The sequence below is a fragment of the Carassius gibelio genome, chromosome B6, assembly GCF_023724105.1.
Source record: "Carassius gibelio isolate Cgi1373 ecotype wild population from Czech Republic chromosome B6, carGib1.2-hapl.c, whole genome shotgun sequence".
NCBI classification, from domain to species: domain Eukaryota; kingdom Metazoa; phylum Chordata; class Actinopteri; order Cypriniformes; family Cyprinidae; genus Carassius; species Carassius gibelio.
In genome coordinates, this window is record NC_068401.1 from 16,626,929 (window position 1) to 16,871,964 (window position 245,036).

Consider the following 245,036-nt stretch of genomic DNA (forward strand, 5'->3'; position numbering starts at 1 on the left):
TGCTGCAAATTAATTTCTGGAAGGATTTCTGCTCCTTTCTCCACCAAACCAGTGAAACCTGAGGGCTTCCAACAGCCGTGCCATCCCATAATAACAGGCTGTTACTAGGAATCTACAGCAGCTTGGCAAAATGAGACGCCAAAAAAAGGCAACTCAGACGTACAAAAAGTGCTTAGAAGGGAATGTCTGACAAATGAAGGGATGAAAAGAGAGAATGAGAAAGAGAAAATGAAGAACAGCTTATTTAAAAACACTTTTTAAAAAAGAAAGCTAATCCAAAAAAAGAAAATTCAAGCATCATATATTCAACATTTTACATATGTATACTTTTTCTTCGATGGGAGACTAACAGAGATATTTAAGTAAATGTTCAAGCTGCTCTATTCCATACAATTAAAGTGGATGGGGACCAGGCTGTAAAGCTCCCAAAAAAATTATAATAAAATAACAACATACACAATAACAAAAAGTTATATAAGTCACATAACTTGTGGTCATCCTCTGATTTTAATAAAAATTTTGTGTTCGATAGGGTTAGGAATTGTTAGAAATTTTCCGGTTCCGATTCCTGTTCCATTAAAACCATTAAACAACTATTAAAAAATAGTGGTAAGGAAAAATGCACAAAACTCAACTACTCAATGCTCAATAATGTTTATTACTTACTGTCAACTTAATTCAAAGGTTGAAAATATCAAAATGCAACATTTATTACAGTATACGGATCTGTCTAAGTATGGTTGGGTATTGTTAAGAATTTTTCGGTTCCATTAAAATGAACTATTATAAAGTTTTTTTTACTATTTTACCTTCTTTGAATGTAGTGTTGCTGGAAGGTAGTGAGTAATGTTGAGTAATGCTAGTCCATCAATCAGCATGTGCTTCAAAGTTGATGTTTTTTACACTATCAATAACATTTTGCTTTTCAGGCAGGAATAAACTGGTTGGCAAAATTTATATCAGTCTATTTATTTGTGGTCCAAGTTGTCAAGTATGTATATTAATGACAATGTGGAACTATTTCTGGTCTTAGCTTGCTGCATGAGTCTTGTCACATGAGTTAGAACCATCCTGGGACGCACTGAGACATATCTTCTTCCTGTTTCGTCATATAGATTACACATTTCTCCACTGTCACAGGACACACAGCATTGAAGAAGAGACATTTTGGTGACAAGGTCTCAAAAGACATGTTCATATATCACACCTCTGTCATCTTTATAATCAGATGACTAGAGCTGAACACAGGTTGTGACTGGCAGTGATCTGAAGTCCATGTGGAAAGGGCTCAGGGCTGCAGACACTTTGATGCGGCAGATTAGATAATGTCCTAGTTTTAAGAAAACAAGAGACTTCAGGAAGTCTCTGAGGCAGGCCGTTATGCTCTAAAACAAAAGGAAAAAGATTGAGTTCAAGACAAATATTGAGCATGCCAAGATCTGGCACTCATGAAGTTTGTTTAGACTCCGATTTATCAAAATCAACATCACCGTAGACAAGGGTTTGGGACAGCTTCGTCAACAATACTACAAAATAAACTTTAAAGGAAGAGCCTCAATAAATGCCCTCGAGGTAAATGTGCCAAAATGTCTGAGAAAGTACAAATATAAAGTGCAAAGCAACAATGCTTGCTCAAGAGCGCTAAAGGAAGCGGTAGGTGGGAATGTTTTCAGGCAAAACTACACTAAACTCAAGGGACGTACTGATACAGTGGCCATTGTCCTCCTGCTTCACCATCACTAACAGATACCGTTCCACTGTGAGCAGCCCAATCTCACTTTCTGTTAGTGTTACGTGTTACTACTTTTTAATAAACATTATTCAAAAAGCAGCTCTTAAAACCATATATAACCATATCAAACCCTAATGAAGGCTCATGTGCGGTCACTTGTTATAGCCATGTTAAAGGGTTAGTTCACCCAAAAATGTAAATTGTCATTAATTACACACCCTCATGTTCACCCATAATTCCTTTGTTTATCTTCGGAACACAAATTAAGATTTTTTTTTATTAAATCGAAGAGCTCTCAGATTCTCCATCGAAGATGAACAAAGGTCTTACGGGTTTGGAACAACACGAGGTTGAGTAATTTATGACGATTTTAATTTTTGGATGAAAAATGTGCCCCTATTATGGGTTATCAATAACATTTTGCTTTTCAGCAAGGAATAAGAATGTGGGTTATGAAAGGTTTATATATTGGTTTTGGGAGTCCACAAACAAAAGGCTGACATGCAAGCGAGGTCAAAAATCACTTTCATTGTCTTATAATATGCATTTGTTTTACCTTATTTGCTCAACGACTCCCAAACGATTCACTCAATGATTCATTTTTCCAAACCCCTCCGTTGTTTGTCACTAATCTCCGATGATTGGTCCAAATGGTTGATTTCATTTCTATTTCATCTTGCCTGTAATGCCTCATAAAGCAGCATTTGTGAGTGCAGTTCAGCTTTGTGTACATCGTAAATCAGATAATTACTTCTTTTCAGCTAACTCAGAAGTCCTCAGAGAAGTCTAATACCATTCAGATTAGGGCTACCACCAGTCCCTTAAAATATGGAATCGTCCCATATTTAAAGGTAAAATAATGCGTCCCATATTAAATCAATACGGGACGCAATTTGTCCTGTATTTTACAAATGCCAACACATAGTTGAATCAACAAATAGGCATTGTGCACTGTTTATAATACTAATCGCAATTATAATGAAATAAATTTTTTGTTTCCATAGTGAAGGAATCTCCAGAACGTGCACTGTTAAAGCCCTTTCACACAACCACAGCATGCAGTAAACCTGCACGGTTTAAAACCTCTAGAGCTCACATCTGCCCGTTGAACACAAGGCTCTCCAGATGCAGTGTTGAATGGGAAAGTTAACAATGGATCTGTCCAGTAACTAATGATGAACGCGAAGTTTGCAGAAAAGCTTGCCCAAAAAAAGGAAAATGTAGTCATTGTTTACACACCCACAAGTTGTTACAAACCTGTAAAAATGTATTTCTTCTGTTAAGCATAAAAGAAGATACTCTGAAGAATGTGGGTAAGACTCTGATACCATTTTTCGCTACTATGGTAGTTACTGAGGACCAGCAGCTGCTTAGTTACACACATTCTTTAAAGCATCTTGTTTTGCGTTCAATAGAAGAAAGAACTTTATGCATGTTTAGAAAAACCTGGGTAAATTATGACAGAATTTTCATAATTTACATAAACATCCATGCTTCTAAAGGTATAGGCCTATTGTTTTATTAAAATTTGGGTAGTCTGTTTATATATTCCATACATTATCAGAGTTTAGTAGACATAATTATTAAATTTTTAGGCATTATTAGACTGATTATTTAATAGATTATAGGACTATTTTATGTTGTACCCTATTTATTAATTTATCATTTATATTAATAATAAATTATACATAATAAATAATAATCACATAAAACTTGGTAAAGTACAAAAAAAGCTAAATTATTTAGACAGAAATGGGACAAATAATTACATAATAATATAGTCATAATTTAAGCAACTTCACGGAAACTAATAGCAAAGTTAGGTAAGAATCAAGTCGTATTGCAGTTTGCTCGACTGTTAATATATAACTGATTTTAGTTGTCATATATAACACTTTTTCCCACAAACCATTGATTCAGTTTTCAAAACAAAGACACATTCCTCAAAAAGTTTAACAGCAAGTTACATATTAGGTGGCAAAACTGATGACACCCTAATTAGAATCTCTGCATCCTAACAACAGAGAGAGGAGAGAGAGCTGAAACAATCATGATCTAATTACAATACAGTATCAGTACATTAAATGAAAATTTCACCATTCTATATGTACATTTAACTGTACTTATTCTCAGCATTTGACTCAGTTTTCAATTTCATAAAACACTTTTTGCGAATCACAACACACAATTCTATATGTAACACAATAAATGCACAATTAATATTATAGTATTAAGGTGTTTGCAAATGTTTGCTTTTGAGATGCGTTTGTGCTGTTTTGAATGCAGTGCTTGATTTTGCAAGAGATGCGAGGCATTTTGCATTTTGTGTGTGCAATTCTTGGGTTGTGTGTAAAGTTTTGAAAAAAATAGGCAAAATTTTGAAAATGTAAGAAGGTGAAAAAAAACTAAAACAAACTGTAATAACTAGATTAAAAAGTTTGAAAGACAAATGTATGCTGGCTTGACTTAAAAGTCTTGTTTAAAAACGTAAATTTGGTCCGTTAGATGTTCTAGATGTTTGCTAAAGTGTTGCTAGTTGGTTTCTAGGATATTCTGGGTGGTTGCTAGGCTCTCGCTGTGTAAGATACTTTTTTTTTAATGGAAGGGCGCTTTTTATTTAACTTCTTTTGGACTGAAGCAATGCAACGCCCGCTGACTGCAATGATAGAACTTGAGAGATAAAAGACATTTTTTTATATAAATCTGACTGGATTTAACTAAAAGATGAAATAGAAATATTGTAGAAACTTAATTTTCAGTAAAGTTGTAAAAAAGTGCTATATAAATAAACTTGAATTGAAATGAAAGATGAAAGTCATATACACCAAGGATGCCTCGGGCGTGTATAACGCAGCCTAATTTTCATATTTGGGTGAACTAACCCTTTAATTGTGATTTATTTAAATGAATAAATAATTTATAAGAAATAATCCATCCCAAGAACCCAGACTTGATGACTGTCATCATTTTGCCTGTTCCTTATGTTTTTTTTTATGCTGCCATTTGTTTACTTTCCCTTTTTTCTTGTCATGCAACTATCTGTCAGGCTGTTGTGCCAGAGGGGAACAAATCATCGCTCTTCTGAAGAGACTGAGCCAACAAGACCTGATCAATCACACAGATAGAGCTGCCTGAGTCGGGTTAGAGGAGGCATAGCTGACGTGCGGCACTGGTGTTTCAGGCTGAGAGATTGAGGCTGTCAGCACTTTCTTAATGCAAATCCCCCCGGCCTTTGCTCTCTGACAGCCAGATCTAGAAGACTCATGCTGGGAGGAACCGGGGAAATTCCGAACACAAGGGGCAAATTGTGATTGCCTGACAAAACAGGCAACACTGCCTCACTCTGTCAAGACAATGAGCATTGAGCAAAGCTTATCGAGAACACACCCTTGGAAGAGTCTCTGCAAAGAACATGCCTCGTTTTCTAAATCAAGTCAAATATTGTTTAGTGTGAATTTCGTCATCAAAGTTACTGATGAAAACATTTAGATGAAAGATGAAATGAAAAAAGCACATTATGATGGTAACTGACTCAAATACCACATCCTATAGCACAAGAGTTTTCTTCCAAAAACATTTAAAAAAAATACTGACCCCCATAATTTATGAACTGTAGTATATATACACAACATAATCTTTGAATGAGAACTTGCAATAATACAAAATCATACAAATGCACAAGTGACTTCACAACTTTGTAAAACATACCTAACCATAATAAAAATGAAAAGCTAAAGCATAAAGGACTTACAGAATCGTATTACGTGTGCTTATTATGATGTCATTTCGAGAGCTAAGGTCTTCACAAGCAATCCAGGATAGTTTTCCATGGAGTTTTTGTTACATTTTGATTTATGGTGTTATTTTTTAGCTTTTTAACAAACGAAATTTGTTTCTATTACAAAATTTAGATGCCATATTTGAGTAAAGCTAACAGAAACTATTACTAAAACAAAAAAACGACGTAAAACAGACACAGTCTATTATATCAAAATGTAGTTTATAGTTAGCTATGTGAATAACTACAATCACATCCCTATGCACTGTTCCAAACACTGTTGTTACACTGAGTGGTTTAATATGTCAGCTTTTCGCTTTACCTATGACATGAGTTTGGAGACTACCTATTTGTTTAAACAAAGGCAGATGGGGTGCGTTTAGCACTGCTTGGTGATCAGAAATTTACACTTTACATAAAACACACACTTTAAACCATCAAAATCTCCCAAGTGTGCTTGAGCACTGGTATTCACTTCATCATGAGGCACTTTTGAAAGGCTGGTTAAAACACCCCTCATAAATTCCCAGTCTTTCCTTCATCTTCATAAGGTAACGTCATGCTACATTCACTCACTCTTGACCTCTCATTCCAAAATCCCAGGAGAGAGATGATGGGTTACAAGGACAACAGCGCTTACCTGCAGAGGCCAAGCTGCTGAGGGTCAAAAACAGGATGGTGGAGGGGCGGATGTGTGCCGTGAGCCACATGGCTGGAACAGAACGCTTTCCTGAAGTCAGACGTGGCAGAAAAAGTAGCAGCAGGGTGTCTTCTTGAACGGTCACGTCTAGCTCTGTAGAACTAGAGAGAGAAAGATGTCAGTCAGTGACAAAGCAGCGGGGGATTAGGGTCTTAATGTCACATCCTGTGGGCTCAGATGGGAAGAGACAGCAGGGCTCTGGTTGAGGAGGCAGCACTTGTTAATCTCAACCCACTAATTAAGCATTGAGTGAATGGTGGGAATAAAGAGAAAAAGAGACAGGTCATCCAACAACCACTGCAGTATCAGAAGAGACAGCTTTGCCATTTGAAAATATTTCAAAGAAAAAAGTTATTTTAAATAACTGAAGAAAAACTTTTGATTTAATAAATACAGATTTGGTGAGCATAAGAGACTTCCTTTAAAAATGACAGCTCACATGTAATAAATAATAGAAATAAACAAGTGAACTTGAACTAACTTACAACCTGATCACACTCTGAATACTGTACGCTTGTTTCATAATAACTCAATTCATGCATAAAGAATTCACAGTATCAAGAAAATACTGTGAACTGCCACTTTTCAATATGCATAGTGCATAGTGAAGATAACAGTCAGGTTAGACAACTGCAGTTTGCTGTTAATACTTTAACAGACGACAGCTAATAAACACAACCACAACTGAATTTGAGAGCGGAAGCGGCCAATCAAAGTTCACCAGAGGATGTGCTAAAGCCAACATATGCCACACCAGTAGAGTTTAAATACAGCATGCATTATCCACATTAAGTTTCACTTAGTCCACTACCTGAGAAAATGATGCAATAATAAACATACCATCTGCATCATGACAGATATTGAGTCATTACATAAAAACCTTTCAAACTTTTCTACACTGACATTCAAACATTTACGTCTGCTCAGAGCCTCTGAAATGTCACGTCAGACTCGATTCAGTTCGTTTAATTCCATTTTGACAAAGTGAACTTTTTGAAAAGTGAAAATGAAGTTTTCCATGGCCACCGTCCCAACCCTATAATACACTTTCAATGTTTTTTAAGTAAATAAGGGTGATTGTAGGTCCAAACGTCAGCAATACTGATCTTAAAAGCAATTTTCTATTATTTTCAGACAGTTTATTATTATAAGTCCAAAAAATGTTTTCATATTTCTAAGAATTTAGTGTTCAGAGTGTGCAAGACTCCAGTTTGTGACTGTTGCAAAACTCAACTCGTCATTGCTGCCTCTCTGATGTTTTTTTTTTTTCATTAGCTTGTAAAGATTACATATTACGAAAGTAGCACCTTCCCACACCGTGTGCGTAGATACATGTACACATGCAGGCTAATAGCACTCTCAAACAGCATCACAGGTTTGTCACACTAATTTACTGAGGCAAAACCAGGCAATGGGTTTAGCAGTTACCCCAGAGTATTGTGGAGAATCAATATGTGTAAAACTTACACAAAATTGCACAGTGGCACAGGTGGATTAAAACCTCAAATGTCAATCAGAACATTTATCAGTGGTTAAAAACAACCACATGCTCCACTGGGGGTGTCCCCAAGAGAGCAGTAACGAAAGCCACAACTTCATCAGCATCTGAAACTATCTCTAGCTTTCTCTCTGCTTCTTGCTTTCTACTATCTTTCTGTCTTTTTCTAATTTTCTCTCAGTGAGATGAGGAGAGAATGCACTCTCTCTCTTTCTCTCTCTCTCTCTCTCTCTCTCTCTCTCTCTCTCTCTCTCTCTCTCTCTCTCTCTCTTTCTCTCTCTCTCTCTCTCTCTCTCTCTGCAAACAGCTGCCGGAACAAAGAGCCATTCACGTACGGGCAGCTGCTGAGGCTGGGAAATCATTTTGGAGAATCTCAACAAATACTGCACTTCCAGCACAGGGGTCCCAAGCCAGTGCCCTCCGCTTTTGATTTGGTGTCCCCCTCTTTTGCTATTCTCACACCAAGAGCAGAAGCATTTTGGAATCCTCAGATTTAAGAGGATGTTATCAAAGGGTGAACCAAAGGAAAACAACAATCAAAACAAAACAAATATACGTACTTGATTTTTTTTTCTGATACCTGGGGCCTGTTTCGTAAATCAAGTTTACCAAAAAAAGAACAGGTTTATTTCAGTTAGTCTGACTTACTGTCTGTTGATTTGGTCCAAAATACGTCAGACTTGAAATATGCCTGGCTTATCTGGTAAACTTGTTTTATGAAACAGGCCCCTGGTTGGGATAAAAGTAAATAGAGCTTTAAAAAATAATAAATAAAATTTTTTCTGATGGCCTGGATTGAGCAAAAAAACTAAAATAATTTAACAAAACAAAATAAGAGCAAATAGTTGAGGCAAAAAAAAAAACGTATAAATAAATAAATATAATAAACCAAACAAAAAGAAAATAAATCATAGCTTTTAATGAAAAAAATCTGCAGGCCTAGTTAAGGCAAAACAAAATGCTAAATTAAAACAGGCCAACTGGTGTTATCTTACAGTACACTGCATTTAATTTTTCAATTAATTATTTGACTGTAGTGAATATCACCCTCTCGAATAGCTGAGAATAATATCTGAAATTTCTAAGCATGTCGACCAAACATGGACCAATAGTGGACCCTAAACTAAAACCATGGGCAACTCTGTTTAGCTCAGTCAGTTATAAAATATACACTGATCACCTCATATGACTTCTGCTGAAAGATTGTGTCTCTCCCTCTATTCCTCTGCAGAAAGATATAGTACAATAACATTCAGAAACAGTCTGGAAATGTCATTAGCAAATTCAAGGCAGCAGGCCTCAGACTGAACATAATAAGTAGCTACTCCACACTATGACTGTGTAGGTGGAATGGCGAACACCATATGGTTTAATGCGCAGCCTCGCTCTGAACTCAAAGAGGCACTTCACTCTGGAGGAAGAAGTGTGCCTTAAAACTATAAAACCATCCACATTCAGTTCAAAATGAGAAACGGACTTAATGAAAGATACAGATCATTCACAAGCAGGTCAGAATCTGTGTTTATCACATTAGGTTTCTTGTGTAAAATTATATACTGTAAGGATTTACAGAATACGCATTCCAGTGTTGAGATCAACTTGGCAAACTGTTCCTAAACCAATCCCTCCAATGTCAAAAGTTGTCCTTTAAAGAGCCCATAGATGAACGCAATGTTCTTTCCTGCATTTACATATTTCCTACTGAAACACTAAGTTTGTACGAGACAGGGCTTCTCCTTTTTTCTTTAAGCTGCCAATAGATCTGCCAGTTTAATCCAAAAATAAAAAATTATGTTATGCTTATATAATTACAAACTCATATGATTTCTTGTTTTACCATAGTTTGTTATTAGCAAAAAATGCTCATTGTACAATTTTAAAAGTAAAGTTTTCAGAGTTTTTGCAGCGAGAAAAAATAATTCCACTTTTCACACTGATCTTAACCCTAGGTTGTCATCACTCTGAACCCCCTTTTTTATCCCTAGATAAAGGTATATGCTTCACACTTTATTAATTTAGAAACAGGGTTAGAACTGCTTTTTACCTGATCTTCTGATACCCAGCTCGGGATCAGGGTTAGAACCCTTTTATGGTGTTATTCCTCCATTGCGTTAAAGTTATGGCTAGAAGATTACAAACAGAACCCTAAAAGTGTACGTCATATTTAGGTGCTTTTAAAGGGGCACCAAAAAAATAAAAATTCTGTCATTAATTACCATCACTTAATTCCAAACCATAAGACCTTCAAATTCATCCAATCAATGACACTAACACCATAAATATAAAAAAAAGAATGTTAATCCAGGGTTTAGAAACGAACAACGTGAAATGCTAATGATTCATTTAAAAGGGCTGATTAATTTAGAAACAAAGCTAGTTGCTGTCTTTACAAACGGTTTATTAAATCATGAATTCAACCGATTTGTTCAAAAACAGATTCATTCAGGAATAAAACACCGCAGTGTTGCTCTGAGATGCAGAAATGTTGCATTAAGTTAATATCATGTTTTAACTTTCATAACTCGAATTAACGGAGCATTTTAAATGCATTCTTATAGGCTTCATCAAGCATACAGTCTCTTGGGCTATCAAAATGTGTTTCATTTATATTTTTTGCAAAATGAGTGGCATACTCAATAATGCAAGCTTGCGTATCATTAAAACAACAATTACAATATTATCGCACACCACTCTTTTGTGCAATGGAAAAGTTCCATGGATGTTAAAGGTCCCTGCCAACTTTTATTTTTAAGAGAGACGACATCAAAGCTAACAGACATGGACAAAAAGTCATAAAACTCCGATTTTTTTTATTCCATGGAGTCTTTAGGGTATGTTTGACCGTGTCCTTCTGAAACCATCGCAGCATGAGAGGACAGACCAAATACAGCATGACCTCTAGGGAATAACACACCACAACTATTTCTAGCCATGTATAAATAAAACACAACTCACTCCAGCCTACATTGTTCCAGCCAAGAAACATGGCATGAGTACTTATGAAAATGTGGGTACCTGTAGAGCACATTATCTAGGGCCACTCTGGTAGTAAAGGCCTACTGAAAACTATTGCTGTGCAAACAATCAAATTAGATTTTCATGCATCTCATCAGTAAAGCCGCTACTGTGATTAGTAGTAAATCACCAGCACGTGCTTTCAGATCAGTGTTGCCAAGTCTGTGGTATTCTCGTGGAATTGGGCTACTTTAACACTGTAGCCGCGGGTTGTTTTTCATGTCCGCTGGTTGAAGTGTCCCCATTACGTCATATTCAGCCCCTGGAATGAGAAATTTACTGGAGGAACCCCACCGAAAAATTTGAATTTAACCCCCCGGAATGCAATTTTTAACCAAAGAACCCCTCTTGAGACACGATTGGGCAGGTTTTGAGTAGCAATTGGGTGGGATTTGTTGTGGAAACCTGGCAACCCTGTTTCAGATGGCGCGGCATTTACTACACAGTGCCATAATTCTCTGACAAGCTACACAAAATCATGTTCATAATCGGCAATGAATCGCATGCGGTTTTGAACACGATTTTGTGTAGCTTGGCAGTGAACTACGGCTCTGTGTAGTAAATGCTGCTCCATCTGAAAGCATGTGATTTACTACTTATCACAGGAGCGGCTTTACTGGCAAGATGCGAATTTCATTCGATTTTTAGCACAGCCCTACTGAAAACCACAGTGGAGTCCAACATGGGCCCTTTTGACTGCTAATGAATCTTATTTGGATTGAGTCATTCAGTCTAAACAGAGTGTGGTTTCCCGTTTGCGTAACTGAATGGTGACGGGGGCCTCTCTGACATGTTTATAATGGAAGATCTGCTCGTTGGCCCAAATGGATCCTCTCTGTATTGGCTGCGAGCGTCGCCACGTGTCAAACAGTGACACACTGGGGACATGAAGTGGCCAGCTGCACTCAAACAAAACCACAACCTCCAACAGTGACACAGACTGATCAATCTACTCTACGCACTGGGCCAATTTCGCATCTTTAGCACCAGACATGTTCATTCACACAACATGCACACAGACACACACTAAATCTCACCTCAGGGCCGCCGCTAAGACCACATCGCACACACACACACAAACACACACTTGAGTGGAACATCTGCACATCTGTGTGTGTGACCCTTTATTTGTGAGTCACATCAGAGCATGCAAAGTAACGCACATACACTTGCATCAACATCCAATTTTTACTCATGCACCTCTAGTTATGAATCATCAGTGACTGACTACTACGCACAGAACTCCAATATGATAAAGACTGAAAAGAAGATGAAAAGGGTAGTGAAATTCATTAAAATACATTATCTTGTGTTAATCTTACCTGCTTTGAACAGTGAATTTAGTTCCCTCCAAAAAGCACTGAACTTCCTCTGTCTCCCTCTATCTTTTTACGAAAGTAATAAGCTGAGAATGAGTGATCTCTAACCCTGAGGACCTGAATCAACATGTCACAGGGGTCTTGAATCAGATAACAGTCACAAGTCTGTTGTTCTCGTGAAACCACCTTCACTCATCACCTTATCTCCACAACAATAATCACTCTATGAGAAGTCACTTTAGGTAAAAGTACTTTTAAGAGCTCAAACTAGCTTTTCCCATGGAATTCATTGCCCAGTAACCCTCGTTTTCTCACATAAGACACTTGCAGGGATCATCTAATGTCTGACAGACATGAAAAGCCTGACCGGGACCCAGAACAAATCCCCCTGAGGAGATCAACCAAAGAGACTTACAGTCTCTCAACTAAACACATTACTTTTATAAATGTGTAACTTGTAAACATCACATGAATAAGTTAAGGATTAGGTTATATTAATTATTATATTAAGCCACTCTAACAAACTGAGAAGATAGAATGTTTTTTCGTTTTTTTTGCAGTCTAAACCTGTGATTTTGCTTTAGGACTGATTTTATTTTGCACATGAAAAACAGTTTTGGCACTGTGTTGGGTTATCATACACAAGGAAACAGAAATGTCCTTAAAATCCAACACTGAAACGTTTAATTTACTGATTGATTTATAGTTTTAGGTCCTGGTAATGCTGGCACCTGTCTAATTTAACTTCTTCAATCAAATAACAAATGGATTTGTACCGAAACATTCTAGAATTTCATTTGTTGCACAGCATTAGCCGCCAACAACAATAGATATGGGAATATTTGGGGGATATTTGATTATTTGCATTGCTTTCCCTCCTTGATGTCTGTGACCTTATCAGAACAGACTTACAACACATTTTAGGGTCCAGTCCACCAGATAACAACCACAGGTCTAGAACTGTACATCCACTGAAGACAATTAACAGAATTAACATGAAATTCTCTGCTGTTAATCCCACTGAACAAACTTATCTAAAGAATGCACAAAGCCAAATGATCACTCAATGACACAAGACTTCCTAGTTAAGAGTATTTTCTGTTTCAAAGCAGTCTCTTGAACTTTAGATTTTATTAGACAAGACTATTCCCAAAGGTGCAATATCTAATACTTACTGGCCTGTTTGAGAATTTCACAATACCTGGAACTAGTAAATGGAAGAGGCTTTGTCTTTACAAGCACTGAAAGGTTCATGTCATGACTGTACCTCCACTGTTATGTGAACTATGTACATTAATTTGATTAAATTGAATTCCTGTGCAGAGCAGTCCACTCATCCTAAAAGAAAAGAGTCGGGCTTCATGTTAATGTTTTTCTGCAGGATAACACATTGTAGTTCAGCTGTCAGCCTACCTCAAGTTTCACAGCTCATGACCAAATCACAACATCTGCACACATCTTGCATACTCTTAACTCTTTAATTCAAAAATTAAATTAATTAAAAAACGAACATGAACATCGTACAGTCACTTATGTATTTTAATAGGCTTTATATCTGTACACGCACTTGACGAACGTCACTTTGCATTGCAGACATCAGCTTCATTGATCATAATGGATGCGTTCTAGTTTTGTCACGTCGCAAGACTCAACGTGCTGTGAAACGTGCATGCGCGTCTCTGAAGTGTGCATGCGACTGTAAACACGCTATAAAACTACATTTCTTACAAGAACCCTAAACTGGCCTTACAATTCTAAGACCATTTACACGCGAAGTATTAAAGACAAAAACAAAGACAGAAACAAAGTGACATACCAGCGAATCCTCAGTAACGCTGAAGGGAACTTTCTTAGGAAGTTCACGGTGTAACGTTTCCTTCGGCTGATAAAATAAAGGACCGGAGCAAAGTCTTCCGTCAGTGTGGTAATTAATCGTGCGACAAACGCCAAGGTTTTCGGGATGACAAAGCCTGTGACAGATCTCAAAAAGTTTTAAATGCCTCTCCCGCTTTCTGTGTTGTCTGTGTGTATGTCCGTGGGAGGGGCCAGTAGTAGGAGGCTGCGATTTACATTTATCAAGACATAAGAGAGGATGAAGCCCACTTCCGCAGCCGTTACACTTGAGTTTACTTTCAAAAATATTATTATTATTATTATTATTATTATTATTATTATTATTATTATTATTATTATTATTATTATTATTATTATTATTATTATTATTATTGGTGTTGTTGTTGTTGTTATAACAATAATAACATTTCAACAATAATATTTATTAATATACAATGTATTTTATAAACATTAGGTCAATTATTATAAAATTATTGCTAGCTAGCCTATATAAAATAAAAAGTGAATAATTATCAGAATAAATAATCATGATAATGCTTATACATTAACATTATATATTACTAAATTAGTAAGAGGCAAACTCACACTCTTCTTAACTTATAAGCTTTGGAAAATATCTTTTGTGGCTCTTAATCCATAGCAGCATTTTCAAGAATCCCTAAGAGCCCATTTAAAAGTTTGAGTTACTCCACACAAACTGTACTGATTTAAAAAATGGCATAAATGTTATTAACTATTTATTAGATTACAATACAAGTATTAATCAAATGAAATAAAAAGTGTTGAGTATTGTGTCAAAGCTAAAATATTCAAATGCATTAATAACATGAACAAGGAACATTTTTAAAGACATATTTAATACATTCAAACAGTTTATGAATTTCTGATTATTATTTATTTATATTTCAATGTATTCCCATTCTGTTAGGCAATGACATTTTAATGAACTTAGGTTGATTACTGTAAATTTTTTACAAAATATTATTTTGTAAGCCCCTGCAAATGCTCCGTGTGGGATGCTTCACCTCACCCCGCTGTACAACTAAAAACACCTACCATAAAGAATATGACCTCAATCATAATCTAATCTAAGTGGTCTCAATGTCATCTACACCAAGTAGCCTACCATCCAAAAGACCTACATTCATCTCAATATGTGGATCCAGAACCCTCAGAACTATCTAGAGTCAGGGGACAAAAAAAAATAGAAAATGAAATTTAGATTCTATATCTGAAACACCTCATCTGCATTAATTCCTTCTCTTACATTTAAAGTAAATCAGCATTTTCCCAATGTGAAGTAATTTAAGATATTGAAATCTGTCATGACTCAACATGAAATAACGGTTGAAATCTTAATAGTGTAGCTGAAATTTTAATAATTTCTAAAGATATAGTAGTAAATCAGATATTCTGTAGTGTGTGTCTTATCTGTTAAATGTTTTAGCGATAGCAATATCAGTCTTTTATTGCCAACTGATCTGATTCAAGGCAAAGAGCATGCTGACCTGATTTTAGACTGGCCTTTTCTTAGACACTAACCTCTTTTTTGGACCAAAAACTGGCTTTTGGGTCCAAACTGACATTTACTAACTTGATTGTGGGATTAACTAATTAATAATCCACTTTCAATCAATAATTAATTTATTGCAATTTCAAAGTTTCATCTCAAGCAAGGTCGTGTTGTTGTTTGCACTTCTTGACAAAGGCATTGTTTGGGTCGTATTATATTAAAAATACATGAGAGCAGATAAAACTGTTTTTATTTCTTTCATTTGGATTCTTTTTGGCTGAGCACCTGTTCTAGTTACATTGGGATATGTGCGCACTGCTTTGAATACTTTCAATAATTAACTGCTATAAAAGAAGTAGCCATCAAGGTGGTCCAAAATACACATGCAAGCATTGGTTCTGATGTTCTCCATTTGCAATTGCATTTTTGTCAGATATGCTTAGTTTAGTTTAAAACATAAGCAAAGGAAAACGCAACATCCTTTATATGGTTGTTTGTGAGTTAAACTCAGGCACAGATGCATGTTTGTGTCTGTTTGTTTTTGCAGGATATATTTGTTTACTTTTGATTTGCATTTTCATTTTTTTTTTTTATTCTGCTTCCTCTCCTGGCTTGTTTTCCCGAACAAACAGACTTATGTTGTCTGACTGAAATGTTCCACTCCGTTCTAAAGGAAATGGAAATGCTTTACCACTGCTTACAGTGTAAATGTCAGAGTCGTGATTTGCCACTAATGAGACAGCACCCTTGCAAGATAGAAAACTTTGTTTTGGAGCTTCTTGCTGTCTTGAAAACATTGATATGCTGCTTTTGAGTGTCAATGAAGATGTACTCAGAGGCTTCATGTCATTTTTCACTTCTCATGCATATGTATGCCTCAGAACCAGGCCTACTCAAAGCATCTGCACAGACGGGGAGGAAGATGCGACGAAATCTAGTCCTGAACGTGAAGCTCTGCTCTAATTCTTTGATTTCCTTTGTTTTGCATGCATTCGTGATCTTTGGCAAACCCGTTGAATTAAATTGTTTTTCTTAAAAAAAATGAAGGACATTTGTAAAATTGTAAAATGATAGAGAATTTGTTAACACTTGACAAAAAGGTCCTATTTGTTAAAATTAGTTAACCACATTACTTAACATAAACAAACAGTGAAAAATATTTCCAAAGCATTTGGTAATCTTAATGTTCATTTCAACATTTAGTAATACATTATTTAAATAAAAATATTGTATCTATTAAAATTATTAAATGGCCCTAATGCAAAAAAAACCCAGATGTTTTATTATTATTATTATTACATTCATTAATATTTTTTATTAATTAAATAGTGCAAAAAATGTTGCTCATTGTTATTGGTAGTTACTGCATTCATTAACATTAACGAATGTAACCTTATTGTAAAATGTTAACAAGATGTGGTTTTGTTTTTGTTTTGTTTTATTGCAATACATGTAGTGCTTAGTAGTGCTTGGTGATATGCTCTGATGATACTGCATTTAATAATGAAATGACTTACCATATCATCTACATAGATAACAGCTGCATGAATACATCTATCTCTTCTCCCATCATGGCCATATCTCTCTCTATCCATAATTGTGGAAATATTTTCCTGATTAGCACTTTCTCATAATGAGAAGGGACCCTGTGGAATGTCGGGTTCTGAACTCTTCACCTTGGAGCCACATGGCATGATGAAGCCTTTCATCTGATGTCTGAGCAAATACAGGGGATGTTTATCTTAGTTGCCTTGAAGACAAAAATGAGAATAAAAAAACAAACATGACATCATGAATCAACATGTATGACATAAGTTATGTCATATAGCTCTCTCTAAATATTTATAAAAGCAAAGTTAAGCAGAGGACACTGCTAATCCATTCCTTTTAGTAAATGTGCATTTGGGCAGTGTAAGCCTTTTAAAAATACATGTGGTTATTTTGTAAGTTTTGTATAGCAGCACTATAAGGTAGAAAACATAATAGTAAAGACATTTTCCAGTCAAAATAGAGCTTATGGTGCCCTCTTGTGGAAAGTTGGTTTCAAATGTTATTGCTGAATAAGTGAAACGGAATAAAGAGACAGATGGACCAAAATGAAAATTGTCATCACCTTTATGTTGTTCGAAATCTGCGTTAATTGTATTTCTTTCCTAGACTATAAGAGGAATTGTTAGTTAGAGTGACCTTTCCTTTCGTTGTACGGATAAAACATTAATGAAAGTGAATTGTGACTGAGGCTGTCATACTTCCTTAAATCCCCTTTTGTGTTTCACAGAAGACAAAAGGGAAACATACATGATTGCAGCAACGTGGGTAAATGATAACAACATATTCATTTTGGAGAAAACTTATATTTTATATAGTTTTATTATATATATATATATATATATATATATATATATATATATATATATATATATATATATATATATATATATATATATATATATATATATGTGTGTGTGTGTGTGTGTGTGTGTGTGTGTGTGTGTGTATATATATATATATATATATATAATAACCAAACGCGGATTTTCAGTCATAGAAAGTACAATGCGATATTCTTTTATTTATTTATATATATATATATATATATATATATATATATATATATATATATATATATATATATATATATATATATATATATATATATATATAAAAACATGTTTATTTATATTGTTATTTTTTTCTCCCACTTTCTCTGTATTCATCTCGGGTTGTGTTTAACACTGATGATGAAGCTTGCTTGAAGAGATTTAATGAAAGTTTGCACAGAAGATTGAACGGCGTCAAATATGAAGCCAATCAGTGTCAAGAAAGCGCGCGTGCGCATTAGTTTGCGTTCGCCTCCCTTCAGCACTGCTTGGTGCTCTTATCATATCATAGTGCTCTTTCTTTGTGAGATTTTTCAAGCTGCAGGGATGACCGATGTCCAACACTCGCCAGAAGCTGACAACTAAAGCCACGGAAAAGAGCCACAATGTAATCATTTAACAGACACTGCAGAGAGGAATCGAGCTATAGCGATCGACAGAATGTTCTAGAACGGTCATGTGATGTAGACCAGCTGTGTCGCACTTTTAAAAAAATACTCTGACGTACGTGTCTGTTTCTTATAGGAGTTCGTTAGCGGTCGTAAACATAAACATGTTACTTGTAAAACCGCGTTTTGGGGTTGTTTATTGTATAAAATAAAGGAGGTTTCGATGCGATGTTTCAGAGAAATATTTTCTCGTTATTTAAACAGCGAGGGGGAAGAAGGGAGCACGTGAGGGGTCTTGTCCAATGGGATCGGGCGCTTTCAGCAGGAGGGTATAAATACAAGGCGGTTGCCGTGAGAGACGTCCGCCATTGATGACTAACCTTTCAAAGAAACAGTGTTATTTCAAGCGTATTCATGTATATGATGTTAATTTGTTCTGTTGGCGTTGAAAACTAAACTCAAAAATATTTAAGTCGTTTTCAAAGAGGGTTTTTCGGGCGCAAAGCATCAACGAGATCCTTCGGTTGGTGAAGTTTCCCAGCAGAGCTCATCCTGCACTGCATCGTCTGTCTCAGTTCGGCAGTTTAAACTTTCTTTGTTGTTCCCGAGACGGAAAGGTAAAATTTTGGATCCAGGTTAAGCTAGCTTCATTTAGCTGGCGGAATGGTTAGGGGAGGGACTGTTAGCTGAGCTCAATGTCAGCATCTGACGGGGCGGGGTAATGTGTGACAAAATGTGCTAAAGCTAGCCAGGCGCCATTTTGTGGCTCGAGGCTTGCTAACACGATTATTCATGGGATTCATGTAAACCAGCCTCTACTTATCTGTAGTATGTTTCATGTTTGTGTAAGTTAACGTTTGTCACAAAAACTGATTATTTAAGCAGCGGTGTCACTTCTGTGGCAGTAAAATTGAGCCGGAAGTTAGGAGTGTTGCGTCATCCATAAGAGGTCGTTGGGTTTATATAACGCATGGTCCTGGATTGTGTAAAGGATCAAGTATATCTTGCACATAAACGCAACGTATGGTATATGTTGGACTTTAATTATATGGACCTTTTTCTTTTTCAATAACTATATTAGTTGCTCATCTGTTATGTTGACCTACAAAATCTTCTTTTTGTTCTGAGTAAAGTTATATTAATGTCATTCTCCCACGTGCAGTCTGTAACGTTAATTTGACAAATTGGCACGTGTTTGTCCACAACAAACGAGAATAGATGGTCACAACGTCGCTAAGTGTGTGTATTCAAATTGTGAACTTGTTAAACCTGTAGGTATAAAAATAAACACGAATCTTCATCTTTGAAGTGGACTTTATCGATGATGGACCGCATTCCCTTCTCCCCTCCAAAAACAAAACCCCCTTCCCAATCATAAGCAAACCAGTGTGAAACTAAGTGTTTTTATATAGCTTACAAAAAATAAAAACTTTTTTTTTTTCGAATTGTTTTTCTTGTGTAAATAAATTTTGTAAGTTCATAGGCTTGTATACTGATTTCTTTTACATTTATTTAAATAAAGTACACATAATGATCAATATTATTTGTAAATGTTTTTGTGTATGAGAAACATACTATTTTACTGAGCAGGACGATGACCTCTTAGTTTGGGGTAAGTGTGATGAAGGATAACCTCTGTAGCTGAGTTAAATAAAGCTTGAGAGCTTCGAGGCAATGTAAAGTTTTCACGGTCCAAATATTGAAAAAAGTAGGGTTTGATCCAATGAGTAACTTGCATCTAGAAACAGCAGTTTAAATTGGTAAGTGCTATACATAAATTAGGGATACATTTAAAAAAAAAAATGGTTGGTAGAAACCAATTAATAACGCTTTCTTTGTTTATTTTAAGTTCATTTTAGATTAGTTAAAAAATGTCATATTAGTTTTCATCTAAACAGCAATGGTCTATTTTTAATGTGCCGGACAAGTTTTCAGTATACTTGGTATCAATTTGTTTTTGGAAGAAAATAAAGGACCGCCTATTCAGACTTTTTAACTGACGAGTTACCTTTCAAACAGGATTTTTTTTTTTTTTTTTTAATGAAGGTATTTAGGTATTTCATATACTGTATTTTAAATGTATAAAGACGCCTTCTGTCGGGAGTACAGCTGAAGAGCGTTGTAGTGTTCATTTATTAGGCAATAGAGGGCACTGCATACTGCATGAAACCTGCAGTAGTCCTGAGTGCAGTGTCGTTAACAAGGGATTTATACAGCGTGTGTATTATTCAGAAGCTATTACACTTGTCGTAAAATGACTGTGTGCTGTAATCTGCTTCTTTTTCTAAGTTGCCTAAAAAGAATAAATGGCAGTGCAGAATGGCATGAGGATGTTGACACTGCTCTCCCTGTTTACAGTGGAAGTGTAATGCTCAGTGAGCTGCCTAGGTTTAGTTGCAAAAGTCCTTTCCATACTGGTCCCCACTTCCTGGAACGGCTCAGACAATGTCTGATGTGAAACCCCCACAGATCTTCACCATGAATGGGAATCCCCCTCCCCCTGAGTTCAGGAACCCCAAAAAACCTGGGCGCCTCACCAATCAGTTGCAGTATCTAGAAAAAGTGGTGATTAAGTCCTTGTGGAGACATCAATTCTCCTGGCCATTCAGACAGCCTGTGGATGCAGTCCGACTCAATCTGCCAGTAAGTCAGATATTTTACTGATTACACAGTTTTTAAGTGTTAATCTTTGTGTTTGGTGGTTATTGGTGATTTCAATATTTCCACTTGATTTAGGATTATTATACAATCATCAAGAACCCTATGGACATGACCACCATTAAAAAGCGTCTTGAAAACAATTACTACTGGAAGGCAATGGAGTGTATAGAAGACTTCAACAACATGTTCACAAACTGTTACGTGTACAATCGGGTGAGGACTGTGCTGTTGTTTTATGTAACGTTGCTAAGAATTGCTAAGCAAGTTGTTTTCCAACTTCTTATGTGTTTGTGGTTTCAGCCAGGAGATGACATCGTTCAGATGGCTCAAGCCCTTGAGAAGCTTTTTTTGGAGAAGGTGGCAAATATGCCTCAAGATGAGATTGAGATCTCTGCTCTGACAACTAAAGCTCCTATGAAAGGAGGAAGGAAATCAACAGCAGGTATTCAGGCCACTTAAATTAAATAAATTGATGACAAATTACATGTATCAGGTTTCTGTGCTGTGTATGGTAGTGTATAGTGAAAATGAAGTTAATATTTGCATTTTTTTGCAGTGATAAAGAGGCCACAGTCTCCTGTGTCTGAAGTTGTTTTCCAACAAACAGTGACCGTCATCCCTCCGGACGCTCTTCACACAATTCCCTCTGCTCCCCTGTCTGCACAACTCACAGCCAAAGTCAGTTCCTCTCAAACCACCTCCACTTGCACTTTTAACGTGTATCAGCTGTATCATAAGCCTCTTGTACAAACTGAACTCGGGCGTTAATACTCATTGTATGCCTGGGAATTACAGTGATTTGATAGGAACGTCTTATTTCACAATCAGTACGTTTATATGAACAACAATACTCCGATATTAACATGATTAAGACAATACTCTGATTAAGAATCTACCGTGTAAACCGATTTTGAATTGCTTTAATCTGGCTAAAGTCATGCTCGAAGTAAACACAAATCGAATTAGCATGTGGAGTATCCTTTTTATTTTTATTTTTTATACACCTTAACGTTGTGTAGTAATTTTTGCTGAATTTTGCGACAGAATAAACACACGTTTGGTGACCAAACAAAAGAATCCAATAAAACAACTCTCTCCCACCAGTCCTCACTTCACACTCTCATCCAGTACCTCCGAGTTTGTCATGGAGTTATGAAGGAAATTTTGCAGAATGAAAGGGTAGAGGAGGACTGTTGCTGGTGTAATTGTATCTGGAGTCTTCTGTTTGCACGTAGCATGACAATAACTGCACTTGAAGGTTTTGCTCAATTAAAAATGAACCCCCATAAATGGTATATGCGACCATAACAAAGACAAACTTTAACATGGGGAACAACGGGACCATAATGAGTATTTTAAAAGCAACTCATGTAAGCACCTTAATCATAATATTTTCAGAATAGTTTCTGTCCATGTCCAGAAAGGTAAGAAAAATATCTTCAAAGTAGTCCATGTTACATCAGAGTGTCAGTTAGAATTTTTTGAAGCGTCGAGAATACATTTTGGTCCAAAAATAGCAAAAACTACTACTTTATTCAGCATTGTCTTCTCTTCCGGGTCTGTTGTGAGCCCGTTCACTGCAGTGTAGTGATATCCGGTTCGCGTACAAATCACTCGATTTAACCGGATCTTCTTGAAGCAGTTCACCAAATCGAACTGTTTTATAACGTGGCTGAACTTTTTTAATGTGGCTGAGTTAAAACAAAGCAATATCTAAAATACTCCGGGAATTCTTTTACTCAAACAGTACAATGAGTGAACTGCTGTGAAGAGAAAAGATCACGATCAAGATGCCGAGCCAGATAACGAATGAACGACTGACTTGTTCACGAGTCAAGAACCGTTTCTGTCGAACGCGTCTGATTCGTGAACCGAGGAGCTGATACTGCGCATGTGTGATTCAGCGTGAAGCAGACTGACACACAGCGCGTCTGAACCGAACTGGTTCTTTTGGTGATTGATTCTGAACCGATTCTGTGCTAATGTTATGAGTGCGGGTAAACCGAAGGCTTGAATCAAGGGCAATCATCGCCAATGACGTCATTTACGTCGAGCACAAAAGAACCGGTAAACTATTTTTTTCAACCAGTTTATTGAATCGAACTGTCTGAAAGAACTGGTTCACGGAAAAAAACAAATTTCCCATCACTACTGGTGATCTTAAAACCGATGCAACCAGATCTTGACTTGAGAACAAGTCAATCTTTCGTTTGTTATCTGGCTCGGCTCGGTGTTCATCTTCAGTTCTCTCATCACAGCAGTCCAATCAGTGTACTGTTTGAGTGAATTAATTACTCTGGGATATTGCTTTGTTTGAACTCCGAGGGAGTGTCAGCCACATTAAAAATGTTAACGGCTTAAGTCATTTGTGGATTAATACTTATTGGAGACGTGAACCTTTTCAAACGATTCAGTTCGATTTGGTGAACTGGTTCAAAAAGATCCGGTTACATCGAATTGATTCTTTCGGGAACCGGATATCACTAAGCTGCAGTGAACGTGCTCACAACAGACCCAGAAGAGAAGACAATGCTGAATAAAGTTGTAGTTTATGCTATTTTTGGACCAAAATGTATATTTGATGCTTCATCAAAGCATCGAAATGCTGTCACATAGTCCATGTGACATCAGAGGGTCAGTTAGAATGTTTTGATGTTTTTCTTACCTTTCTGGACATGGACAATATACCGTACATACATTTTCAATGGAGGGAAAGAAAGCTCTTGGACTAAATCTAAAATATCTTAAACTGTGTTCCGAAGATGAACGGAGGTCTTACGGGTTTGGAAGACATTAATGACATAATTTTCATTTTTGGGTGAACTATCCCTTTAAGTTTGAGTCCCATCTCATGGACCGTTCCAATCCTATCACCCACTTTCTCTCCCATTTCCTGTCAAATCTCTGTAATGTTCTTTAGGAAAAAAGGCAAAGAAATTGGTTCATACTACCAAATTTGTGTGTGAAATCTGTCCACAGGTGTTGTCACAACAGATTATTTATCAATAACTTTCATAATTAAAAGTATTATAAATGAACCAAAAATAAAGGAAAGGTTTTGCAGAAAGCCCTTACAGAGATATTTAGACATGTTCTATGCAGATTACTAACTTTGGGTATGCAGTTGCTCATTTAGAATACTCCAAATTCATTAACATTATAACATGGTTAGGAATAAATGCATGTGCATATGCATGTGTTAGGGTTTAGGCTAAAGACTGCAGTTATTAGTTAATGAGACCTAGTGTTTGCCAAGGATGAATTAGTGTAGTTTTGCCTCTTTGACAAAGATAAGGGTTGTTAGGTTGTCTCGTACTGAATTATGGAAATAGTATTTTCTAAAGGTAGAGTATGGGGGGAAACACAGATTGCATATCATTTTTTTTAGTTAACTGTAATCTGCATGTACCTTTTTTTCAGTTGAAAAATGGTGTGAAAAGAAAAGCAGACACTACGACCCCTTCTGCCTCTTCCATCACCAGCTGTGAGGTGTCCCCTTGTGTAACAGAACCAAAAGTCCTTAAGTTATTCTCCAGGCGAGGCAGCGGACGACCCATCAAACCTCCCTGTAAAGACCTTCCTGAATCACCACCACAGCATCAGGTGGGCAGAAGGACCAAACTCTCAGAGAGACTCAAATACTGCAGTGCCATCCTGAAAGAGATGTTTGCCAAAAAGCATTCTGCTTACGCCTGGCCCTTTTATAAGCCTGTGGATGCAAAGGCACTGGGCCTTCTTGATTATCATGAAATCATTCACCAACCTATGGATATGAGTACCATCAGAGTGAGTACCATGGTTGTATTAATATTACTTCTTTGCTCATTGTTATTGTTTTATATGTAATGGGCTTATTATTATTTTTTTTGAGTAGAAAAAAATAGAAGCTCGCGAGTACACCGATGCATTTCAGTTCGCTGCAGATGTGCGGCTCATGTTCTCAAACTGCTACAAATACAATCCACCCACCCATGAGGTAGTGGCCATGGCAAGAAAGCTTCAGGTGTGTCTTTAGGTAGTTTGATCATCTTTTAAAATCCAATGTTTGTCTTATTTTCCTATGGGTAAATGCAAAATATTTGTATTTTTTACCCAGGATGTTTTTGAGTTTCGCTTCTCCAAGATTCCTGACGAGCCGAGAAATTCAGCACCATCCTCTAATCAGAACAGAGGAAGGAAGGAGAGAGCACACAGTCCGTCCAGTTCTGAGAGCAGTGACAGTGAATCATCATCTCTATCAGAAAACTCCTCGGACACAGAAGATGAAGTGGAGAGAGCGCAGAGGCTTGCAAACCTGGAGGAACAGGTAAGACTTGTGTAAGACGTTTGAGTCCCCTCAAACATACATCCTTTGTTCCAAAACTGTCATGAAATCATAATCAGGCCCAGTGTGGTGACTCTGCCTCCTTCACAAAAATATATATGGCAGTATTGCATGTATTCTTTGCAGTGAAAACAATGCCAGAATGTTTTTTGCCAAAAAGCGAGAGGTGACTCTTTTAGTTACATACTTAGGAGTACTTTAAGTCTTTGCAGTTACAGTGTGATTTTTTTTTTTTTTTGTTATAATAGTGTTGTGCTGTAAACTTAATAGGTGTGGTGCTTAATAAGCATGTTGCTAAGTCAAATCTTCTATGCCAGTATGAGCATTCAAAATCAGCCTGCTGTGAGGGTTTGGATGCTGCCCATTTGTACAGTAGGCAGTGGAAAAAAATAGCTTGCTAAGTCTCGAATTATAGATTGACAGCATTTTTATGTGTATCCTTATATAATGTCATTTCTGTCTTTACTCACCAGCTGAAAGCAGTACGAGAGCAGTTGCAGTTACTGACCCAAACACCTCTCTTGAAACCAAAGAAAAGGGAAAAGTCCAAGAAGAAGAGGAAGAAAGAGCGAGAGTTCAGTAAGCGAAAAGGTGAAGAAATGAAGAAACCGGCAAAAATAGAGAAGAGGTCTAACAGCAAGTCATCAGGGTAAGAAGATCTGTGGTGCTTGTGTGTGGACACCATGCCCATTTCTATCATAAGTATCCACCTTATTTTTCCTGTAAGAGTGGGCGCAGCCATTTTTTTTATTGAATGTGTCTGGCTTCCATTCTCATCCACTTCCAGCTATTTTAACTGTACAACACATCTCATTTTGCCACCTGATATTGCTAGCTGGTGTTTCTGGTTATTTTAAAACACACACTGGTTTGTAGTACAAACATGTTAACCATTTACTGGACTTTGTTATTCTTTTCATTATTTCCCTACAGCAGCTAATGAATTTTATGTTTTATGTCAAGACAAATTCTCAAAGAAATCAAAATTATGTCAACTTTGTTCTCAGGCGGAAGGAGAGCAGAGCATATGACTCCGAGGAAGAGATGAATACATTACCCATGTCTTACGAGGAGAAACGGCAACTGAGTTTGGACATTAACAAGCTTCCTGGAGACAAGCTTGGCAAAATAGTGAACATCATCAAGGCACGAGAACCCTTGCTTAGGGACACAGACCCTGAGGAGATCGAGATCGACTTTGAGACTCTTAAACCTTCAACTCTTCGAGCTCTCGAGTGCTATGTTGTCACTTGCCTCCAAAAGAAACCAAAGGAAACTGACAGTAAGTACTGTTTGGTTAATATTAAGAGCTTTTATGCTGAGATTCATTATATGAAAGCTGGTACTAAAAGCTGTTCACAACACGTGTAATACAACTGAATGGCATGCAAATAAGAAATATTTGCATATGTTTTTCATACTACAGCCATATATGCCAAGTCGGGACACGTCATCATTATCTGGAAAAAATGTTACACCCACAGTATAGCAGAACATTATTTTTGCTTCACTGTGAAAGTGTTCATTAAGGTTTTTTTCTGTGTATGCTTTACCTTAAAAAAAGGGTACATACTCTACAATGCTTACAAAATTGGTGCCTAAAAGGAGAATTATTATATTATTATTATAAAAGGAGAAATCTTATATTTATTGATTAATCTTTTTACATTATTAGAAAAGAAGCTGCTGAAGTCTAAAATCAAGGAAAAGGAGAAAGAGCTGCAACACACACATGGAGAATCAAATAATAAAAAGGCCAAAAGTAAGTACAGGTATTTATTTGTTCATTCTTTTTTGGTGTAGTCATATAAATGCAGTATAAACCATAGGTTTCCCCTTCTGTGTGCAGTTGAAGCTGAGGGGGAGTTTAAAGAGATGAGCCGTCCGTCTCGTCTGAGTGACAGCAGCAGCTCGTCCAGCTCTGACAGCAGTAGTAGTGACTCTAGCTCCTCTGATAGCTGTGACTCTGATTCAGGTTAGCTGCTTCACACCTACCCACCAACCCTTTATTCACTCACTGTCTCTCAGGCCAGTCCGTTCCCCATGCTATCAATCTGGCCACTGATGCAGAAAACAAGCCAAAAATTGTAAAGCTTACCCGGACACGTCCCCAGCATTATAAAGTTTCACTTTTCTCATCTTTTCTCATCTTTTACCCAATTAAAAAAAAAATTGTGTTGGTTTTATTTTTTTCTGTTCACTTCTTGTGTTTTATCACTTTTGTAAAATAAAGAAAATTGTGCACTTTTGGCTCTAAATTAGTAAAAGAATAAGTTGTCTCTCTTTCTTTCTCTCTCGCACTCTTTCTGTAGTTTTTGTTGGGTGCTATTATTTATTTGTTGTTTTCCAATGTTTGATATTTTGTTCTTGTTTCATCACAATCACTTATGTTGTTGCTGTAGTTTAAGACCAGCTGGCTCTCGGTATGGGGTTTTCTTTGTTTTAAACACTCACAGTGCTTTCAAGTTAAAAATAGTGGTAAGGGCTTCGAAGAAACCCCAGGTTCCAATTTGGCCCTTCACCAAACCTGAGTTTACATGTCACATGCTATTGTCCCAGTTAAGAGTTACAGCTGGTCTGTTTTAAACTGCTGCTTTGAATCATTATTATGTGGTTCCCCTGTTGCATTACATTGTAATTTCACCTTTTGTACTTGTTTGAGGTTATGCATAGATGTATATGTAATGATATTTTTCAATAGATTGTAAAAGCATACATCGATATGTTGTATGTGAGGTTCTTGGATTGTAAACTATAGTTGGAACATGGAAGGTAGGACCAAAACAACGTAGTTGTAAGTCTGTTGCATATTTTGTAGATGTGTGAATTTTAGTTACCTAAACAGGTTTAAAGCTTACCCATTGAGCTTGGTGTTAAACACCCAGAGATTTAAATAAAACACATTTTCCTAGACAACTGTTGTATGTTAAGATAAGTGTTGTGTTTTCTTTCGCCTTTCTTTGTCATCTCACTTTTTTTGTTCACAATGTTTAATCTCATCACAAAACACTTTCACAAGTTGTGCACACTACTTTGGAAAAAAAAAAATTACCACTTGCAATGAAACTATTTTATGATTTATTTGTAATTATTTACAGTGATTGTGACCCTTTATAGTACTTTATTTCATAACTGTGCATGCAATTATAAACTGAGTAAATCAGCAGGAATGCCCCTGGGATGGGGTTGGCCTTTACCGCAGTTATGACTGAAGTGAAATGACCTCAGTGTGCATTGTGCGTGTCTTACAGAACAGAAAGCTAAGAGGAAGCAAAGCAAAACCCCTGGCCATGCCCACAAAATTAAAAACAAGGTAAAAAGCCAATAAGAGACAACCAATATTATTACCTGGCCTACTCCCACTATTTTAATATTTGGCACATGGAGCATTTCACTTAATAAAGTGCCCAATTTGTCCTGAGTGAAATATTGCCCCCTTTCCCCCTCCCCAAACAGGCATCACGGCAGGCCGTTGCTGAGGTAAAGGACTCTTCTTCTGCCTCAGTCATGACGTGCCAGTCTCGTCCAGCATATCTAGCCTCAGAGGCAGACTCCAAAGACCTGTTTGTGTCACAACAAGTAAAGCATCCTGCCGAGGACACCATCATGGCATTCCCAGGTTAGGCTCGGTGCCATTGATCATACTTCTGTTCACGTTGATTTGTTTTCTGTGGCCACATCATGATGTACAAAACATATATGAATTGACCTCCAAAACTGAAAATGATTTCTTTATTACTCATATGGAGAACAGATTTATCACCTGAACACTTTTCTGTCCATCCCTCTACCCTCCTCCTGCAACAGCATTACACAGCCGGCTGCCTCCTCAGCCATCCAGACCTAGTGGCAAAGCTGCCCCACTACCTCATAAAACCTGGACTGCCCCTTTACCCATCAGCCTACCTCCAGACCAGGCCATCAACCCTTTATGTAACATTTCTGCCACCTCCCCCTATAAAGACAACCCAACCACCCCACTCAAATCTTCCCAGTTGTCGATTTCCCAACACGCACCAACCACACTCCTTTCAGACTCGTCGTTCCCCCATAGTCCTTCACTCGACCCCCAGGTCTCTCAGGTTGACCCCCCGTCACCTGCTGCTGCAGAGAAGCCTCCACTTAAATCTGAGCAAGAAGGTAAGAGGTTGCTTGATGTTTTACCGCCGCCGCCACTCGCCGATCTCCGTCCCTCGCTCGCTCCCCTTGCTCTGTTAACATTGCTCATCTGCAACTTTTCCCTTCCATTGTGGGTTGACATTGTATGTTCATCATAACTGGTGGTTTGTTTTGAGTTAGTTGCATGCCATTCTGTCTCTCACTTATAGTGGGGCACGTGTAAAACAGGATACCAATTTAAAGTAAACTCCATCTCTTGCTTTCTCTTCCTCCCCTCAATCTTGCAGGTGTACTTCCTCTTCTGTCACCACTGACCTCACCTGCAGCCATTTCTGTCATAGGATGCCAGTCTACCTCCAGCTCTCAGTTTGAGGTAAATGATATTTATGCTTAACTTGTCTTAGTTCAATATATTAGATTAAGTTGTCAGTTAAAATAGATTTTTCAGAATAGTTTGTTGCAAACACCTTTACACAACATAATTTAAGGCTGGAATACACAACACAATTAAAATTTGAGCAAACAACAATGGTAGTCGGGACAAAAGATACAGTCTTTTCATCTTGTGTAGTGTGTAGTGGACGACAACCGATACATGTCTGTGACACTTTACAAGGTCAACACAGAATGCCAGCAGTGTTAATCATTTTAATTATATGCCTTTAATAAATACATTTTATACAATACCTCTTTTATTAAGCTTAACCTAATCTTTTATTATCCTCTGGCAATAGCTGACACATGATACGCCGCTACACAGCATGGGGAGGTTATCGCACCACATCCACTATACCAGTGAATGGATGGAACGAACTGTCTGACAAGCCGATGTCAAAACAGACCTGTGCGTTAAGTGATGCAGAGTTATTACAGGCTCAGTAACAAAACTATATCTGCAACAAGTCTGTGTTGACTAAATATGTTTAGCAGCTTCTACAGTTAAAGATAAACTTAGAGCACACTTTTGGATGAGTCCTTCCAATGTTTGAAAAAAATTGTTTTTTAATTAAATCTTAAAAATGTCTAGATATTTAATTCATTATTTAATTATAATACAATAAACATTTACTTAATTTAAGTATTTAAATGGTTAAGTACTGTTATTTAAATAATTAACCATGCTGTTGGTGTCTGGGCTTATTTGTTAACCGTATTTTCCAGACTATAAGTCACACTTTTTTTTATATAGTTTGGCTGGTCCTGCGACTTGTAGTCAGGTGCGACCTATTTATCAAAATTAATTTGACATGAACCAAGAGAAAACATTACCGTCTCCAGCCGCGAGTGGGCGCTCTATGCTGCTCTATGCTCCTGTAGTCAACCACTGAGCAGCATAGAGCGCCCACTCGCGGCTGGAGACTGTAATGTTTTCTCTTGGTTCTTGGTTCTAAATAAATGCGAATTTATACTCCAGTGCGACTTATGTGTTTTTTTTCCTCATCATGACTTATTTTTGGACTGCTGCGACTTATACTCAGGTGCGACTTATAGTCCGAAAAATATGGTGCTTATTTTTTTAAAATAACATGATATGTTAAACTTTGTGACTTCCTGCGCGTCTTTGTCACCTTTTTCACCTATGAGGAGTTTGCATTCCTGAACGTAATATTTAGCCCCTAATTGTGAATTTTACCAGGTGAACCCCCTTGAAACGTGGTTTTGTTGTTTAAAAAAAAAAAAAAAACCCTGATGAAATTTGTCAGCTTAGACAAAATAAAAAAGCTGATTCATTTAGAAACAAATCAAGTGCCTGTCTTTATGGATGCATTATTTAATCAAATGATTCCTTCAAACGTTCTATACACTGCAGTGTTGCTCTGAGATGCACAAATGTTCTTTTGTGAAACTGTTTTCACTGAAGAAACAGAAAAAAGACAATATTGTGTCTAAACTCAATGTTAAGTTCTTGTTTGTTAAACTTCTTTAAAAAATAATATTAAATTTGTTTAAGAAGAAAGAAGTTCAGGGTTTGGATCCAGATGGATGGTGTTTGGCCTGGTTGTTGTTGGTGACACACTTTTTGTACTTGCTTTCTCTCTGCAGCAATGTAAATTGTTGTCACCTCTGCATGAGAGTCCATTAACCAACATGAGGGATGAGCAGAGCTGCCCAGAGACACTGGAAGAGTCCTCCATTCAGCTGCACAAAATGCATGGTCAGCATTTCTCCTGCTGTTTTCCTCCAGAGTCCTCTCCTTTTTTCTCAATGGTTTCTTGAAATGGGTTCTTTACTTTTTCTAGGAGCTAAGTATGATGGCAGTGAACTATGCAAGCCCATTCAAGATGCTAAATCAAACCTGCCTAAAAAGGTACAAATGCTTTATATGAATAGCAAATGAAAAATGAACTCAATGGTGTTGTCACTGATAACCTGGAGCTGCTCTCGTGTGTTTAAGGATATTGTCCTAAAGCATGCTGACTCCTGGACAAGCTTGGGGAAGATGGCTACTCAAAATCCTTGCCCAATCAAATCATCTAAGGAAAGTTTCCAGCAGTTTCGTAAAGTTGCCATGGAGAAAGAGGAACGAGAGCGAGCTCGTAAACTGCAGATGGAAGCAGGTCGAGAAAACAGCAGCACAGACAAAAGCGGGTATAAACAGAATCTTATTTTTCAGGCAACAGTGTATAAAGCGGTGTTATGTAAGTTTCATTTTGGAGAAGTTTCAATCTCTGCATGGCTGGAGACATGATTCCAGCTGACCACAGCTTCCCATGGCTCTGTTTCAAAACCTAGCGAATTTGACAAATGTATTCTATGTTTCTATTATTAATTTGCTGTCATTTCCCCATGGCCAGCATTTGATTATTATACGACTGTTCTCGCTGATCTAGCTAACAGTGTGGCCTTTTAATGATTTCTAGTCTGATGCAGCAGCTTCAAAAAACCAAGCTGGACTGCCCGCCTTCAAAGCCAGAAGTGGAGTCAGCAGAGCTGCCTCTGATGGCAGCCATCTTGGATACCCCCAAAGCCCCTGAGCCCTCCTCTCTTCCACAGAGCGCTGTAGACCGAGAACGAGAGATGGCCCGCAAGAGAGAGCAGGAGCGCCGCAGGAGAGAGGCTGTAAGTACTTTGCACACAAAGTACTTTAGAAAGTAACTTTAAAATGTTGAGATTTAAAGGGATAGTTCACCCAAAAATGAAAATTCTGTCATTATTCACCCTCATGTCATTCCAAACCTGTAAGATATACATTCATCTTCCAAATACAAATAAGATTTGATAAAATCCGAAACATTCTGACCCTGCATAGACCGCATCGTAAACTACCATATTCAAGACCCAGAAAAGTTGTAAGGACAATGTTAAAATAATCCATGCGACATCAGTGGTTCAACCATTATTTAATGAAGCTACGAGAATACTTTTTGTGTGCAAAGAAAACAAAAATAATGACTTTTGCCATGGGACTCTTGTGAACGAAGAAATTGTTGAATAAAGTCATAATTTTTTTTCTTTATGCACAAAAAGTATTCTCATAGCTTCGTAACATTTAAAGTTGAACCACTGATGTCACATGGACTATTTTATCAATGTCCTTTCTGGGCCTTGAACTTTGTAGTTACATTGCTGTCTTAGCAGGATCAATATCTAATCTCATATCTGTGTTCCAGAGATGAATGAAGATGTTACGGGTTTGGAATGATGAGGAGTAATTTACAGAATTTTTATTTAAATGCATTGTATAAACTCTCCCAATGCCATTGGATAAACTCATTGTTACTTATTTTTACTATGTAATTATTAGGGCTACTCCCTAATAGTCGACTAATTGTTACATAAAACATAATGATAAGGCATATATTATAGAAATAGACATATGTATTTATTGACATATACATACATGTATATAATATAATAATGTGTCAGGAGAGGGTACAGATGACGTGCTTAATGAGATAAATAACCCAGGTTCAAAAAGGTGTTAAGAGTCTTAGGGCACAAGGCTACAAAGAGTCCACACCCAAAACGGAGTAAACTACTGGGATGTGGGTAACATCAAGCCAGAAGTATTTGACAAATGTGTGTGGAGAAGCCCAGCTTGGAGCGGCACAAATGTCCTGCAAGGAACCCTTTAAACAGAGCCCACAAGGCCACTATGGCCCTAGTTAATTGCGCTCTGAGGCCAACATGCCCACATTTCATTTGATTCATATGCCAAAGGGATGGCTTCCACGAGTCAATGCATTCTGGCGTTAAGGCAGGGTTAGGCCTGGGAAAAACCCATCTCCACTGCAAGAAAATTAGTTAACAAGGGATGAACGGAGAGCACATGCAAATCACTGACATATTTTGCGGAAGCCAAGGCCAGAACCAGAGCCACCCAGTCCTGGTGACCGGGGGGGGGGATTTCCCTGTTTGCTTTCGGACAGGAGGTCAATGAGTGATGGGAGGGGCCATGACTAGGCATACAGAAAAGGGATTAGCCATAGGGCAGCACAGCGGGCCATTGGTGGGCCAGTTCATCCACGGCAAGTGGGGGCGTCCTCGTCCCGTAGCGAGAAGAACGTTGAACAGTGGCCGTTTTGGCATGAGGCTAAGAAATCAACGGCTGCCTGACCAATTTTCTTTCATGGCAGTTCCTCTATCTGAGCGGGTTCCCCCACCACAACAGAAGTGCGCCACTGTTTAGAGTGCCCGAGACATGGTTTGCCCGTAATGACAGAAAGTGCCGCCTGCTTGATACTAACAACCTGTGAGCTAGAGTACAGGGCATGAAGGGGTGCATCCCACCTGGCAGTAGGGACCCATCTTTGGTTTCCCCTTTCCGCAACATGATAGCCCCAGGAGGTCCCATGAGTGTAAAGCTCTGAATTCCTCCAGTGATGCAGCGCTGCTGTGCATGAGTGCTGTGCACTGTGACTGAGTGGCAGAGATCACATAATGGTCTGAAATGAAGAGCTAAAACCACTTCATGAACATCCTCCTTCTCCAGAGGAAGGACATGGACAGCCGAAGCCATAAGACCCTGTAGTCTGAGAGAAATCTTAATGCTTGCTCCTTCTGAAGCTGAATGCTGTGATGTGAGCGAGCACACAGAACGTGTTTTGAATCACTTTCTCTTTTGAATTGGCTTTAATCAGCCAATCGTCTACATATGTCAGGATCTTGAGACCTACTATTCTCAGTGTTGCCAAGTCTGCTCACGCACACAGACAGATCATCCTAGGCTAAAATATTTTTAGATTGATTGATGTGAACCAATGGTTTACTGAACGTAAGAAAGAGCCATGTGTTAATATTCTGAAATTGTGTTTCCTAAAATGTTTGTTCAACACTGCGATCCAGAATAGGATGGAAAGAACCGTCATTCTTTGGGACTAGAAAATAATGAGAGCCTGCTAAAGTGCCGGGAAAACCCTTGAACCAACCCCTTTTTGTAGGAGGAAGGGGATTTTGTCTTTCAGAATGGGAGCAGAGCTCTCTTCCATATGAGAAGAAAGAGTTCTGTTGAAACGTAGTTGCAACCTGAGGTCTGAACCCCTTTATGTACGTGATTCACCAGCAGACAAACAGGAGAACTGGCTAGTTCGCCCGGTTTGCGCATTTGTGGTACAACGGTGCTATCTCGTAGATTACAAAGGAGTGACATATGGGGCTGTAAAGATGTGTTCTTTCTTATCATTGAATTTATATGATTTGTTTGATTTTTATCTTTTTTGTATGTTGGGTAACACTGAGGCCGAAGCTTTTATTGAATTTGTGAGAGTAGTGTGAAGGAAGCTGTGTGGTGACACTGGTTCTGCACTTTTTCCTCACTGTATTCTCCTTTGAAACTGGGGAAATTCACTTAGGAACTGTGTAGAACTTAGGAATTACACCAGGAACTGTGAAGCCCATACCAACACCCCTTACTGCGCCGACAGGTGAAGCCCATACCAACACCCCTTACTGCGCCGACAGATAACCTAAATATGAGCGGCAGAACTGGTGTCTGGAGGGCTGCCGCCTGTGCACCTGTGGCCGTGCAAGCCGGCCGCTGTTATGGAGAAATAGGTGATTCACTATCAGTAACTCCTCCCAGAGAACGTGGCTGATGGCCACCCTTTCTTTTCTCTCATTTCAACCAGCAGTTCGCTGGTAAGAGGATGGAAGGGAGGAGTCGCTGAGGCCTCTTACTGCCAAAGCCGGGGCTTAATAAGAGGCCTGATGAATGAACATGGGAAAACAATCAATTTTACCTGAAAGAACAGGCTGTGATGCTACATGTGTTTATCACATGCAGAAAAGACCGGAAGAAACAGCTGTTTAGGGCCGGGAAAAGTTCAGAGAAGTGTCCCGTAGTAAAAGTCATTGTCCTGGTCTGATGCATTTGAAGTACTGGCCATTTGATATTGAGGTGAGCAGCTACTCGCACAAAACTTGGACTGATTGGGGGAGAGCCGCAGGATCGTAAGCCTGAAGGACTATGGATGATGGGATGGCCTCCTCGTCCTTCCAGCTGTTGAGACTGCCTTCATCATCCACAAAATATCCTCAAAATGAAATTGCATTGATCGGCACGGCTAAGTGAGGCTGCTCCGCGGTAGGCCCCGGAAGCAAATTGGTGTCATCTTAATCACATCTGCATCAGACAACCCTGAGTTAAACAAATCTAACTTGTCAATCCCTGTGTGTCGGCCACCTTGAGCCTCCGACGCAGGAGCGTTTTTTTTTTTTATTTTTTTATTTTTTTTGGGACGACATTCTGAGGTTGTTGAAGCCCCATGCAAACAACACAAAGGGAAGTGGATCCCCAGCGGTGATGAGGGTGACGCACATTGCCGGGCAGGCTCACGGCAGGTTGTCCACGATAGTAGCCAATATATGTGCTATATGTGCTCGGTTAAGGGACGGCCATTACCTGCCATTGGGCATACGCTCCTGTCTGTCAAGCCAGACTTGGTGAAATTGGATGCTTCTGTAGAGGTCAGGTACAGATGCCCTCCCCATAGGTGAATCTCAAACATGAGTTAATGAAAAATAACTGTTTATTTGTGTGCACTCACAATAACAACAAAATATTGTGCTTTTGTAAAATAATGAAAGCAAGCAGGATGTGCTTTCTGCCGTCTCAGTCTCTATGGACTTAAGCATGAAAACTCCCATGTATATCTTTGCTTTACAGACATTAAACCTTTAACTATAGAGAGTGAAATGTCTACTTTTAAATGAAACAATTTAATATTTTTTTCAGATTGTCATCCGTTTGAAACATGCCTACAGGCACGTCACTGCGGCAATGATGATTGAGTGTTGCAGACTTCATCTTTTAAACTAAATACAAAGAAAGCACTAGTTTATCAACTTATTAAAATGTTAATGCAGTCTCCTTACTGTTTCTCCCTGACACATTCATAATCATAGCTTCTGCGATGCGCTGGGGCAAGCTTTCATGTGTGCTTGAGCGCTTATTGGGGAAGTCGTGGCCTAGTGGTTAGAGAGTTTGACTCTTAACCCTAGGGTTGTGGTTTTGAATCTCGGGCCGGTAATACCACGACTTAGGTGCCCTTGAGCAAGACATCGAACCCCCAACTGCTCCCCGGGGGCCGCAGCATAAATGGCTGCCCACTGCTCCAGGTGTGTGTACACTGCTGTGTGTGTGTGCACTTTGGATGGGTTAAATGCAGAGCACGAATTATGAGTATGGGTCACCCTACTTGGCTGAATGCCACGTCACTTTTCTTTTTCTTTGTTTTTTCTTATTAGGCTATGTAGGCAGTTAAAAGCTCATAATGATTTAAATTGTTTATTAATAAACGTGATTAGTCGACTAATGCTTCAAATAATGTGACAGTATGTTGTTTATTAATCTTCATAACAAATATTATATTTAATGGTTTTATAAATAACCAAAATAAACATTACTGTTATTATTGCCATATAAAGATTATATACTAATTAGGTTTATTATTAAATTATAATTAATATTAAGATAATTAAAATTAGAATAACAAATGTTATATTGTTTCTTAACATTCATAAATATTATACTTTATGGTTTTATTAATAATAACCACAATAAATATTACTTTTGTTGTTGTTAAATATTTAAAAATATGTAGTACTATAAAAAACTAATAAAAAATAATATTGTTTTATCATGTATTTTTATGTTATTTCTTTTAGATGTCCGGAGTCATTGATATGACCATGCAGAGTGACATAATGGCAACCTTTGAGAAGAACTTGGACTGAGATCGACAAACAAATAAAAAAAATGTGCTTGTGTGTGTTGCGCTACTGTTCGGTGAACAGTTGTAGGCCATCTTTTCCCTTCCCCTACTTGCTCCAGGAGTCCTGGCGACTGAAACGGGTCTTTAGTCTTTTGATGGGCAAAAATACTGCAATACAGCTGCATTACTTTACATTTGTACTAAGTTAGCTTGTGTAAAAATAAGAAAACAGCATATGAAGTTGTAAGACCAATATTTGCACCAGAAATAGTGTCGTGTATATTCTTGATTTGTTTTTTGATACATTTGATGCTTGGATTCAGAAATGCCTGCACTGAAACTCTCTGTGACAGTTAGGAAAGTGAAACCTGTCTGTCGTTCACAACAGTTTTTGTGTTCCTTAACATGTTTTGTTTTTTAAATACTGAAGAATGTTTACTTCTCTTGATTATTATTGCAATTGGATTCTTTGACACATTCCATCAACTCTTCTGCTGTATGAATATTGCATAGCCGGTCGTCTTGCGCTAGCTCTTGTCAGAACTGTACGGGATATTCCTGTGCAGGGCCCTGTCCGTTTATCCTACTAGCTGGTATTTCATGTTTTCGATGTAAAGCAGCAATTTAAACAGAAAATATGCTGGCTGCATAAAACTTGTCCGGTTTCATTTATATATATAAAAAAATATATATTTCTGTAGTGTCAGAAATGTAACATAAGCATGCATGTATAAATATTTATCATTTTGTTACAGGACAGCCTTTTTTTTTTTTCCTAAGTGTTCGCCTATGAAGAATCAGACTTATTTAGAGGAGTTATTGCACTTCCTGTATTTCTATTTGTATCCATTTGGAAGTGCAGTGCCATAAAGTTTCTCTCTGAGATGATAGGCAGTTCTCTGTGCCTAAAGTCAGTGGTTTCTCCAAAGCCGTGTTGATTCCAAGGTGTGATCTGGTGATTGTACTGCACTGAATTCTGACTATAATGGTTGTGGGGCAGTTTTCATCACAAGCACTTTATTCATTACACCACCATACTGAGGTGTCACAGGCTACTGAGGGGAAAAATAATATATTATTTCAAAGAAATTGCATTCTAAAAGTTAAATCAATAAAGTATTTTCAGTAAAGATTGTTTATATGGGTCAATTTTGTTACACATCACATATGAACGTCACCATCATATACACTAAACTTTAAGGTGTTTTTAATTAAATTGATCAAAATTTGCACTGAAGGCATCACTGTAACTTGTGATACAAAAATGTATATTTCAAATCAATGTTTTTCAGATATTTTATTGAATCATGGTTTCCACACACAAAAAAGATAACTATGAAATATTGAATACTGATAAAATATTTTTTGAGCAAATCAGCATATTATAATTTCTGAAGGATCATTTTGTGCCGTTAGGTGGTTTATATATATATACATATATAAAATTGAGAAATTTCCAAGTTAATTTTAAGTGGCACCTTTCATATGCAGCCTCATCATTCTGTTTATTAAAATAATCATCGTGCTGCAATGTATAAAATTGACTTGCCTCCGTCCAAAAGTTATTTGAATCCCTTTGCATTTAATGATCATGTATGTTTTCCAGCTATGAGTTAATAAATCGGTACATTATGAATATCGAATATGCTTTAGGCGGAGCTTAGGGTCTCGCTGGTCTCGGGATATCATTATTTCAATGCACCATGAGGCACACTATATTTTATTGTTGTATAAGGATAAAATATCCAATAACCGCTACACCTCATCTACACTGCGATCCGTGCTCTCCCGTGATTGACGCAGCTGCATCTGCTCGCTATTAACGTACCGCCAGCGGTCGCGAGCGTCCAGAACTCTGCGCGTGGACGGTCTGCGAGGTGGGCCCAGACAGCTGCCTGGACTAATGGGAGCATTCTAGTTTTGTCAGTGTAGGTGGGGTGTAATGGTTCAGTCCGAGGTGCGAACACTTTTGGGAATGAGCATCTTTTCTGTCATACGTAAGCGTGACTGAGGCTGTAGCGTCTACACGGGGATCCTCCCCGGACAGGATGCGCTCGTTGACGGTGCGACGGGGCTATTAAGATGCACGTCGTTTTTGAAACGCAGGCAGTTGAGTAAACAAATCAATAGAAGCCGTGATCAACAAGCGTATTCCTGCAGTAATGTAAAGATGGCGAGACTGCTTCATAACTTGCTGTTGTTGACAGTCGGGCTGACGCTGAAGATCAGAGTTATGGGATACTGGTCTCTCATCTATGGATACTGCGCGCTGTGCACCTGCGTAGCGCTGCTCAAACTTGGCTGGAATATCATCCTACGACCGTCAACAACCTTTCAGTGGACGGTTCGTGAGACACCCCCCGCGTGCCTGAATGACACGTCCTTGGGAACCCACTGTTATGTTAGAATTAAGGTAAGATGGATCAATGGTTGACAGTAAATGAAAGCATGTATAGCTTACATAAATATAACTTTGCTTTTTTAATGCTCAGATGTTGCTCTTTCATTTTAGGCTCGAAATATGAACTTTGACTTTGAAATGTTTCCTTAAGATAAATAAATGAGACGATTGCTGAGTAACTATAAACGTATTGCGGGTAGACCACATAATTTCATCTTGGAATAATTTGATGACAAATATCAGTGCGGTGAGATCGTGTTTTCAGGTTTGGGATCTTGCCGAACCTGAGCACAGTTTGAGATATTGTTGAGAACAATGTTGAGATTGTTGATGAGATGCATTAAATCACCTTGTGTTTCACTAGAAGCAGAGGATCAAGCAAAAGAAGGCTGTCAATGTATAATCCCTTTAGCCTCATTGGTGTTTAAGAGAAAAAATAAATGGATAGATCAGCCAAAATGAAAATTCTGCCATCATTTTACTTATTCTCATGTCATTCCAAACTTACTTTCTTGCTTGCTTGCTTTCTGTAAAATTAGATTTACATTTATGCTTTTGGCAGATGTGATTATTCAAAGCAACTTACATTGCTTTCCCAGTGAATTTAACCCATGACCTTGGTAGCATAGCACAATGCTTTATAGGAAAGGTAAATCCCTAAAAATATATAAGAAAATGTCTGGGTTTTTTTTTTTTTTTGAGGAATGTTATCCAGGTTTAACTCAGACCTTTTGCTTGCCAACATTCTTTAAAATTTCTTTATTCAACAGAAGTAGACATAAATATTTGAAACAACATGAGTGTAATGCAGTTTTCATTTCTGGGTGAGCTATGTTTTTTCTTAAGGGAACTATCCCTTAAGATCTCATTTGTGATTTTTCTTTCCCATGTGCTTGTTCCCAGAAGCAAGCAGTTTCCATTATTGAGCATATACTGAGCAAAGTCTTGCAGCAGACAGCAGAATGATCAGTTTCCCACAAAATCACAGTCAATGCCTGGCCATTCGCTGTCCACTGGAGTGGTGCTGAAAACAGCTGAGGCAGTCTCAGGATAGATGTGATGTGTATATACCTGCAGAACTATGAACATAACGTTCACACTCTTCTCTACTATTTGGAACGTCATGAGTATTAACTAAATCCACTTTTAATATACTATCTCTGTATTTAAAAAATGTATTTAGTCACCACTTGTAGTACCTTTGAGCATACTAGTTTACAAAAGATGATTCCATTGTACTACAAGTGGTAACTAAATATATTTTTTAAATACAGCAATAGTATTTTAAAAGCGGATTTTTCATATTCATGGTGTTCCAAAATAGTACAATTTAGTACACTTAGAAGTTTATCTTAAGAAGTACTAAATGATTATTTTTAGTATATTAAGTACAAAATTAGTGCGCAAAATAAAGTACTTTAAGCACTTTAAGTAAAACAGCCACTTTAAGTTTTGTGTATATAACTTTTGTAATGTGGGATATACAAACATTTCTAAAGAAAAATATTGCAACTGCTTGAATTGAGGGATTTGTTATATAAACTCTGGCATCAACAGTGATCTCTACCTGACAGTAAAATAGCAAGTGACCTTGAAGAAATAAACTAATTCAAGCAGAGTGAAAACAATACATTATATCAGATATTTTTTGAGGTGAGGTGTTTCTTGCACCCACAACTTTTTTGTATTCAAAAGGAAAATTTTGCATTGTGAACAATGTTCTTGAAATAAAAAGTTTCCTGTGGCTCAGTGGTAAAGAATTGTGTTTGCGGTGCAAAAGGTTGTGGGTTCAATTTCCAGGGAACACACATACTGGTAAAAAAAAAAAACATTATAGCATGAATGCACTATAAGTTGCTCTGGATAAAAGCATTTGCTAAATGCATTAAAAATACAAATGGCAAGACAATCAGAAGATACTATCACATGCAATTTGATGCAGGCTGTCATTTAACAGGGTATGAATTTTCCCATAAATGTCAATGGAAGATATTGCTTTAATATTAGCCTGCGGCCATGACTCCCTCTCTCTGGTTCATTTTATAGCTCTATCAAGCAGAGAGTGAGGTGAGAATGGATTTTACATCAGGATGGACAGGCTTGTGTGATTAAAGAGAACGGACTGCTTTTATCATATCCTCCATTTATGGTGAAGAATAACTGCCTCTGGTCTCTGTATGGTTTTAGGAGTCTGGACTCAGATTTCACTATGTTGCTGCTGGAGAACGAGGAAAGCCACTTATGCTGTTTCTGCATGGATTCCCAGAGTTTTGGTGAGACTCAAACACACTCGCACACACAAGGGAAACCCTTCTCTTCTCTACTGGGATGCTGCCAGGCACAGATCGGAAATATGTTGTTGTGGAATCAGTCCACATTATACACATGGAGTCATAGATAATATTTGAGACTCAAACCTTCCCTACCAACACAATTCTTCAGTCAGAGTCAGAGATGTGTGTATTATTGTTATGAAATGTAAAACGGGCGGTATAATGAATTCTGCATTCCGCAAATGTGATATGGAGTGTCGTGACATTCGGACTGTCTTGGGACCAGTGAAGCTGTCGTTTTAGTGAGCTGCCAGACTGCAGAACTGCGATCAGGACAGGACTGTGCCTAATTAATGTGGCATGGCTCCTTTCTGCTTCACTGGCCAATCTACTGCTCCAGAATCAGTGATGAACTCTTGGTCGAGTAGAGGAGACCTGGAGGACACCCTTTTCTTCTGACTTCTGCTCCACTTTAGTTTGGTGCATTCAAAAAGTGCAAGTCAAAGATTTCCCTCTCTGCTGAGCAATAGAGAAATGTGGAGGTTAGATAGGGTGTGTGTGTGTGTGTGTGCTAATTTAACGCTCATTTATATTCTCACATATTGGGTTTGGGTCCTTAGAGCCTTTGCTGCACTGACTCATCAGAATCATAGTAAGGCTTACTTCAGGCTCTGACCAGGGGTTTAGTTACCCTTTAACTTTCTATCTCTCTCTTACTTCTCATTCTTTAAAGACAATTACTAGTTAGGGAATGCCACCACTGTGGCAGAGTTTACTAATACAATTCAACTAAATGTCAAGCTATGGGGTACTCCATAAAACTGGTTTTGCCTTTCCAGTTAAAGCACTAAAAAGTGGCACAATCTGAATTTATTTTTATTTATTTTTTGCCAAAATATATAGCAGTGCAAATCATTCTAATTTGTATGATTATTGTATTGTAGAAAAGTGTGGCAGAAATCATCCATTCAGGTGTCTAAATGTTGTCAGTCCAATTAATTCTTACTTTCCACAAGGTCTTTGGCCATAACTTGCAGGACCCCATAAAATATAAAGGTAGCTATATTAACATTTATACTATGGAAATAAAAAAAAAATACTGGTCATATTATTTTATATGTGAAGAATATTAACTCTTTGATAATTTGATGATTAGAAAGTTCAAAAGAACAGCATTTATTTGAATTAGAAATGTTTGTTAACATTATAAATCTTTACTGTCACTTTTGCCCAATTTAGTGCATTCTTGCTGACCCCAGACTTTTGAATGGTAATGTATAAAACGGCATAGAAATATGAAACTGCGATTGTCAGTTCAATAAAATAATTGTGAGTCCTTCATTCATTCTATTTACTTTTCCATGGACTCAGTTCTATACCAGCTTAGTAAACGCAAAAAGGTCACACTTTATTTTAAGGTGTCCTTGTTACATGTTACATGTACTTACTATTATAATAATAATAAATTATGCATAATTACACGTAATTAACCCTAACCATATAGTAAGTAAATAAAGTTAATTAATATTACTCAGTATTTAAATGTATAATTACACTGTAACAAGAACACCTTAAAATGAAATGTAACCAGAAAAACAACAACAATGTAGAACAGAGAGAGATTATCTAAATGTAATAAAAATGTTTTCATGTGTAACCTGTAGAATTCATACTAAATATTTATCAAAGCTCTACCCCTTGTTTTGCCAGGTTCTCCTGGCGTCACCAGCTGAGGGAATTTAAGAGCGAGTTCCGTGTTGTTGCGGTGGATATGCGAGGCTACGGGGAGTCTGACCTGCCCTCCTCCACCGAGAGCTACAGACTGGACTACCTTGTCACCGATATCAAGGACATTGTGGAGTATCTGGGTAAGAACAGACTGCCTCCATTACCTCAGCCCTATTTCCATTTCACATCCCAGCCCGTCTAGAGGTTTTGATGAGGCTGTTGTAGTGGTGAATGCTAATGTAGCACTCTTCCCAATAGCCTGTAATGTGAAGGTGACCCATTCACAGATGCCTTTGGCTTTTTAGATTTGTATTGTCAGTTTAGTCTGCTTAAAATGAAGTCTGATTGTCTGCCTCTAGATTTCAAATGTGACACAATCACTAGTTGAGCGGTGCTACAGTGTGACTCAAGGACAAGGGCAGATGAACAGTGTATATCATGTCGTAGTTAAACTCATCTGTCTGCTTGCACAGAGTGGCATGTGTGTAAGCAGCTGGTGGTGTATTGTGACAGGCCATCAATGACACGTTAGTAGGATTCATGATGATGTCTTGCTCCAGGGTCTCAGTTCCTTGACATTGGAATCACTCAGTTGCAGACGGTGGAAACTTCCACCCTGGCTCACAGCAATGCTGTCTTTCATCCTGAGCCAGTCCTTGATATGATACTAAATGAACTGCAGCATGATAGTATTATTGCAAAAGAAGACTTCCACTAAAACCACTGTGTAAACACTAGTTTAGAACATGAAATGTTGAAAATGACATGCAGGGACAAAGGTAAACAAGATAAAGTGACCAAGAGTTAATAATATGTTTATTAATATGATTGGAAAATGATGCAAACTCGTGTTGTCCAAATGTGTCTAAATCCTATGCCACAGTTCCAACTTAAAACTGAATGTTAAAAATGTTGACATTTAAATAGAAAATTATGGAGCTCTGCACATGACGTGGGGAAAAAAAAGTTTTTGTGTTTTACATTTTTTAAGGTAAATAGTGGCTACATTGTACTTATTAATTCCCTCATTTTAATGTAGTTAAAACATGGCCATTTTTGGACTAATAGAAGGAAACAAATTCATAAAAAGAGGCCATGGATTAAATTTTTTTCCGTATGTCATATGCGAATTAAAGGTTTCAAAACAAGTGATTGCATATGTATGCAGATCTATGTGTAGAATAATTAGTGCTGTTAAACAGTTAATTGCAAAATAGGTTTGTTTTAGGGCCGTGCAATTAATTGCATTCGATTGTCATATGCGTCTCGTCAGTAAAGCCGGTTCCGTGATTAGTAGTAAATCATCATTACCTGTTTTCAGATTGAGCGGCATTCACTACACAGAGCTGTAGTTCACTGACAAGCTAGGCGTAATTACGTTCAAAATCGAATGCGATTAATCTGCGATTATGAATGCAATAATGCCTTATTGTCAGTGAACTATGGCTCTGTGTAGTGAATGTCGCTCTATCTGAAAACAGGTAATGATGATTTAGAACTGGCTTTACTGATGAGATGTACTTGGCAATTGAATGCGGTTAATTGCACAGCCCTAGTTTGTTTACATAATATGTGTGTAAATTGTGTATGTTTCATAAGTATATATTAATACGAACACATGTATATATATATATATTTAAGAAAAATGTTATGTTAATATATTAAATATATTTATATACAATAGAAAATATAAGAATATTAATTTAATATATATATATATATATATATATATATATATATATATGTGTGTGTGTATTTATATATACATGCTAAATATACACAATACACATACATATATTATGTAAACAAAACTTTTATTTTGGATTTGATTAATCGCGATTAAAATATTTATCATCAACTGGCAGCTTCTTGTTTTTATGCTGGTGAGGAAAGAGAAAGTTGGAACTGTGGCCTAGTGGTTAGACACATTATGCTGTTGTGCTAATTTGGAAAATATGAGTTTGAATTTGGCTTGGATCATATCTCAATCCTTTTTATTTATGTTTTCATTTCACATGATTTTTTTCCCCCTCTGATTTTGCTACAATTTCCTGTCTCGTCTCTCACTTTCCATATAATTTATGTGGCATACACACACAACACCACAACAAACACAAACATGCCAGCTTCCTCCTTCTGATCCTCTCCTTTAGGATACAACAGATGTTTTCTCGTGGGGCATGACTGGGGTGGCATCATCGCATGGCTCTGTGCAATTCACTACCCCGAAATGGTGACAAAACTCATAGTGCTGAACAGCCCTCACCCCTGTGTGTTCACTGGTAAGTGCCCTAAACATCTGACAACCAGACTTCCTGTTCTATCATGCCTGCCCCAGAGACTCTGTTTTGGTTTTAGGGATCATTAGTATGATCTCCATCATTCACAATGAAATATTGTGGTTAGGCCCGGGGAGTTGTGGGGCTTTGCCCTCCATCTGTCTGGTGCGCTCCAGCCTGGAGGAGGAGGTAATTACTGTACAGGCAGGCTTCTGGCAGAGACACGGGACCCTCTCATAATAACACTGAGGACCTGACGAGAGTGACACGTACACGACTACACCTTTTACTTTTCTTGTTCTTTTGAAACGTATCTCCGCTTAATGGGCTCTCTTCAGTTTTAACCCTCTATTGCACGTGTTATGAAACATGATTTCATTTCATTTTCTTACATAACATGGATCTCGTTACTGAAATCAAAAAAGGTACGTTGCCTAGAAACAACGTTGTGAGAAAAAAAAATTAATCAAACGCTGATAATAAACTAAGATTGGGAAGGGAAAAAATGTTTCCTGTGTATAGTAACACAAGGAAAGTAGACATTCTCTATATTCATTGCAGCCATGTCCTAATCCAGTGTTTCTTAAAGGCATCAATCACATTTATTAACATGCAGATAATAAATACAACTATAAATGTTTTACAGTTAGGTTTATTGACTTAACAAAAGTGAATCATGTTTTTGATGCCTGAGGGCAGGTCTCCAACGCACAAATGTGTGTCGTCCACACAGAAGTGTCATGCCAGATTTGAAATGATCCCTTCATTATTAACCATTTCATTGCCAATTTATATGTGAGTTACTGTATGTGCTTAAAAATGAGGCAAATGGGTTTGTTACCCTGGAGCCACACTGTACAATGTTTGGTTAGGTTTCCTTTTGCTTTCTCTCTTCTCTGTCCAGATTATGCCCTTCATCACCCCAGTCAGATGCTCAAGTCAAGCTACTACTTTTTTTTCCAGTTGCCATATTTCCCAGAGCTAATGCTCTCCATCAATGATTTCAAGGTGAGCTTGACTCAATATACTACCATGTTTAAAGAAATTAGACCTTTTTTTTCAGTAAAGATGCAAGAAATTGATCAAAAGTGACAGTAAATGCTTATTGTTAACAACAAATAAATAAATTATTCTTTAGAGTTTTCTATTCATTAAAAATCATTAAAATCATGATTTCCATAAAAACATTAAGCAACACACCTATGATAATAAGAAAAAATGTTTCTTGAGCATATTAGCATATTAGAATGATGTCTGAAAACTTGAGTAATGGCTGCTAAAAAAAAATCAGCGTTGCCATAACAGGAATTAAGGACATTTTAAAATCTATTAAAATAGAAAAGAGTTATTTTAAATAGTAATAATATTACACATTTTTACTGTATTTTTATCAAGTAATTGCAGCTTTTGTTGGGCATATGAGACTACTTTTAAACTCCTTTAAACATCTTACCAACAATGTTTATACTTTTGATACCTAAGTAAAGAATTAAAGACATGAATGTGCATATGTATAAACTGAGAATTACTAGAACAGGGAATTATATCATTCTATTTTTTTTTAATTACCCATCATTTTACATAACTGACCAGCTTTTGGGTCCAGCATGTGAATTTGTTTGTGTAAGAATTATGAATACAGAGTGAATCAGCAGGCCAAGACTGTATTCAGGCCATCTGTATTCAGCACACACAGCTTAGTCATTATGAATCAGCTCTGGATACACACTAGTTTTAGTGTGATGATGATTTGATGCATATCATGCATTCTAATTGCCCAGCTATAGTACAGTATGTACCATTGTTGAAATGCATGTTTAAATAATCCAGTATGAAGATGTCTAGTATAATATGAAGAGGATATTTATGACAAGTAAAACCTTTTTGCTCAGCTGCCTTTGTGAAATAAAACTTTTTTCTTTTTTCTTTTTTTTTTTTTTTGCACAGCATGTATACATTTGTTTTTCTTTTACGTACTATTTTAATGTGACCAGATTGAATTATGGAACCCTCTTTATATAAAGTGTCTTGAACAACTATGTACTTATATTTAAACTAATCATTTGATACTGTGTTCTTATTGTGTACATGTTTTATGTTTTAAAAATGCCTCCATGTAACTACATCTTCAGCATTTTTTTCTACTTATTAATCTATTTATTTAGACATAGTAAATAGTTAAAGCCATCTAATATATAATAGGACCGAATTCTTCAAGCTCATTCTGCTTTTTCATGTGGATTTACAGGCGCTGAAGAGTCTGTTTACCAGCCGCAGCACAGGTATCAGTTGTAAGGGCCGCTGGCTCACCACAGAAGACCTCGAAGCATACCTCCATGCCCTCTCACAGCCAGGGGCCCTCACTGGGGCCCTCAACTACTTCAGAAATGTCTTCAGGTACCTGCGTATTTTTTATTTTTTATTGTGATGTGTATTTCAAAATGTTATGGACATGACATCACCGGAATCTATAACATCGTGACTTAGACAAAATGAGAACTAAATTCATAAGTGAATATGTCCTTGTCAAGATAGAGAGAGATTGATTTCATGCTTTCTGAGCTGTGCATGAACAGCCATTAATTCACTGCCAATGCTGTTAAAAGTTATTCTTTTTAAAATGAGTTCATATCAGCATCATTTAATTTGCTTGCGGAGTGCATGTGTTAGGAGCATGTGAGACGTGCATGCATGACTGAGCCCTCCATCTGCTCCTGAAGCACACTTTGATTATGTCTCAGGGCAGAGCTGCGCTGACTTTGTGTGTGTGTGTGTGTGTGTGTGTGCGTGCGAGTGGGTGTGTGTGTAGGTGGGCAGATGGGTGTGTGTAGGACGGCGCTGACATAACAGTTTCTACACAATAAATAAATCCTAACTGTAAACTATAGGTCACTAAAAGTGTAATGTTCACTAATTAGAAAATAAACACAAATTGGTCTTTTTTTGCTATTTTTATTCAATGTTTTACTCATATACAACAATATAAATATTAAGCTTTTTTTCAGCAAACAATATGTGCAGTTATTTGAGAAATTTTGAATCAGCTGACAGCCCTAATTTGAGTATTATTCGTAATCCGCAGTGTCCTCCCACTGAGTCAGAGTGAGGTGAAGTCTCCCGTATTGCTGCTGTGGGGAGAGCGAGACGCCTTTCTGGAGCAGGACATGGCCGAGGCCTGCCGCCTGTACATCAGAAACCATTTCCGCCTCAACATCATCTCTGGAGCCAGTCACTGGCTTCAACAAGATCAGCCCGACATCGTCAACACACTCATATGGACTTTCATCAAGGAGGGAGAAGGTCGGAAGAACTACAGGAACTTATAATGGGGTCCTTCTCCCTCTGAGCTCACCTGAAGAGGGGACCAGGGAAAAAGAACACAAGCACATTTGAATCGGAGGGGTTGCTTAGAGAGTAGAGCGTTTAATCTATTTTTCTCAAGTTTGCACATGACATTCGCCTTAAGGTTTCTTGGTGACAGTGTTTAAAAGTGTGTTGCAAAATATCTGTGAGTAAGCTGTATTGTGTGGTGCCTTTCGACATACCATTTTGCAGCATTAAAGATGTGCCATGTCTCTTTGAGGCCGAGCTGTCGGTCGTTTGTATCACGGGATTTGCTACTCTCTGCACTCTCTGTAACACAATCTTATGGGAGTCCTAAACCCCTCCACCTCCACCTCTCTTATCAGGTTGTGTGGTCTTAGTGGAAGCTATTCTGTTTTGTATCTTTGACGATATTTGGCTTAAACTTCTGAGAATGTCATTATTTTGATCGTTCTGTATGATAAAACAAAGTGATGTTTCAATATTGTAAACTTTTTTGTATCTAGTCCTAAACACTGCATCCAAGACAGTAGAACCAGCTCTGCACCATTTTGATTTTGTAAGCAAATAAATAATAGCGGAAAGTCACTGAGTTGAATTCATCATTTGCTCTCTCTGTTACTGTTGCACTCTCTGTTCATACACAATAATGTTCTGCAAAATTGGTGTTAAGTTAAAACATTTTTTAAACAACAGTTATTGTTAACATATTTAATAAGATGCTTGCAAATTTTAAGATACGCGGAGCATTTGAAATCTGAATAAAGGTGAAATGGCATATTTTCATTTCAAATAAAGTGATGGAAAATGGGAGGAAATAAATTGTATTAATTTAATTATTATTTTAACATTGGGATTAGGCCAGTAAATATCTTCACACAGAATTTAATTTATGTTAATTAAATGTTATGTTTCAAAATACCTTTCACACTTACCTTTCAGTAATGTGATTACTGGTAACACTTTAAAATAAGGTTATATTTGTTCAAATAAGTTAATTAGTTAATTAACTAAACAACAATGGAAAATACTTTAATACTTTGGAATTTATTAATCTTAAGTCATTATGATTTTAGCGTTTATGAATACATTATTAAAACTATATTATAACTAACTGTTAATATTTATATTTATTGGACCTGTGCCAACATGAGCTAACAATAAACAGTTGTATTTTTATAATAAATAACAAAGATTAATTTTTTTTAATTAAAAATGCATTGCTCATTATTATTTAATGCTAGTAAATGCATTAACTAAGTAAAGTGTTATTATTTAATTCAACACAGCCCTCCTCTTTAAATCCAAGTCATTAGGGTAATGAAATAAACACTACTTAATGTGAAACACCACATTAGCAGCCAATCATTCTGTGTTCAACCACAGTCTCTACTAAATGTATAAATTACATAACATAACTCTTCTATATTATTATTTTTGATTGCTATTATAAAACAAACTGTCATAGGTGTGAACTATTTATTGTGATATTGTGTTGTTGTTCTTCCACATTCATGAATCCGTACTAAATCAATTTATTTTTCAATGACCCATCTTACATATATAATATACAGTATTTTTTTAAACCTTTCTGACAATGTACAATTTTTTTTTTAATAAATGTGACATATCATGGAAATCTGACTTTTCCAGGTTTTAAGCACTAGAATCAGGTCCCCGGTGCATCTACCAACCAAGGAAATGTGAAAAAGATTAACCCAGTAACTTTGTAAGTTTCCACCCATGGCACCGTACTGATTTCACAAGCACAAGGCTAGGTAGTCACATGACAGCCGCTTTTTGTCTGTGTGCTTCGGATGTGTGCACTCAGAAAACCCTATCAGAAGTTGTTTAAACTAATATTGTTAAAACGCATGATTTCATAAACATGATATTCTGAAATAAAACAAATGTGTTTAGGTGCGATCTGTAATGCAGCTCTATTCTGGAAAAGGTGGGGGGAGCAGCAGCAACTTGTTTGCATTTAAAGAGACATGCTCTAATACAGCCTGTTTGCCACTCAAAACAGGCATTTTCCAAAAAACTAATAAACTATATATATATATATATATATATATATATATATATATATATATATATATATATATAATAAAAGATATGTGGGGTATTTGCTGAAACTTTAATGATACATTCTGGGGACACCTGAGACTCATATTACATATTGTAAAAAGGGCCATAATATGTCTCCTTTAAATTGTAAAAAAACAAAAAAACATTTCTGTCTTGTGGAGAAAATAAAATATGGTGCGGATTAGGGACTCTTTCTGTCCTGCCCACATTACACCTTTTTGTTAGGTTTCAGGAAACCGCCTCACTCTCCCACTAAATGTTGAAATCTGCTTAAAGGCACAAAGCAGCAGCAAAGATTGACGAGTGTGACAAATGTTGTTTCAATTAGTTCTACAGGTGCTCCTCAATAAATTAGAATGTCGAGGAAAAGTTAATTTATTTCAGTAATTCAGCTCAAATTGTGCAACTCATGTATTAAATAAATTCAGTGCACACAGACTGAAGTAGTTTAAGTCTTTGGTACTTTTAATTGTGATGATTTTGGCTCACATTAAACAAAACCCACCAATCTCAACAAATTAGAATACTTTATAAAACCAAAAAAAAAAACAAAAAAACAAAAAAAAACCTGGAAAAACTTCTGGAAAGTATGTTCATTTACTCTACATGTACTCAATACTTGGTAGGGGCTCATTTTGCTTTAATTACTGCCTCAATTCAGTGTGGCATGGAGGTGATCAGTTTTTGACACTGCTGAGGTGGTATGGAAGCCCAGGTTTCTTTGACAGTGGCCTTCAGCTCATCTGCATTGTTTGGTCTCTTGTTTCTCATTTTCCTCATAAGGCTGCGGTTCTCTCGGTTGGTTGTGCATCTTTTTCTTCCACGTTTTCATTCCACTCAACTTTCTGTTAACATGCTTGGATACAGCACTCTGTGAACAGCCAACTTATTGGCAATGAATTTTTGTGACTTACACTCCTTGTGAAGGGTGTCAATGATTGTCAGAGACCATTTTGAAGGCTCAGGAAACCTTCGCAGGTGTTTTGAGTTGATTAGCTGATTGGCATGTCATCATATTCTAATTTGTTAAGATTGTGAATTGGTGGGTCTTGAAAATCATCACAATTAAAAGAACCAAATACTTAGATTTCTTCAGTCTGTGTGCACTGAATTTATTTAATACATGAGTTTCACAATTTGAGTTGAATTACTGAAATAAATAAATTTTTCCTCAACATTCTAATTTATTGAGAAGCACCTGTAATTAGTAAAAAATTTAAAGACATATGACTTCAACCATTCTGAAATATTATAAAAGGATATTTAGTTTTTTGAATAAAGCTAAATAAGTTTGTAAAAAAGAGAGAAAGATAGATAGGAAGGACTAACTGAAGCTCCTTTGCTCCTGCAGGACACGGGTGCTGTCTGTGGAAAAAGAGGTGGCACAGGTGCTGCCTAAATGTGGAAAGGAGGTGGGCACGGGTGCTCCCTGGTGCCTGGGGGAAAGGACAGGAATGAGTTTGCCATGTGGAAACAAGGCAGGCTTGAACACTCACTGTGGGGAACAAATGGGTGCTCCCTGTGGGGTCCTGATGTGATAAGGTGCTCCCTGTGGCAAGAGATGAATTCTTTCCTCTGCATCTTCTGCTTAAGGATACTGTGTCCATTGTCCCAGAGAGGGTTTTTCACAGTGCTTAGCAGTGGTGGATCATAGTACTTTATAGTATGGCATACAATTTATATCATATCAATTTATTGGAATATATTCCAATAATCAGATTTCTGATCTGACAGAATCAAAATTTAGCAATGTTCTTAAATTGACTTGAAGGTTTGTTTGTTAAAGCTGGATGTTTTCAACGAAAGCTAATAAAAAATGTATGAAATTTGTATGAAATCACTGACATCAAAAGCAGAAAACAACATCCTCATTTAACAATAGTGCTCCTCAGTTCATTGTTCATTTGGGAGTCACACTTGTGTTGTTTGCAGTCAAAACGGACCAGAGGCCATATTCGTGTAATTATTTTATTTTTGTAAAATAAATATACTACATTTTTAATAATGTTTATATATATATATATATATATATATATATATATATATATATATATATATATATATATATATATATATATTATTATTATATATATATATAAAATTCATATTCATGGCCTATAAAAATGATGGTGTAAGAAATAAAAAAATATGTATAATTCTTCATTTAATGAAGTATTTATGTAAAAAAAAAAAAATAGAGCAAAGTAGCTATTTGAAAATCCATTTAATTGAGGAAGATTTGTTTGAATATAGCCGATTACCGACTTTCAAGCTCTATAGGCATTATAGGCACGTACGGAAAAAGACATTGGATTAACATGGCTCTTAACACCTAAATTAATGATGTAAAAAAAAAAAAAAAAAAAAAAAAAAACATTTTTGGCAAATGATGTTTTTTTTACATTTATCACGGTTATAGCGCCGCCTATGGTCGAATTTCTAGAAAATGTTGCATTCTTGTTTAGATTCATCTGACGCTTATGCTCACCTAGTTTCATGAAGTTGTGAGTTTTCGTTTAGGGGTATAATTGTTTTGGTTGTATAATTGGCCACATACCTTTAAAAGTGACCCTGTTGCACGTTAACAACGCTAAAATGAAAACAAAGTACAGTTTGAAATAAAGAAAATACCTGTAAAACTATGTCTAGATTTGAAATTAATTCATTCAGTTATTTATGTATTTATTTATTTGTTTTTTTTCTCAGTTTATAATTTGGTTTGTCGCTTGAAAACCTTCGTTGAAGTTCGTTCAACTACAAATCTAACTCCCTAACCTCCTCCCTAATCTAACAACCTTCACCTACTTTGCATGTCATGCAATTCGCACTTGCACCGCACGAGGGCAGCAAAACAAAGGTAGAAATACTCCCAACTCCTCGTGTAAACTGTGAAGGTTGTGCTAGCTGTCAGTTTCGCTTGGACTGCTTAAAATTCACTTTCTCTATCAGAATCATTTGTGGACACTAAAGTACAGATGTGGATGTTTAACTGTGAGAATGTCTCGGTTCTCGGTGTGATAGCGCGTGAGGTAAGTGTCCTCATCCAGTTGTCATTGACAACACAACAGCCTCACTGATGATCATGCTTTTGAAATGTCATTGTGCCTCAGTTATCTGGTTTTTCCATCAGCAGGGCGATATGAATATGACTCTTTTTTGTAGATAATTGTAGATAAACGTATAACGTTAAGTAAGAATAACAGAAACATTATCTATTTTTGGTTAATGACAGTTTAAAGGCTAATGGCTAGCATTCTGAATTAATGAATACAGATTCGCACCCTTTATTTAAACATTTAGCACAACAGCGAGGGAAATTTGGAGTGATTTTGTGTAATAATTATTTTACGATTGGTTTATTCAAGCAGGCGTGTTTTGATAGCTCTCTGAAATGAGAACTCGAAGGTGTGAATGCTAATCATGCTAACAGTGACAAACCAATGGAGATCCGATTTGTCCATCTAAGCTTTATAATATTAGTGAGACTTTTATTTGCCTCTTAAGAGCAAATAAACCAGACGTGTCTACCCCATATATAATAATATATAACTTTATTATTAAAATGCATAGTCTACTCTTTGCTGAACCATCTTGAATGTAGTTCAAGTCTAGTGGTCAAAGATCTAAGCGGCGTTCAAACCCCATTTAACAGAAGCGTGTCAGTCCTGAAAGATCTGGCAGTGCATTTTTGAAGGAATTTTAAATATTGTTTCATATAAATATTCATTAAATTGTCTCTGTTGTATAGGCCTACTTTAAAGAGAATAAACAAGTGAGAGTGAAAATAATATATTTGAGTTTTTTCACGTCCGGAATTAGGATATAATCATAGTCTTTATCATCATCCAAGTGGATTTTGGTACAATATAGTGCTGATTTTTGATATTATGTATGATCGTTATAATAATAATGATCTAACTAAGATATGCTACTCCCCTAATTTTCCATTTCTATAATAACATCAACATTATTTGGAAAAAAAAAATATTTTACATGTGATGAGAAATACTGAGGATAGCATTCCTTTAGATAATAAAACTTAACTGTACAAACAAATAATAAATCATAAAAATATCATTTATATTACATGTAATATTTATTTTATAGATTTAATCCAAGTGGATATATATATATGTACATTTCACATGGGATATATCTTTTGTCCCCTATTATTATTTAAATAACCCTTCTAAACTAAAACTAAACAATGACAACATAAATAAACAAATAAAACCAAGCTCAGATTGATTGACCACATAGACTATATATATATATATATACACTTTAGAACACTTTTGACAAAAGCATCATTAGATATAATAAAGTTGTTTTTCCTGTTTCTCTCTTCAGATGTTTATCATCACAGAAATGTGCTGACGTATGGGCTCAGCAGTTTGGCAATAACATGTCGTCCACTGAGACTGCCCGGGAGTTCCAAGCTAAAGAGCGCAAATGCAGAAACCAGCTGAAGAAGCGATTGGCAAATGCTCTGTCAAGAGATCTGAACCGGTAATGATCATCTTTAAGATGAAAGACCTTGGTTATCATTTTTCAAAACTTGTCTGAAGTGGTCAGAGCCTGGAATATCAGTGTTGTTATATGATGCACTCTTAGCAACCAGCGTAGTCAAATCGCACTAACCTGCTCTAGTGTTTGCACTGCTCATGCCTCATGCCACTCCCTTCAGTGATTTCAGATGCAAACTCTAATTATTTGCTTTATGTGTACATGTAGTCTACCAATTAAAAGTGGAAGTAAAAAAAAAAAAGAAATCTCTATTAGAATATATATATAGAGAGAGATTTTTTTTATCAGGACATTATTTAAATATATAATTCCGTTCACTAGTGTAGCATTAAAAAATAGAGTCATTGTTTATGGATGCACAATATGCCAGTACCACACATCTGATATTTGATTGATTGATTGATATTGGATATTTAATTTTGTATGCTTGTTTCCTCTCTTATTTTAGATTTAGTATTTGAATTGTAATATTCTCCATTTATTAGCTGCTGCCCATAATAATAAAATAAATGTCAACTAAATTATCAGTATTGGCCAGAATTGTAATGTTGGTACACCCCTACTATTGTTCCGTTGAGAGATGAAGACCGTTCCATGCACCACTAGTCTTAGTCTTGTTTTCATAGTGATATCCAACTGTTGAAAGGTCGTATCCTCTTTTTTTTTATTTCAAACTGAAGTGCACTGTTGTCTTCAGCCATCTGTAAGCTTGTGGCATCACACTCTGTGCTGTAAATACTATTGATGAAACAGCATTTTTAGTTTGGATGGAAATGCAATTCCCTTCTCCACTTCTTCATCTCTGTATGCAAACATCGGAGGAGAGAGGACTGCAGTCAGACCAACACCCAGCACAAAAGCCTAGGGCTACTTAGGATTCTGGGTCACCTAAATCCGTCACACTGCAGCGGAAGATGCCAAAATGATGCTAAGTGATGTTGATGTGGATGTGAAGACTAGGGAAGAGATTTAATACTTTAGTATCTGTGATACTTAGTAATAGTTATGGAGTTCTAAGTGTTTTAATGTAGTAAATACACAATGAAAGCCTGTGTCACTAAAATATAAAATGGGCAACTGAGATATAAAGTTTCAAATAAAATGCAATATCAGTGACAGTATTGTAGTTAAAAAATAAATATTATTTAACTTTTTCAAGCTCCATAAAAAACTACCAATACCACTAGTTAGTCTTTATTTGCTTCTTCCTTTTTCTTTTTGCCTGTCTATGTCTAAGAGTAAAAATAAAGTAATTGTGGCTTTATATCTCACAATTGTGGTTTCTCACAGAGTTAATTTTTATTTTTATTTCTTATAAATTAGACTGTATTTCATTACTTTAGATGTTTTCATATTTTAGACTCAGTCTTCCTTTTACACTGTAGAACCTTATAGAATAGAAATGTATGTGTGTTAACTTAACAGTTCTAGTGAAACTGTAGCTAGGTGTTTTTAGATGAAGGATTTTTGTTTTCGAGCATTTGGCTGCATTTTTTATTTTTTTTGCCTAGTTTACTTGTGTATTATTCACACCTGTTTTAATATTAGAAAAATCTGTAATATAGCATTAGAAAATTTCTCAGCAGTGCTGATTGCAGCAAAATAGCAATTAGTTTGTTTCTCAAAAGTAACAGAGCTGCTGCATTTGTACATGTTATTTTGAGGAAGATCTCTTTCTCCACCAGGCTGCTGCAGGAGGAGCAGGAGACTGACGTCACTCTGTGTGTGGGTTCTGCTGTTCGGCTGAAGGCCCACAGGGCGGTGCTGCTGGCCCGAGCTCCTCACCTCCTGCAGGGAACCGAAGCAGCGACACCTGTCATCCACCTGCAGGGGACTGAACCTGCAGCCCTCAAAGACTTTATACAGTACATAATGACATTTGCTGTGCTATTACTATAATTAATAGAATTCAAATTGTTCTTGATCCTTTAAAAATGTCAAGCAAAACCATAGATCATTCCTGTACCAATCTTGTGCTATACATGTTCGGTAACAAATCATATGTTGCGCTTTCTGTAACAGAAAGGTGTACACAGAAGACAAGTGCCTGGTCAAGGAGAATAGCACCTTAAATTTACACAACGGCCACTCGCTGGTAGTGAACGGCTCTGCTGTAGACGGCCCTGATGTTGACTCTCAGGTCAGCTCTGACCCTGGTAAGCACAACTATTCCAGATAGAATTTACATACTTTTTTCTTCACCGATTTGATCCAGAAATCATTTCGTTCTTAATCGATCAGTTCTGCCCACTTGAGCTGCATCACTGCTAATGTCTGCTTTTGAATAGTAAGAGCCAGCATTACATGTTGTGGCCTTGTTACTCATTCTGATCATTTCTGTTTGTTTTTGTCAGGTTTAGAGCATTTCGAGCCAGCATCAGGGCTTGGGGCAGATCTCTTGGCTCTGTATCAGAGAGCTGATATGTCTGACATCAGCATCCAGGTGGCCGATAGAGTCTTTTCAGCACACAGGTAAAATCATCTTGACCACCTTTCTGCAGCTTTTGCAGGAATTAATAATTTGCTTGTAAATCTAGTATATTATTTTCAAAAGAAGTTTTAGAATTTTGGAAAATTGAAAACAAATATATTGTATAAAATAACAAGGTCAACAAATCTGTGACATTGTAACAAAGGACAGATTTCTTTCTTCCATTGAAGCACAGAATGCTCTTTGAAACATTCTCAAAATGAATCGGATAACATGATCCTCAGGCTTTACTCAAGTTCATGCAGCTCAAGCAGGGGTGCCTTTAGATATCCAGAGGTCCATGGGTTACAGCGTTGCAGTAGACCTCTCAACCCCAAGTAACAATGCCACTAGCCCATTAGTCAATTCATAGACATTTTAATTAGTGCTAAAGTATTACTAAACTCAAATTACATGACTTTTCGTCCTTGTTTTTCCATCTGATAAGTCCTTGATAACATCGGCAAAGGTCACTTTCGTTAGAGATTAGTGTCTTAAATTCTGTCTTAGTAAATGTGCAATAGGATCTATAAACTGTAATCGTAGTGATGGTGATTCAAGTAAAATGATACTTTAATATCGTATCACATTTGGATTGATGTAAGATTCGAGGTTTAAGTTTGTGCGTCACATTAAATGACAGCAGAGTATTTTGAGTTGCACAGAGACTACAAAACTCACTGAAACAGCGCCGGTGAAAGACAGTGACTTGATCTCAAATCTTCAGATGACACTCTGATTATATCCACACCTTTGTATGTTACTCTACCCACATTCAGCAAAGAGTGGCTCTCTTGCACTGTATGATGTTACAGAAAACTTGTTGTCCGGTTCTGTTCACACAGCAGAGCTTAGCAGAAATAAGCGTGTTATTCTTGAATATGTACAGATGTGAGATTGGTTAAAGAAAGCATTTGTCACTGCTGATGATTCCTATTTGTAATGCATGGTGTGTCATGCAGCAAATAGGACCCTCTCCAGCACACTTGATAGCATGGTTATTATCAAACAAACAAGTCTGCCTATCACCCAAAACACAGTCTACCATTTTTTTGGTAGACTAACTAACTAAACCAAGTGTATTAATTTTTTTAAAGTAATTTATAGAATGGTTATTATTATTGCACTTTTAGTGTTGCTCTAAACATAACAGGTAAACTGTAGGTAAACTTAGCCTGCACAATTATGCGCAAATGTATATATATAATATAGCTTTGATAAAAAATCTCTAATATCAGTCAATACCTAGTCCTGTGCCTCCTTAATTTTCAGTGCTAGAGTGTCTGACTTCAGTAAATCAAGTTAATATTGCTAAATCCTACATTTCCAGAAGGTGGCAGAATTACAGTTTACTCCTTCATGATGCAGTAAAGGCGAAGCTAATCAGAAACGGTATTTACTTTATTATCTTATTCTAATCTAGCAATGAAAAACCAAAATACAAAACATCACATTTTGCATACACACTAATCCCCAGTAATTAATCTCTAATGATATGCACATGCAACACAGGTCTTATCGGTGTAGTTTCCTGTCATTGAGTGTCTTGTGGCACCTTTGTTTGGTGCTGCAGAGGTTAGAGCAGTTGCCATGACCTGTTACTATAGCAACAGGCTCTCCCTCATCAGCAGCAGCTGGGAGCAGCATCTCTGCGGGACGGGTTTGGGTTGTATGGATGGAGAAAGACGTCTGCAGTCCTGATCAGTATGACAGGCTTGAGGTGGCTGCTGCAGATCTGTCAGTCTCACTGCAGGATACACAAACGGAAACAGCACTGCTAATCCCCGTCTCATCAACACTCGCTCATCTGTCCATGCATCTCCCAGGAGATGAGGATCATCTTCTATCCTCCTACAGACACACACACATTCAGAATGAAATGCCATAGAATCAGCTGCAGTTCATTATAAAGCAGGTACATAAGCATCATTTTGTGTTAAATAATTAGTCGGGACAGTTTGGGCTTGGTTTGTGCTGATGTGCTCGTTGGAACATCACGAATAGCTAGCTTATGAGTATTAAATGGACCATGTACAAATAATTTCAAATGACTCTTTTAAGTAATAATTAAATGATAGCCTTAAAATAAAATTTTTTGTTTAAATGACTTTCAAAAACAGCCATTTACAGCTGCTGAATTTCGTAGGTCAATGCATAAATCATAAATTATAAATTTTGATTACTATTGGTCAGGTCCGTTTTTTGAGTGAGACACTTTCAGGCTTCTAAACTACCCTAATGTAACCAGTAAATAGAACCCACAATAGCAGTTCTGCCAATTTGTGTGAAAAGTGGCCTTTTGTTTTATCATTACACTGGAATGGATATCAAGCTGGGAAAGAGTGCACATCTGTGGGCTGTCTGACAAATGAACGAAATGGATGACAATTGGAGATGCTTCCTCTTGAAATAGATCCATCGCTGCCACGGTCCATTTCATCAAGTGAGGACAAAATTGGCCAAGGCTAAAAAATGTAGACAGTTCTTTGGAAGTGCTATTTTGAGCCTCTCTCAGTCATCACTGTAAGAGCTGCAGTTTGTTCTGAGAGGAGACCAGGAGCAAGTGACACATTAGAGGAAAAAAAGTCTATTTATAGTGAATGTTTATGACAGCTAGAATAATAGGGCTGTTGGCTTAGAAATAGATAAAGGAGGACTGGAAGGGAGAAGATGTGGGACATAAGAGAAAAGGAAGTGTCGCCAGCTGTATCTAATGCTGCCTTCAGTCAAGTGCCTACATAGGGCTTCAGAAATCATAAATAGGATTTGGTTCAACAAATAAAGAGTGAAGGATGTGCATTAAGTGTGTAAATGAATTACAGTATACATGCATTTGATCATTCTTGTGCTGCTGTAGAGGATGGTGGGAAATGTAGTTTGATAATACAAGCCTGTTGCCTCAAACTGGTGAGATCTGAACAGTTTTTATGAAAAGTTGAAGACTACTTCATGAAGAGTACCAAAAATGCACATTTGATCTTTAAAAAGTGAATAAAAAATGTAATTTCTACTTGCATACACATTGAAATTACTTTAAAACACCCCTTAAATTTAAAACGTTTAAATATAAAGGGTGTATATATCCTCATGTGTAAGTCTGCTAAATGACTAATTAGGGTTAATTAGGGTGATAGAACTCTCCTGATGTCATAATGAAGAAAAAGTCTTCATTAAAGGCATGAAATGCTTGATCGAAAACCCATATTAATTTCACCAAGACCAGATACATTATTGTTGTCATTTCCATACCATGCTAAACTATTCTTGTCATGATAAAAATATATTTGAACAAAATGACAACTTAATCATATTTGAAAATGGTATACAGTAAAAGTTTTTCAATCCCATATGAAGTCCTAAGGAAATATAAAATAGAACGTTTCTTTATCTTCAGAACAATTTTAAAACCTACTTAATCATCTCTCTAAGTTTTGAGATAGAGCCACAGTCATCAACCTTTTCTAAAATTATACTGAAAAAAACCTTTACATCTCCCTTCCCCAATTTTATGCGGTGGTCTTTATTTTCTTGACCTTTTTTCTGCATGCTCAAGCATAGCAGAAAAATACACACAAATACACACATGCACGTACATCTTCCAGGGCCGCTTTACAAATATGGAGCCAGGATAATGTGGTGTGATTTGTGAGTGATGGGAAGCTGATGTTGTCTGTGTGTATGTGTGTTTCTCCTCTCCCACAGGGCCATTCTGTGTGCACGCTCCGAGTATTTCCGAGCGATGTTGTGTGGCAGCTGGATGGAGAGTTTGTGTCAGTGTATCACTCTGCAGGGGTAGGTCATGCAGGACACCCATCAAAATGGGATAAATGACTACATTATGGTATAAATAGAAAGATCAAATACTCTGTCTTGCTTAGAAGGTAAAGTATGTGTACAAGAACTGGTATTTAACAAAAACTATATATTGCTCTAGTCAATTCTTCTTTTACCAGTTACTTTTACTAGAAACGCTCGAGGTTCAGGGCACCTATACAATTTTTTTTTTGATACTTTATACTGCAGGTCACTTTTACAACAGTTGATAACCATTTCTATTCACAAAAGCTGTTAAGTTGAGAGGTGATGTGTGTGATTTCACTTGTTCCAACGTTCAGCACGAGTTCTACCTGATGAGGATCTTCCAGCCTACCAGCTATCAATTATTCATAGCTCAGTCTGTGTCTGGGAAAACCAGGATACTTCGTGTAGTGTTTCATGCCAAGCAGTTCAATCCATGATGTGTATAAAAATGAGACGTTTGTGGATTTTAGTCCATGTATGAGATCAGAGCTGATTTTCTTCTAAAAGCACATTTAGCATTTACTGTAACAGAACAGGAGAACATAATACTAGTAGTTGATTTCCTGAGCTCTGACACAATGTCTGGAAAAAGTCATTGTCTTTTTATTTTGTTCATGTTGATAGTACATCATAGTCCTCCTCATCAAATCTTCAGAAGAGCTTGTTCTGATCTCTGATTCTGGCTGGTCTACAAGTGTATGTGGTGGCCAGAAATCCTCAAAGATTGAATCTTAGTTTTGCCAGGCTTTGCCAAATTATATATGTCACACTTCAATACCCATGACTGAAGTGCCCTTGAGCAAGGCACTGAACCCCCAGTTGCTCCCCGGGCGCTGGATCTATAGCTGCCCACTGCTCCGGGTGTGTGTTCATTGGTGTGCTCACTTCTCACTGCTGTGTGTGTGCACTTGGATGGGTTAAATGCAGAGCACCAATTCCGAGTATGGGTAACCATACTTGGCAAATATCACAACTTTCACATATTAGTATCCAATTGCAGAGTTGCATGAATGAAGACGCGCGACAAAAAGCTGCGAGGCGCAATGGTCGAAGATGTCCATCTAGCACATATTTACATTGAAAAGCCAATTATAAAGCAGCAGAGCTTTGTAAAGAGCTCAGAGTAATCATGTCATTTCCATAAAAATGATATTATTGCCAGAACATATTTACTGGGATTTTTGAAAAGGTCCTGTTCACACATGATCTATTAATGGTAACTTACCAGTAATTTACCAGTGAAGACTGTATGTATGAAAGGGGCTAAACTCTTCCACTGCATGTGCTATAATTCTGAATTGTATTAAAAAAAACCTTCATCTTCAAAAACAGTGTATGTCACTAGATTTGTAACATAAATCATTAAAAACCTTTGGCAAGACAGGAGAATATGTCAACCTATGTCTAAATATGCCATGTATTGTACATCACAATTTCAAAGTAAAGGTTTCTGCATGTGCCCAAAGATTAAAATTTTAAGGGTACATAACATACACAGTTTCACCTAATCTCATGTTAATCTTGAGTACCCATAGAGTAGTACTGCATCCTTCATATATCCAAAAAGTCTTTAGTTTTATTATATTTCTAAAAGAAAATTACAGCTTTGCGATTCTTTCTGGAAAAAGCCGAGCTCCTGGATTTTGAAGCGCGTTGATGTGCACGGTCTCATTCTCCTCTCGTCAAAGTGTGTGCACAGGTGCACTGTTCCTGGAGAAATGCTCATATAAGGACTTCCGTTCTCGTCTACGTCATTAGATCCACGATCGAAAAAAAACAGCCGAAACTTGTACCAACCCGGAAGTAAGATTTTCGGCACAGTCGTTCTTCTAAATTATAATTTTTTTAACTTTGGCCATGTTTAGCATGAGAATCCATCTCTTTAACACTGTAGCGTATCAGACCCAAACCAGACATATTAAAGAGTCGATCAGGACTGTGGTTGAAACACGAGCCAAATTCCTCAGAAAGGCAAAAAGGAGGTTGTAAATCATTCCTAGTGCCACAAGTCAGAAGCAAGATAACCAAGAAACCAACTCTTTCACAGAACAGCTTCTAATTAGCACCATTAGAACAATTAATGACAATTTCAATTCAGAGAAGAGATTGTCAAATTTGGGGCAAGTGATCGAGATGCAACACCGGCCATCACATGTAAACCCATGAGCGTAATAAACAAAATCCTTGGATTGACATCCCCCCCACCTAGCAGAACCAGACTGAAGTTCCTAAGGGGACCTTTCAACCTCTGGTCCCTACAGAATATCTTTATGTCTGAGAATGGCACAAGAAATGTCTTTTAATTAACTCAAAAGGACTTATAAATGAATATCAGTCCATTGCTTAACTCCAAATTAATTTATATGTAACCCACACATTTGACTATCAAGTTTATAATCACTTATTGTGTATGTTTTTTTAATAACTATGAGATAGCTTAAGGATTCATGTTTTGTATGTTTGTGTTTCAATCTGCTTGCTTGAGACTTTCCTGACCATCAGTTATTTATCAAATGTATCATATTCTTGTTATAGGATCATGTCCAAAATTTTATAATAATATTTAATATTGATCAATATTTAATTGATCAAGACTACATTTGAGGTGTGGCCAAAAGGCCAATTTAAATACTCAAGACGCCATCAAATTCTACTTTTAGTTTTTTTGCTTTGCGCTTTACTTTTAGTCATGCTTTTAGTCATCACTGTTAGCGTTCTTTGAGTGCGGTTCCAGCATGCTTCTGCCTGCACGCCTGCTGCTACTTAGCCACGATGAGAAGAAACACCACCTAGTCTCGTCAAACTTTACTTCTGTTCTTTTAGTTTCTTTTCTTTTCTTTTCCCTTTGAGAGTTTCGTGCTCGAGAGTTTTTGAGTTAAATTTTTTAACGCCGTGTCTCCGAGTCTGACCTCGAGTGCCCGTTCAACTTCAACCAGCCCACATAACTCCGCATCCTCAGACGACACCCAAACACGGGCTTCCCAAGACGTCTCTTCAATGACTACTGAACTTCCAGCCAATCAGCAACCTCGGGAAACCCCCTTTTCAACAACAACAAAGGGAACCCCTTTACACAGGCAACGCAAGTACCCTCCAGACTCAAATCTATACTGGTGTATCTAATATAATTTTAACCTCATTGACGAACTCAATGCGATGGTTAATTAAGCAATTGATGGCTGTTCATGTCTATGTAATTTCACGTATTGCTGTAAATTTGGGACTTCACATTTTCATTCTCTTAAACTCATTCTTCCCCCTAACTTTCGATCTTCTTGCAACTTGTGTGAATGTGTGAGTGCGTGTGCTTATGTGTTAGATTAGTTTATATATCTTAGATTTATCTAATAAAGCCTTATTCATATTGAAAAGAGAAGTATCTTGTGTTTTGTGCTTACAAGTTAATGTCTTAAACTGCCGATCTTGTAACTGTGCTAATTAATAGTGTTTTCACTATAGTTTGGGTATTAATATCCAGCGCAAATGATTCCCTTTGAGCTAAATTGACGGGTTTTCCTTATAACACTGTGAACAACTCTGAATACACGAAACACCATTGTACCCCCCCTTTAATGGATTTAAACATAGTTTTATCACGCTCAAGCAAAATAGTTTATTTGAGCAAATTATTATTGCCTCATCGTTAGTTTATATATAAATAGACATAGGCCTACTTGTAATATATCAGATTATTCAGTTGTCAAAATAATCAGTAGATTACTTGATTAACAAAATAATCATTAGTTACAGCCCTAGATTAGTTAAAATATAGAAAAAAATAAAACCGCATTGTTTTACTTTTTGTAATTAAAAGACAAATATTTTGTCATTTGAAAATTTCTTAAAAATAGTAAAAATATTGTCACATTCTAGTGCACCAAGTATCTGTATTTTGTCTCATCTAGTAAAATAAGTGTATTGTCACAGCCCTTGCATTGATAAGTGGTGATTAAGATCATAATTTTCCAAATGTATGATGTAGCTTTCATTCTGCAGGTCAACCATATATTCCTGAAAAAGAAAATCAGTTTGAATAAAGAAAGCAATAACTTTGCCATAGTATCCTTTCAAATATTAAAGTTTTCACAGACTACGTTTACAAGCTGTTAAAATTCGGGTTATGGTCGGGTTAAGGTCACTATTCGGGTTTCTGAAACATTCGGGATAACCCGTTTACATGCGTGAGCAGAGAGAGTTACTCCTGTATACATGGAATGTGTAATCAGTCGCCAATATCCCGATGTAAACGGCGACGCAAGGTTAGCGTCTGGACGTAAGACACAATATGCGTCATTTCCGATTCTTCTTCCTGTATCCAAAGACTCAAAAGACCAAGATTCCTTGCGAATAGAACATGCGCAGAACACACATTTTGATGGGGATATGCCGAAACGTGTTTACAAGACCAAATATTCGGGTTAGAAAAGGGGTACCCCTGGTATAATATCCCGGTTTTAAAAAAACGGGATATGAGCATATCCAGGTTTTTGCCGGTGTTTACATGGCCGTGCGCGACCGGGTTATTGCTAATATCCCGGTTATGAACGGGTTATTGGCTGCATGTAAACGTAGTCACAGTCATTGCGTTGCATGTGCTGCCCCGCCATGCCCCGCCCCTGGAAAAACAGTTCAGGCTCAGGATTTTTTTTTTTTTTTTTTTTGCTTTAAACCATGAGCACATTTTGAAAAAACAACAACAACAAAAAAACATAATTATTAATAAAAAAAATTTTAAATTAATTAATTTATTTATTTATTTAGTGCTTGTAAAATGTCATGATCTGTTTTTTTTTTTTTTTTTTTTTTTTTATCAGTCTGGGTCCAGATGAAATGGAAATTCTGCTTCATTTCATGTACGGTGCCATCGTAGACTTCCCACCAGGAACAAATGTTAGGTACGCACCCTCTGTAGTGACATTTGCTTTCTTCCAGTGTGTTAAATGCAAAAAAAAATGCAATGGTTTTAGTCAGATTTGGCAGGAATGTCAAGACGTATGTGTGTTTGTCTTTAAATTCAGTCAGGTTGTGTTAGCAGCAGACATGCTCGGCCTGGAGGGGCTGAAAGACGTGGCCGAAATGGTTCTGACTCGGGACTATTGCCGCTTTTTCCCCAAGGTAAGAGAGAAAATTGGGCTCACGGCACACACATTCAGTCTATTAAAGGTGAGGAGTGTAAATAGTCTTTGTTGTCAGGTAGCGCCAATAGTACTATCATCTTGTCGTTTATTAGCCTTTAGGGACACATTATGTGATTTGTATTTGTGAGCGAGTAAAGTCTGGGCATTGGTTCAGCTTTTGTAGAGCATTTAATTTGTCAGCCAAAATGGCCTTATCACTGTGTTGTGGCTTCAGACGAGGATTCCTCTCTTTTAAGTTGTCTGATATGGGTGTAACATCTCTTTCCTCAGCCGTATTTTTTCATATTATAATAGAAGTGCTGCAGCAGACTCACATCATGTTTACACAGCAAGCTCTCTGGTACAAAAGTAGAAGTGGGAGGCAGCACAAGTCAAGAAGCACAGTGTTTGACAGCCTTCTCACAATTCGTGAAGAGCAGTTTTGTTTGTGCTTCTGAGTCTCCATTCTCACTCCCACATTTCAAGAATGCTTTAAGACCAGGCTCGTTTGTGTCCTTTCAGCCAGTAATTTCATCCTACACAGAGATGAAAGAGGAATGCATTTACTCCCTTTACTCTTTGACTGAATGCTTCTTTGTGGAACCAAAAATGGTTCTTCTATGGCATCGCTGTGAAGAACCTTTTAAGCACCTTTATTTTTAAGAGTGTAGATGTCAAGATACTGTTTTCCTGTAGTGTTCACATTGGCATTTCTGTGATTGACCATACAATTTCACCATACAAAGAGCACAGTGGCTTTAATTTTCCCCTTATATCATGCATATTTTATAATTACCCATAAAAAGGCATTTCTCCATAATTTACTGGTAGGTAGCAACTTCTAAAGAAATTTAGTTAATTGTCAAGTTCTTCAGTTTAAGTATGATTTAAGTATGATTTCACTGAACTCTATACTGTATATTAGCTTATGGCAGGCTTCAGGCTATCGATCCACTAAAATGTTTGAGATGAGGTGTGAATATCAAGAGTCAGTCCCTTCTCCTTTTCTGCAGCCCGTTGATGGAGTTCAGAGATCTATACTGGAGTGCCTGGCCATTACCCACTCTATAGGCCTGCAGGATCTCTACTGCTCCTGTGTGAGGTGAGGCATTTTCTGCACTTCTGTGGATGCTACTGCTTTTAATAATGGCTTTTAAAATCACCCTCCATTCTTTTCTGATTGTACTGCTCCATTAAGAGTCATATTATGCAGTGCTTTTGTATAGTGCAAGTGAATCACTAAATAATAAATTACTAAATAAATCAATAAATAATACAGGTTCCAAAATGCTTTTTATTTCTGAGGTTATCCTTCTGTCCAACTGTGGATGCAGTCAGCTTTGCAGATATTTATGAAACATTTAAAACAATCCCATTTTCCAATATCAAATGTTAATGTTTGGCACAATTGTTAAGCTAAGAAAAATTGAAAAGTGGAGACTAGAATCAATGTATTTTCATTGCATTTGCACCTTTGCATTAAATACCTTTTAATAGTTAATAATCAGTTAATTAATAATCAATCAAAATTTACGGAGCTTGTTGTTAACCAATATTTGTAAGGATAGAAAAAACTGTGCACATGCTTGGTCCAGTAATTCATTTGAATTACATTTGTAGTAAAGTATATGTGCAAGACACTAGACAAAAGTAGATTTATGTAGTTCTCTTTATTTGTTCTTACAATACCAATTCTGTTCTTCTCAATGCCTCAAAACATTTGCAAACCAGCAAAATTATATTAGGGCTGCAACAACTAATTGATAAAAATTGATCATTATCGATAATGAAAATCATCGACAACAATTCTCATTATCAATTAGTCGTAATAATAAAGAATACGATGTACAAAAAAAAAAAAAACAGATGATCCCTGAATATGAGTGCAAGTCATTTAATAACACGTCTTATGATGGTTTTCTATGGGAAGAAAAGGCTTAACGTGTTATTAAACGCGTTGAATTCATATTCAGTGATCATCTGATTTTTTTGTAGGTAGTATACTTTATTTATATGATGTTTAGTGAGTTTGGTCTGTTAATATCACTGTATTAGTACATTTAACCACGTTAAGCGTTTTTCACGTTAAGCGTTTTAGAATGTCCTGATGACATCAAATTAGATGTATTGCCACGTCACAGAAACCTTTTTGCAGCAAATTTTGCATATCGGCTCATCTATATTCGCTGGTTCGCCCTTTTGATTGGGTTGAAAGCCAAAATGTTCTCAAACTGGCGACGTGACATTAGGTTTTGGGACGAGATCGAGTGTCTCCCATCATTTCAGCCGGCCTATTCAAAACAAACAAGCACTGTAAAGCTACAATGACTCGCGAGAAAATTACAGTCGTAACCATATTGTATCATTAATTTATTTAACATTGAAAGCATGCACAGTGACATATTGAAAAAAAAAGAAGAAGAAAAAAAACTGAACACTGTGGTTGCTGTGTTTGCTGCGGTTTCTGCGGTTGCTGTCTTTTCTCTGCAGTTTGCTTGTCAATATTACAATATTGCGGTTATCGCGACAGCCCTAGTCGGACCTACGTCGTAGGCTAAGCGTTAGTTTTCATTTATACTTCTGTGTCATTGTCTGGGTCGACATGCAGTACACATGCAAACGGTAGTCTGCACTACTCACTGGTGTTGCTGGTGTGACCACGGTATCACGACAAAAGCCGAAGAAGCGGTTCGTCAGAGAGGAATTATAAATAAATACCAAATCATTATTTAAAACTACAAAAAGGAGACCGCAACGGAACAGGAGAAGATGGCATTCTTTCAGTCTGCACAAGGACTTGTACCACAGCAGATCAACTTTGTTGGATGTGGACAACTAATGATATATAATGCTATGTTATATAATGAATGATAAGACACTTGTTCTTTGCTTTGTTTTATGTTATATGAGAAGGTAACATTAAAATAAATGAAAGTGCACATAAACACACACAAAACTCAATTACATTCGGAGTAAAAGTTGCCTGGAATATAAAAACTCAAGTAAAGTTCAGATACTCCTAAAAAATAGTTAAGTACTTTAACAAAGTATTTTCATAATCGGGAGCTTCATCCCGACAGTTAATAATGTATTTAGTTTTACCGTCAGTCCAAGCTCTCTCTCTCTCTCTCTCTCTCTCTCTCTCTCTCTCTCTCACACACACACACACACACACACACACACACTCACTCGCGACGTGCAAAACTCTGCATTGGAACATTCAATAGCAAATACTTAAACTAATAACAAAACATACTTACAGTAGCTGATTCAGAAGCACCAGATTGTCGTAGCAAAGTCAAAATTACCTCTTCTCCTAGGTTCACAAAACGGTCGTCCATAAAATGTGATGCTGTTCTGTTGTAAGTCCTCTTGATTTAGATTCCTAAATGCATCTACTTTCGTAAGGCCAAATAAAGTGCTTTTGCTTTCACCTAGATACACACAGCATCTCCCTGACATGGCTGCTTCAACACTAACTGCGGTTACTGAAACCATGCCTTCTTTCTTTGCGTGAACATTTGGGCGACATTCTGCAAATATATCCACATAGTGACGTAGACATGTGGGGGCGTGTTTGAATGAGCCATTTTAGGGGGGCGTGGCAGAGTCTTAACTTTGATAAAGAGTATCTCTTTGGATTTGAGACTTTAGTCTTTGCAACGTTACAGATCTTCTTCATGCATCAAGAGCCTGTAACACTCCAAAGAGATAGGAAAAAATTAAAATCGCATCATATGACCCCTTTAATTAGTCGGCCCTGTCATTGAATTGTCTTTGCTGTAAACTCAGCGCACTGCGGTAAAGCAGCTCAGAGAGGCATGTTAAATGTAGGTCGGGATTTTTCCAGTGCCTCAGAGATAGAAAGAGAAAGACTGTGTGCGTGTGTTGGTTCTGTGATGTTTTTGGTGCTGCTTCTGCCGTGGGTAGGAGAGTGAAGTCACGCATCAGGATGAGAGGCTCTCAGTACAGCATCAATGATCTGATGGTGTTAGATCAGCGCAGCACTGCTGCTTTCAGTTCAGTGCCAGTCCAGTGCCTGCTGAACCTACTCCCCTAGTGTTACTAACCTAGATCACTGGGATAACTCTTCCGGAAATAACTTTATTTGTATAGAGCTTTCCACAATACACATACAATAGTTTCAAAGCAGCTTCATTCATAATGTTAATGTTTTTAATACCTAAATGCATCATATAGTCCACATTTAGAAGATTAGAGCATTTTACATTTGACAATGACGTAAATCGACAAAAGTTGTGTATGTGTAATGTTGGATATATACAAATAATAGTTTTAGTAATTAATACAATTTTGCATATCAGGATTTAAAGGAATAGTTCACGCAAATTGTGTCAACATTTACTCTCATTTACCCTCATGTCGTTTTAAACCTTTACTGTGCGTTTCTTTCTTGTGCTGAACACAAAATAAGAAATTATGAAGAATTATGAAGAATTAAACAGTTGTTGGTCCCCATTGACTTCTACAGCAAGGAAATATATACCATGGAAGTCAATGGGGGCCATCAACTATTTACATTTACTCATTTAGCAGACGCTTTTATCCAAATCGACTTACAGATGAGGACAGTGGAAGCAATCAAAAACAGCAAAAAGAGCAATGATATATAAGTCCTAAAACAAGTCTCAGTTAGGTTAACACAGTACACCTAGCATGCGATTCTAAATAATATAATAAATAAAAAGAAAACAGATAGATAGAATAAAAAAAAGAATAGAGCAAGCTAGTTACACTCTTTACACATACACACAGACATACAATTGCATAATTAATTAAAAGAAAATAGAATACAAAAAGATTAGAAAGGTAGTTAGATTTTTTTTAAAGAATAGAAATAGAATAGTGAGTGCTGAAGTTAGAGGGTCAAATAAAGATGGAAGAGATGTGTTTTAAGCCGATTCTTGAAGATGGCTAAGGACTCAGCTGCTCCGATTGAGTTGGGAAGTTCATTCCACCAGAAGGGAACATTTAATTTAAAAGTCCATAGAAGTGACTTTGTGCTTCTTTGGGATGGCACAATCAAGCGATGTTCACTTGCAGAATGCAAGCTTCTAGAGGCACATAAGTCTGAAGTAACAAATTTAGGTAAAATTTGATTATTACTATTATTTGATTATTAATATTTGATTACCAGCATTCTTCAAAATAACTTCTATGATGTTCAAAATAAGAAAGAAACCTTTACAGGTTTGGAACAACACAAGGGCGAGGAAATGATGACAATATTTTCATTTTTGAGTGAACTATCCCTTTAAGATTTTGATTATTTCACCTACCCTAAGCTGTTCTATTATCATTTTTACATGCTGTTTGAAATGTTTTTTCTTCTCTTGTTTGAACACAGATGTTTGGCATGAATATTTAACAGAATTTTTTTATATTGACAGATTAATGCTGACAAGTTCCAAAAAGAGAAAAAGACTATAAAACAATAAACGTGCTACAAAAATATTTCATATGACTAGTGCACTATATTCCAAGTCTTCTAAGGATGTACAATAGCTTAGAGGTACATGAAGTTTTATGTATAATCTTTACAATTTTAGGGTACAGTTTTTTGCTTTTTGAAGCAAACCATACTGGATTTATGGAGTAAACTGGACATTCTTCAAAAGCTCTTTCTGTGAGAAAAAAAAAAAAAAAACTACAGGTTTGGAATGACACAAAAGTGGGTAAATTATGAAGGATTAAATTTTTTTGCTGAACTAGATTTCATTTCACTGTAACTTAAAATACATTTTTGTGACAGTGGAAAAAGCTAATTTTGTTGCTTAGCAGGAATTGTGCAGGAAGTTTCACATTTGACTTATTTGTAATTAAAAATGAAAATAAAAGCTGACGCTCTTGATGTTTGTTTCCATCCACAGATGGGTAGCTGAGCACTTTGTGAAGTGCTGGTCAGATAGAAATTTTGCACTCCTGCCTCCAGAACTACAGAGAGATTGCCTTAATACTGTCACCAAAAACATGGTGTGTAATCTTCACAGACACATATTTGTTTTCTCTTGCGGTGGGGACTTCCCTTTGACTTTTGTTTTTATTCTGATCTTTATATCCCATTTTTTTACCCATGTTTCTTTTCATTCCTTACTGTCTTGATGAGCTGTGGCCTCTGTTTTGAGGATGCCTATTGACTAAAGAGTAATTAGAGGTCTTGATTGAGCGGCTTTGTGTGTGTGCGTTAAAGCCACAAACAGCTCATTCACTTAACTCATAGTCTGGCAGTCCCCTAAAATTCTCTCACGCAGACACACAGACCCAGAACTTCAGCAGCTGCAGTCAGCCAAGTGTAGTTGTATAACACCGGGTTTCCCCCCTCCTGATTTCTAGCCTAGATTTGAACCACTGCTGAAGCATATTGGATTACACTAGGAAATTAGCAGTCGCTAACAGTGCAACCAGCATGAGAAGCAGGGAAGATGAATTCTATGAATGAGACAATGTCTGTGTCTATGAAGATGTTTTTCAGAGTATGTGTGTAACATTGTGATGTGTTTCAGACGCTGCAGAGTGTCGTATCTGTGCTGTGTGGCAGCGAGCAGCTGATTGGCAGCCTGCCGGAGGTGAAATGGGCCAAGCAGGTGCTGAGTCTGACTAGTGAACTGCAAGAACAGTGTCTGCAGATGATTGTCACACACCTGCCCCGGGTCACACACACCACTGCCTTCCACGATCTCCGAAGGGTACGACCAATTAATGATGTTTAGGGATATGATAGACAATGATTTGTCAGCTATGACAGTGAGACGTGTACTGTTTCAGAGAGAGGAGTTCACGCGTGACCCCACTCTCCTGAGGAAGGTGTGCGTAGCCGTGCGGGAGGGCGTTACTGTGGAGAACTGCTGTGACCTGTTCACTGCTGTGAACCGGCTGAGCGGTGACCCGAATGAGCTCGATGTTATCACAGAAGACCAAGCCAATCAGGAGGATGTGGAGGTAAGGCAGCATTTAATTACAACTCTGATCGTTTAGGAAATGAATCATTTATTTTTATTGAGCCAAACAAGATGGCTATTATATATCCACACAAAACAATGCACAGCGAATACGTTTGAAAGAAAAGCACAGTAGGTTTTCATAAATAATTATGTATTTGTTATAAAATAATTATTTTAAAATCAGAAATAATTAATTTGACATAATTCTGTAGAAATAGTGTTTAAGAAATACAGTTTTAGTCCAAAAGTATTGGTTATTTTCTCTTTGCAATCATATTTTCATTGGAAAGCATCACTTGCAGGATCTTTATTTTCTGTATGCTCATATGGTGAGAAGCTCACACAGCTCCCATAATGCTCTTCACTGGAAGTAAATGACTTCTTCCAGTCTGTCGTTTGTCAGAGATTAGACACAACCTGCATTGAATACCTGCAGCCCCTTCAACCATAACTCTATTAAAAATACAGCACAGCCCCGGATGCCTTCTTTTATAACATGTTTATACAGGTTTTCATTAACAATTTTTTTTTTATTAAGCACTCAAGATCAGAACTGTCTGTTCTGTTTTGGTAAATATAAAGTAAGTCTGAGGAATACATAATTCAATTTCATCTTGTATCAATTTTCATATTGAAAGGTGGTGCATTCTGTATTTACAGTACTTGTACATACATGTTTTTACTTTTCCAATTGAAACAGGATATTTAAAGCATGGCGGCACTATTGTGCACTGGGCATACCAGAATAGTGGAAAACTGTTGTAAAAGTAGGATTTGTGAAAAAGAAAAACCATTTCAGACTTTGTCAATACATTTTCATAAAGAATCGAAAACACGCACAAGTAAATACATGCATTTAAAAGGTACATCATGATTTCTTGTTGATTTTAAAATGTTAACTGCATCAGTGGTGTGCAGTAGTTATTATAACACTTGATGGAGAGATTTTCTGTGCTTCATCAAGTAGTACATACCTGCAGCAACGGTCTGCTGAGCACATTCTCTGTATTTAATGGCACGTGTACAAAGCACTTCATTTGATCCTGGGATTTAAACTGGAGGATCATGTACGTGGCCAGGCCGGATTACAGTAAAGTGACACTACAAATAGAAAAGGTCATGGTAAACAACTCCACCTCTCGTTCCTCTCGTCATTTTCTGATTTTCTGTATTTCTCTCTGGCCATCTCCTGTCTCTCTGTGAGTTCATTCACATCCCGGGGGAAATGGCAGAATGGATTAGTCTGAGAAAGACCAAGAGTCGTGGGTGTGGCCATGTCTAATCTGGTTCCATGTCCATTATAGAGGAAGGCAGGGAGGGGCGTGGGAGAAATAAACTGCGGATGGAAAGGCTGAGGCAGAATCTGAAAAGAAAACAAAACAGAGGTTCTTTTTTTTTTCTGAACATTCGGTGCAGAAGGCGGGAACACAAGCCTCTGCTGCTGACATCATCCGTTTAGCTGGAGAGGATCCTGTTAAGGGTAGAGGGAGGCAACGGCGATCGGTTGCCAAGACAACCAGCCTTTGAAGCAGCTGCTGATTCGCTCCTGTTCTCCTGCTGTTGTATCCACCCTCTCTCCTTCTCTCACTCTCTTTTTCTCTGTCTTGCTCACCCTCTCTCGCTCTTCCTGTCCCTCTGTTAGCCATTCAGGCGTGAGCTGTGTTCACTGCGCACGAAGCTCTGGACCTTCCTGCTTCAGTCCTTCTTTGCAGTGCGGCACACAGAAGGATGGGACGCACTACAACCCAGATATCGGGAACAGATACTCGCAGGTAAGGAGAGCAAGGAGAAAAGGTAAGAATGCAGCAATAGCAAAAGAAAGGGGAATTGAAATGAAATGTAAATAATGTGGGAAGAAGGTAAAGTAGAAAATAGAGGAGGAGAAGAGAGAAGATCATAAGAAACGAACAGCTTTCAATAGGAGCTTGGTGTTCAAACTATGCAGCAGTTTGAATGCGCTTGTATACATTTGTGGAGGAGTATTTTTTAGATTTTTTCTTTTTTTTATGGGTCCAGTGCAGTGATGAAGAGCCCTCCTTTGCATGGATATTGGGAAGCCAGTCCTGGTGAGAGATAACCTCCAGCTCCTGTCAGTCCTTCAACAGCAGTCCTTTAATAAGAGCCAGAGAGCTAGAATACAGTCACATCAAAACATTAAGCATTTCCATGGTTAGGGTTGGAGAATGGGGTCCACAGTGGATTTTCTGTTGTTCTATCCTGCAGGTGGAAAAATATGCTAGTGCATAAATTATGCATTGCTTTGGGTGTCAAGATTGCGCTTTATAAAGAGTCCCTCACATATTTCAAGGCATGCAAATGCGGTGACTCATATGCAAAGCATTCATCGTGCAACAGCAATCACAGACACTCTAGCTGCATTCCTTCACAGGAGATGTTTGATCCATGATTTGGATTGATTTCATGGATGACAGCAGTGAAATTAGAGCTCAGTTGTATTGCTGGGAACGAAGCCTAGGTCTTTGTTTTTCTTTTCTGATGATTTCAAGAATGCTCTGGATAAGCTGTGAGATGATCAAAGGCTAGATCTGCGCCGTCTCTATCTGAGATGAAGGAGTAAGGAATCAGTGGTTCTCTGCAGAGCAGTGCTGCCACTTTTACTGATCGGGGTTGTGACTGATTGCAAGTATTTGCATGTCTGATTGAGGAAATGTTTGGCGAATGTTGATTATGCAGGAGTGGATGTTCTAATTAAACTGAAGCTGTCTGTAATCTAACATTAGTCTTTATTTCCTTCCTCCCTCCACCAACCCTCTCAGCTGCTCTTGATAAAGGAGACTGTAGACGGCTTGGAAGAAAACCTGTGCTCACCAGCTCTCAGGTAATTTTTATTCTGTTGCTTATTTTGGTAAAACTGAAAAATGATGAGATACATAAAGAGTATTTTGGCCCAGGTTGATTAATTAGCCAAAATGTGGTCATTTTGTAATTTTCTGCAGAAATAAACTGAATTATTTGTTTTTATTATTATTATTATTATTATTATTATTATTATTATTATTATGTTGAGTAAATATTATGTACAATTAAATTATTCTATCTGGTGTATCTATCTGCATTTTTTCAGCCAATCAGCTTTGTAGATATCTATATCAGCATCAGCTATTGATAAACTGCCAATAGGCTCTGATAGAATTGTAAGTTCTGATTTTAAAAGGTTTTCTTTTACTGAAAGACGAGCTGATTGAACTGAAATTAAATGGCTGTTTTATTGAGAGCTGTCTCATCACAACAACGTTAAGGTTGATTCAGGGAAGTTGCCGCAGAATTACTGATCCTGAAAACAAATCTGGATTCTCTGGGAGAAATATTCAATTAAAGAAAGTGTATTTGTTTGTTTGCTTGTTTTTAGTCTTATAAAAAGAGTTCTGTTTTTTTAAAGATGACAGATTCAATGTCACTATGAGTTTCAAGGCTGCTGTTGTCAGGGCTCAACAATAAGGATGGCCAGAAAAGAAACCCATAGAAAGTATAAATATGCATGTGTTTTGCTGCCAAAATATAGACAATGACTACTGGTTTTACAAGGGCAGATGAAAAAACACTTCATTATTGAGCTTTAAATAAACAATATGTATATATGACCAAAGTGATATGGATACAGAGACCGTGGGCTAAGGAAACAGCTGTCCATTTTTTTTTTTTTTTTTTTTTTTGAAGAATATGCTTTTTAGCCTTTAATCCAAAGATCAAGGTTTTGTGCTCTATGGTCTTATACATCTGAGATTACTATGTCAAATGGGTTGCTGATCTGATTAACATTGAGCAAAGCCATCATAGCCTTTCTATGTTCTCTCTCCGTCTCTCTCCCTTCTGCAGCAGAAACCTACAAAATGCCTCTCGGGCACTTCATCTCCATGTGATAGCCCTACTCATCCTCCTGTTAAGGTATCACAGGGTCCACGTGCTTCCCTTGCGAGATCTGTAGCTGCAGCATCAGGCACCATGAAGTCTGATGCTCTGGGGCCAACAGCTCACACGGCTCCGTCTGGCAAAACAAAAGCTAGTAACAACACCTCACTTAGAAGTAAAAATGAGAAGTCTAAGCCAACTCAAACGCCAGCTAAAACCAAGACTACGTCTACTGTTAAACCAGCGTTGAATGGCACTGGTGGTGGTGCTCAACAGGAGAATTCCACCGCTTCAGGTGCCCGTGGTTCACCCACAGGGAAGTCAGTGATGGACAGGAAGCCAAACCCAGGAGCAAGGCCAAAGTCTTCCCCCGCTGGGTCTGATCTCTCGGCTAGCCAGACTAAAGGAGGAAAAGTGCAGAAGAACACAATGTCAGGGAAAGATCTGCCTCAGGAATCAGCGAGCAATGCTCAGAATACTCCATCTAACTCTGGCAGCACCTCACCTGACTACAGCGCTGGGAGTCCTCGCAAGAATGGCCACAGTACACCAACAGGTGAATTTACCTGGATTCATAATTACCATTAGAGCAGGCCCGCACTGGCCATAGGGAGCACCGAATTTGGTCGATCTGCTGATTTTGGCAGATTTTTTGTTTTTTTTAGTTTATTATTATTATTATACATATTTTTTGCCTTCCCAGTGTACCAAAGTGATGATTTCCAATTTTGTCATACGATAATAAATTGATTAGTCTTGTCTGGCAGCGCTATACGAATCGGATTTCCGTTAAATGGTTTCGAACTGAGTAATCAGTGCGTGGGACTCGAGGAAGGAGAGGAAGCGGCCAGAAAAAGCAGTGAAATGTAGTAAAATTACTGACCTGTTCAGGGCTTCAAGTGCAGGTCAGTTTCATCAGTAAATACGCTTCTGTAGTTTTGTCTTTATTAACCTAGTTGAGTAGGCTATTAAACTGCTGTTAGGCTATCAGGAGCACCCCATTATTATCATCAGTCAGAATACTGTGGGCACAATTCTTGATTTAAGTTTCATTAATAAATTTAGCAGACAGATATTCATATGGATTTATTGTAGGGAGGGAGCTGGAGCATACAGAAACAAAAAAATATGAGTCGCAGTCTAATAATGCAATAGTGTCTTCTATATTAGGATTTTTCAATAAAGATTTTGTACAAATTGTGACATTTAGGCACTTTAGAAAATGTGTTTTAAAATATTGGCATGAAATGTTCTGTAGGTTTGTTAAATCTTGGGCATTTAAGTTATTTTAAGATTAATAACAGCATTCTGTGCTAACAAATGGCAATGAGATGGTTGTTTTGCAACAAGGTGGACAAAGTTCTGTTCCAAACAGCAGACATGCTGGTGAAGAAGTGACAGGTACAAGAAATAAAAGGAGAGGCAAAGATATTGGGGAAAATGAGGAAAAGGAAAAGGGAAGTGAAGGTACAGTTCAAGAGAGAACCTTTAATTATTTTCAACGGCCCCAGACTAAGGATTTAGACCTTTTTTATGTGATGGCCAAACAAATAATAGTGTTGTCTGTGGTTTCAGAATTTGTTGTGGGTATACTGTATAGGATGGCCTGGATGAGTGTGATATTTCCCGGCCTGAAATTGCATCCCAGTCCAGCCATGCTTTAGACAAATTTACACTGTACTACTTTTCAAGCTAATCCTTGTTTTACTGTGAAGAGTGGAGGTATCCAGCAAAACCAGAAACAGTGAAACAGTTCGAGCAGAAATTCAGATCTAAAAACAGCTGCAAGTCCTTGGAAGTCAAGAAGATATCCTCAGTTTCCCATGTTAGATCCTGATATTAGAGATTACCCCCTCATGTTCACTCTTCTGTCCCTGTAAGTAAAAGTTAATTAATAGTATGATCTGTGCTTCTGAGTTACAATAAAACTAGAAACTTAGAACAGAAAAGGAAGGCAAGGGAGAGAAGGAATGTACTGCAGATGAGAAGTTCTGAATCTTGAAATCCAGAGGTAAAAATATATATATAGATACAGTATCTCTTCCCTTTTCCCTGCTCATTAGTTGGTGTTTGCCTGGTACTGACTTCTGTGACTCAGAGAGACTTTGGTCAGCAGAGTAGGTTTTAGCTCATCATTAAGCTGCTTAACACTACTAAAATTGTACAAGCCTGTTACCTTGCTCCCAGTTCTTAAGGAATGTAGGTTTAGATAACACATACGTTCCTCAGGACAAATACCAGTTTACAAAAAGGTACAAAAAAATATCACAATTTATTAATTTTTTGTGCAGACAATGTTGAAACCAGGATTGTGATGGATAATGCTCTGTTTAATTCAATTTATGGGCTAAATGTAAAAAAAAATTAAATGATTGTCTTAAAATTGAAATAACTACATTCTGTATAGTCAACATGCAAAGAAATGTATAAAATGTTGAGTGGACGTAACAACTTAATAATCCTTTTATAATCTAGGCATCAGGTCAAAACTTCAAGCCAAGGCAACAACAAAATCTCCTCTGACCAAACCTGCTCAAAAACCAGACACTGACAAGACTAGCAGGTGAGCTATGTTAACAACGAGGCTGTGATCCTCACATTTGCACTACTATTTTTACCATCTCCACTTTCTTCCAGTTGATAGCCCTTTGACCCTTCATTGTGTTTACAGTCCCACTAATAAATCAACCAAGACCAAACCTACCCCAACCAGTCGTGTGGTACCTGGAGTTCCTGCATCCCGCTCAGATCCAAAGAGCAAAAACACTGTGTCAGAGAACCTTGGTAAGAAATATTCGAGCTTCAGAATGGATCTAAAAGTAATTTCTTATTAACCATAATGAGTTCAAGTCTGTTTCTTCTTTTTAACAGCTTCATCCAGACCTGTTTCAGCACTTAGCTCTAGAAAGCCTGCTTCCCCAAGAAAAGAGGTAGAGAAAGATATATCTAAACCTGCAGCTACAAAGAAGACCACAAAGGCCATCCCTGAGTCAAGGTCAGGTGTCAAAGCTTCCACGTCTTCCTCCAGGCAGTCACCTTCTGCCTCAAACAAAACAGGACCTAAACAGAAGGCTCCAGAAACTCTTCCAACAAAATCATCTCTAAAATCCTCAGGGGCCGGCAAAACTCCTGCCGGCTCTAAAAAGCCAGGCACTGTTGTGAAAGATTCGGTATCCAGCCCTAAACGTTCAGACTCCAAAAAGGACACTCAGCAGTTGACTTCAGATTCTACCGAAAGTAAGACAAGAAGCAAGGAACTGGTCACATCTTCTCTGGAGAGTTCCAAAGTTCCTTCTTCCCTGGAGCAGCATTCACTAGTCAGCCCATCTGAATTAGACAAGCAAGAAACAGTTCCAGAGACTATATCAGCAGCTTCTGATACGGGTCAAGATATGGAAAAAAGCAGAGATCTAGTGAGTAAATTAAGTAGCACAGAAGTGAAGACTCAGTCAGTTTCTTTAGACATGCATACATGTACCTCTGGTCAGAGTGATATAAGCGGAAGTAGACTGGCCAGAGGCCATGCCATTCCAACCCATGTCACGCGACCAGAACAAGGCCTAAATTCCATGAACTCCTCAAAGGACTCAGACCTCCCACCTGATACACCTTGCAGTCTAGGGAGCACTGAGACACCCCTAGAGGACTCATGGAATGGGCTTCATCCCCAAGTTAGCCCAGAGTCAGAGACTGGCAGTGCCACTACTTCTTCTGATGACATAAAGCCACGGTCAGAGGATTATGATGCTGGGGGCTCGCAAGATGACGACTGTTGTTCCCATGAGCGTGGCGTTTCAAAGTGTGGGACCATGCGTTGCCCTGACTTCCTGGGTCGCAGCAGCAGTGACACCAGCACACCCGAGGAGCTCAAGATGTACGAGAGTGGGGCTGGACTACGTGTGGAGGTACGGCTCAGAGGACGGGAGGCAGAAACTACAAGTGAAGAAGAGGTAGGGCGTCAAAGGCCACGTTCTTGGATTAGAAAGGATGAGGTGCCAGTGGAGGAGGAACCGTGTGAAATGGATACTACATTAAAAAACTTGAAGGGCGTGCAGGACCACCAGCTTTTCTCCTCTGAAGAAGAGGAGGAAGAGGAAGACGAGGAGGAGACTGAAGATGAAAGATCAGAAGTTGAGGTGTTACCGAGGGGAATGGCTCCTCCAATTCCCGAGCCACCTCCACAGTTTCAAGGCATTGTCAACCTTGCGTTTGAAGATCCTGCGGAACAAGAGAACGAGCAACCAGAGTACCAGTCAGCTTCTAACTTCCGTCGCTCTGTTTTACTCTCGGTGGATGAGTGTGAGGAACTCGGATGTGAAGAAGGAGGTGCCCAGACTCCGACACACCAGTCAAGTGATTCCTTTGCACATGGTGATGTCTTCGACGGTGAACCTCACAACTCTCAGACAGACTGCTGCTCCCAACAGTCCACAAGCACAGTGAGGGCCAACCACATCTCCATCCACCAGGAAAATAAACAGGAGCCCAAACCTGCAGTATTTCTGACAGAGTTCCAGGGATCACCACAGGAGGATTGTGCATATGATCAGTCGGATGCCCCTGTGCAAGACAAAGACACCAGTGATGTTCCTGCTCAGGAGCGCCCTAGTCACCTGGACCTTCGGCTGGTGGAACAGTATGGCAATCTCCAGTCCAAACATATAGACAGCAGAAAAGCTGACTTGCGGCTAGACTTACCTGAGCCGCAGCTGACTGCGAGCTCCCCCTCACACTCTCCAGCAGGTAATGTATAACATTAGAGCCCATCTCCCCTGAACGCAGCCTCAGAAACATCTACTCACAGTCTCCCATCCTGACTCATTCAACATAAATATTCAGATAATTCTTTTGACCTCCAGTCATCCTCAATGGGCTAAATCTTGATAGCTCATTGATGTAGATAGTAGCACGCTACTGCCTCCTTTCCCCACTTCCTTTAATTCTCTTATTTAGATGTCTATCCTTTGCAATCTAATATTTCTATAAGCTATACACACAAATAAATTGCCTTTTCTGAGGCGCTATGCCCTAAATAATTCAACTAACAAGTTTACAAGCTTAATATTGACAGTACAATATCTATCTGTGTGTGGTGAAGTATGCTGAGTCAGACCATCTGTTATGTGGCATGGCTGGGCAGTCACAGTTGTACCATGTCATTATCCATACTAAATAGTGTGCTTCTTCCTCATAGGCTAAGTCATTTAAATGTTGACTTTTCCATGAGAGATCTTTATGCAAAAGACAAGCTCTATGTGACTTGGCCAGCGAATATATACATAGAAAAAAATATATATGCACAAATATGCAGTGAGCTAAGCTTCCTTTTAATACTGCACATAACGGACCACACCTTCTGCAGAGACCATGATGCTTTGAATGTGTTAGAACAACTTGGATGTTTTTTTATACTCCGTATCAATGTTGAGTCTGTTGCTGTCTTATTTTTCAAGACTCTTGTCTGTTAAGTCAATAGTCAAAAGTCAAAAGTGCATGCCAATATTAGGTTTCCATTATTGATTTTGTTCATTTATGACATTCCGTGTTTGTGTCCATTTCTGTGTGTTTTTTTGATTTGTTTGATTTCTCATTCACAACATATCCAACCATCTGTAGTTCTGTAGTAGGTAACATTTCCTCAACTCTAGATTTTTATGTTGTAGATTTCATTTAATTCAGTGTATTTCTGTAGAATTAGTTGTTGTTTTTTTTCCTGTATGTTGTGTTTCTAGAAATACAGTCTCAAGGTCCTCCTCATGTCTCTCTTTTTTCACACTTGTATCATGATTCTAATTACTGTAAATGTTTTTGGGGGAGTTTTATCTTTATAAGAAGCATATCTTACCAAGTAAAGCAATAAGCACTCTTTTGCCAGCATGTCCTTCATTTTTTCAGTGTATCTAATAAACTAAATAGCGTTAAGTGCTTGCTTGCATTTAAATGTGTATATTTAAGGACAATAAATGCGCCGTTTGATCAGAACTAGAGAATTCATATCTTTTGTATGTGAACAAAACTTCAGTTATGCTGTAGCCACTACAGGGGCTGGCAAAAACATGCCTTTCTTTTACTGTTACAGCACTTGTGAACAAAAGAGACACATTCAGTGTAGGCTTTCTTCTGTGCATCACCTTTATGGCAGCTGTCCATCCTTATCCTAAAGAAAGCTCAATGGAAAACATTGGATTTGCACATCTGCTTAATTGTAAAGCATGTGTCATTGTATCAGATCTTGATTAATGACAATGAAACATGAAAACTGCCTAAGACAAAGTATTTTTTCCATCTAATCTTTAAAAGGATTGATATTTCGAGCTTAACTGCATCACGGAGGACACAGTTGCACTAGGGGTGATTTTGTACATCATGTGGAGCTAGAAACAACCCTAAAAAATCAAATAAAAAAGCCCACGTAAGGATAAAACTCTTGGTCATTGTGCAGTATTGTCAATTATTTTTAGGGGACTTTGATGGTTGTGACACATTGGATCAAACCTGCACACATGACCGGCGGCCGTCTAAAGCCCTGTCCCCCATTTACGAGATGGACCTGGGAGAAGCCCTCGAACAAGGCATGGATGCTGACAGAAGTAATGGTCCCCAACAGGAGGAGTCACGTCAGGAGGGTAAAGGAGTAGAGACAGAGGACGTTAAAGAGGAAGTGGATAGCGAAGACAGTAGGTTTGCAGAGAAAGACTGGAGTCTGCTTCGACAGCTACTGTCTGACCAAGAATCCAATCTGGGCGTCATAAACTCAGTCCCAGAGGATTTGAACCTTGCGCAGTATCTGATCAAGCAGACGCTGTCCTTGTCTCGAGACTGTTTAAATGAGCAGGACTACTTGTATCATGAAAAGGACACATTTAAGCGCTGGGCCGAGCTTATTTCTCCACTGGAGGACTCCACCACCAGCATCACTGTGACCAGCTTCTCTCCTGAGGACGCTGCATCTCCACAGGGCGAGTGGACCATCGTTGAGTTGGAGACACATCACTGATGGCCTCCGGGACTGGAATACAGCCAATGTTTTGATAGGACTCTTAGAAGAGAAAGACCGATCGGCTGAAGCTTGACCGAAGTCACATGCCATTTTGTTCTCATTGTACAGGTACTATACTATATCAAGGACTGGAACAATGACCTCTGTGCGGTTGTTTTGCATGTGGGCAGTTTTCTAAGCTCTATTGTTTACTTGATGGGTGTTGCTTGAATCTTTGTAGAATACCAAAAATGCATTTTCTTGTTGCTCTTTTTGTCTCTGAATGATGACGCTTCTAACATGTTTTGAACTGAGTGTAGAGAGTAAGTTGTTCTGGTTTACATTCATTGTTGTATTTAAGACAATAAAAGCTGTGTTTAAATTTTGCTGTCTTTTATTTATACTTATATATATATAACTACAAAAGGTTATTGCAGGCACTAAGAATGGGAAAAAAGTAAATTAACAAAAAGTTCACTTACTAATGTAAAGTTCACTTATCTATTCCACAGCACTTTGTATGTATTCAGTAAAGACATTAAATATTATAACTGTTGTTTGTGTAAGCATAAGCACAGTGTGTTTGTCTATACTTGTGATCAGTCATGATACTAATGCAGATAACCAACCAATTTCACATTCTTTCACATACTTTTTCTTGCGACTGTATTTTGCACATGTATAATTTACGTTGAAAAACGGTTCTTGTGAATTATGCGGTCATGTTAGGCAGCAAATTTGTAAAACTGGATACGACTTTACACAGAGATGGTATTAATTTATATATATATATATATTTTTTTTTTCACCTAAACTTAAATTATGGTAATAATTATGGTTGAAACTTAGTATTTTAACATTTATGGACTGACCCCATTCATTTTCATTCTAGATGCCTCTCTGTAACTGATTTTTATTTTAGGATAGATAGATAGATAGATAGATAGATAGATAGATAGATAGATAGATAGATAGATAGATAGATAGATTTTATTTTATTTATTTGTTTGATGGTTGAAGGCGTATGTATTTCTGTATCTTCTGAACAGTTAAATAAGGACACAGACTTTTAAGGACAGAAGAAAGGTTGCCCATGCTATAAATTAGTCTGTTCTTCAGTGCTGAGGCTGACAGGAAGCACTGAAGGGAAAATCAGTCATCTGTGCCCTTGCAAAGTAAATGTAAAAGTGTCTTGAGAAGAATAATTAATCACACACACACACACACACACTATGCAGAGCTGAGCAGGCCAGCAGTTCGTCCTCAAAACCCTATTCCTCCAGGAAGTCCATACCAACAGTTCTGATTCTGTATCCTCTTTCTACATAATCCTTGAAATGAGTGTAGGAAACTGTGCGGCTCTGATTCACTTCATTTGTTACAGGAGATGTGCCAAACCACGTCAGCTAAAAATCTGGGCCGGGAGACAATAAACAAAACATCAAACAGGATCTGCCACTATACAGCTAATTACTCACAGCATAATCAGGTCAGCGTGACAGGGAGAGCAAGACTTGCTGTTAATGTGCTTTTGTCTGGGTGAGCATGAACTTGCTTCTGAGCCAAACTGTGTGAGAAACTTGACATAGACAGGCGATACCTCTTCAGAAGAAGGTCTGTAATACAAATAGAAAGCTAGCATTCTCATTAATTTAAATGGCACTATTTCGCCTGACTAAGGACTAAGGACTAAGGTGTTTATTTTATAATCACGGTTAAAATGAACCTGAGATTAGCTTCTGGTGGTGGTCTTATCTATCTTTGTCTCCATCTAGTGGAGATGTTTGCTCCTCACAGTTAAAGAGGAAAACCACAAGAATGGTAGACTGTGACAAACAAGTTTGGAAAATGCTCTCTGACTAAACTCTGGTTATGGAAAAAATGAATGTGCTTAACCAAAATCTAGTGTAATGACTCGAAATGTTATGTTTGGAGATCCATTGAGACTTTCCAATGTCCTTTTTCAATATACTTTTTCAGTGAAAGAGCAGCCTACCTTTATCCAAAATTCTAAAAATGCTCTTCTTGATGAGAAAAGCAGAGATTATCAGTGGAATCGTTTACACAGTGGGCTTCAGTGTAAAATGCTGGAATATTGTACCTCTGATTATATGCAATTATAACAGAAATGTCATCTATTAGCTTCTTCTGAAGAAAAAAAAAACAGCATATGTTTTGAATGTAATATGATGACACCACTCTAACATGACAAGGAGACAGATCCAATTAACACACATAACCAGGAGTAACTGAGGAGTGTGTTAGTACAAGTTACATAATCTTCGGCTCATCTGTTCTTGTGTAAAACTTGGTAATCCTCTTCAGGGCTGCGACACCCGCTGCAGTTCGGCTAAACTCATTTGTCTTTTTAATTGCAAGTGAAGTTTCTAGAGCCCACATTGTTTTGCTGTCAGGAGGAATTTCAAGCAGGTGGACTGAAGGTCAGACTTGCAGCAGCTGCAGAAAAGTGGACATACTTTTTTTCATTTCCGGTGAGAGAAATAGCCACACAAGGTCCTTCATAAAAGCATTGTCAAATGCCAAAATAATAAACCAGCCCATAAATCCTACAAGTTCTCCCAGAGAACGATATTTCAGCTCTGATGACATGACATGTCAATTTAAAACTCCAAGATGATGTATTTGTTTTGATTTTTTTTTTCTATGGCTTTACATCATCTCAAAATATTTTGCCTTGTATGTCTATTTTAACTAACCTGATATATAACAAGATGATCAAAGTAAATAAAATCAGCCTTTTACAAGGAAGCACAAGCCCGAGGCCTTGAGTCATAATGAGTCTTTTTTCTTTTAATCAGTAGATCTCATTTGTGATATTATAATGCTCCCAGTGTTCAGCTGAAGAGTCCAGTGTGGGTTCAGCGGGTGTAACGAAATAAATAGACATGTTTTCTTGGTTCACTCTCTCAACATTTTGTTAGCTTATTATATGTCATCATTATAACAATATTAATGCAATCATAAAGTATGTGATTTTATGGAAAATATGATGATATTTGATCATGTTATGTGGTAAATCTAGGTCCATATGTGTTTCAGTCACATAACTGTAGCCTAAGCCACAAGCACACATACATAAGTGTTATTCATATCAGAAAAAAAGAAGAAGAAAAAAAGAATAACCCACAGTGCAGACAGGACTAAAATATTTAACGTGCATATTTAAAAATAATTATTTTTAATTATTACATTTGTTTGATTATTTTTGATATGTTAAATATCAAATATTTAATCGGCGATAAAAAATAGGCTACTTAAAATTATTAATTAATTTATTTGTAGGCCATAAAATAAACCTATGTAAAACTCTGTGTAAATGTTGGCGCTCTAGCGGTTAATAACGAAGTCTCTTTATATTAAGATTCTAAATTCTATAGTCTTTGTTAATAAACAGAATTGCACGCGTCCCGCGGAAGAATATTCTAACCGGAGCTACTTCTCCAAGTTTATGTCTAAGGCGATTCACGCAGGTATGTGTTACTCCGCAGCGATGACGACCCGATCAGGCTACAATAGTCCAAAAATAACCACTTATTATAAATGTACCGTATTGATTTCGGATAAAACAAAAAGGCGGTTTGGTAGATGAATTTATGATGTACTCGCTCATAATATACAATTTGCAAACTTTGAACAGAAAAAGTTACATAGTGAAAATTTTGTTTTTTAATAAAAGAGATCACACTCGTGAAACCCAACATTATTCACACTGCTGACATTAAAAACAGAAATGTCAAATATCTACTTGCAATCTTATTTTAGTATTATATATTATTATAGTATTTATTCATATTTAAACCGCTTTTATTTACATATTTTCAGTTTTAATTTTAGCTTAGGTAATGTTGATATTAGCTTTTGTCAGTTTTATTTGTTAATGATTCTGTATAGCATTAATTAAGTTTATTTTTTCTCCAGTTTTAGTTTCGACTTACAATTGAGTTGCGAAGGCAAAATGTTTAATTTTCATTTCATTATTTATTTATTTAAGTTTAAGCTATTTAAGTTTTTCATTAAAAAAAATATTTTATTACCAAAAATTATATTTAGTTGGTTAACAATAACAATGCTGTCTAAATGTCACCACAGTAAGTAAATATAACCTTCATGTTCACATTACCAAAAGTATAGCAGAGCTCCATAATCTGATCCCTGAATCATGCTTATTAAACTGCATTATTCATCACCTGCATACTTAAGCCTATAAGTGGTGATGCTGTCCCAGATATCGAAACTCTTGTGCCAGCATGTGAGAAGGACACCCATCCTCTGTCTCCTGCTGACTATGCATGCTGCCAACAAAGTGTTTGTGACTCATCACAAGACTGACTAAACTGTCCTCAATAAGAGATCGAACAGGGAAGGAAGTGCTCCTGGCAGAGCTAGGGCTTCTTTAATAAATAACCTATGATTAAGCCATGTATTTTTATTCTTATTGACATGAAGAGGTGCTGTGCTCTGCGTCGTGATGCCCTCAGACAGACGAGAGAGAGTCTAAAGTCCTTATTTGTGTTCAGAGCTCCATAAGCTATGTGAGAGACACACCTGGATTAGTTGTGTAAAAATCACACTTAACAGGAACATCATGGTATTGATTAAACCGTTTTTAATGTTGAGTTACACAGAATGCCTGGCTGCATTGTCCGTTAGTGTGTGGCGAAGTGTAAAAAGCCACGATGCTGATGGCTGTGAATCAGGCTGGTCTCATGACTGCCATGGCTCTCTATTCACTCTTTGTTTGTTTGCCTGCAGGCTAAGTTTGCTCTCGATAACAAGTATAAAAGACGACCATCTTCTCCTTTCTAGCAGAGAGAATATTTACAGTTATAGAACTGCTTCGGTTGATACAGAATACTTTCAAATTAACCGGGGAAATAGGCAAGCATTAGAAAAAACACAATGGGAGACTATTACAGGAAACTGAATGAAACTGTTGTGTTTGGTTGAACGTCAAAGATTTGTCTTTTTTGTAATATTTTGTTTTCAAAGTAGCAGGAAAATCAAAGTTGGATTCTGTTTTAAGGCTTCTGGAGTCGTCGTCTTTCTGCTAGCATCGTCGAGTGTTTGACCGTATGCTTTTGAGGAGATGAGTAAGTGTAAGGAAGAGTTGAGTGAGAGAGAGAGAGAGAGAGCCAGCGGAGCCAACGCCTCTCAGCTGGCTCGTATGGACAAGATGCTACAAGAAACCAAAGGCCTGCTGGAGAAGAAGACTGAGACGGAAGCAGAAAGCAAAGCTTGTGGTGACACTTTGGGTCTGTTTCTGAATCTTCAGATTTAATGTCAAATACTGATCTCTACTTTACTTCTTGCTGTACAGTTAAATAAATGTAAAAAAAAAAATCTAGACTTTAAAACAAGAAACATTTGGTAACCAAAATGACTAGACTTAATAGTCTTTCTCTTTCAGATAAAATCTATAATAGAAAAGAAAAACTTACAATGAAACATAATTATGAAAATGTAAATAAATGATTTTTGTAGGATTTTTTTTTCAGTGAACTTCAACAAATATATGACTTGTTTACATAGAATATTCTAGAAATAAGCTTATTGTTCTTGCAAAAAAATCTTCTTCATTTTAAACATAAAATTTCAGCGTTTTAAACACTTTATTCTTTTATTGTTAATATTATTATTATTTATTATTATATTAAAATAATTGTGTTAAAAAAGACGAAAACACAAATGGGTCAAGAATTCAAAACTTTCTCCACAAGACTCGGCAGTTCTAAATTGTCTAATTTCTAATAATATTTTACTTCTAATGTACATTCCACAAATGGATCTTTATAGTGGGAAAACAGAGGTTGTATTTGTTTATTTATTAATTTTCTTTTCTTTTTCAGTTTAATTTAAACTGTTCACTGATGTTCATTGTGCGGACCCAAAAAAAAAAAAAAATAGAGAGAGAGAGACTACACACACACACACACACACACACACACACACACAAACACACACACACGTTTACTTAGCTATCTAAATGGGGACTCTCCATAGGTGTATTGGTTTTTCTACTGTATAAACTGTATATTCTGTGGCTCTTCACCAACCCTACCCCTAACCCTAACCCTCACAGGAAACTTTGTGCATTTTTACAATTTAAGAAAAAGCTTTGTTTATTTTATTTTTATACCAGTTTTACAAATGAAGACATCCCCAAAGAGAGGTTTTTGGAGATTTTGTGAGGTTTAGCTCACTTTTGGGTACAAATTTGGCCCCAAAACATGGTTAAGTACACACACACACACACACACACACACACATGAAAAGTGAAAAGTGGGGACATCCCATAGGTGTAATGGTTTTTATGCTGTACAAACTGTATATTCTATTGCCCTTCACCAACCCAACACCTAACCCTAACCCTCACAGGAAACTTTGTAAATTTTTACTTTCTCAAATAAAAAACTCATTCTGCATGATTTATAAGCGTTTTGAAAAATGGGGACATGGGTTATGTCCTCATAAGTCACCCTCTCCATGTAATACCTGTGTCATACCCATGTCATTATACAGAGTTGTGTCCTGATATGTCACGAAAACAAGAGCACACACACACACACACACACACACACATTATAAAGGCTATATTTCATGGTTTTGTGCCAATTGTTGACAAATGATCATTATGAATGAAGAATGACTGTTCAGAGTCATTGATCTGTATGCTCTGGTCTTAGTGTCTGATCTGGAGCAGAAGGTCCAGCGCAGCAAGCGAGACCGTCGTAACTCCCTCCACCGCACACAGCTGCTGGAGAGTCAGATGAAGACGGTCCGCGGTGAGCTCGTGGGCACGCTTGACCACCTGCAGGAGCTGCGCAACATTTTGCGACGCTCGCAGCAGAACGCAGAAGAGCGGGAAGCAGCCATGCAGAAACTGGCCGCAGGGCTGAGGTGAGAGCCACCTGTCTGCCCGCAGTTCATGGCTTCCCACATCCATTCATCTCATCATAAAGACTTTAAAGCATTGTTCACCTGAAATATATTTGATTGCACAATGATGTCATTTTTCAAACTGGCTCATATGCAAGCAAATGCTTTTGTAATATCTATGTTAAATGATTCTAGGCATGTCTTTAACCTCCAAAGATAGAAGCAGTTCTCCCATTTTGGTTGATGAGAGTCTCTGGTAGCATCCTGTTTTTATTTCCTGTTGTTAGCGGAGTGCAGCCTTAAACCATCATTTTCAATTATAAATAGACTGTAGACTTCCATTGAATGCCTTGTTAACTTGTAAAATAAATTCACACCCTGTCACATCTGACATTTTATTGTGCCAATTTATGTATGATGGCGTCAGGCAAGTGTTTATTTTGTTTTCTGTCTTCATATGATTTGTTTTGTTTTGTAAGACCACATACTATGCAATAACTTGTTATCTGTGAGTTGTTTGGTATCTCCAAGGTCCAGCATCTCATGATATGTATGCTTTATTCCGTTATATTCATAGTTCCATCTGCTTTTATTATTTAATTTAATCTAACGTTTATTACTTTGAACTTTTACATGATGATTACAACATGAATATTAATCACCCATCCACTACTGCAGGTGAACTTTGAAGAATGTGTGTGTCTGGGCACTCTGTGGCTTTGTTCATTAAAATATCGATATGTCCTCCAGGTTGTACTTTATGAAAAGAAAACAGAAACATTATATCCATTTCAGTTGTGGATTTTCTCCCCATATCCTAAAGATCACTTTTTCAGGTTGCTTTCGGGAGCTTTAGTATAAGATTCAATTCTAAATCTGCTCTTCAGATCCTCCGCTTTGAGTGAAGTTCTCTCATACTTTGTGTCCTCATGCCACCCTTGCTAGGTATAACACCACTGATCTGTCCTTACTTCGCCTTATGCTGATACACCTTACATGCACTATTTTACCCCTATTAAATATGTTTAAAGTCTATTATACCTATGAAGTTGCAAGTCATTGCATCAGACATGTGTGGCAAAGGTACAAAATCTGTCACTGGGGCAGTACTCTTTTAAAAAGGTACTAGTATGTATTAATTATGTATTAATATATTCCTATAATGTACTATTATGTTTCTTTTAGGGGTAAAAGGGTAAAAAAAAGTGTCCCTTTTAAAAAATACCATACTAGTGAAAGCTTTTCTATCTTTTTTTCTGAATGTGTAAAGAGGGTGACCTCGTGTGGGCCAACATATTGAGACAGAACACCTTTGTTTGTGGACTAAATTAATCTTGACTGTGAAAAGAAGCAGGCTGACTTTGAAAAGCGCATTTCTACAATGGTGTTGATAACTGAGAACTGTTGCTTTTGCATACATCCACACCACAAGGTGTCAGTATACATCAAAGCAGATTCCCACAGTGCTCAGAGTAATATAAACAAAAATTTATTTTAAGCCATGATTGCTTTACTACACAGTTCAATATGACCCAAAAAATACTTCCTATAATGTACATACTGAAAAATACATTTACAGAGGTCCGCACATGACATGCAGAAGACTGAAATAAATATTGGGGACACATTTTGAATTTGTTGCCAAAACTTATTCATTTGTGGCCACATTTGCTTAATTAATTCCCTTGTTTCAGTTAAATATTGGCCATGTCGTAGATGTTATTTAAAATCGGGGAATTAATTCTTAATATGTTACATGTCATGTATTTATGGTAGAATATTACACTGTATTTAAAAATCAGTTTCCAATGAAAATATCTGAACATTCTCAAAATATATCATCTTAAACTTGGACTTGTTTTCAGAGAATACATCTTTGTGTTTTAAATACATTGAAAACATTTTCATGTTTAAGACAAGAATTAAATTAAATGATTTTAAGTTCTCAACAAGACTCAACAGTTATGATTTATTTATTTAGTCTTTTAATTGTTGATAATTGGCATATGATTTGTGCTCAGATGGGCTCAATCTGTCAAGGTCATTTACAGGGCAGTGAGAAAACTGGGCTGGTGAATCCAAACTACTACAATTTTCTGGGCTACATAAATCTTGAATGAATCTTTAGTACAGAACAAATTGCATTATGCCTATTTCAGGTTTCTTCCCTCTGGCAGGTTATTATGAATCTTAGAATATCAACTTATCTGTTGGCTGATAAGCATCAGTAGTACAGAACTCTATCCGCATGGCCTGTGAGTGAATTTCATCAAATATATTCTTAATGTGTGCTAAAATCCTAGGTGCTTTAGTCAAACCAAACTCTCTAAATACATAATAAAACCTCTCAGGTCTCTTCTCAGAGAATGGAAAGTTACAGTACTGTGATACCTGAATGGGCATAGTAACTTGGATGATTCTCAGATAACAGTTTTACAAAGGTAAACATAAACATTTGTTTATTTATTCATTGATTCATATTTTCCATGTGAGAATGGCTCTTTACTTCAGTCCAATCCTTGAGAAGCAGGGCCTTGCTATTGTTCTCATTGCATGTATTGATGTTGGCCAGCAGGGCGGCAGTGTTCACTTTGGCTTTTCCATTGAAGTCGAGACAGTTTTTCATCAGTTATCATACCCATCTTATAGTTTCTAAGAATGGTTTGGATTCTTGCACTTAAAACTTAACTGACTCAATATTCTCACTCTTGTCTATAAATGTGTTAATATTTTAGAATTTGCTTATCAATAAAAGCTTTTGATCTAATGTTTAATTTTTTTTTAGATTTTGTTCTGTTCCATTTTCAAGTCTAACTTTATGCATTTTACCCAACTTCAAAAAAACAAAAACAAAAAAAAAACATGGGTTTAACCTATATATATATATATATATATATATATATATATATATATATATATATATATATTTTTTTTTTTTTTTTTTTTTTTAAATGCTACACTATTAACGTTCTACTTAAAATGTTGCATGGTCATCATAGTAATAATAATGTTAAGCCTACTTGTTTTTCATGTGGCCTTGCCATGTGGATTAAGATCAGGATTTGAATGTATTGCAGAAGAGGAAAAAAATGCGTAAATGACCTTGTCTTTTGGCTTTAAGAGAATGAGATTAAACATTGAGAGGAGGACCTGCAAACAAAGGAATGAGAAATGCAAAAAAATATATATATATATATATTGTAGAATGCTTAGAGTCACCTCACTCATTCCAAACCTCCATGTACTGTCAGCAGCACCAGACACCACATTCATGCTGATACATGTTGATAATCACACTGGAAACATGCAAGATATTTACTCATTGTAAAAGACTGCGTTTTCAGTGGAGGAGAGCACTAAACTATATCTGATATATAACATCACAGCACAGATTTATGAGATGTTTTCCTGTATCTAATGTGAATCTAAAGGTCTCATACATCCACTTTAAAGACCTTAGGCCTGTTAAATGTCATTGCAAAAAAATGTCTAAGAATAGTTTGATCAGAGTAACATAATCATTTGTTAGCAAATGCCACTTAGTTTATTTTTTGGATGTGATGTGATGATGTTATACATAAGTGTTGAAATGCTCTTTGGGGCCAGTATATGATATGTTTGTTGTATGACTTTGTAATTTCTTCTACTTATAATCAGGACACAGAATGACTGCCATGTGGTCATTTCTAAATGCCCAAGACAACTCTAAATTTTAGACCCAAAGCATTTTGGTTGTGAGCCTTCATTTGATCACAATCAGGGTATTGGGGCATGGTTTCTTCAAATTAGACACTCAACTGTTCCATAGCAGTCCAAGAAAAGAGATTTCGTGCTCTCCTAGGAGCACAGGACTTGTGTCTTTCAGTTCGAAACAAAACACACAATCTGTCATATGAGCATCCTTTTACCACTAGCCCGTTTGATAACTGTTTACATTAAGTTAGTATGATTTACTTTGTTGTAAACAGACTGCAATGCATTGTAATATTATTCACAGATGTTTTAAAGAGCAAGTACAGTACAATCCTGTTTTATTTGACAGGATACCTAAAAAAACTAAATCGGACATTATGCGTTCGCACATGTCTAAATGGCGCACATGTCGTGTGAGTGAGACGTGGCATAGTAATATCTCCTGCCATGATGTCTGGTGGCATTAGTATGGCTGTACCGTAAGATCCCAGAAATCAGCAACAGGAAATGAAAGTTCTGGAGCATCTGCTGGCCATTCCACACACGTGTTGCTCCCAAATCTCTTTGAGATCAACGTCCACAGGGAACTTTTTTACAGGTTAGCCATTAGAGGTTCTGTTGGACTGATATAAGGAAGGGCTTTTTTGAGGTCAAACCTTCTTTCACATGAAATGGATAACATAACTATTAAATCCATCAGTACAGTGGCAGTATGGGATGTTTAATTTATTTAATTTACATTTTTTTCTGTAATATTGTGAGGGTTGGGAAGGGGGGCCAGAGTAAATTTCCACTGGCACGGGAAACAAATCTAGAGCTGCAGAGAGAGTGAAGGTTCTCTTCGGGGATTCACATCCAATCCTTCCAAAAGCTTTAATGAAATGGGACAATAAGTCAGTTCACAGGCCAGTTTGTGATTTAATAATCTGAGATTGGTACATCGACCAAGATTTTAACTGATTTTGAAACAGCGTCCATCAGACTTTGTTTGGAATTTTTGGATAAGCCTATAGTGCTGGATTTATCCACATTCCTGGTGGCACACTCTGCTCACACTCCTCCGGTCTGAAGACAATAGCGTTCTATCCCTGTCTTTCATTGCATGTGAGCACTAAAGCACAGTTTTATATTTGTGAATATGCGCGTGAAAGAGGTTTGTTTAAGTTTCGACAACTGAAGTGTGTTACTGACCACTTCAGAAGGTGTGTGTGTGTCGATGTCTGCGAGAGCATGTATACACATGTGTGCAGGTATGGGGACTGTGTATTAAGGACGTGTGTTTAAAAGACAGACAATAGCAGAAAATGCTGAGGTTGCGATGAGGGGTTCAGGGATTCTGCAGCCCTCCACCAGACATGAGAGGCTCCACACAGGTGCACTCAATCCTCTGCCGTGTGAAAAAGTTTGTTTTCTGCATAGCATTACACTTTTCAATTATAAAATGAAAATTATAATGTATTACATATTACTAAATACACATTTTCAACATTCACATTTAACATTCAGACATTATTGCTGTCAAGTCTGCTATTCACTGCAACATAATGTACAAAAGAGTGCAATAGGCCTTCCTTCCTTTTATATATGCAGCAACAGCTCTGTGTTTACACCCTCTGCTGTAGTCATTGGAAACATTTGTTTGTGCCTGTGGTTAGAGATTTATCATGGCAGTACCAGTCTCAAGATACCCTTGTTATAGCTTCCTTAAACAGGAAGTTACAACGATATGTAAAAAAAAAAACGGTCTCGATACACATTCATTACTTTAGAGAAGTGGTTTCGTTTAGTAGTTCTGTATACTCAAGCTAGGCAGCAGTGTGTTTCAACCAGCAGTTTTTACACAAATAAGGACAGTCGCTCAGTTGTGGTGCCATTTCCACCACAACCAACAGCTCACGTGTCATCAATGCCTTTTTTAGAGTTTGTGTGTTCGGTGAGAACATGCTTGAGATGTAATATATTAGAAATGTTATGCATGAAGAAAATATATGCAAAACTTGAAAAAAAAAGGGTATATTTAGGGAACACAAAATGCATAAGTACTGTAAGCCATAAAAAAACTCTAAAATAAGTCTAAAACAATTACATGAATATTTAACCCAATAATGAAAATGTAACATTTGAATCACCCTCAGGCTGTAGATTAGTTTGTTTCATCATTGAAACAGATCTGCAGAAATTTTACATCATTTGCACTGGATCCTGTGCAGTGAATGGGTGCCGTCGGAATGAGTCTAACCAGCTTTCTTTTCTTTTTTTTTTTTACCAGTAAATGGTGCTTGATCTGTGCATATTTCTCTTCTGATTCAAGCGAGACTGCTTTTTCACTGGAAAAAGTTATGTTTCGGATAGATGACTCATGTTAGCCAGAAGCAACAGTTTGAAGTCAACAGTTACAACTCTTAATGATGGATTTGTTTAATACAAGCATGCAGCTTTCTGCTTTACAAGATCTTAATTGATGTATTCGTGCCGATTACTTTGGATTATTGTGATGCTTCTGTAATATGTGTTGTTTGCTCAGAATGGCAATAATTGCAGAAGTGTCCTTTGACAAATTGCATAAACCAGTGCTCCAAATGTGCCCATAGATTTAGTCAAAAATCTGTTTCATGCATAACAAGTGAGCACAAGTTAATGCAATGGAAAACAGCCATAGACAGTTGAGGAAACACCACCACAAGGCTAAGTTTAGCACGTATAACCTATGACTCTGACTCACACACTCCACTCTATCTCACACCACTCCTCCCCGCTGTTATTCTCTCATTTCACAGTCCTCATGTTTTAAATCTGAGCAAATCTTTAGGCAGGTTGATTTCTTTACCCTTCACTTTATGGAAATCCTGCTTATAGCTTTATAACCCTATTCAAATAAAGCAGTGTGCTCAGGGCATTACATGATGGATCTGATGAGAATATTAAATAGAAAGCTTGGACCTTCCTAAGGCTGGTGTCTTGATGGAATATTTCAGATCCTCCAGAATATTACAGCAAATCTTAGAGTCTTGTGTTGTCAAAGGTTTCTGCCAGCTGCTGTGAGGCAGATTCTCAGGTCTGCAGGTGTAGCAGAGCTCAGCGAAAGCCTTGAAATTGTAATGACATTGGAGAACATGAGGGCTGGATGGAGCAGTATAGGAAAACGCAAGACCAGGGAAGGACAGCACAAGTAGTCGGAGAATGTTATGGAGGGAATGACTGACATGGGGAAAAGTGAATTGTTAGCTGTACTGTGAATCTGATGTGCATGAAGCACAAACAAACAGAAATGAGTTTAATAACACGATAGTAATAACACCGGCATTATATTAACAGCATTTGATATGCAATGCACAATGAACAAAAAGTTCAAAGTATTTAATGTGTGGAACATTTGATCACATTTACTTTGTCATGTATATGAATACACATGCACTTTATGAGGATGCTGAAATACACTGAATATTAAAAACTTTTTGAAAGCTGGCATGTTCTGCGGTGTGCATCGAACAGTAGCCTATTTAAAAAAATAATTTAGTATATTCTTTTATATTTAGTTTTACAGAATTATAATTGCTTATGTTATAAAAAATTATTAATTAAATTATAAAAACAAGCTAATAAATTAAACTAAGTGAAAGACAAGCCATAGCTTTAAAAAAAATAAATAAATATGCTGCAACCATAATATAGTTTTTGTAACGCATTTCCTTATTGTGGTGTATGTTGCATACTGTTCTGTGTCTATACAAGAATAAAGAATAAAGAGGTGTATGCTGGTTTATGGTGTGATTTTGGTTTGTGGGAGTGGACTACGTTGCATAATGTGGTTTAGAGGCCTCAGGGAGAAGAGAAACAGAGAAATTAATTGGCTGAAGACAAGCATCTGCCTCTCCCCTGAAAACACGGCAAAGCATTTAAAGTCTGCTCGCATCTGTTAAAACCTGTGAAACTGAGTCTGGACTAAACCAGCAGCAGCTTCTCAAACCAGATCTGTCTTCATCGCCTTCTGTGCATTTCTTTGACCAGGTAAGAAAACTGAATCCATTTACTTTTTGTCTCATACTTCATTGTACAGAATAAACTGTTATTATATCTCTGGGTTATCACTTTATATATGTTACTTTCTGGCGACTTTCTCTCTGGGATGCTTGAGGTAAGTTAGCGGATTTTTATTTCTTTGTTTGCATTTAATAGACTATGACGTAAAGTGAAGAACAGGAAATAACAGTTTTCATTATAACAAATGTCATTTTACATATATAGGCGTGGAGTGTAGCTGCACGCAGACCGCTTTTTTTCTATTACAAACTCTTTATATATAGTTTACAAACATTTATATTATTTTTTGTGCTTTGCAGGCATTTGTGATCATGCGCACTTTTAAAGCCTAACAGGAAAAAAGCGTTAAAATGATCGGAGAAATCTGAAAATGATCTGAGAAAAAGAAAAAAAGGACGCCGAATGTGCATATTGGGTTTTATTGGTTCTTTTTCAATAGAAGATATAAAAAGTTCGTATTTAATAGATTTGTTTCTTTAAAATCCCGGTTAGAAGTTAGAAGTTCGTATGTGGGTGTGTCCATTCAGACACTGACGTGAAGCTCTTACAGGAATTACCACAGCTATCCAAAATTTGCATCAAAACATTTAGGCATATCAGGTTTATCTAATTTAATTCTAAATGGCTAAAAATGTGCTATTAGTTTATATTAACACTTTGAACTTTGAACTTTGAATTTGCCTAAAAGGCAAGTTAATTTTGACTTATTTGTTTAGAAAGAAAAGACAGGGAGATACATAGATAAATCTAGCTATGTATTGTGTGGAAAGTAGTTGTCTGGCTGATCAAAATTGGTTAATGTTCCTGTTATCATTTATAGTTTTAGGCTAAAGTAAATCGCACTCTCAGGTATTTCTTTCTAATACTATGAATCTGTAAATGGCAGATCTCATGTACATGCAAAGAGTGTTCTTTGCGTAAAACTTTTTCATGGTAAACTCAGAAGAATGGGCACGCATGTCTGCCCACAGCTGTAGTCATACAGCATGACTCAATTGTTGACACCTTCTTCAACAGCCAAGCAGCCCTTTTTCTCCATATGACTTGAAAATGCAATTAAAACGCTCACTGATGCAGCTACAGTAAAAGAAACAGTCAGAATGAATGCATCTGATGCTTCCTGCATTAGGCAGCTATCAATGCTCATTTTTTACCATCCACACCTGCATCCACACATTTTCAATATAGGTCTTTGGTCTTTGTTGTTTTTAATGTTTCTGCTATTGTAGTGTCTTTATAAGATCCGTTCTGAACCTGTTTTATCGCCCTCCCACCTTCAGACCACTAGGTCTTCGAATTGTATGGATTTTCATGTGACCCCAGTATTTTTGTATTTTCCAGGAATCATGGTTTTCCATAAGGAGTTCCAGAATGCAGGCAAGGAGCCTGGTCTGCAGATTTGGAGGATAGAGAAGATGGATCTGAAACCTGTTCCCAAACAACTGCTTGGAAACTTCTTCACTGGTGATGCCTATGTTGTCCTTTACACCACTCCTGCTCCATCCTACAATGTCCACATGTGGTTGGGTGAGTGGAAATAACCAAATTTACAATAAAGTGCCCTTTTTTACTTGTTGGATATGTAGGCTAATACAAAACACACCTTGACACTGTTTATATTGAGTATATGCATTATTCTGGGTCTGTTTATCTGCAGGCAATGAGTGCTCCCAGGATGAAGGTGGAGCTGCTGCCATCTTTACAATGCAGCTGGATGATCATCTGGGTGGAGCACCAGTCCAGTACCGTGAGGTTCAGAACAATGAGTCCGTTACCTTCCTTGGCTACTTTAAAACTGGGATTAAGTACAAGGTAATTACGCCTACAGAGAGCTGAATAAATGTATTATTTATTTCTAAATCTGACAAACCCATTGTCACATTTGGTAACATGCTTTATTTTACATTTAGTGATCCATATAACTCCACCCTTTTAAATATTGGAGATGTATTATTGTGTTTTGTGTCAAAAATATGCTGTCAGAAGAATAAGATTTAATCTGCGCTAGCATCACTACACATTACATTTCAGTCATTTCTATAATTAAAGCCTCTTTGACTGGAGTAATTAAAGATTTTGGGTAAAACATCAAAATTGGAATCTAAGAACCTGTAAAAGTTTAAGAATCTGTCATTGACATCCCATATTGATAGACCACAAATCTAAAAAATAAAATGTTGATTTGTCAACATCTATGTAGATGGTATACAGCCCTGGTTGTAGGGAATGAGAGTTATTATTTCTCAAAGAATAAATGTGAAAAATGTGAGTCATGGAAAAAAACACATTCCAATCACTAGTGGAAAGTTCAGGAAAAATATTTCCTTTGCAAATCTATGGTATATTGTGGCAGGTTTAGTCTGTGATGATTTGAATAATTTAAAAACAAGAATAAATCCAGCAGAACATATCACAGTGTATTGCCGTTATGGATATTTATTTCTCAGTTCCCTTTCATGTATGTGCATTATCCTTCGCAGTTTAAGTGCATTTTACTTTTTGGTATAATCCCATGTGCAATGATTTTTGTGTATCATGAGAAAATCATATTTGTTTTTATTGTAACTCGAGAGCCATGAGACATTTTGGTGTATTTTGTTCTTTTCCCTATAAACAGCAAGGTGGTGTGGCCTCTGGATTCCAGCACGTGGTGACTAATGACATGAATGTGAAGCGTCTGCTTCACATTAAGGGACGACGTGCCATCCGTGCCACAGAGGTGAATATGTCTTGGGCCAGCTTCAATCGCGGAGACTGCTTCATCATTGATCTCGGCAAGGTCAGAAACACATGGGGTGAAGGAATGAATGAAACTGCAGTCCCTTTGAGAAGTCCAAAATTCACAACCTCACAAATCATATTGTGATTTTTCTTAGGACATCTACCAATGGTGTGGGAGTGACTGCAACCGATTTGAGCGGTTGAAAGCCTCTGAGGTGGCTATTGGCATTCGTGATAATGAGAGAAATGGGCGTGCTAGTCTGCACATGGTTGAGGATGGTGCTGAGCCAGAGGCTGTCATTGCTGTAAGTCTCCTGCTGTCAATTTCCTTATACGAAACAAATAAAACTACATTATGGTGCAAGTTTAAACATGGTAAAATATGGACACATTTTTCTAAATTTACATTTTTGCATTTGGCAAACCCTTTTATACAAAGCTTGCATAGCATTCAAGTTACACTTTTTATCAGTTCATGAATTCCCTGGGAATTGATCTCATGACCTTGGTGTGATAAGTGGAATGTTATACTGTTCGATCTACAGAAATGTAGCTCAAAGCAGGTTCCTGATCTTATTGTAAACAATTTATCCATGCATGCTTTTTTTTCTACCTTTTATTTTTTATTATAAATGTCATAAATCAACAACCAATTTTTTTTTTCTTTTTATGGATGATCTAAGTTCAGTCCTTTGCTTCATTACTTCAACAACATCTGTAGCTACCAATGGGTTTAGTATTAGCTTCTGCTGTTAGATGCTGTAACCATCATCTTATTCCAAAAAGCAGAAGTGAGCTGAAATGAATGGGAACGCTAACGGATTGCTTTCTCCAGATATTGTAGATCATCTTTGTAGCTACAGAAATATAATCCAGTAATTCGAGCAAGAAATCAACACACATAGAATCAGACATACTATAAATTCTGACAAAATGAATCAGTAAACATTTACATGGTAGATACATTAATCCCAAGCAATTTAGAGTGTATTCAGAACCATGTATTATCTGGGAACTGAACACCTGGCCTTAGCGTTGCTAGCACAATGCTAGTGTTTAAGATTCAGAAACACTTAAATTAAGATGGAATCTGTTTGTCACAGTAAATAGTAAATATTTAATACATCTATAGTTGCAATTAGCAAAGAAAGAATCCCAGTCCACCTGGTTTTGGTTTGAATTCTTGGTTGAGGTTCTGCATAATATAATTTTTTTGTGTCCTGGGTTGACCGCTGCCATGGAGAAAACTGACGGAAACTCTTATTGTGTTTGTTTATTTTTAGGCTCTTGGGTGCAAGCCCAACATCCCAGCAGGAAGTCCTGACAATGAGACGACTGACAGAGCCAATCAGAAAAAGGGCACACTCTACGTGGTACATTTATGTGTTACGCACACACTACGAGCACTATATTACCCTAATTCTTATGTTAATGTATGCATTCATTTGTTTTGTATGGGTTAGGTGTCTGATGCTACAGGCTCTATGAAGACATCTCTGGTGGCCCAGAGCAGCCCTTTTAAACAGGAAATGCTCACTCCCACCGAATGCTACATCCTGGACAATGGAGTGGACAGCAAGATCTTTCTTTGGAAAGGTATGGTCAAATTTTATTTTGGTGTACTTACATTACACATATTGATAATTGTCTCCGTTTTAACAACTCAGGACCAAATGCAAACACTGAAGAACGTAAGGCAGCCATGAAGGTAGCTGAGCAGTTTATCAAAGACAAGAACTACCCCAGAAACACACAGGTATCGGACTTAGATCCAGCATGTTAATGAAAGTAAGTCAAGTGAAAGCCAAATTCTAACCAGTCTATCTAACTTTTTGTGAGCAGATCCAGGTTATGCCAGCCGGAGGCGAGACCACACTGTTCAAGCAGTTCTTCAGTAACTGGAAGGATAAGGATCAAAGCACAGGTCCAGGCCAGGCCTACAGCATTGGCCGCATTGCCAAAGTTTCACAGGTTCCCTTTGATGCATCCAGTCTGCACTCCAACAAAACTATGGCTGCCCAGCATGGCATGGTGGATGACGGCTCTGGCAAGGTCCAGGTAAATATTTAGCTAATAGCACCAATCATCATAGAGACATTCAGTCTGGAGTCCTAAAACCAACAAGAGAATTAGTGTATTTAAGGCATGGGCTGCCTCAGGAACTGGTGATGGGTTTTTAGAATAGCTTTTTTGTGACACTATACACAAATTTTGCAAAATCTTGCATGCAAAAAGTTCCACTGTCCTTTGTCAGTGGTGAAGCAATGCATAAAGCAAAACTCACATAGAAGTCACTTTCAAACTGATCAGCTTTCTGTTGGTCAACAGCAAATTCTAACGACCAACTTGAAGCTGTAATGGAATCTGTGTATGGAAATCATTAACAGAACCATGGGAAATGCAAACTGTAACTTTGGTTAACATTACTTAAAGCTTTCAAGTTATTTGTTCTGTTCTGATAATCAGATTCTTGCTATTTGCTAACTGCTAGGTCAAGTTGCTACATAAAGATGCATCGGACAGCTGTTCTAGTCCTTGTGTAGCAAGTTTTTAGCCTAAGTTGCTAATGCTAACACATCATTTATTATGGTAAAAAGTAACTCATAAATGAAGCTTTATTCTAAAGACTCATTCAAACTCATGACTCTGACCTCGACAGATATGGCGTGTAGAGGGTGGCGATAAAGTTCCTGTGGACGCTTCCAGCTATGGGCAGTTCTATGGAGGAGACTGTTACCTGATCCTCTACACCTATCGCCAGGGAAGCAGAGAGCAACATATTATCTACACCTGGTATGTGCTCATTAACCACCCGATTAGCCAATATTTAACCAATCAAGTCAATATTTAATGACCTTCTTATATTTATTGATTTTTATTTCAGGCAAGGACTTAAGTGTACACAAGATGAGCTGGCTGCCTCAGCTTTTCTAACAGTCAAGCTGGATGATTCCATGGGAGGTTCGCCTGTCCAGGTATTACCAAACACAAGCCTATTTCTGGTCTGGTCAAATTCCATGCTTAAATGAAATTAAACTAATTGTGTAATTGTTGATTCATTGTAATTTTTTTATTTACACTGTCTCTAAGCCATGTTGATTATAATGAGGTTTTCTAGTTTGGTAATAAAGGGACCGGAGCTAGCAAATTAAAAAATAATTCCACAATAGTCTGATGCTTTTCACTTTGGTTTTAAAACATATTTGTTTCTAGTACAGTACACATTATATAGAACACAAAATATCAGTACCATAATGTACCATATTGGTTATCAATTGATATTAGACAGTCTTTATTGATACCTATTAGATATGTACACTTCCCTTTAATAGTTTGTGGAATTAAAGATATTTTAATGATTTTGAAAGAAGTCTATTATGCTCACCAAGGCTACATTTATTTGATCAAAATATAATAAAAACAGTAATATTGAGATATACATTATCACAATTTAAAATAGTTGTTTTTCTTTTAATGTCATAGAAATTTCGGTAGCACTTTATTTTACAGTCCTGTTCCTCATGTACATACTATGTACTTATTATAGTAATTACAATAACTATGTAATAACTAGGTACTAACCCTGAACCTACCCCTAAACCTAACCCTACCCCCATGTAGTTACCTTGTATTACCAGAACTTTCTTAGATAAATACACTGTAAGTACACTATAAGTACATGTTAGTACACGTACTGTAAAATAAAGTGCAACCGAAATTTCAGCTTTCTAACATGCTGATGCGCATACTTTTTTTCTTTTTTTTTTCTTTGATGAACAGAAAGTTGAAAAGAATGGCATTCATTTGAATTTAAAATCTTTTGTAAAAATAAAATATCTTTTATAAAATTCTTTACAGCCACTTTTGGCTCAATTTAATGCATCCTTGCTAAATATTTTTCTTAAAAAACCTCACAGACCTCAAACTATAAACAGTAGTCTATATTGCCAAAACTATTTATATTTAGTATTGTATGATGATTTTGCCATCATCTTACACTTAAAGTAATATAATTTTTTACATAAAACTAATAATATAATCTACAATCAATTCGTGCTTTTCTTTTTATTTACTCCTGTTGTCATGTCTTGTTGTCATGAGAAGAGATGCAGAGAAGAGCTCAGGTTGTAGAAAATAAAAAGCTCAACAGGATTTAGAATTCACTATTATGTCGCTCTGCAGGTACGTGTCACTCAAGGCCAGGAACCGGCCCATTTGATGAGCCTGTTCAAGGGGAAACCCATGATCATCCACATGGGTGGGACTTCACGTAAAGGTGGTCAAAGTCAGACTGGCAATACACGCCTTTTCCATATCCGCCAGAGCTCCACCCGTGCAACACGCGCTGTGGAGGTCAGTGAGGACGGCACGCACATACATGGACACAAAGAGCAATGGCCATCTGGCAATAACCTTCCTCTCTGACTCTCTCTCTCTTTCCTCACCCAGGTGGAACCCACTGCATCCAAACTGAATACTAACGATGTGTTTGTGCTGAAGTGTCCTGGTGGCCTGTTTCTGTGGAAAGGAGTGGCCGCTTCAGAGGAAGAAATGGCTGCTGCTAAATACGTCTGCAGCTTCCTTGGAGGCAGTGCCACAGAAATTTCAGAGGGCAGAGAGCCGGGTGGGTGTCTGCCTTTTTGTAAATGTATAGATTAAAAATGCATTCCTAAGCTAATCACGTTTCCTGTTCTTTTGAACTGATTGGTGCTTATCTGTATCCTTCCTTTGCTCAGCTGGGTTTTGGTCAGCTTTGGGTGGAAAGAAGGACTATCAAACCTCTAAAAGTCTGCAGAAGACTGTTAAACCTCCACGTCTCTTTGGCTGCTCCAACAAGACTGGACGTCTAATTGTGAGTTCATGTAAATGGAATTTGCAACTTTCTTTGTTAAATGAATGCATACAATTTACTGTACCTCTCCTATTTGGTTTCAGGCTGACGAAGTGCCTGGAGATTTCACTCAGTCTGATTTGGCCACTGATGATGTCATGCTGCTGGACACCTGGGACCAGGTTAGCATTTGAAGTATTGATAATGACTTAAAGTCAGCATGAAATCATGTTTGCAACACATTTATCTTCTGTAATCGGATGAACTTCTGAGAGAAACAGAATTTTCAAGCAGAAAATGCAGAATGAGAATAGATTTGATCCATAATTATTTGAATGGTCCTTGAAAACTGGGTGATATATATCAGAATGGAGCACAGAATAAAGTTCAGTTATAAACCTTAGACAAGGTAGAATCTGTATTAATTATTTTTTATATGAGACTGTGAGGGATAGAAGTACTGTATATTCAATGGATTGTATTTATGTTTAACAAAATACCAATTGTTGATGTGCTGTAAAAAAGCTGTCAATAGAAAACTGATAAATCAGTTTTGAAAGTCGTGAAAATTATGTTATCTGTGTCCATTCATTACAGCCTTATTATCATTCCTGTCCAAAATTAAATACATAAATATAACCTGACTTGGGTCTAAAGTTAATCTTTAAATGTTTCATTCAATTTCTTCTTCCTTTAGGTCTTTGTTTGGATTGGTAATGATGCCAACGAGGTGGAGAGGAATGGAGCTGATAAAATAGGTAAGTTAAGATGCTGAAGCACTAATGTTAACACTTACATTAATAAAGTTAAGGGAGAATTATGATGGAGAATTAAATGTTATTTAACATTGTCATTGAATGTAATTCCTGATTATTAATGTTAGTGTTTCTTTACCGTTAGCCAAAGATTATGTGGATTCTGACCCCTCTGGTCGCCGTGGCACCCCGCTCATCACTGTAAAGCAAGGCTTTGAGCCCCCAACTTTCACTGGCTGGTTCCAGGCTTGGGACGCAAAGATGTGGGACACAGACCCACTGGATCGCATCCGTGGTCGTTTCTAAAAGCACGCGCATTCAGACACGCAAACCTTTATATACTTCGCATAGCTTCCAGAATACTCACCTATTGTGTTTCATGCATTGATGGTCTGTAAAGGATGCAGATGGGAACACAGTAAGCAATAATGCTGCATGTTAAGCCACTATGTACTGTATTTTGCGACTATTAATGACTTTTTTGCCTTGTTGATTCCTATGCATTGACTTGCCATTTTATACAATTAAACTCTTTTATATGCTTCTGTATTCCAGTGATGTTTTCGACTGCATGGTCATTATGAATTTTTAAAATGAAAATTACAAGAAATGGAAATGGAAAATGTTTTTTTTTTTTTTTTGAGCAAGTCAATAACATTTGTCTGTATTTGACAACTTGGTGCCATTTGGATTGTTAAAAATTGTACACGTGCATGGTTAATCCCTCGCAAATTTGCAGATTAAAACATCTGAGAGAATATATTGTAGTTGCTGAAAAAGATTTTAATGTATCTCTACCATTATTCTGAATCCCAGTATATAATAAATCACCTTTTCAAAATAGTGCTGAGTTGTGTGTTTGCTGATGTGGGACTGACTGACTCCAAACTTCTGAAAAACAATATGCATATTATGTTGTGTTCTATCAGATATTTCTTTTAGACCACACTGGTGTAAAGAGCAATAGTAATGTTGCGTGTTTTCCACCATATGTTTAGACCATAGTGACACATGGGTCATTCTGCTGAGTGTTTATGCTATGGATTAGCAGGTGTTTTAGCTCACCTCTCAAGCTCTTACTCATTCTGTCTCTTTATCTTCTTTCCAGTTCTCCCTAGCCTTCATTTACGTCTTGTCCTCTCATCCCAGCGTGTCATCAGAGAAAGCAGCCATGAATCAGAAGGCTGTACTGATCACTGGTTGTTCTTCTGGTATTGGATTGGCACTTGCTGTTCGTCTTGCCAAAGATGAGAAAAAGAGGTTTATGGGTAAGGATATCTATAGTCGTATAATAGTTAAAATAGAACAGTTAAATAATAGTTTATTAATTTTTGGTAATGTTAATGAAAATACAGTTATTCATTGTTAGTTCATGCTGATTCACAGTGCATTAACTAATGTTAACCAGCTTTTGATTTGAATAATTCATTAGTAAATGTTGAAATTAACATTAACTAAGAGTAATAAATGCTGTAGAAGGATTCTTCTTGCTAGTTCATGTTAACTGAAGTAGTTAACTAACATCAACTAATGGAACCTTGTTCTATCTAAAGTGTTATCGATAGATTGTCCCACCATTAGTGCTGTCAACAAAGGCATGTCCCAAAACAATTCTTTCTAAAAGGACAAATGTGAATGTGCACATTATTGACAGAAAGGAATGTGTAATATTCAAAGAGTTACTGTAACCTGTATGTAGTAAAAAATAGATTATCATAATCTTGTTTTTCCGTAAACAACTTTTTAAACTTTCTGCTATATAAATTGACATTGCATGTAGATTTACTACAAAGTAAGCTTCTGAGAAGCACTAATCCATTAGTCATTAAATAACACCTTCGATCACAATCTGTTACTTGGAAATGTAATCAGATTAGTAAAAAGAGATAAATATATATAGTCTAGTTAAAAAAAAAAAAAAAAAAGTTAGTCTATATATTAGCTTTATCAGTAATTATACGAGTAGCTTTAATAGTAATTAAATTATTATTCTCCATCTGTTAGCTGAAACCTTAGCAGACTAGTTCAAATGAAAGTTAAGCTAAATATTTTGGCTTTGGCAGTGTATGCGACTATGATGAATCTGGCTAAACGTGGAGCTCTGGAGAAGGCAGCCGGTCATACTTTAGGCAGCACACTGGAGATCAAGCAGCTCGACGTCTGTGATGAGAAATCTATCAAAGCCTGTCTGGACAGCCTGCCCATGCGCAGAGTTGACATTCTCAGTAAGGGTTTCCTGTCTACTACTTACATCAAAACACAAATGCTATGCTTTAACTTTGTGGCCATAATATCTCATTTTACTCGCACACCGTGTGCACCGCTCCTTAACATAAGGCGGTGACAGACATAATTGTAACACGCAGGGATTTCTTTTTTACACTGCCCTTAACCCCGGATTATCTTAAATCTAAACCTCGCTTTTAACCCTGGAACCCTTTTAAATCTGTAAAATTCAAGAAGACTTCATGATTTGTTTCACTTGTCTTCTGTGAATCAGCATCGTTGATATTACCCTTGCATTATCTGTGTTACAGTTATGCATTTATGCAGAAATGCCGAAATGGGAATGATTGGCCCCATTGAGTGTCAGACCATTGATGAGATGAAATCTGTCCTGGACACCAACTTCTTTGGGCTTGTGCGACTGTTGAAGGAGATTCTGCCTGATATGAAGCAGAGAAAAAGTGGCCACATAGTGGTTATCAGCAATGTAATGGGGATTCAGGGTGAGTTGTTAAAAATAACCCAACCAGCTTTTATTAATGACTGGTTTTTCTTAAGCCGATATTTGCATTTAAGCTCTTTATACCAGGGGGTGAGAGGTCCAACTTAGATACTTAAAGGATTAACAACAATGACTAAAGGAGCTCTGAGAGGATTCAGCCTGGGTAATCACTGTTGTGTTCACGTACACAGGTATTTTGTTTAATGACATTTATGCTGCTTCCAAGTTTGCTGTTGAAGGGTTCTGTGAGAGTCTGGCAGTTCAAGCTCTGAGATTCAATCTGAAGTAAGTGGTCACACTCATATATATGGTCCCAAAAACCCCACTACCCCATTAAAATGTATTCACTTAAACATGAATCTATGAACCACATTGCTTCATCACATCCTATGGTAGCTTTGCATGACTAAAATTACTCAAATGTACAAGTTTATAAGAGCTCAGTTTTCTTCTTCATTATAATAGATCGCAGCAATAATTTCAAGATTTTCGATGTGTTTTGAAAGCTTTGACCCCCACGTTTAAGTTGTAATTGTATGTATATTGTACTTGCATCTGTGCAGTATCAGCCTCATTGAACCAGGACCCGTCATCACAGAGTTTGAGCGTAAGGTGTACGAGGAAGGCGTGAAGATAGACCTCTCCAAAGCTGATAAAGTGACAGCAGATATGTTTACCAACATCTACTTGAAAAACTACAACCAGATATTCCAGAGTCTTGGACAAACTCCAGAGGATGTCGCAGAGGTGCTTTTTCACATAGCATTTCATTTCATTCAATCATCTATCTTTCCAATGCTCTGATGTTTGGTCTCGTCTCCGATTTACTAACAGTCCATATGTTGTTTCTTTTATAACCAGCACACATTCAAAATGATTACAATGACCAACCCGCCATTTCGCCATCAGATTAACCATCTGTGCACACACATGACCAACCTAAAATATGCAGATCCCAGTGGTGACCTTCCCATTGAAACCTTCTACAAAATGGTGTTTGAACATGACAAGGTGTTCAAAACAAGTCTCAATTTCCTCAAGCTCCTGCGCTGGAGAAGCCGTAACACCTTGTCTTTGGATAAAGACAAGAATGCTTCCTAAAGAATATACTGCTGGAGACCTGGGGGTATTCCAGAAAACGATTTAACAATTTTGTTAAGCAGTTTGACGGTTCCAAAAAACTGAGGAAATTGCATGGTATTATGCAGTATACAGCAAATTACTCTCTAAACATAAATCGTTCTGGAACAGGATATGTTCCAGGGTTGGTTTACTTCAGAAAAATGCCTCTCAGCCTCATAGATATTCAGTGAATTCTTGCCTTTTTGTTGAGGCGCCATTGGGCGTGACAGCAAAGATAAGGCCTGATATTATCATTTTAAGGCATTATAATACTAAATATTTCTATATTATATAATTTATTAATTAAAAAAATACAACTAACGTACACATGAGATAACATCACACCACTATGGAAGTAAAATGGCTATCCCTAAAAAATCTATATACATACTGTATATGGCAGGAAATGTCTAGATTTGCTCCTTGATGCAAGATAAATGGGTACGGTTCATTTTATTACTTTATAAGTGTTTGTATGTATACCAAACTAGATCAAGCACTTGGCAGCATCTAATAGCACTTTAAGAAATTGATAATGCACTTAATGCACTTTGAGTAGCACTTTACTGTGTATGTGTATATGTGTGTGTCCGTCATGTATGAGTATGCCATATTAGATGCCCTGTTTGCTAACTGCGGCATTTCTTATATGTTGTTGTTTCATGTAGTGTCTTTTAAATTAAGTCGAATCATGTTTAAATTAAATGATTAGCTGTGTTACTAGGTATTGTTGAAGACTTCACAGGGGACTAAAAATGTAAAATAGCCTGGGGGCTAACTATGGCATATGTACAGTACATTACTGAAAGCTATGTTCATTCATATGCACTGTCCCTTTTAAATAAATGAATAAATAAATAGCCATAATATCTTTGCATAATATCTTTATTTAGCATCAGTTCTGCATCCCTCAAGTAGAGTAGCCTACCAAGAAAGGAAGAAAGAAAAATAATGTTATAGCAATATGTGCTTCTTCTTAGCATTTGTTTTCATGGAGTTTGTTTCAAGGATTCAACACTCTGCTGAAAATATATTGTTGATAAAGGTTGAATTTTCACAAAAACACCAGGCATCATACACTTATTAACTTGTAAATGGTTACTGAGATACCTGAGCATCATACACTAAGTAACTGAGCATTTTCAAAGTGTGTCATATTACAAGAATATACTACATACAAAAAATAATAAATAATAAATAATAATAATAATAAATAAAACAACTGAGACTGTGCTCAATCTGGCCATCATATGGTATTTTTTTTTGTTTGTTTGTTTGTTTTTTTGGTTCTTGTTTTTTTTAAATCTGTCAACATTGACTGCCGATAATCTGCAGGCTGGCTCTGACTTTCAGCATCTAGCATCAGTGTGTCCAGACTGAAAAAGTCTGGTTCTGGGCGAAAGCCATGTTGTGTATTCCAGCCTTAACTCTAGACCCAATTAATCGCACACATTCTACAAGTTATAAAAAAAGTAAAAGTCATGACATTTTCAAAGTATGGTTACCCATAATCAGAATTGGTGATCTGCATTTAACACATCCAAGTGCACACACACAGGAGTGAGAAGTGAAAACACCATGAACAGTGGGCAGCTATATATCCAGTGCCCAGGGAGCAACTGGGGGTTCAGTGCCTTGCTCAAGGGCACTTCAGTCATGGGTATTGAGAGCACTGTTCATTCACTCCCCCCACCTACAACTCTTGCCAGCACCGAGACTCGAACCAGCAATCTTCTGGTAACTAGTCCAGCTCTCTAACCATTAGGCCACAGCTGCCCCGACTGCCAAATTCAGGATTTATATGGCAATAAGGCCCAGTCCACATGAAGACGCATTTAGCTGTAGCATATACAAAAAATCTTTGTATCAGATTGGGTTTTTTTTCCAGACGGATCCTGCATTTTGAAAGCATGAAACAGGGTCCCAGAGTACAGCCAATCTGTATATTTTGTGAAACGATGATGATACCCTTATTCTCTGGAATACCTCCAAGGACAGCTGACCTGTTGTCATTATTTCAGAATTTCATTATTTGTGAATAAATGCAATAATGCATAATACCAAATATTGTACAGTCTTTTATTATAAATCACAGCTAGCTAAAAGTTAACTATGCAAAATGCATAGTTTTGTTGTTGCCTGTGCTAATTATTCCTTCTGAATAAATTAATTGTTCATCTGATCTTTTCTCTCTTTCTTTTGGTCATCTTGAAGTCTTATAATCTACTTTAAGTTATCCTTAAATATAGGCCTAGTACCAAGCAAAATTTAATCTGTCAGACTTAATATGGATAAATTTCTTGATACAAAAAAAAAAAAAAAAAAAAAAAAAAAAAAAGAGTCAGGACATGAGGGAAGAGATTGTATTCTTATCTTTTGGATATTATCCAATTACTCTATGTAATGAATGAAACTGATATATTTATTCTTTTACCAACATTTGAAAGAAGAAAATGAGTTGAAGAGCTATATAGCAAATGCATGTGGGGAAAGGATAAAGAAAAGGTGAGGGAAAAAAAAGCAAACATCATGTTGCCATTAGATCACAACCACTTGAGGATTAATTCAGAGGAAACAATAAAATGTTTAAATGAAGCTTCTGCATTCTGCACATTGGTTTTTTTTTTTTATATATATCTTGTTATAGCACCACCTTGTGGCCAGTTCTCTCAAAAGGGCATTGCCTTTTTACATCTCACTTGTCATAATCTTCAAATAACATAAATTGTCTTATTGGCCCAGTTGTTTAAAGGTAAACTGATCGGATTTTGTCAGTTTAGAACATTTCTTGAACATGGGTTGTTAAATAATAATAATAATAATAATCTGATTTTGGATTAGATCCAGTCATTCAATCATGGTTTAATTGTCTGTAGCTATGTGTTGTTCAAAAATGTTATCTTTACCTTTGATAAATAAACAAACAAACAAACAAATAAATAAATAAATAAATAAATAAATAAATAAATAAATAACTACAGGATTATCCTGATCAGACTGGAACTCTATAGAGCACTCTTCCTCAGGATAAGTGCATCATGGGCAGTTTAATAGTTTTGGGCAATGTTAAAAAATAATAAAACTCATGCTTGGTGTGGGCAATCTGGACATCATTTGGAAATGAGACAAATTGACCAGGCTAGTCAATGTAATATAATTATAATAAACTTTATTTTATATTTAAAAGTAGCATCTCAAAGCACTTATATGAAATTATACACATAACAAAACTAAAACTAAAAAGCCAATACAATAACAAACAAAGTAATCACATGAATCACATAAAAGCTACCCTAAAAAAGTATGTTTTAAGAGATGATTTAAAAACACTAAGGGACTCTGCATTCCTAATCTCAGAGGGCATGGAATTCAACAATTTAGGAGCCAAAGAAGAAAAAGCCACATCACCCATAGTTTTTAGCTGTGTTGTTTGGACAGTTAAAAGACCAGCTTCAGAAGAGTGTATAAAGCAGGTGTAGGCAGGGACGCCACTAGGTTTGGAAGACAGGGGGGCTTAGCCCCCAGGGTATTTGTAACTTGCGTTTGCAAAATCTTTGCACTCACATACAAGCATGTTTGTGTATATATATATATATGTATATAAAAAAAATTATCAGTGAGCGGGAGCATTTTGACAGGAGGACCGAACAACAACTAAAAGAGATTCTTCAACAGGAGTCATCCAAGTTCATGTTTTTAATAAATGGTGTAAATAAATAAAATTGTTATACACAAAAAAGTTGTTTCTTTCTTGTCAGAGGGCCAAATAGCCCTTGGAAATTTTGTCTTTATAAAATGCATTGTAGGACACTGTTCTGTTGTATGAAAACCAAGAGTGAATAGTAAATGATTAAATCAATATTAAATAAATATTTAATTGATGGTCCATATCTGGTTAATATCTGAATGTAGCTTTATGTAAATTAACAACACACACACACACACACACACACACACACACACACACACACACACACACACACACACACACACACACACACACACACACACACACACACACACATATATATATATATATATATATATATATATATATATATATATATATAAAAACAACTTTCAATCAGTCATGTTTATGGACAGGATGGTTATCAATAAAGTTTCGAGCGTTTCGCCGTGTATCCTCCTCCACCTACTGGACGCATAAGGAACTACAGGGGCGTGAAACTGTGGGCCGTGGATCTGCTAGCTCCAGGTCTGCAGCCTCCTCTTATAAGCTCTTTTTGGATGCATGGGTGCCAAGTCCGAAAGTTTTTTTTCCACAGCATTTGACTACTTTTAAACTGTTGCCATGGGTTGATTTTTCCAAGTGGGTTAAAGGTTTTAATATGGCATAAAATACATTTGACTGAAATTCTTGTATTCAAACAATTTGCATTCTACCTATGATAAAACTATCATAGACTTTTTCATTAACTGTTCCCTTCTGGTGGAACGACCTGCCCAACTCAATCCAAGCAGCTGAGTGCTTGATCATTTTCAAGAAACGACTGAAAATACATCTCTTTCATCTTCATTTGACCCTCTAACTCTAGCACTCTCTAATTCTATTTCTTTTCTAACATTTATTAAAAAATAATAGAGCCTTTAATACAAGTATTCTCTACTCTTTTTCTGTTCTATTGAATTGTTTTATGTTTATTTGAAAATGAGCCTCTAACACTAGCATTCCCTATTATTTTCCTATTTTATCTACTTATTTTCTTTTTATTTATTCTAAAAATAAAACAAGCAAACAAACAAGCAAAAAAAAAAAAAAAAAAAAAAAAAAAAAAAAAAAAATCAATTAAATCAATTCTTAAATTAGAAACTCAAAGAGCAGAAGTACAAATTTGTCTGGCAGAGTAACAAATCACTCTGACCAAACTACCAAAGCCACCATTGAAACCTGTCTCGCAAAACAAGGGAATATTTTAATCTTGATTTAACTTTTTTATCAACTGGGTCATTAAATGATATTTGATAAGTTTTCACAAATTCTGATTAATTTGTATTTTTCTATTTTAAGTCCCGCAGCACTTTACTAAATAAAAACGTCATGTAACGATGAACTATGTAAATAGCAACCTAAACAATGACCTAAACGTGATAAAATTTGCAGTGCATCGCCTCAATATTTTACTATTATCTCACATAATTATTCATAACATATGAAGAAGGAAGAAAAGAAAACAATAACAAACACGAGGTTCAAGGAACTGCATGACTGCTTGGACCAAAAACTATAGTATATAACCACGTGACTTTCTCTAATCATGCGTTCTCAGTTTTGTACTTTTTCCCAACAAAATTTTAGGGCTTTATACAATATACAGTGTTTAATGGTTTGACGGATTTCGAGTTGCTGTGGGTAATAAGAGTACCTCGAGATCAAATTTCATACGTTCCGTTCCGTACAGTAGGAGGCAGTGTCAGGCAACCCTACGAAACAATAACAAGCAGAAGATTCACCGGATATCCGGAAGTGTTGCATGGTGGGGTTCATTTCGTTGATCGCTAACCGAGTGGGTGAAGTAATGAATTAAGAGCTTCGAATGCTTTAAAAAATCCGCCCCGGGCTTTAGCCGAACGCGCGAGGTGTCTGTTAGTTTATCCAAGCAGCTTGAGGATGAATGATCGGAGCTGAATCATGATTATGAACGCGCACAGGAACAGCAGCAGAAGCAGCTCTGATGTGTGGATGTGGAGAGTCAGCGTAAACTGAACGACCGAAAGGTACCGACTCCTCTCATCCTCCCTTCCGTGTGTCACACACTCACACTCTTTCCCTGAATTTGAATTCAAACGTATATGCAAAAGTATACATTCTCTCTGACAGTGTTTTAGTGATCTGCTAGAAGAAACCGACCGCATCATTTGAATCTCCACACAAAGCCGCCGCTGTGGGTGTTGTTTCATTAACAGTCCACTGAACTTCCTCGCCTGCTTTCGATTCCCTTCAAACTCTGAAGCGTCTGGGCAGCTCATCCCTCATGGCCTCTTCATCGGGCACCGACGATGACCTGACGATCCCGAGGGCGGCGATCAATAAAATGATTAAAGAAACGCTTCCCAATGTGCGAGTGGCGAACGATGCCAGAGAGCTGGTGGTGAACTGCTGCACAGAGTTTATTCACCTCGTCTCATCCGAGGCCAACGAGATCTGCAATAAATCCGAGAAGAAGACTATATCCCCAGAACATGTCATAAACGGTGAGGATGGCTGTGAGGTCACTAGACGCTAATGAATCCATTTGGATACGTGTTGGAGAGTTATATTCATAGTCTGCTTAGTGAGTTTGAGTTGGAGGGTAGTTCATTCTGTTATTTATTCATTTTCATGTTATTCCAAAACCTGTATTTCTTTCTTGCTTCAGATGTACACAAAATAGGACGTTTGCTTCCGTCACCATTCACTGTCATTGGTTTATTTTCAATACAGTTCATGATGAAAAACCAGGCTAAACTCTGGGGTGCGTTTCCAAAAGCAACTATGGTCGCAAGTTCTGTCATTACAAATAGAGTTCAACAGAACTAACGACCCTAGTTAGCTAAAGATGTTTTTGGGAAACACCCCTGCTTCTGCTTCTCTTAGATGCTCTCACTCTGTGGCCAGATGCATAAATATAGCTGATACATTAAGACTGTCTGAAGAACTAGTTTGGTTACGTTTGTCTCCTGGTCAGGTTTATCATTTGACTGATTTATAGGGGTTTTGGGCAATTTTCGTCTCTTCAGTCTTGAAGACTAGCTGAATATGCTCTGGGGGAACACCTTAAACTGGTTGGATTGGTTGGAGTTCATCCGATAATGAAACTCCTTGTATGCTCTTCATTCTTCTTTGGAACACAAAATAAGATAATTTGGAAAGTTTTTTTTTTTTCTTGCAGTGTTGAAGATTATTGATTTTTTTTTTAAGTTGTATGAACAAAACTCATAACACAAAAACACTTTCATGCAGTCCTTCAAAAATCATCCCAGTATCCTTGTGTTCCATAGAAGGAAATAAGTCATACAGGTTTGGAGCAACATGAGGGGTTAAAAAAAAGAGCTTTCCTTTTAAATATGTTAATCAAATCCACAATGGTAATTGGATTGTCGTCCCTTTGTGGGTTTGAACCTGCAACCTTTTAGGTCTTCTGAGCTCTTAAGGCTTATTCACACCAAGCACGATAACTATAAAGATAACGATAAAGATATAGTTCTAAAAAAAATTCTCAATATTAAAGAATAGCAGAGTCCAGACTACAACTATAACGATAAAGGCATGGAGAAACGGTATCGTTGGAATCATTTTCAGAACGATTTTTTTCCAGCTGATGAACGATATAAACATTGACATCCAATCAGAATCCATTCTGCTATAAGAGCTTGAGGATTTAAAGCGGCAGACGCATGTGTGTTTAGAAAAAACAGACGATATCGTTCACTGGTTTGGACGCTAATATCGTTATCTTTAAAGTTATCGTTCTTGGTGTGAATGACGCTTTAGATTGTATTAACAGACTAATGCAAGTTAATCTAAAGATTAATTTACTATGTTTGGATTTGCAGAGACAGTGAATAGATAATATTGTGTTGAAACCATGATATAGATTTACAGCATGAATGTGTTGATTCTTGTTTGTTTACTGGTTGGACATTTGATTTCCAACCGCTATATGTAACAGGGAATTGATTTATCTTTCCTCAGCACTTGAAAGTCTAGGTTTTGGGTCATACATCACAGAAGTAAAAGATGTTCTGCAAGAGTGTAAAACTGTAGCACTTAAACGGAGGAAGGCCAGCTCTCGACTAGAGAACCTTGGGATACCTGAGGAAGAACTTCTTCGTCAACAACAGGAATTATTTGCCAAGGTAAAAATCCTATAATAGCTTTAAAAGCATTTTGAAATGTGCACGAAGATGCTTAAATGAACTTCCCGCTCGGTGGCTTTCCAGTTTATGCCTTGTATTTGTGTAACAGCATGAACGCTGTGATTTCAAGTGGCTCTTCTGATAAGTTGGGCTGTCTTACAGGCACGGCAGCAGCAGGCTGAGCTGGCACAGCAGGAGTGGTTACAGATGCAGCAGGCCGCCCAGCAGGCACAGCTAGCGGCCGCTTCAGCCAGTTCTGCTCAGCAGGCCGGATCTTCCCAGGATGAAGATGAAGAGGACGACATGTGAATCCCGGCAGGCTTTCACTGAAGCACACAGATAGATTGACAAATATATATATTTACCGACATATTCGGTCTCCCACACACACTCTGTTCTCTGTAACCTTAGCAGAGAGGGACCTCTGCAGTGTTCTCTTCTATATAAACTTATAAATCCCAGATCGCCAGTATAAATTCATACTGATGGTTTAGGAGCAATCATGGGCATTCTCCTGTGATTTGTTGCTATGTTTGACTCGATTCACTTGTTAACTAGAATTATTAGCTTTTGAGAATCCTTCTTTTCTTTCTCATTTGTTCCTGATTTAATTGAAGGCAGTTGGCATAATTTTCACCGTATCTGTGTGGGAAGGATGTTAACTCATGTGATGTGGCATGAGGCGCAACATGTTAATTGTCATTGGTTAAATTCAGGAGCCGGCGTTTCGAATTGCATTCTGTTTTAGGTGACTTGCGTATTTCTCTTATATTTGTCTTTGTAAAATAGCTTAAAGAGACACATCTGGGGAAAATGTTTTGGAAAATGATTTTTACAGCCGTTCATCCCCGCTTCTGTATTTCTCTTTGTTCTGCGAGTGAGATCTGAGAATGTGGTTTGTAATGTAGGATGTTGCTTTTTGGTTCTTTTTTTTTTTTTTTTAGTTCAAGTGAGGATAAAGATTACGTGTAGATAGGCTTTTACCTGCCCTGTGTTCAAAACAGTATTCCAAGGAAAAGATTTACATGTGCAGTATAAAATCTGTCCCTTAGAACCAAAGATAGAAAAACTTTGAAAATTCAGTCACCAGATAGGCTTCAGAAATCTGCTCATGGTATTTCCTCTCTATATGACGTGGGCGCTTTGGTGCATATCGCACCGAGTGCTCTGTAACTCTCACTTTGTACAATGTTTTGATAGCAGATTTTTTCCAGGTGCAATGTGTAAAAGTGGAGTTGTGAATGTGTGGTTAATTCATATCTTGTGATGACTGGTAAGATGTAGTTCAGAAGCGTATTCACATGCCTTTTGCAAAAGCTGTAAGCTGTATTCTCTAAGCAATAAAGTCGACCCGTTTTATAGACAGCCTGTGTTCTGTTTTGTTTTTGTTAATGACAGTATTTTAAATAAAACTTTTAAAGTGTTGATGAAGAAGTGTTCTTGATGGAGATTTTAAATGACAACAGTAAGAAAAGATGCAGAAAATGTAAAACTTGATATAATTTAAAATGGAAATACATGGTTGAGGTTATATTACGTTGCTTCGACAGATGGCGCTCCTAAAGAGATGATAATCCTGCTATGGCAAAGGCTTAAAACATTAATATTAATGACGCAATCTGGCGTTCTCCTAGTGGCCAAGAGTGATTTGCTGAATCATTTGCTCATGAATATGAACAGTTTTTACGTGACTGGACGCTGTCCGAATGTTACCAGGCAACGTCAGCGTGGCCTAATTTATATTCATAAGCTCTGCCTCTGCCATAGTATAATTCGTAAACTCACGCCGAAGACGTGTAGAGAAACTGTTGCGCTCCAGTCCTCCACCGTTCCCACCATTCCGCCTTATTTACGCGTACAGAAGTGAAAGGTCGATCGTTTTGTGAGTTCGACTGTATCAGATAAACAGAGACAGTTTTTCAGAGCATTCAAGTCAAGAATAACAATAAGTTAATGAGGTGACAGTTGTAACAGGCGAACTTTATGAACTGCCATCGACAGAACGGTCTGTTTTTCAAGTATTACACCAAGGCTGGTCTTCTATTTCCGTTTTTTTCCTCCCAACTAAACCCAGCCGAGATACGGTAAGTGTCAAACTGACAACATGTATACAATATGTATAAAGGCGTTTAAATATGTACTGCACTGTTCAGGGGTAAATAATCGTGTAAATGTTTATAAACATGTGTTTGATAGTTGCTGTAAGCAGAAGCCAATGTTCAACAATAAGAAAATTATTACCATGGCTGTTTTGATTTGTGGCACATTTATCTATTTGCCATGGATGTGTTTCCAGCTACATTGTTTACGATATACAGAATCATTTATATCTGGATATGAAGAAATTATTCCTTTATGGGAGCTGCTACTTTTCTTCTGTTCTTTATGTTTGGGAAACAATGATCATCATCAGTGTTCTGCAGTAACAAATCAAGATGTGACATATCGCAGGAAATTCAAGAACATAGTTCATGTCATCCAGAAGAAAGCCAGAACAAACTCATTCTTTCTGACTGACATGAACCAGATGTGTAAACTTACTGTAGATGAATTTGCACATTGATCTTTTAAACAAGTCTGTTCTGTCAGTGGCATTATATTTCATTTATTTTAGAAATGTTTGCTACAAGATATTAATATCATACTCTGTATTTACACAGTACAGCATTTGAAACAATGGCTGTATGGATGTTTCTAGGCTGTTAATTCTGTGAAATGTTTTGTCAGGAGTAGGTCTTAAATCTTTACCAGCTTTCTATGCTTAATGGGGTGGGGAGAACTATAGCTATTTTCATAAGCTATAACTCCGACAAGAAAGGCCAATAAACAAGCCTTTTTTGGTTGGAGTTATAGCTCATGAAAATAGGTATAGTACACCCCACCTCATTTTTTTGGGACATTATTTACTCACCCTTTTGTCTTTCCAAACCTTAGTACTTCCTGACTTCTTTGGAATACAAAAGAAGATATTTTGAAGAACTGTTTTCATCCATATAATAGAAGTCACTGGGTCCAAGACAACACTGATTTGTCTATACAATACAGGATCAGAATAATGTGAGGTTGAGAAAAAAAAAACTTTATTTTTGAGGTGAACTAAGTCTAAAAAGACTTTTACAGGGTTCATATGATGTTGCTAAAAACATTTTGTGTATTTGGTGTAATGAAATGTCTTTATATGGTTTAAGGTTCAAAAAACACATTATTTTCCACATACTGTACATTATTGTTTCTCCTCTGTGCCTCTTTTTGAAACGCATTGATTTTTACAAAGCTCATTGATCTGAAAAGCGAGTTGTGTTCTGATTGGCCAGCTATCCAGTGTGTTGTGATTGGCCGAATGCCTCAAACGTGTGATGGAAATGCTACACCCCTAAACATCTTTTGATGCCGTGTGTCCCATCTCGACAAGACAAAACCAACAAATTCCCTTTATAAACAAGGCATTTGTTGCATCCCGTGGGGTCATAATTACTAATTATAATGACTTATATTGTGTTTTTACTAGGGGCGGGACTCGATTAAAAAAAATAATCTAATTAATTATAGGCTTTGTAATTAATTAATCGAAATTAATCACATTTTAATCGCATATAAATATTTGACCTGAGAACAGTGAGAAGTAATTTTTTTCACATGGATTTATAGTATACCATTGAATAATGACTGAATACATAAGCTTTAAGCAGCAAAATATTGTTTATTTTTGTTCAACCAAGTCTAGCAGACCAGTGCAATTTTTGCCATGAAGTGTAGCAATAGCATATTTAGAAACAATTTAGAAATAGTACATTTCAGAAATTCAGGAAGCTTATAGGTGCTGGAACCTTCTGTAAAGTGTTTTTTTAAGTAAAACACAATACTGTCAATTACATTCAGAACATTGGAAACACTGACTATTAGAAAACATCTCTCTGTTGCTTCAGAGGCCATAACATACAGTACTAGGTCCAACTCTCAATAACCTTGGCCAAAACAATAAAGAGTTCAACATAAAGTGCCAGTTGCACCAACAAAATAATACATAGTTCAACATAAAGTGTAAAGTCCACGCTAGCTGCTATATGTTTTGCGTTGAGGTGATACTTGAGGCTCGATGTGCTGCAGTGAAATGCGAAGCGAATGTTAGTTGGTGCTCCAGTATAATCGGTCCGCCGAAACTCATCCAGTGAGAAACGTTCCGCGGTGCAAAAATAAGTTATTAAAAATGTGGGAATTAAAAAAAAAAAATTAATTAATCTTAGTTAACGCGTAATTTTTTGTGTAATTAATTAATCTCAATTAACGCGTTGAAGTCCCGGCCCTAGTTTTTACACATTGATTTGTGTATCACGCTACATAAACATAAAACCATGTCTTCATTTGTGATTGGAGAAACAACAAACGCTACTCTACACAGCTCAAAACTCCAGTTTGAATCATCAGTGGCAAATTCTTTAAATATGAAAACGTACTTACAGGCTGTGAGTCTACTTGCACTTATCACATCACCATGGCTTTAATGGCCCTACTTTTCAGCATGCTATTAATATTGTATTGTTCTGTATCTGTGATTCAGAATTTCATGTCATAACATTTTCAATTAATTTCTTATAGGAAGTCTGCAGTGTGCAATACATACAGAGATACTTAAAGTTAATATAAGTTAGATACTTTCTGCCTGATTACTACATGCTATCAGGTCAGAGTCATGTTAAACAATGTATGTGGATTTACCAGTTTTGTCCAGGTTCAGGTACACGCAAGTTGCAAGGTTAGCCATTGGCTTTCCCTCTTAATTTAATCTGATCGCTCTGCAATGGATATTCATTTTGGGATTTGCTAAAAGTTTAATTTTTATTAAATTATTTATGTTTTTAAAGATTAATTAACTTCTAAGTGTTTTCATTTGGCCAATATATAATCAATATCATCCTAAATCAATAAATTAAAAGTCTTCTTCTTGTGAACTGATAGATACTAAATGTAAGTTTCTAAAAATACCTTTCTGTCCCTCTGTCAGTAGAGGAGGGGTTCTTAAACTTTTTTTGTCTGTCGAACCCCATTGATGTAAAATATTTGCTTAATATTAAACAATTTTTTCAAAACACATACGTTTTTCTAATGTGGGTTATTAGTCACATGAGATGCAAGTAATATTTTTTTTAGTAAGATATTTATTTATATTGTTTGCATTTATATGTAAAATTGTAGAGAGAGAAAGGTATAGAGATAGATATAAAAAGTAGGCCTATGTATGAAAAAAAGACAGAAAACACTGCTGCTTGTCACTCTGAAACACATAGCACAACTTCTTTAATATATGCAGTCCTTGATTTGATAAACTTCACCATTTGAAGCATCTTGTCACTCATCTTGTCACAGTTAACAGAATCCACATTTAGTTTAATTTCATACTGCATTGGACAGAAATATATTCATTTAAGTAGAACACATTTTTTCAACAGTTAAATTAACAAATTTGGTTGAACAGTTAAGTAGAGAAAGGGATTTGAGTAATTAATCAAAATCTAATAATGATTTCTGTAGGATCATGTGACTGGAATAATGATGCTAAAAATTCAGCTTTGAAATCACAGGAATAAATGACATTTTCAAATATAGTAAAATAGAAAACAAAAAATCATTTTAAATAGAAAAAAAGTTTTTGCTACTTTGGATCAAATAAATGCAGACTTGAGCAGACAAGACTTCTTTAAAAACATAAATCTTACTGTTCAAAAACGTTTGGATGGTACTAGTGTATCTAGTTATTATGTGATTCCTAATATCATTGTCTGTGTCCTGTGTCTGCTTTTTCACTGAAATTCCACTCAGAACTGCTTGCATGGTGCAACCTTTCTACAAACCCGATTCCAAAAAAGTTGGGAAACTGTACAAATTGTGAATAAAAACAGAATGCAATAATGGGGAAGTTTCAAATTTCAATATTTTATTCAGAATACAACATAGATGACATATCAAATGTTTAAACTGAGAAAATGTATCATTTTATGGGGAAAATAAGTTGATTTTAAATTTCATGGCATCAACACATCTCAAAAAAGTTGGGACAAGGCCACGTTTACCACCGTGTGGCATCCCCTCTTCTTTTTATAACAGTCTGCAAACATCTGGGGACTGAGGAGACAAGTTGCTCAAGTTTAGGAATAGGAATGGTGTCCCATTCTTGTCTAATACAGACTTCTAGTTGCTCAACTGTCTTAGGTCTTCTTTGTCACATCTTCCTCTTTATGATGCACCAAATGTTTTCTATGTGTGAAAGATCTGGACTGCAGGCTGGCCATTTCAGTACCCAGATCCTTCTTCTACACAGCCATGATGATGTAATTGATGCAGTATGTGGTCTGGCATTATCATGTTGGAAAATGCAAGGTCTTCCCTGAAAGAGACGATGTCTGGATGGGAGCATATGTTGTTCTAGAACTTAGGTATAACTTTCAGTATTGATGGTGGCTTTCCAGATGTGTAAGCTGCCCATGCCACACATACTCATGTAACCCATACCATCAGAGATGCAGGCTTCTGAACTGAGCACTGATAACAACTTGGGTTGTCCTTGTCCTCTTTAGTCTGGATGACATGGCATCCCAGTTTTCCAAAAAGAACTTAAAATTTTGATTCGTCTGACCACAGAACAGTTTTCCACTTTGCCACAGTCTATTTTAAATGAGTCTTGGCCCAGAGAAAACACCTGTGCTTCTGGATCATGTTTAGATATGGCTTCTTTTTTGACCTATAGAGTTTTAGCCAGCAACGGCGAATGGCACGGTGGATTGTGTTCACCGACAATGTTTTCTGGAAGTATTCCTTAACCCATGTTGTGATTTCCATTACAGTAGCATTCCTGTATGTGATGCAGTGCCGTCTAAGGGCCCAAAGATCACAGGCATCCAGTATGGTTTTTTGGCCTTGACCCTTAAGCACAGAGATTGTTCCAGATTCTCTGAATCTTTGGATGATATTATGCACGGTAGATGATGATAACTTCAAACTCTAACTTCAAGTTTATGAGATTTGTAAATTATTACATTCCTTGTGTGTCCCAACTTTTTTGGAAACAGGTTTGTAATATTTTAGCACAAACATTAGTAAAGGCCACATTTTTGCCCCAAAGTAGGGCTGTCAGTAAAAAAAATAGTTTCTAGTTTAGCCTGTTGGCACTGAATCTCAGTTTCACCACATATTTATGGTCATCTTTCTTTTATCAGTGTATGATTAAGCTACACAAGGCAGTAAATGTGTTATGACAGACATGATTCGAAACATAGTATCTTTCTCTTTTATAAACACACCCTGTACTAGGATGTGACACAATCTGCCTCTGACCTGTGGAGACATGGTTTGATCTCTAAGAAGCTGTTATTCTCATCATTAAGCAGCCTTGCTCTGTTGATCACAGCAGCTCCAGAGTTATTACTTTTTCCAGATTGATCTGTTTCTTTGTTTTGAAGTTATTGACCTTTAAAGGTCAAGTGTTTCATTTTTGTATTAAATTAGCAGTTTAATGTACAGAGGCAACTATAAGTTATCCATTCAATAGTTGTTTTACTAATAAATGTAAACACTCTGGCTTTAAGGCACTTTGAAAACATTAGTTATGACGTGTTTGAGGCAGACCTGTTTACCCAAACAATGTCATTCATTATATTAAGCGTTTCAACTTTAAATATCTCCATGAAAATAAATCCCATGAAATAATTTGGCTTTTAGTCTGTGTTTGCTTTAAATTAATTTGGTAATGTGCCTGTATTAATTGATTAAAAGCTTAATTAGAAGTTTATTCATCTCAGTGGAACTGTGCTGCTGAATGAAATCCCGGCAAACCTCACGTGATCTGGTTCCCACTACGCCAGTGCACATCAGCTCAGGGAATTCAAGGTAGAGCTCATTAGTCTAACCATCAGAGAGCACCTCTCTCATTGACTTCATTTAATTTGTCTCCCAGAAGGCTTTGCTGTAGTCTGTCTGACATCAGTAGTTCAACCGTAATTTTACGAAGCTACGAGAATATTTTTGGTGTACAAAGAAAACAAAAATAACTACTTTATTCAACAATTATTCTACACTGCGTAACCAACTTTGTAGGTCTGATGCCATCAACGAGAGTACCTTGATGTGTGCAGGGGACGGTTACGCGGAGGAGAAGAATTGTTGAATAAAGTCATTATTGTTAAACATTTTTATTTGTGTGTTTTTCTTAAAAGTAAAGTTAATTTAGTTAGGTTGATTAAATTAACTACTATAAGTCACTAGCAGCGCCAGGATTTTTATTGTAGGTGGGCCTCCAGAAAACTGTTTTTTCTGCGGCACTGAGGATTTTCTGCGGCACTGAGGATAGCAACTTATATCGCTGTCCTCAGCTCAATGCTGAAGCAGACAAAGAAATACACCTTAATTGTTGGCCTTAAGCTAACTTCATTTATCTCTTTTGAATGTTCAATACACAAAAAGACTGAAACGGAATTCTATCTTTGGAGGTTCTGTTTCTCTCTCCATTTATTTACCCAACATGGCAAAATTATTTAACTGTTTCTTATAAATTCAGAATGATAAGAAGAACTGTATCAACATGAAATAACAGCAACATTGAATCTGTCACAGCTGCTAAACACTGACAGCAGAAAACAATACAACATTATTTAACTGTTTCTTATAAATTCAGAATGACAATGCTGACTTTAAAATAAAAAAAGCTGCTTTGTTATGTTTTACGTTTCATATTAGCAAAACTGTCTGTGTCTGTCTTGACGTCATTCATTTCATTGGATCACTTGCTGGTGACAATGCAGAGTCCACACGTGGGGTAGAAGCCCATGAACAATTGAAATCAGTTATTTCTCTTTCTAAATACATTCATCAAACTGTATTCTACTGTTTCTTTCCTTAGAGCAAATGTAGAGATCTTTGCTTTGGACAGTCATTTAAAAAAAATTAAGTTTAGTTGTTCAAGCAGTCAGAGGTACAGAGTCTAATCCTATTTTTCAAGATTATGTTTGGTTTTGTGAACAGTATGTATATATGTATAATATATATGTATTTTTTTAATGGCATTTTCCCTATTTAAAGCTGCAGTCGGTAACCTTTGACGCTCTAATGGTTAATAAACAGAACTGCTCCGGGAGCGGTAAGAGAAACAACCAATCAGAGCTACGGTCCGTAACTTTTTTTTTGCGTTCAAAGTATATAAAATTTATATAATAAGCGAGTACACCATGAATTCATTTTCCAAACCGTGTTTTTAGCCTGTCCTGAATCACTAGGGTACACCTATAATAAGTGTATATATTCAGACTATTTTAGATTGCTTCGGGGGTACCGCGGCGGAGTAACCCAGTACCTTTGTGATTCTTCTTAGACATAAACAGAGAGAAGTAGCTCCGGCTACAATGTCCTTCCGCAACACGCAAGCAGTTCTGTTTATTAACCGTTAGAGCGTCAAAAGTTACCGACTGCAGCTTTAAAGGAACACACCGACTTTTTGGGACTTTAGCTTATTCACAGTATCCCCCAGAGTTAGATAAGTCCATACATACGTTTTTCATTTCTGTGCATTTTGTAAGTGTTATTTTACCCACCCACCGCTAGCCTAGCTTAGCACAAAGACTGGATGTAAATGGATACTGTTAGCATAGTAATCCCAATAAGTGACAAAATAATGCAAACATTTTCCTATTTACATGTTGTGATCTGTATAGTTACAGCATGTACAAATAACAAGGCTATATGAAACAGAGACCATTTTTAATCGTATAAATACGGGGAACTATATTCTCACTAGGCATAGGAGCACAGCTTACGTTACTTGGGCGGAGTGGCTACTTGGGCGGAGTGATTAGCGCAGCACACGAGACGCGCTGTTGATGATTCCGTAAACAAAACAAGTGACTAGCTAGACGTGACTCGTGATCCAACCCAAAACGCTGAACTGATGAATCGATGGCTACTTGCTCTGGAAATAGATCCAAACACACCTGTAAACACCATCACGAAGTATTTCGTTTGCTCTGAACATTTTACTGTAGACGACTATTTTGAAAAAATGCAAGTTGCCACATGGACCATGAAACGCGTGCTAATTTTTATTTAATTTCCCTTTATTTTTATTATTGTGTTGTCATGAACACACTGCTCATGATCATTATAACAAAATCACTTACTTGGTGGACAGCTGACCATTAGGTCCACTCGGCATGGGGCGTTTATTCCAGTTGATCTTGTCACAATGGGAAAAAAAGACAACTCCCGGGTGTAGGGCAGAGAAATCTTCCGTGGTAGTGACGCAAATATTTTGATTGTCATCAAGCCTTGACATTGATGGCAATACCCGGTCCCATTCATTACAACAAAAGCACTCGGTTTCTGTCGGCATAGGTTGGCATGTTCCACATTTACAGCACCTGTCTGTGTTCGTTCTGAATCTCCCTTCGACATCTTGTCTTACAGCTTCCAAAGTTTGTAACTCCTCGTCTGTGTATTCTGGCTAAAAACTATATGGTTCTGGATCTATTCTGGACTATATGGTTCTTGGTTTGATACACAGTAAAATTCCTCTGAATCTGACAATTCCTCAAAGTCAGCCATGATCACGAGTCACGTCTAGCTAGTTAGTCACGTTTGTTTGTTTACGGAACCATCAACAGCGCGTCTCGTGTGCTGCGCTAATCACTCCGCCCAAGTAGCCACTCCGCCCAAGTAACGTTAGCTGTGCTCCTACGCCTAGTGAGAATATAGTTCCCAGTATTTATATGATTAAAAATGGTCTCTGTCTCATATAGACTTGTTATTTGTAAACGCTGTGACTATACAGATCACAACATGCAAATAGGAAAATGTTTGCATTATTTTGTCACTTATTCGTTTAGCTGTCACTGACCCGGTTGGAAGAGGTGGGTCAGGCAATGGTTCAGTTGGGCTTGGGCACAGTACGCATGCAATGTGAGCGATAACCATGCCAGAGCACGAAACAGACACTGTTTTGTGTGCGCTGTCATCATTATGTCTACAAACATATTCTATTACTACTACAACACTTTTCAATTAATTAAATTCAGTCAAGTATACTAAGGATTATAATGGCTCTGGTTTTCACCTTATTGATGAACAGGAAATGTAGTATGTGAGTAAAGCTGCAAATTATTTAATTAACATCAGCTGCCTGTGTAAAAATTCTCTAATACATACAAGTGAAAATCAATGTACAGCATACATTATAAATTAATTATTATTAGTTATTTGGCAGAATATTAGCAAAATTGGGTTTCTCCATTATCTCGTACATGACGTAAGCATGCTTCGGCCCAAAATGTTCAGTGTAAGTGTGAGTGCAGGCCAGTGGGGCAGTTATCGTGCTCGGATCAAGTCAACCATGTCTAGTGTGAGTATGCCAAGTGAAAATAGTATTTTTCAGTGATATGCTATTCACACTAATTGCAAATAGCTATAGATTCTATTTACGCTATGTTAAAATAGCAAGATTTTCTGGTATATATACTAGTCAAGTAAACTGGGATTTGGTGGTCAAACGTGCTCGGGCACCGTTCAAAATGTCTATGTGAGTACACCCTAAGTGTAAATAGAATCCATTGCTATTTGCACTTAGTTTAAATAGCATCGAATTGCTATTTGCACTTATAGTGTACACAGCATATATTGCTATTTACAATAAATAGCCGCTGCTTTACTAGGCTTGGAACATTTCAGTTACATTGCTATCTGTGAAGGGTAAGAAAGCTCTTGAATTTCATCAGAAATATCTTAATTTGTGTTCCGAAGATGAACAGGTTACAAGTTTGGAACAACATGAGTAATTAAAGACAGAATTTTTTGGTCAATTATCCCTTTATGTCATTTATCAGTCATGTGTACAAATGCTAATTACACAGTGTACCCTAGTTGAATTAAAGGGGATCATATGATGTTGCTGAAAAGAACATAATTTGGTGTATTTGGTGTAATGAAATGAGTTTATTTGTTTGTTTGTTTTTTTTGTGGTATTTTGCATGTCTCTCTTTGTTAACACACTCTTTTGTTAGTCTGCTCATTAGAATTGAGCTCGTTGCTTGAACTGTGTTCCGATTGACATGGTGCCTACACAGTGTTCATTGCTCCCTATTCCCTGAGCAGGGGAAATCGGTAACACTTTAGATAAGGTTCCATTAGTTAATGTTAGTTAATGTATTAATTAACATGAACAAACAATGAATAATACATTTATTACTGTATTTATTCATCTTCGTTAATGTTAGTTAATGAAAATACAGTTATTAATTGTTAGTTCATGGTAATTCACAGTGCATTAACTAATGTTAACAAGCACAACTTTTGATTTAAATAATGCATTAGTAAATGTTGAAATTAACATGAACTAAGACTTATAAATGCTGTAGAAGGATTGTTCTTGCTTAGTTCATGTTAACGAAAGTAGTTAACTAACATTAACTAATGGAACCTTATTCTAAAGTGTTACCGGGAAATCTGTTGAAGTTTACCTCACTTCGGAACATTCATTCACAGATTTGCTCTGTGCAACGTCTACACACGGACAAGTGTATACCTCTATAAATAAATACAATTTAAATTCACATCTTGCACTTTAATGCACTTTGAATGGAACATATACATTCGATGCGAACTGGAATCATGGTGGAATATTCTTTGAATCCACTTTGCAGGGCACTTACGTTTGAATAGAACAAATGTCTGACGCGATAAGAAAAACATACAAAATGGGCAGACTAGGGGGTCACGAGAAATGGAATTAAGAAAGTGCTGACTTAAACCGTCTTTTTACACATTGCGTTGCATCAGGAAACAGTCCTCTGTAAAATGTGCAGCACACATCTGAACTGTTCTGGAACTGTGTTGTAAATACAACTTAACCACTGATTTCTTTTTACACAAAGTAGTTTTGCTTTCACAACGAACCACTGCATCTCCACAACATGGCAGCGGCAACAATAAGAATAAAAGTTACACCTTCTTTCTTTGTGTGAACATTTGGGCGGTGCTATGCAAATCTTCCCACATCGTGACGTAGACATGTGGGGGTGTGTTAGAACGAGACATTTTAGGAGTGCGTGTTTGACTCAACTCGTATGAAGAATATCTCTTTGGATTTGAGACTTTAGTCTTTGCAACTTTACAGATCTTCTTTATGTACCAAGAGCTTGTAACACTCCAAAGAGAAAGGAAAAATTCTATATGACCCCTTTAACTCTTTAAGTATTTATTGCAACAAATGTTTCTGTCATCTAATATGTCATTTGTGGACTTTCAAGCTACTTGTTGGAAGCTTGTTGACTGAGAGGTGCATGGACAGCAGAAATCACTCATATAAAGATGCACAGGTCACTCGGCATGAGCTGGTTAATTAGGTGTCCGCAGATAAATGCTGTGGTCCTGTTATAGCCTACATGGGAAGGCAGAAAAAGGAGAACCCTGTACAAACTCACTGGCTAGGAAATTAACTGGTTGCCTAGAAACTGTACACCACACTAGGTAATAAAGGAAGAAAATAGGTTCAGCACCTAAACAAAAACAGCACACACCTTGATGTTTGGTGTCGACAAGCATCTTTTTTTGTCTTTGAACCAAATATGATTAAGTAGATGATTGAGCTGTGGAAGAATGAGAGTTTTTGGGTGTGCTTTGAAGGAACAGAGATACGATAGTAACTTCATTATGCCTAATCGATTCTCTTGAATGAATGATTGGGCGTCACTGACGTGCCATGATTGTTTTGTGTAAGCGTGACTCTTTAAATGACCTCAGTACTCACTGTCCACAAGGCCTTATCGTTTGTCACGGTGTTGTGTTGTTGTGACAACTAGATTACACAAATTATAGACACTTAAAGGAGAATTGTGCTGCGAATGAATTAGAAAAAGATTTTAAGCTGACAAAAAAAGCATGTTTGTGATTAATACTAACATTAAATTAGCAGTAAGACGTAGGATTCGGACTTTGCCTCTACTTTATGTTTATTAAGTGTTTCATCTGGAGTCCCCCCTCCTCCTGTGTCCATGACGAGTTTTCTGTTCTGTTGCCTAGTGATCTAAAAACCCAGAATGTAAGCCGTTGTTGTAGTACTTGCTACAATTAGTCTACTGCCAGAATTCAGACTTGGCTATTACAAGCTTGTTGTGTCTCACTGTGTGTGTTTTGGCTGTGAAAGGATTACAGAGATTTTCTGCAAAGATCTCTTATTTAACTGGGTCAGTGAGGTTGTTCTTTTTTTTTTTTTGGCCAGATCTATTAAAGGTGCAATAGGAGATCTTGGAAAATGCTAACGTTAGCCTGATAGCACTGGAAGCGAACGTCCCACCCTTCCTGCAACGCCGTCCAAAGCTACGGCTACATCAGCGGTTCCCAATTTCAGTCCATGTTCCGAAGTCAGTCATTAACCAGTGAGAAAACTTGAAAAATACTACAATACCAGGAAGGATGACCGGGTTGTTGATGTTTGTCTGCCATTTTAGCTCTGTCTGCACAGTGTGTGTGAATGCGCTAATGACGTATTCTGTCTGCATGAACAGGGTGCGCAGAGGTAAGCAGATACATACGTTGACAGGTAGGTAGGAAAGCTATTTAAAATGCCTGAACCGAGTGTTTTGGTTTGACGTACAGTACAGACCAAAAGTTTGGACACACCTTCTCATTCAAAGAGTTTTCTTTATTTTCATGACTATGAAAATTGTAGAGTTGTATGTTATATCAGATAAAATTAGATTATTTTGTTCAAAAAAGTTTTTCAGAACCATACAAACAATGCCTGTATTTGTCAGAGATTAGCTTATCTACTGTAACAGACAGCAGTTGTCTGCCTCAACTGCCTAAATTGACCGCTCCAGCTGCTTACAAGAGACTGCAATAAATGTAACATTTCATACTGATACAGTTGCTTTATTGTCCACAATAATCATACTATAGTTTGGTAGAATGTTAGTCGAATGTTCATCTCTGATGCATGGCTAAAAGAAACACTGTAAAACACTCAATCTGGCAAACTCTAATATGATTGGGTAGTCGTATGCACTCATACACATATGGATGATTTTACAGATTTTTATTTTTTGGCTACAAAGTCATGTTTTTGAGGATGAAATATATTCCCAGACTTCATGTCCAGATAAGGTGTAGAGAGGCTGGAGATTTCATTTCATCGATTGAAATCATGCCAAATATGAACATGCAAGGAGGAAATATTGACCATAGGGATTTTACAAGAATTGTGTTTTTCAGGTTTTGTCATGCTTCACGTCGAACTGCATCTGTTGGTTGATGAAGGTGAGCCTTAGGGGTTAAACTGGTTTCACTAGAATATGGTCAGATCCTCTTGCTGATAATGTCCAACCTGATCCAGATAATCAGTGTTTCCTTCTATTTCTGAGTTTTATATCCTCCTGGAATACTTTTGTTGTTAGCATTTACTTTCACAATCCAAAATGGGGGTTAAAAGTTGCCAAAAATCTGCACGGATGGAGTTTTTATTACCTGCACAGTTAATAAGTTGCCCAAGAATTCTCCTCTCTTTGTCCATGTTTGTTTATTCTGTCTCAAACGTCTGTCTATAATCTTTCAATGAGCACACAGTTTGTAATAATATTTGTGGATATACATATACTACTGTTCAAAGGTTTGGGGTCGGTAACATTTTTATATTCTAATATGCTGATGTAGTGTTCTTGAAACATTCCTTATTATTATTATTGCAAAAAAAAGTTGTAATTTTTTTTTTTTTTGGAAACTGCAATTCATTTATTCAAGATTCTTTGAGGAATATAAAGTTCAAAAGAGCAACATTTCTGAAATGTTTTGTAACATTATAAATGTCTTCACTGTCCCTTTTGATCAAATTAATACATCCTTGCTAAATTAATGAAAAAAAAAAAAACTCAGACACACACACATGCATGCGAGCACACACACGTTTACTTTAGCTATCTAAATGGGGACATTCCATAGGCGTAATGGTTTTTATACTGTACTGTACAAATTGTATATTCTATCGCCTACACCTAAACATAAAACTGTCTGCATTTTCACAATAAAAAAAAAAAACGTTATTTTTATAACAGTTTTACAATTTAGGACGTCCCCAAAGGGAGGTTTTTGGAGATTTTGTCAGGTTTAGCTCACTTTTGGGTACAAATTTGTTCCCAAAATATGGTAAAGTAGGAACACGCAAACGCACACACACACACACACACACACACACACACACACTTTTCTTCCTGATATATGGATAGCGATTGGAGAGTGATGAAATCTGGGGAACACTGACCCCTAGTGGGATAAAGACAACAATGCATGCAATTACAGCGTGATAGAGCAATATTATCAAGCTCCTAAATTACTTTCAGATTAGTGTTACATAGAAAAATGCTTGTATTTTGTATTTGCTTGTCTGTCTGTCTGTCTTTCTATCTAATTTATATCTATCATAACAGTCTTTAATAAGTTAACATTTACAAAATTTATTCTAAACACTTCAAAAATTTTAAATGAGATTTTTTATTTTTTTATTTTATTTAGTTGTTGTGTTAGAATGATATATATTGTAAAAAGCACTATACAAATAATTTAAATTTGAAGTACAATTTTCTTTCAGGTCTTTGCATCAAATATTATTTTAAAAGCAGACAGTATAAATGCACTGTCAGCTTACTTGAAAGCCAAACATTTACAAGTATTGTTTTAATCACTTCTTTTGACTTAAGTAGAATGTAAAATATAAATCAATTATTTAAACAAAATTATTTATTTTAAGTAGGGATTTGCAAAAAAATAGTTAATACATTCGGTAACACTTTAGAAGAGGGAACACGTATTGACTAGTAATTTGCTGCTTATTAATTGTTAGTAACGTAGTTGTTAAATTTCAGTCTGAGATAGGATTAAGGGATCTAAAATATGGTAATGCAGAAAAAGGCATTATTAGTACTTAATTAATATTAATAAACAGCCAATATGCTAGTAACATGCATGCTCTTATGCAACTAGTTTATACAAAGAATTGGTCCTTAAAATAAAGTGTTCCTCTCATTCCTCTCATGAAAAACTTTAAAGGGCCCTCCATCATCCTAATTATAAGGTTATGGGGACAGTTGTCTTATCATACATGATTATTTTTGGATGTCTAGAGCTACAGTTCGTGGTTAATATAATTTTGGAAGCCACTTTCTCCACTAGGGGGAGTCAAAGAACTGTAAAAAGAGTTTTATTAAGTTGCCATCAACAAAGTATACTGGGTTCTTCAGTTGCCATGCACAAGGTCTAGCATGTATATATTATAATTCTGTGTATAATCTAATTTAATTCCACCAATATGTGGTATTATATTAGACTATTTGCATGCTGGAATGGTGCTCCTTCAGCTCTGCTCCTCCACTTCTCACAGAGGACTAAAGTGTTTTCAGAGTAAAGGCCCTGTTGTTGTGTCCACTCCTTACGAAACAAAATTCTTTGTGAAAGTTTCACTCTCAAAACTAGCCTAGCATTGAAAAAACACACTCAACAGTATAGGCAGGTCAGGTGTGCTCATCGTTTCTCAGAACACAGCCGTAGTTCACGTGAATGAAAGTGTATTTGTTAAATGTTTAAGCAGAGAACAGGTTGGAATGCATGAAGTGTGTAATACAATCTGTGATGGAGTGTCATACTGAGCTGCTTTAGAGGAGGGAGGCTCTTCTTGGCTGAGAAAGGCTGTTTTTTCACCTCTGCTGGAGGAAGTGTGGGAAAAATTCCTTCTTCTTGCAAGACAACAAGAGCAGCCGGTTTTGGTTTCAGTCTTTCTTTTGTGTGGATCGATGGCTTGCTCTCTCAGAGCTCATAATCATGTGTGCTCTTGGCTGGTGGGCTTGCATTAATGGTATGCTATATCTAATGGACACAGCGGATGTGAATGTTAACCCGTCTTTGGGAAATGTTGTATGTGCAAAAGACCTGGAAGCATCGCTGGTATCCTGTGGAAGTTTTTAAGCAGAATGTATGGTTAGGAATGCATTTGTGTGTCTGCAGGAGAGACATGCCTCAATATGCGTTTGCACAAGTTTATTTGTTGTTGTCTTCTAGGAACGTATGGAATGCCCACTAGTGAGATGTGAACTGTTAATCGAATTAAATAAAAAATTATAATGCATATATATTTATTCTATTTTTTTCTAATAGTTACTTTATTTTTAAGTTTACAAAATTACCAAAACTAAATATAAAATGTAAAAAATAAATAAATATGAAAGTATACAGGCGATCCTGAATCACAAAACCAGTTTAAATTGCATAGGTTTTAGCAATAGCCAACAATACATTGTATGGGCCAAAATAATCAATATTTCTTTAATGTCAAAAATCATTAGGAAATTAAGGAAAGATCATGTTCCGTGAAGATATTTAGCAAATTTCCTGCCTTAAATAATAGCTTAATTTTTTATCAGTAATATACAATACAAATGACTTAATTTGAACAACTTTAAAGGTGATTTTTCTCAATATTTAGATTTTTTTGCAGATTCCAGATTTTCAGATAGTTGTATCTCAGCCAAATATTGTCCAATCCTAACAAACCATACATCAACGGAAAAATTATTTATTCTGCTTTCAGATCCCAATAATAAAAAAAAAAACCTTATGACTGGTCTTGTGGTCCATGGTCACAAATTAAAAAATAATAAAAATAACAACAGCACAGAAAATTACTAAAAAAGAATCAAATGAAAGTAAAATAAGAAAATATGAAAAAAAAATTGATAGTACTAAATATATAAATAAAATAAAATTAAACTAAATAAAACACTGTCAAAGTGAGAATTGACACCTTTGGTCTACATTACCACATTTCTTTATTATAGGTCATACCCATTCAAGACATCTCTACCTTCCTGTTTCGCAAACATCTGCACATATATGGACATTGAATTATATGAACGTGGTTGAGTTCCGTCTGCCATGCGTTTAGCTCCCCCTTCACAAGCACGTACTAGACTCACACTCTCCCACGTCCTCTGCGCAGACACACTCACTCCACATCCGCGCAGACCGGCTCGAAGCACAGACAGACGTGGCCTGGCAGGAAGTGATGTTACTTGGCTTTGTAGTACTGGTCTTTTTGATCATGCGTGTAGCAGTATGCCCCACAGGAAAATGAGGAAGTGCTTCATTTAGGATTTGTTTTTCTCTCTGTCTGTTAGTGCGGGTGCTGACCACAGATAACTTTGTAGTTGCTTGTTAACAGAATATGAAGTTCCTTGTTCCTGTGTGTGAGGGTCATGTTTTGCCTACAAAATGTACCACAAGAATAACAAAACCTGAAATCAGCTGCACTGTGAGGATGAGCCAGTAGGACCAGAAAGAAAATTTTAATAAATGTACAAAATCATCATTTTAACTCAGTGTGAATTGTGGTCTGCCAAACAAATATGCCCCACTCTCTAAAGCCTTATGAAACAGAATATATTATATGGGAATATACTGGAAAATACAATGAGATATATTCAATTAAAAAAACTATAGGCCTAGTGCTTATATTTTTCAATACTACAATATATTCATGTACCAAGTGTGGCTATATATTGATACATAAAAAATACATATATATCAACAAAGACAAAAACGCCACTGCATTTTTACATGCATTAGCTGTAATGAAAAAATTCCATTTCATAAGGATTGTCTCACTTGTTTGCATAGATCATCATCACACACATCTGATTGATGAAAATGTGTGTGATGCTATATAGGAAAAAAAGTGTTTACTGAAAACAAATATGAAGTGTTTTGGATTTTTAGACAATTCGATGGCAACATGGTGGGAAAAGGAACATAGTTTTAGAGGAAGTACCTGTACAAGACAAACAATTTAAAAATATGAGTAAAATAGAGTAAAAATATGCATTAAAGTTTATTTTGGCTTGAACTGAAAATATTATATAAATAATCAGTATTAAAAGATTACAAATTAAAACAATAGAAGCTATGTACAGTTTCTTCCATGACAGAGAAACAAATGTGTCTAATTGTCTGCTGGTTTATGCCACTGTGGAATAATCTTGCCAGCTGCATCTTGTGACTTGTAGAGCAGGTTTCTGCTCATAACTTCATTTAGAGAAAATAGGGAGAAGCCCTGTTAGGAGAGCCAGTGAAAACAAAGGAACAGAGTTTTACAGCAAGTAGAAGACATAACTTACCTGTGTGTCTGCTGCCTGGATCAGTCATATCCGCATATCTGCACATAATAGCTCTGTTCTAAACCCGGCGAGCTGCCTAGGCAGGATTTTAAGGCATCATATGCATTCCTTATGTTAGGCTGGTCCAAATAGATTATAATTGTGTTGATTTGAAAAATAAATTGCAAGTCAGTGTTACATTTAGTCTTGGAGAAGGCAGTTCCAGAATGCATTGTGTTCACAAGATGCTAGAGGAATGTATATATATATATTATATTTCATTCAACACCAAAAATAGTTTCAGTTTATAAATGTCAAGAGACCTGCACATGGAATGCAAAAGAAAAAAGCATATACTATGAATTTATTCTCACGATTTATTAAATTGTGGCCACTTTTTAACTTTTTACTGTTTCCTCATTTTAGTTCATTTGTGGCTATGGTTTACTAATTTGTTCCCTTGTTTTAGTGGAATTGTGGCCATGTTGCACTAATTAGGTTCCCCTTACATATGTGCACCTATAGACTAAACAGTAATAATATGTGCAAGACATTACCATTTTTTTTACCAATTTATGTAACGATAAATGCCATTTGGCGGTAATGGTATTATTTTTCAAAATCATGAACATGAACTCAAAATTGAATTGTCGCGTAAATAAACTGCAACAATGCATAAAAAGGTTTTCATTTTTTTAGTTGAAGATAGTGTTGTGTAAAGGTCCCCTTTTGTTGAATTGTGTCTAAATCGAGAGAATGAAAATTAAATGAAACAAGTGAATATGTTAAAAAGTTGTAAACAAAAACACGTTTCTGTGCTCTGTATAAAAAAACGTGTCACAGTATCAGTAGTGATTAGCTTAGCAACATGCTACAGTCATAGTAAGTAGTACTTGTTGAAAATATTTTGCATAATATGTTTGTGATAGTTATTTGTTCTATAATATGATGTCCAAAGAGATTTGAAAGGAGAGATATATTTCAAAGTAATTAAAGGGTTAGTTCGCCCAAAAATGAAAATTATGTCGTTAATAACTCACCCTTATGCTGTTCCAAACATGTAAGACCTCCTTTTATCTTCGGAACACAGTTTAAGATATTTTAGATTTAGTCAGAGAGCTCAGCCCCGCCATTGAAGCTGTGTGTACGGTATACTGTCCATGTCCAGAAAGGTAAGAGAAACATCATCAAAGTAGTCCATGTGACATCAGAGGGTCAGTTAGAATTTTTTGAAGCATCGAAAATACATTTTGGTCCAAAAATAGCAAAAACTACGACTTTATTCAGCATTGTCTTCTCTTCCGTGTCTGTTGTGAGAGAGAGTTCAAATCAAAGCAGGATATCCGGTTCGCGAACGAATCATTCAGTTCACCAAATCGAACTGAATCGTTTAAACGATTCGCATCTCTAATACGCATTAATCCACAAATGACTTAAGCTGTTCACTTTTTTTAATGTGGCTGACACTCCCTCTGAGTTCAAACAAACCAATATCCCGGAGTAAGGCATGCACTCAAACAGTACACTGACTGACCTGCTGTGATGAACACCGAGCCGAGCCAGATAACGAACAATAGACTGACTCGTTCACGAGTGAAGAACCGGTTGCATCGGTGTTCGGATCACCAGTAGTTCTTTCGGACAGTTTGATTCAATAAACCGGTTGAAGAAAACGGTTCACCGGTTCTTTAGCGCTCGACGTAATGGCGTCATTTGCGATGATTGCCCTTGATTCAAGCCTTCGGTTTACCCGCACCCATAACACTAGCACAGAATCAGTTCAGAATCAATCACCAAAAGAATCAGTTCAGTTCAGACGCTCTGTGTGTCGGTCTGCTTCACGCTGAATCACACATGCGCAGTATCATCAGCTCCTCGGTTCACGAATCGGACGTGTCTGACAGAAACGGTTCTTGACTCGTGAACGAGTCAATGTTTTGTTCGTTATCTGGCTCATCTTCAGTTCTCTCTTCACAGCAGTTCAGTCAATATACAGTTTGAGTACATGAATTACTCCGGAATATTGGTTTGTTTGAACTTAGAGGGAGTGTCAGCCACATTAAAAAAGTTAACAGCTTAATTCATTTGTGGATTAATGCGCATTAGAGATGCGAACCGTTTAAAACGATTCAGTTCGATTTGGTGAACTGAATGAATCGTTCGCGAACTGGATATCCAGACTGCTTTGATTTTAACTATCTCTCACACAGACACGGAAGAGAAGACAATGCTGTTTTTTCTGTTTTTGGACCAAAATGTATTTTCGATGCTTCAAAAAATTCTAACTGACCCTCTGATGTCACATGGACTACTTTGATGATGTTTTTCTTACCTTTCTAGACATGGACAGTATACCGTACACACAGCTTCAATGGAGGGACTGAGAGCTCTCGGACTAAATCTAAAATATCTTAAACTGTGTTCCGAAGATAAAAGGAGGTCTTTCATGTTTGGAACAGCATAAGGGTGAGTTATTAATGACATAATTTTCATTTTTGGGTGAACTAACCCTTTAAATAAAGCTTACTACCCAGAAAATACAATAAAATGTAGACTAAAACAGGTCATTACCTAGCTTACCGCATATTTGCAGTGGTGTGATAAAGTACCTTTGTATACTGTAGGATTTCAGTTTGGATGCTGCTTTGGAAGCCAGCCTGGAGACAATCTGTTCAGGCTGTTTTGAAGAGAGTTTTTAAAGAGCTGATATGAACACACACAGTACCACTGAGACACTTGAACCAGAGCTAATTCATTCACAGATCTCCCTCATGGCTGAATCTGTCGGATGTCTGGTGCACTCATGGTCTCCTGACAGCAGTCAGATTTGTTTAACAGTAATAGTTCTGATAAGAGTGTCTGAATCCTGTGTTGTTGTGTACCTTCAGCATCTTTCTCCTTCGGGAAAAGGGCCAGTTCAAATCTTACAGTCACTAATTGACTAGCAGGAGACAGGAAGTGCTCTTTACCAGCTCTCAGAGCCAAAATCAGGGCTTGAACATTTGACTTTTTGTTCATTGCAGAAGCGTGTGGTAAGATTATCTGAGGAGTATCTTTAACTGGGTCATCTCAGATCAAATTCCTGGTACTCAGGCTTTCTTTCTCATACTAACAATGACTGTCATTCGTTGGATCCAGTGCAGATATGCATTTTATTGTGTATTTAATTTGCCTGTAAGTATGATGTAAAATTTCAAACTTTTATCTCAGTTGTACCTATACTGTGAAACTTTATTGAAATTTTCTGCATCATCTTCCATAGGTTAGAAAATCTCCAGAGTGGTATGGGGCTGTAGAGACGTTATTATTATGCATTCCAACAATGGAAAAATGTGTGCTCATGAGGAATTCGTTTTTGTCTTCTCTAAAAATGCTGAAGCTGAAGTTTGATCAGTTTCCACTAAAACACTTTTAGTACATTTATGTGCAATTATAAGTATCGTATTTTCCGGACTATAAGTTGCACTTTTTTTCATAGTTTGGCTGGTCTTGCGACTTATAGTCAGGTGCGACTTATTTATCAAAATTAATTTGACATGAACCAAGAGAAATGAACCAATAGAAAACATTACCGTCTCCAGCCGCGAGAGGGCGCTCTATGCTGCTCAGTGCTCCTGTAGTCTACCACTGAAAACATAGAGCGCCCTCTCGCGGCTGTAGATGGTAATGTTTTTTATTGGTTCTTGGTTCTAAATAAATGCGACTTATAGTCCAGTGCGACTTATATATGTTTTTTTCTCATCATGACGTATTTTTGGACTGATGTGACTTTTACTCAGGTGCGACTTATAGTCCAAAAAATACGGTAATCTAATTTTAGGTGAAAAAATAAAATATTTGCTTTGTGTGTTTGTGGCAGTTTAGTGTTACATGACTATATGAATAATTTGATATATGATTTTCATCTGAGGCACAATAAAAAAGAATAGTGGTCGACTAATATAGAATTTTTTTTAATGGCCAGTGTTGATAATGAGAGGTGGAGAGTGGCTAATGCAAAGACAGTATATATGATCTCGCATTGATTTCATTTGAAGATTTATGCTGCAATAAACTGCATATTTATTTTAAATAATATTTACTAAATTATGAAGAATTTGAAAATAAATTAACATAAAATTATTTGAAAATGTACCAAATTTATACTTTAGTCAGTAAATTATCGATTCTGTAATCCTATAATTTCTTTTTACAAATAAAGAAATTGACTTGACTAAAAAGTAAGTGAACAGTTCACTCAGTAATCTTGTAATTACAGTAATTGTAAGTACATACTACAACTAATTTTACATATAGCACACAATGAAACTCAAATTGCATATTGATTTGCAATGATTCGTATCGCAAAAACGTTATACAAATAAACTTGAATTGAATTGAATAGTTTGTTACTTACAGCAGAACGATAATTAACTTTTCTTTTTAACAATCACACACTTAGAATCTAACAGTTGAAAGCTTGCAAGGTTTGTGGGATTAAATATTGATTCACATGCATATTTGCTGAATGCCAACAGCATATGAGAAAATATGATATGTTTGCCTTAGTTTATGGTCTTTGTTTGACAGTTCTGTCTAATTAGTAATACTAAGACTGTGAGTGTCTGTGCATCAGGTGGTCAGGTGGTCTCAGTGCTGTTAAAATAAAAGTCTCGCTTAAGGCACTTATCAGTGTATGCTGGTATACAGTATATGTGTATGTAATCTGGAAACATTTCCATCACCCTTGCCTTCAGCAGGACATGAGCCGAAATGTTCAGTGATGATCACAGGTCAGCGGCATGTGACCAAACCCTCTGTGGCCTCACAGGAACAATCTCCACATGCCTGAAATTCTGCTTGCAGTCTGCCTTTCATGGTGCTTTTTGTCCTCTCTCTCTCTCTCTCTCTCTCTCTTTTTGAGGTTCATTTGAAGTCATGTCTCTTGGCAGACAGAGGAAAAGGAAATATTTGCCTGGCCATAAATAAGTAGAGTTTAATTGCAGCGGCAGTGGCTGTCGGTGGCCAGAGATTATTAATGTGTTGGAAAGTAGAGGGGGGCAGCTTTGCCAGTCCTCTCACCCCCACAGTTTAATGAGTGTTAATATTCCAGTTTAAGTAGAAGATAAACTCTCTCTCTTTTTTTGCTTTAATTATTTCTTATTTGCACATTTAAAGAACATTACATTGGTATTTTTTGCAATCATGGATTAATTAAATCGAATGTAACATTAAAAATAAACATCTAAGTTAAACTGAAACAGCTGTATATCTTACCAAATTGTGATTATCAAATAAAAGATTATTATTTAATTGAAGAATTATATAATCTGTTTAGGTGCATGTTTCAGAGTATTTATTTATACACGTGCAGTTTATAATATTGCATTGTCACAGCATTCTGGTTCACAGTTAATGCCGTTTCTCTGTAAACACTGCGTTTTACATGCATTTGGGAACAAATTTTACTAAGTTGACTTTATTTATATTGACATTTGCATAATTTCCAGGTCATTTTTTTTTTGTGGACTAAAGAAGGCAGAAGAAATTCCTCCAAAATTAAATCTTTAGGAATTTGACATGTTTAAAGCTTGAGGGTTGGGACATTTGAAAGTAAAGATTTTAGACATAAATTCAGACATAAATGTTTGTATTGGAACCTACAGTGTTAGTAGGTTCATGTAAAGAGTGAACCATTCACACATGAACCACATAAAGGAAGCATTCTCTAATGGAAATTTTGTCTTTTGTGTCTGGATGTTCTGAATAATGAAAGAAAAAAAAACAGATAGAAGCACTCTTTGACTTTTGCACATACATTTTAAAGGGAAATTCTGCATTTTTGCAAGTTTTGAGCAATTTTGGTATACGATAATATTTGAATGGTGTCTCTTTATATAATAATGCAAATGGTTAGCTTAACTGGACTTCAACCACTTTAAATGATGAGTCTTTTGAAGGAGTTTCCGATGCTGAGAATACATGTGTCTGTGTATGTGGGTGTAATGTGCTGTTGCATGTGCAGTAATGTATGTTTAGTCTATGTGCATCACAGGCAGTTTAGACACTGTGTTTCCTGTAGGATAAACCTTGTCTCCTCATGCACATCAAAAGCAGACATTCGGACACAGACCTCTGGCAATTACTGGGTTTCAAACGCTCTTCATTAAAAAAGCAGCAAAGCTTATGAAAAACTTACGTTGACATGGTTCAGATGCTTGTGCTATTTGTGTTCTTGCAATGTATTGTCTCACCGTGTCTATATGTGTGTCCCTCTGTGTTGGATGAGTATACTATACACAAAACATTTCTTCAGAACTGCCTCAGTGTTTAAATGAGTCTTATCTACCATTGAAACCCTTATCTTATCAGCCTTATTAATATTTATGAGCCCACATGATGTATAGCCTCAGAGCAGGTGAGTGGCACATATCTAATTCTAACACATCTCTAATTCTGCTTCATTCGAAATGCAGCTAAAATAATATTCTGGGGACAAGTTAGCGCAATTAAAAGCATTTGTTACACAGTTAACTACCACAAAAAATAATTTCTAAAGGCAAAAATTTGGATTACTGTAAAACCCCACACATGACATAAAATTAAGAATTTGCTCCCAAAATATTTTAATTCATTGCTATGTTTGAGAATTTTTTTCTTTTTGTAGTTAAATCATGGTCATGCCACGCTAATTTGTTCCCTCATTTTAATTTTGTTAAATCATGGTAGCAAATTAAGCATTTATTTATTGAAGCGCTCACGATAACAATATCATGCATGTTCATTAGCTTTATGTATCGCATTACAGAATACCGGCACATGTCTAGTGTCTTGCAGCTTTTGTTATTGAAAAAAAAACAACAACTTTAGTCATTGATGTATAATCTGCATGGACACTCCTTATGGAGAGTTAGAGGTCGTGTCCGTGAGATTGTAGAGTTGTGAAAATAATACTTGAGACCAACTGTGCCAGTTAGTGCTTTCTAAACTATCACGACTGATTGAAAAGGCTCATTGCTTGTTTATGGTGGGATCCCCCCCCAGGTTTTAGTTCTTCCTCACTTCCTCCTTGGGAAGTTGGAACATGGAAAATTAACAGGATTCAAGATTTATTCAAGATTCAAGATTTTATTTGTCACATACAAGTTATATGACATACAACAAGCAGTGAATTGTAGGTCTGGCGTACTCTTTTTAGACTGTGCGAAAAACAATTAGAGAAAATTAAATACAAATAATGAAATCTAAGAAAAAAATAAGGAGAAAAAAATAAGAAGAATTAAATACAAATAATAAAATATACAGAATAAAAATAAAATAAAAAGATAATTAAGTACAAATAATGAAATATACATAATATATTAAACTGCTACACAGATACTGTGTAGCGATGCTACAAGAAATGATGATGTGCATAGTTAGGTTGTCATGAAAAAGTGCAGTGTGCAAAGAGTTATTGGGTTACCCTACACTACCAGTCTCTAAAGTTTAGTGTGTTTAATGTCCATTGTTTAGTAGTCTGATAGCGTGGGGGAAGAAACTCCTTCTGAACCTCTCCGTTTTTGCCATCAGACTGTGGAAGCATCTGCCTGACTGTAGCAGATGAAACAGTGGATTTCCAGGGTGGGTGGGGTCTTTAAGGATCTTAACAGCACTAGATATACATCTCCTGGTGTGGATGTCTTGCAGAGAGGGGAGAGATGTTCTGGTGATGTGCTCAGTGGAGCGCACTACTCTTTGCAGGGCTTTAAAATCCTGGGTGAACTGTTCATACCACGATGAGATGCACTGAGTCAATCAGGGCTATAGAAAGTTTTCAGGATTCTAGGGGAAACCTTGAATTTTCTCAGGAGTCTCAGATGGTACAGTCGTTGTCTGGCTTTTTTACCTTGAGCTTGAATGTGGTTAGTCCAAGCCAGGTCCTCAGAAATGTGTTCACCAAGGTATTTGACAAGAGAGAGGGGAGGGACCTTCCCATGAGCCGTCTGCCTCCGTTCAGTCTCTCTAAGGGTCATATTAGCACTGGCCCCCCACTAAGTTTGCACAAAGTACACATTCCATCTACAGGTCAAGAGAACGGCCTCCAGACCACAGCAGGACAGTCACACACATTTACAAACATACACTCACTTCTACCTTGTCCTGTCCTCCCACCAGAGCAAGATGACCCCATGTGTATGTCTCTCATAGAAACAGATTGAGTAGTGTAGGACGAGTGAGAACACAAAACAAGATCGTTGTGTGACTTAAGATAGTTTGCGTTTGATTTTAATGCGCAGGGCTCTGATTTAAGCATTTGACCCTTCTGCACTGCATTTTATCAGACTTGTCTGTTTCTGGGTTTTCAGTTCAGTTATATTTCCATTTACTCTGCCTTACCGTAAGACAGTCACATGGTTTTTATTGACAAACGTTTCTCTGAAATGTCTTCCTTGCTTTTCCTTTTTTTAACGGACATGTCATTGCTCAACAACACCACAAGCAGCCCCCTCTTGTCCTTGGCCCTGCAGGCACTGTTTTTATTTTTTCAGGTAGGCTTCTCCTTTTCCACCTGTTCAGAGAAATCTTTCAATTTCACTTCACTAGAAAAACAGTGCTGGCACTTCTAAGAATCAAGGGAGGAACAGAACTGAACTAACGCCCAGCTTCCAGTTAAGCATTAACTCTGAATTCTCTGAATTCTCAATTGTCATTGAGGCCCCTTCTCAAGATTGCAGCCATGCAGAGGCCAGAGTTTCACACAGGGTGTAGAGCATTGCCATGTGTCAGAAACTATTTTATGTATACTATACTATTTTGGTAATTGATTTATCTGTCTCTTTTCTGATTTAAATCTGATTAATGTTCAACCGTTTGCAAATTTAAGTCTGTATGATATATACTACACATAACTTTGTGTAAAACACAGTGATAAAAGTATACAATGCACGTGATCATTTACATAATAGTAAATAGTAAATTTGCATCTACAATGCAAGGTTGTTTGCATTAGATTTTCTCATACAGTATGTAAGCTTACATATGCATGTGTTTGTGTGAGTGTGTGTTCTTTGAACTGCACTGAGGAGGTGACTAACTATGCAGGAATGTGTTCTTTGGTCAGGTGCTTTCTCATCAGCCGTTGAAGAGAATCCATCTTGATTTCCCAGTCTTACCTATTCCTACCCATTGAGGTCAGCCTGAGTGCGTGCACACACACTCTCTCTCTCTCTCTCTCTCTCTCTCTCTCTCTCTCTCTCTCTCTCTCTCTCTCTCTCTCTTCCTTGTACACAAACTCTTTGTTTTTTGGACAGTAAGGGTAGTATTCAGTCATGTAGGCAAGAGATGGATGCTTGTGAACACACATCATTGTTAAGTTATGCCACGATGAGGTCATCGTTATGCTTTTCTCTCTTTTTCCCTCCACAAAAACAAAAGAGGCTGTTTTCACCTGCATCAGGGACTTTCTTCACTGAGTCACATTGCAATATCTCAAAAATGCAGTACATGGTGATTTAGTTTGTTGTGCCAGTTTCCCACAGACATTTGCTGTTACTTAATATTTCTTGTTTCATCACATTGAAATAGGAAACAGAGTACTCTACATGAAACACGTGAACGGAAAAGTCTATTTCCAGTTAAAAAATGTGGAATTTGACAAAAAAACTTCTTTGCATCATTAAATATTTCTTTTAAGTTGTTTAATATTTCTGTTGCAAAATGTGGCAAATATTAAATGTTTAGATACTTATTATCTCATGCTGTATTACTATAATAAACATACTAAAAGTATTTTACAAATTTCAAAAAAAAAAAAAAAAAGATATCTGATTACATAACTCGCATTACTTGTGAGTGTTTTGGACCAGTTAACAGAATTTTCATTTTGTCAGGGCGGTGTTGCATTGTCATTGCATTCAATGGTCAAGTGCTTTGCAAACTTAAATATTGCATAAGTCATTTGTGATATATTGAATATTGATGCTGTGTATTCTGCTGATTTAAATGTCAGAAAAATGACATCATCTAGCTGACTAACACAGATGAGGCAAGATTGACAATAGTAATGGAAGCACCATTTAGAAAGTACTGAAACAAATCAATATATAACATTGCTTTCCAAAAGAGTGCTGTAATATGAATTTAAAGCTTGTATTTTAAGTTTTTCCAGCTTAAATTATTATTTTTGTATGTTTGTATGTGGTGGGGACAGTTTAAATATTAAGCACAGTGGAAGAAAATCCTTTTTGCTAAGTCATGCCTAATGACATTCTCATTTAATATTTAATAATAATTATCACATTTCTCCTTTAGAGATAGAGAGAGAGAGAAAAAAAAGGAAATTACAGATAACAGTACAATTACAAACCTGTAAAAGAAAAAAAATCTATATTCTACAGCGTAGTTCACTCAGATCATTTAGTCTAGAAGTAATCATTGAGAATTGTAAGAATATATGACTTTTGACTGCAGATTTTATTACATTATCAGTAGAGTATGCATGTGAGATTATTATGGTTATTTACCATAGGAGGCTTGCAAAATTCCTTATTTGCCCCCCTATATAACGTCATTGTTGTCTAGAAGTACCGATTGAGATACTGAAGATACTAAACATTTGTGATTTTTCTTTTTTCTTTCCTTACGGGTGTGTAGAAGACTGTCGCCATCTAAAAGATAACAAGAGCACATAACCTTGCATGTGACACCATGTTTAAGAGATAAGAATGTACTCTTCTACTGTAAAACAAAATAACAACCTATGTTTGTGTGTGAAGCTGCACCTCACATTCCTGCCTCATGCCATCACTGTCCTTTTTCTGCAGTCTGTCTCATGCCTGCTGTCAGTTCCAGTGAAATATCTCATAATCTCATCTGCACTGTTTGCTTGTCATAACAGTTCTTAGGAAACAGCAAATAGTTGTAGGAATATTTTTGTGCATATGGATGGCTTGATTTAAATAGATCAAAGTAGAGGTAAGGAAGGGTGATTTTAGGAGATTTAAATATAACTCTGCTACAGTATGTCAGTAATGTGTTCATCTTTGATGTTCTTTGCACATAACTGGAGAGTAAACATAGATTTACATGGAAATGTGACGTCATTGTCATGTATGTAAGCTGCGATTCTTAACACAACGGAGATGGTTTTTAAATGGAAAGAAGGTAAAAGGTGACTAAACAAACTTGCCATGTATCCTTGATGGGTCAGTTTCACACCCAAACACACCCAAAGCTTTTCTGTACTCACTTCTACAGCAATTTCTTGATCCTGTGCTGCTTGAGCTATTGTGCTTTCGTACATACACACACATTGCCTGCACATTCATACAAATCCTTGCTTTGCTCTTTTACTGTCATTGTTTGTGGAGAGATTTAGGTGTTTGCATAGAGATAAAGAGAGTAAATAAAGTTTACATGCAAAGTCAGATGGCAACATATGTACTTTTGTATCTGACTGGCATTTGAGCATTTGATGTTTTCAGACACTTCAAGGCACATTCATATAAAGTATTACTAACAATGTATTAGATTACAGCAGGTGGCATTTTATAGAAAGACATGCATAACTTGGAAGCAAATTTGTTCTGATATGCTAAAGAAAAAAAATAAGTTTTTTGAAAATCTTCTGGAGATAGTGAAATAAAACAAATAACAACTGTGCAAATTTGGAACCCATGCCAAGCCTGGTACACTTAAAAAAAAAAAAAAAAAACTTTTTTTACAAAGATTTTAGAAAAGCTTACACGACATAAAAAGCTGAATGCCATAAATGTATAGTTTTCACATTAGATCCATGTATACGAGAAGTTGAGACTTGAATTGAGTTAATGTCCAACAAATACACCGTCCAGGTTCGTCTGTCCATTGTGTGATGAGGATCCCAACGGTTGACTAGCATTTTTTTGCTGCTGTGAGAGCAGCTAACATTAAACATCTTTGTTGGACGGATGAGGTGAGGTCTCAAAAGTCATTCATGAAAAAATGGCACGGAGTCAAACATATTTCATTGCCCAACAGATATCATAGGTCCTGTGAGAGCTGTCCAAAAAGGTTAAAAGTATATTGAAAAAAAGTAAAATTTGACAGTTTTTGTGATGTCATGTGATGCAACCAACATGCAGAAAAAAAAAACAAGAAATTATATTACAGCGAAGACCGCTAATAAACTTTGTCACAAGGTCAATAAAATAGCATAATATTTTGAGCATTTTTTGTCAAGGTTAGTTCAGTTTGTAAAATGTCATGTTATACAACCTATAAAAAATTGTGATGATGTTTATGAATTAAAAATGCATGATATTTGCTACAAATACTTTACAAAAATATGTCACTATGTATTTTAAAAACTTAAAAACAATGACTGATGAAGATATTTTTCCATGTGTAAGTTTCGAGAAAAAAGCTTTTAATTGTTACTTTTAATGTTTTTTAATTATTATTATTATTTTTTATCCAGTGTATATACAAACAGTTGTCATTGGAGTTGCAAGGACAGCTCAAAAATTATTTATAAAACTTAGTTTAATTTATCTCATGGAATTGCATTTATACATATTGAATGTGGCTTAGGTGTCTAAATACTTTTTTAGGGTCACAGTATGTGTTAATGTGAGGAACCGTTAGTTTGAAACTGGATTCTTGGGAGATCAGCTCAGTCTGGCCTGGCCCCTAGACTTGGAATGGATTCGTTGGCAGGACCTAAATGTGTTTGTTCGAGCAGCACAAAAATAGTCTAACCCAGAGCTCAGGGCTGCAGGGAGTGGTGTGTGAAAGGGAAAAAAATGGGATTGAGCTCTTGTCAGCATCAGCCCCTCCTCTGTAGACCCTGGGGAGGGTGCTGTGTCCAAAACGCTCTGCTTGATCTTAAGATACACGCTCTTCCAGTTGTAGCTTTCTTGCGTGCAGGCTTGGCTGGGAGTCTCTTTTACTGTGTCCCTCACATTTATTCCACTGACAAATGATGACATCCCCTGACGGACGTCAGAGTTGTGCGTCTGTACTGTTGCACAGCAGGAAACGAAGAGTTGACCAGCTTAACATGAAATACGACAGATATTCATAGATACTCTTCCAGTCTTTACGCAACTAGCATGTTCCAGTAAATGAAAGTAGTTATGTGGTTTTGTTTTGAAGTTCGAATTAAAGGGATATTTGATCAAAATATAAAATTCTGCCATCATTTACTTACTCTTTTGTCACACCAGACAAGCAACACACACACCATCTTTCATGCATCGCAAAATTCTTTGCTCTTTCCATACAATCAAAGTGAACAGGAACAAGATCTGTTGAGCTAAAATAGAGAGCAATATGAAGTTTAAAGTTTATTAATATGAATTAAAATTAACACAAAAGTAGTCCATGCAATATGTGTATTCCACATCTTCTAAGTCATAATCTAATCGTATGAATAAGAATCCACATTTTTGCTTGAAGGTGAAAAATTAACCCCCTAGTCGGTACAATGCGGAGCTCTCTTGTAATTGTGGTGATTCTGATGCATATTGTACATATGCATATTCATTCCTTAAACCATGTCATGTGACTGTAGTGATTTTTATTTATTCTTGATTTGCATTTTTTTTCATGCTCGCAAACATGCTTCAGTGTTGCTTCTCAGCATTGGTTACTTGGCTGAAATACAGAGATTATTCTTCTTCCATAAGATAAATGTAGACCTCACATGCAGAGTTCACCAGTGCAACATTTTCTCAATAGGGTCAATGAGTTTTTGAGATTTTGAGGAACTGGAAAACTATATACTGTAATTTCTGGGAACCTTAATGCAACCCTTCTTGCACACATGCAACCACAGCTTCCTTATTGTCTGCATGCCGAGATCACTGAATATAATGATCTGCTTTGATAGCATGAACCATGAAATGACTTTAAATAAATGAAAGTGTCTGTTGTGCATCGTTTAAGAACAAACAGGGTCCAGACAGACTGCTCGTCTTCATGTCTGGTATGTGTTATCAGGTTTATAAAGGTGAGTCAGTGCTTCATAGTGCACGATCTGTTTGTACAGAGACAGAAGAAAGCCTTTCTACTTTCTCACCACACACAGAGCCCCTATCAAACTCCACTCCACGATAAAACACCCAAACAAAAGCTGTGATCTGCTCATACAGGCTTTCACCGAAGGTGAGCATGCACACTGTCATAAAAGATGGCCTTTGCATGACTCACCTGTCCTCTTTCATCTCCTTAAAGATGCACTTATACATAACATGACAGTAGGGTGAAGAAAAGGTGACAGGTTACCAGCAGCTCTGAAGATGTCGAGTGATTTAAAATGTTTGTCTCTGTCAGTGCATTAACCACAGTGACAGTAAGGATAAAAGCTGCTGATGGCACAAAAGAACACAAAGAAACACTGAGTCAGTTTCAGCAGTTGCATGTTCCTGGATGTTTTTTTGCTGTCCCATTAAGGGCCCTGTTTCCACTTGTTATTAAGATGTTTATCGAGATCTGATCTTAAGTGGTCAGCTTTGACATATTACCATTTACACCTGGTCTTAACATGCCTTTTAAAGGCATCACCTATGGCAACTTATGTTCAGATTTTGTCTAGACCCTCTCTTCCTATTTTGTCACACTCTACATCACTTTTGTGGGCCGGCGAGTTCAGTGCACAAGTAAGACTGAATGAATCAAGCTTTTACGCTGATTATGAGCAGGAAAGGAAGCGAATGGAAAGGAGATGAAAATGTTTTGGCACAACATAGCAAAGTTTGGATCAGGTGCATTTTCTCAAAATGCTCAGAACACTCAAACGTTTGGTGGAGTAATTGACCTTTTGTGGCTGTTCAAGTCTTTTAACCACATGCCACTGAATCAGTATTTGACTACCTCTGGGAGTGGTTGAAAGTGGACACGCTCAAAATATTTTAGACGCTGTTTAGCATTGTCTACTTGTTATTGAATCGATGTAAATGCACTATAATTCCTGGTATTAACGGCCAGCGACTCATCTGGAGATTAACTTTCATGAAGTTATTGCGTAAATATCAGTACTCGGAAAACAACAGATTATTTCCACTGTAAACTGCTTTATCCAGTAAGCTCCAACTCTAATTAAATACAGCAGAACCACCTTATCAAGGTCTTTAGCATGCTAGAAACTTCTTAGCTGCATCTGCAATCACATACTACATAGTCATAGCCCTGCATTCACATTTGATTTGAAACGTATTAATGCGACCATTAAAAAAAGTATCTATATAATATGAAAATGGCAATGTGAATGAAATCCAGATGTACTACATTTGAATGTGAGCTTGCTGTTTTTTGTAAGAAAAGTTTAAACAGACAAAATGATTGGAGAAGTTTGGCATACATCACTGATAGAAGTCTGTTGTTTCACGAAATGAGTTGCGACATTGTTTAAAATAAATGTAAAAATAAAAACATATGCATGGATGAACAGTCCATGGATTTAAAAAATGAATTTAATTTCATACTGACTTTAAGAGTAAGGGCAAGCGTGGAGCCTCTGCTTTTGGCACAAACTTACAAGGACAAGTGGACTTAATGGGATTTTTTTTTTTACAAAAGGCCAGTTGAGGCCACTTTAAGGTGCACGCACACTCTCAACCCATTTAACCAGAATTTCATGCCAGATAGTCTCGTTCAATAGCCAAGGTCTAAAGCAAACAGACTTCTGCTGCATCTGCATTCTCTCCCCCACCCATCTCTCTTTGTCCCATACTGGTATATTAATAGAAGCAGATGGTGGGTTCGTTCATTGATGTTGCATCTGGTTGTTCCTAACTGAACTCTCCCTACTGTGCCGCACCATTTCCTGTCCCACCATACCTCAGAAGGGCCGCCCATCCCAAATGCAAACATCGTTCCTCTCCGCTGCATTTGATGGTCATTCTCTGATTTGGCTTTCGTCCTGCCGTGCAGATGTGGCGAGATGCTCATAGACTTGAAAGTGAAGTCGGAGTCTCTGAAGTCTCTCACCTGGCAGTCCACATTGCATTGGGCAGAGCTGTGTGCGGGCCAGCTTGAAGAATGTGTGAGGAGAGAGAGATCTGATGTCTGTGCGTTTGTGTACTGAGAGATCAAATGGCTTTTACCGCCACATTTTTCTCGTTCCAGCACTGTCTGGTGTGCTCACATCAGATACTAAAATTTCTGTTCCAGCAAATGTGAAAAACAAACAAATATTTAGATGTACACTGTAGTTACCCAGACGGTTTATGCAGCTCAGAGGTGACATGAATGCATTTACACTGGCTGCATTTGCTCTACAATTGCAATAATATTGATATGAGATTTTTATTCTGTTTGAGCATGACATTTCCAAACTCACACCTCAAGGTGTGACATTGTAATTGTAGCCATAGCCAGAAAGAAGAAGAATACTCTCTGAATCAGACGCAATGGAGGCTGTTGGAGTCTTACAGTCCCGGATGTTTTAGGGATGTAGGTGTGCATTTACTTTTCATCTCTTTTCTTCAGTCCCTTAGTCCTAGACACTCTGGAGACATGGGAGAAACTCACAAGCTGTGACTCACTGGCTACATGTCCCGAGTACACAGTTTAAATTAAACAATCTATGCTTGGTGCCTTTACCTGACACCTCTAAGGCATTCACACAATCTATCATCTCTTGTCTGTCATGATCAAGTATCTTAATGTGTTCTTATCTATAGAATTACCTTCACAGTCAGCACTAAAGTGTTCAGCATTTTTTTTCGTGACTCCCATCTCTCCATTTAAACAAACAAATGCATGCACACACCTCTGTCGACACTCCTCACCTCCCCCGCCTTCCCCTCCCAAAGCCCTGCGTCACTGTGAGAGAGGCTGTCTCCCTTCTTCCCCACGCTTCATGGCTTCAGCCTGTCTGTCTGATAATATCTGGCTCTCGGAGATTAGCTCCCATGAGGGTGCTGTTAAACTGGTTACCTCGGCCTGCCGTGTTTTGCTGTCTAGCCATAATCTCCCACTTTACAAGCTGGAGTGCATCGGTTCTCTGATAGCACAGTCTTCATTGTCCTTTCTGTGCACTGTGCATCCAACTCAACAGCCTTATTGTGTTAAAACAGCACAAGGCACAATTTTTGCCATAACCGTCACTTAGCAATCAGGCTGTGTGAAGGAGAGATAATAGACCTGGCAAAAAAAACTCTGTGGGACAGGGGAATAAGAACTAGCTTGTTCTTCTTAGAACTTTGTGACCCATACCGCCACCCAGTCATTTGGGAACACAGTGCTTTATTCATGTATATCTTAAGACGTTATGTTCAGAATGCTAAAGACTTAATGTGCACACTTGCTGGATTCTGTCCCAGTGATGGTGGTCCAGTCAGACTTGGGCTGTCACTGTGGTCAAGGGCTCTCATGTGAGGTACGACCAGCTGGCAAATTCCTGTCTGAGCATTGGAAACACAGCTGTATATATACTTCTCCTCAAGTCTTGAAAAAAAAAAAAAAAAGAACTAGTGCAGTGTGAATATGAATAACATTAATGTGAAAGGCATACTGTAGTGTACATACCAACAAATACTCTTGTAGCATAGAGTACATCATCAAAGTAGTCCATGTGACATCAGAGGGTCAGTTAAAATTTGTTGAAGCATTGAAAATACATTTTGGTCCAAAAATAACAAAAACTACAAATTTATTCAGCATTGTCTTCTATTTCGGGTCTGTTGTGAGCGCATTCAAGTATAATGATATCTGGTTTGCGAATGAATGATTCAGTTCAGTATCTTATGATTTTGTACAATAAGTCTTACAAATAATGGAATTAATAGTCCAACAATTGAACAGAATTTGCTCAAAAAAGTCATTTGCTTGTGAATCAAACTACATTTGTGCTATTGCATGTCTGCAATATACCTTAATCTTGCAGGTTGTTAAAAGATACTATTACTTTTCTAAATGCTTTTGGATTGTAACAAATATTTACATTGAGGGAGAGACCCAAGCATTTTTGAGACTTCAGGTGTTTTTGTTGTTGTTTTTTATGCAAGCCGGTTAGCAACCATCCATAATGTTAAAAACATATCAACCCTTTCTAACCATGCATTGCAGTGACACACTTGTTCTTCAGAAAATGTGAAGATTTAATTTATAATTTGTAAAATAGTTTTGAAAGTCATTTCCCACTCTCCGTGTCACCGCTGTGGTGGTCTCAGTATGTCAGCGCTCTGTTATTCCTGGAGTGCTACATCAGAGGCTGGGTCGATGTCTGGAGCCGCCTGGTCCTGGCTGAGATCCAGCAGGCAACGGCAGAGCCAGAGCGGGAGGGAGGCACGAGCCTGTATGTAGAGGTGTGGGTGGCCCAGTGGGCAGCTCAGTCAGCTGCAGTATTTCTCTGTGCCCCAAGGTGGTCTGTACTCTGCCTTTTGGTGGTCTTCCTTAGTTTCCCCTTCTTGTTGTTTGTTAGTGATTCAGCTCGAGTCACACACTTCAAAGCGGTTACAGTCCCTTCTCTTTCTCTCATCTCACTCGCCCTCTCTCACACGGTTTCTACACGTTTGCAAGACATACAAACATCCAGCCAACCCCTCCTGACCTCCGTCATTAGACGAGCACCAGCTATCCAATGCAACACCTTATTTCATTCACTCTTTTTTTTGTTACAGCTGTTAATGCATCTGTTTAGACTGCATAAACATTTGCATATCATGCATACCACCGATTCTGATAAAAAAAAAAGTGATTTACAAAATCCAGGTTTGCTGAATTTTGTAGAGCTGTTCAATTGTGGGTACATTTTGTAATTATATATAACTATGGCTATATAATAATAATAACAACAATAATAATAATAATAATAATAATAATAATAATAATAATAATAACAATTTTATAATTAAAACTTAAAAATGATTATATTTAGTTGATAAGCGCTTCTCATTACAAGAAAATGTTGAGTTCCCAGATGCAACCTAATTAATTATTTAACACTATCATGAGTGGGTCATATGACCAAAATTTTATATGAGTGATTAATTTAAAGATAGTTAAAGATCGTTTCAGTAACATACTGATTGACTTAAAGACTGAATTTTGTTGATTAAAATAATTTTTTGTTTTGTTTAAAATACATGTTGATATAATTTGTATCAAAATTGCACTTTATTCTTTGACATGTTCAAAATTAAATACAAATAATTTAATAGCTACCATTTCTGTCCTTTAGTGTGATGTAATGTCCTATGGTGTGACACATAAAAGTACCACACATTTGTTTTGATCTCAAAATATCTTACAAAAATAAACAGTTGAGGATTGCAGTAGGGGATAAACAAATATCTCTCACCTTAAAAAGATATGGTTTTCAGCAGTTTTGAATGAATGACAGCAGTTTAAGATTAATTTTTGTTATGTCACACAAATCGAACATTTATGGTACAGTAAAAAAAAAAAATATATATATATATATATCCTCCTGAGAACCAAGGAAAATATTTTTTTTCCTAATCATATTTTTTTGTGATTCCATACCTGTTTAGGGTTAAAAAAAACATCCTACAATTTAGACCTTTTTATTTATTTTTTTTATTTTGGTTTTACAGCATGTCCACTGTAGTGGACAACAGGATCATTTAAGTACGAAAACAAACACATTTGGTAGATACAAATTTTACCAGATTATAAAGTTTTTTAACTAAGAATACATACATTTTGGTCTGTAAATTGACTATTATCCAAGAATACTGACATTTTGATTATACAATAGACACATTTATCTTTCTTGAATCCTTTTTCTTACATTTTGCAAGTATATCTTTACTATTAAAGCTTAACACTTTGTTATGTCCGTATCCTTTTATTACAGAGAAAAATCTTTGTTTCCTCTGTTATAGCCAGGTCATTGACAATCTTGAGGTAGTTTCTTATCCTGAAGAATCTATCCCTAGACATTTTGCTACTTATGACTTGCACTTTAGTTTTTTTGGCCCAAAACATTTTAATTCTGGGATAGCCAAGGCAGGCCATGTGAACTGAAATGCCAAAGAAGATTTGTATTTCTTGAGGCGTAGTGTTCATACACACTCCTTTGCTTTGCAGCTCTCTTTGATTTGTGTATGTTGCCAAATTTTCAAAGACCTTGTTGTCAATGTACTGTGAAAAATATTCAATTGGACTCCAGTATGCACGTGTTGTAGGGTCATCTTGACACACAGGAAGCCCAGGTAACACAGGTGCAAATCTGATATGAAGGAAAAAAAGAATAATAAATGATAAATAATAACAGTTTAAATACTCAATGCAGCTGAATTTAAAATTGTGGAACTGCATAAAACATACATTTTACTCCTAGCCCACAGAGGGCGTCGAGTTTCCTGCTCATCCCTGTCTGTATCTGTGTCTTATCTGTCCCTTCAACTGAGCCTTCTGCATCATCTTCCTCTTCTTCATCACTGTCTTCTCTCACTGGTTGAAACTCATCCTCATCTCTCTCGTCATCTGACAACTGTAAATCTGAATCTCCCTCGACTATTTTGTAAAGAATTCTTTCTGCTTCAGTTCTGTTTCCTATAACAATGTGGAGTCATTATTTACATGAAGATAGTCCTGCTGTCCACTGTAATTGACATTCATAAAATGGCAAATTTTTCAAAAGATAAATAATGTATTTGCTATCAGAACTGAATATATGATTCCTAACACCTTAATGAACAAGAAAATATATGATTATCATAGTAACAAAACCAGAGACAAACAATATTTTACTCACCTTTTATCTTTCCATAAAATGTGCTTGCTCCTATGCCGGCCATTTTGGATTGAAAGATTGAGGGGGTTCCTGGCCTCCCAGCCAATCAAATAACATATCACTGAAAAGCCCAGGATGTCCTCTGTACAGTACAGCAGGAATTAAGAGACTTGCACAAAAGATTCCAAGGAGAGGGATGAAACTCAAGTATCTAAAGTATTGAGCTAACAGCCATAACATCTATGACATGTCACATAACAGCTACTGCAGAAATTGAATAATGTAAAATAAAACAGCATAGTCTTCACTGTTAGAATCAAACTTGTTAAAGTTATTATTAAAGCTTCAAAAATCATTCAGTCAATAGCTGTGAGTAATTTTCTTTTTGTATTTTGTTGTTTGATTAATATTATGCACACAGTCAGCAGAAGGAATAATACTGGTCATCACAGCTAAGTGCTGCACAGATCCTATATACTTATACATATACATATATATATACATGTTTTCATTCTCAAATGTTTATGTTCACTTAAGACCAAACTGAGGAGGGTTTACAATGAATAATCACCAAGTGCCACATTTTGACACATTTCTGCATGAATATGACTGTTTAAGCATGCACCATAAGATAAAAGTTTACTTTACTTGCCCGTGTTCTGTTCTGTGATAGAGCACTTTCACATAAACGGAAGTCATGCTACATGATTTTTCTGATTTACACTTGAAGTTTGGGCTTTTATGGAGGAGTGAATAGGGAACAATAATTGATTTATCTCGATTATTGCATTTTCATAAACGTTGGAAGCCAAAATCAAAACTGCATTTTGATGAATTGCAAATCTCTATCAGCTACAGTTTTTTTTTTTTTTTTTTTTTTTTTTACATTGATCTAAACAGAGAAAATTTTCATGCCAAACATTTGTTAGTGTGAATAGGCCTTCACTCTTGAATCGTCACATTTGTTTTTGGGGGCAGGGTCACAGCGAGGGCAGATGTGAGAGAGATGTAACAAAAGACTGAATGCTGTGGCGTCAGCCTGAGCTTTTAGAGTGTGCTTGACTGTTGGGTATCTCTCTCTAAAGCTGTAATTACAGTCGAGACGTCCAGATGAGCCGTCCGGCACAGTTGAGTGCACCTCGAGTGTCCTCTCTCTTCAGCGGCCAGCTGTACTGGCCGACATCCTGTGTCCACTCTGCATTTAAACCAGTGGTTAACCTGCTGGACGATTCGAAGTCAGTGTTGCGCAGACAGCAGAGGGCAAATGCTTAAAAAGACTTTAGTGGCAGAAACCTCACATACTGATTTCCCAGCACAGAAAGGACAAATTCTAGAGCAAATGAAGGGTTTTATCAGGACGAACGTGAGAGGGATGAATGAAATCCTGTGGGTCCGGATATGTAGTAATTAGCGAAACCTTTCTCCTCTGAGTCCAGGCTCACAGACGCCCCCTCTTCCTGTTTCTTCGCTATTTATACATTCATACACATCTTTAATCATTTATACTGCAGGGAGAGAAGGGAGTGGGTTAATGAAACGGATGTGGGCTCCTGGAAGGCTTGCTGGGTGCTAGTTTTGGAGGTTAATCACATTGTCATCTTGACTCTGTCTCTACATGGGAACCTCTGCTTGGCTGGTGTGAGTTGATGAGCACAACAATCAGCCTGAGGGGTCAGAGGTCACGAGCGAGTTTGATTGGCCCATCTCTTGAGCCGTGTCTGTCTGCGTCACAGTTGTGCTCTCTGTGCTGCGTCTGCAGAAAATAAACTGGTTGTCTCTCAGAGCCACTCTGTGCGAATGAACCATTACCTCACAGGAACACTGTGCCCTTTCACAGAGCTGCATTCTTACTCAACCTTGACTGAGATCAACTCAACACAATCTGTCCTTGGACAAATGACATTGTCTTTTGCATTTGCTCAACTCAGACTGGTACGATTTCGGATTAAATCAGACTCTTTCATAACATTAAAAAAAGTAAGATTTTTTTTTTTTAAAGTTTATTCTGATTGATATACTTTTGTGTTTTATTGTGCATTTCCTTTTTTAGTTATTTTGTATTTTATTATTTTTTAAGGTGTCCTTGAGTGTTTTAGAAAAGGTGCCTATAAATAAAATGAATTATTATTGTTATTATTATTATAGTTCTGACTTAGCATTAGTTTTGAGTTCTGAGTTAACAATAACTACAACTAAAATCATACAAATAATTTTAGTTAGCCTACTTTAAGTAAAATAATTGTATACTGAAACAAAAGAAAATATAAATTAAACTTTTTTTTTTATTTCATCTTGTTGCCAAGACATATTTTTTAATTTTCTTTCAGTTGAGCTTGATTTACTAAAATAACTAAAACGGAAAAATAACTAAATTTAAAATCTTAACTAAATTTAATATGTAAAAACAAAATGAAAATCCCCAAAAACACAACAAAATTATAAACTTTCAACTAAAAATACAATGAAACTGGAAAATATAATAATTCTAAATAAATCTAAAAGCTACTTCAAAAAGTATAAAACTAATAAAAGCTAAAACGGTAATCAATGAGATAACAAACAAACGGAAAAAAAAAAACATGTACATATAATGTATATATTTGTGTTTTGTTGTCTAAACCTCAATAGAGATGCACACAATATGTGCTCAATTATAACTGCTTTTAAACGCATGCATTGATAATCGCATACATTGATAATCGGCCATTTCCTGTCTTAAAGCAAAAGACATGGATGCAAAACAGTTGATTTGATCAACTCTAGATTGAAATAAAATTAGCAACCTGGGATGCCTTATTGTCCGGAAGATGTAATGGTAAGTAAACCGATGACATCAGAAGTGTCATGTTTTGTCTATACTTGTTAAGCAGCTAAACAGTTTGTTCTCTGGCCCGTAATGTATGAATGGACCCTTGACCTCAGGGCTTGTGGGAGCAACTATGGACTCTGTCTCACACTAATTATGTCACTGCATTAACAACTAGTTGTTATCCAAACCTCTTAACCCCTTCTAAGTTTGTCTGGTGTGCGGCCAGATAAGGTCACCCCCAACACGGACCTCCGTGTAGAGATACCAGCCCTGTGCCAGTCGAACAGGAGACAGCCATACACTCTTCCTCTTATTTCTTGATAAAGCTATGTGTGGGCTTCTCAGGAAGTAGGATATCAGGGTTTGTTGTGCTAGAGATTATGCAGCTGACCATGTAGCAATATGGAAGCCACTCTGTTAAACACTTCCCATGTTGTTAAAACCAACACTCACAACTTGTCTACATTAGACATGAGCAGCGAAAAAAGAATCAAACAAGAAATTAAGAATCTGTTTTGTTTGTTAAACCATGCTACAACCAACAACAACAAAAAACAATAGAAACCATCACAGAATTTGTGATGGTTTTACTGGCTATATTGGAAATTGTACTGGTTTTATTGGAAACTGTAATGGTGCCTTTTGCTCTCTATTGAAAATCGGTTGCCTTCTATTGGTGTCTTATTAAAACCACTAAATACTATTGGAATATATCCCAAAACACACTACAATACAGGAAACCATTTTAAATGGTTTTAATTGTTGAATGTTGATGGTTTGTAATGTTTGTAATGGTATTTGTAGTGCCATTTCTGTGATGGTTTCTATTTTTTCAGCAGGGTTGTTTCATTATCAGTCAATATCAATGAAACAACTGTATTGACAATAAAAAGAGAAAACAATATACTGAAACTTTTTTTTATTAATGATTTGGATAATGACATTTACTTTTTTGGTAGAGCTGTCTTTGGAGATGTCTGATTGTTCATTAAGGAACTTTTGTTTATATTTATACTTTATTTGAATTTTTTCTGTATTTCTTTTCTTTTTTCAAACTAATGAAGTGTGTTTATTGGCATATTCATTTTGCTGTGCAATTTTACTGGTTTTGGTATCCACTGCTGAAATGTAAGCATTTCAGTATCAACCTGTCAGGTTTCAACATTGCTTTGTTTCACTAAATTTAGGAAGTTAGAAAGCTAATCGTCCTCTTTTTATCTCCTGTTTGATGAGAGACCACCCGTTTGACTCCACCATTTCCGTTTTTCTTAGACCGTTTACATTGCACAACTCCTTCTGCTTGAGCGACTGCACTGCTGACTCTGTCTCTCTCCACTTGTGCACATGTGTTCATTGTGTAAGATGAGTTGGCAGAGGAACCGGTGACGATGGTTTACGGAAAGCGTGTTACGCAGGAACAGACAGTAGCCGCAGAGACTGAACCACTGGCAGCATGTGATCATCTGTTCAAACACACACAGCTTGCTTTAGTTCTCCCTCCTGCAGTCGCAAAGCAGACGCAGTGAAAAAGCCCCTCGCTGGGGGCCTGACACACTAAACACCCCCAACCTTTGCAGGAGTCAAAGTTACCCTGTGTACCTCCTCAGAGAGTTTTTGCTGTCTCACTATGTGTGTTAACATGTACATACATGTAAATTTCCTGTTTTGCATGCTTTGTAAGAGAATTGTGCTGTATGTAGTTCATGAATCATGGGACCTTAATGATGTGTAACTTTGATCTTCTGCAGGCTGCTTATAGTGCATGTCAAAATCAACTTTTCATTTGTTTTCAGGCCTGTGAAGATAATCGAAGATATCGTCTAAGATGCAAAGCTCTAATAATATAGCCCAGGCCAGAAGGACTGTTCAACAGCTACGGATAGAAGCTAACATAGAGAGAATAAAGGTAAATGTAATGTTCCTTTCACTTACCATGGTATTAGTGTCAAATACTACTACTTAATGGATTAATGCTAAAATACCATTTATAAAAGTATGTTTCTCATGATCATAAATATCATGTCAAATTGGGAAGGAAAATAGATAATGAATGTCTAGCATAATTAAAGACAGTTGAAATGGCATACTAATGTCCCAATGTACTAATGCCACACAAATTTTGGAAAACAGTGATGTCAGTGATACTTATTACCTGTTCAGTTATGCAGGTGTGTAGTGTTTTTTTTTTTTTTTTTTTTTTTTTTTTTAAGTCACCACTTACTTGCATGACATACCTTATACAGCATATTTAGTCATTTTTGCAGATGTGTGAGAACAGGGATCACTTGACAATGTCGACTGTACGTGAAACTTCTCAAAAATGCAAACAAAAAACTTTTCAGTATTTAGTACATCTTTATCATGACTTAGATCTTTAAAGGCATAGTTCACCCAAAAATGAAAATTAAGTCATTATTACTTACTCTGCGTTCACGTGTGATGATGAACTGGGTCAGCGCCGGCGCCTTGTGTTCAGCATCATCACGCCGCCATAAACTTGCGTCATGGTACTATCGTGAATGCGTATCTACTAGTGATGCAGTAGAGTGGAAAATGTGTAATAAAGTCATTATTTTTGTTTTGGTTGCGCAAAAAACTTATTCTAGTAGCTTCGTAACATTACAGTTGAACCACCGATGTCAGATGGAGTACTTTGTCAATCATCTTAGTACTGTCCTGTCCCTTGACCGTGATGGTCAGAGAGTTCAGAGAGCCCTCAGATTTAATTAAAAATATCTTAAATTGTGTTCAGAAGATGAACGGAGGTCTTATGGGTTTGGAACAACACAAGGGTGAGTAATTAATGACAGATTTTTCATTTTTGTGTGAACTATCCTTATAAACAGAATCATTAATATGGAGCAGCAACAGACAGACTGTTTAAACTATTTAAACATATGTGCTGGTAAGATTCAAGAATGCCTTGAGTGAAAAGCCCAAGTCTACAGTTCCTCGGACCAATTGCCAAACTTGTAAATTGGACTGTAGACCACTGATAGGCTTTAGGCTCAGTGATGAGGTTCGTAGTGCACTGCATTGACAGAAACAATAGAAATATTCTCCTTTTGTGTTTTACAGAGCAGTAAGTCATAGAACTGACAGAATTGAATTTTTAAATGAACTACCACTTTAATGACAAGTCCATAGTTAATTTTTTACACTAATTATGCAAATCTGTATGCACTTTTACTGCAAAATGCAAAATAAGGTATTTTGGAAAATATGTGAGGTTTAATATTGTTAGCTGTTTCCATGCACATATTTTTATGCATATTTTGGTATATAACTTTAAAACACTCTTAATGGAAACTAAGGATGGGAAGATTCACTGATTCACTCGTTGCATCGACATAAAAATGAACGATGCGAAGCATTAATTTGAAAAAGTGCATCGGGTACAATTTGACATTTGTGTCACGATGCTTCATTTCTAAAATATCTGTATTGGTAAAAAAAACTATTTATTTAAAATTACTAGTGGATGTGCTATACTTTTATTGTTTAGAAAGTGACCAATAATCTGTGACCAAAGTTTTATATGTAGATTGATTTCTCCTCTATAAACTGTTTGTTAAGCATGTTCTCTCATCACCGCTGCTGCTGCATGAATATGATGAATCACAACAGCACAGAGACCTCAAGAAAAGAGGCGATTAAAGTTAAAAACCTTGAAATAACCTTACAAATCAATTGGGACTAAAGTGATACAATATACTACAAAATAAGTTTACACAATCTAACTAATTTGTGGACGCTTAATCTTAAGCAGCCCTTAATGTCGATTGTGAATCAAATCGATCCACCATGGCAAAAAGCAAATATATTTGTGCTGATTAATGCATCTAACACGTGTTTTCCTCAGTGCATAACTGACATGCAAATATATTGATTTTGCTGTCAGTTTTACGTGAGAGAAAGAGTGCTGCTGTGTACATGCACGCTAAACAGACGGAATGTAACAATAATTATGAGTAAAATCTGCATTTTGCTAAAATATTTGTTGTTGGACATTAAATATGCCTTTTGTAGAAATGTTGTAGTGTATTTTTTATGAGAGCAGTAACTGTAAAGGGACTATTGTAATGGGTAAATAAAATGTAAGCTAATACAGTCCTAATTACAAAGCTCAAATTAGTTAATGTGTGTTTCTAAGAAGTTAAAATGTAGTCTTTTTCTTAATTATTTATTTTAATTTTTAATTTAGTGATTTTAATGCTTTAAAGAGCTATTTTAGATTGTAATGTTCCAATGTTCTGCTATTTGTTCTGCTCAATATAAAAGGTACGATTATCATAAAACCAGTCTTAACGGCTGCATGACTATAATAGTATATGAGAGAGTTAGAAGTAATATCATTGCGTGTTAGAGGAACTTAGCTTAGCCTGACAGTTAGCCTGACCGGGACCAGGTTAGTTTCCCAGAATAAGTTGCCACAGTGACTGAGGTTGATCAATGTTAAATTTGCTTTATGGAACCAAAACATTTGACAATGAGTCAGACGAACTGAAATAAGCCTGGCTTATTTGGTAAACTTGTTTTATGAAATAGGCCTTGAGGCGTTAGAAGAATTACTTACACTCAAGTCATCCTAGGTGTATATTACTTTTTTCTTTCAGATGAATCCAGTCGGAGTTATATAAAAAATGGTCTTTGATCTTTCAAGCTGTTTAATGGCACTCATTTGGTGTTTCATGGCATCAGTCCAAAAGAAGTGAAATAAAAAGCCCCCATCCATAAAAAAGTGTCTCACATGGCTCCAGGGGGTGAACAAAGGCCTCCTGTAGGAAATCGATTCATGTAGCTTGCACCAACAGTTGTACACAGAAGCAGCTCCAGGAGGATGAAGTATGGGGTATACACATGTGAGTCTCGTGAAAACCAACGTTTGTTAACAGGAGCAAAGGAAGCAAAGTTTCCTTACTTTAGCAAAGGAAAACCAGTCTCCTCTTGGCTTACAGCTGCTGGTCGTATGATTAGAATGTCATCAAAAAGTTGATTTATTTCACTAATTCCATTCAAAAAGTGAAACTTGTATATTATATTCATTCATTACACACAGACTGATATATTTCAAGTGTTTATTTCTTTAATTTTGATGATTTTAACTGACAACTAATGAAAATCCCTAATTCAGTATCTCAGAAAATTAGAATATTACTTAAGACCAATACAAAGAAAGGATTTTTAGAAATCTTGGTCAACTGAAAAGTATGAGCATGTACAGCACTCAACATTTATTTGGGGCTCCTTTTGCTTTATTACTGCAGCAATGCGGTGTGGCATGGAGTCGATCAGTCTGCACTGCTCAGGTGTTATGAGAGCCCAGGTTGCCCTGATAGTGGCCTTCAGCTCTTCTGCATTGTTGTGTCTGGCATATCACATCTACCTCTTCACAATTCCCCATATTTTCAATGGGGTTAAGGTCAAGCAAGTATGCTGGCCAATTAAGAACAGGGATACCATGGTCCTTAAACCAGGTACTGGAAGCTTTGGCACTGTGTGCAGGTGCCAAGGCCTGTTGGAAAATGAAATCTGCATCTTCATAAAGTTGGTCAGCAGCAGGAAGCATGAAGTGCTCTAAAACTTCCTGGTATATGGGCGTTGACCTTGGACGTCAGAAAACACAGTGGACCAACACCAGCAGATGACATGACCCCCAAACCATCACTGACTGTGGAAACTTTACACTGGACCTAAAGCAACATGGATTGTAAGCCTCTCCTCTCTTCCTCCAGACTCTGGGTCCCTGATTTCCAAAGGAAATGCTAAATTTACTTTCATCAGAGAACATAACTTTTGCACTCAGAAGCAGTCCAGTCCTTTTTGTCTTTAGACGCTTCTGACACAGTCTGTTGTTCAAGAGTGTCTTGACACAAGGAATGCGACAGCTAAAACCCATGTCTTGCATACGTCTGTGTGTAGTGGTTCTTGAAGAACTGACTCCAGCTGCAGTCCACACTTTGTGAATCTCCCCCATATTTTTTAATGGGTTTTGTTTCACAATCCTCTCAAGGGTGCGGTTATCCCTATTGCTGGTACACTTTTTTTCTACCACATCTTTTCCTTCCCTTTGCCTCACTATTAATGTGATTGGACACAGCTCTGTGAACAACCAGCCTCTTTTGCAATGACCTTTTGTGTCTTGCCCTCCTTGTGCAAGGTGTCAGTGGTCGTCTTTTGGACAACTGTCAAGTCAGCAGTCTTCCCCATGATTGTGTAGCCTACAGAACTATACTAAGAGACCATTTAAAGGCCTTTGCAGGTGTTTTGAGTTAATTAGCTGATTAGAGTGTGGCACCAGGTGTCTTCAATATTGAACCTTTTCACAATATTCTAATTTTATAAGATATTGAATTTGGGATTTTCCTTAATTGTCAGTTATAATCATCCAAATTAAAAGAAATAAACATTTGAAATATATCAGTCTGTGTGTAATGAATAATTATAATTTACAAGTTTCACTTTTTGAATGGAATTAGTGAAATAAATCAACTTTTTGATGATATTCTAATTATTATTATCCGACATTCTTTTTTACAAATCCTCATTTTGTACTTCTAATTAGTGAACATTGTTTTGTTTTGATCTCTCCCCTGAACTTTCGCGTGCATCCCTTCTGAGCAAAGCTGACCTCATACATGATCCACCCGGAGCTGCTTCCTTGTACAACAGTGAGCGGAAGCTAGATTAAATTGATTATTGCTTTTTAAATGTGGTTATTTTTCTTACAAAAATGCATCGATTCACTACAGGAGGACTTTGTACACCAACCACCCCCTACATCTAGGATGACTTGAGGGTGAGTGATTTATGGGCTAATTTTCATTTTTGGGTGAATTACGTTTTAAGTTAATTTAGCGATCATTGCATCGAATCGCATTGTCGACTCAAATCTAGATTGGACTTCACTGCTTCATAACAAGGGTGATTTGTATCGTATCGCATCATATTTTTAATTTATTCTTTGTTCGCTATGCACCGAGATGTGTATCGCATCGGCCTCAATTATGAGATGCACATATCATTTTTCAAGATCTGCATAGAATCCTAAAAAAATTAATCAGAATAAATTCCTTGATTCGCATAAACAACAACAACAACAACAACAAACTCATGCGACTTTGCCTCAGCAAATCATGTAATAGAATGACCGAACTAATCAGCACACCAACCCATCCCAAACCATCTTAAATGTTATTTTATTAGTTTGAAAAACCTGAGGCAAAATCCATCATTAAAATGATTTGGTGTTCATACAAATCAATCACCTCCCATAACTGTCTCAAACGACTGCATTCCCAAACGTCAGGCATTCAAGATAACATGACAGTGTTTGTTATTGCATTTCATCTGCTGCAAATCATTTACAGTATTATGTAAGAAGAAAAAAAGAGCCACATGCTTCCCCAGTTGCAGAAACTTTTGTTTTAATTGCTACTTTTCCAGTATTGTAGAAAGTGATGATGGAAACATGAAATGGAAATGGTGCTTTATTTGCAAATGTTTTATGCAGTATTCTAATTTTCTTAACAGTTATATTCAAGAGTATTCAAGAACAGAAATCCTCGGATTGACAGAATTTTGAAATGAACTCCCCCTTTAATGACTAATAAATTGTTAATTTATAAATCATACAAATCTAACAATTGTTGTTCATATTGTATCTCTTCTGTGCAGGTGTCTAAAGCTTCTGCAGACCTCATGAATTACTGCAGTGAACATGCAAAGTATGATCCTCTACTTATGGGTATCCCAGCTTCGGAAAACCCTTTTAAAGATAAAAAGCCATGCACTATATTGTAGTGGGATGCTTGAACTCTTGCTGTATGTTTTGATGTTTCCTTTTATTGTTTTTTAATAGACAGAATATGATCTTCATACATTCGTTCACTATTCGCCTTAAAATGAGCTAAACCCCAAGCTATTATTAGATTGTCTCCACACTAGAAATTTTCCTGTTTTCTGTAAAAAGGAGAGTCAAAGCTCCTAGTAAACAAATTATTTGTGGTGCAAAGACAAAACCAACCCATGAATGAATTTTTCACTTTAGGGCACAGCACAGATGAATTGTTTGCTTTGTGATAGTGTCCACTGATGTGGTTGTGTCTTCTGCAAATAAAGGGTGAGGTCAGTGTGGGCGGTTCTCAGTATCATGAAGCACAGGAAACGATCATTTTTAATGACTGCACTCTGTCATATATATCTGCAGATAAGCAAAGCCTCATCAGCAGTGCTTTGACCCCATCTTATGCTTTTAAAGGCGTCCAGTTGCAGGGAGGAGTTGGGGGTTGATGTGAGGGTTGAAATGTCAGCATCACTAATGTGTGAAGGGTGCTTGCGCTCAGTGGAGGAGGAAACAGGTGTCTTTTGGAGGCGTCACATTGACGCAGTGCTGCTTCGGCCCTCCCCCATTAACTCACTGTGTCTAAACAATGGAGAGATACAAAGCTAACCCCTCCTGTCAAATCAATACACGCTAGACTGTGCCCTTTTTATTTTCTCGCAGTAGACCAGGCCAACTGTGTTTCACATGTTCAACAACTGCTAAAACTTGCAGATCAGCATTTTAAGAGTAAAATAAGGTGATGTGTTTATGCATTTGTATGGTACGGAGCCCCGCACATGACACGCAGGAAAAAATATAAGGCTAAATCGTGTGCATGATTTACTAATTCGTTCCCTCAATGTACTAAAACGTGCACACACAATTACTATTGCATTCCCAAGATTTACTATTGCGTTCACTCGATTTATAAATTGTGTGCACAATTTACTAATTAGTTCCCTCGATTTAGCAAATTGAGCGAACGCAATAGTAAATCGAGGGAATGCAATAGTAAATCGAGGGAACGCTAATCGTGTGCACGTTTTAGTAAATTGAGGGAACGAATTAGTAAATCATGCGAACAAATTATTCATTTTTTTTGCATGTCATGTAAAAAATGGGGCTCCTTAGTATGAAAGTCTTAGTATGTCCTATACTTTTTTTTTTCTTATTTTAATTACTGAAACAACATGTGGGAAACACTTTACAATAAGGTTGAATTTGTTATCATTAATGTGTTAGGAACCATGAACTAGCAATGAAAAGCATTTTAACAGCATTTATTAATGTCAATCAGTGTTAATTTATAAATGTGCTGTACTATTGTTAATTGTTAATGAATAATTCGTAGCTAATAATTCAAAGTAAATGTATACAACTTGTTAAAACAAATTTTAAAAATGTATTAGTATACGTTACCATTCAAAAGTTTGGGGTCAGTGAGATGTTTTTGTAGTTTTCTTGTTTGTTTGTTTTTTTTGTATATTAAAATTATGCCAGGCTTTTATGTCACATAACCTCCAGAAATCATTTCTGCATATCTGCTGATTTGGTGCTTAAGAAGCATTTCTTATTATCTACTTAATATGATAACTTTGCTGAACAAAGAGAACGTTAAAAATAGAATTATTTATTTTAAATATTTTTGGTAACATCATAAATAAGCCTATATTACAAACAGACAAAAATAAAATAATAATAAAATCTTGACAAACCCAAGCTGAATGGTAGTGTATGTAGAATGAACATTAACCTAACTAGCCATTATAGGTTGCACAAAAAAATAAAAAAATAATTCAGAATTAGTTCATGATACTTTTAACCTTTACATTTTGTCTTATTGCAAAGTGTTACCAACATGTGTTGCTTTACCAATTTCTCCATTCTTTAAATTCCTACTTTCAGTCAATGGGATGACATTTCCCCTACTCAAAACCTCAGAATTTACATTAGAATTTACAATAGCAATACTAGCAGATCATGGTACGTGATATATTATAACCCTTTAATGTTTATTTACGAGATGCCTTATGTTAATGTACAGATATCTTCTGATTTTTTTCTTTTTTATTAATAATCATTGTCTCTTTTATGACAAAATGTCATTGTGCCATCTCGTTCTGGGTTCTAACCAGCAATAGAAACTCACAATAGGGTAGCATATGATTTTTCTGTATACACACTGAGCACATGATGATTTCTCTGATTGTAGTTATTTTTGTGACTGTTATAATCATGCATTTTGACATCATTCCATGTTTACAGCTCCTGTACCTTTTTTGTAATAATCTTGTGAGTTGCCATGCATTGGTGAAAGTGAGTGTGTAATGTCTTCACGACACAGCTGGCAGAAAACAACTTGACCAGACCAGCTGAACCAGCCTTAATGAAGTATTCCTGCTCTGACTCGTTCATTGCCGTGCTCCTGTCTCGAGACGACAGCCAGAGTTAAACTACTGTGAACCAGCGGTGCTGAGATCCTACAGACACCTTCACTGTGTATCTTCATCATTACACATCTGTCTCATGCCTAAGGCTGGATATATCTATGCCTGTGCATCATGCAACTGAACTTGTACCTGCATTAAGACTTTGCTAAACCACAATCTTAATCTTATTTGAACAACAGTATGCTTTGAATGGCAATTTCAGCCTTGCTTTCTTGTTGTGTGATGCTTGTAAAGTTACATTTTCTTAATGTTTCCCAACAGTAGTACTGGGTTCTCTCAGTGGCCTGTCGTTAATTTGGGTGTTGTGTTTTTTCCTTGATGCTGTGGCCATTTCTGAAGGTGCTTTTGTATTGAAAATATGACATGGACAAGCTCTTCAGTCTGCCGGCTTATCTCTTTTTGCCTTTAAAAATATTTTTAATATGAAGAATATTCAGTGTCACTGTATTGTAGTGAATTTTCCACCTTCCTTTGTGCTGAAGTCCCAATGTACTGGGTTGTAGATGTTGTCTTTTTCCAACTAAATATAGATTTATTCTCAATCTTGTTGTCTTGTTTGTATATGTTAATGCTAAAAGAGTATATACAGTATTGTTCAAAATAATAGCAGTAAAATGTGACTAACCAGAATAATCAAGGTTTTTAGTATATTTTTTATTGCTACGTGGCAAACAAGTTACCAGTAGGTTCAGTAGATTGTCAGAAAACAAACAAGACCCAGCATTCATGATATGCACGCTCTTAAGGCTGTGCAATTGGGCAATTAGTTGAAAGGGGTGTGTTCAAAAAAATAGCAGTGTCTACCTTTGACTGTACAAACTCAAAACTATTTTGTACAAACATTTTTTTTTTCTGGGATTTAGCAATCCTGTGAATCACTAAACTAATATTTAGTTGTATGACCACAGTTTTTTAAAACTGCCTGACATCTGTGTGGCATGGAGTCAACCAACTTGTGGCACCTCTCAGCTGTTATTCCACTCCATGATTCTTTAACAACATTCCACAATTCATTCACATTTCTTGGTTTTGCTTCAGAAACAGCATTTTTGATATCACCCCACAAGTTCTCAATTGGATTAAGGTCTGGAGATTGGGCTGGCCACTCCATAACATTAATTTTGTTGGTTTGGAACCAAGACTTTGCCCGTTTACTAGTGTGTTTTGGGTCATTGTCTTGTTGAAACAACCATTTCAAGGGCATGTCCTCTTCAGCATAGGGCAACATGACCTCTTCAAGTATTTTAACATATGCAAACTGATCCATGATCCCTGGTATGCGATAAATAGGCCCAACACCATAGTAGGAGAAACATGCCCATATCATGATGCTTGCACCTCCATGCTTCACTGTCTTCACTGTGTACTGTGGCTTGAATTCAGAGTTTGGGGGTCGTCTCACAAACTGCCTGTGGCCCTTGGACCCAAAAATAACAATTTTACTCTCATCAGTCCACAAAATGTTCCTCCATTTCTCTTTAGGCCAGTTGATGTGTTCTTTGGCAAATTGTAACCTCTTCTGCACATGCCTTTTTTTTAACAGAGGGACTTTGCGGGGGATTCTTGAAAATAGATTAGCTTCACACGGACGTCTTCTAACTGTCACAGTACTTACAGGTAACTCCAGACTGTCTTTGATCATCCTGGAGGTGATCATTGGCTGAGCCTTTGCCATTCTGCTTATTCTTCTATCCATTTTGATGGTTGTCTTCCGTTTTCTTCCACGTCTCTCTGGTTTTGCTCTCCATTTTAAGGCATTGGAGATCATTTTAGCTGAACAGCCTATCATTTTTTGCACCTCTTTATAGGTTTTCCCCTCTCTAATCAACTTTTTAATCAAAGTACGCTGTTCTTCTGAACAATGTCTTGAACGACCCATTTTCCTCAGCTTTCAAATGCATGTTCAACAAGTGTTGGCTTCATCCTTAAATAGGGGCCACCTGATTCACACCTGTTTCTTCACAAAATTGATGTCCTCAGTGATTGAATGCCACACTGCTATTTTTTTGAACACACCCCTTTCAACTAATTCAACTAATTGCCCAATTGCACAGCCTTAAGAGCGTGCATATCATGAATGCTGGGTCTCATTTGTTTTCTGAGAATCTACTGAACCTACTGGTAACTTGTTTGCCACGTAGCAATAAAAAAATATACGAAAAACCTTGATTATTCTGGTTAGTCACATTGTACTGCTATTATTTTGAACAATACTGTAAAACCATTAACATATTAAAGTGTTTCCAAAGAAATGTATTTCAAAAAATGCTTTCCATTTGAACATTTAGTTAATCAAAAAAATCCTGGGGAAAATATTGCATCACACTTTCCATGAAGATCACTCAAAACAAATGTTTTCAGCTTTGTTGACAATAAACAGAATGCTTGTGGATGCTGAAAATTCAGCATTACACTTACAGCAATAATATATATATATATATATATATATATATATATATATATATATATATATATATATATATATATATATATATATATATATATATATATAATAACTGCAAAAAAGTTAGTTTGCAAATCTTTCAAGAGGGGTTAATGTGTATTTAATGGCTGCCTCTTGCTTTCCCTCAGCAGCCAGGTGTTCATGGTCTAACTATTCCCACTTGCTCTAATTTCTCTGATATTGTTTTATTTGGGCCTCCAGGTCAAAGCCCTTGTTATGTAATGATCCCAGTAGAGCTCTTCTCATACCTGCTTCACTCAGAAACAGGTCAGGTTGTATTTACTGCCCTACATCGATGTAATCAGCGGAGCGTCTTGTCTATGATTGATGAACTGGCTTTGTGGTCGTGTCATTTTTAGTGATAAAGTTACCCGTCAGCTCGGTAGAAAAGCTCCAGGATAAACCCCCGTAATCCTGTATGAGGGAAACAAGAAGCCATTCAGTATCTGATATTTATTTGTTATTATTCAGCTATATACCAGAGCTTTGTGAGACCACAGGTGTCCATGCACACGTGTCCATGTGTCATTGCACTCTCCTGAAAATACGGCGAAAGCGAAGACTGACACAGAAGAGAATACATTTTTGAATTTGCACACTTGAACAGTTAATCAACATCAGATGCAACATGGACTATTTTAATAATGTCCTCATACAACCTTTATGGGCCTTGTTGAATGTGTCAGTTCCATTGCTGTCTATGCATGGTCAGAAAGCTCTCAGATTTCATCAAAAATATCTTAATTTGTATTCTGAATACGAAGGTCTTACGGTTTTGAATGACATGAGAGTGAGTAATAAATGACATCATTTTCATTTTTGGTGAACTATCCATTTAAAGTGTCCTTCATGCTCTCCGGGGTTTGATCTGTGGTGCTGCAGTTGGTCCTTTCAGAAACATTTGTATTCCTCATGCGTGGGAACAGCCGATGTCTCACTTCCACCAAAAATCATGGTCCCAGTGAAGCTGGAGTTTCCCAGCTCTAGGCACATTTGGAGAGAAAGTACCACTGTGTGACTCCACTTACCTGCAAACCTGTATTTAGCAGGATGAGGCTAATGTCAGACTGGACGGTCATTGTAGCAGGGAAATAATGTCAGCTCTGTTTACTTCTAGTCAGCTAAGTACAGAAATCCCCTCCTCCCTCCATGCACAACATTTTAAAACAAAGGAAGTATTCCCAAAAATGTGATCATCTTTCCTGGAACCCAAAGATAGAAAGACTCATTAAGACACCGAGAGAAAAAAAAATATGTTCCAATGACATTTTCAATTAGAAATTGCAAGTAAATTTCACAAATAATTAAAAAGTAATTATGTATGTAAGTAACACATTGCATTACATGTACAATTTTAAAGTAAAAAAAAATTAAATTGTATTTTCTTGTTAAACTCCAATAATCTTTGTTTTATTTATAACTTCAGAAAAAAATACAGTGTAGCCTACTGTGTGAAAATAAAGGAGGGACATCTCAAACTCTCATTGTGAAACTGTTGAGGATAAGTGGACTCCTGTTTGAAATACATGACCCAGCTTCTACTAGAAGCCTGAATTCTGCTTTCCAGCAGCTACTGCTTGAGCAATGCAGCAAAGCTTTAGCTGGAAATGAAACAACAGTTTACAGTCTCATTCAATGTCTATTAGGGTCTTTCCAGTCCTCTCTCTGTTTGTCCTGTCTCAGCAAACTGAGCAAAGGGAACAGAGGGCTATTTTTAGTTGTCAGCTCTCCTGCTGCAGCCTTGAATGGCCTTGACTCACTTTATCTTTTCTCTCTTTTTTGTCCACATTTTAACTCAGCCATGTCCCCCACCCCTGCTGATGCTGTCAGGTATGATTCACTCTCTCAGCACTGTTTCTATTTCTGGCTTGGTCAGGCCCGGATTATCTTCTGTTTTGTGTAAAGACACAAGGCCTCAATGACCCGACGTCATGCGTTTCCCTGCTGCCGTTATGAACGTAATGGAATTCTCTTTCCCACCTACTTGTGGAAATAACTTCTTTTTTTTTAGCAATGCTTGTGAAGAAAGCTGTTTACAAAACAAAGCCCAATGACACTTTAAAATTGCCATCTACTCTACTGCCCTCAGAATGTTCTTGCCTTGTGAAATATTTTGCATACGGTGCATTTATATTATCAAAATAAATAGTTGCAAAAAGTCAGTTTTTTTTTTACTGCAAATAAATGTCCTAAGATCTGTGATTTTAACATAAAATTTCAACAGTGCAGTTAATTTATTAGCATTTTTATATAAAGGCAACCAGAGATTACAATTAAATATCCAAAAACAAACTCTGTTATATCGGCCAATAACTATTATATATCATGCACAGTGTTTTCATATATTGTTTACATTTAGTTATTTTGCAGATGCTTTTATCAACACTGACTTACAATTGTGGAATATTTAAAGTGATTCTTCTTAAAGAGACAAACAGACACAGGAAGTGCTCATAATACCACGTTTCGGGTATTTGTTCAAATAAGCACAAGCTAGAAAAGGGAAGAAATAAATAAAGAGAAAGACAGTTTTGTTTTTGTTTTTATTTGGGATGAAGTCAATTAGCGTTGTAAGAAAATTAACATCACTTGAAAATTGCCCGGGATTCAGCATTCTTGATAGGGGTGGGAAGATCATTCCACCAGCCAGGAATGGTGAATGAGAACGTTCTGGAAAGTGATTTTGAGCCTCCCTGTGATGGTACCACAAGGTAGCAGATCTCAGACTGCTGGACAGGATGTAGATTAATAGTAGTGAGTGGAAGTAGGCTTTTGCTGAGCCTGTGGCTTTTCTATATGCAAGCATCAGTGTCTTGAACTTGATGCGAGCCGCAACCAGCCAGTGCAAGGAGATAATGAGAGGTGTAACATGGGCTCTTTTGGGCTCATTGAAGAACAGTCGTGCCGCTGCTTTCTGAATTATTTGTAGAGGTTTGATTGCGCTTGATAGAAATCCAGCCTAGAAATGACAAGGGCCTGGACAAGAATTTGTGCAGTATGCTCCGTTAGGAGGGGCCTGGGCTGCGTTTCCCAAAACCTTCTTAATGCTACATCATTGTTAAGTTCTACCTTAATTTGTTCCTTGCCGTTAATACATGTTCCCCGAAACGTTCTTAGTTAAGTATACCTACAGTATTGTAAGTCGTTCGTTTGTAAGATTACTCTGGACCACTCTTAGCTATACCATATCGCTGTTCACAGTTCACTCCGCTAGTGACCACCACTGTGCAAAAAGCTTCTTCACATTTCAGTCAATACAAATGTAATTCTTTTGCCAGAAAAAAGTGCAGAAACAAAGAAATATTACAATTCTAAAGTTGTAATACACCCTGTGTTAAATTACTGTACAATTAATTAAAGTGTTTTTATGCAAAGAATAAAACTGTCATCATACTGATTGTGATAAAAAGGCACATTAGCTGGCAAACCAGTAGGCAGCACATAATTAGGAGTCTATTTAAAGGGAATGAATGTGATGGGACGTTTAGTCAAACTATGGCTGCGAGACAACGTACAGTTTGCATCCGCGGAGCCAGTTAGTGTATGTGCAGCGCACATATTCCCTAATAGTGTCAGAATAGCTACCATGTCAACAGATGCAATTCTACAAACATTTTGCCCATCACGGTAGCAAATTCAGAAGCTTTTACATCTTGTTGGGCCAATTTTGTCAAGATAAACCCGACGGAGCTACCTCCAATAAGCCCCGAGTTCAGCTGCTGGCGGCTCTTTGTTTATACTGTTTAGAGTTTTCTTGAGGTGGTTGGAGATGGATTTGGGCAGAGTAAGACCTCAGGGTGATGGTGCGTTCACTCAGTCACAAACAGCCTGCTCCATCATGCCACCGATTATGTTATATTATATTTTATTCACCAGGCACGAACTGATGGAGGCACATCAAGGCTTCCATTCTATTGAAGGTGTCCCGTGAGTAATTGGCCTTGTGGACGGGACACTTATCCCCATCACCAGCCCATCAGTGCTCGACAGGGCCTTCATAATATTACTTATAATGAACTTTTTGAAAGCAAGCGAAGCCAAACAGCCAGTTAATGTAGCTGGTTAAGGATACTTTTTGCTGTGAGGTTGACATACACACACACATATACATACAGTATATCCTCCTGAGACCCAGCTATGGAGTTTTTTCAGAGATAACAAGTCATTGGATGTTTCACCATGGCCACTCCCTCTCCTTGTTTTTTTTTAAAATGACTGACACTAAGGTAGTGATAAAAGTGTACATCCTTATAGAAATATAATATTTTGTAACTATAATGTAAATCTTATTTATTTTCAAATTGTTTGATATAAATCAACATCTCAGGAAAATGTCATGGGGCTTTAAATTAAAATATGACTTCTAACAGGATAGAATTTCATACATGTCCACTGTAGAGGACACTAGGACTAAAAGCATGATTATTATGCATTTTGGGAGACAAAAGAATTGAATAGAAAAATTATATATCAATATTCTTATGAAATATTAGATATTATGAAAATCTGGCCAATTACTGCTCACATGATTACACTTCTTTTTTCAACATGATGTACTAACAGCACTTTAATATGTAACTTAGATACAGCGGATAACATTGTGCTTAATGGAAAAGCCAGTTTATGGAATTTTTAAACACAAATTCCATAAAGAAAAATTATATATCAAATCATTTTGTTATACATTTTATAACATAGTTTTTTGTAGAAGCTCCCCACGACTACACCACGTTATGTTTGAGAAGCTGCAAAAGACACAGGCGCATGTGGAATGTACAAAACATGGTTGCATAAATTAATATAATGGCCAATTATGTGGTCATGTACATATTTTGCACGATAAGTCGATTTATATATATATATATATATATATATGCACGCACGCACACACACATACACTAGCCACTTTATTAGGTACACCTTGCTAGTACCGGGTTGCCTTCAGAACTGCCTTAATTTTTCATGGGAGAGAGTCAACAAGGTGTTGGAAACATTTTGGCCTATAATAGCATCACCCAGTTGCTGCAGATTTGCCGGCTGCACATCCGTGATGTAAATCTCCCGTTCCACCACATCCCAAAGCTGCTCTATTGGATTGAGATCTGGTGACTGGAGACCATTTGAGTAAAGTGAAGCCATAATCATATTCAAGAAACCAATCTGAGGTGATTTGAGCTTTGTGACATATGGTGCATTATCCTGCTCGAAGTAGACACTGTAATCATATAGGGATGGAGATATTCCTTCATTGCAGCAAGTAGCCTAATAAATTTAAACAACAGATCTACAAACAAGTATTAAGCAAAACACCCACGTGCTGCCGTCTGATTATTCTGTTGACCAATTGCTTCTCCCAAGTTATGACAGTGACCAAGCAGTTTAAATATTCACTGTGACCACCTTCTAATTAGCACAGCCGATAGCCTATAGCAGAGCAAACTACAGTTCGCACTTAAGTTCAGGATGGGAACAATACAAATAACACAGGTTCTTATTTATATATTATTATAATTGCCAGGAAGTTTGAGTGTTTTGAGACACTATAACATATGCATTTCACAGACAAGTGAAACACTGCCAAAGACAGATGCACATGGGTCAGACATTTTATTTTTACATTTCTGACAATTAACACAATATAAATACAATTAATAAATTAAAAGTTTAAAATTAACGGTTTAAAACACAGAACATATTCCAGAATGGTTGAATTAAAACAAGCAACTCATTTCTATCTAGCTCAGTAAATACTGTAGTATATTCCCTTTTAAATAACTATAATACAGGACAGCGTTAACATCAGAAGATACGGTCTTTAAATGGCAGTGTGTATGCAAAAGGGTCATGCCCATCATTTAACAGTCCATCTGACCTCCGACAGTCTGGTCACATTTCATGGAGTAGATTCCAGTTGAACACACTCCAGTCTCTCAGCTCACTCCTAGTACTGTAAATCCAGCATGTGTGATTCAGTTTCCTGTACAGTTCCCGGTAAACTTGACGCTCCCTGACAGCACTGCGAACACAGTGCTGAGTCATTCTTCCTGCTCCGAGGTGAAACCATGAATCGCCTGTCCAACGGGACAAACAAAACCCACACTTCTGATCACTGGGTTTGCTGGAAAACATATCATCCATTGCATTTTGTTAATCCCCCTCATGTCTCATTCTCAGTGGCATTAGGCTTCATCCAAAGCAGAACACAAATCTAGTGCTGGAGCCCGTAAAAGCTCTGACATTGTCCGCTCCTGTTCATCTTTCGGGCAGATTGATAACTGGCACCCACTGATCCAATCCCCGACTGTCTCTGCAGAATCGATTCAGTTTGCTGAGGGCTGGATCCTTCCACGTGGATGACTGTGGATTCTGTGAGAGAAGAGAGAAAAACTTTACAAACAGCAAGAGTCTGACTGAGAGTGGTTTTAACAGCTGCTGGTTAACGGACAAGCACTTGTTTTCAAAGGGCCTCTCTCTAATTTGTTAAAGATGGTCACTTCACAGAGCTTTTCTTCCAGGAAACGGTGTTTGCAGAAATGCCCCAGAGTTGCACAGGAAGTTCTGTGAATACTAAAGGCAGCCACAGAAGTTCAGCACTGCTATTAGAGCTCACTGAAGAACTGCCAGTTTACTGCAGCCCCGGACCGGCTGGAATTCCACATCACAGACGCTCTAATGGATCACTGGACTTTAAACTACTTCAGTCGTGCCGCCCTCAAAGACTTTAACTAAACCTTCCTGACAGTTAATAAGAAAATGCATGAACAGTTCTGCAAATGTGCAGCTGTGATGGCTCTGTGCGCTCAAGGCTACCTAGCAAGCAATAATCTGACAATAGGAGAGTGAAATGACACATACGGTGACTAATACGCAGTGGAGGTCCATCGACTCTCCTCCCGGTTTCACGCCTTCCAGGATCTCTGCCAGGCGTGTCATGTTGTTCACTCGTAAGATGTTGATGTCGTTCTCGCAGCAGAATGCTTGAATCAAGGTAAAATGAATCTGGAGCGCGACGTCTTTCACATCCTCCTCGTCTGTGGCCAGCAGACATAAAACCACGTTGTCTGGGTCCCTGCGGAAATGACAAGGAAAGTACATTAAAAATTTTGCAAAAACATGAAAATGCTAAAAAAAAAAAAAAAAACTGTTTCATGTGTGTCCAGTTTGTGAATCAGCCCTCCTATAAATCTTGATCTTGTGTTTTGTTAGTATTAGTCGTGTTTGTCTCCTTGTAGTGTCATTGACTATAAGACTATTGATAGCAACATGGGAAAAAAAAAGTTAACCTGTTGACTATATCCCAACATTTATCGTATTTTTAAAACGTGGAATGGCTCATTTATGGTTTAGAAGGGATCTGCGATGATCACTTACACATTAAGTGACTTCGCTGCCTCGTAAACTCCCACAGTGACGCAACCCTGAGGTAATGCAGCAGTCAGGACCTCTTCCAGTGCCTTTTCAACCGAGTCCATTCTTCAACAGGATTGAAAAACACACATTAGATTTGATTTACACACCAAATCACCTAATCTAATTATCTTATAGCACAAAATATAGGGAAACGTTCTGCATGAATGCGATTTGCAACTGAAGAGGACATTTAATCAATGTCACGCCTAGTAACACTAACATTACTGTCATTTGATCAAACTTTTGCACGCGATGCAGCAAAGCATTCATGTGCAACGTTCGAGTAAAAGTAATTTATAAGCACACGTCACCAAGAGGACATTTGTATAAAAAAATTAAAAAATCGTGATCTTCCAACGGCAAGGACAGATAACTTACGCGTGATGCTCAGCTCAAACAAATGTGCAACACCAGTGAGTTTAACAAGAAAACACACCTTTCCGTTGCGTTGTCTCCACACGGTTCTTCAAAAGTCATATTGCACATTAGAAACGGATATCCTTCGTATGTGTCGCGCGCTGTTATCCGTTAGCGTGTAATCCTGTGCGGTGCAGGAGCACGGTTACGCTGCTCGCGCTGAGTGGAGTGATAATGACGCGCTTGTGTCAGGAGACCGCAGTAGAGTACTCACTCCAGCCTCATTTACATACTGTCGCTGATTGGTCAGCTCACGTGGACGTGCGTACATGAACGAGCAGAGCGGAGACAACTCATAAGTGCCATTAATTTTAAAATATCTTTATATATTTTCTAAATATTTTGCATTACACCATAATTCGTAGGCAAGCATATAAGTATGTTCTGCACAGAATATAACAAAACAAATGTTGCCTCAGCCAAATAATAATATTTGTAAACAACGTGATTATAGTGACATCTGGTGGCAGATTAGTGAAGTATTCATTGAAAAACCACGTACAGCAGAATAAAGTTTAAAAACTGCTACAATATAAATATATATTTTTTGCGTAGTTTCAAAACACATAACTAGTTTTAAATAAAACACATGCTAGTTACTACATTATTAGTTTTAAAATCCAAAGCATTAGCCAATGGATCGCAGAATTAAGTGCTAGACTAGATTATGTACCATAACATTTAACTCTTGACTATAAATAAATTATAGTTCATACATTGGTATTATTTTACAATAATTTCACAAATATAGAGAACCGTAAAGACTGGAGGTCATTAACATATGACGAACAGAATACCATATAATACTGAGAGACTGACGGTAATTTATTTTACTGATATTAATGATCAAAGCCTGGTTATAATGTGCATTAGTCTACAAAGAATAAGGGCACACCTTTTTAGTCTAAATCAGATGTCTAAAGAGTAGCCAGTAAGAAGTGCTTGAAAAGGTTCACATTCATTTTTACCTTTTATTCATCTGAATGCATAACTGCACAATTTCGCCCTTCATAACATGGCAGCGATCTCCTCCCTTGAGTAAGCGCTGTGTTCCTCCGATGTGTGTCCGTGCAGCTCCAGCGTCTCCGCGCGATGATTCCGCTCGACGTGGCAACTTTGAATATTCCAAATATGGGAGTGAGTTCAGAAAGCCCAGGGCGCCTGTCAAACCTCTGTGTGCAAACATACTGTAAGTCCTGCTTTGATTTATTTCACATTTAGCGTTATTTATGTGTAAAATAACTTATGTTGTGTGTTTAAACGTATAGTGTTTGTATTTTTTACACAGATGTATGGCAGTTATAAATTTAAAGTAAAAATGATAAAAAGCCGATTTCCAGCTGTTGCATAGGGCTGACAACAGCTGTTTAGAACAGCCAAGAAGAGGTTCATTCAAATATAATGTGTATTTTGACTTCCTTTAGAGTTAGACAGGCAAAGAAACCTATGGAGAGACTTTGAGATTACAGTAAAGCAGGTTCATGGTTCAGCTTTGTTTGTGTTGTGCTCTGAAATGATGTGGCATGTGCACTTTGAAACTATGACAGAACACAACTCCGTCAACAGCGCGCGCGTGTATATGGAAAACATCTCAAATAGACACCTGTGAGGTATTTGAAAGTCGATTATGAGGAAATGTTTCATTAATGCTATTGTCAATTATGTTTAATTTCTATATTATAAAAAAACCTGTTAAACTTACAGTAAGTTTCCTTTCTATGTAGCCCTATATTTTGTGTGTGTCAGTCACACCACTTTTTTAGGACCCACTTTAAATTTACCACTATGTACTGTATATATGCATTATTTCGATTAATCAATTGTCAAAGCACTAATTTTGTCGTTTTCATCATTATTTATTTCTAATTAGATCTATAATTACACATTGACACTAACCACTCTAAAACCTAACTATTACCACTATTGTTTACCTTAAGTACTTAAAATCAAAACTTAAAATCTCATACAGATGTCCTTAGGTATAACAAAAGTTACAAAAAATATTGACAGACTGAAAACAAAGGTTGTTTTAGATTTACTGCTCTCTCATCATGATAAACGGTGTCTGTATCTATGCTCACTGATAACATTTGACTTACAGCAGGCAAAATCCTCCCCTGTTTGTCTAACTCCTGACTTTTGTCTTTGTAAGTGCAGTTTGCTTTAAGTTTCTCCGGCGCTGTGTTTCATGATGGAGTCCAGAGGGCAAGGCTGGCAAACGCCAGGCTATCAGTACCAGTCTAGTAACAGAGATGACCACTACAGATCCTCCCATCAAACACCGTATTACTACCCACCTACAGACCCAAGAGGGAGAGAAAGACCGTGGCCTCATGTGGATCCTCGCTATGGAGGCTACATGGCCAGTCCTCCTCCTAAACCAGAGTATATTCCTGGATATAGTAGTGCTTATGCATCAAACCAACCATCACACCTCAGACCTCACTCCAGGTAAATCAGTAAAAAATTGCAATCAGCATTTTATTACTGGCAAATGTCCTTGAACGTTTAAAATGTATCCCAAATAAATCTACTTGAGAAGCAAGACAGGATAAAATATTAAGACTTTTTTTTTATGAGAACATATCTGAATTACTGTTTGTTTCATTTCCGTAAAACTGGCTAATCAGTTCATTGGGATAAATTGCAGTACAATTGGTTATTGACAAACATCAGTATATTTTGTTAGATTTTTAAAGTCATCTCACAGAATAAAAATAAGGTAATTGTGAGATATGAAGCTGTAAGAAAAAGAAGTTAAATTTTGAATATTCTGACATTTTTATACAACCCAAAATAAAGAAAAAATACTGATGAGACAGCCTTTTTAGTATTATTTTGAATAATTATTCATAAGTTTAAGGTCAGTAAGATTTTCCAAGAAATTAACTTATTTTATTAGCAAGGATGCATTAAACTGATCAGGAATGACAATAAAAACTTTACATTAATATGAAACATTTGTATTGTATTTTTTTTAAATGAATGCTGTTGTTTTGAACATTCTATTTATCAAAGAATCCTAAAATGAATTACAGTTTCAACAAATTATTAAGCACCATTATTTTCAACTATGATATATGCTAAATTAAAATATAAAAAATAAATAAACTAAAATTCAAAGCCTTATTTTAAACTTAACAATAGTTAAAAATTTCACAATATTTTATTGTTGATCAAATAAATGTAGCCTTGGTTACCTTAAGAAACTTAAGAGACTGCAAACTTTTGAACAGTATTTAATATTAATATACCGGTACTGGAATATACGGGCACCTTGTCTGTTAGTATTCGTCCCAGGTCTGACTACTAATATCTGTTCAGGCAGGAATATGACTACCCCGCGTCCAACTACTGGCCCTACAGAGAAGACTACGGGTATTATGACTATCATGGTTATCACAGATCACAATACAACTCCCCAGGTACATCATATTCTATCACGTGCACTCAGTTTTTAATTCTCCTCAAAATTCAAACTCACTTTAAGGCCATTGGTGTTTTGTAGATGGTGGTGGCTGGAGAACAGAGGGGTATCAGGGCAGAGGACTGCAGCCGGAGTCAGCAAGAGCTTCGTACTTAGATCAGCAGGGGTCGGTTAATGGCATACACTCATACATTATATACTCTGTCATGCTTGAAAAGTGTTTTCAGAACAATCAAATCATTCCATATGAAGTGACCTTATGCATTTATTTAACAGCTATAGCCATAGGACCGACAGTCATTATGACCATGGTGTCTCAGAGAGACAGCACAGAGAAAGCATGGAAAATGAAAATGGAGATGGAAGTGGAGAGGTTTGTTTCCAGAAATTACTTTTCATAACATTTTATTGTAAACTTGCTCATAAAAGTCAACTTCCATTATTGGTCAAAGTTTTGTGGTGAGTAAGAAACTAACTAATACTTTTATTCAGCAAAGACAAGTCATTTATCATCACCCTCATCTTTTAAACAGTAGTAGAGCTGTTTTGTTTTTCCTTCTCTAGGTGTATGATAGTGGAGCTCTTGCCAACTCTAAAGCTTCAGGTCTGTCCTCGAGCAGCTATGAGCTCAGTCAGTACATCAATGGAGCTGAACTGAGTGAGCCTGAGCTCATATTTCACACAGGTTTGTCACAACCAGGTTTCATAACAGCAAATGCGTGCTGGTTCATTTTCTTTAACTACAGCAGTTAGTTACAGTCCTCGAATCCGAATGGTCGGTGGATTCTGAATGGCTGTGGTTTATTTGGTCATTTGATTTAGATGCTGTACCCAAGGAGGTGGCTCCACTGAAGTTCTGCATCCCTCATGTGGCAGTGAGCTTTGGGCCTTCGGGTCAGCTGGTATGGGTCAGTCCAGCCCTTGCCTCTGAGGGGGAGCCTGCTCAAGTGGAACTCCACAGTCTGGAGGTAACAGAGACATGGTACAAACATGAATTTGAAAGCATAATATGAAGTATCATGGTGGATTAAATATGTTCTTTTAATGATTTCAGGTAATTCTCTGTGACACACATGAACAGCAGGATATGAGAGATTTTCCTGGACCACTGGCTAGGTATGATATTCCAAAATATCTCTCTCTCTCACAATAATACTTAAATTTGCAATCCATTAATCCAGCCTGAAAAGTTATATATTAGATTACTGCTTTTCTTCTTTTTTTTTTCGTTAAGGGAGGATTTGCATAAGGTGGATGCCATTAATTTTGCCCTCCAAATGTCAGAGAAATGTTTGAAGGATGACAAATCAGAAGATGCCACTTCTGCTGCCCTCTTGTGGCATCTACTAATCTTGCTGTGCAGACAGAATGGAGTAAGCTCCATTTACTCATTACACTCAGCTCATTGCATTAAAATATTTTAAGACCATTCTTTTCAGCTAGGGTTGTGTGCCCCTTTTGCACTGTTAATGTGAGTGATTGTGGATGTTATAGAGAATCATGGGTTCAGATGTTGCAGAACTGCTGATGAGGGACTCCAGTTCTCTGGGTGCGTGTGGGGTCTCTGGTGATGGTGATGGAGAAACTCTCATTGATCTGAGTGAAACACCCACATCAGAAAAAGAGACCCTCAACTTTGCCGACCTCCTGACTGGATATCCATCAACTAACAAAGAGGCTGAAGAGCAAAACCTTCACAGATACACAAAACTATTGCTGTCTGGCAGAAAGAAGGTTAATCCTTTTATTGAAATGTATTTTCTACCTTGAGTCTCTCAATCCAACCTTTTTTCTGAGCTTTTTTGACCGGTAAAGACCCTGTAAAACTGTTTAACCAGTGCAGTTCTTTATTTGTTGTCATAATTTCTACTGAGAATAGAGATTGGGGCAGTTTTTCCTTAGTTCAGTTTTTCCACCCTCTATTTCCTCTAATTTTTCATGTCAATAGCCTCATTGTAGAGGGCATGTTATTGAGCAAAATTATTTGAAGAAACCTGACTCTTTGTAGTAACCATTATCTATCTATCTATCTATCTATCTATCTATCTATCTATCTATCTATCTATCTATCTATCTATCTATCTATATATATATATATATATATAGTCCTGAATGTTTATATTCAGACTATTTAGACTGGTTCAGGTAGGTACCGCTCCGGATGACAGAGAGAAGTAGCTCCGGCTACAATGTTCTTCCACAAGACGCACACAGTTCTGTTTATTAACCGCTAAAGCTCCAAAAGTTACGGACTGCAGCTTTAATCCATTCCCTTTTAGACAAAGACATTGCACACTGTAAATATGTACAATAGCAGTAAAATGTTTGTGGTTGGTACAATTTATAAATATATATATTAAAAAAATAGATCAATAGCAAAACCAAAGATATTACTCTAAATTATTTAAAATAATTTTCTATTTTGATTTTTTTTTTTTTTTAATGGCATTGCTTTTCAACTATTACGCCAGTCCTCAGTGTCACATGATCCTTCAGAAACCATTCTAATGTTGTTTTGATGCTCAAGAAACCTTTTTATTGGAAACGCTTGTATTGCTGAATAATTTTTAGAAACTGTGGTACAATTTCTTCTTTTTTCATTTTGTCTGATCTTTTCTCCGCACTTCTTCCCTCCCTGCAGGAGGCGCTAGAGTCAGCCATGCAGAGTGGTCTTTGGGGTCATGCTTTATTTCTGGCTAGCAAAATGGACAGCAGATCCTACAACACAGTGCTGAGCAGGTTTGTAGCACTGTAAAAGATGACTGATACAGTCATTGCCTGAGGGATATCAACGCATGCATTTTAGCATTAACCACTCTCCATCAATAACTATCACAGTCTGTCATGGTTTCAAATAGCACGAATCCCAGTGTCATGTCTCTATAGAATCCGTTAGGCTTTGATTGGTTTATCATGCATTTTAATTGCAGTTATACATTTTACACTCCGTAAACACCCTGGTATGAGGCCAGATCAAATATACAGTGAGTGAAGACAGTTGCAGAGCCACAAATTGGTCAAGGTTATATTTATACTTCCTGGCACTTGCCAGTTCTGAGCAGTCTGATATCCGTTTCATTATTAGCATTGGCGTACCTTGAAAATGTCTCACGGACAAGACTCCTTTACATAAATTGGAAGCAATCCCAATAGTGAAATATTAAGCCCATAATACATTACAGTAAATTATTTATATTTACATATGCTAATGAGGATACAAGCAAGAGGACCCAGTTTCACTTCTGAGTGAAACTTGACTGGAAGATTGCATGCACATGCCTGTAATGTTTTAGCTGGTTTAATTTATTTTAAAATGTCGCTCCTTTTGTGCTGTGTTTTGAGTTAAGAAGGTAACATTTTTATTTGTTTATATGCTAATATGTTTGTGCATGCATGCTATGTGCATAAGTGTGACAGTATACTCTTGTGCCAAGCTAAACCTGTCTATGTTATAGCCGATTTTATATTTATCTATGTGTTTGACAGGTTTACAGGGAGTCTGGCTCCTAGTGACCCTCTGCAAACCCTCTTCCAGCTGCTCTCTGGGAGGATTCCAGCTGTTTCCATGGTATTCTACAACATCTTGTGCTCGCGTTCTGTTTATTGTAATTAAAAGCAATTTATTGCTCTCATGTTGTTCTAAAGCAGGGTTCCTCAAATCTTGTAGTGATTCCATAAGTTTTTTTTCTTGTCTTTCTGATAAATGAGTTCGTCAGAAATTTGAATTTTATGCTTAATTAAAAAATAAAATAAATAACAGCATAAGGATTTGGAATAACACGAGAGGGGGATGCTAAAAAAAACAGAATTTTGAATGAACTGTTCCTTTAAACGGAAGTGTAATACAGACCCCTCCAGTCACAGCTCATGTGAAAACTCTTGTTTTCCTCTAAAAGTGTCCTCTCTGGCTTTCTCTTCTTAATGCTGTCCTTCTCTTCTCTAATTCCACTGTTCAGTCCTGGAGTAGTGAGAAGTGGGGAGACTGGCGACCACACTTGGCTGTTTTGCTTTCCAATGAGACAGGAGACCCCTTGATACATCACAGGTCCATCATCTCCATGGGTGATACCCTAGGTAATGTCTAGTCCAATTTCTAGAAGGAACCATCTCCTTGTATGTTCTTTCATATTTTGGCTAATATCAAATGATTCTTCACGTAGATCTCGTGTTCTCTTATGTTCTCCTCTCAGCCTCAAGGGATATGCTGTATGCCTCCCAGATCTGCTACCTCACGGCTCAGTGTCCCTTCGGCTGGTACACAAACAGATCAGAACGCCTTGTGCTTCTGGGCAGCAAGCAAAGGTGAGAATTCAGCATGATAACGAAGATATCTAAATGGCTGAGGTCCTGAATACAAACTTTATTTAAACCTTTTGATTGCAGTGTTCTGTTTTCCAAGTTCTGTCACAACTCTGCCATCCGCTGTACTGAACTCTTTGAGTACTGCCAGAGGCTTGGAAATGCTGAATTTATCGTTCCTGCTTTTCAGGTATTCATACTGTACATTAACTACAGGAATCTTAGCAAATCAGGGATCTGCTTATGTTCTGATTAAATAATAATAAAACAAAAAATCATTACACATTTGTTTAAAATTGTATTTTATTTTACTGCCTTTTTATTGTTTAAACAAGGTGGTTTCTGAATTCTGGACCTCTCTGTACATCCTAATTTATAAACATTTATGTCAGATTTGTATAGGTCAGTATTTTATATGGTCATAAGCGCTACATAATTAAAAAATAATAATTTAGATCATGATTGTTTCACAATAGTTTTTTTTTTGCTGTATTACTATGGTTCAGTGTGTTTATACTGTATATTTAATCTATTGCATTGTGTTTCGTTCTGTGTAGGTGTATAAATTCTTATATGCATGCCGGTTGCTGGACTGTGGTCTGGTTTCTCAGGCTTTCCACTACTGTGAGTTGGTGGCAAAAGCTCTGCTCAAGATAGAGGAACCCCATGTGGTGTTGCAGGGAGAGCTTATTAAAGTAAAACACACACACACCTGCACATACAGTGCTTTTGTTTTTTTCTGAGGATGCATTGAAAAGTGATTTGTCTGATTTGTTTGCTATCACAGTTGGTGGACAGGCTGAAGTACTCCGAGTCACAGCTCAGTGACATAGGTCAGCCTTTCCTGGATCCCGACTGGCTGGTGCAGATTCGCTGCAGACACCAGGCCATACTGGTAAACCCAAAGTTTGGACAGTATATATGATAGCCATTAGTCCACTTTAAGATCAGCAGGACTGTTTATAGCATGACTTAACACTATCTATATGGAACTCAATGTACAGACCCCACTATCGTTTTTCATTACCCAAGGTGCTTGCCCACCTTCAGGTCCAGTTTATACCTGGTATTGACATCCATCTTTTATATATATATATATATATATATATATATATATATATATATATATATATATATATATATATATATATATATAAATCCAACTAAATAAAAACATTTTGAAAAATATATATATATTGAATAGATATGTATGCTTTACATGATTTTAACCCTTGCTCACTCATAAGTTCCATTACCAGGTTTAATTATACATGCACTGCACTCTACATACTGCACTGCTCTTGCAAAGGAGATGTAAACTGTGATGAATTCCAGACAGAAATGGTCAAATGAGACAAATATAAAATGCATGCATACCAGGTGGAAAACTTGTGATTGAATTACCAAAAAATGCACTTTAAAGTTCTAGAAACAGGGCATTATATATAATTTGCAGACGTCAGTGAGCTATCAGGCTATCAATAGCGCAATGCTTTTTGCCCTTGGGAGAGGTGGTATGTCTGATTTTGTACCAGGTGTAAAATGGGCCCTACACATCTTTAGAAGCTACTCTTAATCACCTTTCCCCCGGTTCCACTCTAAAATGTTTATTTTATTAGGAGGGGAGCTACTGTAGTGAAACACATCAGTCACCAGTTGGGGAGACAACTTGGACTCATGAGGAGAGCAACACGTGTCCAGGTTTAAAACATTTGCCACATCTTTTCGACTATGTGCCGATGAAACTTTCTGTGAGCCGCTAGGTGGCATTAAAACTCAGAAAGTGTGTCAGTGTTGCCTGTAATTTTAGAACATTGTTAATGTGCAGGAGAAAAGTGTTAACAGTTTGTCAGTATGCAGTAAAAAAAAAATGTATTTTCTCTCTTGGCTTCTCTGTAGATTTTACAGAAGGCTTCCAGACAGATGTCATTAACCACACTAGCACTGAAAACGAAACCTCGAACCCACCTCAATCTATGACACCTAACACTGATGCTGGGTTTCAGGAGTCTTACTCTACAGTGAGCCACTCTTACTCTTCTGAAGAACAGACTCCTAAGACCGTGGCTCCAGTGCCACTGTACCCGACCCAGCTGCACCCAGTCTTCCCTGTGGAAATGTCTGGGCCTCCACAAGTTTCAGTGGACCAAGGCTACTCTAATCTTGATAGCAGCAGTAAAAATGACAACTTTTACACTGCTGCTTCTACTTTCCCTGAAAGAAGCTACAATAATACAGGTTAGGATGACTATGGATGGAAGACATGATGTTCCAATGAATACTATTTAAAATGTTGTTCTTTTGAACTTTCTATCAAGGAATCCCAAAAAACCTTATCATGGCTTCCAAAAAAATATTAATCAGCTCACTGCATTTCAACACATTTTGCATTTTGGTTTCTTAAGAACAAAATAATCATTTAAAATGATTTCTGAAGAATTACTTGACACTGAAAAGTGGAGTTATGGCTGCAGGAAAATTCATTTTTGCCATCACAGAAATAAATTGCAATTTAAAACACATACATAAAATGATACTAGAATCAAATTTCGATCAAATAAATGCAGCCTTGGTGATCATAAGATACTTATTTCAAGAACATAAATAAATCTTAACTCCAAACTTTTAAACAGTAGTGTAATATTTAGGAATATTTCAAACACCAATTATTATTATTTCATATTATTAATACAAAACTTTTGCCTTTTGTGTTCTAAGATGGTGACTTTTCTTCTGCTGCAATAATGGTGAGAAAAAGACTTCTGAGTGAAGTTGCCTTTGTATGTTTAATAGAGATTGGAGGAAGTATTTTAACACAAAAAATGACACATATCACCTCTGTGAACAATTCATACAGGGTGCTGCTGAAAACGACGCTATGACTGATAGCGTTAATCAGTCTGGGACAATTCCATACGAGGACAACCAGAGAGAATCTAGCACACAATCAGCAAAGGTATATTACATCAAATATTTACATGATTCCTCTTTACTTTTATTTATTTTTTTAATTGTTGTATTATTTCATCTCTGAACAGCCCTCTAAGCCTGGATGGTTCAGTGGCTGGTTCAAGTCTAAGCCTAAAGAAGACCCAAAAGAAAAAATCCCGGAACCCACCACTACGGTATACGCTTCTACATTTGCTATCATAATATAACCGTCTAAGGAAGTTTGTGATAGAAAGGATCTTAATCAGAACATGTCATATATAGTTGAATTGAAACCCTTGTCAATTTATAAAAATTAACCACTTGTGCCATGGCACCTTTGAACTGCTATATTCTGCAGTCAGTATTTCATTGAAATTATTTGGAGAATTCAGCTATTAATTTTTTTTGACTTGCATGGAATAAGTATCCTTTTTACACTCATTATATTCATAAAAGTGACTTAAATCTGATAAATTTTCCAAGTTGTAAACAGATTTTTTCTGTTCATCCATACAGTGGTCCTAAAAAGCAATTGGATTACTTATCCACATTATATAGCAAAAATATCAAAGCAAGTGACTGAGTTTTCAACCTAAATACATTTTACAGACATTTAAGGATGGCAGACGTATTCCAATTCATTTTGGGAGCACTATATACTGACAGAATTAATGATGCACCTTTTTTAACCGAGCCTCGTTTGCGGTCAAGTAACAATTTTTTTTTTTTTTTTTTTTTTTGTTAGGAATCAACAGCCAGCTTTCCTTTCCCTTCTCCTCCACCACCCTTCCCAAAGGCATCACAGCCCCAACTCAGTGGGATCAATCCTTTTTCTAGGAGAGCTGGTGAGTAAAGATTGTCTGTACGTCTGCCTGGTTTTGGCCTCACTGACTCGAAGCTCTGAGACGGTTTCACTGAATGAGTGTGAGCTGACAGAATCAAACTTTTCCTGAATCACTGCACTTTTCCTTCTGTTTGACAACCCTGATCATACTTCACTTGCAGAATTAGTCAAAAGGGATAATAAAATGCATTTTGTTTTTTCTTATTTTGTAGGGTGAAAATACAAAATAATTAAGAGTATGTAAACTTTAGAACTGGTTAATTTAAAATGTAGTTATTTTGTCTTGTGGACAGTATATAAACATCTGTTATGTGAAATTGCTTAGTTGAGGGATTACTAAATAAAATGCCGTTTTTATTTTATTTTTTTACAATTTAAAATGTATAAAAAAGTAAAGTCTTTTTTTATTTAGATTTTATTCACTTAACATATAACGGTCAATAAAGTTCAATAATTTTTCTTAGTGTTCTTGAAGTGGAAATATAGAAAACATCTCCGGTTACAAATGTAACCTTTGTCCCTTAGAACAGGGAACGAGACAATACGTCATCGACGCTATGGGGAACACCTCAGGTGTGACAGGTGTCTGAAATCAAATATCAACTCACAGCAATCATGCTGACCGGTGACAGCCGTGAATCATCAGCTTGAATGATGAGCGTGCGACCTGGATATGAAAAGGGCGCCTTGAAACCATGACAATATCCTTTCGTCTGAAGGGACTGTTTGGCAGGCAGACCCTGAGGCATGGCTGGGAGACGTATTGTCTCATTCCCTGTTCTCAGGGAACAAACGTTACATTTGTAACCTGAGACGTTCCCTTTCGAAGGGAACTTCGACAATATGTCATCGACGCTATGGGGAACGAAATGCCCACGCCGCCATGCTAAAGGGAGTGCATGCCCAATGGCAGTGAGAACTGTCAGAACCAGCAATTCAATGAACGCTAGAACCACTCACTCTCAGGTCACACAGGGCTGTCAGTGACAGCACTCCCTACGGTCATAGCCCAAGCTATATGATACCACAGAAAACCTCCATAAACATAGTTTAGTGAAAGGTCTACCTGGGCCTGCTCAAGGGCCTAGGACCACAACTTCAGCTTCTTAGAAGGGGTCCCTTCTAGGGAATGTGGCTAGGGAACCCAAGGGAACCCCAGCCAGTCACTATTCAGGGGATTGAGCCAACTGAAATGCCACCAGGCAGGCCTGACCTGGTGTCACTACATAGGACACTACAGACTGGCCACTTCCTGTCTGTCCGAAGACAGAGCCTCTGGACACTTGCCTTTAGGAAGGCATCCAACCCGAGGAGCTGCGGAGCAGGCAGTGAACCACTCGGCCTGGATCTCAGAGACGGGATATCCTGGAGAGTATGGAGACTCAGCATAGTGCTTTACAACCCTTGCCAGCGAGGGGAGTTTCTCTTGGATCTACCCAGTGTTTGTGTTTCAGTTTGTGAGGGCCTAAGGACTGATCTAACTGGGAGGCCTCATGAGAGGCCTACGACCGACTGACCAGACTCAGGAGACCACATACTCATATTGACCCTCAGTGAGGGGAGCATAAGATCTACCTGGTAGGCAACCAGGCTGTAGCAAGATAAAGAGGGTCCAGGAAGGAACCCGTAGCAGAGAATAAAAACTTGAGCCGAGCCAGGGCACAAGCTCACCTTCGGTAGCTGCCTGATAAGGTCTGCTAAACTGAAAGTAAGTGGCCACTAGCTTACAAAACCCAGCACCACTGTGAAACTACTCTCAGGGAGACCTGGAGAGGCCTACTACCTTACAACCGCAGTATGTGGGAGCTCACCTTCAGAGAGGCCTGGTGAAGCCTACTACCTGATAACCACAATATGTGGGAGTTCACCTACAGAGAGGCCTAGAGAGGCCTACTACCTGTTACCAGATAACCACCTTAAGTGGAAACTGAAAGTAATTTGGAACTCAACTCCAGGGAGGCCTGGTGAGGCCTACTACCTGACAACCACAGTATGTGGGAGCTCACCTTCAGAGAGGCCTGGTGAAGCCTACTACCTGATAACCACAATATGTGGGAGTTCACCTACAGAGAGGCCTAGAGAGGCCTACTACCTGTTACCAGATAACCACCTTAAGTGGAAACTGAACATAATTTGGAACTCAACTCCAGGGAGGCCTGGTGAGGCCTACTACCTGACAACCACAGTATGTGGGAGCTCAACTTCAGGGAGGCCTAGTGAGGCCTACTACCTGATAAACACAGTGCAGGAAAGCTTACTTTCAGGGAGGCCTGGAGAGGTCTACTACCTGAAAACCATAGCTGATAGTGAGCCAGACTGGCAGTCCAGTCGACTGTCTTTGGGGCTTTGCCTTCAGGGAGGCCTTATAAGGCCTACTACCTGACAGTTCAAAAAAGTGGGAATTCAACTTCAGGGAGGCCTATGGGGCCTGCCACCTAGTAACCACAGTATGTGGGATTAAACCCTCAGGGAGGCCTAGTAAAGCCTACTACCTGACCACCACAAAATGTGGGAGCCCACCTTCAGGGAGGCCTGAAGAGGCCTACTACCTGAAACACTCTAATCAGCTGGATGTAACTGCTGCTGGGGACTCGCCTAACAGGGAGGCCTGGTCGAGCCTACTAGCTGATAGCGAGTCTATTCTGCTACTTTAACGAACACTGCTGGAACCATTAAACCACTAAATTACAAGCCAACCCACTTCAACCCATCGGTCGAGCGATTAGCTCAACGGGCTTAGTGGTGCCCGCTTTAGAGGCCCAAAAACATCTCTGTTCGGCAGGGTCTGACAAACTGTCACTTCGCAGAGCGAAAGATGGCCTAACCCTGCCAGACTGATCCTACCTCAGCTACCACCCTGCATTACTCTATTACCCCTGAATGCAGAGAAAGGGGCGGGCCTTGGCCAACAACTCCCATTTAAGGGAGGAGGCTGAAATCTAGGGGAGGAAGCCTAACACATAATGAATGTGGCAGCTATATTTATCAACACGCCTCCAATATCCCTAGCATAGCCTAGGCCAGCTACAGAGGCGGCCCGGATGAGGGCCGACCTACAAGCATAGATCTACCTGAGGGCTCGGAGGAGCCACAGCCTACTTGATCGAGAGGCTGTGAAACACTCAACCTACTGAAACCTTACAGAGCTCACGGGAGCGAGTACTCAGGATACCAATGTCTACCGATAGGCATGACATCTATCTGAAGATCTATCTGAAGCGCCAGCGTCAGTCTAAACCTAAAGCAAAAAAGGTTTTTTTTTTTTTTTTTTTTTTTTTAGGAAGACCAACTACTCTACCCCTGGGTGGCTAATAGCCCTGAGGCTAAACAGAAATGAGCGGTGGCCCACCACGCATATAAAATGTTATGACAGGAAGGCCATCACATACTCAGCACAGAAGCCAAATCTTCCAAACCACCAACTGGGGTAGGCTTCAGGGCCCTAAAGTCCAATACTTTAATTGCTCCTCTAAGAATGAACCCCTGGGTCTATACAGGGAACAAGGTCTGTAGAGAAATACAAATCAGTGTTAGTTATATACACAGAATTTTACAAACCAAAAGTTTACCTGCGGCGTGCGGAGTGAAGACTCGCCAGAGAGTTCTCAATGAATCTGGGGTCCACCACTTTTACATGCCTAAAAGAGGCGCTCACATCAACCAGATGCTACGACGGGCCATCAGAACATAGTTCTTATTATAAGGCCCATCCCCAGGGCTGGTGTAACGTAAACGCCTGGGGAGTCAAGAAGAGGGAGAGGGCTGGTAGAAAAGGCCCTCCAGGGAGATCAAACCCTACTTCCGCTGAGCGTTGCTGCGCTTGTGCTGAATGACCTCCCTTAAGTCCCTCTTCTTGCGGGAGGCTCGCCCCCTCTGTGTCCTACTCCGCCATGGAGGGGGCGCACGAGAGGCAACACTAGACCTCTGGTCCTGTCTACGGTCCCCAGACCAAGACGGACCCCCTCCCGCCTGCCTGGGCTGGGGCCCGGATCTCAGCGGCTTAAATGCGGCTGAGCGCGCCTTCGCTTCCCTAAACTTTCCAACCACCGCCTCAACGGAGATGCCAAAAACTTTAGCAGGCGAAACTGGTGAATCAAGGAGAAGGGATTTTTCTTTCTCCCCGATATCAGCCAAGTTGAGCCACAGATGCCTCTCCGTGGCCACCATCGCCGCCATCGATCGGCCGATCGCGGCAGCAGTCTGTGTTGTGGTCTAGAGAGATAAATCTGTGGTCCGGCGCAACTCAGCGACCGCCTCAGAGGACAGCCCTGCCCCTGGTCGAGATCCTGCAGAAGGTCAGCTTGGTAGGCTTGGAGCACTGCCATGGTATGAAGGGCAACACCAGTCTGACCTGCTGCCGTGTACGCTCTGCAATTCAAGCGAGCCGTGGTTTTAAGGGGCTTGGATGGCAGAGTCGGAGCTTTTAGTGTCGACACCTGCCCAGATACAAGATAGTTCGCAAACATCTCGTCAATGGGCGGCATTGACACATAACCATACCCCCCGATCCCCTCAACATCAGCGATGTCGATGAATGCGGGCAGAGTATGGTTTCTTCCATGCCCTCTCGATCTCTGAATGGAGATCAGGTAGGAATGGAAGGCTCTGCTGAGCTGGTGGTCTATGTTCATCGAAAAAAACGATAGTCAAAACGACCGCGAACGATCTCTCCCTAAGCGCGCCGCCATGGCAACTTAATTTTGTCAGTGGCGCGCTCCATAACTTCCACCAACTCTGCGTACATGGCGCAGGATGGCTGACGAGGTTGAGGATCTAAATCATCCTCCTCAGCCATCTCTTGCACAGCCCGAAGAGCACTCGCTGCAGTATCAGTAGGAGAAAAGTCTCCGTCATCCACCTGCAGCTCACTCTCGTCAGCCGATGACGCGTCCGAGAGGTTAACACCCCTCTCGAGACTGTCAGCGAGCTCCATCTGGGAGCCCCATGAAGCGCGTCGCCGCTCTGCCTCGGCACGAGCGGGACCCGATCCGCGAGGACCAGACGCTGAACTCTCTTCCCTCGAGAAGAGAGCCCGACGAGAGCGGATCATTCTCACAGAAAAACGCTTGCAATTTGCACAGGACGCTCCCTCAAGAGCATCCTGTGCGTGCTCTTCACCCAAACAGTACACACACATCTTGTGAGTGTCACCCGGCGACAAATATCTTGGGCACGGGTCAGCACATTTCACAAAACTTTTAGGACTTGCCTTAGATGTGTGTTTCATTTTCGCTGTAAGCAGACATTTAAATCAGACAAAACAGTCCCTATATACGAAAAGGATATTGTCATGGTTTCAAGGCACCCTTTTTATATCCAGGTTGCACGCTCATCATTCAAGCTGATGATTCACGGCTGTCGCCGGTCAGCATAACACCTGTCACACCTGAGGCGTTCCCCATAGCGTCGATGACGTATTGTCGAAGTTCCCTTCGAAAGGGAGCTGTTAATTTTTTCATTTCTGATTCCTGGGCCTGGAAAAGTTTAGATTAAAAAGATCTAAAAAAGCAAAAAGAAGGTTTTATTTTATGCAGTATTTCTGTTTGACATCTATATATGACCAGTATTTTTGCACACATTAGATATTTTAAAGTTCAAACAAGAGCTGTTTTGTTTTTTTAAAACAAGTTTAATATATGCATAATTTTCTTGGTTACAGGACAAAAATTGCCTGGGGCAATGAGTCAGAATCAAGGGTCCATTTCACAGGTAGAAATCCTGATAAGTGCCCATACTTATTATAACTGTCATGCAAATATTCAGGTTAATTGTTTTGTTCATAGGGTCCCTAATGAAGGTTCGTGATTGAGGAATAATCTCCAAATGAGGAACTCAGGGATGGACTTTCAGCTTCGTGACTAGTGTTCACATGACCAAGGGATTCCTTTGGCACACCCCTTCAGTTCCACTAGAGGAGGTCAGAGGGGCCTATGTGTCTTTATATACAGTAACATCTGTGGTTACAGAAATACACTGAGGACATAGAGTTCTTGAAATAATCTGTTAAGGGTTTGGTGCCCAGTCTTCTTTGAATGAAGACACTGAACAGCTGAGGCACAGCTCCCCGTGCTGACTCTAGGGATTTGTATCATTCCCTTTGGGAACGCGGACATGATGGAAATGGTGCTGTGACCTATGGAAACATGAACTTAAGACGTCTCCACAGCTGGCAGTGTCAGTAAATTGTATAACATGTAACACTTCCATCCCTCATCCCACCTTTCCACACACAAAATGATTTAAATAATTTAAGTGGCTTTTCATAATTCAAATGTTTAAGATATGGGGCTGGACAGAGGTGAAAATGAGGGAAAATGTTGTACAGGTGACCCCTTTGGACCACAGCCTTGATTTATTCCAGAGGAAGAGATATTGATGTTTTATTCAATATCTTTACCAAAAAATGTATTCTTTTATTGTAAAAACCTCTAATAAAAATCAGTTGTATTTGTATATGCCAATGTATCCGAGTAAAATTAGTCAACTAAAAATATGCCATGAGCCAACATCTCTTATTCCATAGGCATAGCAGGACAGTGGAATTTGACAAGATGTATGCCATCTTTTTTTACCATGAGTGTGCAGATCTGGCATGTTCGCAGAAGTGTGGAAAAACAGGACTGAGTCACTACTCCAACACGCTCTCATGTTTTATTGTAGTCTAGGTGACTTTATTTTAAATTGAGAATTGTTTATGATGGTAATGACATATTTACAATTATACAACATGTGATTTAATGTAAGTCCAAAAGAAAAGGTAACAGTTCATAATTAATTTCATTCATCATATAACGTCTGACCAACCCCATCCCCGCAACCTCAAAATAAAATTACAAATTTTCCCCTACTGCATGCATTTAATAACAAAATATAGCAGTCTGCATACATATCTTGTAACTTAAAATAGCACTGTGCATCTGAAAACTCGAAGAGAATTCACAATATTCTTTATCACTGTCTCTGATTCCATCAGCTGCCAATAACATTTTACATACGGGTCACCAGTGTGTTTACAGTGTGTTCTTTTATTAGGAATATACACAGTGATTCATTTGAAATCAAAGTCTTTCATCAGTGGTCCCCACAATTCCCTGCAGGTAACACTAGTTTTTTATTCTAGCTATAACTGTTGTTAAGGCTGGATTCTGATAGATAGATAGATAGATAGATAGATAGATAGATAGATAGATAGATAGATAGATAGATAGATAGATAGATAAAATAACTAGCCTTACTTGCTATCCTGTTGCAGTTACTTCAGTGCAAAATGGGTAGATTTAAGTAATATGAATCGCAGCATCTGCATGGCTTTGCATGTGTTCTGTAAGCAGGGAATCCTGGGGGAAAGACTTACTGCACTGCCCACATACAAAGATTGTACCCTCTCCATGCTGCTTCTGATGCTTCCTGAGTGCCGCAGGGTGGCTGAATGACAGATCGCAGCTTTGGCAGTGATTGGAGCGCACAGCTGCGTGAATACGCTGGTGTCGCACTAGCCGGGACGTCGTGGCGAATGCCACCCCACACTCTGAGCACTTGTGCGGCCGCACTCCGCTGTGAACTGTGAGATGTTCAGCGAGGTTGGAGGACTTGGTGAATGCTTTGGAGCAAATGGAGCAGGTGTAGGGACGCACGCCGCTGTGGATTTTCCTGTGCTCTGTCATGCGACTGGCCAGGGCAAATGCTTTCCCACACTCCGGGCAAACAAAGGGCCTCTCACCCAAATGCGTGCGCTCGTGACGGAGAAGAGACAGGGGTTTGTTGAAGGTTTGGCCGCACTGCTTGCAGAGGAAAGGCTTGTTGTTGGTGTGCATGTTGCGCTCGTGCTTCCGCAGGTCTGAGGAACGCACAAAATCCTTGCCACATTCCTCACAGTTGTACGGCTTCTCTCCGGTGTGCGTTCGGATGTGTTTGTGGAAGTCAGAGGACCAAATGTAGCTTTTCTCACAAAATGGGCATTGGTACGGTCGTTCGCCCGTGTGGAGCCGCTTGTGCTGCTGAAGAGTTCCTTGGTGCGAGTAGGCCTTCCCACACAGGTCACAAACGTGTGGTTTAAGACCCTGGTGAGTGTTGATATGGCTCAACAGGTTGCTGGACTTTTTGAAAGCCCAGCTGCAGTATGGGCACTTGTACGGGCGGTTTTCCATGTCTCCCTCTATCCCTCGCTTCTTCATGCCTGCAAAGACCAAATTATTTTTTAAAACCTGCTTCTGAGAAGAACCTGCTTCCTTTCCCTCAGTCTCGCATTTATCCCCCACAGTCCCCTGCTGATCTCTTGGAATCGCTGCCAGTTCACATGGCACAGTTATATCCACCTCCTGTTTCACTTTTACGTTGGTGATGCTGGTTGCTTCCAAGTGCTCATGATTCAGTCGGGAATCAGATCCAGGCTCAGCCTTCACATCAGTTATATCAACTTCTCTCTCCTCTTCATAGGATTGTTCAGAACATTTCTGAGGAAAGTGGCATGTAGCTTGAGTCCCTGAATTCTCTTGGATTCTTATTTTTTTAGTTTTTCTTTCATTGCGACTGGTCGAAGTACAGATGTCCTCTTCCCTGGGTAGATTATAGCTCATTTTCACAGTGTCAGAAATGTTACTCTCCACAGGCAGATAATGCCTCTTGCTGATGAGAATCTTTCTAATACTTCGTTTTGAGATGTAGACATTTTCTGTAAAAGCTGTTGAATTCCACAGCTCATTCATATTATCCATTGCAGATGATTTCTAGAGTATAATTTAGTGCATCAACCTTTGTTAACAAATTGAAAGGTCTGTGTGATCTACGTTTGCAATTGCTGAAAAAGAAAAAGCAATGGTTTAGTTCTCAGATTTATAAACTTGAGAAATACAGTTAATTTGAACTATAAACTAATACTTCCCAAAATAACAATTTCACTGTAACATCCCTACTGCCCTACATGGAACAAACATGAGTTTTTTAATATAATAAATATCAAGATAGCAACAACTCAAAATCCACTACAATTCATCATACACCAAATTGGACTTTTGAGTACTGATGGTATAATGAGGCTATTAAGATATCCAGCATAAATTATACTAAACTGGAAACCCTCCAGTAGATCCTCTTGGAAGAGTTTCACACTCTTTGAGCCAGTGCATAGTAGGGACTCTCAAGAATCATTAAAACATCCCACACATGCAAAGAGTCTCTTACCTTGGCAGCACCAAGTCCACCAATTGTGAATTCAAAGAGTGCAGTTAATCCACTTCCTCTTCATGGTGGACGTTTAAGATACCATAGGAGGAGTCAGAGCGCAGCTATACTTGCTTGACATGGGGGAGTGCAACATCTTTCTGGCAGTGATCAGCACTTTAGCGAAAGCCTTTGCTGTTGGGAAAGATCAACTCATTGACACGTTCAGCCATGCCAGCTGTGAGCCACATGCATGGATATTTCCAGGGGAGCACTGCATAAATATGCTGATGCAATTGCAGCCTACCAGAATTATGATCACCCATTATATTTGATTTGTTGTTTGTTTTGAATTTTAGGCTGTTGCAAAATAATATGTAGTAAAATGGGCCATCTAGTCCAGCCTATACACTGTTTCTCTGATACAGCAATTTCTGTGTTTGTTACTCACCGATCAATTTACACTGCAGCAATTTTAAACCACATTTTCTCAGTAGTGTAAATGTATGGTTGTTGTTGTTGTTTTTCAATATTCTACATTCCATTCTTTAGTTAAATTAATTAGCATGCAACTATTTCTACTAATTCACTTATTGAGTGTAAGAATTAAGAACAGGAATAACCTGCTTATGTTAGACATAACTGAACCTGATACCCATCCAGCACATATAGATTTAAAAAAAAAGAAAAAGCGTCAAAGGAAATATGAGAGGCAGAGAACATACTGTAGATCAGCTAGTACAAGACACCTGTTTGCCGGTTCAGTATACCCCTCAGTGTAAATGCTGACGCTAGGGTATCCTGACATTGAGGCCTACTCTGAACAGAATAAAAAAAAGACTTGGTGCATTGTTTTGTACAGTGTTTGAAGAAAACATGTTAGACATTTTGTCAGCCTTTCTTTATGTGCATGTATGAATGCATGCATATAAAAAGCTTGCCAAAACAATCCATCAAGCTTAATGTTCTTTCTCTTATAATTTAATAGTTAGTTAGAGTCCAGTGAGTTAAATAAATTAAATAAATATAAGACAATAACATGAATCCTTGAACAAAATGAGTTGCAGCATTAGACTAGCGAGCACCAGAACACTAATAGTGTCCAGACAGCAACCCTTCAATAACACAAAACCTTTTTAAATGCACATGTCATCGTGTTAATATAATACTTGAACTACTTGCCCACTTGCCTTTTCAGCAGCCCATTAAAAGCACCAGAAGCTCCAACAACAGCTGCAGTTTGTTGTCGCCCATGCTGAGCCAAGCACATACTGTATGCACAGCTGAGATAGTTGCTATTGATTATAGAGCCTGGCCTACCCAAAACATGCCATTGCTTTTAGATTCTCCAGAAAATGAACAATTGGTTTAAGAGTAATTTCAGCTAATTGCATGTACAGTATCCCTCCAAGAGACTTTAAAATGTCATTCCTCTTTAAATGGAAATAATGGCAACGTGCCAGCCTTGCACATTCCCATTACATAAATCATTATATAAGACATGATCTAGATTTATATTTATAACCTATTTAAGAATACTAACTGAAATTATCATTATATTAAGGACACACGACTGTATTAAAAGATTTGTTTATTTATTAATAATACTGTATTTATTTCAATAATTGTTTAGATTTAGCAAAAATAAAAACCTGTTGGAGAAGGATCAACTCAACTTCTGACACCTCAACATTGAAAGGGAACCTGCATAGATAGAATGACTGTGAGGAAGACATTTGGTCTGGTTCTGAGTTTGGAAAGAACACGGTTGTTGAGGTGAACTGCAGTTCAAAGTGTGAGAGTTCCCAGTGAAAGCTGCCAGTGTTTCTGTTTAGTGTGTATACACACACATATTTGCAGGTGTATACACAATGATCAATCACAACATTAAAACCACCTGCCTAATATCATGGAGATCCCCCTCGTGCTGCCAAAACAGCTCAGATGAACTGAAGGATGTACTCCACAAGACCTCTAAACTTGTCATCTGGTATCTGGCACCAAGACTTTAACAGCAGATCTTGCAAATTGCATAGTCTTCATGGATTGGATTTGTTGGTCAAGTACATCCTGTAGATGCTCAATCGGATTGACATCTGAGGAATTTGGAGGATGGAGGATGTTCTTCATACTGTTTCTGAACAATTATTACTGTGTGCCAGGATGGAGTATCCTGCTGGAAAAGGCCACTTGCAAACAGGGAACACTGCTTGCCATGTAGGTCTGTAACTCTTGGTAGGTAGAATGTGTTAATATAACATCCACTTAAATAGCAGGACCGAATGTTTCACAGTATAAAATCTGCTGCTATAACTACATCTACCAAAATCCTTTCTTCCCTTAGTGCATCCCTGGCCATTTCATGCCTAGGTAAACAATGCATACGCATGCAAACATCCTCCTGATAAAAAAAAAAAAAAAAAAGACTGGTCAGACCCAGCAATTTTTCTCCATTGCCCCATGGTCCTGGTCTGATGCTCACGTGTACGTTGTAGGCACTTTCAGCAGTGCATTCTGACCAGTCTGCAGCTACGCAACCCCTTACATCAACTGGTATGCACAGTGCGTTCTTTCAGTAATTTGAGTATATTACTATTTTTAAGTGTTCCATCATTTTTCTAAAAAGTAATTCTGTTTCATAAGCAGTTATTTTGCTCTAAGTACTGTTTATGATTCCATTAATACATGAACTGTCTAAATACATTGGTTTGGAATAATGATGATGTTTGTAAATGCTTTTTAATATAACCATTCATAAGTGTTATAGTCTCTCTGGAAGATTCAGTTCATACAAAATAAATAAATAAAATAAAAAAGTCACCATCAACTTGTTTCTCCTGTTAAACAATATTCAAATGTCAGTTTTTCATTCCTTTATTATTTATATATAAAAAAACTGAGGTGTTAATTATAGGGCCTAAAAACTCTGCTTGTAATAACCTAGATAACTGTCTAAGACTTGATGGTTGCTCTGTCAATTCTTCATCATCAGTTAGGAACCTAGGTGTGCTACTTGATCGCAATCTTTCCTTAGAAAGCCACGTTTCTAGCATTTGTAAAACTGCATTTTTCCATCTCAAAAATATATCTAAATTACGGCCTATACTCTCAATGTCAAATGCAGAAATGTTAATCCATGCATTTATGACTTCAAGGTTTGACTATTGTAATGCTTTATTGGGTGGTTGTTCTGCACGCTTAGTAAACAAACTACAGCTAGTCCAAAATGCAGCAGCAAGAGTTCTTACTAGAACTAGGAAGTATGACCATATTAGCCCGGTCCTGTCAACACTGCACTGGCTCCCTATCAAACATCGTATAGATTTTAAAATATTGCTTATTACTTATAAAGCCCTGAATGGTTTAGCACCTCAGTATTTGAATGAGCTCCTTTTACATTATAATCCTCTACGTCCGCTACGAAAACTCAGGCAATTTGATAATACCTAGAATATCAAAATCAACTGCGGGCGGCAGATCCTTTTCCTATTTGGCGCCTAAACTCTGGAATAACCTACCTAACATTGTTCAGGAGGCAGACACACTCTTGCAGTTTAAATCTAGATTAAAGACCCATCTCTTAAACCTGGCATACACATACTAATATGCTTTTAATATCCAAATCCATTAAAGGATTTTTAGGCTGCATTAATTATGTAAACCGGAAACACTTCCCATACCACCCTATGTACTTGCTACATCAGTAGGAGAATGGCATCTACGCTAATATTTGTCTGTTTCTCTCTTGTTCCGAGGTCACCGTGGCCACCAGATCCAGTCTGTGTCCAGATCAGAGGGTCACTGCAGTCGCCCGGATCCAGTACGTATCCAGACCAGATGGTGGATCAGCACCTAGAAAGGACCTCTACATCCCTGAAAGACAGCGGAGACCAGGACAACTAGAGCCTCAGATACAGATCCCCAGTAAAGACCTTGTCTCAGAGGACCACCAGGACAAGACCACAGGAAACAGATTATTCTTCTGCACAATCTGACTTTGCTGCAGCCTGGAATTGAACTACTGGTTTCGTCTGGTCAGAGGAGAACTGGCCCCCCAACTGAGCCTGGTTTCTCCCAAGGTTTTTTTCTCCATTCTGTCACCGATGGAGTTTCGGTTCCTTGCCGCTGTCGCCTCTGGCTTGCTTAGTTGGGGTCACTTCATCTACAGCGATATCATTGTCATTGACTTGATTGCAATTAAATGCACAGACACAATTTAACTGAACAGAGATGACATACCTGAATTCAATGATGAACTGCCTTTAACTATCATTTTGCATTATTGAGACACTGTTTTCCTAATGAATGTTGTTCAGTGCTTTGACGCAATGTATTTTGTTTAAAGCACTATATAAATAAAGGTGATTGATATATATATATATATATATATATATATATATATATATATATATATATATTTTTTTTTTTTTTTTTTGGTTTATTCAGATACAGAAGAACACACAGTAAATTGTATCGCTTAACATTTTATCTTTATACACATACTGAATATTATACAGTACAGAAGATATGTGACAGACTTTTAAGACATTATGTTAATGTGATCAAATGTTTAATGTATTTAATATACAAGCAACACTGTGTCAACGAAGACTTAAAGGGTTCTGCCAAAAATAAAAACAAAATTTTAAATACAAAAAAGAACCAAAAGAAGCAAACTGTTGCTTGTCCCCATCAGTCAAAGTGGACCCCCAACTGTTTGGTTACCCAAATTCTTCAAATATCTTATTTTGTGTTCAACAGAGGAAATAAAAGGTTTCATATAAGCCTGTGTGTGTGTGTGTGTGTGTGTGTGTGTGCGTGCGTGCGTGCGTGTGTGTGTGTACCACTAAGCTTTGTGATGCTTAGTGGTGTAAGTTCATTTTTAGCCTGATAGTTGTGTAAAGTTGTAAGGATTATTTACTTGTCACAGAGCGTATTCTTTTGAAATAATCCAAAAGCCAATGGAAAAATATATTTGTGCATTTCTGTTGAGGGAACAACAGTGATGTCACATTTTGGGTTGGCAAAAAAAATTATGATATGACTACAGCACTCTATAAAGAGACACGTCACTGGTAAGAAACTGTAGAAATATGTTTGTAACAGAAGCCATATTAATTTACTGACCAGTTTGTGCTTGACACTGATGAATTCAATGTTGTCAACCATAATCTGACTTGGATGATCAACATTTTAGCCTCTTGAACTGTGTCTGGCTTAGAATGGGGGCAGTTGCATTTGCTGTCTTATATCTGTACATGCTTCCTCTGGGCTCTATTCTACGAAAATATGGTGTGTCTTTTCATTTCTATGCAGATGACACTCAGATCTATCTTCCAGTCAAGAAAAACAACTCCATTGCGATCGCTTCTCTTCTCAAATGTTTAGAGGAGGTTAAATTATGGCTAGCCCAAAATTCCATCTTCTTAAACGAGGACAAATGAAAACTCTCAGTGCATAAGCCCTGAGCTAGAAAGTTTATCCGTTTTTAGATCCTCACAGGTGCTGAACCTAGGTATTATTATTGACCCACATTTAAAATTTGATAGACATATCTCCTCTGTTATTGGATACAGTTTCTATCAGTTTAGTTTACTGTCTAAAAATAAAAATGTTCTCACTTCAAAAACTCTAGAAATGGCTGTTTATGCTTGTTACATCGAGTCTAGATTACTGCAATTCTTTATTTTGTGGTATATCTAAATCTCAAATTGCACGACTTCATCTTGTCCAGAATGCTGCAGCCAGACTTCTTTTAAAGTGTCGTAAACATGAACACATCACTCCAATTCGTAGATCCCTTCACTGGTTGCCGATTTGTCAGAGAACAGACTTTAAAATTCTCTTCATCGTTTATAAATCCCTATGCATACATAAAGCTCCTGTCTATTTATCTGAACTTCTTCATCCTTCCACTCCATCTAGGAGCCTGATCCTGTGACCAGGCCTTGCTGGTGGTTATTGCGCTAGACTAAAGCGTGGAGGGGAGCGTGCATTTGTGGTGGCAGGGCCACGACTCTGGAATACCCTGCCTTTAGAGATTAGACTGGCCCCTTCCTTGTCTTAAATCCTTGCTAAAAAAATTTTTATTTTCCTTAGGTGTATTGCCTACTGTGATATGTTACATTTTTAAATGGGTGGTTTTAAATTTTTCTCTGGTCTATTTTCCATGTATGTATGATATTCTTGCTCTTCTGTAAAACACTTTGTTCAGCCTGGGGGCTATTGTAAATGCGCTATACAAATAAAATTGAAATTGAAATTGACTTACATGTGGAATCTGGATCTTTAGAAGCTGAACAGGATTGGATTGAGGCAGAGGGAGATGATTGTGATGCTTTTGACCTGCAGTTATAAATCTGTTTATATCATAGCATTTGTCATGGGCATGCACACACACACACACACACACACACACACACACACACACACACACACACACACACATATATATATATAATATGTATATATATTAGGGCTGTCATTAATTTTTTTAAATCTAATTAATTGTGGGGTGCTGCGATTTATTAATCTAATTAATTGCACATTGAATTTGGCTGTGAAAATACCTACAAAAGATAATTTAAACCAATTCTTAAATGTTTAGGCTACAGCTGTCTAACATCAACTATATGGAACATAAAATAAGATAATTCGAGAATGAAAGTCACTGGTGACAAAAACTGCTTCAGGTTCATTCAGGTTTGAAACAACATGAGGGTGAGTAAATGATGACGGAATGTATTTATTTATTGCGAAACTATCCCTATATACACACACACATCATGTATTTGTTATTATGACTTTTTTACTGTTATTTGAACGTAATTTTTTTTTTTGCATTTTCAATAACTTCCCAATTAACGTTTTCTAGAATTAGGCTTAGATGTATCTGCTTTTTTATTTCCAGTTGATTTATTTTTGAAGGTCATCATAAGTATTTCAGTACTGAGGAAGAGTGGGAGGGGAGGCCTTGTTCCATATGAAGAGGACATTCTGTTCTCTTTCCACGCACTTCAGTCCTGGCTTTTGTTTAAAATTCACATTCAAACCCAATGGAGTAAACAACCTGGTATGCCACATGTGTCCAGCAGAGGTCGCTATATTCTTACTTATACTACACTATTTACCAACACGTTTCATCAGGACTTGAAGAAAACATCTTGGCATCAATCGAAAATGTTTGATTCCTTTAAATAAAAGGCATGGAAAAAATGTTTTTATGTAAAATAGTCCGTGAACCACGAGAAATGTTTGATTTACGTATGATAGCGATATCCTTGTATACCGATATTCAAGTGGCAAAACTGAGGTGATACAACTGACATTTTTGTTGGCTTAAACAAGAGTAAATAGAACTAGAACTGAAGAATGAAACATAAATAAAACTTCAAAATATAGTCTAGCAAACGTGGCTGACGTGCAAACGTGAAGACCGAGCATAAAGAAGCAACAGCAAAGGTTAATCAGTGTTTTTGGTCCAAGTAATGTTCTTGTTTTTGTTGTTGTTGGTGGAGAAGCTTGTTAGACAAAGATAGTTAAGCAACATGTTTTTGTCTGGCTAAATGGTTGAAGGCTAATGCTACCTTGCAGATGAGAGTTTGGGTGAGGTCAGATGTCTGTGGTCAGGCAGTCAACATCCTGATGGTCATCAAAACTGGTTAAATACGACATAGAATAAAACAGTATTGAATGCAGTTAAAAGAACAAGCAGGAAGTTATTTCAAATTGACTTCTCATTTCGGCAGCGTCGGCGCAATTCTTTACATTATGATAACAGAGGAAAGAAATATAAATGTCTGCTTTATAATAGGCTATATGGCCTACTTCCCCCAAAACAACAAAACATTACAAATTGCTTTTGTAAAATAACAGGGTGCGCTTTCTGGCTCTCCTATCTAAATCCTACTTAAAATAAACAATCAAAAAAAAAATTGTTTTTATTTAATTCGCATAAATCCAACAAGAGGTAGGCCTACTGTACAGTCTTTCCCGTCTGAGCTCATCTTATATTGTGCTCACACCCAGGTGCAGCGCAGCATATTCCTTTAGTATGAAGCCTGGAATTTAACCCAGAAGAACGCAATGGGATGTGTGGCTTGATTCAGCTAAAGATATAATTTAATAATATAAAACCATTAAAGGTACAGGTTGTAGGACCTGCCATGAGAGGGCGCACTACCAAGACAATAACAATAGCGTGGTTTGATGACGCTAAGAAGGAGAGTGGAATGATGGGATTTGTTGTCTTCTACCCAACCGCTGATGGCCATCAATCAAACAGGAAGATAAATCACGGATTTCATGGATAAATCATGGATTTAACGCTAGTTCAACGATTTGTGCGAGTAGATCACACACAAAGTCAATACAAATACGCGATCAGACTATGGACGAGGTCTAGAGACGGGTCTAGAGACGCGATGCCCCGCGTTTGGCATGTATGCCCCATAATACTAATCTTGTTGATTGTTATAATAGCATACGTTTTCTGTAAAGATACGAATCAAAACAACTCACATGTCAAGCAATACACAAGTGAGAGCGGCATCTCTTTCTATTTGAAGTTTGTCGCGAAGCTACTTTCCGCATTCAGTGTCCACAACACTGTTGTCACGTGGTTTCTACGTCAGTAAAGGCGGTAATAAAAGGTAACTAATGTCATTGACAGGCGACTGCACTGCCCCATGTCACGGTTTAGAATGGGAATTTTCTCATGATTTACAAGTAGTTGATTGACATTAGAGATATTGTTAGTAATCAGCTGGACAAAATATATAACACTAGCCTAGTGGTTTTTGGATATTTTACTGCAAATATCTTACAAATTGTACCTTTAATACATAATATGTAATCAGACTAAATTATCAAAGCCGCCCACGCATGTTGAAACAAGTAGGATTAAAGCATAAGCTCATTTGATTTTACCCACGAACAACCCCCCCCCCCCCCCAAAAAAAAATCTATGTTAATTTTTTTTTTTCCTTTCTCAAATGAAACCTAATAATAATAATAATAATAATTGTTATTATAACCATCATCATCATTATTATCAAAGTCCCTTTACAAGTCATGTCACTCGGCGGCCATATTTGAAACTCATTTGCGGTATCCAAGTGCAGCTCCTATCTCTTTGAACGGGGAAACATCATATTCTCCAACATTGTTCACTAAGCTTAGGATTAAATTTCACATTTGAAGTCACCAAAGAAATATGACAACAACTGTGTCATAAACGTTGTTACTTTTGCTCGAATAGCGTTATAAAAAGCTTATTTTTCGCACTTCAACCATCACCAGCATCACTTTTTCCGGCCAAAATATCTCCCTTTCCACATCGGTCAGTAATTTAGGTGTCAAAATGGATCCTCATCTCACCTTTGACACCCACATTAAACAACTATGCAAGACCTCATTCTTCCATCTCAAGAACATTGCCAAACTCCGTCCAACACTCAGCATGGAGGATGCAGAGAAGCTCGTCCATGCCTTTGTTTCTTCCAGGCTGGACTACTGTAATGCACTCCTCATCAGGATCTCTTGCAAAAGCATCCAGAGACTTCAATACATCCAAAATAGCGCTGCCAGAATCCTGATGAGGGTGCGCAAGCATGAACACATCACCCCCATCCTGAAATCTCTTAACTGGCTCCCTGTTACACTGAGAATTGAGTATAAAGTTTCCCTCCTCACCCATCAGTGTATTAACGGACATGCCCCCCTCTACCTGCAGGAACTTCTCACCCACCCGACCTTTTCACACTCTGCACGCGCTCTTCGTTCTGCAAACTCAAACATCCTTCAAATTCCCAGAACAAAACTTTGCAGCATGGGTGATAGGGCCTTTTCATCGGACCGTACTACCTGAGGGCCCCACAGACTACTGATGCTTTTAAACGCAACCTAAAAACATTTCTTTTTATAAAAGCTTTTCAATTAACGTTTTTATAGGCTTATGTTGTTCTGTTTTCTTTTTATTGAATTACTTTGATTTTTAGATCCTCTGTAGCACTTTGAGATTGTCCAAATGTAAAGTGCATTACAAATAAAATGTATTATTATTATTATTATTATTATTATTATTTCTCAACCTAGATCAGTCAGTGCGCCTGCACAATCCTAAGAGCACGTTTCAGAGGGCTGACTCTTTCTATAGCAACCGGGACACTTGGCAGCTGCAGTGGCACGATGACTTTACTGATAAGTGATTGGCTCTTTCATTCAGAGGACGGGGCTCCCTGCGATTGAGCCGCCATATCGAGTGTTGCATTTTTCCCTATTCAAACGGGATACGACTGACATCTCTTAAGTGTTCTATATTCTTTGTTATTATTAGCCTATACTGTCATAAAATATGAACCAAAATGGCAGTTTTTTCTATGTTTGTCCCCTTTAAATGAAAATGAGCTGGTGCTCCCGCCTCCCTTTTCAGATGAGTGCAGAGCTTCAAGAGCTCATGCTCATGGGCATACCGTTGTTAATGTTTAACTGGTGGTGATGGTGTCACTGATCCTCACATTGCTTCCAAATGCAATTTTTAACCACCACATTCCTATTTATGAGTGTTCTGGTAACAGATGAAGGCAGCATTAGTGAAAACAGGCAGAGACAATGGTTGCTTTAGAAACAGTCATAAGCCCCTTTCACACTGCACGTCGGACCCGCAATATTCCCGGAACAATATTGATTACTGAATTGAACCCGGGTCGGGGACCTAGTAACATTGCGGGATTCGACCCGGGACGAGCGCTGTGTGAACAAAAGCCAGATCTAATTCCGTGTCGAAGTGATGACGCGCGTTATCGCGCGACTCTTTTACCGGCTGTTTTGAAGGAAGATCAATGTTTGCGACGAAAACATGTGCAAACTGTAATGAAGCAGAGATTAGTTAGATCCTCACTTTCCGCACTGACGCAGAGATCGTTTGCTTGCTTCAGTGAAAGTATAACGTGCCTAGCGTTTTCGACTCGTACATTACACGTCACGCGCTGATGTTATGTGTCGTTACGGGATCTTCAAGGGTTGTGTGTGAAAGCACGCACATATACCGGGTCATCACTGGCAGTGTGAAAGTGCAAAATCTAGCGACCCGGGAACAATTGGAGGAACACTTTACCTGTGTATTTGCCGGAATGGCAGTGTGAAAGGGGCTTTTACAGAGAGCCAAGAAGATCTATTGGAACACAAAATATAATGCGTGATACTTACTTTGTCTGGACATTTGCACACAAAGCATTAGTATCGATCTGTCTTTCAGAAGCAATCTTTGCACATCTCCAGTGCAGAACTGACCCTCGTTTGTGAGGCAGTCTGGCGTAAAATGTTAGCACAAACATATAACGTTAGAACTTTTCAGAACATTTGTTTCCTTCGAAAATTAAATTTAACCACTGTGTCCTCAGTGGCCTATGTCATTGGTGAATCCAAACACACAGCACTTTTAATGGCTCTTGGCACTGACATTGTACCTCCAGCAGCTACAGCAAGAAAGCAGTAATGGTGGACCGCTGTTTCTCACTCGGGGCTGTGTATATGCTAATAGGGCAGAGAGTGTCATAAATGGGCAGGACTTTCCCCAACTATGATGTCATAGTAGTGAGAAATCTCCAGTAAGAGACCGATTATGATTTATTAGGATTATGAAACAATGAGTCGGTGGATTTTTACCACTGGTTGTTTTCACACACGACGGCCACACAACTGTGTTCAAACACATTATGAAAGTGATATTTGCATTCTCTGGCAACTTGAAAATACATTTAAAACAGTATGCTATAACTTCAGCAGCGTGCAGATCCTCGTGTCAGGACTGTGGTGACAGCAGTGCAGACAGTCGCTTAGCTCACTTACATAGTGTACCATATTCGGTTGTTAAGTGATGACGTAAGAATCGCTGTTTCCGGGTCCAAGCCTCAACTCGCTTCACTTGAGAATACGACCTAAGCAGCCATTTACGAGCACTGTTTATTCATATTAATAATTTAAGCTAAACGCTTTCAAACTTACGGTATACACTACAGTCTCCGTGCTCACAGCGTCCCAAACACAAATAATTTTATATTTATATTTTCATTGTCTGGCTATCTGGGACTTCGGTATGGAGTTAAATGTTACGATTATGTTGTTTTAATGAGAAAATATGTCATTTTAACAACGTTACATATTACGAGAAAATATGTTTTAATGAAAAAACATCTCTTTATTACAAAGAAAAGATGTCAAACCACATGACATCTCATTATTATGACATAATTGAGTGGAAAAATAATATGTGTGTGGCAGCAATGCATCACCGTAGTAAATAGCTTGGATTCCATTGACTTACATTCTTTAAATGAAAGATATAGGCTTGGAAGAACATAAGGGTCACTAAATGATTACAGGATTTTCCATTTGGAGTAAAATATCCTGTTAATTTCTGCCATAAATTGTTTATGTTGGGTTGCACTGGGTTGCATATGGGAATCAAAAGTGGAAACACTTCAGTAGTGTCTAAGTCGTTATCAGATTGGTTGAATTTCACGGGATTTCCCGCGAGACGTTTGTGTCGCATTCTTTAACATTCTGCCTGGAAACAAAGATATCATGGTGCCAAACCCACTCACGAAACAAGAAAGTCATCGTGTTTACAACTGTGGTGATGAGCGCTTATCAGGATCAATTAAACGCTGGATTTTCGAAAGTATGTAAAATATTTTTTTAATAAGTTTGTGGCATAGAATCTTTAAAGGGCGGGTGAAATGCTATTTCATGCATGCTGAGTTTTTTATACTGTTAAAGAGTTGGATTCCCATGCTAAACATGGACAAAGTTTCAAAAATTAAGTTGTACGTTTGAAGGAGTATTTTTGTTCCAAAAATACTCCTTCCGGTTTGTCACAAGTTTCGGAAAGTTTTTTTTGAGTATGGCTCTGTGTGACGTTAGATGGAGCGGAATTTCCTTATATGGGTCCTCAGGGCACTTCTCCCGGAAGAGCGAGCGCTCCCGTATAGCACAGCACTGAGAGCACAGACATTCACTGATCAGAGCGAGAGAGAAATGTCACAAAAGAAGTGTGTTTTTGGTTGCGAGGGCAAGACAACCCTGCACAGATTACCAAAAAAAAAAAAACATTAAGGGACCAGTGGACGGAGTTTATCAACGGAGCATCGACGGAGTTGTGCAAGTGTTTTTGTTTGTTCCCTGCATTTCGAAGATGCTTGTTTTACAAACAAGGCCCAGTTTGACGACGGATTTGCGTATCGTTTATTTCTTAAGGATGATGCAATCCCAACAAAAAAGGGTCACGATCGTGTGTTGGAACCGCAGGCGGTGAGTAAAACTGCTTCAAATATCTCTGCCTCCTTGTTAGTGCGTCCGCCTCCCATGCCAGAGACCTGGGTTCGAGCCCCGCTCGGAGCGAGTCGTTGTTGCTGCTGCTCTCGTTCAGTTTCAGCCTCGGGATCTGATTTTGGATCATAAATAAACGGCTGAATCTGACTGTTAGCCATGGTTTGTTTTGGATGTTTTTTTCCTCACGGTAATGTCACAGCTTCCAAACACTCTCAACGCAAAAGCCTACTCGCGCTCGTGATTCTTTAGCTCCGCCCACACGTCACGCCTCCAGGCGCTCGTGTTTTTCTGAAAAAAATCTGCACAGACTATTGTTCTCTAATAAATATAATAAAACTAAAGACTTTTTGGAGATATGAAGGATGCAGTACTACTCTATAGGTACTCGATTAACAGGAGATTGAGTGAAAATGAGCATTTCACCCCCCCTTTAAAATACGTCTGAGAGTTTTACACACCTGTCAGTTATTGTGGCGACCTTTCCACACCTTGAAATGTGACAATGAACGAAACAAACTGTGATTGGTTGTTGGACATGTCAGTCAAATGGCCTCATGGGCGGGTCTTGGACAATGAAAGCTGCCCTGAATTCCAGACCTTCAGCCTGACCTAGTCATAGGTTGGGGGCAAAACTAAAGTTGGTTAGGGGAACTTAGGGATATGAAAACAAATTACAGTAAGCCAGTATACTCTATATCAGTGGTTTTCAACCTGTGGGCCGATGGTATTGCAGGTGGGCCGCCACACTGTAAAAAATGAAACCGCTCATTGTCCAGTTTGCGAAACCTTGAATCTCAAATACTAAAAAGTCTTGTAAATTGTCTTACAAACAAAGACAGTGTTGTCTGCTATTAGACTAACTGAGCCTTTTATGTTTGATATTTGTAAACAAACATTAATTGGATAATCTGGTGATGTTTTAAACATTCTTTTTTTTTGTTCCAGGAATCAGAAAAAAAAATGTATTACCTCAACTACAGTAATTGTTGTTTTAGCAGCTGTGACAAGAATGTTTGTATTAGTAAAATATGAAAATGAGTAATTTACACTGGCTCTAAGTATCTTTATTGAGCAGAATTAAAAATCTATTGTTGAGAAAATAAAAAACTCTTACTGCATCAAGTTGCCTTACTTTCTTTTAAGTATTCTCAACAGCTTATTTTTTGCAGTGCAATTACTATTAAAATAAATAATAAAAATTTTCATATATGTACAAATGTCTAAGTCATAACATAACATAATTTCATATATATAATTAAATAACAAAAAATTAATATTAAACTGTAACTACGCTTCCACTATTCGAGCTCACTGTTAAGAATAAACCATCTATTAATCTTAGATATTTTTGCTGCATATGCTACAGAACAGCAGTGCCAAGCGGTGCCATGAAGACTGAGTTATTTTCTGTTCATTACCAATTCATTCAATAAAGACAATCTAGCTTCTGAGTACTAAGTTATTAACCAAACAATAGCGGGGTCAGTTAATATTTTTGTAGTGGGCCGCGCAAACATATGTGTTTGCTTGTGTGGGCCGCGAGTTGAAAAAGGTTGGGAACCACTGCTCTATATCAATGATATTGTACTGGCATAAGGAAATTAATCTTGAACCTACTGTATCTGATGTCAGATCTTGAGCAAGATCAGGACTTGTGCCAAAACGTTTTTTTTTCCTAAACTGTTGGTACTCGTGTTCTGGGAATTGGCAGCTATTTCCTGGATTTTATATAAAGAGCTAGGCCTCAGTTCTGACAAGTCTTGAGGGATTTTTTGGGATTTATTGATGCCAAAACGTATGTAAGATGCCAGCCAAGCAGGGACTGTGTGCAGAACTGATGATTATTTGATATGTCTGCCTTATTCAATAAAAGCCTGTGGGAAACAATCTCTGTACTGAAGAACTAACAGTGAAAATGTGTAGTTGGGGGTGTGGGGGGTACTCGCTATTTTGTACAGTTTTCCTGCTGGAATAATTTAATGGCCAATAGCCTATAACACATTCCTGCAATGGCAATGATAAGTGAAAACACAGATGGTTTATTCTCTGACAACCTTTCTCCTTTGTGTGTTTAAACCAGTCACATCACAGTCTTTCAGGGTTTTCTCACGTAGACTCATAATTATCTAAGTCTCTCCTCAGGCTCAGCTTACTTGTGCTCTTATACAAGGTACATAAAGAACTCAAACATAAAGACCTTTTGTTTACTTACTGTATGTGCTTTACTCAGACTGGCTTTAAAAGCTGTGAGAAACTCAAATTATTACAGACATTTACACAGAGATGTTTTGTTACCATTTGTGACAGCAGAAGACTGGTCATTGCACTTGCTTTCAGACAACATTCTCAGTTTTGAGATCTGCTTGAATATAATACATTAACTCTTCTGAATTATTTTATAGCAATTGGATTTTAGCTATTGACAAATTTTGGTTGTTTATTAAATTACTCTTTTTAGATAGATAGATAGATACATACATACATACATACATACATACATACATACATACTAATATGTACCACAACTTGGGATCCCCAAAAAAAGTCCTTGATTAAACAGAAGCATAAACTCACTTTATGTTTCAGTATTCGTAGAAGAACTATTGTTGTGGTGAGAGAGGAGAGTTTACTCTTTAAATATGAGGCACAAGACAGAAAGCAGGACAGAAATGACCCAGGACTACATTGATTTATGTGGTAGAAGGCTGAACTTACACTTCCTTTAAATTAAAGCAAAAGAAGATTCTCGGTCAGGAGACACATAGTGTCCTTTCTCCATTTAGGACACTTAATTAAATGCATATGCTGAGTGAAAGCTCTGTAATTCATTAACTAAAGAAGACTCGTGTTGCACTCCATCTCCTTTAACTCTCTCAGTTACAAATCTGAAGACATTCTCCCTTTGAGGATTACAAAAAGCGCCCATTTAAAAAGCGTGACCAAGGACCAATGCACGGGGGGAGGTTTTTAAGAGCCTTTGGCAAGTTATATTAAAATGAAATTGAATGAAATTGTAAACATTTGATGTCAGACAAGTTCCAGATTTTATCTGGGTTGTATAGGATACTTTACTCATGCAAGGACGGTTGCATAAGCAGTTTAATTCAAAGCATACCCTCATTACACTAAACAGTGATTGCGTTTTTTCTGAATGGTGATTTTTTTTGTGTGCAATTTTCCAAAACAACGGAGTCAATAAGGAGTTCCAGAAAATACAGTTGAACCATGGTTCAACCATGGTTTTCCATGAAAGCCCAGTTTAAATAACATATTTTTGTGGTAAAAGATTTTTGCTCAGTTTTTTAAATCTATGCTTGTAGTGTACTTCAACTCAACTCAACTTCAAGTATTTTTATATTTTATAGCTTGTAGTTACAGATAATATAACATTAATTAAAAAAGGCACATTTGAAATAATGTGCACTTTGAAATAATGTCAAATTAAAAGTTTAAAATGAATTATTAATCTATTATTTTACTTTAAAACACTTATTTTGATTAGTTGACTAACACATTAAAGTAAAATAAAAAAATTCATCATTACAAATTAAATTAATAATAAATAATTACAATATTTAAATGCATGATGTACAATTTTGAATATAAAATACATTGAAGTGTATTTATACTGTTATACTGTTTGTCAGTATATTCAGAAGTACACTTCAACCATATATCAAGACTATACAATTACATATACATGTTTATTCAATTGCAAATAACATGCAATTATGTGTCTTAAAGCCCTGCATTAATATTTCTTTTAACTATATTATTAACAAAGTAGTCCTTCTAAAAGTATGCTAAAGTGTACTTCCATTTCACAAGAGTAATTGTGAGCTTTTGTCATGAGAGTCAACTTATTTATACTGCACCTCCCCCTCCCAAAGGCACCTTTGACCTTTTAGGCACTCTGCGCCCAAACTGAGTGGTGGATATGAGGGAGTTCGTGTGTTCCATCAGCTCCATGTCAGGTCAGATGAGTCTGATGTGTTCAGAGCTGGGAAAGAACCAGATAAATCCAAGAGATCGTGGGGATCACACTTCTTAACTCAGCTGGACGGGTCAAACTTTCCAAGCTGAGCCAACAGAACGGCTGAGCTCTTTGAGTCTGTGTGTGTGGAAAGTGTGTGATGTGGTGACTAGGGCTGAGTGTGTTCCTGATGTTTATTATCTCTGGCAGATCTCCAATGGCTGTTGAAGAGTCACCTGCTGTAAGACTGGAGATAGTTTGTACTTTTGTCCTCTCTGTTCAGCAGGGGTTTGACCACAGACAACATAATATTCTTTTCTTGGGAGTTAGCAGTTATTTGGCTAAAAGATAAAACACAATATAAATAGCTATAAACAGATTTAAGACATTTCAGTCATTTTTAAAACTGTATGATTTTCATTGCATTATATACAAAATATCAAACCATCATTTTGTTCACATGGGTGTTCCAGCAAAAAAAATAAAAATAAATAAAAAAAATACACTGTTCTTTATATTATCTATAAAAATGGCCACCTTGGAATTAATTAATTAATTCTATCTGCATTTTCAGTTTTTGAGATATTGAGCTTTAAAGTTTTTGCATTACATATGGCAAATATTACATGTAGAACAAGTCTCTTTTGTACATGAATATGACGAGGGCCCTAAATGTATTCTTAATGTAGAATATCATAATAACCTAAAATTTTTAAATGGGGATTTTTGGAACAGGTTAAATGCATTCATGCATATAACGAAACGCGCTGCAAATCATAACAAGATGCATATAAGGAAACGTGCTGCAAATCATAACAAGATGCATATAACGTAACGCGCAGAAAATCATAACAAGATGCATATAACGAAACGCACTGCAAATCATCACAACATGCATATAAAGAAAAGTGCTGCAAATCATCACAACACATGCATATAACGAAACGCGCTGCAAATCATCACAACACATGCATATAACGAAACGCGCTGCAAATCATAACAAGATGCATATAACGAAACGTGCTGCAAATCATAACAAGATGCATATAACGAAACGCACAGAAAATCATAACAAGATGCATATAACAAAACGCAATGCAAATCATCACAACATGCATATAACGAAAATCGCTGCAAATCATCACAACACATGCATATAATGAAACGCGCAGCAAATCATAACAAGATGCATATAACGAAACGCGCATATAACGAAAAGTGCTGCAAATCATCACAACACATGCATATAACGAAACGCGCTGCAAATCATAACAAGATGCATATAACGAAACGTGCAGCAAATCATAACAAGATGCATATAACGAAACGCGCAGCAAATCATAACAAGATGCATATAACGAAACGTGCAGCAAATCATAACAAGATGCATATAACGAAACGCGCAGCAAATCATAACAAGATGCATATAACGAAACGCGCTGCAAATCATAACAAGATGCATATAACGAAACGTGCTGCAAATCATAACAAGATGCATATAACGAAACATGCTGCAAATCATAACAAGATGCATATAACGAAACGCGCAGCAAATCATAACAAGATGCATATAACGAAACGCGCTGCAAATCATCACAACATGCATATAACGAAATGCGCTGCAAATCATCACAACACATGCATATAACGAAACGTGCTGCAAATCATAACAAGATGCATATAACGAAATGTGCAGCAAATCATAACAAGATGCATATAACGAAACGCGCAGCAAATCATTACAAGATGCATATAACGAAACGCGCTGCAAATCATCACAACATGCATATAACGAAAAGCGCTGCAAATCATCACAACACATGCCTATAACGAAACGCGCTGCAAATCATCACAACACATGCATATAACGAAACTTGCTGCAAATCATAACAAGATGCATATAACAAAACGCGCAGCAAATCATAACAAGATGCATATAACGAAACGCGCTGCAAATCATCACAACATGCATATAACGAAAAGCGCTGCAAATCATCACAACACATGCATAACGAAACACGCTGCAAATCATAACAACATGCATATAACGAAAACGTGCTGAAAATCATCACTACACATGCATATAGCGAAACGCGCTGCAAATCATCACAACACATGCATATAACGAAACGCGCTGCAAATCATAACAACATGCATATAACGAAACACGCTGCAAATCATCACAACACATGCATATAACGAAACGTGCTGCAAATCCTCACAGCACATGCACATTAAGAAACAATTAATGAAGCATTGCAAATTTATTTTCATTAACCTTGAAATTATATTTAGCTGAGGATACTAAAGTTAGCCATCTTAAGTAAAGTTTTACATTTAATCATGTAATTATTCCGGTTATTTAGTCTTATAATATCTAAAAGATAAAGGAATCATGCAATCAGGGTGTTTAAAAAAACAACAACTCACCTTTCAGTTCATAAACAACTCCACTGATCAGTAGCCACTGCACGATAAGCAAATCCCAGCTGGGTCCGAAATTTTTTGGGGTCTCCTTGAAACATCTCCATTAGTGCTATTTGCAGCAGGGTTTGGAGCGTTTCTTAATTTGCATGTGTTGTGAAGGATTTGCAGCGCGTTTTGTTGTATGCATGTGTTTTGATGATTTGCAGCTCGTTTCATTATATGCATGTGTTGTGAAAGATTTGCAGCGCGTTTCGTTATATGCATGTGTTGTGATGATTTGCAGCTCGTTTCATTATATGCATGTGTTGTGATGATTTGCAGCTCGTTTTATTATATGCATGTGTTGTGAAGGATTTGCAATACTTGTGTTGTCAAATTGACGAAGATGTTTTTTTTTTATTTGCTGGTGGTTTTTCAATTTGCATGTGTTTTCTTAAATTGCAGGGCGTTGAGCTCTCTCGGCCACTGTACAAAATATTTTTGAGAAACACAAACAGTTTACATATAATTTGTTTTAAAACAAAATTGTTGTTTTGTTGACATATGTGAAAGTAAATTTTTATGGTTTCTATGACATTTATATATTAGGATGAATATTTTTTTTCCCGTTCAATTTAAGCATAAATTTTAGGACAATATCAACATAAATCCTTTCATGCATTTCTGAATCCATTAATTTGTTATCACTAAATTGATAACTAGCAGTAATAATTTTCTTTTTAATTGCTTAGTAATGAAATTGACCTTTGGAAGCTGTGATGGCTGATTATTGGATTACTTGTCCCAGTTTTTTTTTCAATATTATTGGGTCATCACATCTTTATAGTGCTTGGTATTTTTTAACTACTTAAAGCAGCTTGAGATGGTCTTAACTAGTTTAAGCTGGTCCTTAGCCTGGCGAAACCCTCACTTTGCCGAGGGAGTTTATACCCCTCTACAGGAATATGCCGAGTCACTTATCCTAGGATTGTGTTCAAGAAGACTTGATTTTCACCCCTATAATTTTTCACTAAAATCATTCATATATTTCATATATTTAGGTAGAATATATTTCTATAATAATATATAGAATATATTTCATATATTTGCAGTTGCCTCAAATAACACAATAAATTCAAAGAAATCAACTAAAACATTTTATTCGTTCATCATTTACTCAACCTCATGTCATTCCATGACTTTATATTCAATTAAAATTTTTGGTGTAAATCATTATGTATGTGGCCAGTGTGGATGGTATTGTACAGTACAGTCAAAGTTCCTTCTTAATTCAAGATTCAAGCTCTTAATCTCTGAAATGGTTTGACATCAGATCTTGCACCATTCAGACTGTCTAAATCTGTTTCATATATTCAATTTGTTCTATTTGTTTGATAAATTCAATTCTTAAGTTGAGCTGAACCTGGCTTTGCAGCTCTGCCCTAACTGTTATACGTTGAATGTGAGACATTGTTAAAACATGCAAAACTTGAAGCTTGACTTTTGATGATTAATCATTTTAATGACTAACTGAAATGTATCATTACACAACACTGTCTTAGATCAACATGGAAAGTAGAGTACTTATTACAAAACATTCTTTATATAATTTACTTCATTAAATAATTATTAATATAATATAATATATATTGGGCTTTTATTACATTTTTTTTTATATGTAATATTATATTATATGTAAGTGCAGGTTACTGGCACAATACTAGTCCACATTCAATACAATTTAACTTTTGTTTTCCATTCTCATTAACCTCTGTTTGGTTAAAACCTTTTTTATATTGTGTGTGTGAATAAATGCGTGTGAAGAATCATTACATAACCAGGATCAGAAAACGATTTATGCAGCAGAAATAAAAACAAAGCAAGTTTTACAAAATACGCTAAATAGATAATCCATGCATACTTGAAATGACGTCAAAGTAGGGCATGAGTGTGTCCTAAAGCTATGAGGTTACAACTGTCAAATATTTTACTGTTTCACACACAAAGACTGGCTTCTGAGCAGAGGCGGTGTGTGCAGGCTCAAAAGTCTGTCGATTCCTGATGGAATGCGTGATATGATGCAACATTTTTATTGGTCACATGCCTTTGGAAAAAAAGAGTACACCTTTTATTTTAAGGTGTCATGTTGTTGAATTGTTCTTTGGCTTGCAAAGAGTTTCACTGACGTGTCTTTGAGTAAACTAAAAGGAAAGCCTTTAATGTGCAAATATTTGAACTAATCATAATACTGTGTTCCTGTTTCGTACCTCATTTTATCAGATTAATATAATTTTACTTAAAGTAATAATCATAAAACTCCTTGAAGGTATATTGGAATTCTATATAAGGAACATTTTATTTAGCTTGCTAAGGTTGAATGTCTGATTGTACATTAATTCATATGATATAATTTCTTAATCATATCAAAGAGCATTTAAGGTGAGACAGAGGGTGTTTCTTTACCAGGAACTTTAGTGCCTTTAAAGTAAACACCCACTTGTGTTTTCTGTGTCCAGTAAACTGTATTATGAGTCATGGCGATTATCAAACTATTTTTAAACATCAGGATTATGCTTTTATGATGTAAAATTGGCATGTGGTATGACATATATTCTTGATTACGCCATGGAAAATTGGTGATAGTGTTCAGAGGAAACTTTTATTGCTTAAGAGCTGCTCTTTTTATCACTCGACAGACTCAATAGAGCTCTCAGTTTTATGTCATTTAAAAATAAGAGATGTTTCTCAGAGACTATATTGTTTTGAATGGTAACACTTGGTTTGACGTGCACAGCTCAGCTGTTTGTTTGTGTGACATGAGCTGCCACGTCAGACAGACTGGTTTCACTACGAGGAAATGCAGGCACACCTGTTACACAGCTTAACTTCATTTGAGGTGTCACATTGTCTTGTTATCTGAAGAAAGACAGAGAGAAAGCAAAATACAGCCGAAACACAGAGATAGACTTTAGGTCATTGTCTGTTCTGAACTTACTATTCATTAAAGCATCCTAAAAATGTTTTACATTTTCCACAAATACATTAAGCAGCATGACTGTTTTCAACATTGATAATAAGAAATGTTTCTTGAGCACCAAATCATTATAGAATTTTCTAGTAGAATGATGTATGGAGGATAATGTGACATTGAAGACTGTAGCCTATTAATGGCTTTGCCATCACAGGAATACATTGTATTTAAACATTTTAAATATATTAACTATGTCACATCATTACTGAATTTTTAATCGAATAAATGCAGCCTAGTATAGTAAAGTAGTATTGTTATGGGTGACCTAATATTTACCACAAACTTTGTGTTTTTCTAAAGATGTACGCTCTTTTTATACTTTTATTCCAGTGTTTATTTGAGTGCTCAACATACAGTGGTGGCCAATTAGTGGTGGTTATTAGAACAATTGGCATATTTAAGACGTTTCAGTTGATTTTGTTGAATTGGCCAGTACAATATAAAACAAACTATTGCTGGAGCTACTTGGGATGGAAGGAATTTGCTGGAAGTGGAACATTGAAAATGATGGACTGGCCCCCTCCTCAAGTCCAGTCCTCAAACCAATCATGCAAATTTGTGGGAGTTGGAAAATAAACTGGACAGATCTATTGTACTTTCAAAGGAAAGTCTTTGGCTTGAGTTGCAGGGATAAAATTACGTTTGAATTTCTCAGGAAATATACTGACACTACGCCAGACACTACGTTGTAACTACTGCAAAGGGTGGACATACCAAAGGACACCACCTGTTGTTTCTGAGCTGTGTAATTATATCAAAATGCTTCTTGTTTTCTGTCAACATTAAAATAAGTCACAGGCCCTCTTTCTCTCTTGTCTGCCTCCTTTGAGTCTAAACAGAGTCTTCAAAAGCTAAATAACATTCCCTTAACCTGAGAAGGCATGAATTGATTGCTTTATCACTGAGTTCCAGCATGAAGGTCATTGTGTGACCAGTTCAACAGATGTTGATGTGTTTAGTACTGCTTGTCCTTTAGTACTCTGGGAGCATTAGGTTCCTCCAGTCAGGGTGTAACAGACGCCACTTTTACATCATACTGGAGACCAATTGTTTATGTACAGTGAAATTAAAGAGGTGTGAAAAACGAACGCCTTATCTAAGGGATACACGTGATTAGAAATTGTGTTGTGAGCCAAGCAATAGATAACCCCAACATTACTATATCCTGAACACAGCAGTGATCTCTTGTCCCTTTGCAAACCAGGCTATGGTGAAATTAAGCAGCTTTATTTTTAATCTCTGACTGGCCAACTTGCTAAATGTGGAGTTGGTGTGTGTCTCACGTCAGCACTGATTGTTTCGTGTGGTCGTCTCCGTTAATTTTTCATCTACACCAGCTGCTACTCATTACCCAATCCCTACTTATTGCCCTGTCTTTCGTTTGTCAGAGCGTTGTATGCAGTCCCAGTGTTGTGTCCTGATCTCTCATTCCTGTTTCATGTGTTCTTCTCGTCGCTGGATTGTCTTCGTCCTCGGAACCCAATCCACTACTCACCTTCTACGGACTTCACTCATCACCTTCATGGCTTGCTCATCTCAGTTCCTGTGTCACGCTGTCCTGCTGCCTCTACTCAACACCACGCCCTGGATCACTATTGAACATCGGAAGAGCCACTCTGTGAGGGACGGCGGTGTGAGAGAACCGAGACCAATGCTGCGCCTCGTTCCACTCCCTCTCCGAGGAAATGAAGAGCGTGTTCGACCAGGCCGTGGACGGCAAGGAAGTGCCCCAAGAGCTCGCGGACCTCAAGCAGGGATATCACGCCGTGGTGGACTATTCCATCTAGTTTTCCACCTTGGCGGCTGCGTATAAGTGGGACGGGGAGGTGCAGTGGGATATGTTCCTGCATGGGTTGGCCGACTTGTTCACAAGGTTCACTACCTCCTCGAGTTGCCAACCTGCCTCAACAGACTCATCGACTTGGTGCTCCGCATTGACTCTCGGATTGACCATCTGGGGGCCTGTCAGACACGTATTCTTGGTACCCTGGAGAGTGGCAACTTGAGCTGGGAGAACATGGTCGGTCCCTTCATCAATTATGAACCCATGCAGGTGGGTAGAGCTCGACTGACCTGGGAGGAGAGAGAGAGGCCGAGGTCCCGAGGACTGTATCTGTATTGCGTAGGCTCTGGACATCTTCTGCTTGCCTGCCCGGTAAAAGAGTCAGCCCGGTGGTAAGATTGAGGCTACTATCGGGTGGGATCTCCGCCGGGAAGTCCTCAACATCATCAACTCTCCTTCCGGTGAAACTGAGGTGGGCCAACAACACTCACACATGTCACATCCTGCTGGACTCAGGAGCTGAGGGTAACTTCATAGACACCATCCTTGAACATCAACTGAGACTTCCAATCATTCCCCTTTCACATCAGATTACAGTCAGCACACTCAATGGCCAGGAAATGCCCCACATCACTCACACTACAGGACCCATAACTCTCCTCACTTCCGGCAACAACACCCTTCCCCTCCTCCTCATGGACTCCCCAGTGGCACCCATCGTGTTAGGTCACCCCTGGCTGGTCAAACACAACCCACGAGTGGATTGGGGTTCCAACATCATCACCTTGTGGAGAGAACGTTGTCATGAGTGTTGTCTGGTTTCTGCTTGTCCTGATGTGTCTGTGTCTGTCTTTCAGGAGGAGACTACGGTTTTGTCAAACGTGCCTGCGGAGTACCTGGATCTGAAGGAAGTGTTCAGTAAGTCCCGTGCTGCTTCTCTCCCTCCACATCATCCCTATGACTGTGCCATAGAGTTAGTTGCAGGTAAGTCCCTGCCTAAAGGCAAACTTTACTCTTTTTTTCCATTCCGGAGAGGGAGGCCATGGAGAAATATATTTCTGATTCTCTAGCATCTAGGTTCATCCACCCTGCCTCTTTTCCAGCGGGGGTGGGATTCTTTTTTGTTGGTAAGAAGGATGGTTCCCTGCGACCTTGTATAGATTACAGAGAGCTAAACAACATCACGGTAAAGAATACTAATCCTTTGCCATTGATGTCTTCAATATTTGAGAGGTTACAGGGAGCATCTGTCTTCACAAAACTGGATTTACGCAAATCTTATCATTTGGTCTGCATCAGGAAGGGGGATGAGGGGAAAACTGCTTTTAACACCCCTAGAGGGCACTATGAATACTTGGTGATGCTGTTCGGGCTCTCCAACTCGCCAGGAGTTTTCCAAGTGCTCGTGAATGATGTGGTGAGAGACATGGTAGATTAGTTCATATATGTTTACCTGGATGACATACTGATTTTTTCCTTGTCTCTCCAGGAACACGTGCAACATGCCAGACGAGTGCTCCAGAGATTACTAGAGAATGGGCTTTTTGTCAAGGCAGAGAAATGCGTATTCCATGCACAGTCTGTTCCCTTCCTAGCATACATCGTCCCACCTGAGGGAATATGTACGGATCTTGACAATGTTAAGGCTGTGATAGATTGGTCCAAGTCCAGATTCCCGCAAGGCCCTACAGCGTTTTCTGGGGTTCGCCAATTTTTATTGTAATCCCTCACAGGCAGTTTCAGCCAACTAGTCTCACCTCTGACCGTCTTGACCTCTCCCAGTACTGCGTTCAGGTGGTCTAATACAGCCGAAACTGTATTTTCCAACCTCAAAAGCCACTTCGTTTCGGCTCCCATCTTAGTAGCCCCTGATCCCACACGTCAGTTTGTGGTGGAGGTTGACGCATCAGAGGTAGGAGTAGGTGCAGTTCTTTCCCAACGTGCTGCCTCAGACGACAAGATGCATCTGTGCACATTTGTTTCTCATCGCTTATCTCCTGCCGAACGTAATTATGACATTGGTAACAGAGAGTTGTTGGCTGTCTAATTAGCATTGGAGGAGTGGCATCATTGGTTGGAGGGGTTGGGGGTACCTTTCATCGTTTGGACCAATCACAAGAAACTAGAATATATTAGAACTGACAGAACTCCAGGCAGTCTCAGTGAGCACTTTTTTTCGGTCGCTTTGATTTTGATCATACCACCCGAGTTTCAAAAACGTCATTCCCGATACTTGGTCACGTCTTTTTGATCCTTTTGAATGCCCAGTGAGTGTATTTTACCTGAGAGTATAGTCGGGAGGTCGAATCGAAGGTCAAGACGGCCTTAGAAGGGGTAACACCTCTGCCCGGGTGCCCACCGAATCAGTTGCTCGTTCCAGAGGAGTTATGGTCTGACGTTATTCAGTGGGGTCACTGCTCCAATGTCACTTGTCATACAGGGATAAGCCACACTAAGTGCTTAGTAAAGCAACGATTCTGGAGGCCACTTATGTCTCGTGATGTTCACGATTTTATTTTGGCCTGTTCAGTTTGCGCCAGTGGTAAGACGTCCGGATGGGCTTCTTCAAACACTGTCTGTCCCTTCGAGACCCTGGTCCCACATCACTCTAGATTTTGTGACCGCCCTCCCACTCTCTAATGGCATGACGGTCGTTTTGACCATAGTGGACCGATTCTCGAAGGCGGCACATTTTGTTCCCTTGCCCAAATTACCCTCAGCCAAGAAGACAGCGGTTACTGTAATTGATCAGGTCTTTTGGTTACATGTTCTCACTGGTAGACGTGGTATCTGGCAGGGGATCCCGATTTGTGTCCAAAATTTGGAGAGAGTTTTGTAAATTATTAGGAGTGACGGTTAGTCTGTCTTCGGGTTATCACCCACAGAGCAAAGCATAGTCTGAGCGGGCCAACCAAGATTTAGAGAGAACGTTGCATGTTTAGTCTCCAAGAATCCTTCTTCCTGGAGCCAACAACTCTCTATGGTTGAGTATGCTCATAACTCGCTACTGGTGTCAGCCACAGGCCTCTCCCCATTTGAATGTAGCATAGGTTACCAGCCACCTATTTTTCCTAGTCTGAAATCTGAAGTCGCGGTCCCCTCCGCCCAAGATTCTGTCGGGTGCGAACCAAGGCCAAGGCTGATCACCACCGGTCTAAGCCTCCTGTATACGTCGTGGGTCAAAAAGTGTGGCTTTCTACCAACAACATTCCTCTCCGTTCCGTTTCTAATAAGTTAGCTCCCAAATGTATTGGCCCGATCCATGTCACCAGAATCATTAGTCTGGTGACAGTCTGCCTCAAACTACCTCCGGCAAACAGGAGGATTCATCCCACCTTCCATGCATCCAAAATTAAGCATGTGTTTTTTGCATAAATGAACTCGCCCACCCTGGTTCCCCCACCGCCACGACTCGTAGATGGGGAACCCACCTATTCGGTCAATCGTATTCTGGACTCGAGACGGAGGGGGACAAGGATTCCAGTACTTTGTGGACTGGGAGGGTTACGGTCTGGAAGAAAGGAGTTGGGTACCTGCTAGGGACATACTGGATCACTCCCTTATTGATGATTACAATCGACAGGCAGGGTCATCTGGGAACTCCAGGAGGCATTCCTAGAGGGGAGGGTACTGTCACGGTTGGTAAACCATGGCCTCGGGTTTTTGCGCTATGTGGGTGGAGTTGGCGTGTGTCTCGTGTCAGCACTGATTGTTTCATGTGGGCGTCTCCATTAATTGTTCATCTACACCAGCTGCTACTCATTTCCCAATCCCTACTTATTGCCCTGTCTTTCGTCTTGTGCTTGTCAGAGCATTGTATGCAGTCCTAGTGTTGTGTCCTGATCTCTCGTTCCTGTTTCATGTGTTCTTCTCATTGCTGGATTGTCTTAGTCCTCGGAACTCCATCCACTCCTCACCTTCCACAGACTTCACTCATCACCTTCACGGCTCGCTCATCTCAGTTCCTTTGTCACGCTCTCCTGCTGCCTCTACTCACCACCACGCCCTGGATCACCATTGAACATTGTAAATCCCTGTTTGTCTAACTATTCATTAAAACATTGATTTAACTCGCACTTGCTTCCTCCCCTTCTTCCAGTCATTAGAAATATGATCAACCCTCTACAAATGATTCAGAATGCAGTGGCATGACAGTGGTCTTCAGTGAGCTTAAAAGAGCCCATGTTACACCTCTCTTTATCTCTTTGCATTGGCTACCAATTGTTTTCTCGCATCAAGTTCAAGACATTGATGCTTGCATATAGAACAGCCACAGGCTCAGTACCTGCCTAGTTTAACTCACTCTTAAGGAACTACTTCCTCTCCAGAAGTTTTTAATCAAGCGATGCCTCACGTTACCATTACAGAGAGGCTCAAAATCACTTTCCAAAATGCTCTCGTTCGCAATTCCTGGCTGGTGGATTGATCTTCCCACCTCTATCCAGAATACTGAATCCCTGACAATTTTCAAGCCCCAGCTGAAAACTCATCTCTTTCAACACTACTTGACTTCATCCTTAAAAAATGTTGCCTTTCTCTTTATTTATTCTTAGCTTGTACTTACTTGAACAAATGCCTGAAACTTGGTATTACGAGCACTTCCTGTGTCTGTCTTTAAGAAGAATCGCTCTGCTAAATAACTAAATGTAAATATCAGACATGTGTCTGAGAGTTTCATTTATCTACAGGTTTCTTAAAGGGGTCATTGGATGCCAAATTCACTTTTGTTGTTGTTTGAACGTTAATGATTGTTGATAAGTAAACATGTAAACATCCATCCTATAATGATAAAAATCCACCTAGTGTTTTTTTTTAATCCCTATTTTAAAATCCCCTTTTCAAATCAGGCTGTTCTGAGATTCCTGTCAGAATGACATAGTTCTGCACAGGCACCTCCCACAATAGTTGACTGACTGAGTGAGCTGTGAGCTATCCGCCATTGTGTCGACTCTGGTGGAGGGGAAGACAAGAATGGCTCCTAAGTGATTGAGTGATTGAGTGTTCTGTTGTTGGATGTAATAATGAACATAGCAGTCATCATTTACTCCCGACCATCTGAGCCGCTGAAGACGCAGAGGATTAACTTTACTTTTGTTTTGAAGGGAATGTGCTTATCCCCGATGTGTCTAAATGCATCTATGTTTGTGCGAATCATTTCTGATCCAGCTTCATCTACAGAAGAAGTCAGTATAGGGTTTTTTTAAGTTATTAAAAAATCTTTAGCAATCCATTAGGGGGCAATCATATCAATGCTGTTCTCGTGCGAGTCAATCGTTCGTTTGTTATCTGGATCGGCTCGGTGTTCATCTTCAGTTCTTTCTTCAAAGCAGTTCACTCAGTGTACTTTTTGAGTAAATGAATTACTCCGGAATAAAGACAATGCTGAATAAAGTCTTAGTTTTTGTTATTTTTGGACCAAAATGTATTTTCAATGCTTGAACAAATTCTAACTGACCCTCTGATGTCACATGGACTACTTTAATGATGTTTTTGTAACCTTTCTGGACATGGACAGTATACCATACATAGGTTTTCAATGGAGGGACAGAAGGCTCTCAATCTAAATCTAAAATATCTTAAACTGTGTTCCAAAAATGAACGGAGGTCTTATGGGTTTGGAACGACATGAGGGTTAGTCATTAATGACATAATTTTCATTTTTGGGTGAACTATCCCTTTAAGTGAACGTAAACAGTAAAAAATATGTCAAATGTACATCAGTATAACAGATCCAAGCATTTCTTATGTAAATAATGTTAATCAAAAAGTATCGTTCGCTGCTTCAATAGCTTTAATTGATATTTACGTACATGTTAATGATAATATAATAATTTGGTGTGATAATGGGTCGGGTTGTTGTGTTTTGAAGGGAAGGGGGATTCGGGGGGAAATTAGGCAAACTTGGGGGGGGGGGGGGTTATAAAAGGTCGAAAACCCCTGAAGTAAACAGTTTTGCATATAGAGGCTTGCTTGCTAAAAACAGAGCTCAGTTTGACAGGGTAAAAAAGGTGTTTTTTACACTACCATTGAGAAATTTTAAACAAAGTATGTTATAGACTTTTCGTTAAGAGCCCAAAGAATCATATCAACTAGAGCATCCGTTGACCCCCTTAAGATTTTGGTACTGGTGAACTTGGCTGAAGGTAATGCTTGTCTTCCCAAGGCCTTTCATTAACAAACAAGCAGTCTTCAGTCTGAGTGGATATGAGCAAGCCGCACACAAAGGTGCATTTGTCTCTTGGATAGCTCTTTGGCTGGCTTCGGTGCCAATGAGAGAAACAATGACCCTTCCTGCCTGTCTGGATAGCATCAGTTCAAAAAGAATACAGAAGATCACCTTGCCTTACTCTCAACATGTTTGTCTGATCTATCTCAACTGCTATTTGTACCCAAAAATACACATGAATTAGACGAAATTACTGACAACATGGGCACTATTTTCTCTAATACATTAGAAGCTGTTGCCCCAATCAAATTGAAAAAAGTTAGAGAAAAACGTACTGTACCATGGTATAACAGTAATACTCACTCTCTCAAGAAAGTAACTCGTAGTCTTGAACGCAAATGGAGAAAAACTAATTTAGAAGTTTTTAGGATTGCATGGAAAATCAGTATGTCCAGCTATAGACAGGCTCTAAAAACTGCTAGGGCAGAGCATATACACAAACTCATTGAAAATAACCAAAACAATCCAAGGTTTTTATTTAGCACAGTGGCTAAGTTAACAAATTATCAGACGCCACCTGATTCAAATATTCCACCAACGTTAAATAGTAATGACTTTATGAATTTCTTCACTGATAAAATAGATAACATTAGAAATACAATAGCGAATGTAGATTCTACAGCATCTAACACTTCAGTTTCATCCATCGCACCCAAAGATAAACTGCAGTGCTTTACAACCATAGGACAGGAAGAGCTAAATAAACTTATCACTTTATCTAAACCATCAACATGTTTATTAGATCCTGTACCCACTAAATTACTGAAAGAGCTGTTACCTGTAGCCGAAGAACTGCTTCTCAATATCATAAACTCGTCGTTATCTTTAGGACACGTCCCAAAACCATTCAAGCTGGCAGTTATCAAGCCTCTTATTAAGAAACCAAAACTAGATCCTAGTGTACTGGCAAATTATAGGCCTATTTCAAATCTTCCATTTATGTCTAAAATTTTAGAAAAAGTTGTGTCTGCTCAATTGAGCACCTTCCTACATAAAAATGATCTGTATGAAGAATTTCAAGGCTGCATCTCATTTCTAGTCTTACTTGATCTTAGTGCTGCGTTCGACACCATAGATCATGACATACTCATAGATCGATTACAAAACTATACAGGTATTCAAGGGCAGGCTCTAAGATGGTTTAGATCCTACCTGTCCGATCGCTACCATTTTGTTTACTTAAATGGGGAGTCATCTCATTTATCATCAGTAAAATATGGAGTGCCACAAGGATCCGTCCTAGGTCCCCTTCTATTTTCAATATACATGTTGCCCCTTGGTAATATTATTAGAAAATACGGAATTAGCTTCCACTGTTATGCTGATGATACTCAGCTATATATCTCAACGAGACCAGATGAAACTTCCCAATTATCTAAGCTAACAGAGTGTGTTAAAAATGTAAAAGATTGGATGACAAATAATTTTCTCCAATTAAATTCGGATAAGACAGAGATACTAATTATTGGACCAAAAAACACTACACAGAATCTTGTAGATTACAAGCTGCAACCTGACGTATGTACTGTTACTTCCTCTACAGTCAGAAATCTGGGTGTTATATTAGACAGCAATTTGTCTTTTGAAAATCATATTTCCAATGTTACAAAAACTGCATTCTTCCATCTTAGAAACATTGCCAAGCTACGAAACATGTTATCTGTTTCTGATGCAGAAAAGCTAGTTCATGCATTCATAACCTCTAGACTGGACTATTGTAATGCACTTCTAGGTGGTTGTCCTGCTTCGTCAATAAACAAGCTACAGGTAGTCCAAAATGCAGCAGCTAGAGTCCTTACGAGGTCAAGAAAATATGATCATATTACCCCAATTTTAAAGGCTCTGCACTGGCTACCTATTAAGTTCCGTATCAGTTACAAATGATCATTACTTACCTATAAGGCCCTAAATGGTTTAGCTCCAGCGTACCTAACTAGCCTTCTACCACGTTACAACCCATCACGCACCCTAAGGTCACGAAACGCTGGACTTTTGGTCATTCCTAGGATAGCAAAGTCCACTAAAGGAGGTAGAGCTTTCTCACATTTGGCTCCCAAACTCTGGAATAGCCTTCCTGATAATGTTCGGGGTTCAGACACACTCTCTCTGTTTAAATCTAGATTAAAAACACATCTCTTTCGCCAAGCATTCGAATAGTGTATCTTTTAAATTGTGAGTGTAGTTGCATCTGATCAAAGGTGCTTTTTTATTCATTAGCTTGGGTTAAACTAATTTTACTTTGTTGGATCAGCAGCTATGCTAATGATGTCTGTATTTTGTTTCTATGTTTCGCCACGGGACTAGGATTTGCACAAGCTCCAGTCTGGATCCAGAACACCTGAGAAGAGATGATGCTGACCCTCAGAGGACCTCAGATAATGCTAACCCTGAATCAACAAACAGAACTAACAATTATTGCTAAATGTGTGACTGAATCATATAATAACTTAATTAATAATATTGATAGTTCATCGTCTAGCTGACTACGTCTTGTATTATTATTATTATTATTTTTATTTTTTCTAAAGTCCTGTCAAATGTGCACAAACTACTAGCTACTACTAAATATTGTAGAAACATAATTTTCTGTCAAGTTGCTTTGTAACGATTTGTTTTGTAAAAAGCGCTATACAAATAAACTTGAATTGAATTGAATTGAATTGTCTCTGGCCCATTTTCAATAATATTTGACATATTTCAATGGGAACTCGAGGTCAGCTATCAATGCCAGACTTTTTACTCTGTTCTGTTCATTAAATGCACAAGAATGGAAGGAAAACTCAAATAAATTATATATTTATAAAATAAAATATTAAATAAAAAATAAATTCAAAATGTTAAAATATATTGTCTACACTCCTCTGCTGGTCAAACATTTTTTTCCTATGTGACGTTTTTAGATTTTATTATTTATTAAAAACAGCAGCCCTGTGAATGTATTGTTTACCCCTTAATGGGGTTTCACATTTTTGTACCCTGGATTTTATCCAGCAGACTAGGAATTATATGTATATATGTAATTGAACGATTTTATTTCTTCTATTATTAGCTATTATCTAGCTATTATTATTCTTCATAGACTGGGAAATGCAGAGAGGGCAGGGGCTCAATTGTAAAAAAATAAAGAAAAAATAAAATAAATGAAAAATGGCATTTATATATGGAGTAATTCTAATTTAACATTTACTGCTACACTTCATGTAATAGGCCTGTTGGTGATATTTGGGTTTCATTTAACCAGAAATAATAGTTTTATCATCAATATCAAACAGGAGTACTACATACAATTAATGGGACTTTCTTTTTAAGGTTTGCTTAAAAAGATAAAAATAGACACTGGCTATGTAGGTTTTTTTTCTGTTGATTTATGGATAAGACCAGGAAGATCCCACTCCACTTAACATTGCCCAATACAATTTAAGACTGTTTAAGATGTACACAATCAATAACAATACATTGGCAACCATATCTCAGACTGACAAAAATAAACAGCTATTTTCTTTCAGTTTTTCTTTGAGTTTTGAGCCATTTGTTATGGTTTTGCAAACGTCATAATAATTATAATTCAAATGCATTTTGTTTTATTGATCACAATATTATTGTTGATAATTCCTGAAAGAGAGGGGCACTTTTGGCTAACTCTGGAAAAAGTACAGGCCCTCGAGCTCCCAAAGCACCCTCTCTGTAAGTGCCTGCTCATAGATTTGGGAACCTAACAGTGTTTTTGTCTTCTGAATGGAAGCTCATTGTGTTCAAGAGGTTCTCTGTGTTCTGTGATCTCCATTGTTTATCTACTCAGTTTTCTGCAGGGTCTTCTGTAGAGCCTTTGTACTGTACATGTGTAACACTCACTTGTTCAGGGTACTCTGGACATTTCTGTGGAGGACGGAGGTTGAGGTGAAGGGCAAGTTTAGGCTGGAAACAGGATAAAAAGCAAAAATCAAAGTTATATTTAGAGAATAATGAAATCAGAATCACTGAATCATCGAGTATCACTTATACTACACATGCACAGCAGACTTCTTAATGAAACTGTATTGATAGGCTTAACCTAAAAACATTGGTTTTGATGGCAAAACATGGAGAAGCAAGTCTCAAAATAGCAAGAATATTAATGTAATATCACACTATAGCAAGCATGCAGTGATTCATTTGCCAGCATGAGCCTGTTTGCCAATTACAGCCATGCTGATATTCAGAAAATTGTTAAGAAGTTAATATAAAATAATTGTTTTATTGGCTTTATAATATTAAATAATAAAGCCAATAGTTTTGTAATATTATAGTTTATATGATCATGTGATGAAAGACATATCAGATGCCTGAGGTTTTTACTTGCTTTTCTTTGACAAATTCAAATTCTCATGCAAAATCATCTGGCACCAAGTCTTAGTGTCTTACTATGCCTTCTTAACAAAAGGGAAAGTCATTTTGAATGGAGATCATCCGAAATATTGAAGTGCCAGCTCACATGATCTGTGAAGAATGTGAAATGAAATACCATTTATTAAATTGCTATAATGTATTTTTTCAGTATCTTTACACATTTGTACAAGCAGGAGATGGCGAGAGACACTCAGCCCTACACACGAGTTCCTGCCAGTTAAAATGTGCCTATCCAGTGCTGTGTCATAATGTTACACTTGTGCAGCCAAAATGTTTTGCAAGGGGTGGTGTTTGTGAAGAACATTTTGTTCAGAGTTTGTGTTATTTGACACCGGCGTGGAGAAGATTTTAAATACAGGAAACAAGTATGGTGGGTGTTGAGACTCCCCACTCCCCGTGTTTACAACCTCTAGGCCAGCTTCTTTTACGCTCTGCACACTCTACAGTTAAACATTAGATCTTGTTTTTTACAACTTTTTCCGTTTTTAGCCAAATCGTATCAGTAATCAGTTTCACCTTGGTTCATAGTATAAGAATATTTCACACCAAAATTAAAATTCTGTCATTGTTCACTTATGTTGTAGGATTTTTTTTTTTTTTTTATTATTAAAATTTATATTGACGTATGCAAATTTTACCTTATCTATTTTCTAAATTCATCTTGACCTTAATGTGAATTATTTATTTATTTATTATTGTTTTATTTTAATAGTCTGTTTTACTTGAAGGTATGTCACAATACAGAGGACAAGAACTGAGCTGTATGTAATACCAGGATTATGTCAAGATCTATGCGCCGTGTGTTATGTTGTGTTTGGACTTGTTAGATTCAAGAACAGCTGCTCTAAATCCATTTGTGAGCTACTATTACTTATTTACTATGTTCGGTAAAACTACAAATCAAGACATGGCCCAAAAGCTGCATGCGTATACTGTTTACTTGATTTTGGTCTCTGCTTGACAAATTCATTCTTGTTTTATTCTGCTAGATGAGACCTTTTCAACGATACTTGACACATTTGATGATTAAATCACATTTTCAAGAAAGTCACATTTTCGTTTTCAGTTTAGGCATATATTTTCATCACATATTTTTCACCTGTTTCCTGTTGAGCCAAACACCAGTAATGCCATCTTCAGCTGTTGAAATTTGCAGCCCTATTTTTTCTCATGTAAAATGGTATACTTTAGTTTGAGAGTAGGCTCTAAAGTTCACCCTGTGTCACAGGTCCACTCCTCTTTAGAATATATTGCCTTGCTACTGGTGTGAACTCCTGAAGTCCCTAAAGTCACACAACAGAAAACTCTATTTTGATGCAAATTCCATGTCAGTGGTGCTTCCTTGATCACACCCAGCCTTTTTATTGGGGCTTGACCTCTAATATCAGCACTTTCTTTGTTCTCATGTGGCAAGATGAATCCTGGAGACACAGAAAGAGTTCAAAGTACAATGGCCGAACACCAAGATGTTTACCAAAATTCACCATGGATTCACAACAAGTATTATAATCATCACCTTTTACTGAATAATCTGACTGCATAAAATGTAAGACTTCATTGAAATTATACAATGATATTGTTTTTATATCTTTTTAAGGACCAAGCTTTATTGCATTTCACTTTCATTCAACATTCTCGTTCCACACAAACTTCACCTTTCTCCCATACACTCTCCAGCATAGGCCGTCTGGAAGCAATACAGCTGTAAAAACAATGCATCACCCTGCTGAGCAAACAAACACTGTTGAACATAACTGCATTTTATGCAAAAGCATGATTTCTGTGTTTTCTTCTTTAATAGATCAACCTTTCATAGTATACAATAACCCACAACATATATTTGTTACTGTAACCATTTTTTTTTCATACCATTATTGGACCGTCATGGCTCTTTCAGATAAGAGACTCTTTTCTTCAAAGTGCATGATAATTGGTGTACAGCTGCAGACTGATGTTACAAGGTCTGATGGACAATTTGTCCTGCTTTATTCTCACAGCAAACTGCTTTTTCAGCTGCGAACAGCCTTGTCCTTGGCATCATATCAGCGTTTTTACCCAAACAAACACTGGTGAGGATACTGAAAGGTCAGACAACATGTATCATTTGAATATATTTTATTGTATATTGTTTGATTGTAGCTTTCATTAGATCCCATTTGCAGCGAGCAGACATATAGTCATTGCATGGACTTGCTGTCTTGTCTGACTAGGCAAACAGGTCTCAACCGGTTAAGCATAGTAATACATTTGTCTGTACAAGGACATTCCTAGGATCCAATTCAAATCACGCTATCATCATTATAGGTGACCTGTAGACTGCTAGTGGACTCTGCTTTTGTATAACGAGTTTGCATTATATGATGGGCAGCTTTCTGTGACTTCTGAATAATTCTGTTAGTAATTTTTATTTAGGCTGTTCAATCAAGCAGATGACCAGTTCTTTGTTAGTAGGGGAATGTATGTTTGACCTAGATTGGTTACATAACTACTAATGCCCCACCCCCATCCTCCACCTTAGCTGCACAAAACACACATTGTCTTTGCTGTATGGCTGCCACGGCAACTGAGAGCACACGTTTTGCGTTTTAACCACCTCAAATCTCAAGTCTTACTTTGTTTTATTATTACCACAATTGAACTACTTTCATGATGTTTCACCTCTTGGAAGTCCAGTTCCAGCTCTGTCCTGTAAGAATAGGCAGTTTTTTTTTTTTTTTGTGTGTGTGTTTGCTCAAGTAAACGGCATTCGTGGTTGAAGGGTGAAGAGTGCAATTGCATTTCAGCCACATGGCTCCCACTAATGCTGCATGTGATTTGCACATGGCACCAATCAGCCATGCCCCGCCACTGTCTCTTTTGTGTGCATTTATATGCACAAGAGGTGGAAAAGAGAACACAATATTTAATTACCATTACACAGCAACTCACAACCACCACCTTCCTATTAGTGATATCACACTAAGACTCAGGAGATGCAATAATCTTTCAAATCCACCAAGATAGAGGATGAATTCAAAAGGGGTCAGTACTTCTGTCGCTGACTGAGATCAGAATTCTAATAAGGCCATTCAGTGCTGATATTCATTTAGGGCACGAAACACACTGAACGCTGATTGGTGAGATTGTTCTGATCTAGGCTTGAGGCCCATGTTTGTTCTGCTGCTCATGCTGAGCTGCACACTTTTCAGTCACACAATTATATAATATCAACATTAGACCAATATAATACTAGCTTATAATACTAATAGTCACTTCTAGCCTGCTGCAGTTATGAATACTTTATTGTCAATCGATATACAATATTTTCTGATTTCCACAAAATATTTTTTTTTTCTCTGGGATTTTGAAAGTTTATTTCTGTTTAAAACCTTAAAGTGTGTTTGAAGAGGTAAGTTGTCACAATGGAACCTAACAACAGTGAATTATAAGTGTTACAGCAAAACTGAATCAGTAAAGGAATTATAAAGTGTAAATATGCTACAGATCAAATACTATTAATAAACTGTACAAAACTACCTACAATTTTTTTTTACACATAACTTTTTCTTGCTAAATGTCACAGTTTTCCCTGACCTGACATGAAAATACTTTTGACCTAAAAAAAAGGGTAATCTTGGGAATGTCCTTGCTTTATTTTCAGCTCTTTTAAGTCATGCAAGTACAACTCCTATCTGACTGAGTTGAGAAATACTGAAATTTTTAAATTGCTTGCCAACAGCAATAACCGTTGTAAAAGAAGTTAATGACTTGATGATTAATGACAAGTGATAACTTGCTGAATGAAAATTTCCTGTATATCAATTTCTACTCCTATTAACCCATCCCATATCCCCATATATGTACTGTAAATACAGTCACCAGCAACATTATAAGGTAGCTACACCTGTTTGTTCACACAAATATCTAATCTGACAATCATGTGGCAGCAACTCAATGCATTTAAGCATGTAGACATGGTCAAGATGATCTGCTGAAGTTCAAAATGAGCATCAGAATGGGAACGATAAGTGATTTTAAGTACTTTTAAAGATGGCAGGGTTGTTGGTGCCTAGAAAGGCTGGTCTAAGTATTTCAAGAACGGTTGATTTTCACACACAATCTCTATTGTTTACAGAGAATGGTCCAAAAAAGATAAATATCCAGTAAGCGGCATTTTTGGGAAAATGCCAAAGGCCAGATATAAGCTGAGCTGATAGAAAGTAACTCAAATAACCATTGGTTACTATCTGAGGAATGCACAAGAACATAAATGCACTACACATCAAGCACTGAAAGCAGTTGGAGGACAGCAGCAGAAGACCACACCAGGTGCCAATCTTGTCAGCAATTTCTGTTGTGACATTCAGATGGTAGGGTCTCAATTTGGCATAAATGAGACCCTGGTTCACAAAACCAGTCATAAGGGCCAATTTTTTAAAATTGTTATTTATACATCATCTGAAAGCCGAACAAATAAGCTATTCATTGATGTATGGTTTGATGTATTTTCTTGGCACACTTTGGGCCCATTAGTACCAACATTGTCTTCCAGCAGTATAACAGCCATGTTACAAAGCTCAAATAATCAATCAATCAATCAATCACCTTTATTTATATAGTGCTTTAAACAAAATACATTGCGCCAAAGCACTGAACAACATTCATTTGGAAAACAGTGTCTCAATAATGCAAAATGATAGTTAAAGGCAGTTCATCACTGAATTCATTGATGTCATCTCTGTTCAGTTGAAATAGTGTCTGTTTTAATTTGCAATCAAGTCAACGATATCGCTGTAGATGAAGTGACCCCAACTAAGCAAGCCAGAGGCGACAGCGGCAAGGAACCGAAACTCCATCGGTGACAGAATGGAGAAAAAAACCTTGGGAGAAACCAGGCTCAGTTGGGGGGCCAGTTCTCCTCTGACCAGGCGAAACCAGTAGTTCAATTCCA

General features: G+C 37.5%; 11 protein-coding genes across 21 annotated transcripts in view; 8 read left to right on the top strand and 3 right to left on the bottom strand.

The window, feature by feature from the left end:
* LOC127959399 (transforming growth factor beta receptor type 3) overlaps positions 1-14,092 on the bottom strand; it is a 97,549-nt gene extending 83,457 nt beyond the window's left edge. Inside the window, exons 1-2 of the mRNA XM_052558564.1 lie at positions 13,859-14,092; positions 6,151-6,311 (exon numbers count right to left, since the gene is read on the bottom strand). Of these exons, the coding sequence (XP_052414524.1) occupies positions 6,151-6,220 (70 nt within the window). The 5' untranslated portion in view covers positions 6,221-6,311; positions 13,859-14,092. The remainder of the gene's footprint in view (positions 1-6,150; positions 6,312-13,858) is intronic.
* Positions 14,093-18,232: 4,140 nt separating this feature from the next.
* Positions 18,233-38,785, top strand: LOC127959578 (bromodomain testis-specific protein). 5 transcript variants are annotated; one of them, XM_052558829.1, is made up of 21 exons: positions 18,233-18,397; positions 20,757-21,041; positions 21,135-21,272; positions 21,360-21,501; positions 21,616-21,737; positions 24,480-24,845; positions 24,934-25,062; positions 25,156-25,365; positions 25,857-26,032; positions 26,391-26,665; positions 27,059-27,145; positions 27,233-27,358; positions 28,635-28,696; positions 28,840-29,002; positions 29,191-29,523; positions 29,790-29,875; positions 31,546-31,657; positions 31,743-31,810; positions 31,898-32,091; positions 32,364-32,562; positions 37,609-38,785. In XM_052558829.1, the coding sequence occupies exons 2-21, from the start codon at positions 20,844-20,846 to the stop codon at positions 37,675-37,677; spliced, it is 3,255 nt and encodes a 1,084-aa protein (XP_052414789.1). In that variant the 5' UTR covers positions 18,233-18,397; positions 20,757-20,843; the 3' UTR covers positions 37,678-38,785. The 5 variants fall into 5 exon arrangements, with proteins under 5 accessions (XP_052414789.1, XP_052414790.1, XP_052414788.1 ...); XM_052558830.1 differs by having other exon boundaries at positions 18,261-19,015; positions 20,868-21,041; XM_052558828.1 differs by having other exon boundaries at positions 18,262-19,015.
* A 600-nt stretch (positions 38,786-39,385) lies between these two features.
* Positions 39,386-50,248, top strand: ephx4 (epoxide hydrolase 4). The gene is made up of 7 exons (XM_052558251.1): positions 39,386-40,068; positions 42,244-42,329; positions 44,040-44,197; positions 46,211-46,339; positions 47,241-47,344; positions 48,585-48,733; positions 49,419-50,248. Exons 1-7 carry the CDS (start codon positions 39,826-39,828, stop codon positions 49,660-49,662), a joined length of 1,113 nt encoding a protein of 370 aa, XP_052414211.1. The 5' UTR covers positions 39,386-39,825; the 3' UTR covers positions 49,663-50,248.
* A 4,350-nt stretch (positions 50,249-54,598) lies between these two features.
* On the top strand, positions 54,599-85,859 carry btbd8 (BTB domain containing 8). 2 transcript variants are annotated; one of them, XM_052559115.1, is made up of 19 exons: positions 54,599-54,780; positions 56,102-56,260; positions 57,964-58,143; positions 58,301-58,434; positions 58,633-58,750; positions 62,451-62,540; positions 67,364-67,444; positions 67,568-67,664; positions 68,680-68,768; positions 73,558-73,660; positions 74,191-74,373; positions 74,453-74,626; positions 76,271-76,400; positions 77,406-77,467; positions 78,469-79,054; positions 80,974-81,061; positions 81,170-81,282; positions 81,370-83,241; positions 84,960-85,859. In XM_052559115.1, the coding sequence occupies exons 2-19, from the start codon at positions 56,157-56,159 to the stop codon at positions 85,493-85,495; spliced, it is 4,740 nt and encodes a 1,579-aa protein (XP_052415075.1). In that variant the 5' UTR covers positions 54,599-54,780; positions 56,102-56,156; the 3' UTR covers positions 85,496-85,859. The 2 variants fall into 2 exon arrangements, with proteins under 2 accessions (XP_052415075.1, XP_052415074.1); XM_052559114.1 differs by having other exon boundaries at positions 54,600-54,780; positions 78,466-79,054.
* Positions 85,860-99,901: 14,042 nt separating this feature from the next.
* LOC127959964 (gelsolin) lies at positions 99,902-109,258 on the top strand. The gene is made up of 17 exons (XM_052559469.1): positions 99,902-100,075; positions 101,450-101,635; positions 101,766-101,920; positions 102,726-102,887; positions 102,985-103,134; positions 104,113-104,202; positions 104,293-104,425; positions 104,497-104,585; positions 104,672-104,887; positions 105,489-105,622; positions 105,714-105,804; positions 107,012-107,182; positions 107,279-107,453; positions 107,566-107,681; positions 107,765-107,842; positions 108,358-108,418; positions 108,561-109,258. The coding sequence occupies exons 2-17, from the start codon at positions 101,455-101,457 to the stop codon at positions 108,719-108,721; spliced, it is 2,163 nt and encodes a 720-aa protein (XP_052415429.1). The 5' UTR covers positions 99,902-100,075; positions 101,450-101,454; the 3' UTR covers positions 108,722-109,258.
* Positions 109,259-109,507: 249 nt separating this feature from the next.
* Positions 109,508-113,134, top strand: LOC127960116 (retinol dehydrogenase 8-like). The gene is made up of 6 exons (XM_052559692.1): positions 109,508-109,683; positions 110,479-110,640; positions 110,953-111,144; positions 111,335-111,428; positions 111,707-111,890; positions 112,005-113,134. The coding sequence occupies exons 1-6, from the start codon at positions 109,587-109,589 to the stop codon at positions 112,242-112,244; spliced, it is 969 nt and encodes a 322-aa protein (XP_052415652.1). The 5' UTR covers positions 109,508-109,586; the 3' UTR covers positions 112,245-113,134.
* A 4,596-nt stretch (positions 113,135-117,730) lies between these two features.
* On the top strand, positions 117,731-121,487 carry LOC127960157 (protein Dr1-like). The gene is made up of 4 exons (XM_052559744.1): positions 117,731-118,001; positions 118,105-118,478; positions 119,959-120,122; positions 120,285-121,487. Exons 2-4 carry the CDS (start codon positions 118,259-118,261, stop codon positions 120,429-120,431), a joined length of 531 nt encoding a protein of 176 aa, XP_052415704.1. The 5' UTR covers positions 117,731-118,001; positions 118,105-118,258; the 3' UTR covers positions 120,432-121,487.
* Positions 121,488-121,910: 423 nt separating this feature from the next.
* LOC127959903 (guanine nucleotide-binding protein G(I)/G(S)/G(O) subunit gamma-12) lies at positions 121,911-174,560 on the top strand. Of its 3 annotated transcripts, none has more exons than XM_052559330.1 (3): positions 121,911-122,206; positions 165,537-165,649; positions 171,421-174,560. In XM_052559330.1, the coding sequence occupies exons 2-3, from the start codon at positions 165,569-165,571 to the stop codon at positions 171,544-171,546; spliced, it is 207 nt and encodes a 68-aa protein (XP_052415290.1). In that variant the 5' UTR covers positions 121,911-122,206; positions 165,537-165,568; the 3' UTR covers positions 171,547-174,560. The 3 variants fall into 3 exon arrangements, with proteins under 3 accessions (XP_052415290.1, XP_052415293.1, XP_052415292.1); XM_052559333.1 differs by lacking the exon at positions 121,911-122,206 and adding an exon at positions 162,732-162,866; XM_052559332.1 differs by lacking the exon at positions 121,911-122,206 and adding an exon at positions 162,741-162,911.
* Positions 174,561-182,072: 7,512 nt separating this feature from the next.
* On the bottom strand, positions 182,073-184,553 carry LOC127959768 (growth arrest and DNA damage-inducible protein GADD45 alpha-like). Its single transcript, XM_052559144.1, has 4 exons — positions 184,329-184,553; positions 183,854-183,955; positions 183,338-183,551; positions 182,073-182,848 (listed from the first exon to the last, which is right to left on the bottom strand). The coding sequence occupies exons 1-4, from the start codon at positions 184,376-184,378 to the stop codon at positions 182,735-182,737; spliced, it is 480 nt and encodes a 159-aa protein (XP_052415104.1). The 5' UTR covers positions 184,379-184,553; the 3' UTR covers positions 182,073-182,734.
* A 620-nt stretch (positions 184,554-185,173) lies between these two features.
* On the top strand, positions 185,174-202,265 carry sec16b (SEC16 homolog B, endoplasmic reticulum export factor). 4 transcript variants are annotated; one of them, XM_052559140.1, is made up of 25 exons: positions 185,174-185,498; positions 186,462-186,760; positions 187,634-187,734; positions 187,818-187,902; positions 188,013-188,109; positions 188,301-188,421; positions 188,559-188,704; positions 188,791-188,852; positions 188,971-189,109; positions 189,231-189,470; positions 190,378-190,475; positions 191,223-191,304; positions 191,693-191,810; positions 191,927-192,038; positions 192,120-192,225; positions 192,593-192,730; positions 192,823-192,930; positions 193,655-193,736; positions 193,935-194,273; positions 194,754-194,782; positions 194,893-194,991; positions 195,074-195,160; positions 195,712-195,811; positions 201,470-201,519; positions 201,594-202,265. In XM_052559140.1, the coding sequence occupies exons 2-25, from the start codon at positions 186,498-186,500 to the stop codon at positions 201,600-201,602; spliced, it is 2,811 nt and encodes a 936-aa protein (XP_052415100.1). In that variant the 5' UTR covers positions 185,174-185,498; positions 186,462-186,497; the 3' UTR covers positions 201,603-202,265. The 4 variants fall into 4 exon arrangements, with proteins under 4 accessions (XP_052415100.1, XP_052415099.1, XP_052415102.1 ...); XM_052559139.1 differs by having other exon boundaries at positions 186,467-186,760; XM_052559142.1 differs by lacking the exon at positions 185,174-185,498 and adding an exon at positions 185,553-185,919 and having other exon boundaries at positions 186,467-186,760.
* LOC127959767 (zinc finger protein 648-like) lies at positions 201,929-205,122 on the bottom strand. The gene is made up of 2 exons (XM_052559143.1): positions 204,991-205,122; positions 201,929-204,607 (listed from the first exon to the last, which is right to left on the bottom strand). The coding sequence occupies exon 2, from the start codon at positions 204,522-204,524 to the stop codon at positions 203,088-203,090; it is 1,437 nt and encodes a 478-aa protein (XP_052415103.1). The 5' UTR covers positions 204,525-204,607; positions 204,991-205,122; the 3' UTR covers positions 201,929-203,087.
* Between the last annotated feature and the right edge of the window lie 39,914 nt (positions 205,123-245,036).

Excerpts from the sequence above, each read along its gene's own strand:
- LOC127959578 (XM_052558829.1), top strand. The coding sequence starts at position 20,844 with ATGTCTGATGTGAAACCCCCACAGATCTTCACCATGAATGGGAATCCC. Across the intron at positions 21,273-21,359 it reads ACTGTTACGTGTACAATCGG|CCAGGAGATGACATCGTTCA; the intron begins GTGAGGACTGTG and ends TTGTGGTTTCAG. Across the intron at positions 25,366-25,856 it reads TTGCAAACCTGGAGGAACAG|CTGAAAGCAGTACGAGAGCA; the intron begins GTAAGACTTGTG and ends TTTACTCACCAG.
- ephx4 (XM_052558251.1), top strand. The coding sequence starts at position 39,826 with ATGGCGAGACTGCTTCATAACTTGCTGTTGTTGACAGTCGGGCTGACG. Across the intron at positions 40,069-42,243 it reads ACTGTTATGTTAGAATTAAG|GAGTCTGGACTCAGATTTCA; the intron begins GTAAGATGGATC and ends GTATGGTTTTAG. Across the intron at positions 48,734-49,418 it reads TACTTCAGAAATGTCTTCAG|TGTCCTCCCACTGAGTCAGA; the intron begins GTACCTGCGTAT and ends CGTAATCCGCAG.
- btbd8 (XM_052559114.1), top strand. The coding sequence starts at position 56,157 with ATGTCGTCCACTGAGACTGCCCGGGAGTTCCAAGCTAAAGAGCGCAAA. Across the intron at positions 62,541-67,363 it reads CAGTGTATCACTCTGCAGGG|TCTGGGTCCAGATGAAATGG; the intron begins GTAGGTCATGCA and ends TTTTTTTATCAG. Across the intron at positions 81,062-81,169 it reads GACACTGACAAGACTAGCAG|TCCCACTAATAAATCAACCA; the intron begins GTGAGCTATGTT and ends TTGTGTTTACAG.
- LOC127959964 (XM_052559469.1), top strand. The coding sequence starts at position 101,455 with ATGGTTTTCCATAAGGAGTTCCAGAATGCAGGCAAGGAGCCTGGTCTG. Across the intron at positions 105,623-105,713 it reads CAACATATTATCTACACCTG|GCAAGGACTTAAGTGTACAC; the intron begins GTATGTGCTCAT and ends TTTTTATTTCAG. Across the intron at positions 108,419-108,560 it reads GAATGGAGCTGATAAAATAG|CCAAAGATTATGTGGATTCT; the intron begins GTAAGTTAAGAT and ends CTTTACCGTTAG.
- LOC127960116 (XM_052559692.1), top strand. The coding sequence starts at position 109,587 with ATGAATCAGAAGGCTGTACTGATCACTGGTTGTTCTTCTGGTATTGGA. Across the intron at positions 109,684-110,478 it reads TGAGAAAAAGAGGTTTATGG|TGTATGCGACTATGATGAAT; the intron begins GTAAGGATATCT and ends TGGCTTTGGCAG. Across the intron at positions 111,429-111,706 it reads GCTCTGAGATTCAATCTGAA|TATCAGCCTCATTGAACCAG; the intron begins GTAAGTGGTCAC and ends GCATCTGTGCAG.
- LOC127960157 (XM_052559744.1), top strand. The coding sequence starts at position 118,259 with ATGGCCTCTTCATCGGGCACCGACGATGACCTGACGATCCCGAGGGCG. Across the intron at positions 118,479-119,958 it reads CCCAGAACATGTCATAAACG|CACTTGAAAGTCTAGGTTTT; the intron begins GTGAGGATGGCT and ends ATCTTTCCTCAG. Across the intron at positions 120,123-120,284 it reads AACAGGAATTATTTGCCAAG|GCACGGCAGCAGCAGGCTGA; the intron begins GTAAAAATCCTA and ends GCTGTCTTACAG.
- LOC127959903 (XM_052559330.1), top strand. The coding sequence starts at position 165,569 with ATGCAAAGCTCTAATAATATAGCCCAGGCCAGAAGGACTGTTCAACAG. Across the intron at positions 165,650-171,420 it reads CTAACATAGAGAGAATAAAG|GTGTCTAAAGCTTCTGCAGA; the intron begins GTAAATGTAATG and ends TCTTCTGTGCAG.
- LOC127959768 (XM_052559144.1), bottom strand. The coding sequence starts at position 184,378 with ATGTGCAATATGACTTTTGAAGAACCGTGTGGAGACAACGCAACGGAA. Across the intron at positions 183,956-184,328 it reads GGAGACAACGCAACGGAAAG|AATGGACTCGGTTGAAAAGG; the intron begins GTGTGTTTTCTT and ends ATCCTGTTGAAG. Across the intron at positions 182,849-183,337 it reads TCCACTGCGTATTAGTCACC|AATCCACAGTCATCCACGTG; the intron begins GTATGTGTCATT and ends CTTCTCTCACAG.
- sec16b (XM_052559140.1), top strand. The coding sequence starts at position 186,498 with ATGATGGAGTCCAGAGGGCAAGGCTGGCAAACGCCAGGCTATCAGTAC. Across the intron at positions 186,761-187,633 it reads CACCTCAGACCTCACTCCAG|GCAGGAATATGACTACCCCG; the intron begins GTAAATCAGTAA and ends ATATCTGTTCAG. Across the intron at positions 187,903-188,012 it reads TCGTACTTAGATCAGCAGGG|CTATAGCCATAGGACCGACA; the intron begins GTCGGTTAATGG and ends TTTATTTAACAG.
- LOC127959767 (XM_052559143.1), bottom strand. The coding sequence starts at position 204,524 with ATGGATAATATGAATGAGCTGTGGAATTCAACAGCTTTTACAGAAAAT.